At 40.1% G+C, this 243,240-nt stretch overlaps 9 protein-coding genes and 1 pseudogene across 21 annotated transcripts; 5 read left to right on the forward strand and 5 right to left on the reverse strand.

Annotated features, from left to right (window-relative positions):
* The first annotated feature begins 14,703 nt into the window (after positions 1–14,703).
* Positions 14,704–15,557, forward strand: LOC134218250 (KRR1 small subunit processome component homolog; annotated as a pseudogene).
* A 1,719-nt stretch (positions 15,558–17,276) lies between these two features.
* Positions 17,277–17,707, reverse strand: LOC134210480 (NEDD8-like). The gene is made up of 3 exons (XM_062686526.1): positions 17,598–17,707; positions 17,413–17,540; positions 17,277–17,358 (listed from the first exon to the last, which is right to left on the reverse strand). The coding sequence occupies exons 1-3, from the start codon at positions 17,613–17,615 to the stop codon at positions 17,277–17,279; spliced, it is 228 nt and encodes a 75-aa protein (XP_062542510.1). The 5' UTR covers positions 17,616–17,707.
* Positions 17,708–23,142: 5,435 nt separating this feature from the next.
* On the forward strand, positions 23,143–26,957 carry LOC134213802 (transport and Golgi organization protein 6). Of its 2 annotated transcripts, none has more exons than XM_062693152.1 (5): positions 23,143–23,194; positions 23,250–23,355; positions 23,533–24,971; positions 25,543–26,418; positions 26,533–26,957. In XM_062693152.1, exons 2-5 carry the CDS (start codon positions 23,298–23,300, stop codon positions 26,908–26,910), a joined length of 2,751 nt encoding a protein of 916 aa, XP_062549136.1. In that variant the 5' UTR covers positions 23,143–23,194; positions 23,250–23,297; the 3' UTR covers positions 26,911–26,957. The 2 variants fall into 2 exon arrangements, with proteins under 2 accessions (XP_062549136.1, XP_062549137.1); XM_062693153.1 differs by having other exon boundaries at positions 23,150–23,194; positions 23,258–23,355.
* A 77-nt stretch (positions 26,958–27,034) lies between these two features.
* LOC134213805 (uncharacterized) lies at positions 27,035–122,011 on the reverse strand. Its single transcript, XM_062693157.1, has 4 exons — positions 121,863–122,011; positions 37,109–37,334; positions 36,857–37,044; positions 27,035–28,896 (listed from the first exon to the last, which is right to left on the reverse strand). Exons 1-4 carry the CDS (start codon positions 122,002–122,004, stop codon positions 27,947–27,949), a joined length of 1,506 nt encoding a protein of 501 aa, XP_062549141.1. The 5' UTR covers positions 122,005–122,011; the 3' UTR covers positions 27,035–27,946.
* Positions 122,012–122,869: 858 nt separating this feature from the next.
* On the reverse strand, positions 122,870–204,485 carry LOC134213800 (rho guanine nucleotide exchange factor 7). Of its 12 annotated transcripts, none has more exons than XM_062693151.1 (10): positions 204,216–204,470; positions 203,601–203,898; positions 156,664–156,892; positions 156,444–156,600; positions 156,187–156,387; positions 155,449–156,118; positions 151,293–151,515; positions 150,982–151,224; positions 143,019–143,201; positions 122,870–123,007 (listed from the first exon to the last, which is right to left on the reverse strand). In XM_062693151.1, exons 3-9 carry the CDS (start codon positions 156,851–156,853, stop codon positions 143,020–143,022), a joined length of 1,866 nt encoding a protein of 621 aa, XP_062549135.1. In that variant the 5' UTR covers positions 156,854–156,892; positions 203,601–203,898; positions 204,216–204,470; the 3' UTR covers positions 122,870–123,007; position 143,019. The 12 variants fall into 12 exon arrangements, with proteins under 12 accessions (XP_062549135.1, XP_062549134.1, XP_062549133.1 ...); XM_062693149.1 differs by lacking the exon at positions 122,870–123,007 and adding an exon at positions 147,366–148,164 and having other exon boundaries at positions 143,064–143,201; positions 204,216–204,476; XM_062693147.1 differs by lacking the exons at positions 122,870–123,007; positions 143,019–143,201 and adding exons at positions 152,374–152,940; positions 153,016–154,552 and having other exon boundaries at positions 151,137–151,224; positions 204,216–204,481.
* Positions 157,410–158,063, forward strand: LOC134213806 (uncharacterized). Its single transcript, XM_062693158.1, has 3 exons — positions 157,410–157,683; positions 157,750–157,844; positions 157,909–158,063. Exons 1-3 carry the CDS (start codon positions 157,535–157,537, stop codon positions 158,040–158,042), a joined length of 378 nt encoding a protein of 125 aa, XP_062549142.1. The 5' UTR covers positions 157,410–157,534; the 3' UTR covers positions 158,043–158,063.
* A 476-nt stretch (positions 204,486–204,961) lies between the features above and the next one.
* LOC134218255 (mediator of RNA polymerase II transcription subunit 11) lies at positions 204,962–205,700 on the forward strand. The gene is made up of 2 exons (XM_062697184.1): positions 204,962–205,127; positions 205,311–205,700. The coding sequence occupies exons 1-2, from the start codon at positions 205,055–205,057 to the stop codon at positions 205,634–205,636; spliced, it is 399 nt and encodes a 132-aa protein (XP_062553168.1). The 5' UTR covers positions 204,962–205,054; the 3' UTR covers positions 205,637–205,700.
* On the reverse strand, positions 205,669–207,219 carry LOC134218254 (FMR1-interacting protein NUFIP1). Its single transcript, XM_062697183.1, has one exon. The coding sequence runs from the start codon at positions 207,142–207,144 to the stop codon at positions 205,690–205,692; it is 1,455 nt and encodes a 484-aa protein (XP_062553167.1). The 5' UTR covers positions 207,145–207,219; the 3' UTR covers positions 205,669–205,689.
* A 403-nt stretch (positions 207,220–207,622) lies between these two features.
* On the forward strand, positions 207,623–216,447 carry LOC134213807 (serine/threonine-protein kinase mTor). Its single transcript, XM_062693159.1, has 6 exons — positions 207,623–208,207; positions 208,283–208,715; positions 208,772–209,709; positions 209,771–214,140; positions 214,212–215,033; positions 215,094–216,447. Exons 1-6 carry the CDS (start codon positions 207,988–207,990, stop codon positions 215,652–215,654), a joined length of 7,344 nt encoding a protein of 2,447 aa, XP_062549143.1. The 5' UTR covers positions 207,623–207,987; the 3' UTR covers positions 215,655–216,447.
* A 10,152-nt stretch (positions 216,448–226,599) lies between these two features.
* LOC134213808 (pre-mRNA-splicing factor CWC22 homolog) lies at positions 226,600–229,625 on the reverse strand. The gene is made up of 3 exons (XM_062693160.1): positions 228,274–229,625; positions 227,608–228,065; positions 226,600–227,537 (listed from the first exon to the last, which is right to left on the reverse strand). Exons 1-3 carry the CDS (start codon positions 229,463–229,465, stop codon positions 226,665–226,667), a joined length of 2,523 nt encoding a protein of 840 aa, XP_062549144.1. The 5' UTR covers positions 229,466–229,625; the 3' UTR covers positions 226,600–226,664.
* Positions 229,626–243,240: the final 13,615 nt, after the last annotated feature.

Genomic DNA, 243,240 nt, shown 5'->3' on the forward strand with positions numbered 1-243,240 from the left:
AATGAGAAGTGATATCAAGGTGCGTAACTTTTTTCGTAAAAGTTCTTGCACGTTTCCTGTTTGATATAACTTACGAAGACAAGGTCTCCAGGTGAGCAAGAGACTTCGTCACGTTTATCACTATGAGTGTGAAATTAAATTGTTTTTTAATTTCATCCCAGTCTAACTCGGTTCCATATAGTTCTTAACATAGTACTTCGGCTTCGCCAATAATTTTAGAACGAATGGCTTGGAACCACCACTTCGAATGTTGGGGTGTTACGAACTTTTCCAGTTATCGGCATGATGCGATCAAATTGTGATTTTAATGAACTGATGCCACAATTTAAGGGGTTTCCCCCTCGAACGGCACAAAGGTCTCTTAGTGAGGCTGGTACTTCTGGAGGCTCTTATGCACTTCCTCTTCGACCGGAAGCACTCTAACATTATTTGATGCTGGTGTGTTCACACACTAGCCTGTTTAATTGAGCAGAGATGCGTCCGCCATCTCTTGCTCTAAGTGTTGCAATTTGTTTCGTTTGCAGGATGGACCAGCGGATTTGCACCCGTTTCGAAAATCTTCACTTTCTTCACTAATTTGATTCAATCGTTGATACCTAGTTTCTGGCATTTTTGTTACTGTATGATTTTAATACTAAACTGTCACTATAGATTCACTCTCTTACTATAAAAATTTATAATATTAAGCACTATAGTTACGGAGGTAATGCTAGGTAGTAGAAGATAGAATAGATTTTTAGAAATGAAAATTGATCACTCACCTTTGAATCGATATTCACTCGATTTTCTTCTTGTCCAGTGACCGATAGGAAGATAGTTGCAGATCCGCTCCGTTTGTTATCCAGTTGTTACCACAAAACTATGATGTCCGTTCACGGTTGCCAACAAGGCCGGAAAAACACACTTAGTCACCTCTCGCGAAACAGTTCTACTTTTGGGATTACGGTTTCCCGAATTTTCCTAAACGCATGTCCACAAATGATCCGCGATATTCACTCGCCGATGTACAAACACTACCGGAATCCTTAGCGTAAAGAAAATCCGCACGACTGCTGCGCCAATTAAGGGCTTTCTCAATGAAAGACCGGTTTTAAAAAAAGGATTTACGACAAGACTAACTTTATTTTCTCTGTATTCAATTTTGAAGAAACCTATCTAACCTACTCAGCGAATTTGCCCTTGTGGCTGAGATCAGGTGATCGGGGTCCAGAAGTCCGTTGATTAATCGTCGTTGCTGTCCGTGCTGCGTCCAAGCTGTCTGGGTGCTTCACGATGCATCCATGGTGGCTTCGTGTTCCATTACTGCTAACGTCTGCAGCTTCAGTCCCGCGTGGGAAAAGTGTGTTGGAGTCCGTGTGTCCTGTTCGTTAATCTTATATATATATATATATATATATATATATATATATATATATATATATATATATATGCTAGTATATATATATATATATATATATAAACAGTAATTAAACTACGACGACCTGAAGCTTCCACCGTGACTCAACGCAGAGATGTGTAACAAGTGGCAAATGGGAGAAAAGGTGTCGGAACGCATATTAAACGAAACGAAGGCAACACCTTGTTCTGGCAGAGATTCAAAGGAAACTTAGAATGTACTTTACAAACGGAACTGGCGCTGGAGCCGGACCAGAACGGGAAAAACTTCTATACGCGCTGTATTCAAGGAAGATGGCTCCTGGTGAAAACGTCCACGACATGTATCCCTACGAACCAAGGACACCGGGTATCTGGAGCGATTTACCCTGGTGTTGGAATCACGGGATTGTCACTTGTATACCTCCACCACAGTTTGTTTCGTAGTCAACATTGGAAATTTCGCACTGACAGCCATAAGGATAATCACGGGAAGAAAAGAGATAGATGCGATTAGAGGCCTGAATAAGAGAAACGCGGATAGGTATGTGCCGCCAATCGAACCGTCAAAAAACAGCAGCCAATCGAGCGGGAGACCTGTCAAGTAGAGGCCTGAATAAGAGAAACGCGGATAGGTATGTGCCGCCAATCGAACCGTCAAAAAACAGCAGCCAATCGAGCGGGAGACCTGTCAAGCAGCCAAAATGTTGGCTTTTAGAAAATACTGAAAACAGCTTCATTTGTTTTTAAAGGCCATTTTTAAATAAACAAATTTGAATGCAGTTTGCAATAATATATGCAAGTGATTTATAGATTCTGAAATGAAATTGCATTGTTTATTGGATTCTATTGTCATGTGATGTGGACACATTAAATAGCGGATTGTGAGATTTTATCTACATAAACCATTTCTTCCTTTTCATGTGTTGCTCTTTGATGAAGAAGGTTGAATGCAGTGTTGGCAGAGTCATATTTTCTATTCGCGTTTCTCTTATTCAGGCCTCTAGGTGCGATCCACATTGACAGCTTCATAAACGAAAAGCAGAAGAAAAGACCCAGACAACCAGAATGCATGCATAATAGAATTGTTTTTCTGTTGTATTGCGGTATGCCATGCTCAATAAATTTCATCGCTGCTACCAGCGTCGCGAAACACTTCTTTACGTACAAAAGTGGAGTGCGATATATGTGTATTTCTTATCCGACGTTGCACGGAAGTGTAAGTACGATGTGCACGATTTTGTGTGTCTCTGAGAGTTTTGTTCGTTTGTATGCCAAAATTGCGACATGTAGTTTGTGATAACAAACTCTGTTTTGACAGATAATCCAAGATTTCATGTGAGTTTGACAGTTGCAGGGGAATATACGATGTCAACAAATGAAGCTGGGATAAACTCGTACCTGGAGAAAAATATAGTAATCTCTTCAACCAAAATGCTGGAGGCTATTTCAAAACTAATGCTTTGGTTTGAAGTGATGGCCAAAGAAGAAAAATAGTTTGAATTGTAACCATATCGACGTTGGGTTAAGAAACAGAAACTAAAAAAATATGTAGCCAATTTGCCACTTTGACAACTGAATCAAACAATCATTTTGTTTGAAACAACCAAAATCTTAGTTTTGTTATTTTGACAGCCGTATAATCGACTCAGCATGATTTTTGGTTGTTTCAAACTAAGAAAATTAGATTGGAATAACAAAGCAGTGATTTGATTCAAACAAATTTATAACTTGAACGACAAACATTAGCATTAGTACCTTGATTATTCAGGCGGTTAGTTCTTTCTTGGTAATTTCCTATTTTTGAATCTCTTGATGTTTCGTATTTTATGTTTTATGTTTATTTCTATTTTTATATATTACAGGCGGGTCTAATTCTACCAAATGGATATATTACTTCGGACGACATTATTGACTCCTGTCTCGCCTGGGTGATGACCTGCTGCCTGGAAGTACAGTTTACGCTCGCTTGAGGCATTGTTTCTGATTTTTTGTATGATCTGTAAACTATGTATTATAGTTATTCAATGGCACAGAAATAACGAAAAATGCTCAACACAAAAGAACTATAGCATGATTTATTTACTACCCACCTTGGTATGAAGCAATCTCCATCGGTGTTCCGGGTTTCCGCCTTAAAACCGACATTTTGAGCTTTGAATGTGTACATAAATCGGATGGTGGTTCGTTTGAAATTACTTTGAATGCTTCGGAATCAAAGTTGGTGTGCTTATTCCGTTTTAATCATTTTCTTCAGCCAAAGCGATTATCGCCTTCCGAGATAAAGATTCAGTTTAGCATTCCGTCGTTCATCTGCGTACAGCTTACCTCTTTCTTTCATGGCATGTCTTGATCTGTAAACTCTTCATCGACATCTTTAGGCTGATAGATAGATGGAGCAGGAGTTTATCACGAATATTATACCCGAACATCAGTTCTGAGGGTATTTCTTTGTAATCGAGTGGGGAGATAGGCGATACATTAAATGGTATTTGTTCAATTCTTCGATCCGATCACCGTTCGACATTGTTTGATTGATCGTTAATCTTTTCAAAATAGAACGGTTTTGTCTCGCTCAACTTCTTCGTTCTGTTAGGGCCAGTATAATTGTAGTACTGATCAGCTTTCTATTGCTAGATTTACCGTAAATACGTCTAAAACTCCTCGCTAGAAAACTGTGGACCATTATCAGCAGTAATTGACAAAAGTGATGACAAACCTTGCGAAATTTAAATTCCAAACGCCGTATGGTTTCTCTGGAGTCCGTTTTTTCATAATTTCAATCTCAATGTAGCGGCTGAAACAATCGACTACTACGAATAAGTAGTGACATGACGGAAGAGGACCAAAATCAATAGCCAAGTGTTCCATGGGGTTGAGGAGCTTCCTCGTTTCATCGGTTCGCGCAGAAGGAGCTGCAACCAGTAGCATCCACGGCAGTTTTTATACTGCTCAACCTGTGATCCAATTTCGCCACCAGACTTTCGCGCGCACTCTGCTTCATGATCATCCCAGGATGGCCTCGCGCTAGGTCCAACGTCTGCTTTCTCAACAGTTCCGGAATCACTATTCTAGTTCCTAATAAAATCTTTCCTGAAAGAGAGTTCTGTGGCGAACAATTTGACGGTAATGAGTCACCTGACCACTCGCCTTGATCCAAAGCTAACGAACTGATTGAATCGACTTATCTGCAGCAGATGCTTCTTCGATTTCTGTTTTTTAGCGCCTTGGTGTTGCATTTGATGCTACCCAATGTACATAATGTTCCACATTCATCAAAGTCATTCCAGTAGCACTCTAGTAATGGCAATCGGGATAGCGAGTCAGCAATATTCATTTTCTCTTCGAAGATTACTTTGCTTTGTACGCTTGTAATCGAACAACCCACCCTCTATCCTGGCACATGGCTTTGATCGAGGCTTAAATATCGCTTCCAAGGGTTTATTCTGTAATCAGTTGAATTCTCGGCCAAACAGGTAAAAGGGAATGTTCCTGCCCTACAAGCGCCAAAGCCTCTTTTTCAATTTGGGCATAACGCTTTTCTACATCGGATAAGCTCTTGCTAAGCAATTATCCTGGCCTGTTCATTCACCTGAATAAGCAGCCCCTAAGCCAACTGGGCTTGCATCGGCTATAGTTGCGTACGATCATCAATGTCATAAAACAGTGTTTTAGGGTCCCAAATGTTCTTTCAGTTTGCAAACGCTTTTTGCTGTGTGGTTCCCCATTCAAATTTCCGTCCTTGATTCGTCAGTAGTCGCAGTGGATACGTTAGAGAGCAAATCGGAAGAAACTTGCGACAAAATTAACCAAACCGAGAAAACTTCTACTTTTCTCCATTTTCGTGCTCTGAAATTTTGTATTGATTCAAGTTTATCTTTATCAGGCTTAATTCCATCCGCTGACAACGTGCACTAGGAAGTCCATTTCGTTACTCCATAAACGCATTTTCCTCGTTTAGTGCTACATTCCATTCTTTTAGTTTGAGAAGAACTTTTCTAATCTCATATTGTGCTCCTCATGATCAGACCCGTACACAATAGCATCATCAATGTACACCATGCACCCATCGCATCCGTTCAGAACCTGTTCCATTGCCTTGGAACAATTTGGCGCGCAGTTGATCCCAAACATAAGTCGGTGTATCGAAACAACTCTCTGCGTAACAAAAGTTGTAATCTCCTCGACTTTTCCGATATTTCAACCTAAAATAAAACTCTTGTTTATTTTTTTTCCCATCAGAATCTATGTTGTTTATTAAGTCATCAAAATTGAAAGTTCAAAGCATAAAAATTAGGTCCGAATGTCTGAAATAAAATTGATCCATCAGCCTACCCGATGGAAAGCGCTTCACATCGATCCGAGAGAAAACTTTCGCTTTTGCCAGTTGAGGAAGAAAATCTCGAAAGTCGGTAAGGTGATTCTCTCTCCTCACGCACGTCGCATATCCACAAAATTGAATGTCGTCTCCTTTGGGAACCACGACCACGGGAGACATTGATGGTTCATTCACTGGTCTGATAACGCCTGCTGAGTAACTCGTCAATTTTCTTATCAACTCTTTCTTCCAATGCCATCTGGTATGTCTGTACGGTTGTACAACAGGTGCAACATCGGCCTTGATGGGAATGTCTACCACACCTTGATAGTACCCAAAGCTTGCATTCAGCTTTTATTTCGTTCACAGGAATATTAATTTTAGAACCCTGATGTTGCAGTGTCGCGACCGATAAGGATTTTGCGTGACCTTCTATTACGTAGAACTCTGCCACCAGTTACGTTGATAGCTTGATCATTGCTGTAAATACGCCCAGAGTGCCAGGGTTGACCTCCATAGGCCTTGAAGGATTTCGATGTTTTCGTCGTTGATTTGACACTCACTTTGTTGGTTTCAGTGTTTCCAATCTTTTGGCTCAACAAATTGTATTTGGAACCGGAGTCGATCACTGCTTGAACAAGTATCCTCCGATCTCACACTGGATTTCACCGTCACTGTCGCTAGTGGTTACATTGAACACGTATTCTATTTTCTCGTCAGTTATTTGTTTCACAGTGTTTGAGCATCATCGAACGACTTTGTTCGCAGTTTTGTTGTCTCTGTCGTCCCGCCGATTTCAATCCATCGTAGCTATTTCTCTTATCACTTGTTTCTGCGGCACTTTCTGGCAAATGGTCTTTGCCTCACATCGGTTGCATGCCTTTCCTTTGGCAGGGCAATTCGCATCTCTTGCTAGATGTCCACCGTATCCACAACGATGACATTCAAACTGCACCATTTCAGCATGCCGTTTACGTGGCAAAGATCGCTTTGCAACAATTTTGTTACTGCTGATTTGGTTTCGAAATTTCATTAACAGCAAAAGATTTCTCCTGTGTGCAACGGTTTCGAAAATTTTGTAATGCTCAAATTTCCTCCAGACTCGCATCACCTCGCTTTAATAGATCCCGCGCAGCGCAGCCGATTCAGTTCTGTATAATTTGGTCTTTGTCTCCGTTCGGTCACCAAATCGCACCGCTCCGCTTGGACTCTCAATCTGATGGTGAATGCATCAATATTTTCCCGGATCGTTGTCTCATCTGGCGCAGTGACGTTCATATGTGGTGTTCTCCTTGGCATAAAAACTCATTCAACCTGGCGCGTGCTTCCCATAGTTTGTCATATTCTGTGTAATGTTCGATGTTTAGTAGAGGTCCGCGAAATTCGGCACCGGCCAACTCGGCAATGTATCGAAAAGTGTTGGATGCTCGAACCGGCGGATGTAGCAAAATCTCTCTTCCAGTCTTCATCGTCTCCCGACTAGCTCGAATCATTGTTTCGAACGATCTGAGCCACTTGCTCCATTCACACCGACATCGTCGGTATGAGCAGTATAATCGAACGGCTGCATCTGCAGTCCCAACGACCGAATCATGTCTCAAACGATACGAACGTAATTACAAAATTAGTGCACCATTTTCAGCAATTGCTATTATTTACAGTTTCGAAGAAATTCTACCAATTACTGAGTATGCATTTCCTGAATCCTCACATGATTGTATTTGTCAACATATTTTCTTTAACCGATCTGTCAAAACTCAAAACACAATATATCTGTATAGGTTTGTTTGTGCATACATATACCATCATCAGATATGATGTATTTGAAAATAAGGTGTGTGTGTGCATAGATATCAGTAGTTTCTCTCAGTTCACATACTTTGGTTTGTTCTCTAATGGTTCTTCTCCTCTACACCATACTAACTCACATCAAGTGCAATACTACTATTCAGTTGATTTTCACCGATACAAATGAGGTTTGTTTTTCAGCATATAAGCATCGAAAACTTTCCAGATTGAAAACAGATTTTCTAACGCATTTAAGCGACAACATGTCCTCCTTTTTTGACCTGCTCTTTCGCAGAATGAAATCAGACATTCGAACGCATTTAAGGACTGATTAATTTCAAAATATCTCCATTTTTCAGCTCTTTCGCAAAATTAAATCAACATTCGAACCGCATTTAAGGACTAATTTTTAGAGTGAAATCAGACAGATGAGACCTTGCTGAATACCGCATTTAAGCCAGAACAACTTTTAATTGCCTTCCGTAGTTATACCTCCAGATACTTACCAAATGAATTCGCCATTTTTGGTTCCTCGTCGCCAAAATGTAGTATCGACGCTTGAAAGAAACACGTTGCTCTGATGCCAGTCCAATACTAATGAGGTTTATTCTCTGCTTCGTATCGCTACTGTTATGAGTAAAGCTTTTTACAGTCGAGCATATGTGAAAGCTCTCAGACCCTTGTTACCAAGGTTTATCTATTAATAGGTATCATTAGAAATACAGTAGATACTACATAACCAAAACTATGAATTAGTATCAACAAATTTTTAGTTTAAAACAACCTTAATCTTTGGTTTGAATTTCAACCAACGACATGGTTGTTTCAAACTAAAAGCCTTTTTCTCCGTGTAAAATAGCCTACACGCTTACATTAGATTACCTAAAATTACGTTTTTATTTTACCTAAAATTAGGTATTGGATGTTTATTTAATCGGTAAAATAACCGATAATTAACGTTATTTACCGACTTTAGGTATTTGAGTTTTCAAAAGGACGTTATTGTTTACCTAAATTAGATTTTTCTTGTGTTTGTAAAAAATATGTTTGTGCTGGTGATTGTCAAAATCTCCGGCTATCGCCATTGCATTTTCCTGCTGTTGGATTATTTGCATTCTTTAGACTATTTTGCGATTCAAAGTGATGGTAAGTGGTTGATTTTTAGGGCAAATTTTGAGGATAATACAGGAACTTATATTTATTTACAGAATTCCTGAAAATGGTTTATGTGTAATTCCGCCTGAAATTTTGGGGCGGCTGATCAGTTGGCATTTCAACAGATATTACAAAAGTCAATCCTCTGGATAGTTATGACAATGTCCCACCCGAAAACTTTCAGACTGGACCAGGACTCTAATCGAGTCACCTCAATAAGGTTTGCTAAGGTCTCGTTTTCTAATTGTTTATTTTATTTATATAGATTTTTACTACAGATAAAATCGAGGATAAAATTGAATCAAAATCCTCGATTCACGGCCACATGCCTCCATCCTCGGTTGCGCGGAAGCCTGCCAAGTCGTTTCATTTTCCCACCGAGCTCGAAAACGCTAAAATTGTCCTACCTCACATCATTCGAATACCCCAAGTGCTTGCAGGTCGTCCTCGAGCAGAGTTAAAGATTCATGTCTTGGAGGACCACTTAAGAGCCCTTGTAAATGATACATTTGATGCGGGCATGAATCTTGCTTGACCAGGTAGAACTTGTATTATTCTAAAATTTCGAAAGCCCTACTTCTGATGGAATGTTTCTCACGGATTTATTCCATTTATTTTATAGGGGTGTTTGAACGAAAACCGAAAATCCGACCTATTTTGAAATACATAGGAACCGGAATCCAGCGGAAAAGTTTTTCATAGTATGAAGAAGAGCTAATAACCGTCTTCGGTATGAGGCTACTGAGGGAAATTTGTGCTACAAAATATCTCGATCGATAAGAAATAAAACATGAATAATTGAATGAATTTTGTTTTTCTTAAAAAACACCGAATAAAAACTCTAATAGGTAATTTTATCGTTTCAAGAACCAAAACAAACAACATTAACCATTTTTCGATAAAAAGTAACGTCCGGAACTCGTAATTTTAACGATCATTCTTGTTTAAGGCTGCCTCACACCTCGGAAAATTTTCCAGGATTTTGAGCTGTATTTTAAATGGGGCCGATTTTGATTTTCCGTGTCCAAATTCCGAAAATGTATATGCAAAAATGCATGGGAAAAATCCGCGAACCAAATTCTCGAGGTGTGAGGTACCTTACCATTATTCTAACTTTAGGTAATCGATGATTACCTACATTTTAGGTATGTGCACTTTAGTTCGATTATCGGTATTTTTTACCGACTTTTAGATTCTCTTAACTATAAGCGTATACTGTGCGGGAAAATTTATAAATAAACTGATGAGATTTGCACAACAATGCGATTCTGATGAAACTTGGAACGGTAAACGATTTTGATCGTGCATTCTTATGCGATGTGTGGTTGTCTGGGGAGACTGCATCTATACTACGAAAACACAACCAAAACATCAGACCCCCGGTTGGAATGGTATCGTCACTTGCGACTATTTGATAGATTCCATTCAGTTGCACCAATAATTCGCGAAGTCGAAGCAAATTCTGCTCTTTCTCATGGAAATCCATATCTCTGTCAGAGTTTGAGTGAAACATGGCCGCCATTTCCTCCTCTCTGTTGCTCTACTGTAAAAACCCATAAAGAACTGTCATTGTTTGTGTGAAGAATTTTGCTTCGACTTCACGAATTGCGACGGAGCAGGAAATCCTGACCAACCATGAATACCGGAGCAGATGGAAATTCTGCGAAGGATGGTGCAAAGTGCGGACTCGAAACAGTTCGAATACTACTATGCCTTTTAGTCACGATAGGGTAACTGTCCTATTTTGAACTCAGAGGAAGTCATCCCAATTATGCTCATATCTATTGAAATACAGGTTCGATATGGGCGGAAATAACACTATTTCAAAGATGAAAGTCTTATTTATGAAATAGAAATTCGAAATGAGCTTCAGTTATTGATAAATCAGTCAAGAAATCAGTGAAATTTACCATTTTCTGAAATGAAAATATTCTCTTCTGGACAGTGCAACATATTTTGGACCCCCAAATGTACACATTTTGACACCAATTTAGTCTCTTCAAAGTCGAATTTCAAATTTACCTCAATTGAGCCGAAGCCAAGTCTTATCTTTCGATTGGCATGCATCAATGAGAAGATTCCGTGCTAAATTCAAATTTCGACAAAAACTAATGTAAGTCTGAGATTTTCAGTGATGTATATTTTAGCGTAACGCATTGTAACGCTTGCCTTCTTGAACAAATTAATCTGAAATTTCATCTAAATATCGCTTTTCGCACGGGAAACCAGTAAACAGATTCAACAATATTAATTTCGGAAGCCAATGGGGAAAGCGGCATCAGAAATCAGAAAATTGTCGCCAGGAGGGTCCAAAATGTGTGGGGGTCCAAATCAAGTTGGTTACCCTAATTGTTCGCTATTAGCTAATACATGAATATGATTGAGATGCGGTGAATGTCGTCGTTGCGAAACGGGTTCAGCATGGGACTGCCATCATCGAATTATTGCTGAGCCAGAGATTTTGCCGTGGAAACCATCATCGAGTTGTCGATCAATATAAAGTACTCTCTGAAATTTTATGATTTATTAATTTATGCTCGTGTGTCAATAAAATTTAATTAAACTGAAATTTTATAAAGAAATGGGACATTTTGTTGTTTATTGTTTTTGACAGATCAAAACTAAACTAAAATCATTAAGGGTCTGTCTCATTTGGAGAATTTAACTTAAAAGTGACATTTCGAAAATTAAAAAATCACCCCGTTATAAGAATGGCTGGTGCTACCCAGAATTCCAATAGGACATCGATGGAAAATGATTCGATATCTGTCAAAGTAATCTTCTATGAGCAGGGTTATTTGATAATTATTGAAATGTCACTTTTAAGTTTAATTTCAGTTTAATTATCCAATTGAGACAGACCCTAAAGCGACGTTCTTCTTCTTCTTCTTCTTCTTATTGGCATTACATCCCCACACTGGGACAGAGCCGCCTCACAGCTTAGTGTTCATTAAGCCACAGTTATTAACTGCGAGGTTTCTAAGCCAGTTTACCATTTTGCATTCGTATATCATGAAGCTAACACGATGATACTTTTATGCCCAGGAAGTCGAAACATCCAATCCGAAAATGCCTAGACCGGCACCGGGAATCGAACCCAGCCACCCTCAGCATGGTCTTGCTTTGTAGTCGCGCGTCTTACCGTACGGCTAAGGAGGGCCCTGAGCGACGTTATACTATTTTTATATACCGAAAAGTTATATATGCGCTAATAAATTAAAGTTATAATATCTCAGTATTGTTCAAGTTTAAACTTCATGTGATCAACAGGCGAATAGCCAGTTAGTAATGACTTTTAACAAAAGAATTTTTAGCACAAATAAAAATTGTCGCTGTCGTCGCTGTCCGAACATCTTCTGCTGGCGAGGATAGAGAGTAAATGCAAAGAAGGAAAATCCATACGATTTGACAGCTTGGTACCCAACATGTTCCGGACAGCAGAACAAAGGGAACCGAAGCGACAATCTTTATCTAGTAACTAAAATATCTTTTTATTTAATGGTGAATCCTTTGTTTTAGATGGTGTTGTAACAGTAAAATTTATGATATTTTAATTATATTTTTCATCTGGGTTGCTAGCAAAGTCATTTTACTCAAAATTAGGTTATTGGCCCAAAATACGGGTTTGAGTAGTTTTGTTTTTTTGTGTACGAAATATTTCAACCACCGAAACGCCCGCCCCCGCCCATCACACACACACAAGTGCAGTATTTGACGTTTGTAAATAATAAACAAAAACAACGTGTACTTCAGGGATGCAGATTTGAAGACATGTCTTCGATTTGAAGACATTTGAATCTCTGTGAAGACATTTATTTCTTGAAGACATTTCGAAGACTTTTCAAAATATTTGAAGACTTATTCACTTATTCGAAGATACTGAAGACAATCAATAAGCCAGCGAGAGAAAATATAATTTTATTTCTTACTTATATTTCTGCGACTTCTATATGTAAATTATACAAAAAAATACAAAAGTTATAATAGTCTTTGTCTCGTCGGGCTTAGAATCTCAAACATAAAAAATACATTCCTAACGCATTTTAGACCTCACAGCACTAACTTTGAGTTGAACGCGGTTATAAAATCTTGCCTGTATGTAAAAAGTATTTAAATACATCGGAAACAATGACTGATCAATTTACGGCAAAAATAGATTGAACTCTTCTATGATTTGATTTAATCATTTCAACCGTTGAGCTAGAACCTGAACGTTTTCTAAATTTCTTCTGAATTCATTTGATTTTCTAAAATATCTTCTAAATATCCGACGGAAAACTCTTTGAATATTCCGAATTTTTGAAAGAATTGTTCGTGTAAAATAAGGAGAATTTCCGATAAAAATGATGAATTTCTTGTCTTTATTCAAGAGAATTGAAATTGGAAATTCAGTACAACATTTATATTTAATAATTTCCAAAAAGTTATAAGGAAATCTCCAATATTTAAACGAAAAATTCATCTTGATTTACAATCCCACAATAAATGCACTTTAATTTCCACAAGAAAATTGTCTCAATTAAATTTCATAGAAAATTCTTACGAACGTCGATAAGAAATTTAAAATGCTGGGAATGGATATTTCTCATTTTCAAGGTAAATTTCTAGGAAAATCTCCTAAAAGAAATTCAAAGGAAACTTGCTACACGCTTTCGTTAAATTCTTCCTTGAATTCTTTGATTTTCTTCTAGAAAAATCTTTGGACATTCTTCCGGTGTTTTCTTTACGAATTCTCTCTATGAATTTCTTCAAAAATCGTCCTGGTATTCTTTCTGTAATCCTCCAGGAAATTTTCGGAATTACAGGGAGTTTTCCGAAATCCAGAATTCAGTCAAGATCCTCCAGAACTCCTTCATGTTCTTCAGTTTCTTCCAATTCTTCCTGATTTTCGAAAGTTTTCCTGCGATTGCGGCGGAAGCTCCACCAGGGTTCTCCGTAAGTTCCCCTCTGGAAGATCCTTTAAGAAAGTTGCGAATGACTCATCGAGAATTCTTCCGGAAGTATACTATGAAATTCATCTGGTATTTCCTCCAGGATTTCTTTCGGAAATTTCTTCAGCAATACCTCAAGAAGCTCCTCCAAGAATTCATCCAGAACTACCTCCAAGAATTTCTCCAGAAGTTTCTTTAGAATTTCACCGAAATTGCTTCAATAATCTCTGAGGAATATCCTTCAGAAATTCATCAGGAAAATCTTTCAGGATTCCTCCAGAAAAAACTCCGGAATTCATCCTGAAGTTTCTACAAGAATTCTTCTAAAGTTCCTCCAAGAATTCCTCCGAAAGTTTCTTCTGAACTTTTCCGAAAGTTTCTTCAGTAAATCCTCTGAATTCCTCGAAAATTACTTTAGGAGACTTCCAAAAGTAATTAGAAGTCCATCCAGAAGAAATTAGAGTTATAAGAAGCTCCAGCAGAAATTTATCCGGAAGTTGATTCAGAAAGTTTAGCGGTGATCATTTAGAAAATTTTCTCGATGTTTCTCCAAGTATTTCAGTAAATTTTGAATCCCAATAGAATTCTTTAAAATAAATTCGAAGAATTCACGTGAGAAATCAGTTTAAAAATCGACTCAGTACAAAACAGGAAACCGTTATAAAAAATTACAGAATTTTAAAGAATATTTTCTTGAATTATTATAATTTGTATGTGAAAAATTAAATTATTCCACATCAGTAAAATAAGGAGATTATTGAATTGGGTTTCGAAATTTCTCACTGATAATCATAATTTTAATATTGAAGACATTTGAAGACATTTTCAAACGACTGTGAAGACATACGAAAATATCATCTGGCATCCCTGGTGTACTTCGTTGGTTTAATTTCTTCTCATCGTAAGGCAAGAACAGTGTTCCATTAATTTAAAATTACTTGTGAATAATCGTGAAGTTATATGAGTGAGTGATTCGGAATCTGACGCCAATGACCAAGCAGGGGATATCGAAATTTCAGCGAGGTGGAGAACGCGTGGTTGCTGAAAATACCAGAGTTCAAAAGGGGATAACCCTCAAGGGCTGAGGAAAGCTCTTTCTCCTGCTTGTTTTGAAATATCGCGAAAAGTAGTTAAGGAATGTGGCCCTTGGAGAGAAAGCTTGACGGGCATCGCCTGAAAGCGGAACTAGACTTGATTCAAGGTAAATGACGGTAAAACCACGGAACACATGGGACCCGTTCATCATTCTGAAGGCGAGAGATTTGATGCTGCTCCAGATCAGTTCCTTTCGAGCAAGCTGTGAAGGTGGACGATGAAATAAGTTCGATATCAAGATTAAGAACTTGGTACGAAACAAGGCAAAGTTCGTCAAAGACGTAATCGATTGATTGGTCCAAATGGATGTACTTTGAAGTCGCTGGAACTGCTGACGAATTGTTACGTTTTAGTTCAAGGAGCCACAGTTTCAGCCATTGGACTCTAAGGACTGCAATGCGTCAGAAAAGTTGTCGAGGAAACTATGAAAAACATACATCCAATCTATAACATCAAAGCATTGATGATCAAACGAGAATTGATGAAGGACGACAAGCTGAAAGAGGAAAACTGGGAAAGATTTCTTCCTAAATTTCAAGCTAAAAACACAACTAAGCGAAAGAAGCCCAAGGAGCAGGAGAAAGAAAGAATACAACGTTTCCTCCTCCATTACTGGAGAGTAAGGTCGATAAAGAGCTGGCCTGGTGAATATTTCCTCACGGAGGATCAGAAAAAAGCAAAGCGATTACAAGAACGGCGAGAAAAGGAGCAGAAAAATTCCAGCATTCAAAAGCAACGGCGAGAGAAGGATTTCACCGCTCCGGATGAGAGTAAACCCAAGAAGACCCAAGCTAATGATAAAAGCAACAAAGTTGATGTTAATGCGTTGAAAAGTAAAATTGCTAAAGCAAATAAGAAAGCTAAATTTGTTAAATGAAAAAGACAATAAAATAAAATGGGTGAAATAATCAAAAAAACAATCATTATTCGGTCCAACAGCCTTCACCAAAATGCAGATTGTGCTAAATCTGAGGAAAATTATGCTCTTTAGTGGAATGTCTTCATTTGTCATAAGACGAATTTAGAACTATCCATTGAATTCCACCACATTGTAATCTATAATGTTTCGTAAAAGACCATCTTAAGTATCTCGTATTTGTCGAATCAAAAACGAGACACTTAAGATGCCCTTACAGTTGAAGTCGAAATACGTACTTGCAGAGATTAAAATGTGATGAAATTCAAAAGAATAGTACTAAACTCGTCTTATGACAGATAAGTCTCTAAGTTGATTTCATTTTTTTTTAAAGATAATTACAATCACAAGCAAACCTAAAACTAGGTAAACAAATCTACATTATAATAGTTGACCAAGCGTAACTATTTTAAGCTCTTTTTAGTGGAATTGAAGTACCATCTGAAAATAAGTTTATCATTATTCCACTACGTTTTGTTAACTTTGCAGATACGTATTCCAAGTCGAGTCATGTACGAGACACTGAAGACGACCTCACGGTTGAGGTCGAAATACGTATCTGTAAAGATAACAAAACCTAGTGGAATTAAATGGAAAGTACTAAACTCGTCTTAAACGGTTGAATAGAAAATGTTTTGTTTAGCTTTTTTATACCTAATTCAAGTGCTTTAAAAACACAAGTCGTATATGTTTTTGAAGGTTTTAAATGGTTTCGTCAATCCGACATAAAAGATGAATTTCTAAAACTATATTGCAGAAGGTGACTGCAATCGGTTCCTAATCTAAGAAAATTTCTTGACTTCCCTGGGCATAACATCCTTATCGTGTTATCCACAAGAAGATTACGAATGCAAAAATGATGACACATAGAAACCTCGTAGTCAATAACTGTTAATAAACGCTAAAATGTTGGGCGACAGTGTCCCAGTGAAAGACTGGAACGCCAACAAAAAAGATGTAGATGAATAATCCAAAAAATGAATGATGACTCAATAACAATATAGTATACAACTAGGCCGTTCAAAATTACGTCCAAGGTTTGGGGAGGGGGTCGAGTGACAGGATAGGGGAGGAGGGTTTGTCTTATGTGACGTCCATCCACAAGAAAAAATCCTGAAAGCATTTAAGGAAAAACTGCATTTAAACATATTTAAACTGTTATAAGGAATAACTCATTATGTTATTAAAATAGTAGAAAAGAAAAATCAAATAATCGCCAAAATAAAATGACATGTAGTCAGGGAGGAGTCAATGATTTGTGACAGTTTGACAGGTGGGGAGGGGGTTGAAATGTCAAAAACGATGGACGTAATTTTGAACGATCCCTATAAATCATTTGGCTTGAATTTAGTGTCTTTGTCGTTTGTCGTGCTTCCTTGACCCGATAAAAAGTATGTATATACTAACTGGTTATCGTTAAAAAGAAATAAACAATTACAATTACAATTATCCTTATTTATATTTAGGAATAAGTTCGAATCAATATGTCATTAGCACACAGTTTTTTTTTTCAGATCACTTTTCCATAGAAGTTTTATTTGTAGTAGTTTATAATAAAACAAAATAATTTAAACCTTATAGGAATAGAGAATCAAAAGTGAGCCATCGTTTTACGCATTTCAATCTGGACTTGAGTAGCCACACTGCGTCAAGCATCACGAATCATCCTTCATCCTGCTTGGGGTTCAAAACATTCAATTTAAGGACTTCCGCGAAGAGCCAGTACCAAATGAAGCACTGAACCTCCTTGCACTTTGTAATCCCGGGTTTTGTCGTCATTCCTGGGAAACAAGAACCTATTAGTACGATATATAGAATTTATTTGAAGACATTACATTTGCTTTCCGAAAAGATAAGACGCTGCTGTGAGGGGGATGCCTTCTTTTTCTTCGACCCTTTCCTTGATGCGGTCCACTTTATCCGTGGGTTCAATGTCGATTTCGATTTCCTTTCCAGTAAGGGTCTGACATTCATTGATTTATTTGATTTATTCATATGAGCAATACAAAAAGGTACTCACCTTCACTTTGATCAGCATCCTGATGTAATTTGTATCCTAAATACTGGAAGAAAGTTATTTTTATATGAGACGAATTTTCAGTTTTTATTCGCCTTCTGACGCTTTAAAAATCAGCGCAAAATGACAAATGCTGTCAAATGTCAAAATAAAAGAAAAACTACGCCCCCAGAAGTTTGACTGATGGTCACGTAAATCGGTTTACGTCGGTATGATCGACATGATGATAGTCCCGACTAAGAGTGAATATATAATACAAAAAATAACCTTATATGTTATGGAAAAACTATCTGAAAATACTTATACTCTATTATGCCACCCAATGAATGAACCGTATCAAAAAGCTAATAAATTTATAAGTTAATGAAAAGTATAAGTTTGAATGTATGTGACTAATGCGATGTATAAGTTTTTCTTATACATGTCATTAAGCGCCTGCTTTGACAAAAAGTATTAGAAATATTAATAATAAACAACATTAATTTTTTTACGTGTAGATGAGCGAAGATAAATCCTCTGTCTCCAAACGAACTGTCAAACGTGTTCTAACGAGCATGACGTCACGATTTCAATGGAAACGTTAAGGGCTGTGAGTTATGCGTGTGACGGGCAAAAAATCGACCTAGCATGCTTTCGCTCATCTATAGATTCTACTATCTATAGCCATTTTATGAAAGATTCGAACAGCTGATCGAAATTTTGAGTGAGGTCGGCTCGTTTTGGTAAATTTGTGTAAACCATCATCATACCATCGTCATCATCATTATTTCATTTCATTTTCGCAAATGTTCCTGTAAAATGTAAATATTAGTATTTGGTCTCCTGTCAGAGTTTTATAAAATGGCTTATAGTCCCGAGAATTAGATTCTGTCTAAATATTACGTAACGCAATAAGGGTTATTTTGTTACGATTTGTTAGCAAAATATGGGGTGGTGGTCTCTCGAAGTTTTGCTACGCTGATCAATAGAGGAAATTATTAATTTTTTTTGAAAATATTTTATTATCTTTAAAATAGCATGAAGTATATATTTTTTAATTATTGTATCGTGCTTCAAGTTGTACCAAAATTTAGATTTTTCCCAAAAACAGTATTTGTTACGCGTTACGCATAGGGTGGGGGTAATTCTGAAAAGTGTTACAGGTTGTTACGAGGGGTGGGGGTTCTTGAAACAACGTTTTTCGCGTTACGTAAATTTGAACAGGCCCTTATAGATTGTTTCACCTATATTTAGCCCCAAACAAGTTAGGGAACGGCAACGAAACAGCAAATTTGACAGAAAATATATTGGCAAACTGTCACATTGCTGCGTTGTCGCCTTTGACATTGTGTATGGGACTTTACAGAAGGACGTAAAATCCCGATTAATCGATTATGCTACGTTTAGACAAGGTAAGTGAATGAATCGCCCACTTTGAGCGTGCTGAAGCGGCACACTCTATATATACAGTGACTATAATAACAGTGTCGTCAAGTGTCAGAATTGGAACAGAATCGTCTGTCAGTTCCATACAAATGCGTTCCAAACGAGCAAGACCTGTCAAACGTGGCACATGACGTTACTCTTCTATAGGACTCCTATCTACATAGTCGCGATTCGCTAGTTGGGCTACGATCTCGACCCAACTAACGAATTCGGTTTTAGTTGGGCCAACTGACAGCCATTTGAACACGTGTATTTCTGACTTGAACATCACAAATGATGTCCAGTGACGTCCAATCCTGATTTCCGTGTTTACTATTGATTTTGACGTACGGTTGCTTTAAGTTGGGTTATGACTCAACCAGCGAAGGCCCAACTAAAAAGTGGCTAAGATTGTGATTTTCTGGATATGATACACTGCGCGGCGTTTGTAATGTTCCCAAATGGGTACTGCACAAAACTTCACGCGGCGAATGACTGTCGAAAGGTACGGCCGCGCCAAACGATACACCGCAATGCCCACCCATAAGAATCAAGTAAACGGGTAGAAAGCGCGGCGGTACCTTTCATGAAGGGTTCGCCTGCAATTTGAGAAAATCAGGCAATATTAAAATCCCAACCAGCGAATCACGACTGTAGTATACTGATATTATAGTTAGGAAAATTATTTTGAGCTATTTAGTGGAATGCTTTTGTCATGACAGCAATCCTTTACCTTGACCTCATCAGGTCTGTTCGTGTCTCGTACGTCGAGCGAGAAGTCGAATCAAGTACGAGACACGAAGACGGCCTTACGGAGGTCGAAATGCATCTGTCAAGATACAATTAAGTGGTGAAATTCAATGGGATTGTACTAACTCGTCTTATGACAGGTGAAATTGTAGATTTACTTGACCAATGGATTCGAAGGTCGGTCCACTTGCCTGTTTCAAACGTTCCCTGTGCAAGCGTTTCCGAACTTATTTGAACTTGGTAGATTGCCTTGTTTTGCTCCCGTCTGACAAAACAATGAGGTAATAAACTATAGAGGAAGATTGTCGCTGTCGTCACTGGCGAAACATCTTTTGCTGGCGAAGATAGGGCACCAAATGTCAACGAAGGAAAAATAAAATAACAGCAAAAAGCACGCGGCAGAATTGTCAGTTTTGACAGATTTTACTATGAAAATGGGTGTGAAGGTGGAAACGGGGATTTTAACGACTGTTCAAGGAGCGACTATTTCGAACGGTCGGGTCCAGTAGGGAAATCCATACGACAGTATATCTTCAGCAACATAATGTTAATCTGAGACGAGATTTGCAAAGACGCTATGCTTCTTTTCCCTATTTTTGTGATTTTTTATTTTGAGTATAAAAGTTCATCGGTGGCATCCGAATAAAAAGTCCAATAGAATTACAAGAAATTATTGTAAAATACGATAAATTTAATTGTAATTACAATAAACTCTATTGTTACTCACAATAGAATAACAATTATTAGATTGTTTCCACCTAAATCCTATTGTGAATGGCAGTTTTATAGAAAATAGGTAGGTTACCGTAACAATAAAAAATCGTTTTTTCTCGAACAAATTTTTTCCATTACAATAGAATTTATTATAATTCTATTGTCAACATTTTCTGTCAATAGATTTTATTGTACGTCTATTGGAACAAGGCTATTTAATTGGTCAATGAAAAACAATAGAATTGATTGTTCATCATTGTATTGGCTTTTTGCCTTTATAAGAGTATTGGAGATTTTTTTCTCACAGTCATCTTTTTCTCACACTCAATACACTCAAAAAGTTTGATTTTCCGTGTATAATATTTGTCAGTGCTCAATCTGAAAACAAATAGACGTCAAATCATGGGGAATCGATTTAGTGACCTTAATGTGACTAACGAGTAATGGGTTATAATTAAAATTTCTAACAAAATCGATCAACCGAAATGAGAGGGTGTGGGGGCGTTCAAAAATTACGTCCATGGTTTGAGGGGGGAGAGGTCAGAGTGTTGTGACAGTTTGTGACAGGGGGAGAGAGGGGTTCTTCATCTTATGTGACGTCCATCCACAAAAAAATACTAAGATTTAAGGAACAACTTGCATTTTAAAACATATTCAAACTGTTAGTAGGGACATAACTCATATGTTGAAAAATAGTGTTCGAAAAGAGAAACCAAAATAATCGCAAAATAAAATGACACATGTACGTACAGGGGAGGGGAGTCAATTTGTGACAGTTTGTGACAGGAGGGGAGAGGGTTGAAACGCCGAAAAACGATGGACGTAATTTTTGAACGATCCGTGAGAAAGAAGGAGCAAATCACAATTTACATAACTCTTCAAATTGGTGAAATCGCAATACAAAGATATTTTAATGTAATTGTAGTTTCTATTCGGGATATGCAAAGTCATTAATTAAAATAGACCTGTGCAGGAGTTCAATTTCACTCACTCGATGGATTTTGACATTTGAGCGGGTCGTCTTCTCGAACAAAAGTTCATTTTTGTCATTATGACCGCCCAAACGTCATAATTTCTTGAGGGAGTTCATTTTGTTAGTCTATTACACGCTTAGTTCAGTTCACCCAAATAGGTACTTGATTCACCCATATTTGGGTGTATTAGCAATACCATTTATGGTGAATTTCACGAAAAGTAGTAAATTTACCTATAAAATAGGTAAATCTGTGTTCCATTTATCGTTATTTTCTTTACCCAAATTTGGATGAAAAAAATTGTTTTGACAGATCATAAAATGGATTCGAACTTCAAAACCACCAGAATGCGATCAAATGGTAAGAAAATACATAATCGTTGAAATTCATCTTCAAAGTTATTTATTTTATAATTTATTCTATTCGTAGGTTCTGAACCAACTGTTATATTTCACCGAGGAGTGGTGTGTACTACAAAGCAGCAGCATGCTCTTCCTTCATGGATACTATAGCAGCAGCGGAACATCTATTGAAACTAGCCAGCAGCCTAACCGGCGCTGCTTGGTGCGTCAGCGTTTCCGGAACGCTGAAATGCGGAAAAATGATTCCCCGAATCAGCAGCATACAAGTACATCCTGACCCGATTGATAATTTCTTCATTTACATTGTTTTATCTATTCGTAGGTATTAAATCTATTCCGAAAGGGCGTATCGGAGTGTTATTATCCGGTAAACCGAGCAGCAGTCCACCGATCTCACCTGGAGTTTCTGGAACGCAATGGAATGCACGAAGACAAAAAATGTTACCGAATCAGGACGCGCTGAACTTGCCGGTAGGTGAATATATTCCCATTAATTTGCCATTTATTATGATATATATAATTGATTCAACTGTTCGTGAGTACCATTAACATAAATCTTTTTCAAAGGGTGGTGGAGCTCGGCGCAGACCTGGCTCAAATGCAACTTCGGAAGCAGAGGAAACCGGCAGCAGCAGCTCTTTCGGCTCCCATTACGTCCAAGTAATCCATGAGATGCGGATGGTAGCATCATCAACAGGTAAAACTTAATCACTATCAATACTTTCATTCTCTAATTGATATAATTTTTCTTCTTCGCTACAGAACTGGCAAGCAACAGCTGAAACCAGATGAAAATCACCACCAAATCACCAATCTACATGAGTTGTTCCCAACCGTGCAGCAGGGAATGCTGTCGGCCACATATTGCATCGGCATAACATAAAACGCGCTGATACCTTTTAAAAAATAGTATTGAATATATATTATATACATAAAAAGATTATTTGAAAATACATTTTGATTGATATTAACAATTGTTTCTTCCAAAATCGGAAAACGCAAAATGCAATTTGAATCCATAATAGAAATGACCACAGGTAAAAGTTCAAAAAGTACCTAAATTTGGGTAATATTCACCTATAAACACATACATGAAACACCCAAATATGGGTGAACGGTGATTACCCATATCGAGGTATGTGCACTTTTGGGATTTATATCTTCACCCATATTTGGGTGAACATAAGCGTGTAGGGCGTGATTTTCGGGGTAAATGACCTTTCAGGGTAATGTAGTATTCGGGGTAGTGAATATTCGGGGTACTGGCATTCGGGGCAGTGACATTTGGGTTAGTGTCAGAACCACCAACTACCTTAAGATATCTAAAAACTTTGCGCTATGTTTTTATAAACATGCATCGATCAAAATCGTAATAAATTTTAACATGGTAAACAGGGTAAGCAGTGCTCTTTTTGATTAATAAATATCTCAGATTATATTAATAAAACTAGATTGATAGATACTGAGAACGCTGAAAACAGATCAAAATTTATCGCACCATGGAAGCCAAAACAGTGGTGAAAATACTGAATGATCTGGTAGCAATAAAAATAGAAGGTAAGTACAATGTAGGTAATTAGGTATTCCTTGTGGAAGATAAAATCTAAGGTCCAGTAATCAAAAGTGTGCATCACGATTCAAAAAGGATGTAATTTTTATTTTGTTAATTTTACAAACATGCTTTATTCCCTCCAAATTTCGCCAATATTAACATTCCTCTTCCCCATTTTATAGATCTTAATATCAAGCAATTGCTAACTATTCTGGAAGCAGTAAAACAGGAGCAGGACTTCTCGGACAGCAATGATGCTGATTGTTTATGGAAGATGTCAGTTCAATTTCTACATATTCAGCAAAGTTTCGTATCTAATTATGCAGTACAACGAGAAACCCCCAACGACCAAGGCACACCAGAAGGAGATCTAATCAATCTTCCAGAGCAACTGATATTTCTGCAAGCAGTGGATCGTATTCGACAATTTACTCTGAATTTGTACCTGCCTCAGGAGCTGAGAGGACTAACCAAATGCGATTTGAAAATGATTATTCAGTTGGAGAGTGCTGAACGAATTAGACGGCTGGAATATTGCGTAGAAGCTTTCCGGAAGTTGTTTGAATCCAAAATCGTAGCTATCCAAACGCAACTAGAAAACTGCATTCTGGAATACATCGCCGGAGTATTCAGTTATTACTTTCTTCTGGGAGATTTCTCCGAAATGCGGGAAAGCATGGCCTTCAAGGGAATTGGAATGTTTTCGGTGGATCAAATTTTTAAAAGTTTATTGATCATTAAAGGGATTCCAAAGCTGCCTGCAGAGTTATCAAAACAAACACACTTGGAGCTACTCAGGTTAACCGGGGAACCAGGAGGTTTACCAGTCCTATGCAGAACACTTCTAGCTAACGTCCCTACGGACGAAGCACCCACATGGAAGAAGAGTGAAATTATCGCAAAGATTGTCGCTAGCAAAGGTCACACCAAGAAATTCTACCGGCAGGTTCTTCGAGATGTGTTTGTACTTTATGAGACTTCTTTGTTCAGCAACGAACAGGAAGAGAATCTTCCCTACGCGACTACTTGTGTTGAATGCATGCGACAACTATATTTGCTTCCTCCCGCTTATCAGGAACTTCGGGACACAATTGACAATTATTTCGTAGGATGGGTTGATCAAATGACAGAGCCAGAAGAAATGTTGAATGGATCAATTGTGCTGGAACGTTCCGAGTTGGTGAAGGCTCTTTACATAAACTATATGGCTTTTAGTGGTTCTTCATGTAGCTCTGTGAGCTCGTCGATTTTAACCGCCTCACTCCATATTTTTCTCCAGTTGTATTCAATGATTCCCACCGGAGCAGAGGAACGGAAGTACTTGCAAACATTGATCGTATTTTGTTTGTCGAATAGAGGGAAAAATGAACTGGAACGGATTTTACAAGAATTGTTTCTTGGAAATAAAAACAGTAATTCAATGAAGAAAATCCACTCAAGAATCTGTGTGAAAGAAGCGCCAGAAGGCGGAACCTATTCACTGCAGGTTGGACCACCATCGGAAGATGACGAACATATGGTGGCCCCAACGTTAGTCGATATTTTGAAAGAGTCAAACAGAAATCTTCTTATCTACGATGTGTTTGTTCTTCTATTGAAGTTATTAGAACAAACTAGTTCGGTAAGTACTAATGTTACAAAGCTTCACAGCGACCATAACAACTAGGAGGCGAATCAAATATGACGTCCACTACTTTTTGAGATTTCTAGAAGCACACCTCCCCCCTGTAACGTTTTTTTTTTGTATATCTAGTATAAATATGTATTTTCACAAAGTCTTAGACCCCCTCCCCCTTAAAGCCTTTGACGTCATTATTGAACGACCCCTAGTCAGTATTGAGAATTCATTTATACGTCTATTCTATTGCTTATACATATTACGAGATGTTGTTTCATAAAGTCTGTATCGCAAACAAAACCAAGGAATGCTTTTTATACTGGCTTCGATTAACGACTGAATTAATGAGCCCGCAGTCATTAACTGCTGTGAATGGTTTTAATTTTGCAGAAAATGTTTAGGCTTTTAGAAAAAAATATCAATTTATCTCCTAGATCTGAAGCAACCGATAATTTGATTTCAGAAAAACACTACACGCAAAGTACATTCAAATTTCTCACTGCTACGTACCCCCAACCACATAAAAATTCACGAAAATAAAGTTAAAGAGAATAAAATGCATTTCATGTTTCAGGAAATAAATCGAAACGTGCTGTTCGATGCTGAAGAACAAGATGCGTTTAAGTGTAACACATTCTACCAAAAATACCTCCTCATTCAGGCTCTTATGGATCTCGTTAGTCACAAGCATCTGCACAATCAAATGTATGAAAACCCTACGGAAATATTGGCGTTCATTAAATCCTTCGTAATCAAAAGCATCGATGGAGTGCAAGTGAACCACAATTTATTAGAGATAATCCTCTCGTTGTTTCAAGAACTTTTGCAACGGTTACAGACTAACGACGATGTACAAGAAATTATGAAATTGTTGATCCGATTCAAAAATTCTACATATTGCAACGACCAACTGAGCGCACAAATTGACTTTATTTGCAATGGAAGCAAACTCAAACATGATTCCGAACAAAGCCCGTACCAGAATGCATTCAGCCTATGCTCCGACAAGGAACCGTATTGCAAAGTGTATGGTACCACGTTGATGATTGGTTTGCTGAAGAAACGTGATCAGGAAAGCCTTATTCAGAAACACGCGGTTCTGATTCTGGCGTTGAACAATTTGCGAAACGTGGAGAGCTACGCCTTCCTGAACTCGGTGCGGCTGCTGGTGGCACTATGTGATGTGCTGGAAGCGGATACGATCGAAGGCCTAATAAAGGAATATCAGTGCACCGATAACGATGTGGATTACCGTTTGAAGGTGGGAGAAGCAACCATTAAAACGGTGGAAGCTATTGGGCCCATTGCTTTCAAATATAGAGAGCAGCTAATCAACTGTTTTCTGCATGAATGTAAAAGTCCTATTGATGAATTACGAGCGTCAAGTCTTGCTAATTTAGGCAACGTTTGCAAGATTCTGTCCTATCAGGTGCACACATTCTTTTATGAGGTAGGTCCACAGTTACAAGCATCGTCGCTGGGTATGTTGTTCTATATAAAAAGTATTACAAATCGGTGCGTGGAAGTGCATAAAACTTTTTGACTAATGAATACCTTTTTTCAGATGTTCCTAGTTGTGAAATCCACCGTCGAGACAGATTGCTACCTACCTGCTCGCCGAGCCGCCATTCTGGTACTCTCTCAACTGATCGAAGGAATGGACAATCTTCTGGATTATCAAGAATATCTTTCCTCAATTTATCGATTCCTAAAGTATATCACCGAATCGGAGAAAGATGACGTGACTCGGTTGCAAGCTGCTGTCGGTCTCGATCACCTGAAGGTAAAGACGAAAGACTTTTTGAATGTCGCCAATACTGCGATGGCTGTTGGCAAACTCGAGAAGGAGATTCGGATATTCGGAATCAAGGAGCAGGAAGCGGCAGAACGACGTCGAAACACACGAGGAAGTGAAACTATTCTTACGAAAATGTTAGACTAAAAATGTTTATTACAAAGTTTGATTTTCTTGTTCTTACGTACATCATATGGAATGCTTTTTAATCCCGCTTTTCGCGAGCGGTAATAGCCGCCCGCTTGCCTGTGGATTAGTCTCTGATTTGACGTTTGTGTAGGTCAACCGCACCCAGCGTTTCCAGCATTCTGAACAATGTTTTGTGCCAATGTGGTTCAGCTGGCGGTCATTACTGCTCGTGAAAAATTGGATAATGGAGTCAAACAGTCATAATTCCTCGCTTCATTTTTTAAAAGGAACTTAGTAACAATGGAAACATTCTCGGGAGGTTTCGTGGCATTTGTTTTCAATCTGTATGAACATATAAGCACAAAAGTCGAAAAGAAAGCTTCCGTTGTTACAATGTTCTTTGAAAATAATTCAGTGAAATTTGTATATGACTTGGATATAGTTTGACGTACAACAATTTGTAATAATATATTTTTATGACAGCAAATTAACGTCTACTTTGCTTAGAATCTTATTAATAGTTGGAATATCACTTCACGATGACGATGTAGGAATCAAAATAATTGATTTTTCTATTCTATTCAGTTCGTAGATGATTGCGGTAGATACATTTGTTCTTCAAGAATACAGTTCTTACTTTGCTACTTTTATTGAATACATTTGAGTATGAAATTTCAGAGATAAGAACAGCATTAAATTAGATAAACATGAGAAAATATCATTGAGTGAAGTTTATGCTCAGTCGTTTTTGAGAAATTGAAATTGACGCCTGTTCAAAAGATGAGCTGTTTGTCGATTTACCCAAAAAATAAATATGTAGGCAAGTAATTAGCTCATATTAATTATTCTATAGGCTAGTATTTCAATAAAACAAAAGAGCATAGATTTACGAACAATCAAAGAGTAGATTCCTTGTCTTCTATACTTTTAAAACTTACCGTTAACTTTACCAGTAAAGGTTACAGTCCGAATAAAAATAACGTTAGCACTATCTTATCATTACATAGCTATCACTTATCATCTAAAATATCGGGCGTCCTCGTCACCTACGCTATCAAAACGAACCCATCCGATTCGGTGGTCTCTGCGACTGTTGAATCTGATGGTGCTGTTGAATTATTCGTTGTTTCTTGTACTCTTTCAGCAGCACATAGACAAAGGCACCGATCATTATCACAGCAAGGCATGCGGAAATGAGCAAACTCGGCAAATCCACGGATCTGTTGTCACTCCCAACGGAAGCCCTAGAGCTGAACGCCTCGTTGCTGTCCTCCGATGATGTCTCGCTTACACCAATCCCGACGTCTTCGCTGTCTGCCTTCGCTTTGAACAGTCGCGCATACTTGGCGTCGCGAAGAGGTTCGCTCTTATCTATACGTCGCTTGTCGGTTTTCCTCTCAGCTATTTCGTTCTCCCTCGAACTGAGTTCCTGCTTAGCGAAACTCTTTTCCGTCACAGCGCTACCTTCCGTTTCAACTTTTTGATCATTCTGTCGAACTACTTCACTCTCTTCTACTTCCTTAACATGTGCTGGCTGTATGTCTTCGACATCTTCCTCGTCGGAAGCTTTGAGAACCAAACTGCTCTTATCCACCATATTGAACTGTCGGACACGAGCATTCCTTCCAGTAGCTGGCCAGTAATCGCTCATCGGAACAGGCGATGCACCGCCACGGCCCTTGCCTGGCAGTGCCAATCTGGCTCTGACCGTTAGTGTATCTGGCTGGAAGGTGCACACTACCACGAACCTTCTGGTACTGTGCGTCAAAATCCCCAAGTTTTCCTGCACTGTTATGTACGTTTCAACGGTCAAATCTTCGGCACTCACATGGCTGCCGCAATTCTCGTGCTCGATCCGCATCGTATAACTTTCCTGAGAACTGTTGGCGTCTCCTTGGATACTGCAGTGGCCATTCTCCGAGCTGATGCGGCCACCAAAGTACGGTCCCGTTTCAACCTCAATCTCCGACGCATGTGGGAGACATTGAGTAGCATGGGCGGAAACTGTAAAAAGATAAAGATGTTAATGAGAATGTTTATTCATTATATCACATGGATAAGGGAGGGAGTTCAAAGAAGCGTAATTATTCATAAAAAAGCAAAAAAAAATTTAAATAAAGACTTTAAAAAAATATGAGTTAGTGTTTTTAGCATAGCTTTCACATAATAAATAGTTTTGGCCGGTCTGATCTGGCCGATTTTTATTAGCAAACAAGGGGACAGGATTCCACGTCGAATGGAACTTACGAATAATTCGGCCAGTGCTAAGTTTCAAAACGCGGTTCGGACATACCAATTCCCCATTATGTTCAGAATGTGAGAATGTTGAAGAGACGCTTGTCCGCGGTTAGCAGAAATTCGTAGAGGAATGCCTGTCCTAAGGACGGATAATATCGCAAAGCGAATGTGTCACGAGGAAGACACGTGGAATGCGGTAAGCAGAGTCGTGCCGCAAGCAGGCAGCAGGGACTTTGTCCAAGTGCTTGACGACCCCTCCCCAGGGCCACTGCAAGTTAGGGGGCCTGCCTAGGACGTGGTTGGATTTGCCAGTTGGCTCTGTTAAACCTCTACTAAAAGCTGCATGAATCCCTATCAAAGGGACCGTGCGCCCCTCAATGCACTCAAGCCCAGCAGGATCGCCAACCGACACATCAGGATTAATACCAGTAAAATCCTGATTATGGTGTACTGGTCATGGCAAACGACATTGGACGATTCTCATTTTATGTATTGGATTAGGGGTATATGGGCTAACAGTCGAGTTATTCTGTTTCCTGAGTAAAAATGGGTGACACCTTTTTGAATTGGCAAGTAATGGTTCGACTGCCTCAGTCTCGTTAAACAACCTGGCAGGCCTCCGGTAACGCTCAAAACTTGTCAACTATACCGGTGGGTAATAGGTTCAGATACACCATTCCTGATTTACGCTGATCCGACTCTGAACACGGCGCTATAAGGCACCCGAGTCAAACCTTGCATGGACCTCACTCTTTACCTCACTGTTAGGTACCCATGGGATCACAACAGGCGACTATCTACAACAGGTAGAGATAACATCTCGGAGGGGGACTCTTTTAACATGGAAACAAACACCAAAATCAATGAAGGAGCAGGCGAGGCAAATGTTTTCTCAAGAAGTGGGAAGTGATTTCGCAGACAGTAGTATGCGAGTACCAGCAGTATAGAAAGGACTGATGTAAATCAGGGAAGCCATAGGAAGTTAGGATCCGAGAGCAGGATGTCCACATCAAAATCAGGAGATAGTACTATCCAGGATGGTTGACAAATGCTGGGTAAACCGTACCATTGGTACTTCGCGTACCTACCTCCTCGTGGCGCTGGCCGGAATACGAGTAGTAGGGCAGTAGGGCAGATCGGGTAACCAACCCCGGTGGGAGCTATGGTCATATGCAGACAGGGAAGGGGGGGGCAGCAGCATTGTAGCGCTGCTGGAAGTTTGTTGGAAGGGCGATCAATGGTGCGAATGTTCAGAAGTAATCATACCATCTACCAGAGCTGCGGCAACACACACGAGCTGAGAACAGCTTTCATAGTGGTAAGCGAAATGCAAAGGCACGTGATCAGGTGATGGCCGATCAATGAGAGAATGTGCAGGTGCAGGCCGGTTCTTCAACTTCAGCATAATCAACGTCCATAGCCCACACTCCGGAAGCACTGATGATGATAAGGACACGCAACTGGAACGTGAGTACGACAGCTGCCCAAGCCACGGCGTCAAAATCATCATAGGAGATTTGAACGCTCAAGTTTGCCAAGAGGAGGAGTTTAGACCGACTATTGGGAAGTTCAACGCTCACCGGCTGACGAACGAAAACGGCCTACGACTAATTGATTTCGCCGCTTCCAAGAATATGGACATTCGCAGCACCTACTTCCAACACAGCCTTCCGTATCGGTACACCTGGAAATCACCACTTCAGACAGAATCACAAATAGACCACGTTCTGATTGATGGACGGCACTCCTCCGACATTATCGACGTCAGGACATATCGTGGCGCTAACATCGACTCTGACCACTATCTGGTGATGGTTAAACTGCGCCCAAAACTATCCGTCATCAACAATGTTCGATACCGACGATCGCCGGCCGCGACTGAAGAAACCTGATGTCGCCACAGCATATGCGCAGTATCTCGAGGCAGCGTTGCCGGAAGAGGGTGAGCTCGATGGGGCCCCTCTTGAGGACTGCGGGAATGCAATAAAAGCAGCCATTAACGATGCAGCGGAGAATAACGTCGGGTATGTGGGACGAAGTCGACGGAACGATTGGTTCGACGAAGAATGCAGACAGATTCTGGAGGAGAAGGACGCAGCGCGGGCGGTCGCGCTGCAGCAAGATACCCGGCAGAACGTGGAGAACGTTTCAGGAGAAGAAACGCCGCCTGGAAGAAGCGGAGTGCGAGGAGATAGAACAGCTGTGCCGTTCTCAAGAAACACGCAAGTTCTATCAGAAGCTCAACGCATCCTCCAAAGGCTTCGTGCCGCGAGCCGAAATGTGCCGGGATACGGATGGGAGCATCTTGACGGACGAACGTGTTGTGATCGAAAGGTGAAGCAGCACTACAAGGAACATTTGCATGGCGCTGAGAGTACACGCAGTGAAAGTCAAGACAGCGGAGGACATGACTACGTCAGTTCAGCAGACGATGGAAGCCAACCAGCCCCCACCTTGAGGGAAGTTAAGGATGTCATCCAACAGCTAAAGACCAATAAAGCAGCTGGTAAGGATGGTATCGAAGCTGAGCTCATCAAGATGGAAAACCTGGGAAACATCTACAAGAAAGGCGACAAGCTGGAGTGTGAGAACTTTCGAGCGATCACCATCTTTAGTGCTGCCTACAAAGTGATATCCCAGATCATCTTCCGACGTCTGTCACCATTAGTGAATGAATTCGTGGGAAGATCAAGCGGGCTTCGTTGACGACCGCTCGACAACGGACCAGATCTTTACTGTACGGCAAATCATTCAAATGCTGTGGTTCCAACATTGACTTCAAGGCGGCATACGGCAGAGATTTCGGGCGAACACTGCAGTTCGTTCGAATCGCGCCGGGGACTAAGACAAGTTGATGGACTTTCGTGCCTGTTGCTCAACATAGCGCTAGAAGGTGTCATGCGGAGAGCCGAGTGTAACAGCTGGGGTACGATTTTCAACAGATCCAGTCAATTTATTTGTTTCGCGAATGACATGGACATTGTCGGCAGAACATTTACAAAGGTAGCAGAACTGTACACCCGCCTGAAACGTTAAGCAACAAAAGTTAGACGGGTGGTGAATGCATTGAAGACAAAGTACATGCTAGTGGGCGGAACCGAGCGCAACAGGGTCCGCCTGCCAAGCAGTGTTACGATAAACGGGGATACCTTCGAGGTGGTCGAGGAATTCGTCTACCTTGGATCCTTGCTAACGGCTGATAACAATGTTAGTCGTGAAATACGAAGGCGCATCATCTGTGGAAGTCGGACCTACTACGGGCTCCATAAGCAACTGCGGTCAAAAAAGATTCACCACCGCACCAAATGTGTCATGTACAAGACGCTGATAAGACCGGTAGTCCTCTACGGACATGAAACATGAACAATCCTCGGAGCATTCGAGAGACGGGAGCTTAGGACCATCTTTGGCGGTGTGTGGCGGCGAAGAATGAACCATGAGCTCGCCCAGCTCTACGGCGAACCCAGTATCTAGAAGGTAGCTAAAGCCGGAAGGGTACGATGGGCAGGGCATGTTGCAAGAATGCTGGACAGCAATCCTGCAAAGATGGTGTTCGCTTCCGATCCGGCAGGTACGAGGCTACGTGGAGCGCAGCGAGCGAGATGGGCAGACCAGGTGCAAAACGACTTGGCGAGCGTGGGGCGTATTCGAGGATGGAGAGATGCGGCCTCGAACCGTGTATTGTGGCGTCAAATTGATGATTCAGTATTATCTGTTTAGATGTAAACTAAATAAATGAACTATCCAGGATGAGCTACAGCTTAGGAAGTCTAACCTGATTTAGGTGCTGAAGCGAGTCAACGAGCTTTATGAGTTCGTGAAGGACAAGCACAATGGTTACACTAAGATCAAGCTTCTAGTGACGAGCATCAAGTCCGCCGTTAAAGCAGCCGAACACGAACAGATCGTGCTGAAAAAGAGAGCCGAAGCAGCTGAAAAGGTGCTGAAAGAAGCTGTGGAGCATACAGCAGTTGAAACACACCAGGCACCTAAGAGTCCTCGTACGGAAAAGCGAGGAAGGGACTTGCCCGGAGAGCAGAAAGTCACGAAAAAGCAGCGGAACGCGTCAAGGATGGTAACTGGCATACCATGGAAAGCCAGCGTGAAAACGGGAAGAAACAAATGGAGAATGTGGAAACGAGAATGGAACAGAATAAAAAAGAAAAACGTCGTTTTCTTCGGGAGAGAGTCAAGCGATCGTAGAATCGTAGAAGCGAGCGATAAAACGTCGTACGCAGCGATCCTGAAGAAGATGAGAGAAGACCCGGAGCCAAAATACTTGGGTGAGAAAGTAATGAGAACTAGGCGTACCCAAAAGGGGGAGTTTCTATTCGAGCTGAAGAAGGATCCTACGAACAAGAGCTCGACCTTCCGGAAGCTCATTGACAATTCATTGGGCAGTGAAGGTAACGTAAGAGCTCTACCGCAGGAAGTGTGCAAGACCTGGGGCCTCATTGCGCTCTTTCGTATGACAGTTTGCATGATTTGCTCGTTTCGAGTCGAGGTGCGCAATGCCACTCCTGGACAAGATCACGACGGAAGACGAACTGAGGGATTCATTGGCCTCACAATGCAAGCTGGGGGAAGTGCAGATGACGATTCGACTGAAGAGAACGTAGGCCTACGCGATACGACCACCGACAGAGGCTGCCAACGAAATGATGAAGGCAGGCAAAGTGAAAGTAGGATGGTCGGTGGCCCGTTGAGATTCGCCAATTCGGTCGCATAAGGGTTACAGAAACCGATCTACAATATGTGTGCTACTCGGGACGTTGCTAGGGACTGCACGAAGCAACCAAGATGCCTGCTGTGCAAGCCAGAGGACCGAAAGGGTGGCTTCCAATGCCAAGAAGGCGATGGCTAGCCAGGATTAAGGCTCAAATTACCGTCATCCAGTCATTGACGAGAAAGACAGACACGTGCTCGTGCCACCCCCAGTAATGAAACCACCCACCAAGGAGAAAAAGCAGTCTCCAGCTGGATGGGGGAAATATTTTTGTTTCAAAACTACATCATCCAATAGCGAAGACATAATTATATCCGGTGGATGCTTCATTTGGTTGCTTTAGATTTAAAAAAAAAACAGCAACAGAAGCAATGTGTGACGTGGCAATTATTGCTGAACCGTACCGGATCCCTTCTGACAATGGCAACTGGGTGGCGGATTCATCGGGGATAGCGGCTATCCAAGTGATGGGCAAATTCTCTATTAAAGAAGTGGTAGACAACTCAAGCGAAGGTTTCGTAATCTCCAAAATAAACGGGATCTTCGTGTGTAGCTGCTACGCATCCCCAACGCGGACTTTGGAGCAGTATAATCGGATGCTGGACGCACTCACGGAGAAGCTGATAGGCCGAAAACCGGTAATCATCGGAGGCGACTTTAGCGACACTTGCCCAAAGTAAGGAATCAGACTGACTAACCCAAGAGGTTACAGTTTGCTGGATGCGTTGGCGAAGCTGGACGTCAGGCTGTGCAACGAAGGTACTGTTAGTACATTTAGCAGAGATAGCAGGAAGTCATCATCATCGATGACACGTTCTGCAGTCCGTCGCATGGTGAGGAATATAAACTACACCCAACCGGCGGTTGTTAGATTTTCTAACAATTCTGTATGAGAATCTACCAAAACCTCAGAAAAATATATATAGCTCTTTTAGTGGAATGTATTCAACCGTCTAAGACGAATTAAGTACTGTCCATTTAATTCCACCAGTTAATTTTCGTTATCTTTGCAGATACGTATTTCGACCACAACTGTGTGGTCGTCTTCAGTGTCTTGTACTTGACTCGACTTAACCTGTATAAGAACTGGGCATATGCGAAATTGCTAGATTCTTATACAAATATTGTATAATAATCTAACAGTTATGTAAACTTTTCTTACATTTTTTGTATAGGAATCTAACAATTTCGCATATGCCCAGTTCTTGGTAGTTCTTGGTTTTGGTAGATTCTTATACAGAATTGTTCAAAAATTTAACAACCGCCGGTTGGGTGTAGAGAGTTAGTATTAGAGAGTTGGAGGATTATACACATTAGACCTCTTCATGTGTTCAAAAAGTATCAAAAAATCAACCGGTCAGTCCAGAATCACAATTCTTATTCATTCCACCAGTAATATGGGCGTCGGCTGTTCAATGGATCCATTTTCCTCGGCATCGACGCATCGCAAGCCTTCGCTAACGTTTCCGTTAGTTCATCTGCTTCCAGATTTGTTGCGTCGCTGTTTACTCGAAGTGCTTCGATGAAAAGCTCCTTGTCAAAATCCTTCATCTTTCATTTTCGCCCACTAGTCCTAATATCTCGTCGTACCGTCGGCATTCGTGTTCCAACACTATACCGGATCGCCTGGTGATCACTATGTATATTAGACCTCTTCATGTTTTCAAAAAGTATCAAAAAATTCAACCGGTCAGCCAAGAATCACAATTCTTATGCTAAAATAAGCTTCCTGTCAAATTTCCAGCTAATCCGGAGAAAAATTTGAGGTGGCTCAAGTCTATTAAGTCTGTTTGGGCTATTTTCAATTTTGAAAAAAAAAACAAGAGATATAAACGCCGAAAACTATGACAAATCATTGCTAATTATTATTTATTATTCCTATTTTTCCCTGGACATTTGAGTGATATAATTGCCAAAGTGCGATTAACCGTTAAATTCTTAAAAATCAAAAGCTGAACACTTGTCATAAATTTGCACGTCAGGATTTCTTCAAACAAGTTATGCGAACAAAACATAAACCAAATCATATGATATTTGATACTTACAACAAACGACTGCCAAATTTGGTTCATTGCACCATATGTTTGTATGCTTTTAACATTGAGTGCATCCTAGTAATAAGTGAAATCAAAGCTCCTCTGTTCGAACAACTTGTTAGAAGAAATCCTAATGTGTAAATTTATGACAAATGATCAGCTTCTGATTTTTAGGAATTTAACAGTAAATTGCACATTGGTAATTATATTACTCAAATGTCCGGGGAAAAAAGACAGAATCGCCGTCCTCGACCAGAGGTCGCACAGACTGAACACTTAACATCTAGTATGAGACAACGGACAGGACATTTACACAACACCCAATGGACCAGTGGAGAACTTTTCGCTTCACGAAAAGTTTTCTTCTTACCGGGGCGGGAATCGAACCCACACTCCACAGCACATGCGTCTAGACAATTGACGTCGCCAACCGTACGGCCACGAAGCCTCTGCCTTTCGAAGGCATGAACTTATTCATATTTGTGTAATAAATAAAAAAAAACTTAAAATTAAAAAATCCGATTTTTTACATAGCCTCTTTTATTACCCCAAAATTCAACAGAGGGTGACACAATCTGTATATTCTGTATTTCAAGCATAGGTATATCATCATAGGTATATTGCAACTGCAAAAAGCAGTGTTATGAAATAAGTTTAATTTTTTTTTAACTTTCATCGTTTTAATTCTTTAACGCAAGACGATGCTCAAAGCATTACAACTGTAGTCATAGCCAAAAAGTTACCGAACAACGGCAACCGTTGCTATCCATTGACTGTTAGAATCCAATTAATTTCATTCATAGCGACTCTTCTGACTACATTCGACACAGGGAATCGCACAGGCAAGGTTAGTCGACTCACCTTACGTTACTCTACTCTTAAAACGAATATTTTGAATCGTTCTTAACCAAGCAAATAATTAAATGCACAATGGATTACTCTGGAATTGAAGAACTATACTTACATCCCTTCGTTGGAATGATGATCGTCTGTCCAAGATTAATAGAATTCCCATCAAACTCGTCACTGTTGAGTTCCGATCGGCCACTGATCTTCTGATCCCCTGGTTTGATTTGTGGTTTCACATGAAATGAATACTTGGTAGCCATCCTTAGGTTCTTCACCGTCATCGAGTATTGCTTGCTTATGTCCCTGTGAACAATGATCAAATCGTCAATCCGTCCCATTAAAGACCCCTTAAATGATCCAAATTCACCCGCTCTCCTCCGAATTGTCCATCAGTGTTTTCGATCGGCAACGGTGGGGTCCCCAGTTTTGTAGCTCGCAGTAGTAAACGTTGAACGACCGTTGCTGGCGGTTTCCGCGCGCAGCTTTGTGCTGCCGGTGTTGCTCATCTTGTTCGCCGTCGTCGCGCAACGGTTCCACCTCCCAGGTAAGGTTGACTGATTTGTAGTCTGGCTCGCCGGATAAATATCGTACTTCTGCAATGAGAATGAGGGAGGAGAAAAATACGTCAAGGGTTAGGGAAAACTGTGAATGACCTATTCTCAATCAAGTTTATGAGGCATTGTTGTTTTCACAAGACGGCCAACGGCGCTCTTTGTGCGATGTGCTGTTAATGCTTTACTGAAACAAATATGCAGTAGGTAGGCATTAGCACAATAATCTAATTAGCGAAATGATGACACCAACAGCCGATTGTTTTAGCAGCCATGAGGAAAACCTTCTCTGATGTCTGAAAAGGTAAATGCTTTGTAAATTTGAAGACATTCTTGTCTTATTTGTCGAGTGAAGTACGAGATACTGAAGATGGCCTCACAGCCACTGAAGCCATTGTGCATAAGAAGCTCAGAGCAACATTTGACTACACCCGATTCTTTTTTTACACGGGTGGGTTTTAGTTGATTACGACCGTTAGCGTTGATGAAACTATGAGTTAACCCCATGAAAAAAATCACAAAAAATCAAAGAAAATTCAAGTGGTATTTGAAAAGCTGTGAAAAATCAGGTTACCGGGAAATTAAAGAATACCAACCGTGTAAAAAAAATATTGGGTGTACTCTATTATTGCCAGGTCAGTATAAATACATACCTACTATGGAATAATCTGAGTAAGTCCTTGTTGGTACCGGTCTCGTCAAAATACAGGTCACGGAATTAGGTGATATGAAACTCGATTGAATTAGACACGTGGAGTCTTCTGCACTGTCTCGAGTAATCATTGATGTAGGCATCGTCCTGTTGAACGATTTGCAAAACTACACGTCTGAGCGGAGCTTTTAATAATAATTTGCCTTGGAAACATTCTCGACGCATAGTATCCATTGTACTTGCCACACAATATACATACTCATGCGATGGCGGGCATAGAAAAGCTTTTAATTAATAACTGAGAAAATGCTAATAGAATACTAAGTTGAAAAAGCAGGGCAAGTTTCAGTGGAAATGTAGAGCCATTGAAGTAGTACGAGACACTAAAAATCTCATGCGATAAAGATTATTCATAAATAGGGATAATATTGTAACCAGATGTCTCCAGCAAAAACTAATTTGTATTTTTGGTAATATGGACCTATAGATTTTTATTTTCCTCTTCCAACCCCTAATTATGCAATATACTACGCCTCCACCACTTTTCTTATAATGTGCATCGTAGCATCTTTTTCAGGTTGACTATGCCGCTATGCCCCGGTACTTTGATCTCACTCTCAGGTTTTATTGATACAAAAATCGCGAGAAACAAGAAGGAAAATCCCAATAGAGTTAACGTTCAAGTTCATTCATTAGTCGGTTTTTCATTGTTTGAAGGCACAGCGTAATGAAAATGGAAGTAAAGAGTGAAAAGAAAAACATCAACACAGTTTTTGCAGAATTAGTCGACTGTAGACAGTCATATAATGGAATTGTTGAGTGTTGATTGCTTATTGCCCTACCCTACCCTTCCGGAGGGTTGGCTGGGGCGAATTAAATCAGTGTTGTGTAATACCCATGGCGGCTGCTTCTTGATGTTAGAAAAGTCGGTCGATTATTGTTGAACTAATGGAATGTTGAACCCAGGTTTTCCTTACAGTTCGATTACATGCGTTGTACATACAACAATTGAATTTTCAGGTGAAGGTTGACTGAGTGCGTTAGTTTACAAACAGTTAACTCACCTCGAGTTCTATTTGACCCCTTGCTGGTAAAATACTTATCTTAGAGATTAATGGCTCTAAAGGAATGCTGCGAGGAATCAATCAAGTTTGCAAAAGTATTGCGCTGCATTTCAGTTCGCTACCCTAAATCCATAATTCGGGAGTGCTTTTCAAAGTTCAATCAAATTTTTATTGGGGAAATTAATTGTGATCAATGCTGTAAGTTTCATTTTGACTATACAAAATGGCAGCAAAATAAAATTTCCATGAATAATTAGAAATTTTTCATTAAAAAATTAGGAAATTGCCAATAAAAAAACCAGGGTATGAGCAATAAATAAAATTAAAATTTCCACAAAAAATTCAAAATTCCCATAAACAATTAAAAATTTCCACAAATCAAAAATAAATACCTACCTGGATACCTGGTTGGCTACAACATCGATACACTTATGCATGGTGTATTGTAGAGCTCCATAATCATCGGTCTTGGGCGATGTTCCTCCAGTTTCCCCGAACGTTCAGGGTCCCCAGGTCCGATTCCACCGCGTGCAGCCAGCGTGTTCGTGGCCTTCCACGAAGTCGCCGGCCTCTATTTGGGTCTCTGTTGAATATTGTTTTCGCTATTCTTTCTTCCGACATTCGCACTAAGTGACCAGCCCACTGAAGTCTGCCGTATTTTACACGATTCACAATATTTTCTTCTTTATATACTTTATACATCTCATGATTCATGTGTCTGCGCCAAACACCATTTTCTAGTTTCCCTTCGAGTTTTATACGCAGCACTTTTCGCTCGAAAACCCCGAAAGCTCTCCGGTCCGCCTCTTATAACGTCCATGCTTCATGTCCATAAAGGGCCACTGGTAGAATCAGAGTTTTGTATAGAGCAGATTACGTTTCCGTCTGCATGTTGCGGGACCTATGCTGGTTACGTAATCCATAAAAAGCCCTTTTCGCAGCAGCAATATGTCTTTTCACTTCACGGGAAACGTCATTGTCACATATCACAAGCGTTCCAAGGTAAACAAATTCTTCAACAAATTCAAACACATCCCCATTAAGCACTACCTCAGCACCAACACCACTAGGTTTTCCCCTATCTCTACCTGCTACCATGTACTTTGTCTTGGTAGAATTAATGGTTAAGCCTACCTTCGCCGTCTCCCTCTTCAGTGGGACAAAAGCCTCCACTACTGCTCTGCGATCGATTCCAATAAGGTCGATGTCGTCCGCAAAGCCCAGGAGCATATGCGACTGTGTTATGATAGTGCCGTTCCTCTGCACGCCAGATCTCCTAATAGCGCCTTCGAGTGCAATGTTGAACAATAAATTCGAAAGTGCATCACCCTGCTTCAATCCGTCTAAGGTCACAAACGAGGTTGACACTTCATCTGCAATCCGAATACTTGATTTCGAGCCATCCAGCGTTGCACGTATCAGTCTAATCAGTTTCGCCGGAAATTATCAAGAATCATCCGCAGGCTAAACATCTGATCCGTCGTTGATCGGCCCTCACGAAAACCTGCCTGGTATTCACCGACGAAGGACTCCTCGAGCGGTCTCAGTCTGTTAAACAGGATACGCGACAGCATTTTGTACGCCGAGTTCAGAAGGGTGATCCCTCTGTAATTGGCACACTCTAGTCTGTGCCCTTTCTTATAGATTGGGCATATGAGGCCATCCAACCAGCCGGCAGGCAGTTCTTCATCTTCCCATATTTTCTGGGTAATGTGGTGGATTGATTGATGCAGCTGCTCATTTCCGTGTTTGAGAAGCTCGACAGGGATCTCCTTTCCAGCAGCTTTACTGTTTTTCAGCTCGTTTAGAGCCTTCTTAACCTCGTCCAGCGTTGGTGGTTCCACAGCTTGACCGTCGCCGACTATCTCCATCCTGCTCCTTAATACACTTTCATTTTCACCGTTCAATAATACTTCGAAGTGCGCCTTCCACCTGGCTGCCACAAAAGTTTTGTCTGTCAGCAAATTACCCTCTCGCAGGGCTGGTAGCGATGAATGCCGTTCAAAATAGTGACCAACGATGACGAAAAAAGTGACCAAATAGTGACTTTTAGTTTAGAAAAAGTAACCAAATAGTGACTTCTATATGATGTTTATAACTAGTGAACTGCAAATTACGTTAACATCTTATAATTCGTAGATGGATCATGCTTTTCGTTCGAAATTTGGAATGTTATCAAGATCAGGCCCATCTTTAACGTAACTAGGGAGAGGATGAAACTTAGCAAGAGGCTTAACGACACACTGATAAGTACCACAGTGTTGGATATTGAGTAAGGTTCTCGTTGGGTCAGCCAGAAGCTAACAATTTTTATGACCATGGGAAATCTTATTTCTTAACACACTACGTAAAGGTCCCGGCTACAGGAGAACAGGTTGAGTTTCAAGTTGTTACACAAAATTATGTTTATAATTTTAACAACGATTTTGAAGCAAGTTCTGGACTGCCGTTCTACACATAATTATCCCATTTTTTCCCGATTCAAAGTTAATCGATTATCACAACGATTAATCGATAAATCGAAGTAATCGATTAATTTGCGACATCTCTAGTAGCGCTTGAAGGAGGGGAGAGTGGGTTCCTAAAGTGTGCGGATCCATTCATTTTTTTGGATGTTTCATACAAAAAGTGTGACATAGGAAGGAGGGGGAATAAATATGACCAACTTTTACGTTACGTAATTAATGAATTTTCCCTGGATTCTTAAATTTGAAGAAATCAAAATTATAAAGAAATGTTTAAAATAAGATGTTTCCATTGACATAGCGGTTGAATAACAAATTTAATAAATTTTTTGGGTTTCGAGCTTGACGTGGCTTGTCGAAGAAAATTTAAAAGCTTTTTTAGAATTTTAGAACCATGATTTTCTGATTCGAAATCCGGAAATTCTAGTAAATTATAACTTTTAAACGGGAAACAACCAAAGTTTTAAAAAATGGGAGACTTAAATCTAAATGACAGATTCTCACCTCCACACTAGTTATTTTTGGAGCATTTAGAAAAAAAAATTAAAATGTATAACATTTTTAAAAAATCCACGGATTTGTTAAACAATGTTTTGAATATTCATGAAAATTTAAAAAAAAACATTTTTGTCCCCTTAAATTATTATTTTTGAGCAAAAAAATCCGGAGTAAGAAAAATATGTTTTGAACATTTATATCGGCCTTTTATTTTACAAGGGAATTCTTTATCCAAATCATCTTAAATTTTCGGAGGACACTGTGAACATGATACAGAATCGAATGTGCGTGTGGTAGCAAAATCAATGTTTTGATACAACAACCTACGAAGCACCACTTAGGAGTTAAGCAGAGGTGAAGAAATTTTTCCAGTAAAAATGAACACCCTCATTAGCTAAAATGACCATCTAACGGTTAGATTCTAACCTGACCTGTGCTTGAATAACTCCTGACAAATCTTCCCAATTCTTTTATTGAGACTTTTATTGAATCCGGAAGAATCACAAGGCAGATTCAATAATCATAACCAATTGAAATGTATTCCATCATTGACTTCCTATTATCGCTGATTATTCTCCCTGAGCCTCACTTGACATATGTAAGCATTATCGTTTGATACAGCTGTTTTTACTATCAGCGGAGAGCATTTAGGCTCACCTGCAGCCGTTAAAATTGGTTCCAATCCGATTTGAACTTGATTGCAATCTGCGGTGCGAAAATAGTGACTTTAGTGACCATTTTCCGAAAAATAGTGACTTTAGTGACTTTTGGAAGTAAATAGTGACTTTTTAGTGACTAGACTCAAAATAGTGACCAAGTCACTAAAAAGTGACTCGCTACCAGCCCTGCTCTCGGTCGATGCACATGGCGGGCACTGGCTCAGTCTTATGCCGCGCGCCATTGACAGTCGCGTAAAACTTCCGCATTTCGTATCTATCCATGTTCTCCTGCGCTTCAGCTATCACACTCTCTTCGTGTTGCCTGTTTTTCCTGGGGTGGATTCGTTTCTCCTCTGCCCTTGCTACACTGTACCGCTCTCTGTTGGAACGAGTACGAGCCACTAGCATTCGACTCCTAGCAACATTTTTCTCGTCCGTCACTCGCTGGCGCTCCTCATCAAATCAACTATTTCGTTGGCGTCGCTGTAATCACAGCTTCGTGGATATTTTCCCACAATCTGCTGACGTTGACAGATCCGGTGGCATATCCTATCCGCTCGTTCTGCTTCTGGTGGTACTGTTCAGCAACTCCTTCACCTGACAAGCGTTGGATATTGAAATGCATCGTTCTGTTGTTTCGTGAATTCGTGAAGCTGGAAAGTCGCGCCAGAATTTTTGCAACTACAAGATAGTGATCCGAGTCGATGTTCGGACCTCTGAATGACCTTACATCCGAGAAATGTCGCCCGTCGACCAGCACATGGTCTATCTGTGAGCAAGTGTCTCCACTCGGATGTTGCCAGGTGTGTTTGCGGATATTCTTACGTGCGAAGTAGGTTCTGCTTATTGCCATCACTCTAGCAGCAGCAAAGGTTACAAGTCGCAGACCATTATCGTTGGTAGCGGAATGAAGGCTTTCCGTACCAATGACAGGGCGAAAGAAACTTTCTCTTCCGATCTGCGCATTTGCATCCCCGATGACAATCTTTACATCGTGTGTTGGGCACTCTCCGTAGGCCTTACCAAGGCTATCATAGAACTCATCCTTCACGTCATCTGGTTTATCGTTCGTTGGGGCATAGATGCTGATTAGGCTATAATTGAAGAATTTGCCCTTCATTCTCAACACGCAAATGCGGTCGATTATCGGCTTCCACCGGATAACACGCTTCATATGCGTCCCGATCACCATGAAGCCAACTCCTCGTTCTGCTATGTCACCGCCGCTATAGTAGATGTGGTACTTGAATGAAATGTTCGCTATGGGATCCACCGCCCGGAATTCACGTTCTTCAGTTCTGGGCCACCGTGTTTCCTGGATTGCTGCTACACTCACGCCGACCTTCTGCCTGTAGCTCACGAACCAGGAGCCCAACACGTGTGGGTTCATTCAAAGTTCTCACGTTCCAAGATCCGACTTTCCAATCGTTGTCCTTTATTCGTTGCCGGGTCTGTTGCCGTTGAATCAATCCGTTTGCTCTACTTTTGCCTTTCTTGGTATTTGTAGAATCTTCGGTGTCTTCCCTGTCAGTTCCCACCGGGGTTGGTTGCCCGATCTTCCCTAAAGTTGCTCGCTCGTATCCCGGTCAGCGCCACGAGGTGGCTAGGAGTTGGAGCCAAAATAAATAAGCACTGTTAAAAGTAAAAATTGCTATTTTAAAAGAAGAATTTTTCTTAAAGAAATCAAAATGTTCCACGGAAAAATACAAAATTTCCATAAAGAAAATCAATATTAGCTTTAATTAATAAAGATATAAATAAAAATAAAGAGCAATAAAAAATAATAAAAAAAAATCCATAAAAAGGATTTTTTTAAGCAATAAAATTTTATCTAAAAAATGCTCAGTTTTATTGCTTTTTTAGATTTCTTTATGGAAATTTTCATATTTTTTTTTGCTCTTTGTTGATTTTTTCGTAGAAAGTTTTTAATTTTCTGTGAAAAAAAATATGGGACGGTTTGTAATGAATTATTGGCAGTGGCTGATTTTCTACTCGCCGCAGCCACATCCAGGCGCTATAGTATATGCACAAAATAGCCAGCAAGAGTTAATTGCCAGAAATTTGTATGGCGAAAGACATCTAACGTTGGTTTTCTCAAAATTAGGAACTTTTCATGAAAAACTATTTGGTATCGGTTATGAGGGATGGTGTCCGCTACTACGCCTACCAAATATTTTTTCGATTAAAGTGCTTAATTTTGAGAAATCGAACCTTAGATGCCTTTCGCCATACTGATTTCAGGAAGTTAACTCCTAGTGTGCCGCTGTAAGCACGCTCAAAGCAGTCGATTCATTGTTTATTGCTAATATCAGGGTTTGCAGAAATCGCTCTTGATAGATAACGAACAACGATAAAAGAGAGGCAAAAACATCTTCGAATCATAACAAACCATGAAAACAAAACTATCGCACTTGTATACAAGTTGAAAAAAAAACTGATTCGGATAGGCGGCCTCCACCGAGGAGGTTTGACAAATCACGTTTTTCTAGCTCATTTTATGTTGGGGACCATATTTTGTTCGCACCACTGTGCAAAACAAGTGTAAATGCATCATCAGAAACATAAAAAATAGTTTAATTAGAACTGACTTCACAGGCACGATTCAAAACATAGTAAGTTCTAGAATGAAAAAATGAACAATTCTCGCTTAACTTTTCAAAAGGACCTAAGTAACATTTTTTTCATGAATTAATTTGAATAGCGCAAATATCAGAATAACATGAAAGCTTTTCTTTGCTGTACTCAAATTAATTCATGAAAAAATGTTACTTAGGTCCTTTTGAAAAGTTAAGCGAGAATTCTGTATATATGTATATTTTGTCATATATAGAAACCTGCAAATTTTCAGATAATAATAAAAAAAGGTAGCGGAAGAGTATTCTTTAATTATTCTTTTTTTCAGTCAGATGATGAACTTTACCATGCACAAGCTTTCGAATCTTACGTATGTACTATTATCGTAATATACGGACTTATCACAGTGTTTTCATCTCATTAGCTACCGAACCATAAATTTGAGGTAAATTATAATGATCATCATTCACCAAGCTCACGCTAACCTGCACAGCGCCAGCAACGAAACGCTTCATATCCCATCAAACCATCCACATACATATGTTCATCCCGTCCTTTCATTGGACCCATAAAGCGACACCGCAAAGATGCAACATGTCTTAGAGCTGATATCCGACGCAACATGTAATTATTATTTTTTATTGTTCTTGTCTTGTGATAATCTCGCTTGGCTGGAGCGATTTCGTGGTTGCAGGCAAACATGAAATATGCACACGATCTAACAATGCAGCGCACAACTCACAGTCAGTAGCATTATCTTGGTTCGATGGTATCAGGTCACAACATGGAAGATGGTCTGGTCATGCATAATGCCGGTGAAAAGTGACTCAGACGCGGTTGTATCACAAGCATTGCAATGCAGTTTTCCGATCATATCACTGAAATAGGGTGAGATTGTGGATACTTATGATTTACTCTCTGTACAGCATGACAAATCATGCATTACACTTTAATTGTAACCAGAGCAGATTATTCGGCACAGCTAAGGATCGTTTCGTTACTTATGAAATATATTCCTATTCATATATTTATGTTTATGTACCTATTTATTTTATTTACTTTCCCACATTTAAAAGTGGTACGATATTCACGAAGTCCGTCCAGTTATTTGGTTTCGCCGATAACGTAGATATTATGGCACGTAACTTTGAGAAGATGGAGGAAGCCTACATTAGACTGAAGAGCGTAGCCTACAAAACGCTTATCAGACGATGCTCGTGGAGGACCAACGCGCACTTGGTTCGTGGAGAAGGCGAATGAACCACGAGTTGCATCAGCTGTTGGGAGAGCCACCCACCGCTCACTCCCCTGTTTTACCGAGTATCAAAGTAGTTTTCTTCTAGAGCATTCTTTAGTATACACAACAGGGTCTCCTGTTAGCCTTGCGTGCAAAGGCCGGAGATGAACAATCCGGAGATGGCAAGTTCGATTCTCGGTCGGGTGGAAAACATGCTTGACTACCTGGGCATAGTGTATCCATTGTACTTGCCACACAAGATACATACATAGTCATCCATTGGCGGGCATAATAAAACACTTGTTGAAAAGTTGAAAAGCATGCTAAGTTCCAGTTGGAATGTAGAGCCATAGAAGAAGAAGAAAATGCCACAGCAAATAATTTAAAAAATTCGACGGTTTGTAAATTTGCCACAAATTCCAATAAACGAATAACCATTATTATTATTATTTATTCAGACTAAGGCCGAAGTGGCCTGTGCGGTATATAAGAGTCTTCTCCATTCGGCTCGGTCCATGGCTACACGTCGCCAACCACGCAGTCTACGGAGGGTCCGCCAGTCATCTTCCACCTGATCGATCCACCTTGCCCGCTGCGCACCTCGCCTTCTTGTGCCCGTCGGATCGTTGTCGAGAACCATTTTCACCGGGTTACTGTCCGACATTCTGGCTACGTGCCCGGCCCATCGCAGTCGTCCGATTTTCGCGGTGTGAACGATGGATGGTTCTCCCAACAGCTGATGCAATTCGTGGTTCATTCGCCTCCTCCACGTACCGTCCGCCATCTGCACCCCACCATAAATGGTACGCAGCACTTTCCTTTCGAAAACTCCAAGTGCGCGTTGGTCCTCCACGAGCATCGTCCAGGTCTCGTGTCCGTAGAGGACTACCGGTCTAATTAGCGTTTTGTAGATTGTCAGTTTGGTACGGCGGCGAACTCTATTCGATCGGAGCGTCTTGCGGAGTCCAAAGTACGTACGATTTCCAGCCACTATGCGTCTCCGAATTTCTCTGCTGGTGTCATTTTCGGCAGTCACCAGTGAGCCCAAGTACACAAATTCTTCTACCACCTCGATTTCGTCACCACCGATGCAAACTCGCGGTGGGTGGCTCACATCGTCTTCTCTTGAACCTCTGCCTATCATGTACTTCGTCTTCGACGTGTTGATGACTAGTCCGATCCGCTTAGCTTCCCTCTTCAGTCTGATGTAGGCTTCCTCCATCTTCTCAAAGTTACGTGCCATAATATCTATGTCGTCGGCGAAACCAAATAGCTGGACGGACTTATTGAAAATTGTACCACTCGTGTTAATCCCTGCTCTTCGTATTACCCCTTCCAAAGCGATGTTGAATAGCAAACACGAAAGACCATCACCTTGCCGTAACCCTCTGCGGGTTTCGAAGGGACTCGAGAATGCCCCTGAAACTCGAACTACGCACATCACCCGATCCATCGTCGCTTTGATCAATCGTGTCAGTTTATCCGGAAAACCGTGTTCGTGCATTAGCTGCCATAGCTGGTCCCGATCGATTGTATCATATGCGGCGAAAAACGAATAACCATTCGATAATCAAATAAATTTGACTGAATTTTACAAGTTTAAATAATATTTCGATTTGAAAGAACAGTGAGATTGATTGAATATTGCGTTTATTTGCATGTTCCTAATATGTAAATAAAATACAGTTGTAGATCCTCTAGACTCAAGACAAATAATTACTGTATTTTTAAGTTTGAGATTCAACCAATTTCTCGAAAACATTAAAATATTTTAAAATAAATATTTTTTGAAATGGTTAGCGGAATTGTTTCCCCTATCTGTAAATAGAGTGAATAATATTCTATTTAAGTTAATTATTAAGTTAATTTAAGGCACGGCAAATGGTGGGTAAAGCGTACCATTGGTACTTCGCGTACCTGAAGGAATAAAATAGACGCCATCTCGCGGTCTTTAGCCTCTTACCCAGCTACTCCAATCCCTACCTCTCCGTGGTGCTGGCCGGGATACGAGAAACCGTAGGGAAGATCGGGTAATCAACCCCGGCGGGAACTATGGTCGTATGCTGACAGAAAAGGGGGGGTTTGCTCCTCTCCGTAGGCGCAAATCTTACTGAGCGTCTGTTCTCCATGTCAGGATCGGCTCACAACAGCGTTTGTTCTCCATGTTAGGAGCGGCTGATCATCGTCAGAGTGCCAGCGAGGGACTCTAAGTGAAACTGTGCACCATGGTCCACCGGGAATAAGGAGGAATTGTTCTCCGGCACGGCAAATGCTGGGTAAAGCGTACCATTGGTACTTCGCGTACCTGAAGGAATAAAATAGACCCCATCTCGCGGTCCTTAGCCTCTTACCCAGCAACTCCTATCTCTACCTCCCCGCGGTGCTGGCCGGGATACGAGCAACCTTAGGAAAGATCGGGTAACCAACCCAGTGGGAACTATGGTCGTATGCTGACAGGGAAGGAGGTTTGCTCCTCTCCGGAGGTGCAAATCATATTGAGCGTCTGTTCTCCATGTCAGGATCGGCTCACAACAGCGTCTGTTCTCGATGTTAGGGGCGGCTGATCATCGTCCGAGTGCCAGCGAGGGACTCTAAAGTGAAACTGTGCACCATGGTCCACCGGAAATAAGGAGGAATGGTCCTCCGGAAATTTAGGGGTTTGGTGTCAGGCCCTGCAAGCCAGCCTTTAAAAAATCATAAGCAACGAACAATCAACAAGAGAGTACGGACCGGAACCATCGGCGAAGACCACTGCGACGAAAAGGGACTAGCGATTGGAAACTCGGTTCGTGGAACTGCAAATCTCTCAACTTCATCGGGAGCACACGCATACTCGCCGATGTGCTCAAGGACCGTGGATTCGGCATCGTAGCGCTGCAGGAGGTTTGTTGGAAGGGATCAATGGTGCGAACGTTTGGAGGTAATCATACCATCTATCAGAGCTGCGGCAACACACACGAGCTAGGAACAGCTTTCATAGTGATGGGCGATATGCAAAGGCGCGTGATCGGGTGGTGGCCGATCAATGAAAGAATGTGCAGTTTGAGGATCAAAGGCCGGTTCTTCGACTTCAGCATAACCAACGTCCATAGCCCACACTCCAGAAGCACTGATGATGATAAGGACGCATTCTACGCGCAGCTGGAAAGTGAGTACGACAGCTGCCCAAGCCACGACGTCAAAATCATCATAGGAGATTTGAACGCTCAGGTTGGCCAAGAGGAGGAGTTTAAACCGACTATTGGGAAGTTCAGCGCTCACCGGCTGACGAACGAAAACGGCCTACGACTAATTGATTTCGCCGCCTCCAAGAATATGGCCATTGGCAGCACCTACTTCCAACACAGCCTCCCGTATCGGTACACCTGGAGATCACCACTGCAGACAGAATCCCAAATCGCCAACGTTCTGATTGATGTACGGCACTTCTCCGACATTATCCACGTTAGGATATATGACTATATGGATATCTGGTGATGGTGAAACTGCGCCCAAAACTATCCGTCATCAACAATGTTCGGTACCGACGACGCCGCAGAACGACCTAGAGCGACAGAAGCAACCTGATGTCGCCACTGCATACGCGCAGTATCTCGAGGCAGCGTTGCTGGAAGAGGGTTAGCTCGATGGTGCCCTTCTTGAGAACTGCTGGAATACAGTCAAAGCAGCCATTAACGACGCAGCGGAGAACACCGTCGGATATATGGGACGAAGTCGACGGAACGATTGGTTCGACGAAGAGTGCAGACAGACTCTGGAGGAGAAGGACGCGGAGCGGGCGGTCGCGCTGCAGCAAGGTACTCGGCAGAACGGGGAACGTTATAGGCGGAAGCGGAGACAGCAGACCCGCCTTTTTCAGGAGAAGAAACGCCGCCTGGAAGAAGCGGAGTGCGAGGAGATGGAACAGCTGTGCCGTTCTCATGAAACACGCAAGTTCTACCAGAAGCTCAACGCATCCCGCAAATGCTTCGTGCCGCGAGCCGAAATGTGCCGGGATGGGAGCATCTTGACGGACGAACGTGTGGTGATCGAAAGGTGGAAGCAGCACTACGAGGAACATTTGAATGGTGCTGAGAGTATAGGCAGTGAAAGTCAAGGCAGCGGATGAGATGATTACGTCAGTTCAGCGGAGGATGGAAGCCAACCAGCCCCCACCTTGAGAGAAGTTAAGGATGCCATCCAACAGCTAAAGACCAATAAAGCAGCTGATAAGGATGGTATCGGAGCTGACCTCATCAAGATGGGCTCGGAAAAGCTACACCCAACCGGCGGTTGTTAGATTTTCCAACAATTCTGTATAAGAATCTACCAAAACCTGTATAAGAACTGGGCATATGCGAAATTCTTATACAAATATTGTATAAGAATCTAACAATGTTGTAAGCTTTCCTTACATTTTTTGTATAAGAAGCGTACAATTTCGCATATGCCCAGTTCTTATACAGGTTTTGGTAGATTCTTAAAAAGAATTGTTAGAAAATCTAACAACCGCCGGTTGGGTGTAGCCACTTGCCTGCACAAACTGATAGTCACAATCTGGGAAACTGAACAGCTACCGGAGGAGTGGAAGGAAGGGGTTATATGCCCCATCTACAAGAAAGGCGACAAGCTGGAGAGTGTGAGAGCTTTTCACCATCCTTAATGCCGCCTACAAAGTGATATCCCAGATCATCTTCCGTCGTCTGTCAACATTAGAGAATGAGTTCGTGGGAAGTTATCAAGCCGGCTTCGTTGACGGCCGCTCGACAACGGACCAGATCTTTACTGTACGGCAAATCCTTCAAAAATGCCATGAATACTAGGTCCCAACGCACCATCTGTTCGTTGATTTCAAGGCAGTATAGACCGCGTAGCTTATCAGACTGATCAAAGCAACGGTGGATGGAGTGCAAAACTGTATGAAGATTTGGGGCGAACACTCCAGTTCGTTCGAATCACGCCGGGGACTAAGACAAGGTGATGGACTTTCGTGTCTGTTGTTCAACATTGCGCTAGAAGGTGTAACAGCCGAGGAACGATTTTCAAAAGATCCAGACAAATCATTTGTTTCGCGGATGACATGGACATTGTCGGCCGAACATTTGCAATGGTGGCAGAACTGTACACCCGCCTAAAACGTGAAGCAACAAAAGTTGGACTGGATACGTCAAAGACAAAGTACATGCTCGTGGGTGGAAACAAGCGCGACAGGGCCCGCCTGGGAAGTAGTGTTACGATAGACGGGGATACCTTCGAGGTGGTCGAGGAATTCGTCTACCTTGGATCCTTGCTAACGGCTGACAACAACGTTAGTCGTGAAATACGAAGGCGCATCATCTGTGGAAGTCGGGCCTACTACGGGCTCCAGAAGAAACTGCGGTCAAAAAAGATTCGCCACCGCACCAAATGTGTCATGTACAAGACGCTGATAAGACCGACTGTCCTCTACGGACATGAAACATGAACTGGACAATGCTCGAGGAGGACTTGCAAGCACTCGAGTATTCGAGGACGGGTGCTTAGGACCATCTTTGGCGGTGTGCAAGAAGACGGTGTGTGGCGGCGAAGAATGAACCACGAGCTCACCCAGCTCTACGGCGAACCCAGTATCCAGAAGGTAGCTAAAACCGAAAGGATGGGCCGATGGGCAGGGCATGTTGCAAGAATGCCGGACAGCAACCATGCAAATATGGTGTTCGCTTCCGATCCGGCAGGTACTATACGGCATGGAGCGCAGCGAGCGAGGTGGGCAGACCAGGTACATAACGACTTGGCGAGCCCCACGCGCATTCGAGGATGGAGAGATGCGGCATCGAACCGTGTATTGTGGCGTCAAATTATTGATTCAGTGTTATCTGTTTAGATGTTAACTAAATAAATGAAATGAATCTTGAGAATTCGATAGGACGCAAACATTAACATATTAGGGAATCATTCAACTAGTGTATAAAAGTATTATTCTTCCTTATTCCACAACTTTATACATGTAACATTATAAGAATTTGAAAAGCCATTTTCCGGCATACCTCAATTATATGCTACTGACTTTAATCTCTAACCTCTATTTAGGAGAGGTTCACAAAAGAATTGACGTTTGAGCACTCATTGATCATATTTTAGAGCATACAAGCCTGAGAGCCAGTAATATATGTAGACAGACACGATTATTGTTTATTAAATGCTGGTAGAATAATGGTTCAGCTTTGTTCTAACCGACGTTGGCAGTCAGAAAAATAATGTATGCATATTTATTCAAACAATCTTGTCTTGTTTAGGGCCCTCCTTAGCCGTGCGGTAAGATGCGCGACTACAAAGCAAGACCATCCTGAGGGTGGTTCGATTACCGGTGCCGGTCTAGACAATTGTCTAGATTGGAAATTGCCGGATTGGAAATTGTCTCGACTTCCCTGGGCATAAAAGTATCATCGTGTTAGCCTCATGATATACGAATGCAGAAATGGTAACTTGGCTTAGAAACCTCGCAGTTAATAACTGTGGAAGTGCTTAACGAACACTAACTGCGAGGCGGCAATGTCCCAGTGGGGATGTAATGCCAATGAAGAAGAAGAATCTTGTTTTTAAGTTTTTGTTGGTACAATCAATAATCCAGAATGTTATCAAGCTTTGCAGACACTCAATTTATTAATGGCTATGAAACTAATGGGCATTGAAAATCTTAAAAATCTATATTATTTACTTGGAATTGATATTTTGCAACAGTTCGGTTCTTTGCCGAAAATTTGAACATAGAAGACATACGATGCATTGTGGAATGACGAAATATGTTTATGGTACCTACATAAAAGTCGACTATTTCGGAACGCGCTTTTAAAATTTTCCGGAAGGGCCACAATGACAATCGAATCATCGAAATTACTTTATATGAACCTGTCATTGCTGTTTGTTTTAATTGCAGGGTTTAGTTGATAGTGTAGCCTAATTTGGGCATTGATAAAAATCTGTCTTAAAAAGTTTTCTTTTGTGCAATAGAACATTAAACTATAATAATAAAAATGAATTTAATATATTTGTTTAAGGTACACTGGGGGAAGTGGAAAAGGAAAAATGGATAGTGCATATTTGAATTAGTGTAAAACCAGTTTAAATGATTTAAATGCGTTCAATCAAAATGGGCTATCAAAAACAGTCAATTTTGCACCAACTGTGCGGAAATTCATACCATTTTGATCGCTTGGAATTTATGGAAACAGATTTTAAAATTAGGAGTTGTTTTTCCACTTACCCTAGTGGGATGGGGTAAGTGGAAAACCCATATTACCTTGACCTTCAATAGTGATGAGTGGTTACATATAACTAAAATCAATACGATAATTGCTCTGAGTATCTTTTGTGGAATAATTTCATTACCTTAACGGAATAGATCCTCAGGGAATTCTCGTAATAGCTAGGGGAGGGCTGGTTTTGCCTTCTCGAACACTAAGTGTACGTAAAGTCTATATGTTCGCCCCAAATATGAACATTTTAAAGGAAAAATCTAATCAACTTAGTTTAACGAATTGAGATGATGTCTGTATGTGCGTATTTGTATGTATGTGTGTGCGCAAAGCACGTAGAAAATTATCAGTTATTCTTAAGCACTTGTCCTTAACCGATTTGTTCGCAAAAAAATTGCATTCAACGGCGAAACTTGTTAGGAATAAAAATTAATGTGAATTATACAATATATTTACCTATCGGTGCTATTTTTAACTTTCTTATATATTTTTTTCATATGGAAAACATGTGAAAGGCATCAGTACCGATAGGTGGATTAATCAGGCATTTTCTCATTTATATGAGTCCAATCACCACTGGAATCACAATGATAACAAAGAAGGAACATATTAAGATTCACAGCTATCGAAATAAACCCTGGAGGGAAGAAAAAAATTGCGTAATTAGAACATTATCCACTTCCCCCGCAGTGTTTGATACCTGGGGTAAGTGTAAAATCTTTGAATTATTTGCTTTCTTGGTACAAACCACTACCAATTGAATGGGATTAGTTTAATTGTATTGTAATGGTCACCTGTGATATAAATTCACTTGAAAAAAGAACAATTGGTGCAAATAAGAATTAATTTTATGAATGCAAATATCTATTTTTCGCGAAACCTAAAATTACAGTTCAAGCGTTAACCGTGTTAGTGTTTGTGTTATACAAATTTCAACATAGTATTAGTGTGAGCATCAAAGTATAACATTGCATGATGCTATGATGTGGTAAAAACTGTAAAGTATGTACAATTCCAATTTTTTGAGTCGATTTTTACACTTACCCCCTTTTTCCACTTCCCCCAGTGTACCTTATATATTATTTACATAATGTGGAATAATTTCTAATAGTTTTAGGTGGCTATAGGATAAGACAGTTGATGCAAAACTATAAGATTGCTAATGGGGGAGGTTCCTTCATCAGTGCTGCCACCTGGAAAAGTTTAGAGAAAAAGTTGAACCATGGACATTTGACATGGCATGATATAGAAAATGAGAATTAAAATGTCTCTAGAACGTTATAGAAATTTTTTTGTTAAACAATTTTTAGTTTGTGGGATTAGAAATTCAGCAATCTTAAGCAATAACTGCTTATTCGAAAAAAAAAATATAAAAATCGAGATATCATATTTATTTTGTGTGCTTTTTAAATTCTAACCCCGTAAACCAAGATTTTTTTGAAAACGTCCTTAATTTTTGTTTTATAACAAAAATATACTTCATTTCCTATACCACACCGTGTGAAATTTCAATGACTAACATCTAGTTTACTTCGATCTGGCAGTCAAAGTACCACTAGCGTTCTAGTACTTATGCTTCTACTGATAAGACCTTCTCGATTTCTCGATTCAAAGCAACCTTTGATATCCTATTGTGCAATTTCAACAGCAACAACTATGACGGATATTCTGGAAAGACATCGCTGCAATCTTCGGCAAACTTCAGGGCCTGGCTTCCCGTCAATCCAACCGGACTCATCAATATGGCGGAAAATTGGACACCGAGTGCGGACGTTCACAATGCTCTCTCCAAACCACCCGGATACGGAAGTCTACTTTCGCAGTTATGCTCAAATCACGAACGAAAACAGACGGCTCGTGGAAAACTATTCAACCTGCCTGATCCATCCATTGAGTGCGTTCTGTTTCTATTGGGACATTTTGATTTTTTTCGTGATGCTTACCCATCTGCTGACCCTCTCGTTTGTGGTGTCGTATCTCATCTACATCGACTTGGAAAGCTTTCCCAGTATCATACAATTCGATTTGATTCTATGCATAGTCTTGATCGTGGATAATTTTCTGAAGTTCTTTACTGGTTACGTCGATAAGAAGAATAGAATTGTCGTATTGAGTCCAAGGAAGATTGCCTTTCATCGATGCAAGTATTTAAGAATATTGTATGATATGCTCGCAGCAATGCCATTTATTTTGCTGCTCTACAAGTTCAACGACTGCTTCTATCAAGCGGATCAGCTTTTTTATTTGGTATTCGTAATCTTTCTGTACTTTAGCTGTATTTTCCGTTTCCATAATGTGAATCGACGTTTTGAAATGATTCCAAAATTTTTCAAAGCAAGTGAAAACTACATTACTGTTATGAAGTTGATTATTGGGACGATTTATGTCCTCCATTGGACGTCTTGTATTGCTGATATTGTGCCAATGTTGTCGTTCTTCAAGCGTGATCATTATGAAATTCCAGAGTGGAACAACACGGAATATTTGATTGGAGATTTTCTCGTCGATATGTATTGGAGAACGTATCGTGATCAAGCTTCAATGGGACTGACACGATCCGGAATGGATCGACTGGAGTACAACGAATATAGGAATCATCTCTTGAACAATCGTTACAGTTTGGCGTCAAGAGATCTACGGTATGTCATGATGAAGCTAGATGATGCCTTCAGGAATGAGACATTGCTATCGTTGTACGTGAGATCAATGCTGGATTCTATTCAGATTGCCATGCAGTCCAGTCATGTGGACTCTGCTGGGCCAATGGCGACTAACAGTTGGTTAACGGCGTATGCGGTACTAACCGGATGGTTATGGCTAACGTATATTTTGTTCACTATGATACGGATGGTAATTTCCACGGATTTGAGTGCATCTAAGTATGATGAGATTGTCAACGAGTTGAAGGCCTATGGGTACAACAAGCGACTGAGCCCGGAATTGAGGGAGAAAATGTTGCGCCATTTCACCAATCGGTACAGGATGAGATACTTCGAAGAAGAGTCTATTCAAAGTTCCATTTCCGTAAATCTAAGACGAAGCATCAGGATGGAAACTTGTCAACATTTGGTTAAAAACGTAGAACTGTTCCGAAACCTTCCACATGCATTGATTGAGGATATACTTGATAGACTGAAGCTTGAACTTTTTCTGGAGAATGACGTCATCATCCAGGAAGGTAGCTTTGGGGATGCAATGTATTTTATCGCCAGTGGAACTGCGGCAGTTTATTCATCCAGCGGAAAAGAGCTTGGGCATTTGGTTGATGGAGCTCACTTTGGAGAAATTTGTCTGCTGAAGAAAGATCAAAAGCGAACGGCTAATGTAGTGGCGTTGGAAGTATGTGAAGTGTACAAACTGTCTTCTGCTGATTTTCAAACGTTGATCGGACCTCATTCTTATTTACTGGAGCGGATGCTAAAACTGGCTAACGAGCGTTTGGCTAAATCTCAAGGAATGCGAGACAAAGTTTCCGAAGAGGATGTTTATGATAATTTCTTGCAATAAAATTTGAAAATTGTTGAATGATTTTTTATACCTTTAAAGAAATAAACTTGACCTTAAAATGCTTCAATCAATTTGCTTTGTTTATTCATTCTATGCGGGGTGTAGATGATAATAGATTTTTTTCCTGGCTAGTTCTAACTAGAACTTTGCCTGCTTGTAAACTAATTGTTGTATTAGCATTTCCACAGTTATTTTTATTGCAAACTTTAATTATTAATTAGGGATTAAAAGGAAAAGTATTCAACTCGTCTTATGACAGGGGATTCCTTCGCTTTTGTTCGCAAGACTAACTTTATATCTTTAGCCTCTATAAATTTCTCTAGGCACATGTATTTTTTACCCGTTAGTTTTTTAAAATTATGCGAAGAAGAAGATTAGGTTCAATGACCTGAGACAAGCTAAGCAATGTAGGTAGAATCGAACGATGAATATGAACCAATCGTGATTTATTGTATTTTCTCTCATCTTAGACATCGAACATTTTCTCACGAACTCTCGCTTTTTCTTAGACAGACGTTTTCAGAAATTATATATATCATCGGATGCTTTATCATCGTAATGCAAATAACGTTGCCCTTTTCGTCTTGGTTTATGGCTATGTGCAGAATACTTCTCATCAAACTGCCAAGGCACGCTCAAAGTTCATCACATCAAGACCCAAAGGAAGAGAAAAATCTAACCATAAAACTAGTTCCTTCCTTGCAATGGTGACTTAAGCCCATGTCTCGTCATTGCAGCTATGTGGAAGGTTGCTGCAACGCGAGGGGAAGTAATAACAGTGTGATTAAATAGAGTCGGATTAGTTTGAGAGAAATATGATCGTTGACTCCTGCGGCGAACAGTTTGCAAATCTAAAACGTAGGAATGCAAGTATGAATGCGCCATATTGATACGACTCTATCAGCATCCGATCGTTCGAACGAGACTGACTGTACGGTCCAGCTGACTCGGCGGTGCATGGCCATTGGCCGGACCATCAGAAGCAACAGTAGAAATTATGCTCCCGCTCGTTCAAAGGTTAAGTGGGAACTTTCTATCACTTCGGCATGATGATGGGATCGTATGGTAAATTATAGGGGGATGATCGCGAATGATTCCAGTTTGGTATTCACACAGCACCGCATGGCGTATAATAATAGGTTTTCATTCTTGTAGATTGGATTTGTCGGCGTAGAAAGAGCGAATCACGTATTGTGTTTGCATCGGAAGTTGGAGAAAATTGGGTCGAACAACATGCCAAAACTAGCTGTTCATCACCATGTGGCATTCGCTTCTTGCTTAATTATTTGGTATTATGATTTATATTATTAGCTGAGATGTGTTGTGATAGATTTTATTGAGCATGCGAAGAAACAAAATACCATTGTGTATCGTTGTATTTGATTGACAGTATTTTACCCTGACTGAACATCTTTTTGAAGGAAAGGTTGGTTTTGTGTATTGGTGTTTTGATAGTTTTACACATCTATGAGATTTATTATTATTACAGCACAATTATTATTAATGAAAGTAGCATTGCCTCCATCTGTTACCTCAGATAGCGATTTCGCAGCTAAGCACTTCCTCATAGAAGGAAGCAAAACCTTTTGCTCTCAAATTTCATCACCGTACTTTAGTAGCTCTTCTGATACCTAGTTGTTCGACTTCAGGAGCTTTTTTGTTTCTCAGCTTCAATATATTAGGTCGTGTTTAGACAAGTCATCTAGCCGAATTTCATTTGCACGAAGTTAACGTTTTGGTTGAATTCGTCATTTGGCGGAAATGCCGTTTGTTTGGTCGAAATGGTCGTTTGGTCGATTAGGTCATATGGTCGGAAAAGTCGAAAATATTTCATGAGCAGGGAATCAATATTCGAGTAACGCCCAACAATATATCCCGATGTGCTTCAGGAAAGGTGTGGGCCAAAGTCTTCTATGTCTGTATTAAAATAATTGTCACCCACAACGGGCGGGCGGAGTGAAACGTCACGTGGCCCACACCACACCTGTAGTACAGCACATCGAATATACCCTTTGTCGTCGTCAACAGAGTTTGTTTGTTACTGACAAACGCACCTCGCAACAGAACCCAAACACAATATGACAAGAATCATTTGCCTTGCATGCTCTGATATTTCCGAGAATACGATGCTTATTTTGTAATCATAGTTAGATTCTCGAATATTTCCATAAAAGCAGAAACTATGATAGCATAAAACCGAAATTTGCTGTAGAGATAATGCAAGATAATGGGATGAAAAGTTAGCAACAAAATTGTCGTCTTTTTGTTGCTGACAAAATTTTTCGTTTTTTTTCATTTTTTTTTATTATTTCCGTCAAAAACAAAGACTTGTCGTTAGTTCTCTTTTGTCGCTTGTTTCGCATGCGCACCCAAGAAAAATTGATTCCCTGTTCAAGAGAGTGAGAAATGAGATCAAAATTGTAGAGAATAAGGCTTGAGCATGACGAACGCATCAAATTGAATGAACAGAGGAGCAAGAGACCCCAAACCTCTTCAAATATGATGGACTCATCGTTTGGATTAGGAACCCCTAAGAAGCATTTGGCGAACCAAGAACCAGAAATCACGACAATGGCGTGGACGGTAGCAGAACTATAAGGAACAGTACTATAGGAACCCCTAAAAAGCATTTGGCGAATCAAGAACCAGAAATCACGACGGCGTGGCCGGTAGCAGAACTATAGCTTCCATTCGGTAGGTATCAGAAAAACTCGAAATGTAGAAAAAAGCTGTACTGTAGACGAGATAGGGCCCTCCTTAGCCGTGCGGTTGGACGCTCGAAATGTAGAAAAAAGCTGTACTGTAGACGAGATAGGGCCCTCCTTAGCCGTGCGGTAAGACGCGCGGCTACAAAGCAAGACCATGCTGAGGGTGGCTGGGTTCGATTCCCGGTGCCGGTCAAGGCAATTTTCGGATTGGAAATTGTCTCGACTTCCCTGGGCATAAAAGTATCATCGTGCTAGCCTCATGATATACGAATGCAAAAATGGTAACCTGGCTTAGAAACCTCGCAGTTAATAACTGTGGAAGTGCTTAGTGAACACTCAGCTGCGAGGCGGCTCTGTCCCAGTGTTGGGATGTAATGCCAATAAGAAGAAGAAGAAGTCGATGGAATACAAAGAAGACTTCGTTTCACTGTTCCCATATTCGAGCTTTCGAAGCAATATTTTAATCTGGCTGAAGTCTCAAAAATATAGAAAATTAGATTCACATTTTATGAAAACAAATTAATACGTTCACTCATTTTATATACAAACTAGTTGACCCGGCAGACGTTGCCCTGCATAATAGGCGAAAGTGCGCGTTGAGAACAACCCATGCAAAATTTGCATACGATTTTTAATTTCAGTTTTTTACGATTGGCTCTACCTTATTCGTGTTTTTCGCATTAGGAAATATCATATAAACCCGTCGGAAACGATAACGAAGGAATTAAGAAAATCCATCCAGTCGTTTTCGTGTTATGCGGATACGAACACAGACCATTTCATTTTTATTATATAGAAGAAGAAGATGTGATAGATCTGCAAGATGACTTATAATTCATGGCTACTAAGGTAATATATTTTTTAAAAGTATGTACACAGTACATGTTAAATTCGATTCACCCCTTGTTAATTTATGGCTAGTGTAAAAAGCTGGATAAGAAAATCGTCTGTATCTTTTTCCGTTGCCGAGTTATATCAATTTATTTGAAAAAAATATGGCATTGGTCAAATTGGTAAAACTTGAGATAAAACTAACATATCTTCAACTTTTTTACATGATAACATGAGTTGCTCTTTCAAACGCCGTATAAACATAAAGCCCAGATCATTCAGAAGTGGGGCACTTTCAAATGCGTGTATTCGCTGGAAAAGTGCCTAAGCGCACTGCTCTTGGAGGCGCGGGTAACCCCTCCAAGCAGCTTTTGCAGAGCAACGTGTTCTCGCCGTTGCCGCTTGATGACGCCGGCAATCCGCCGAAAAAGAGGAAGAAGCAGCAATCGCAGCTGCCGCAGGTGCAACCGGAGCGGAAGGAGAAGTGCCCGCCCGTGTTTGTGAAGGGCGATCCGCCGGATTTACGCCCAAAAATTCGCCAGCTGATCGCTAAGGGGCTGAAATGTACTTTTCGGCTCTGCAGCGAGGGCGTGAAAGTGATGCCGGCCAACAGGGACCATCATCAATCCGTCGTGGAGTTCCTCGAGGTCCACAAGTATGAGTACTACACTCATGACCACCCCGGCACGAAGCCGCTCAAGGCTTTGCCGCGAGGACTTCACGACATGAAGGAGGCAGAGCTCCAAGCAGAGCTTGAAAGTTGCGGACTGAAGCCAGTAGCCGTCCACAAGATCGCTCGTCACGACAAGGCGAGGAAATATCGCGACCAGCTTTACCTGATCCATCTGGAGCACGGCTCCACTACCTGGAAGGACCTGAAGCTGGTTGGCGTTATAAATTACACCGTCGTTGACTGGGAGCGATATCGGCCAGTGCACCGCGATGTCACGCAATGCACCAACTGCTTCAATTTCGGGCACGGCACCAGGAACTGCCGCATGAAGCCGCGCTGCAACAAGTGTGGCGAACCCCATCCGACTGACGAGTGCGACAAAATGGAGGTGGCCGATCCCAATTGCGCCAACTGTGGCGACAAACATCAGGCCACCAAAGGGCTGCCCAAAGCGAGCCGAGTTCCTGGAAATCCGGAAGAAGGCTTCCACCAGGACCATTCCGAAGAAGAACCGTGTTCCTGTAATCAACGAGGTGAACTTTCCAGCCATCCCGGCTCCCCGTCGGGTGATTCCAATACTCCCACCGCTACAGCCGCACAAGCGACTGGCAGCGGCAGCTGCATCGGTCCAAGCTCCAGCATCGTCGGCACCATCCACCAGCGAATGTCCCCCGCTTCCTCCTCCTGGGTTCCGTCGGCAGTCGGAGAACGAAGCCGTCCCACCGGAAGAATCTGCCCCGCTGTACACTCCGGAGCAACTGATGCCGATCTTCGCGCAGCTCGCCACTCGACTGCACGGCTGCAAAACCCGATTCGACCAGGTCTTCACACTTGGCATGTTCATCATTGAAAATGGCTGCTGGGGTGGGCCTGGTCAACTGGAACGCTTGCTCGCTAAAGAGCAAAACAATCGAGCTGAAGGATTTCCTTGAGGAGAAGGAAATAGACGTGGCGTTCATCACCGAAACGCACCTAAAACCGGAGGTGAACATCAACATCCCGGACTTCCGCATCGTGCGACTCGACCGGCCGACCAGGGGAGGTGGTGTGGCCATCGCTCTTCGCTACAACATCAACTGTCGTCTGCTTCCAAGCTTCCAGCTCAGTGTCATCGAGGCCATCGGTGTCGAAATCACCACTTCGGTCGGCACAATCGCGCTCATCGCGGCGTACTGTCCAAGCCAAAGCCGGCGATGGATCATCGGCTGCCCTTCGGAGGGACATCGTCAAGCTGACGCGGAGGCAAAGCCAGTATATCATTGCCGGCGACTTGAATGCCAAACATCAAGCCTGGGGCAACAGTCGCGGCAATCGAATCTGGAGCAACGACATGGAGGAAGGCCACTACACGATCCTGAGCCCGGATTCCCCCACTCGGCTGAGTCGGTCCGGTGCCCACGCAACGCTCGACCTCTACGTAACAAACCTGAGTGACCACGTCTCCCAGCCGGTTGTATACCAGGAGCTCAGTTCGGATCACTATCCGGTGGTGGCGGAACTGGGCTCCTCGGTCAATCGGCACCAGCAGTTACGGCGAAACTACCACCGAGTGAACTGGCAGCGTTTCCAGCAGTGCGTCGATAACACCGTCGACTACGAGGTGCGTCCGGAGACGCCGGAAAGTATCGACCGCCAGCTGTGCGCTATCGAGGAGGCGATTCTAAAATCCAAGCCTCGGCCCATTCCACCTTTGATCCCACTAGACAATAATGGCTCTAAGGATCGCTTGATAACTCCTGCAGAGAAGGTCGCTGAAATAGGTCGTCACTTCGTCAGCTCACACAATCTTGGGCAGAACACCGTCAGTCCACACGAAGCAGCCGTCAACGAGCATGCTAACAACATCCATTTGATTCCCAACGACTTCTCGGAGGAGTTGGAGATCTCAGCTGACGAATTGACGGCCTATATCAAATCGTCGAAGAACATGAAGGCCCCAGGCTTCGACAGCATCCTGAATCTCGAGCTCAAACACATGAGTGCTCCGTTCTTTGAGCACCTCTCGCTGATCTTTAATCAGTGTCTCCGGCTACTTCCCATCGTCCTGGAAGTCAGCGAAAGTCATCCCCATCCGGAAGCCTGGGAAGGATCCTTCCTCCCCCAAAAGTTATCGACCCATCAGCCTTCTCTCAGGGTTATCCAAGCTATTCGAAAAAGCTATTCATCATCGGTTACTTGAGTCTGCCGAAAATCTCAACATCTTGCTCGAGGAACAGTTTGGTTTCCGACGCGGTCAGTCAACTGTACACCAACTGACCCGAGTTACCAACGTCCTCAGACGGAACAAGTTTGTCTCGAAAACATCCGCCATGGCCTTACTCGATGTCGAGAAGGCATTTGACAATGTATGGCATGATGGCCTGGTGTACAAACTACAACGCTACAATCTTCCCAGCTACCTGGTGAAAATCATCAACAATTACCTGTCGGCAAGGACATTCCGGGTCTCAATCAGCGGAGCGAGTTCCAATGCGCACAACATCGTCGCAGGCGTCCCCAGGGCAGTATCCTCGGGCCCCTGCTTTTCAATCTGTTCACCTCCGATATGCCAGAACCTCCAGAAGGCGGCATTCTGTCTCTGTTCGCAGATGACACATCCATCGTCTACAACGGTAGAGTGATCAGAGCGCTAGTGGCAAAACTCCAACGAGGCCTGGATGCCCTGACAGAGTACCTCACCAGCTGGAAGATCTGTATCAACGCGGCGAAGACCCAGGTCATCATTTTCCCCCACTCCAAATCCCCTAAACTTGTTCCGCCTGGGGACTGTAAAATCATCATCGCACGACTGTGGAATGGGCCAATGAGGCCGGCTACCTTGGCTTGACCCTCGACAGCAAGCTTATTTTCAGGCAACAGGTTGACAAAACGGTGACAAAGTGTAACGTTTTGTTGAAACTACTGTACCCTTTGATCAACCGCCGGTCGTCATTGTCCCTGAAAAATAAGCTTGCTGTCTACAAGCAAATCATCCTCCCTATGATCGAATATGGCATGCCGGTCTGGGAGAGCTGCGCTAAAACCCACCACCTCAAACTTCAACGGGTCCAAAACAAATTCCTGAGGGTGATCCTCAACACCCCTCCCAGGACAAGAACATCCGAGGTCCACCGTCTGGCCGGGATAAAAACCTTACATGAACGCTTTGGTGAGTGTAAAGAAAAGTTTAGGGTCCGTTGCTTGCATTCGGATCAGGCTCCAATTAGGGCGCTAGTTCCAATCTAGGTTATCAAATTTTTATTGTAAATATTAGTGTACATAGTAGTTAGGTTATCAAATTTTTCAAAATGAACTAATGCCTGCAATAGGCTTCCATGTCATACTAGAGAATTTTCAAATTACTTCCTTTTCAAAATAATAATAATAAAAAAAAACCAATAACAAAGATGAAGGGCCGTGTGGCCAAACACTTACAATGTACACTAGATGTAAAATCAAAGCAAATAAATAAACATACTTTTATTGAAAAAAAAAAAAAATTTGTGTATTTTTTTGATCAAGTTTGATCAAGAAACTTTCTGAAAATGGAACAAAAGTTATATTATTTTATTTTGTATGAATGACTGAAACGAATCAAGAATCGTTATTTCGAAGAATTTCGCGCAGTTTTCTGTTGATGCCGCTTGTCAGTCAGCGCGCACCTTCTTCAGTCATGATTTTGGCTAGCTGGTTCCACCAATTCTTCATACGGCCAATGTCAGTGATGAATCCTCTCTTCATCTTCAGATTCTGGTTAACATGTAATCACAAAAACATACTCTATTGTATGGAACTGAGGTCGAATGATAAACTCAGATTTTTTTGGGATGAACTGGACTCCACTATTGTTGTATTATTGTACTATTTTCCGTTTCTCTTCCTACGTGGTGAATATTTTGAAACTACGTTAGTTTCAAACAGTGAAAAAAATAGACCGAAAAGAATGGTTTACTAATTATGAAATGAAGTGCCCCATTTCTAAATGATCTAGGCTTTATTTTATGGTTTGCTCCAATCGAAAATATCAACTTTTGAAAAAACGTAATTTTGACAGAAAAACAATTGTAACTTTTGATCGGCAACAGATATTGGGCATATTTATCGAAAATACTGTTTTTTCGAGGGACACCCTAATTCAAATTGGTAAAATTGCTCTAAATCAGCCAACTTTAGAGCCGCTGAAAAAAATTAACCAAATTTATTGGAATAAGCTGTGCTACAACTTTGACTTTTAAAATATAGCACCATGATGATGGCCTTACTATTCCGATCAACTTCGTAGAACAATATTTTTTCCAGGAAATATAGTTTTGGCGTAAAATGCATCTTTCCGCGTAAATCTGTATCCTGGATCATAAAGCAGTGGATGGAAATGGGAACAATTCATAAAAATAAGCCTTTTGAGCACTCCCTTATATTTACCGTACTAGACCTAAAATTATGTAGGCTAGGCGAAAAAAATGTCAAAATAAGAGATAGGAAAATTGGAAAAACCGAAATTTTCCACATTTTGATGAAACATTTAACATTTCGCTGTCCATACCAGAATGCTGATGCGCCTAGGCGTGGTGCTTTTTTCCCTAATAACTGCCAACTAGAAGGCGTTTTGCCTTATGAGTGTTCCGGCAACGAATTAACACCACTTTTTTGAAATGTGAATATTAGCACACTCTACAAATCATATGTATTGCGCGTGCAAACAAATCTTCGACGACACCCACGAGGGTTCTGGCGTTTTGTCAATTCAAAACGGAAAAGCGCGGCGATCCCATCGAGCGTATATCTGAATTCATCATCTGCTGCGTCTACCGATGAGTCCTGCAAACTATTTGCCGAGCATTTCGCATCCATATTCGCATCGAGTAAGACTTCAAAGTTGGAAATTGATGAAGCTATCCGGGATGTTCCTGTTAATATGGTCGAGCTTGGATTATTTGCCATCAATCCAGAAATGGTTTCATTGGCAGCAAAAAAACTGAAACGTTCATTTGTAGCTGGTCCAGACGGTTTTCCTGCAGTTGTAATATGCCGGTGCATTGACGCTTTAGCACAACCATTGTGTGATGATTAATTATTTTAGAGCGTCTTAGGGGAAATGCTACAAGGTTAAAAGACTATTATTCTTCCATTTACTTCCACTATTAACTTAATAGTGGAAGTAAATGGAAGAATAATAGTCTTTTAACCTCATTGTGTGATATTTTCAACTATTCATTCCGCCAGGCAAAATTTCCTCGCATTTGGAAGCAGTCGTTCGTAACACCAGTCTTCAAACGCGGTGATAGCCATAATGTTGCTAATTATCGTGGTATCACAAGCCTCTCGGCCGCTTCAAAGTTATTTGAGATTATAATGTGCGGAGCAATTCTGGATGCTTCAAAAAACTATATATCCACCAATCAACACGGATTTCTGCCCGGGCGATCGGTTACCACGAATTTGTTGAGTTTTACATCAAAGTGTATCTCGAGTATGGAGGACAAAGCGCAAGTCGATACTGTCTACACCGATTTGAAAGCAGCCTTCGACAAAATCGACCACGAAATTCTGCTACACAAATTATCCCGCCTCGGAATATCTACGCAACTGGTATCTTGGCTGAAATCCTATCTTATGGATCGGCAGCTTCGGGTGAAGATCGATGGTTATGTGTCAGCGCCTCTCACAAACAGATCTGGTGTACCGCAAGGTAGCAATCTTGGACCGCTACTGTTCGTTCTTTTCTTCAATGATGCTGCTTTGGGTCTTGGTGAATGTTTCAAACTTGTGTACGCTGATGACATGAAGCCAGGCTCTACAAGTATCGTTAACTCTATTTGCCGACTGGTGCCGTAGAAATAAACTGACTGTCAGCGTGGAAAAATGCCAAGTGATAACATTTCACCGTACCGTATCTCCAATATTGTTCGACTATCATATCGATGGCAAAATTCTTGACAGGGTCTCAAGTGTGACTGACCTTGGGATCATGCTGGACTCAAGAATGACTTTTGATTTGCACCGTTCAGCGATAATTTCGAAGGCAACAAAGCAGCTAGGCTTCATTTCTAAGGTTGCGAAGGATTTCTCTGATCCACACTGCTGGAAATCATTGTACTGTGCACTCGTCCGTCCAATTTTGGAAACTGTGTCTGTTGTTTGGCACCCCCATCAGGTCACGTGGTGCTTAAGACTCGAGCGAGTACAAAGGAGATTCATACGCTCAGCGCTAAAATCTTTGCCGTGGAGAGATCCTGAAAACTTGCCGCCGTATCCTGATAGATGTCGATTGCTAGGTTTAGACACGCTGGAAAACCGACGAAAAATACAGCAATCTTTGTTTATTGCTAAACTATTAGCTGCTGAAACTGATGCCCCCGACCTTCTATCCATGATGAACTTCCGTGTACCGAATATTTAGATCACTGCGGAATACTACTTTACTACAACCACGCTACCATCGAACGGTGTTTGGATACAATGAACCGATCTCGGCATGTATTCGCGCATTCACGGCTGTCGAAGATTTATTCGAGTTCAATGAGTCAACCACATGTTTCGTAAATCGGGTTAAACGTTTGTTAAACTAGTAATAAGTTTTTATTTCTATTAAGACTGTTTGTCAGATAGACCATTTTAAATACAAATACAAATACAAATATGATTGAGATATTCTACAAATTTTAGATTACATCAAATGCCCATGAAAATCGTTACAGCTAAGACATTAAAGCAGTCTTTGCTTAGCTAGGGCATATTGCGCCTTCTTCCCCAAACATAAACATATTCTACCAAATAAGGATAATATAGTGTTGATTAAGCACCGAATACCTAGTCTTAGTCTAAGCGATACAATCATATGTTAGGTATTAATCCATGATCTTCAATCTCAATGAGACGATCATGATCTTTAATTTTATGCATAAAAGATATGGTTTTGGGGTTATTGGCTCCCAAGGAATAAATATAATATCACAGCATGATGTATATTCAAATCATTTTATGCTGACTGGTCAACCAATTCATCCATTTCGAACCGTAAACTGACCTAATACCTACCAGACTTTTTTTTGCCCTATGAACATGGTAACTTCCGAGAAACTATTATAAATGGCAGACAAAAAGCTTTTTCCCAGCACGAAAATGTGGGTCATACCTATGCAATTCATTTTCATGGATCTCTCTCTCGCCGTGCGGTCGCATTTTGGCGGACGAAGCTCTCGACTCACTCGCGTTCAATAGCGCGCTGCTCGAGGTCAGAGAAATCTATTGTCATCCTTGAGCTCCATTGATGCTGAATTTGCAAAGCGGAAAGAAGATCATCTAAATTAGACAGACCGAAGGTGGAGTCGAATGTGCGCAAAGTTATTTGCTTCCACCATCCAATTGGGTAATGAATAATAAGAATGTTTAGTGTGTAACTACACTATTGATGCGAAAAAAGATTCATGGCACGCGCTTCACTTTAGCATTAGCAGTTATGCGATTCATACACGTATTGTTACCACCGAAAAGTATTACTTTACTGTTTGAATGCTAGATAAAATCGACCACGGATACCAAAACGAAAGTAAAGGGAGAAATATTCAACTTTTTCTCTCGACATGAAAATTTGATGATTGTGTCTGCATATGCATGGGAAGCTTTCTCAAATTATAACAAGATGTAAACTATTTCCCACAATATGAGTCAAAATTACCTCTTGCGGATCTTTTGTATAAAAAAATGCAAAAAACAACCGAGACGTTGGTATTTATTGGGCTGACAGGAATGAATTTTTAACCAAGACAGCGTTCACATGATTTTTTAGTATTTTTTTTTTCTGGAAAGCAAGCAGTTGTCTTTGTTGGTCACCTGTTTGGACCCGAGGAAACGTGCTACGTATTTACCTACCTACCTTCGTTATTGTTAGTATGGGAAAAGTCGTATAAATGAATCACATTTTCAATGGAATGGAGCGACATTAAGTGCGTAGATAGCATGTGGATCCGACAGCAACTGATGACTTATTTTGCTAATGAAAAAGATCAGAAAACGGGTCAAGTACGCTACACAAGAAGCCGCGACTATACAAAAGATCATCGCCCGAATAGAAATAGGTTGCAGATTGCTAATTGACTCATTTACCTGCTACCGGTAGCATCAGTTTTCCCTCCGCAAAAGAGATGTATTGCCGTCGTGGGTAACTGGGTTTCTGCATCTATTCTGCTCCCCCAGGAATGTTTTTAAATATGAACCGGATCGCGGCTCCAACTAAAATGCTAAAGTACGATAACTTTCTTGGATTGAGTATAGTATCTTAGCAAACGAAACATACAACGTACCTACTAAAGCTATCTAACCCAGAGAAAATCGAAAAGGTGGAGAAGTGCAGGATAAGATGAAATGGATGGACCTCTGGTTTAACAAAAGATCTTTTAGTCCATTCATCACACCGTTAAATAAAGCATTCACCTATGAAACAAGCATTACTTTACCTCGGCTGAGTGAAAAATAATTTATCACGCGAGTTTGATGCATGGTGTTGGTTTTCAAACAATAAGTACATGCTGAGATTTATTCGTAGTTAGCGTTTTCATGTTTAGCCCTATCGTAAGGGGCACTCCATTCGCGAAAATGGCATGGAAGACATAAACAAAGCTTGCAGCGACACTAATAATTTGAACAAAATTATGTGTTCAGTGGATGGCTTTTCAAGATTTACATTAAGTTTATTGCCAATTTCTACAAATAAAGAAGTTGTAAATGTGTGTTACCGTGACTTTTGTAGTTATAGGTAGATGTTATTTGAAATCCACTCTCAAAAAAATTTCAATTTTACATCAAACTTTAGCTGTTGAACATCAGAAAAATGTTTTGTAGTTTCCAGTTATTTTTTCTATGCATATATATTATTGAACATATTCACAATTAAAAAAGGTCGAAAAACTCATGGAGGCAAAACAGCTTTAAGCTAGCTGCTCTAAGGGAACAACGCACCACGCCTCGGTGAATCATTATTTAGGTATGGACAGTGTTTGGAGGCGCATAATTCATTGTAGGTTAATCACACTAAGGCGTTTTTCATCGCTAAGATCAGGGATTGCATCCAAAGCGAAATAAAAAAAAGCACTTTTGTGTACCCTCACGGTCAGGGATCGTTATTCTTACTGATTCTCACGAGCAAAGTCTTACTCATTCTCACGATCAGACAATCCATCTCATGCAGATTTTCGCCGAGAAATCGTTTTTCGAGAAAGAAAAAAGGACTGATGAGTGATAACCGTTTTTCGCTCATTACCAATACCGCGAAAAGTTTATTTGCTCGTTTTGTCACTTCTCTCATCATTTTCGTGCCAACCAAATGACTTATCCGCTTTGAGCATGCTTTCAGCGGTATACTAGGAGTAGAGACACTTTTTGAAATCAATATGGCGAAAGGTATTAGGTATATTTGTCGAATAGTATTGGGTAGGCGTAGTAGCGGACACCTTCCTGCAAAACTGTTACCAAGTTTCCGAAAAAACTCATATACGCAGTCGATATGGTGGTATAACTAGAAAGACCGTATTCCATTCCCATTTTTGTTGATGTTCTAGGTTCGAATCCCGTTGCGGTCACACAATTTTTATAATTGTTTACCAAAAATGTTCGCGAAAAGTGAAAAAGCGTAAAAATTATGAAACGAAAAAGTATTTAATCAAATAGACACGAATATCGTTTAACGTCCAGATTTGTTCTAGAGAAAAGAGGGGTTAGTAAAAAATGTGTTTCACCAAAAACTACGAAAAAAGATTCTCCTTCAACTCAAAAACCGCTTGCTTTCGTCTCATCAAAACGAAAAGTACAAACCCCGCTCACGATATGTAGCATAGAGGAGACCGAGGCTGGTTGGCCGAGATTTTATTTCGGAATGTCTGTACTCATTCTCTCTGGCGGAGACAGAGGTGGGGCACCACACGATGCAATCACACCATTGTTTTCATAGACTATTGTTCTTGCGCCAAGTGGTGCCCCACCAAATAACAATAGCTAGCGCCGCCAGTGCTCATTCTGGTTAGACTTCTGGAAAACGGTTTTCGCTGTTATGAATATACAAGTCTTTAGTATATCTATGATTTTTTTCATCGATGAAAGAATCAAAGTGAAAGTTACAAACAAACAAATGCAGCTAGAAAATTCTTTAATACATAGAAAGGTAAAAAATCTCTTCATTTTTCGGTGTAAGGCCATTTGGCCGAACGGGTCGTTTGGCCGAATATTTAAAAAATTGACCTCAGATTACGAGTAGTGAATAATCAGTAATGAGAAGTGAGAAGAAAAAAGTGGAAAGAGAAGAGTGAACTGAAAACAGAACTTCTTCCTTCTTTCTTGTTCCTTTTTCCTTCTTCGTTGTTCCTTCTTCATTCTTTTCTCTTTCTTCCTTCTTCCTTCTTCTTTCTTCCTTATTCCTTCTTTTTTCTTCCTTCTTGCTTTTCCCTTCTTCCATCTTCCTTCTTCTTTCTTTCTCGCCCTCTTTCTTCTTTTATACTACTTCATTCATCCTTCTTCCTTCTTCATTCTTCCTCCTTAGTTCTTCCTTCTTCCTTCTTTCATCTTCCTTTTTCCTTCTTTCTTCTTCCTTCTGCCTTCCTCATTCTTCCTTCTTTATTCTTTCTTCTTTCTTCTAACTTCTTCCTTTTTCTTCTTTCCTTATTTCTTCTTTTTTCATCTTTTTCTTCTTTCTTCCTTCTTCCTTCTTCTTTCCTCCTGTTTCCTTCTTCCTACTTTATTCTTCCTTTCCCTTTTTTCCTTCTTCCTTATTCTTTCTTCCTTCTTCTATCTCCCTTCTTTCTTCTTCCTGCTTCTTTCTATCTTCTTCCTTCTTTTTTCATCCTTTTTACTTCATTCTTTTTCCTTTACCCTTCTTCCTTCCTCCTACTTACATCTTCCATCTTTCTTCTTCCTTCACACGCTTATTGAGAAAACATATTTCATCTAACGCCAAATGCCATTCAGCCAAATGACCCTTTTTGCTAAATGGCATTCGGCCGAACGGCATTCGGCCAAACGACATTCGGCCAAATGACCCTAAACCCTATTTTTCAGTTTTATTAATGTTTTAGTGAACTTTTTACAATTTTCGCTACCTTGTTTTCTTCCGCCTACGATTGATGTCATTTTCTCTTCTTTCAATGCTGCTTTTATTGGGACATCATTTACTAAATTTTCCATTCGCCCATCCATCCCACACAAAATTCGGTCAACTTACCTCACTTAATGTTTTTAAGAATAATCACGATTTACAAACACAAAAGTAAGGGTACCATCGTTCGGGGCGAGATTGGGCCAAAAACGGAAAATGTTTTCAATCCTAATATCTCAGAAACTGTTACGAATCCTGATGAAAACTGAAAAATCCAATCCAAATCTAATTTAATCCCAATTCAAACCCAATCCAAAACCAATCCAATCCAAATCTAATGCAAATCCAATCCAATCTAAATCCAATCCAAATCCAATCCAAATCCAATCCAAATCCAATCCAAATCCAATCCAAATCCAAATCCAATCCAAATCCAATCCAAATTCAATCCAAATCCAAATTCAATCCAAATCCAAATTCAATCCAAATCCAAATTCAATCCAAATCCAAATTCAATCCAAATCCAAATTCAATCCAAATCCAAATTCAATCCAAATCCAAATTCAATCCAAATCCAAATTCAATCTAAATCTAATCCAAATCCAAATTCAATCTAAATCTAATCCAAATCCAAATTCAATCTAAATCTAATCCAAATCCAAATCCAATCCAAATTCAATCCGAATCCAATCCTCATTTAAGCTAAGCCAATCCAAATCCAAATCTGCTATTTAAAATAATCAAAAATTTATGAGATTGGATTTATAACGATTAAGGTTCTAACGCACTTTATACCGCCTTATCTTTCAATGAAACTAAGCATGTGACAGCTCAAACACATCAAAACATCAGAAGCTTAATGAATGCCATTTGTAATTGAAATTAACCTTCTCGAATTTTCACCAGAGCGAGTTTATAAAGTTTAATGTCGATTTGTTTAGAACTCTAGAAGCTGATGACCCGATTAAATACCGACTAGGTACGACTCAGTCGTCTATATATTAATTGCACGTAGAGCATTTGAATTTGTTAGTTGGAGTATAGAATTCAACAACAGCTAAGCACGTATTTTGTACTGAGCATATCTTCATATATTCCACATAATAAGCAATCGAGAAGGATAGTGCACTAACTTTAACTACAGTCTACACTTGGTTTTCCATTACACACCGCAGGCGGTATAACGAGTGGAGAAATCAAAAAGGCCTTCGGAAAAGTAATTATTATTACGGTTCAAAATGTTCATGCGCTATATGCAAAAATACCAACGTTCTTATCCTATACCATGCGCGGTCATCGGCACTGCACTGTGTTGCCACATGCTACTTGATCTTGGTCAATGTTTACTCTTCTGCTACACAGCAACTGTTATTTTTTTTGTTTTGCATAGTTTATGCTGAACAGAAACGCACGCATGCATGAACATATCTACATATGCCGCCATGGTTCTACGGTGAACAGTAGCAGTGTGAAATTCCGTAAGCACTCTATTGGCCAAACACTTCTGGTTTTCATCATCTCGATTGGTTTTAATGGTACCTCGGCTTTTAAAATAAAATAAATATCCTGATTTATCTACCTGGAATGGTGCTGCCAATCTGATATTGCTGCTTTGAACCTCACACCATTTTCTTTGAATCTTTAGAACGCAGCTTAACTTAATATGATATTAATATGACAGATTTCTCTTAGTCAGAGCCGTAGCGTGGATTCCCAGCGCCCTTGGCGAACTCTTGATTAGGCGCCCCTTTCTTACTAAGGAAGTCAAAATGTGCAATAGTTCACATTTGAACCGTAGAAACTGCATATGTGACATTGTTTGAACAGAATACGATTTGTATATATTCAGAATCTCTTCCAAAAAATATACTGACAAAAAAAATATTTCGGGAATGTATGAAATTTTTTTCGTTTGATTGAGAAACAACACATGTGCACACATTTTAAAGACCAATTATGAAGCACTGCTTGTTGTTTCCGATTCGAATTCGCCTCCATCCCCAATAGTATAAGTTTCTGGTTTGCTGGAATCAGAAATGTTGCTGGATCCAATGAGTCTATTTTTTCGGAATTTTATTGATTGAAATGAGCAAATTTATCCCAAATTTTCTTCAGGTATAAAATATTCTTTGTTTGCTTTAGACTACTTGAAATATCACCACCATTGGTAGCAGAGGGAGTTGGCTGGATTTAGATCTCCCGTGAGGTATCGAAAAGAAAACATGGTTCAAAATATTAAACGTGTACCAGTAACGCCCAGAAAATCAGTCGCATTTTTAACGAATCGGCGAACATCAATTGGGCAAAACTGAAGAGCATACTCCACCCTTAGTTTGAGTGAATAAAATAATAACAAATTATTTGAATTTTAATGGCCCCCTCCTCTACAGATAATCAAATTATTCATCCAATAACGGTGACATAAATTATAAGCCTTAAATTATTCAAAAGAGATGCATGCTCACAACTCCGAACTAATTACATTCGCTTCGAACAACGTCGTTACATGACCGTGAAACGTGCGCATGCGGTGAGGTAACAATGCCGACCATGTCATGATTTGACGGAGACAACAGATTGTTGACACCGTTGGCAAAGCGGTAGGTATAATTTGTGCGCTTATTTTTACATTGCTGAGTGAAAACTAGAACTAGTAAAAACTTCCGACGTTCACATTCCGAATAGGCCCGAATGAGCTAACTACCAGGCCGACCTAACAATTGTGCTAAAACATCAAAGGCCATGTCGGGGCACCTGGCATGTAAGTCACATGCCGCTCACTTATCTTTCTTGCTGCAACGGTATCTACAATTTAAACCTGGAATGCGTACGCAGGGAAGCACAGAGCTATTTTATGCATGGGGAATTTTTTTCCAGGTAACGCATCCCAAAAGCAAATCTACGTCGTAGTCGCCCCATAATTAAGGGGCATGAATTCCAAAACAGAAAATCTAAGCATGTTCTTCTATACAACTATGTTGATGTCAATCCCGCTACAGGTATGGTGAATAGTGCTATTCACAACGCAGCATGATTTAAGAAGTGGAGAAGGGGTTACCTGTACAGAACCCTATTTTATTCAATTAATGTAGTAGGCGAATAGTATATAACACCTAGAGTAATAATTAGTTTCTTCTTATATCTTTTGCTACAGCGACTATAATGACTCTAATACCCCACTGGTCTGACAAGCATAACTTTTCCGTTTGGCATTACCTAACATCTAATTTCTCGCCATTTAAATGTTTTTTTTTCGGAATTATTTAGGGCTGTGCTTCCTAGTTTGCAATACTTGCTACACATGAGCTACTGACTGAAATACTAATTCAACGTTTTTGTCTTTCTCGTATAGGTACAAAGTATACGTAAAGGCTGTAGGATCACTCTAAAACCTTGTGCTTAGGACCATCTTTGGCGGTGTGCAAGAAGACGGTGTGTGGCGGCGAAGAATGAACCATGAGCTCGCCCAACTCTACGGCGAACCCAGTATCCAGAAGGTAGCTAAAGCCGGAAGGGTGCGATGGGCAGGACATGTTGCAAGAATGCCGGACACCAACCCTGCAAAGATGGTGTTCGCTTCCGATCCGGCAGGTACGAGACGGCGTGGAGCGCAGCGAGCGAGATGGGCAGACCAGGTGCAAAACGACTTGGCGAGCGTGGGGCGTATCCGAGAATGGAGAGATGCGGCCTCGAACCGTATATTGTGGCGTCAAATTGTTGATTCAGTGTTATCTGTTTAGATGTAAACTAAATAAATGAAATGAATCACTCTAAAACCACACTTTTGATAGAAGGCTCGAAGACTCATAGTGTTATATACCAATCGACTCAGCTCGACAAATTGATGTGATGTCTGACAGACATTGTCTGTATGTGCGTATGGGTACTTAAGGTCACTCCTGACAGAATCCAAGTTTCAAAGTGCTCGCGTTTTCGGGGGCACACCACTCGATACGGAAGTAGCGCACAACTGTAATTTTTATTTTTTCACGCATGCTGCGACGCAGCAAAGCTGAATCAACAAAAATGACAGTTGTCCGCCGCCTCCGTATCGAGTGGTGCGCCCCCGAAAACGCGAGCACTTTGAAACTTGGATTCTGTCAGGAGTGACCTTAACATTATCGGATTTGCTCGCAACACGTTGCAATCGAATGGAATGCGGTCTAGTTATTTACTATTAAAAATCGATTCAATATATTACAACGTGTTATGAATTAAATGGAATACCTTGTACTAAACTCGTTTATGACTGTGGGATTTTTTGGTATTGGCATTTATCACTGTTTGGATTCTTTTCAAAACATTAGACACGAAGTGGTCCATGCTCGCTTTCTGGATCTAAATTGTAAATGATCAATATCACGCTATAAGGGCTTTAAAAGTTCAAGACGAGTTTAGTACTCTCCATTTAATTCCACTAATTATTTCGTTATCTTTGCAAAGAATGGAGAGTACTAAACTCGTCTTAGACGGTTGAATACATTCCACTAAAAAGAGCTTAAAATATATTTTCTTTAAAAGTTGTTATAGAACTAACTCTAGCAATTACCTCACAAGCCTTTCTTACTAGTCAATGTATGCCAGCGGTTCTCAACCTGGGGTACATGTACCCCTGGGGATACCTTCGCTGGCCCTAGGGGGTACTTTGGATGAAAATGCATAATGGCGGACGTATAACAATTCCAATCGGAGCTTATTGATAAAGTTTTGATAATTGTAATTTTTTTATTTCAAAACTTTGTTGTGTACATAATGTGCATGGCGATCAGTAAATCAAAGCTAATGAATTGTTGGCAGTGGTTAATTTTCTACCCACCGTTTCCAAAAACTACTTGGTACCGGTTATGAAGGACGGTGTTCGCTACTACGCCAACCAAATATTTTTTCGATTAAGGTGCTTAATTTTGAGAAATTTGAAACTTGTATGCCTTTCGCCATACTGATTTCAGAAAGTTAACTCATAGTGTGCCGCTGCAAGCACGCTCAAAGCAGGCGATTCATTGAACCCTGCTTTCCTCAACTAGAACAGCGTATTATGGGCTGCAGAACAAAAGATCAAACGGACAAATGTCGAATGAGCGAATTTAAAAAATCGTCAATGCAATCTACCTGATCTAAACAAAATGTTGAATAACATGCTTTTAAACTAAAATCTAGAATCTAAAGGTTTGGAAGCCTTCGTTTGAGAGGCATGTAGGCTTTTTTTTAGAAAAGCACTATAGCTTCTTTGCAAGAGGTTTAGAAGCATCTTTCTCCGCTTCCGGAAGCCTTCATCAGGACAGCACGAATGCCTCCTTTCAAGATAACCAGAAGTCTTCTTTCGAAAGGTTCGAAAGGCCTGTATCTCCTTGCAAGAGGCCCGGATGCCTCGTTTTAAGAGAGCAGGAAGCCCCTTTTTCAAAAAGCTCGGGAGGATCCTTTCAAGTGGTTCGGAAGCCTTTTTACAAAAGCTCGGAAGCCTCCTTTCAAGAGGCTCGGAAGGTTTAAAAAAACTCCTTTCAAGAGGCTTGAAAGCTTTATTCAAAAGGTTCGAAAGCCTCCTCTCAAGAGGCTCGGAAGCCTCCTCTCAAGAGGCTCGGAAGCCTCCTTTCAAGAGGCTCGGAAGCCTCCTTTCAAGAGGCTCGGAAGCCTCCTTTCAAGAGGCTCGGAAGCCTCATTTCAAGAGGCTCGGAAGCCTCCTTTCAAGAGGCTCGGAAGCCTTCTTTCAAGAGGCTCAGAAGCCTCCTTTCAAGAGGCTCAGAAGCCTCCTTTCAAGAGGCTCGGAAGCCTCATTTCAAGAGGCTCAGAAGCCTCATTTCATGAGCTCAGAAGCCTCATTTCATGAGGCCTGGAGGCCTCCTTTCAAGAGGCTCAGAAGCCTCCTTTCAAGAGGCCTCGGGAGCCTTCTTTCAAGAGGCTCAGAAGTATCCTTTCAAGAGGCCCGAAGCCTCCTTTCAAGAGGCTCAGAAGCCTCCTTCAAGAGGCTCAGAAGCCTCCTTTCAAGAGGCTCAGAAGCCTCCTTCAAGAGGCTCAGAGCCCCATTTCAAGAGGCTCAGCCTCATTTCATGAGGCTCAGAAGCCTCATTTCAAGAGGCTCAGAGCCTCATTTCATGAGGCTCAGAAGCCTCATTCATGAGGCCTCAGAGGCCTCCTTCAAGAGGCCTCAAGCCTCCTTTCAAGAGGCCTCAGAAGCCTCCTTTCAAGAGGCTCAGGCCTCCTTTCAAGAGGCTCTGAAGCCTCCTTTCAAGAGGCCTCAAGCCTCCTTTCAAGAGGCTCCTGAAGCCTCCTTTCAAGAGGCTCAGGCCTCCTTTCAAGAGGCCTCGAAGCCTCCTTTCACGAGGCTCGGAAGCCTCCTTTTAAAAGCCTCAGATACCTCTTTTCAAGAGGGCTCCGGAAGCCTCCTTTCAAGAGGCCTGGAAGCCTCCTTTCAAGAGGCTCAGAGTCTCCTTTCAAGAGGCCTGGAAGCCTCCTTTCAAGAGGCTCAGGCCTCCTTTCAAGAGGCTCAGAAGCCTCCTTCAAGAGGCCTCAGGCCTCCTTTCAAGAGGCTCAGAAGCCTCCTTTCGAGAGGCTCAGGCCTCCTTTCGAGAGGCTCAGAAGCCCCCTTTCAAGAGGCTCAGAAACCTCCCTTCAAAAGGCTCAGAAGCCTCCTTTCAACAGTCTCAGAAGCCTCCTTTCACAGAAGCTTCCTTCAAAAGGCTTGGAAGCCTCCTTTCAAGATGCTGGGAAGACTCCTTTCAAGATGCTCGGAAGCCTCCTTTCAAAAGGCTCCGAAGCATCCTTCAAGAGGCTCAGAAGCCTCCTTTCAAGAGGCCTCGAGCCTCCTTTCAAGAGGCCTGGAAGCCTCCTTTCAAGAGGCTCAGCCTCCTTTCAAGAGGCTCAGAAGCCTCCTTTCAAGAGGCCTCAGAGCCTCCTTTCAAGAGGCCTCAGAGCCTCCTTTCAAGAGAGCTCAGAAGCCTCCTTTCAAGAGGCTCAGAAGCCTCCTTTCAAGAGGCTCAAGCCTCCTTCAAGAGGCCTCAGGAAGCCTCCTTTCAAGAGGCTCCAGCCTCCTTTCAAGAGGCTCAAGCCTCCTTTCAAGAGGCCTCAGAAGCCTCCTTTCAAGAGGCCAGCCTCCTTTCAAGAGGCCCGGAAGCCTCCTTCAAGAGGCCTGGAAGCCTCCTTTCAAGAGGCCTCAAGCCTCCTTTCAAGAGGCTCAGAAGCCTCCTTTCAAGAGGCTCAAAGCCTCCTTTCAAGAGGCTCAGAGCCTCCTTTCAAGAGGCTCCAGAAGCCTCCTTTCAAGAGGCTCGGAAGCCTCCTTCAAGAGGCTCAGAGCCTCCTTTCAAGAGGCCTCAGAAGCCTCCTTTCAAGAGGCTCAGAAGCCTCCTTTCAAGAGGCTCAGAAGCCTCCTTTCAAGAGGCTCAGAGCCTCCTTTCAAGAGGCTCAGAAGCCTCCTTTCAAGAGGCTCAGAGCCTCCTTTCAAGAGGCCTCAGGCCTCCTTTCAAGAGGCTCAAGCCTCCTTTCAAGAGGCTCAGAAGCCTCCTTTCAAGAGGCCCGGAAGCCTCCTTTCAAGAGGCTCAGAGCCTCCTTTCAAGAGGCCTCAGAAGCCTCCTTTCAAGAGGCTCAGAGCCTCCCTTTCAAGAGGCCTGGAAGCCTCCTTTCAAGAGGCTCAGAGCCTCCTTTCAAGAGGCCCAGCCTCCTTTCAAGAGGCTCAGAAGCCTCCTTTCAAGAGGCCTGGAAGCCTCCTTTCAAGAGGCTCAGAAGCCTCCTTTCAGAGGCTCAGGCCTCCTTTCAAGAGGCCTGGAAGCCTCCTTTCAAGAGGCCTCAAGCCTCCTTTCAAGAGGCTCAGAGCCTCCTTTCAAGAGGCTCTGAGCCTCCTTTCAAGAGGCTCAGGCCTCCTTTCAAGAGGCTCAGGAAGCCTCCTTTCAAGAGGCCTCAGAAGCCTCCTTTCAAGAGGCTCAGAAGCCTCCTTTCAAGAGGCTCAAGCCTCCTTTCAAGAGGCTCAAGCCTCCTTTCAAGAGGCCTCCAGGCCTCCTTTCAAGAGGCTCAAGCCTCCTTTCAAGAGGCTCAGAAGCCTCCTTTCAAGAGGCTCAAGCCTCCTTTCAAGAGGCCTGGAAGCCTCCTTTCAAGAGGCTCAGAGCCTCCTTTCAAGAGGCTCAGAGCCTCCTTTCAAGAGGCTCAGGCCTCCTTTCAAGAGGCTCAGAAGCCTCCTTTCAAGAGGCCTCAGGAAGCCTCCTTTCAAGAGGCTCAGGCCTCCTTTCAAGAGGCTCAGAGCCTCCTTTCAAGAGGCTCAGAGCCTCCTTTCAAGAGGCTCAGAAGCCTCCTTTCAAGAGGCCTGGAAGCCTCCTTTCAAGAGGCTCAAGCCTCCTTTCAAGAGGCCTGGAAGCCTCCTTTCAAGAGGCTCAGCCTCCTTTCAAGAGGCCTGGAAGCCTCCTTTCAAGAGGCTCAAGCCTCCTTTCAAGAGGCCTGGAAGCCTCCTTTCAAGAGGCTCAGAAGCCTCCTTTCAAGAGGCTCAGAAGCCTCCTTTCAAGAGGGTAGGAAGTCTCCTTTCAAGAGGCTCAGAGCCTCCTTTCAAGAGGCTCAGGAAGCCTCCTTTCAAGAGGCTCAGAGCCTCCTTTCAAGAGGCTCAAGCCTCCTTCAAGAGGCTCAAGCCTCCTTTCAAGAGGCCTGGAAGCCTCCTGTCAAGAGGCTCTCAGGCCTCCTTTCAAGAGGCTCAGAGCCTGCTTTCAAGAGGCTCGGAAGCCTCCTGTCAAGAGGCTCGGAAGCCTCCTTTCAAGAGGCTCGGAAGCCTCCTTTCAAGAGGCTCGGAAGCCTCCTTTCAAGAGGCTCGGAAGCCTCCCTTCAAGAGGCCCAGAAGTCTCCTTTCAAGAGACTCGGGAGCCTCCTCTCAAGAGACTCAAAAGTTTCCTTTCAAAAGGCCCAGACGCCGCCTTCTTTTGAGAGGAAGCCTTTTTTCAAAAAGCTAGGAAGAAAGATCGGCTTCTTCCAAGAGGTTTGACAGCATACTTTCAAGAGGTTCAGAAGCATCCTTTAAAGATGCAAAGGAAGCCTCCTTTTAAGTACCTCAAGTCACCATTCAAGATGCTTAACATCCTCTTATCAATAGTTGCGGAAGCATATGTTTAAGCTATTCAGAAGCTGCTTTCAATACTCTTGATTCAACTCTTGAATAAAGAGGTTCAGAGGCCTTCCTTTAAGAGGAACAGAAGCCTTCTGTCAAAAAGCACGGAAGGCTCATTTTAACAGGCTTAAAAGCCTCCTTTCAAGAGCCTCGGAAGCCTCGCTTCAATCAATAGCCTCAGAAGCGTCCTTTCAAGATGCAACGGAAGCCTTCTTTTAAGTGGCTCAAAAGCCGCCATTCAAGAGACTAAGAAGCCTTTTATCAAAAGCTGCGGAAGCCTACTTTCGAGAGATTCAGAAGATTCTTTCAAGAGGCTCGGAAGTCTCACTTCAAAGGGCTCGTAATTATTCTTTCAAAAGGCTTGGAAGCCTACTTCCAAGAGGGGGTAATGCAAAAGTTTGAAGAGGTACCTTTCAAGAAAAAGGTTGAGAACCGCTGATCTATGCAATCAATCGACCTTTTTGAACTTATCAATAATATTCAGACGATTTAATTAAATAGCTTGTTTTCTCAGATAAACTGACTGCGTTTGCATAGAACTTCTTCAAATATACAAAAACACAAAAAAAACAGGGTGAAACCTAAACTTAGTTAAATTCGGAAGAAATATGTCCAGTAGAAAAAAATGTAAGTGTTTCTATAATTTTCAGTTCGCCCTTTACTCAATTCTATTGATTGAAATATTCCAACCAATTCCTCAGTTTTGCGGCTCACTCTCTCTCCTTCATTTGGACTAAAACGCGGTCAACGGAAAGCTTTCCAACCTTTGGGGTAAATGGTAGGTGCAGAAAAAATTAGCGGTGGCGACCATTATAGTATTGTTGGATTCTAGAGCAGCCCGTTTCATGATTTTATATCCGCTTGGACAGAGTTAACTTGTTCAACTGCACCGGTAAGTCAACAATTGAGTGTGTGGTTTTATTTTTTCCTTATGTTTTCGTTCTTATACCCGCGATTTTGCGCTAACGCATTTACACTTTGTGGGTCTGACTGGAGATCATGATCGTGGTCAAATCGCTAAAGATCTACCACTACTAAGTGGTTTGGCGAGCAGCGAATTACAGTTATTAAAGCGTGTGTCGTGATGAAAGAATGACATTGATCTAACTCCGCTACGTTGCCGACAGTTGATACCTACATGAAGTGATACAGGAGTAAATTACTGTGACATGATAACGATGGTTAACCGGTTTGAGTTTAATTGCACGTAGCATGAGTGTGCTTTCATGCTTTTTGTGTATGCGCATATGCTTGGTATATGTCTTAAACAGGGATTCAGAGAAATAACAATTGAGATTATCGAATGTTGAATAAAACAAGAATCATAATTATCAAATATTTTCTATATATCGTACGATCAGTGGTGATCAGCATTTACATCAGCACCGCTCCTTATGTAGGGATTAATGGGTATACGCTGTAATAATATTGATGCGCTGCGTTCTTCTGATTTAAGACTGTCAGATGCAAATAGTCCAACACTTGTTCTTCAGATATCTCACCTCAAAACCGATGGCTCTATAAGGATCAAACGTTTTAATTTCATTGTTTATGTTGTTTCTATGTATACTCAATGTTAAAAATATTCGAAAAGTTAAAAAAAAGTTAAAAATTATTTTTTCAACAACCCTACCATCACCTGACCCCGTTACCTAGCTATCATCAGGCAAAGGGGTCAGATACACCACGATTTATAGCTCCTGACATTAATAATTACAACTCAAGACGGCTTCCATTTACTTGCTTCTACGTCAGTAGGTTGACAACGACGATTATTCGCACATAAATAGATAACTATGGCGCATTAGGCCATGAAGTCTGCCAAGATTAGATTCAGATCACTAAATGTTACGACAGGTTGCCCACTACCAGAGCCAGAGGTTACAGCTGTCTGCTGTTTGTGTTCCGGCTACTCTTACACCGCTTAATGAGCAGTGCGTGTCGCGACCCACTTCGCACACTTTCTGTAGCCGCAGTCAAAGGCAGATCTGTTTGCACGTGGTGGCACCTCTTCCCATAGGCGAGCTAATAACAACGAACCCTATTGGACTATTTTCCAATTTCTTCAACATTTTTTTCTCATGTAGGTATCTATGGGTTGTAATTAACGCTGAAGGTAAGAGCCATTGCGAACACAAGATTCCAGCCAAGCTGGAAAGACTGGGCTTGGTGTTGTGCCACTTGGATGATTGTTACATGTAAGTGCAAGCATAATTACTATACAACAGGCTCCGTTTCTCTCATGCTGGTCATACTTGTGCGCAAGAACTCATAACGGTTAGGTCTATGATCTTCTGAATGCAACAAGTTGAGACCCATCATCTATCGGGACGAATAATATGGACTATTATAAAGTAATACATTTTATGCTTTTGTAATGAACATCAGGTGATCTAAAGGGGCGACTAGCCTACCAAAGTTGAAATAACTGATGCATGATGCGCATTTTTAGCTAAGAAGTGATGCAACGCAAGGATTGTCTCAATAGAAATGAAATATGGTAACCGCTCCAGGCGTTCATCTTTCATCTCTTATGTTCATTCGATTAAAAACAAAGGAATGAAAAGCAGATGAGTATGTTTCTCATTTGTGTGATTTTTTCAGCAGTGAGCACGTATTTACACGAAAAAAAAAAATCGACGAAACTGATGCTTCATAAATTTTGTAAAAAAATGAAATAATTTGTAACAGTGGGATGAAGAATTAAACAGTTTCCCTACGATAATTTATAGTCAGTAACGGATAACGCATGTTTTTTTGTTTATCTTGACAATTTGAACGAAAATTGAACGGATGAGGTTGAAATATAGTCAAAGTTCAGTAAAAGTCAAGCGATTTATTTCAATCATTGCCGGGATCGAATGACTACCTTGGCACCACCAACCAGCTGAGAACCGGCTACATAATGCTGGCCAAATTCGCAAACGTGTGATTGGGTGGCAGCCAATTAGTCCAAGGATGTGCAAGCTGAGGGTAGAAGGCCGTGTCTTGAACAACTACAGCATCATCAAAGTGCAATGCCCACAGGAAGGGCGATCCAATAACGAGAAAGAAGCGTTCTATGCACAGCTGGAGCAGATGATACGATGGACACCCGAGATGAATTGAATAAATAAATAAACAAAATGAATAAATAAATAAATAGAACACTGAATACAAAATGCATTGTTTTATTGAATGCTGATTATATTTAACGAATTTGCGCTCAATGTCCTTGTGGTAGATGAAGTATGTATAACTCTTTTCAGTCATGTCATTTATTTTGACGTAAACTACGTCTAAGGGGAAGACTCAGATACAGGGTGTAAAACCGAAATTTCCAAATTCGAGACCGTCACGAAATTAGGATAGATTTCAAACGCTAATAGCGTCTTTATCTTTCGATGGATTTTTGACATTTGCTTATCAATCGATTCAGAAACTCTCCAGCAATTTGCCAATTCTATTGATACTATTGATTATCAACGTTAAACTATTGAAAATGTTGTTTCTTTCCAAACCGGTTGAAAAATTCAATTCCGTTTATAAATCCCCAACACGGACATCAGATTGCAGTAAGGTACGGGCCTTTTGATCCACTGCTTCGTTTTCCGTGTGTATAAAAAGCCCCGTGTTTCGCGTGCGCGCGTCATTTTCATTCTGGATGTCACGGCGAGCGAACCTGGGCGTCCAGAAGCGGTCCCAGTGACAACGGCTGTCTCAGCGGTGTGGTGGTGCGGATGAAATTTTTTCGGTCGATGGTGGTGGCGGTCGTGGAAGCAGCAGCACATCATTTTCATCCGTGTCCCATCTTCGGCGGATCTGGCAATCGACGGCGTTCGTTGAGCCGAATCATCGGATGGCGGTCGCGCAGCCCAGTGGCTGCTGATAAGGCACATAAGTGGCAATTAATCGGTTCTTTTCAGGACCATCATTATATTTGGGAGGAAGGTTAAGTTGAAATAATTTTCCTAAAGTGCAACCGTTAGGAACTGGAAAATTCTTCGGTGAAATTTTCTAGCGTAATTCGGAGTGGTATGATTTTAGTGATTGAGAATGTTGATATTAGACGAACTTTCTTCATAGAACAAAGCATAATTGTTTGGCATCGGTAGCGGTATCATAGCATTAGTGCCGGTCCGAGCATAGGCTGTCATCGGAAGATTGCTACAGCAATTTATTCACTAATGTGGCGTTTGCAACGATTTGGATGTTGTCGGCACAACATGAAATTTTCCCGCGAGACTAATTTTGTATTTTTCCTGTTGATTGAAAAAGAAATCGGTTCCGAGATGAACTTAATTCAAAGCGCAACGCAAACGTCGGTAGTTGAATCCCAAGCAAGTATCGGAAGGAGACCATGCAAACAATTGATTCGCATTATGACTGACAAAAATTGTATGGCGTCAGTATTGATGTTTGCTACAGATTTTTTGACGTAAACTTCGTCTTAGGGGAAGACTCAGATACAGGGTTTAAAACGAAAATTTCCAAATTCGAGACTGTCACAAAAATTAGGATAGATTTCAAACGCTAATAGCGTCTTTATCTTATTTTCGACATTTGCTTATCAATCGATTCGGAAACCCTTCAGCAATTTGCCAATTCTATTGATACTATTGATTATCATTAATGCTTAATTTTTTTTCTACAACAAATATGATTTTGAAAAAGCATCACCGGCGCGTGCTTACTCGCAATCTACATGCTGATACATTTACAGTTACATCAAACAACTGAAAATCGAAATACGCCACTCCAAAATTACGAGGTGACAATGTTAGAAAGAGACAAAAGATAGGAAAAATAACACGGTGTGTAGTGCCTCCCCGAGTCACCTTAAGGGAAGATCCTTTAATTACGTAACGCATAAATTGGGCATTTTCAACCCCCCCTCCTCCCTATGTCACACTTTTTGTATGAAGCATCTAAAAATTATGTATGGGTCGTCACACTACGCCCAACCCCCCTCCCCCTCTTAGCGTTACGTAATTTGTGGACGCTCCCAAGAGCCACTTTCATTGATGGTAGCCGATCGTTAGTACTTCATATCAAATATCATATCATATCATAGCATATCAAAGAATATTGTGGCCAAATTTCATAAAATTTGGTCAACAAAAACCCCCCCGACAATAATAGAACAAAACCTGCCAAAGCCGTCATTCCTCCTATATCATACAAGAAAATTCAAACTGAGCGCTGCTAATGTTAATGACGACGACCGCGCGACCCACACCATCGCCGGGAATAAAATTTCCGGTAGGAGCTCCGCCGATGCCGAAGGTGGTACCACAGTCTGCTCTCCGCGACATCTCGAACGAAATGGCTCGCGCGCGCGGAAAAGCTGCTTTCTTGTAATCAATAAAGTTGAACCTGTAGCCACGCCCCTTTGGTGAGTGTGTGACGGTTACACAATATTTCATACCGGAGAACAAAGAGGCGGGACTAATGAGCCATCTTTATTGATTATAAGAAAACTGCTCTCCCGCGCGCGCGTGGCCCATTCCAGTTCGAGACAGCAGCGCGTACGGACGTGTTTTTTGTTCGCGCATTTTGACGTTAACTACGTCTAAGAAGCCTCGGATACAGGGTGAAAAATGAAAATTTCCAAATTGGGGACTGTCACGAAATCATGTAAGATTTCAAACGGTAATGGCGACTTTATCTTTCGACAGATTTTCGAGATTTTATTATTAATAGATTCGGAAACTTTCCACCAATTTGCTAATTGTATTAAAACTATTCATTATCAACGGCAAACTATTGAAAATGTTATTTCTTTCCAAACCGGGTGAAAAATTCAAAAATAATCAATCCCGTTCATAAATCCCCAACACGGCCATCAGATTGCAGTAAGGTACGGGCCTTTTGATCCACTGCTTCGTTTTTCCTGTGTATAAAAAGGCGTCCAGAAGCGGTCCTAGCGACAACGGCTGTGGTGGTGCGGATGAAAATTTTTCGTTTGATAGTGGTGGCGGTCGTGGCAACAGCAGTACATCTTTACATCCGTGTTACAAGCAGCATTTTTGGATCTGGTAATTAACGGCGTGCGTAGAGCCGAATCATCAGATGGCTGTCGCGCAGTCCAGTAGTTGTTATTGGTGAGGCACATAATTGGGAATGAATCGGATCTTTTCAGAACCACCATTATGTTTGGGAGGAAGGTTGTTGAAATAATTTGTCTATAGTGCAACCGCTAGGAACTAGAAAATTTTTCAGTGAAATATTCTAGCGTGATTCTGAGCTCAATTATATGATGTTTGTCTAGCACTTAACTACTCTTCTTGCTGTGGATTTAATTTTGAACAATGATTCAGTGATTGATAAGTGATTGAGATTGTTAATATAAGACGAACTTTTTTCATAGAACAAAGCATAATTGTTTGGTATCGGTAGCGGAATCATAGCATGTCGGTCCGAGCGCGCGTCAGAAGGAGAAGCTGCAGATATGTATTCGCATGGATGGAAATAAAACCTTAAGCAAGTAGCAGGCTACCTACTAGAATTATAATCTTGATGGGAAATTTCACTTGACTGTTACTGCTATCCACGCGAATAATTATCGGCAGCGTCTTTTTATAACGCGCGCTTGTGATTCTGCTACCGATGGAAAACAATCTGCCATCACCAAGCAATAAGTTTTACTTTGAACAAAATTCATCTCGCCTAAAGTTGTGACTTAAGAGCTACTTGCTCTGATGGTAGCCAATCATTAGTACTTCAGACAAGAAAATTTAATCTGAGCGCGAACGACCGCATGAACCACACCATCGATGAGAATGAAATTTCCGGTAGCAGCTCCGCCGAAGCCGATGGTGGGACTACGATCTGATTTTCGCGACATCTCGAACGAAATGGCTCGCGCGCGCGGAAGAGCTGCTTTCTTGTAATCAATAAAGGTAAACCTGTAGTCACACCCCTTTAGTAAGTGTGTGACGGGTACACAATATTTGCAGTCATACCGGACAACAAAGAGGCGGGACTAATGGGCCATCTTTATTGATTATAAGAAAACTGCTTTCCCCCGCGCGCGTGGCATTTCATTTGAAATATCGCGGAGAGCGGTCCCAGCATCGGTAGAGATGTCGCAAATTAATCGATTACTTCGATTAATCGATTATTTGTTGTGATAATCGATTAATTTTTAAATCGATTACTTCCCAACGATTAATCGATTCAATAATCGACAAGAATCGAGAGTAATCGATTATTCGGAATTTTACGACAACTATTAGATTTCGATTACTTCAATTAATCGATTCATCGTTATGATAATCGATTAATTTTGATTCGATTACTACTCAACGATGAATCGATTCAATAATCGTCAAGAATCGAGAGTAATCGATTAGTTACTAATCGATTAATCGAGATTTTACGACATCTCTAAGCATCGGCGGAGTTGCTGAGCAAATTTTATTTCAAATATATATGGGATATTGGAAAAATCGGTACTTCTCAGGGCTTCCATTCTATACAAAGGAAGATTGAGGCGAGGCGAACTTTTTTCAAAGTGCAAATTAACCGCTCGGAGACGCCATAAAGTTGCCTGGCGTCCGTAGCAGAATCACGAGCGCGCGTCGGAGGGAGATGCTACAAATATGTATTCGCATGGATGGCTTCAGTGGCAGTCAAGTTTAATTCTTTCAAGATTCTTATTTGGTTTTGTTATTCCAGCCTATGGCGTGGGTCGTGTGGTCGTTAGTGATTCGAAATATGCATTATTGGGAATTAATCGATTCTTCTCATGGACACCATTTTAAACATAGGAAGTAGTTCGTAGCAGAATAACGAGCGCGTATTGTAAAGAGCTGCTGCAAATATGTATTCTTGCACTGGCACTAGATTCTTCATTTCACCAAACTGTTTTACGTAGTTTACGTCGGGCGGTCGTGTCTTGTACACAACCCTTATGATTTTTTTTTTTTTCAATTTACTCTAGGGCGGCATTAAGAGTCAATTTGTAGCATATTATATGGACATATGGTATACTTTCCACTTCTAAGATGAATTTTACCATGGATCAGGCTATGCTTTATCAACTTCGCAACAGAAGGTCAGAAAGCATAATCTAGAGGTAACACCGCAAATAAACCAGGACTGTCACCACAGGAAGACTCTCTCTACTAGGAACATAGCTTTGCCAACAGATTTCTCCTTTGCGTGCATATCAGCACAGATCAGCTTTCAATTCATTTTATTGAATTAACATGCATCCCAGACTAGTCACTAGCGTTGTAACTACGTTTCGAACTACCATTTGCTAACCGATGCAACCACCTAGAGCTAGAGGTAATTAATTGATATGTTATTTACTCCAACCAGCAGCGGCAGGCGCAAGAAAGGCACGGCTTTTCTGTTCGTGGCGCCTTTTTCCTTTCGGCGAGCAACTTATACCGTACTGATCGCTAGCGCTGGATGACTATACCAACACGTAGCCTTCCATCGGATTCGCTGTGGGTTGAGACCTCGAATAATTGGGCCAACTGTGTGGCTGGGGAACTACCAGATGTTTCCCTCCTATTTGTGCACGCATCTTAAAGAGCTTATAACCGGTCATTCGAACTCACACCCTGATCCGTACGACTAACCGGAGAAATTACCAGCGGAATCATTTTACTCACTTTTCAAATATCTTTCCTCCTCCGGGCGTCTAGCGCACGACGCGTTTCTAATAATATAATAACCAGAGACGATGGTATTATATAGAGACACGCGGAGAGAATAAAAGCAATTCTGCCTTCACGGCCAGCAGACAAAAAAAATATGTGCGATCGGCAACATAAAAATTTGTGAGAACTTAAAGTGACTCTCCGTGTGAGCAGTTATTTCGTTTGCTCCAACTACAAATTTTTACCATTTCCTTATATTCAACAATAAATATGTTTAAATATCATTTATAAATTTGCTATGAGAACTCTGAAAACATCTTCATTTACTAAACTTTTCAAACTTTTTTATAATTTATATCATGTTGATTACAATACCTATCTTGCATTTAGTATCGATTGGTAATGATTATTTACATTGCTCGTTTGGTACCGCGTTTGACGGTTCATTTGGTACTTTCGGCTTCACTGTTTGCGGGTCTCTATCTATAAACAACGTCTCTGATAATAACCACCTTGCTGATTCACCCATGCCAGCGGAAGGACAGCAATGATGTTTATAGCCAACATTGGATAAATAAACGAAACAACAATAAACAACGCGATACGAAAGCAATTTTTCAGTACTGGAAATCCCTAATTTAATCCATGTTGTGGGTATAATAATGGCTTTCTCGCGAAATATGGAAGGTAGGCAATAAAAAATGAGTACAAAATAAAGGCGATAATAGAATTACAGGAGAATCGGTCGCATTTAGCGCAGGGCTTCTTACTCAATTCCCGGCATAACATGCGTTCATCTTATTTTATTGATATTTATGATTGGAAGCAAGTTGACTTAAATTGATTAAAAATAGCTGTTTTTGCTAACATCGTTTGAAAAAGCTTTTTAATCACCGAGATGTAGCATTTATTTCAGTCACAGTGATTGCTTTTCCGGCATATTTCAATTCGATTCTTGGCATAAGTCATTTTCACTCAATCTCTCAACATCCTTATCTCTCATTCTCTCTCGGTACAGTATAAAATGCGACGTAAGCAAAGATAAGAACGTGTCACGAACGTGTTTTTTTATAAAAATGAGTTCGGTTTTTCAAGATTTCCTCAAGATATCCTCACTGATAGTCTTGGGATCAGCTGTGTTTATATATACTAAGATTTGAAAGTTGGAAAATTGTCGAAATACAACGGTTTTATGAGTTCTGAAGCAAGCCATCAAACTTGAATTGAAATCGATCTAGCTGCTATCAACTAAATGATTTCTTCGTTGGCATTACATCCCCCACTGGGACATTGCCGCCTCGCAGCATAGTGTTCATTAAGCACTTCCACAGTTATTAACTGCGAGGTTTCTAAGCCAAGTTACCATTTCTGCATTCGTATATCATGAGGCTAACACGATGATACTTTTATGCCCAGGGAAGTCGAGACAATTTCCAAATTAAAAAATTGTCAAAAATTGTCTAGACCGGCACCGGGAATCGAACCCAGCCACCCTCAGCATGGTCTTGCTTTGTAGCCGCGCATCTTACCGCACGACTAAGGAGGGCCCCATCTGTCACTAAATGATTGACAGATCGAAAATAAAATCCGAGCGAGATCTGGCAGGTTTGCCTAGTTCATTATAATTTTTATTTGTTTGAGAAGATACATTGACTCATTGAAATTCCGTCCAAACACTTCAAAACAATATATATTTTACTTTTTGAAATAGAGAGAATTATAAATAACATTTCATTGACAGCGTATTAGACAGTTTTCCTGTAAACAATGAAGGATAATTTTCCTAGACCCGTAACGCTGGGTAGACACCTTTACGTGGTGTGTTACGGGGTAAGATCTACCACGGTTACATTGCCTGCTGCCGGCAAATCCTGACCCAACGAATACCTTCCTCATCATCCAACTCCGTGGTACTTATGAGGGTGTCTCTAAGTCGGTAGCCTCTCGTTAAGTAAGTACCACAATAACACTTCCTTCCTATCCCTAGTTACGGTGAAGATGGGCGTGGCCAGGAGTAGTAACCCTCATGCTTTTGTTATTTTTGTTTAAGACTGGAATCAAGGACCACTCCCCTTCCTGATTTCTGATAGCATTCTAGATAAGGATCTCAAAAGTAAAACATGAGTATCACTAGTGTCCAATCTACGAATTACACCGTAACAATGCTAATGCTAACAATGATAATAAACAATGGATAATTTTCCTATTAAATATTAAGGCTCATGGCATTTTTGCACCACGGTGTGGCTAGTAGTTCTTATGCCAAAGTGACTTTATTCTCATTTGAGGATACATTTTTAAATGTATTTATATAAGTTCTAGTTTTCGATTAAATAGAGCGTGAGTTTAGAATCATTGTGTGGTGTTTAACAGCTTTAAGTAATGATTGCATCGAGAACTGTGACGATTGGCAGGTGTTTATTTAATGATAATGTTTTGAAAAGGAAAAAGATTTCTTCGGCACAGTGCACAGCAAGATGAATACTTCTCTTCCATAAAATTGGCAGATTGGAGTAGCTAGTAGTGCATTGGAGTACCATTGGTGCACAGTGGCAAAAATTGTGTTTTAGGCGCGTTTATTTGATAGCACCTGAATTCAATAACAAAATTCAGCATAATAGTGTCTTCGAGACATTTTATCAGTAAGTTAATGCGCTTCTATGGAGATATTCAGCTTACTTATCAGTGAAAAAAATGAGATTAAAAAAATATTTTTTCCACTTCACAACATATAAGGCTTGATTCTTCATAAAAGACGTAGCAAAAGTTCTCCTGAAAAACTTTGTCGAAGACACCAAGTTCGTAATTCCGTTACTTTGGGAGATTTTTCACGTTTTATGCTCACTACCCCCATAAAAAGGATTTTTTCATCATATCATTAATTTTTTGCATGTTCTAAAAAGTTTTTGATAATAATAAATCTCCAGATTTTATTACAATTCAATATTAGAACACATCTGAAAGGTAAAATTAAATCTTTTTTCAAGATCTTACAATTCAGTATTTTTTTTGTATTAGGACCATGCAGCGTCTGTATATGCCAAGCCAAGATTATATATAGAATTGTAAGATTTGATTTTGGGTATGCTGCTACTGTAATCCGGGGGAACATTGATCATTTTTTAATTTTTTTAAATAAATATTCCCCCCGTAAGTGGAACCATAGCTTTTTCCATATTTTTAAAACAATTACTGCTACATGTAGAACGTATAAGGCTGTTGTTCTTGATTATTTGATCATTTTAACCCTTTTGTTACCGACAGGGTACCCGGGTACCTTTTTCGTTTTCAAGTGAAATTTTTTTAGGGTTCTGAACATCGCAGGAAATTGAAACTCCGTGACATCTTCAAACTCGGCAAAATTAAGGTTTGGGTGGTACTAAAATGAAAATCCAGTAAGGGGGGGCTTGGGGAGGGGCTTCTGAATATTTTTACCCCGTAACGTACCGACAGGGTACCCGGGTACCCACGTTTTGGTATGACCATAACTTCGTCAGTTTTCAACCGATTTCGACGATTCCGTTTGCTATGGATTAAGAAATTCATCCTCTATCCGTTCCATGTCACATAGGACCGATCCGGATTACCTGGTTACCGGAGTTCCGGATTTGCTAGATCATGTCTCAAAAATGGAGAAGTTGATCTTATAGAATCCAAATGATGATTTCTTGTACCCTGAGCTACCAGTTTCGCAGAAAATTCGAGGATTATGACTTCCCAACGTATTAGGACCACGTGATCATATGGACTCGGAACGGACATCCCGGAATAGGTTCCCGTGGGCCCTATAGTAGCCGCAAATTTATTCCTGGCAATATGGGTATCAAAATTCTTGAAATTGTTTCGGGAACATGTTATTCATATAGTTGAAACCATAGGATGGATATGAATCGGAACGGTCATTCTGGAACAGGTTCCCGGATGGCCCGTAGTGGCCAAAAACTCATTTTGAATAAACCCTAGCAATATGGGTATCAAAATTCTTGGAATTGTTCCGAAAACATGTTTTCCATGTAGTTGAGACCATAGGATGGATATGAACCGGAATGGTCATTCTGGAACAGGTTCCCGGAGGGCCCGAAAGGCCCGTAGTGGCCAAAAAGTCATTTAGAATAAACCCTGGCAATATGAGTATCAAAATTCTTGGAATTGTTCCGGAAACATAATTTCCATGTAGTTGAGACCATAGGATGGATATGAACCGGAACGGTCATTTTGGAACAGGTTCCCGGAGGGTCCGTAGGGGCCAAAAACTCATTTAGAATGAACCCTAGCAATATGGGTATCAAAATTCTTGGAATTGTTCCGCAAACATAATTTCCATGTAGTTGAGACCATAGGATGGATATGAACCGGAATGGTCATTCTGGAACAGGTTCCCGGAGGGCCCGTAGTGGTCAAAAACTCATTTAGAATGAACCCTAGCAATATGGGTATCAAAATTCTTGGAATTGTTCCGCAAACATAATTTCCATGTAGTTGAGACCATAGGATGGATATGAACCGGAACGGTCATTCTGGAACAGGTTCCCGGAGGGCCCGTAGTGGCCAAAAACTCATTTAGAATGAACCCTAGCAATATGGGTATCAAAATTCTTGGAATTGTTCCGCAAACATAATTTCCATGTAGTTGAGACCATAGGATGGATATGAACCGGAATGGTCATTCTGGAACAGGTTCCCGGAGGGCCCGTAGTGGTCAAAAACTCATTTAGAATAAACCCTAGCAATATGGGTATCAAAATTCTTGGAATTGTTCCGCAAACATAATTTCCATGTAGTTGAGACCATAGGATGGATATGAACCGGAACGGTCATTCTGCACAGGTTCCCGGAGGGCCCGTAGTGGCCAAAAACTCATTTAGAATAAACCCTGGCAATATGGGCATCAAAATTCTTGGATTTTTTCCGGAGACATGTTATTCATGTAGTTTAGACCATAGGATGGATATGAACCGGAACGGTCATTCTATAACAGGTTCCCGGAGGGCCCGTAGGGGCCAAAAACTCATTTAGAATAAACCCTAACAATATGGGTATCAAAAGTCTTGGAATTGTTCTGGAAACATATTTTCCATGTAGTTAAGACCATAGGATGGATATTAACCGGAACGGTCATTCTATAACAGGTTCCCGGAGGGCCCGTAGGGGCCAAAAACTCATTTAGAATAAACGCTAACAATATGGGTATCAAAAGTCTTGGAATTGTTCTGGAAACATATTTTCCATGTAGTTAAGACCATAGGATGGATATCAACCGGAACGGTCATTCTGGAATAGGTTCCCCGAGGGTCCGCAGGGGCCAAACACTCATTTAGAATAAACCCTGGCAATATGGGTATCAAAATTTTTGGAATTGTTCCGGAAACATGTTTTCCATGTACTTGAGACCATAGATTGGATATGACCCGGAACGGTCATTCTGGAACAGGTTCCCGGAGGGGAGGGCCTAAAGTGATCATTAATTCATTTGGTAGAATCCCTGACAATATGGGTATCAATATTCTTGGAATTGTTCCGGAAACATGTTTTCCATGTAGTTGAGACCATAGGATGGATATCAGCCGGAATGGTCATTTTGGAACAGGTTCTCGGAGGGCCTACAGTGACCATAAATTCATTTGGGAGAATCCCTGGCAATATGGGTATCAAAATTCTTGGAATTGTTCCGGAAACACGTTTCCATGTAGTTGAGACCATAGGATGGATATCAACCGGAACGGTCATTCTGGAACAAGTTCCCGGAAGGCCAGCAGGGGCCAAAAACTTGGAATTTTTCCTGAAACATGTTATTCATAAAGTTGAAACCATAGGATGGATATCAACCGGAACAGTAATGCTAGAACAAGTTCCCGAAAGGTCTTTAGTGGCCACAAACTCATTTAGAAGACACCCTGGCATCATGAAATATTTTCGGAAACATGTTTTTCCAAGAAGATGGGACTGATGTTGGGTCATCAGGCTGAATGGCTGTTAGGCCGAATGGTTATTGGGTCGAATGAGAAGTGAGGAGTGAATAGTGAGAAGTGAGCAGTGAGAAATTGAAAGTAAAAAGTGAAAAGTGAAAAGTGAAATGAGAGAAATGAGAAGAGAGAAGTGAAAAGTTACACAGTGTTGACCCGATTTTGTCACTCTCCGATTTTATCTACCTCCGACTTTATCACATTTTCGATCCGATTTCATCACGTTCCGCTTTTGTCACGTTTTTGACCCATTTTGCATCCATAAATTTTTTTGAAAATTTCAGTCGTTCTTTTTATTTTTGTAAATTATTCAGCAAACACCAATGATACTTACAGCGTCTGTGGTTCATTATAAATCATTTCTGAGTACCTGTCAAGAATTTTTAAGTCTTTTTGACAAGAAATAACGGGAAAAGAAGAGAGCAAGTGTTTCTTCTAAATGAGGGTCCCCTCGGAAACCTGTGTGAGAATGACCGGTCTATTGTCAAACCTTATGGCCTAATAACCTAAAAGATCATGCTTCCGATACAATTTCATGAATTTTGATACCCATATTGCCAGGGTTTCTTCAAAATGAGTTTGTGGCCACTTTAGGCCCCACGGGAACCTGTTCCAGGATGACCGGCCCGTTGTCAAACCATCCAATGGTTCAATTACTTATCAGATCATGCTTCCGATACAATTTCATGAATTTTGATACCCATATTGCCAGGGTTTCTTCAAAATGAGTTTGTGGCCACTTTAGGCCCCACGGGAACCTGTTCCAGGATGACCGGTCCGTTGTCAAACCATCCAATGGTTCAATTACTTATCAGATCATGCTTCCGGAACAATTTCATGAATTTTGATACCCATATTGCCAGGGTTTCTTCAAAATGAGTTTGTGGCCACTTTAGGCCCCACGGGAACCTGTTCCAGGATGACCGGTCCGTTGTCAAACCATCCAATGGTTCAATTACTTATCAGATCATGCTTCCGGAACAATTTCATGAATTTTGATACCCATATTGCCAGGGTTTCTTCAGAATGAGTTTGTGGCCACTTTAGGCCCCACGGGAACCTGTTCCAGGATGACCGGTCCGTCGTCAAACCATCCTATGGTCCAATTACTTATCGGATCATGCTTCCGAAACAATTTCATGAATTTTGATACCCATATTGCCAGGGTTTCTTCAGAATGAGTTTGTGGCCAATTTAGGCCCCACGAGAACCTGTTCCAGGATGACCGGTCCGTTGTCAAACCATCCTATGGTCCAATTACTTATCGGATCATGCTTCCGATACAATTTCATGAATTTTGATACCCATATTGCCAGGGTTTCTTCAGAATAAGTTTGTGGCCACTTTAGGCCCGACGGGAACCTGTTTCCGGAATAACCGTTCCGGGATTAATTCATAAAATGGTCCTGTAACGTAGTTAAGTTATATTCTTTAAATTTCCAACGAAGTTGATTAGTCATCACGCAAGAAATCTTCATTTGGTTGAATATATATCTTCAATTCACACATACTTTGGGACTTGGCCCAGTTAATCCGGAATTCCGGTCACCAGGTAATCCGAATCGGTTCTCTGTAACATGTATCGAATAGCGGGTAAGTTCCTGCATCCGTAGCAACCAAAATCGTCGAAATCGGTGAAAAACTGACTATGTTATGATCATTTTAAGTCCGTGGGTACCCGGGTACCCTGTCGGTAACGTAAGGGTGTTTTTTTTGTCGGTAACAAAAGGGTTAAACTTGTTTTAAAAATGTTTTTTGTCGAGTTTTTCGATTTTTCAATTTGGGGTAACTTTGATCAATCATTTATCTATAGAGAAAGCGTATCCAAACGCCTTAAGGTGAAGGTTGGTTGAGTACCAAAAAAAAGCTTTGAAAGTATTGGTACAATAAAAACTGTCATATACTGTAGTAGTATTGGTGTCGTATTTATAAAATAACAAAGAATATTAGTAGGGTGGTTCAAAAAACGTCCCAGCTCCACCACGCTCACTCGATTCCGTCCCATGCTCCGAGTGTCCTCAGAAAACCGATTTGAACAAAAACTGGTTGAGCGCAAGCCGGTTCAAGTTTGTATGAAAACTAGTATGGGAAACTAAACCTTTTATTACACTGGCTACGGCGCCTCCTCTCCAAACGCTGGCGAAAAGAGAACCCACATAGCTGAAAGCAACATTCCAGAGACTTCACTGAACGAAAACCGCACTGCAGGAAAGATCCATTGATTACGTAACGCAAATATAGCATTTTATACCCCACTCACCCTTATGTCACACTTTTTGTATGAAGCATCTGCCCCTGGTGCGATTGTGTAGACTAGACTAGACTAGAAGTATCTGCCCCTGGTGCGATAGATATCACAGACAAATTCTGGGTATTTTGTTGAATTGCACGTTTCACTGATGCTTTCTGAGAAGCCTAATTATCATGCGAAAGATTCGCAACCTTGATTAAAATCGACTCCCAACTATTGGAACGACCATTCAATATGGATTGTCTATGGAGTTGAAGCTCTTGAATATTTCATCCAGTCATATGATCTCCCCCCTCGCTAGCGCCCAATGACGGAGTGCTAGAATCAGAATAATGTTAAATTCAACCTCGCCATATCAACTGTCATACAAACCTGAAACGACTTGTGCACGGTAAGCCTCTATTCAAACCAGCCCAAACCATTGGATGACACTCAAATTATAAATCATAATCGACTGAGCGTGGCGGAGCAAAATTATTTTTTGAACCACCCTACTTATTAGTTTGCTGCTGCCGGTGCCGGTGCACCGCGGTGTTTACATTCGCTCCGCGATCAGTTTTTAATCGTTTTTTTTTCGGGCAAAAATAGCAGTTTATATTTAGTTTTCGGTTTAAACAAGTGACAGATTTCGAAAAGTGATGTTTAATTTGCATTCCATCAACATTTCGGGCTGCTCATGTGCGGAGAAGGTAGTAAAAACTTGATTTTTTCCGTGGCCTTTGAGAAGAAGTGAAGTGCAGTGATAAACCCACCAAATCGCGAACGGCTGTTAAATTGGCACGAAACTGCTGATTTATGATAATATTCGAGCCGAAATACATAGGACTCTTTGGACAAACATGTTTATTATCACGGGAAGTGAATAAATATGCTGTGAACAGGTTAGTAATTTCAATATTAGACTTTTATTCGATGCTGTTCAATGCATCCGAATGTTGGTGGGAGAGGAGTGCGGGAGGTGTGGGATTGACCCGTGGAAAGTCCAATGCCATATTGACTGTCATCGTGGTACTCTACCAACTATGTCCTTAAGGTAGGTAATTGTAGTTGGAATCTCTTACGCTGAGACGATGTGCATCGTTTGTTTCGAGATAACCATCATCACCGCTAGTGAAATTATCTGGTTTTTCAACAATATTAATATCAAAATTTCGGAACAGAAACTATAGATTAACCAAGAAAATAAGATTGCTTGTCACATAACCATAGGCACGAGCTTAATTTTGTTGTTGTTATACTTGTTTTGAGTGCTTTTTTGGCAGCTTGCTGTAAGTTCAAAAATTAATGTTGTTTTTATTGTAAATGGTGGAACTGATCAATGTTACCCCGCTGATCAATGTTCCCCCGGATTGCGGTACCCTAGACTTAAGAGTATTGTCACAAAAATATTGGAAAGAACGATATGGCGTTTCAGAAAATTCATAAAATAATTTGTTTTTTCCTTATTTTCACTGCGAGGGTCTGAATGGCCTTTCAATTTTGAGTACAACAAACACAATTGAGCTTCGTCTCGCCCAAAATTAATAAGTTAGCACAAACATTTTTTTATATTCAGAATTTAGGTTTTGACGTTTGCTCTGCGATTCTGTTTCGACGAAGTATTCTGAAGGGACGATTGAAATCGCAGAGTTAACGTAAAAGCTTCTTTCTCGCTTCCACATGCCCAATTTGGTGCCATTTGCTTGATTAGTTCTAAGAGTTATGTAGAAATTTGTATTTGTAATTTGGGAGCCTTCCATTCTAGATGGAGGAGTCTCAAACCATCATAAGAACCTAGCCCGACCTCAGCAACCCCTGCATATAAACTTTCACGCCGATTGGTTCAGTAGTTTCCGCGTCTATTAATTAAAATATGAAAGCAAGGAATCGCTGAATACCCATGTAAAAAATATATACGCTGTGTTTTTGATTTTCCATACAACATTCAATGAACTCCTAAATGATTTATATTCATTTTTTAGCTTTTTGTCGTGGCAGATTATCTATCTGTTTAGAAGACTATCTGAAGTTTCTGTATGTTTTTGGGCTTACTTGTTTTAAAATCATTTGAAAGCGAACTCTGCAAACCCAGTGATGATATGACACGTGGTTACTGTGAACATGAACACTTTATCAGTGCCAATAAGGTGACTTCAATTCATAATGCACACTCACGTGATCGTTTTCTCCCGCAATGATTTTGCTGAATTTTAATTATATGTCATTGAATTGTTTGTTGATGTTTCACAGTTCGTCGGAAACTCATCCAACAAGAGGCATTTAATGGGACAGCTATACCCGATCAGGAATACATAACAAAATTATAACTCAATTCTATCAATGGTTGTTATTTAAAACAACGTGTGTTATAATTAGATAATTCGATAAAAATGTGTCTTCGGCCAGTTTTATTTCATATCAAAATTATAACAACATTAGTTATATATATTTACACAAAATAATTGCCTACATTTTTTGATATTGGAAAAAAGCGGAGGTAATCACCTTCAGTATAACTTGAATCAATGTTCGATCTTAAGGTCTGAGGGAAGCTCTCTCGTGGTAGAGCGCTATTTTCGTACTAAAATGTCTATAACTCGGAATTGGGAACGAATCTGACAATCTCTTTGAAATTTATCAAGGAATGTTCCTACAAAATTTCATGGACCTACTATTTCCCAAATTTGAATTAAGCTCTAAATACTGAACTATTGTAGAACTGAAATTTTCGCTTCTCAGTACCTCTCTCCGATGATTTGAAGCACAAAGGAACCGAATTTCGCAAAACCCAACTGACAAAAGTTTTGAATTTTTCCAACGATCATTTTGATGTAATAAAAAGTATATGTCACCGCGATAAATTTAGCAGGAAGCTCTTTTTACTTCAGCCAAGTTTTTTAAATTCCATACAAAAGTTACCATTTCGGGAGAGCAGCCAACAGCATATTTTCTTGTGGCGCACGGCAGGAAAGAAGCGATGAGAGCGGTAGAAAGTCCGTCAACTTTGTATCTAGCGTGACAAAAGAAAAAAGCGTATTCCTATTTGTGAACACGAGGATACCAAAAATTATATATTATATATTGAAATCAAATATATGAATAAGATCAGATAAACAGCTGAAAATAAATAAGACAAATAAAACAAATAAAACATATAAGCAAAATGAAAGAAATAAGACAAATAAGACAAATAAAGCAAATAAGACAAATAGGACAAATTCCTACGGTTCTTTCGAAGGAATTCCTGGAGGAGCTTCCGAAGGAATTCCTGGAGGAACTTCCGAAGGAATTCCTGGAGGAGCTTCCGAAGGAATTCCTGGAGGAGCTTCCGAAGGAATTCCTGGAGGAACTTCCGAAGGAATTCCTGGAGGAGCTTCCGAAGGAATTCCTGGAGGAACTTCCGAAGGAATTCCTGGAGGAGCTTCCGAAGGAATTCCTGGAGGAACTTCCGAAGGAATTCCTGGAGGAACTTCCGAAGGAGGAACTTCCGAATGAATTCCTGGAGGAACTTCCGAACAAATAACTGGAGGTACTTCCGAAGGAATTCCTGGAGGAACTTCCGAAGGAATTTCTGGAGGAACTTCCGAAGGAATTCCTGGAGGAACTTCCAAAATAATTCTTGGAGGAACTTCCGAAGGAACTCCTAGAGGAACTTCCGAAGGAATTCCTGGAGAAACTTACTTTATTTTCCTTCTTAGTCTTATCTATCTTATTTATCTTATTTGTCTTACTTGTCTTATTTGTCTTATTTGTCTTATTTGGCTTTTTTATTTTATTTGTCTTATTTGTCTCACTTACACCAGCGCCACTGTTATCACCTAAATCCTTTTCAAAGATTGTGTGGAAATCTTGTACAGAAATCCTCTCACGATATTTTCTAATGTTGTTCTAGAAACGGCTCATGTTTCCATTTTCCAAAACCAGCTGGAGTTTGTTCATTTTGATTTCCTCATTGCATGATTGGTCGGCACTGTTGCTGTTCTCTCGCCGAACCACTGCATAAGTGATAAATGTCTTCCCCATTGTTGCCAATTCCTTTTGTTCTCCGTTTATGGCAAATTCTCAAGCAATTCTCGCTTAACTTTTCAAAAGGACCTAAGTAACATTTTTTTCATGAATTAATTTGAGTACTGCAATCAAAAGCTTGCATGTTTTTCTGTTGATTGCGCTATTCAAATTAATTCATGAAAAAAATGTTACTTAGGTCCTTTTGAAAAGTTAAGCGAGAATTGTAAACTGCATAATGATGAAATAATTTTGGCGACACTGACAGCATCATTCTGGCGGGCTGAATTGGGCAATTTTCTCTCTCAGAGAGTGCTACCACGTGCTTTTTTAACGGAAAACCCTTCCCTCAGACCTTAATAGCTAGTACAAAGTTAATTGCCTACATTATGGATGGAAATCCGGCGTTGTAGCGTACCACATTTTTATACGTGATGTAGGCAATTACCATGAAAGTAGATTTTTGTACCTCATAATCATATCAACGGTTGTTATAATGTTGAAATGAAGGTAACAACCTCTGATATAATTATGTTACGGCTAGAGGGAATTTTGATATAATTTTTGTTATTTTAACAACTAACCAGCCAATTTTATAACACATTTTGTTACATCATTTTTCTGAAATAAATAACTCCCCTTGTTATAATTTTGTTATGCATTCTTGATCGGGTACCCACCCCATTAAAGCTATACCCCATCTATGCACCGGTAATAATGTTGGCGTGTGAAAGTTGCACGTCAACTACTTGTCTGATACCTAACTGGACACATCGGATAAAACAGAGGCAATCACAGACCTCCTCGTCTGGTCACGCTAGCAATGATCGCATCTAATATATAAAACAGTGGATATAAAGGGATGTTCTTTTGGTGTGGGTCGTTGACAGATTCCGATTCAACCAAATATTAATTTGGTTAATGGATGATAAATGTATGTGCAGAACGATGCGTCGAACAACAGGAGTGTTTTGAACAGTGTTGTAAAATGGCATACATACATTTTAATTAATACATTTGCCATAATTTTTCGAGAGATTTTTTTTAGAAGTTATATATCAATTCCAAAGGAATCATGAAAGGAAGTTGTTACCTCCAATACATTTTCCGGAACAAATCTTTCACATGTTATGCTGGTGCATATGCACAACCCGCATAGAGTTTTCAAATATTACACAGTAGAAAAAAAGGAGGTATTTTTATTCAAAACTATGAATCGTGCAATAAATGGCGACGTTCGTCATAAAAACATAGATAGATAAGACAAATATTTTTTCTGTAGTTTCCATGGGGTATGGGACCAATTTTCGGCATAGTATCGATTTTTGTCATATTCTTCAAAACTAACGAAATTATGTCACTTTTTGGCTTGCAATAATCCTGGTTGATGCTGGACAAAATACTAATGGTTATATGAAAGTTATAACAGTATATTCAAGTCACAGACAAATGCTTCTGGTGTTAAAAATTCACTGAGTAGAACTTTTTAAACTAACAAAGGAAGGTAGAACAGATACATAACGCTTAATGTATATTCTCAATATAACGCTTAATGCGTTATATTGTAACATCAACGAAATATGATATTTCATTTAGATTTATTTTATAACTATAAAAGGTATTGTATTATAATTATAAAAGGAGTTATTCAACACACTTTCCATCCGACACGTTATGCTCAAATCTATAATTCGCTTAATGTCAAAATTGGAAATTTTGAATTCCCTAGAGGGGAAACTGACACACGTGATCCCCGGAAACACATGATACCCCCCCCCCCACACCCGTTTTCTGGACAACTAATCACATTTTTATACCACTAATATGTGTAAACAGATCCATTAGACAGATAATTGAATCTGAGTAACATTTGATGTTAGTTCCTTCACGTATATGGGTTTTAGAAAGGTTTTATTATTTTAGCGTTCTCAATTATTTTTTTCTGCACAGGTAAAAAGTTTAATAACTTTGAATATATCCAACCAAAACATGTGAAATTTTTACTGGGCGTAGTTTTATTATTGCAGAATAATAATTGAATAAGCTTGTCAAAATGATTATCGTTCATTTTACATTGAGTGGAGAAATAAACCAAGATAAATACTGAACATAGACACACTTGCTCCCCCACAGTTTGGATCCCGATATTGCATATATTAAGGCGTTTGTTGTATTCCATTGCATTTGCATATTATTGTATTACATGCAGGGAATCAATTTTTCTTGGATGCGCTTGCGAAACAAGCGACAAAAGAGAATCAACGACAAACCTTTGTTTTTGTCGGAGATAATAGTGACAAAGATCCGATTTTTTTTTGTCAGAAACAAAAAAGAAGGCAATTTTGTAGCTAACTTTTCATACCGTTATTTTGCATTATATTTACAGCAAATTTCGGTTTTATGCTATCGTAGTTTCTGCTATTATGGAAATATTCGAGAATCTAACTCTGATTAAGAAAATAGCATCGTATTTTCGGAAATATCAGAGCATGCAATGGAAATGATTCTTGTCATATTGTGTTCGGGTTCTGACAAAGGCTTGTTGCGAAGTGCGTTTGTCAGTAACAAACTCTGTTGATGACAAAGAGTATATTGTTAGCCGTTGCTCGAATATTGATTCCCTGAATGCAACTAATTGATCTGTTATAATTCTTTTATAATCTATAATAGATAAAAATAAATGTATTTTCTTCCTTCAATTTTATCAGCACACGCGTAATTTGAATTTGCCAATAGCCTTATCTCAATACCTAGAACAAACAATAACTTTGATCACTTTTATTGAATACAAGTAAAATAATAACCTTAATCTTTAATCAAAGATTAAATGAAGTGTTGAAAATACTCAAGAAATCACCGGGTGTAAACTCAGTACTGTTCGATCTATTATTAAATTGTACTTTCTCTTTCAAATGGGGTAAGTTTATTTAGAGTGACAATTTTCATTGTAGGTATAAGTCTTCCTGTCTGTCTTCCTAAACAACTTTTAACAATATGCTAATCCAATCATCCAGTTTTGATAGCATAACTGTATCAGCCCCATTGAGAGATTCTCTTGAAAACATCATGCTTGTCGTTATATGACCTCTGCCCTTCAGTGGAGTGGATTGTTTGCATAAATAGTCATCAACATGCCAACTTTGTTAATAACTGTCACAGTTACTCTATTCGAAAACTAAAATACTTGCCTTACTTATTACCAACAAGATTTAATCTTTGCCCGACTGTTACTACGTTAGACTATGTAAAATTGTTCGGATTTGAAAATAAACCAATTTGTCCTGCCATCAGACTTGAAAGACCCTAAATATGTTCAGCTAATAAAGGGATCAATTCCTCCCGATATGGGGATCAAGTCTCCCGCAAGTTTTGAAAATGACAAATTTTCTATCTTTTAGAAAAATTTAGACTTTCATGAAAAAATAATTTCTTCCAATGATGTTTTTTAATAAATCATTAAATTGTTCGTCAAGTCCAACTTAAATCGTATAAATTAAAGCATTTTACATTGAGAAACATCCGAAACAAAAAGTGGAGATCATGTGTATCCAGTTTCCCCGACCCTTTTAACTGTGTAGTCAATTAGCCTTGCGAGCAAAGGCGTAGGATTACCAACCCGGAGATGGCGAATTCAATTCTCCGGTCCGGTCTAGTTTTCTGGCGAGAAACATTCTCAATTCCCTGGGCGTATTGTATCAATTGTGCATGCCATTCAAAATGTCTATTTGGCAGGTCAATTTTATTTTAAATTCCGATTTATTGTTCACCAAATCCGATCGATGTATATTTTTTATCATTCCTATGTTAAGTTTTTGTTTTCCACCACTCACCAAACAAAGAACAACATTATATTTCTAATTACATGTTTGTAACGGCCTTACTTCTGAATGCTGTATAATCTTCAAAACTAAAAAAAAATTCAATCCGAGGGTTAGATTTTTGCTTCGAATTTAGATAATAACAATAAAATGAGGTGCATTTGGGAATTCGAGTGATATTATCGTTTGCCGATTCTGGCACATTTACCAAAAAATGAACCAGCAAATTTACGCATTTCTAATTCATTGTACCCGCTTTCAAACAGCTATATCAATCCATCCTAATTTTCTGAAATAGACTAATATGTCATTAAAATTAAACTGCGCAGAGTATCGATCTAGAACAGATCGATTATATCAACTCATCGATTTGATTGAACACGCATAGTAGAGCACTAAACGGTACCGGAGCGAAAGAGACCTGATGCCATGCAATTAGCTGAGCCATTTCGTTGCTCAGTTTATTGGTAGATATGTCTAGTTTCGCCGACCGGGCGGAAGTATCTTCCTCCACAGTGTTTCCCGTCAAGCTCGAGAGAGCCGTGAGAAAGGCACCGAAAGTCCCAAGAACTAACAGAACACGTTTCGCTAAAGTCGCAATCGCACAGCGCAAGTAAGAAGAATAAAATCTAAAACGGAAGCTTGCCAATAAGTCGAACGGTGTCTGATCGCTCGCTCTATTCGATTATTAATTGATTGTAAAGCCCGGCACGTGGTGGCAATCTATACTGTCTTTCAACATAGGAAAAGCTCCGTTGCTTGTCCACTTCTCTGACTGGGTGTTCAGTTTGTTGTGATTCAGCACCCTGGTAGCTACTTTGTTATAGACCAGATTGGGAGTTTGAGCGGAACTGTCGAAGCAATCTCCAATAAAAATATCGATCTCACGTACTTCCTATAAACTATAGTAGCATCGTTGTTCAAAATGAAGCAGATTGCCTGTTGCTAAAAGCTATATCCGTTGTTCCTGGAAATGATTTCTCATAAACAGACAATAGAAGATACTTCCTGCAAAGAGAACCCAAAAAAAAGCAATTGTATCTCATGTGAGTTCAATTTTTCATTGGATACTAAGAGTCTGGAGAAGAGCCAGATGAGCGTTGTTGAAAGGAAACGAGTTTGATCCCTATCACCCTTAGCATCATACTGTTGAAAATATCAAATCTGAAGAAAATGGTGATTTTATGTTATGGGAACTGATGAAGCTTTGCATGTAAAGATTGCAAACGAGGACTTGTGCGATTATTATTGCGGTCCGGTTATTTTTAATAAATTCAGTCGCTACTTCCTAATTTGTGGAGATTTTTCTGAACAAAAAATCGCTAATTATCGAGCACTTAAAAAATGAACTAGCATTGGGAATGTAATATGAACATCAAAACAAGCCATATCATATTTTCTGCTATATGGTTAACCAAAAGAAGTTGCAAATAGAAGCGCTAACAGATCTGAAATTATGGTGGGCCAACATAGGGATCACATTGAGTTCGCTTTCTGAAATGATTCCGGTTTGCACATCCCAAGTCACTGTGAAATGGAATCTGAACGTGCCGCACAAAGGGAAACATATTACCATTACAAATGCAATACACTCTTTCTCCCATGAATTTTTTATAACAGTCTTTATCATTTTTAACTAATTTTAAAAGAGCTGAAGCACATCACTGGCTACGCTTGACCATACGGTCATTATCATTTGAGAAAACATCCATGAAATACGTGGTTCATAAATGGAAAAGTGGTATATCTCTTCTATATTCAACAACAGTCTTGACGAATGCGAGAAAAGCAGCAAATAATCAAATAGTACTGCAGTTATGGATGTTCCCTAGGCGAATTTCTCCTGTTTTAGTAATGCCTTTCATTGTTGCTCATTTGTCATGAATAGTTTATCTCCCATTCCAAACAATGGAAGACGAAAAACACACTAACATACCTCATGAAAAAGTTTAGTCGAATAAATCGAAGGAATTTTAAGAGTTTTGCTAATCAAGTGGAACCATCCTCACGCTGCTTGGCTGTTGGCCAGCTTTAAGAAGCATATCGCTTTTTCCTCTTGACCAAATAATGTCTTGTTATATGGAGGAATATGCAAAATACCTAACGAGTTTAGCCACTCATATTTTACAAGTGACTTGACCGAGCACAACTTAATCTCGTCGGTATATATTAGCGTTTGTTTTTTTTTGTTGGCTGGAACCAAGTCTATTTTTGCTGCGATCCAAGCTTGGATATAGTTCAACTGGGTTATATCTAACGGCGACCACAAGATGGTAAGCTCCAATTTCATCTATGAGCCAAGGGGCGTTGGAAACGTTTTTTTTTTGCGAAAATATCCCCGTAGAATGAACATGCAAAAATTGCACGAAAGCCAAGGGGGTTCAAGAATTTAGATCGCGAAAAAAAGCAACGAAAAATACCACATGATTGCTGCTTAAGTTGATGAGTAGGTATTCAAACATTTCGCCTATGGTTTGGTTTGTTTGGTGGTATTTTGAAATAAAAAACAGCAAAAGTTAAGTGGGACGACCATTGGGCATAACAGGGCGTGGAGCATGCCTATAATTAACTTATATTGGGATGATGCACTAAATTCGACCAAAAATGCTCCTGAAACATGAGAGAAAACAGTTGATTTTTTTTACTGTATCCTATGAATTTTCATTTTTTTTTATTTTTTCATTTGAAATTTCAATTCTAGGAAATTTTTTTCGAAAGGGCCTTATTGTTGTCGACACAACGGTAGTAAGGGCTGTGCACTAATAATTAAGGTGTTTTTCTGTTTTTTTTTCAGACCCTTTGACCCCCCCCCTCCTCACGTCTTTGTGAAAACTTCTAACAAATGCAAGGAAAAACCATACTTTTATCACCGTATCACTATTTTAGCAGAGCGCGATTATATCGGTTAAGTCTTTCCTTTCTTTTATTTGATAAGCTTTTCTGATGTGATAATGATCCCCCTATCAGAACTATTTTAAATCTTTCACTGGGCGTTTTCGCTGGCACAACTGCAGCATTTTTCAGGTTTCGTTGTTGCTTTTTGTATTTTTCTTTAGATACACCTCATTTTGACGCGCTGTGTCTTATTTATGAATTCTGATTCCCACAGCTTCTTCTCATCTGCCGCGCTAGTGATAGGTTCCCATTATATGGCAAGGGAAAATTGAAGAATCGTTGGAGTTAAACATACTAGAGCGAGCTTGACTACGGATATAGTCAGCAAATCAACAGAATTCAGCTAAGAGAAGTCAAGAAATAACATGATGCGCCAGTTTTATATCTGTTGGTGATGTGCCTGAAGAATGGAAAATAATGAATAGCTGATGAGACGTTTTCTCACACACCACATCGAGGCGCTAATGCTCTGAAAGCGTGTCGGAATTTTATCCACAGTTCTTAGCGGCCTCGCCTATTAAAGAATCACGCAACTCTTACGAACAGGTGATTTTAAGTTGGAACATTTTGGACTAATTCGCTCTTCTTGTAGAAAAGTTCTTTTTCTCATTCTCCAAACAATGATTAGTTCAAATTGCGATGCGCTAGCTTACCGTTACTGAATTAAATGTTTAAAGGTTCATTAACACTACTGCCATGGATGTAACGAGCATTCCTATGCAAGATTTTTGCTTTTTGATTCTATAAACTGTTCTAAAGTCTACTAAATGAAATTAATAAATCCATCATTCAATTTACTAAAGGGAAGAAGTTGTCCCAGTCATGTGGTATTGAAAGATTATTCAAATAAACCGAGCTAATTGTACATCATATGCAATATTCCAAGGTTCAATATACGCTGTTATCTCACCAGCCGCTGACAAGGGTAATAGAAAACTTGGCCACAGAACACCATTCAAGGTTAACATGTTCAACGCACATTTTCCGCTTCTGCAATTGTAGCAAAACGATCAGCGAAGATTGTGAACGCAATTATATTTTCAACTTTTAGCATACAATCGTGTAAGGACTTGAGAGTTTATTTAGCAGCACTTGAACGTATGAAAGGCATTCGAAAGCACCACAGCCGGCGTAACGTGGTGGTACGTACATGCAAAATTCATAGGTAATAAATATACAAATAGTTTAATTTAATATGCTTAAGCTACTGTAAAAGGCGCTTCCTCTACACGAGCATCAATCGTACAAACATGGATAATAGGAAAAACAGTGTGATAATAGTGGGTGAATGCAGTAAACGTTAAAACTCTCACTCGTGTTCATCATGGTTTGGTCGCACAAGCACCCCAAGCCTTTCTCTGGTGGAATTTTATTTTTGAGCCGGGCAATTTGGTTACGATACAGATATACGCTGTGGGAGGTGATCGCTGTGCGTATTCATAATGAGTCATTGAATGCGCAATGAACTTGCCGGTTCTGACGCCGCAATAAATATTGCATAAGTCTTCTTTCGAAATTGATGGCAATTGAATCTTGTTAATGACATAACACATGAGACCTTTTTCACAAAGACGATTTGTGCAATAAACATTCGCATTGAGCTTTTCTTATTCGGAACGGATTACATGAATTCTTTTTTAGAGGATGTGTCCAGCATAATTCAACACTTTTTGCAATTTATTCACGAAGTTTTGCAAAACAATAATATACTTATTGTTGGAGAACTCATAATAAGTTGCTTATAATGTGAATCATGATGTCTGCTTTAGAGTAGCGGTAAGACGTGCGGCATCAAAGCAAAACATGCATAATGTGACTGAGCTGAAAAGACAAAATTTTTGTTTGGGAATGTTAATAACTGTGGAAACGCAATGTGCACAAAAATAATTCGTTACATCTACCGTAAATCTGGATGAATCGCTAAAAAGCTAAACAATTCGAAATTTGTAGATGTTATGTATGTTTGTCTGTGACAAGTACGCGATAATGATAATTGAAAACCAAAACTTTCATTGAAACAAGCTCCACCTTCACAACAATCTATCGAAACACTTCAGCTTTCACTGAAGTTGCCACCTTAATCTGCTAATAACCATCTGAATGAGATCTTCATCACAAGTAGGTACATTCGCAAAAGGAAGTTATTTTAGCAAAACATACCGGCATTGTGTTGCGCATGACCAATAGTGTCTGCAACTAAACACGCCGCCTCACCACCAGATTAATCTACAGCACGAAGCTTTATTAAATTCGTTTTCGTTTGGATTAGTTTCATCCGCTTTTTGGATCGCCATCGGTTTTTGCTTTTCTTGTATCATAGGTGTACGTAAAGGCTATAGGATCACTCTAAAACAGACCTTTTCATATACAGCTGAAAGTAATGGAGATTCAATAGGCGACTGGTAATATGTAGGCCCATACAATTATACATTCTATAAACAATTGAATGAAATTACAAATCGATTTGGGCGGCTTGAATTAATTTTGTTTTAAAGTAACAGCAAGTTTAATCGAAAGTAAATTGATATTTGAATAAGAGTTTGACATTCGTGATTAACGAGAAAGGCACCATCACCGCCGTGTGAATTAATCTGGTTTTAGAACTTGGCATTGGTAGTCGTGTATGACTGTTGTATCGTAGTACGGTAAAGCCACACAAGATCAGTGAGCCCGGGCACAGTAAAAAGACTATCTTCATTTAACAGAATTGCTAACATTTGTTAACTTCGGTGTGTTTTATAAATAGGAAGTAAACAGTTTTATTCGAAAGCATTACATAGGATATAAAAATTGATATATAGGGCAAATTCCCCCACAATACCATTTAAAAATAAACACTGTCTACTACATGTAAAAAAATGGAAAACCTGGAATTATCAGGGAATTCCTGACACAAGCAAGGAAATCTTAAACACATCTTAAACAAAAAAAAACACGCGGACATCTAAGACACGAGTAGCAACGTCCAGAGCAAATTACAGGAAATCAGAAGTAAAAACTACATTTATCATAGTTATTTGACATTTACTACTCAAAATGTACTAAACTATAACTTGCTACCTTTTATTCTTACGACTCATCTATTCACCAAAGTATACTCGTCGATGGATCCAGGTCTGATCATCTAAGGCAAGGATCTTGTAAAGAAACTGTCCATACTTACTAACTTACTTTTTACTTACGACGGGAAATGTCATTTCTATATCATGGGAATAATTTGTTTTTAACTTTTTTCACAAGTTATTTACATTTGTGTGTTTTATATAAACATGTAGCCCTCAAAAGATACTAACACTTTTATTAATAGGTCATGGCAATTAATCTGAAATTGGCGGCGTGAGAGCAGAATAGTGCGAAATGATATTATTGTCATGACATTCCGTGCAATTTATAAAATTTCGTTCTCATGCTTCTTCTTCTTATTGGCATTACATCCGCGAGGTTTCTAAGCCAAGTTACCATTTTTGCATGAGGCTAACACGATGATACTTTTATGCCCAGGGAAGTCGAGACAATTTCCAAACCGAAAATTACTTAGACCGGCACCGGGAATTGTAAATAACTTTTGAAAAAAAGTTATTAGCAAATTAGCAATGGGATGGGATTGCTCATGACATTTTTTGACATTGTCCATCACTGCTAATCAGTCATGTACATCAGTGAAGCAAAGGGCTGACTTGAAAGATCTCCGTCCTGAGCGATGTCTAGCTATCGCCTCAACCTGTTGCCAAGATCAGCGGAGAGCGATTTTCCATGTTCTCCCATGAGCAATTAGAATACTCAAGCATGAGCAAGTAGTATTCGCACACAATATGTTTCCGAATACAACGAAGGGTGATAAACTCGCCCCAGCTCACAGGACAATTTAATTTTGACCCTCAAAATTCTCCTTCACGGCCTTTCTTCGGATCTTTTTACAAGCATAGGGTGACGGGATGTAATGTTAGGCCTGGAAGCAACGTTGGCTCATCATTTTTTGTGTTTTTCGTTTGTAGCACTTAAGAATCGTCACGAAATCCATAATTTCATTATGTATTATGACGGATGATAATATACTAATGCTAAAGTATATTATCCAATCAGTTATACTAGATGTTTGGTATTTTGCCTTTCTCGTATACAAAGCATACGTAAAGACTATATGTTCGCTCCAAAAACAAACTTTTTATAGGAGGCTCGGAGACCCATAGTGTTATAAACCTATCGACTCAGCTCGACGAATCGAGGTGATGTCTGTGTGTGTGTATGTGCGCAAAAAGTCTAGCCCACTTTTCAGGCACTTACCCTTAACCGATTTGCTCGCAACAAGTTGCAGTCGACTCAAAATCCTGTCCCATTATTTCCTATTGAAAATTGGCCGGATCGGACTATGGGCTCAGAAGTTATGGTCAAAATATTTTTTTTAGGCAACAACGAGTGGAAAAGTCTAGCCTATTTTTCAGGCACCTACCCTTAACCGAAAGTGCATTCGACGCAGAATCCTGTTCCATTGTTTCCTATTGAAATTGACCGGATCGGACTATGGGCTCAGAAGTTATGGTCAAAATACTTTTTCTTTTGACGAAGACGAGTGAAAAAATCTAGCTCCCCGACAGGGAATCCCGTCCCATTGCTGTCTATTGAGAACTAGCAGACGGGATCAGAAACTATGGTCAAAATACATTTTTGAGCAAAAAAGGCGTGGAAAGTCAGGCCAACTTTTCCAATCAGTTTTTATCAACCAATATACTCGCGAAAAACTGTGTTCGGCGGGGAATCCTGTACGATTGATTCCCATTGAAAATTGGGTTGATCGGATTCTGGGCTCGAAAGTTTTAGCCAATATATTTCTTTACAAAAAAAAAACTTTTTTATAAGAAGCCCAAGAACTATTTCTTTATTCGTAAAATGCATTTAAAAAATTCACTTAGTTTTGGGACACTTGGTCTTAACTTGTTTACTCACAACAAGTTGTATAGGACGGCCTGTTTCATTATTCATTAAGTTTCTGCCCATTGTATTAAATTGACCATAAACATTTTAGCCAGAATATTAGGTATTAAGAACTAACTTACTTTTCGAGCACGTTCAAAGAGAGATCTGAGTAGCCGCGTAGTCGATAGCAGTTCTATTCTGCTGCCAGGTTTTTCTTACATGAATATTTAAAATGTGTGTGAATTCGTAGCTATTGAAGTCAAATGTCATCGACGAAAACAGACTGAAAATTGTCTCAAGTCACGCTTTTTTGGAACAGAAATATTCCATTAAGAGAAGGAGGAGTAACTTCAATGTTCATAGAAATGAGCGTTTTTCAATTGCGTTTATCTTAAATCATTCGATTAAAACTATTCATAACTCATGTTCAATTTGATTCCCGTGAATATAATTAAAACCTTGAAATCCAAAAATCGCTAGCTCGGTTGATGGAATTTTGAAACCCTTTGTAGGACTAATTACACATATATCGGAGTAAGCTACTCAATTGGTTTGTGAGTTAGGAGATGACGAGTTCTGCTTTAATCAGGGAAATTCAATGTATCAAGTCTTCCCGTTAGTCTCCGGCGAAACCCACTTCTATCTACCACAAGCTTTTCATACACAACCGAGAATAGGATTTGAGCTAATTTTGCCGGTGGTTTGAATTATCGTTAAACAAATAAATTTCATTAATAATGAGCGTTTGTGGTTTTGAGGGAAAGTTATTAGGTAATCCATTTTTTATTCTTTAACTATTATCCGATAATGATGAAGTTACTTCCTAATAATAATTTAAATAGGATGTAGTTTGTCAAAAATGCTTGCTACATACGTTTGAACACTCTTGGTTTTCTAAAAGGTGACGCTTATAGTTTGTTTAGATTACGAGATGTTACACGACAACTTTGACATCAAGAGCCTCCTTATTATAGCTTTATCCTGATAAAGCTTGTAGTCGGAATAGGGTCTCAAAATAGTTTTAGCTACATTCTCAATATTTCGAAGATACCGTGATTTTTTTTCAGATTTTGGAACATGTGTAATTTGAATAGTTCACTATTTTTGGTTTCAATTCTTTCAAAAATGGACGCATTCAGGCTTTTGATTGATTATTTGTTTACAATGTAACTTCATAAAAAAATATTTTGCAATTTATGATCATAATACCTGGTTTACAGTTGGCTCGGCAAGCCTTGTTGGATAAACGTACAACTCGTGCTACGGAGGTGAACTAGCCTTGGGCTAAAAACCTCTTTAATAAAGATTATAATAATAATAATAACTCGTGCTAAAAAAAATCATCTTTTTGCAACTAGTTGCACAAACTACTATTTTCAATTTTTTGCCATGAAACTGCCATAGCATCATTCCAAGAACGAATATGTACAAGATACAGTGATGATTCGATTTTTAGCATGTTAGTTCTGCCCCTGATTTCGTCTACACCCGATTTTATGACGGTTTTGATATGGTTCCTCCACGATCCAAATTTGCCACATTTTTGAAAGCCTATATAACAGTCAAAACCATTAATTGCTTTATATTTGTTCTATCTGACCTCTCTAAAGAATTTTTCTCGACACACCGCTAGCTGGATTAATCTGGGTTTTTCAGAAAGATCGGCAATTTCAAATACATGCCATATATTTAATCAAAATAAAAATCAAATGTCGTCAAAAATGACCAGAATCAATTTATAACATTAGTTAAACTTTATATAAGTGTAACTAACATCAATGAAAGCACGAAAGCTCATTTATTACTATGTGCATCGTTGTCGTTGGAATTTATCGCACAGTAAGTTTTCCGGATAAAATGGTGGACAATTCTGTTGTCACGTGAGTAAGTGAGAAATCCTGAATTACTTTATTACTTTATACAGGCCACACTGCCATGAACCTTTAGCCCTGCCTCTACTGCAATGTCCAGCTGGGTTTCAATCTAATGCTTGTTCTCAGATATCGTTCCGCCCTTACGTAAGGTGTGGCTGACCCAGCCCCACTTTCTTCCCCGAGTTTCAGTTGCTAAACTTCAGTTTCAGTTGCTAAACATTCTCAAAATATGAGAATGATTCATAAATTAAATAAACGTGCAAATCAAATCACACAATTAAAAATGTATTGAGCATTTATGGAGATCGTTGTTCCGATCTATGGGCAAAAAATAGTTGGGATAAATTGGATAAATCTAAGAATGTATTCGGGAGATCAATTGGGAATGGCTTTGTGAGTTCTTGACAGAAAGAAGCCTGCTCGCTGACAGATCATTTATATTTACTATGTATTCTTCTTCTATATTAGTGTGGAAACAGTAGAAACTCAACAAATCAAAGTAGCATTTCATAACGTCGGAAGCAACATGTTTCACTCCAATAAAAACTTGTTTAAATTTGCTGTTTTTAATAGTTGTGAACTTCCTAACGTGAAATAAAAATGATTTCTCATAATACGGGGTCATTTACATTGATAATTACGGGCTCAATTTACTGCAGTAAATATAAAAAAAAACTTGCGAACATAAATTGCCAAATAAATAATTTTGGTTACGACTATTTGAAGTTGCATCGCTGTATTTACTTTTCCGGTTCGCAGTAACTGGTTCGCGGTGACATTATGATGAACGTAAACAAGGCAGATGTCTTCTCTCTCTCAGGTGAATTCTATTGAAAATTCACAAAGCAAATTCTTAAGAAATGTATTAAAAAATACAAAATTACTAAGGTTTTTTCTAAACAATTTCTGCAGGAAATTCCTAAGGAATTCCTAGTTTAATTTCCATAGGAGTTATCGAATGATTTTCCAAAGAAATCATAAAGGTAGTATCCATAAGAATTATAAGCGTAATTTTCTAAATTATTTCTGGAGGAATTTTAAAGATCAGTCAATGAAAGAATTCCAGAATGAATTTCAGGAATAACCCCTAATGGATTTTTCAAGGAATTCTCGAATGAAAACCTGAAAGAATTTTCGTAAAAAAAGTAAATGAATTTGAGAGGAATTTTTGCTATTTGCTTTTTGATTTTGTTCGAAAGAATTCCCGAATGGACTTTCCAAAGGAATTCCTGGATGATATTTCGGAATTCCTGGAGGAAATTTCAAAGGAATAACGAATTCCTAAAAGATTTTTTAAAGAGCTCCTCCAAATATACCAAAATAAATTTCCGAATAAATTTCTGAAGAGATTCTCGTAGGAATTTCAAAAGCAATATTCATATAATTTTTAAAGGAATTTCCCAAGGTTCAAAAATATTTCTGGAATATTTGTGGAAAAAATCCAAGTCGAGTCAAGTACGAGACACTGAAGACGGCCTTACTGTTGAGGTCGAAATACGTATCTGTCAAGGTACAATTAAGTGGTGGAATTAAATGAGATTGTACAAACTCGTATTAGGACACGTGAAGACATTCCACTAAAAAGCTCAAAATAATTTTCCTAACTAAATGGGATTGTACAAACTCGTCTTATGACAAGAAAAAATCCAATCAAACCATCACGCGAACGGGAGCGACATTAGCAATTTCATATTTTTGTATCAACTGTAATTCCGAACGAATTTATAGAATAATTTTCAAAGGAACTCCTAAAGGAGGTTCCCAATGAATTTCTTAAAACATTTCCGAAGGAAAATTGCAACAGGAATTTCTAAAGGAGCTCGTAAAGGAAATTTCAAAGGAATCTCCAAATGATTTTCTGAAAGAATTTTCGTAGCAAGTTCAGCAGGTATTCCTGAATAAATTTCCAGAACTATTCATTGAGAAGTACCGAATTAAAATCTAAAAGGATTCCCAGAAAACCGGAAGAATTCTCAAATAAATTTTTGAAAAAATCTTGATGGAATTCTTGAAGAAATGTTGAAAGAATATCTGAAGAAATCTCCACAGTATTTTACGAAGGTATTCTCGAGAGATTTTCTAAAGATAATTTCCAAGGAACCACTAGACAAATTTCTGAATGCAATCCGAAGGAATTCTTGAAATTTTCCTCTTTAGAGATATTTCTGAATTAATTTTTGGAGGATTTTCCGAAGAAATCCCTGGATAATTTTCCGATGAATTCCTGATGGAATTTTTGTCTGGGTGGTTGAAGCCTGGAAGTGTTTATATTTTTTGAGACCACCAATAATTTCTTATTTTTATCTCTTTACTTGAGAGATTTTTGGCCCTAGCTAATTTCTTTTGAAATATGTACTTTTAGCAATATTTAGGGTAGGATGAGACAAGATGGGTTGCCTAAGACGAACCATCAAAGCCTAAAAACAAAAACATTTTAATTTAATTTTTCAACATGGATCTATAAAAGTAACTTATGATCTATATGCCTAGGGTAAATAACGAAAATTGCACTTTTCATTCCATTTTGAGTCATTAAAGTAAAAGTCCATTTTTTTGTCTATCAAAAAATGCCGGGGTAAGATGGGTCAAACAGAGGGGCAAAATGGGTCACCTTTGAATACTACAATTAATATTATTTTTATTCACGATATTAAATTACATACAGATAGAAAGGTTTATTGCCAACGATTTTTTTTTGAATAACAAAGAATGTTCATGCTTTTGAAATATTATATATTTTAAATAAATGTCCTCAAATCGAGTGACAATAAGGTAGAACAAAATTATTCTTCTTACAAAGGCATAATATTTTTACATATCACAAAAAAAGTAAAACACGCCTGAGCACATCAAATAAACGAACTTAAAATAGAAAAGAAAGAAAGAAATTCGTCTTATGACAAGTGATAGAAAAGAAAGAAAATATGTTGATGAAATTTACTGGAAACCGTTACACAATTATTAGAAGTAAAACGCAAGACGACAGGAGAGTTGTGACAAATTGCCAATTGCGTGTGGGTATCTCGATAGATTAATGTACATATTTCCCAAGTAACATTTAAAGTTTTATAACGTTCTTGAAGACCATAACTTACTCTAGAAGATAACACCAATATAAAACCAAAATGTTACTAGGGTTCGGTCTATGCCAATTAATAGACATTCCACATTAAGGACGAAGATGGACAAGTAATAGCAAAGATAGCTGACACGACCGGGCATCGCGTTTAGTGTTCCGAGCTGAACTTACACCTCGAAGTATGCGTACTGGCTGCTTGCCTTGAGAAGCATTTACATCCTAGTGAGTAGAACGAACCATGGGCAGCCCAAGAAAATGCGGGGTGGATTTACTATATGTAAACAAATGTACGCAGCCAACCTTACCCTTGAGATACAAAGTAGTGAAATTCAATTAAACAGCACGAAATAGAAAGTCGACAACCGTTGTTTTAATGCTCAATGATTAAGTTCTTGAATCACCCGTTTGAGGGCGACTGACAAGCTACAAATACTTGGCTTTATGATAAATTGTCATGCGATGAATTTTATATATGAGTCAAAATGAGTAATTCTATTTTGTACTAATGAGTGGCAACAGTTGAAGTCCTTTTAAAAAGATACATGAAATACTATAATCATTTGGGAAGTCGAACTGTTGTTCGAGGAGCTTAAATGACGGATGACATATGTAGAGGATCATCATCGAATTCACCGCCACTGCCACTCACTAATCATACTCTGGGGTTTCAACTCAACGGCCTTGAGATAGTTGCGTTGAAAAAAGAGTGAATAGGAGAGAGTTGAACAATATATCACCCTACCCAATCAAATTCTTCCATAATTTTTCAATTGTAACATTTTTTAAGGGTATGGAATCTCGGTTAACATAAATAATAATAATAGCAAACCATCTATATTTATAATTTTCACATTTAAAAAAAAATGTAGTAATTTTATGTCCAAAAACTTATTATTGTCTACAAATTGTCTGGTAGCTAGTATTTCACGATTGTAGCTTTTCACCTTTCCTACGTATCACTAATTTAAAAAATAAAAAAATAATTTGTGTAGATCTAACTCATGGAAGAAGCATGGTGTTATACTCCGATCGACGTTTTTAGGAATCTTCCCCAGCGGGAAGCAATATCGCCAAAAGAGGCTGTTAGTTACATTTGGGACTGACTTCGCAGAGCATAGGATGGGGGATCGATGAAGTGATGGAAAGCATGAAATCGTTCGAAAGAAAACGAAATCTAATTGATGACATAGGATAAGTATCCCACTTGAGGTGGAAGACGAATAAGCGTGACTACGTCGGACGATAAACAAAGCGATAAGCTATGCTTTCACATGCCACTATTTGCCGATGGTTACTGATCACCTATACAGTGTTGCATTGAAGTGTTTCATATCTAAGAGTCAAGCAGACTATAATAAACTCGCTTTTTTCATAACTTGCTCTATCTACGTTCATGCTAGCTTATCATGAATCTATTTGTTTGGCGGATTGTATACAAATTATAGCCATTTTTGAACCGAATTTAATGGATGTGAGAAAGTTTATTTCATGTTTTGCATCAGCAATAATTCTGAAAATCACCGGACATTAGTGGAGAGAAAATGTGTTGATGTAAAAGTATTAACCGTAAAGGCATTATGTACATTTTGTTTGATAACTATATATTAGAATGCATCCTCTAACTAAGTAAATGGGTACCGTTTGGCATTCTTTTATGGTGTTAAAGTAAGACTTTGCGTCAAGAGTCAAGTTACAATTCCCTGATTCCTGGGAGATTTGATCTCTGAACAGTTCAACACATATTTTTTTTGAAATAGGGTTTTAAAAATCAATTATCCTTACTAAGCATCGTTTCAAACAGCTATTTAATTATTTGAAGTGTGCAGCACTAATTCCAGTCACAGCTATTGCTTTTCCGGCACACTTCAAATCACCCCAGCATATAATTCATAGGCAATGTTTTTCTCAATCTCGCACACTCTCAATGTTTGGTGAAACGGTGAAATAATGAAAGAAACAAAAATTTAAAGAGGCAACAACAATGTGATGTAAAGCGACATTGATCAAGAAATTTTTTTTATGAAAGTACAGTTCAATCATCTAAATTCCTTTCAAAGCAAACAATATTAGTTCTACCTTTTAAAATCAAATAATAAGATATCGTCAACGTATAAGATTTATTTCTATTGTTAAGAGAATTATTTTTAGCTTTTTAGTGGAATGTCTTCACTTGCCATAAGACGAGTTTGTACAATCCCATTTAATTCCACCACTTAATTGTATCTTGACATCAAACTTTATGATTTTATAAGTCATAGCATCGTATTTTTGTGCTTTCTGTGCCATAATTCATGATTTTAAACGTAGCGGCATTTCATACTAGTAACTGCCACAAAAAACATATTTATGCAATTAGTGGGCATAGAAAAGCTTTCTATAAATAACTGCACTAATGCTGATTCAAACTTGAAAAGCGATCCAAGTTCCAGTTGAAATGTGGGGCTGTTGAGAAAGAAGAAGAAAATCAAACATCATGTTTTCGAAAGTTATTGCAATATATGATACCTTTAATATTTCTGGGTAACATCTCCACTCGAACCAGAACACCAATTCCAATGAGATCGAATAAGGTCCATGACAAATCTACCATAGAATGAGAGACCTTTTGAAAGTATGAAGTAATGATGAGATTTGCTTATTTTCAGCAACCCATTAACCGGTTCCAACCGGTCAAAATATGGTCTACAAAACAATCATATCATGGCAGAACTTTAGAAATTATGAAGTTTTATATGGGCCATGAGGATGTTTGCATATTTTTATAAATTATTCCATATACAATATAACATCCTTTGAAGATTTGGATAAAAACTCGGAATAGAAATAGAAGCTGCATTAACAAAGAAACAATATATGCTTGAAAACAAAACAAAAATGGCAAATAAAAATAAATGTTTCAAAGAATTTTCGGAGTTTTTAGATTTGTCCATCTACACTGAATTAATATTTTTGCTTGAAATCAAATGAAACCATACACTTACCAAAATCTTGTGTGGGAGAATCCTCACCAGTTCCTTCCGATACACTCATCAACGCAAACAGCCATATCGCTGAGGTAATCACCACTAGAGGATGCATTCTAAACCGAGGCCACCGGTTCGAATTCCGGCTACTGATATCCATATTACCGTTGTTTCAATATGAACTACTTTACGCACTGCTCACTTTGCCTTAATGCTGTTGTTTGGTTAATCGAACAATATGGAAATGAAACTGCTTCTCTTATTTTCTTTTCTCTTCTTTCTCTTAGCACTTATCTCAACCCAAACGAGCAAATTAATTCGATTTCAGATTTGATTCTCTTTCACCCACAAACTCAATTAGACTAGTTTAGGATGATCATTAGCATAATAGGGCTTATTGCTAATGGGAAACGGATGCCGAATCAGAACGCGATTCGATCATTTTTAACTACAACGGAAACGAATTAATCCATACTGAATCACGCAGCACCAAATTGCTGTTATTCTGCTTCACTTTGCGGTAGTTGTCGATTTCAACGAAAAGGTTATCAGGCGACGAACCTCGCTAATTAATCCTTCTCTACGGCGTGACACCGAAGTTCCTTAATTTGTCCTCATAAACTGCAGCATACCAACACGACAGTAGCCAATAAGTAACACTGGTTAATCCCGCTATTCCATTCTGGGCGCACTCGTTATTTGCACAGCATCATGATCAATGACCGGCAGACAGAATGTCTTGTTCTTCCTCTTACTTACTCAGGGGATGGGCGCACAACGCGTACAACAGCCACTAGGCTACAAAAACAAGAGACCCCGGCCGTTCGGTCCACCAAGGGTCGTTCGAAACCAAGAAACACGAGAGCAAATTATTCTATCACGTCGTTCGCTGCATGCTTCTGCACGAGTCGGCAACCATACTGGAACTGATGTCTGTGGTCTGTACACCGACTCGACGCAACAACGGTCGGTGGTGCAAGGCATGTTCTGCCTCAGTTTACTTCTCTTGGCGCGATGTGCTCTCACTACACCACACTGGCACCGTACCCGCCAGGAAATACGACGGACGGGTTCGTTGTGATGAATAGCGAAGTGGCGCATGGCCGATGATATTGGAGCTTGCGCATCGCGTTTTGTCGGTCGCTAGGAAGGGTTTGAAAAGCCTGAAAAATGAAGAAAATTGCTGAGAATCTAGTCGAGATGTTGCGGTTGGGGGCTTGAAATAAGCGCGTAGAGCGTAGATGTGAATAACAAATCAGCTGCGATGTATGAATCGCTTTATTGGTCAACGCCTGGTCCGATGCACAGATTACGGATGGGTAACCTTGTTGGAATTGTTCTTTCAATTTTATGCTGAACAAATACTATTCTACACATTCAATATTTATTTGATGACTCGTTTTCCCGATATTCGTTTCTCTGTATAGTGGTCAGAAATGTGCGATACCCGAGCAGGAGAAATTGGCTCAATAATACCTAATTCTGTTATTGATACCATACTCTGTTATAAATTAGCCCTGTATAAGAGGTAAAATACGAGGGGAATAATAACAAAAACTAATATGCACAATACTTAAGCCATAACATACTCAGTTATTAAATTGAATTTCAATACCAAGTGCATAAGCAATAATTATTCGTTTGGTTTTGAAATACCTTAGTATGTTATTCCTCAAGTATTCTGCATATAAGTTTTTGGTATTATTTTTTGGTTTAGGCTAGTTCATACCAATTTCTGTTATCGAGGTCGTCGCTCCTGCTCGGGAACGTGAACTCCCCATACAAAAATTCCATACAAATCGTAATTTTATTCTTCACAATTTCCACAATTTTACTTTCATATGAAAGAAAACTATATATAAACACAAACCATTCATATATACAAAAAGATATAGGTAGATTATATATTATACACAACACATGTATCAATAGGGTAATAATTTGGTTCTGGTTTAGTAACAGTGTTGACACGACTAGAAGACAAGAATACGGACATTGTATTTTAAGAAGATTTGAACCGTTTGTTTGAGAAACTGCATATGTAACATTTTTGGCCAAAATGAGATTTTTATATATTCTGAATCCTCGTCCAAAAATACGTATTCTGGCAAATAATACGAAAAAAAAATTTTGTTCTGGAATGTATGAAATTTTTTTCGTTTGTTTGAGAAACTACATATGTCCACGTACTTTGAAGAGCAGTTGTGGAGTACTGCTTACATTTTTCGCACTGAAAGTGCCCCAGGGTGTTGAGTTTTGCCAAAAACTATTGATCTGTATCGAAGAAATCGAAAGATTCGGTGCAAATTTGTTCAAAAACAGTTTTTTGTTGTTTTCTCGAAATAGTGTAAAATGGACTTATGCAGTTTCTCAAACAAATGATTCATTTGCAAACAAAGGCATACACATCATGCGAGCTATTGCCACAAGCTTCTAAAATTCAGTCCGTGCATGGTTCCCCTATACATATTTAAAATAAATAAATATTCCACAAATGCCTGCCTAACATGTCTAATTTCTAAACAATATAAAGAATTTAGGACTAGGTTCTCCTAAAAAATCTAAATAAGTTTATTATGCAATGTTCGCTTACATCTTATTTCCTTCTGAATTTGAACCATTTTTGTGGACATTGTTCACTCATATGAACACAATGGCTATTAACATATACGGTACCTAATAATACAAACCATCAACGGATTCTATTCCGTAAAAACTTCTTCTAACTCCAGTTTGCCATTTTTCCCAGTTGGCTTTCCTTCTAATTCTTCAATTTTCAATCATCCCAGCCTGATCGAGAAGCTGTCTACCATTGAACTCAGCTCAAGATGATCGCACTGCGTGTTTCCTAACTGAGCGAATTGGACAAAGACGAAAACTGTAAATCTCGGCGAGCCTCATCTAATCGGATGCAATTGACAAGGTTAGTGCGGTGATTCCGCAAAGGCAAGAAAAGCGGTCAGCGTTGAACTGACGAATACCTGGCAACTTGGTTTGGTGTTTCGTCTAGAACCTATTATGCTTGATGAACGAACAGTTTTTGATTATTTGAATTAAAAATAGTTTTATAGTTTAGTTTAGGAAATTAGTCTTCTGCAACAATGTCCGATTTATGATTTTTAGAAATTTGATAGTGCAACAGAAATGAAAATGGCGTGTTTCTTGTATGGAATAAAGATCATTATTTCATACGAAAATGGTTATGTATCATTTGAATCAAGAAATAATTTTTTTAAGTCAGCCTAACGTGCTTACCCGGCGTGTACCATTGACCCATGTCGCAAAAATGCGAAATTTACCATAGGCGAGGTATGGGGGGTTACATCGACACATATAAAACCGGATTGATGCATCACATTTGCAGGGTTGTTGCAAAATATCGGAAATTGGATCTTTAGAAATCACGATTTAACATTCCATTCCTTTGAAATTTCCCCTGAGAACTGCTTTCAAAATTCTAGGACGAAATTCTATGAATTTACGATCGAATTCTTGAAAGAATTTTTGAATGTATTTCCATAGGAACTCCTGAAGAAATTTCCGACATTCGACATCGCTCCAAGAATTCCTTTGGAATTTCCTCCAGGAATGTAGAGCCAATTCCGTTAATGGATATGAAGCTCAATACAAGTGGAGTGGATTTATAATTATTTACAACATTTTATTTAAACAGTTTAATAATTTTCTTGCTAATATTGTTATGTCCATGGAAACTTTGTATTTTTTATGAAAACTTTTGATTTTTTTTATGAAAAATTGTATAATTGCAATTTTTTCTGTTAAAAGTGTTATATATTTTTTGTTTCTTGGAAAATTATTTAGTGTTAAAGGAAATTTTGCTTTATTTAGGGTAATTTTATATTAAATTCATTGCTTCTACCCTTATTTCTTTATGGACAATTTCCAATTTTTTATAGAAAATTTATAATTTTAGGGGGGAGTTTTTGTTTTAGTCATCAGAAAAGCCATCCTAAGCCACACAATCTATATTGTCGTATGCCGCCTTGAAATCATGAACACATGGTCCGTTGGAACCTCTGGGGTGGCATTGCGCATCTCGATTCGAACGTAATTCTATCGAGTCGAACATGTTTGGCATTACGGCTTTCGATTCGATCTCGAAAACAACTCATCGTTCGAGTATGCTCGAAGAGGTACAAGAATAACGAGATTTTTTGGCATAATGGAAACACGATAGCACACTGAAAAAAGGACTCAAGTCGAATGAAAAACACTCGTCACCTTTATAGCTTTCGAATGTTGTTCGAGACTGGCTGACAATAGTCATTCTCGTCGTATGAAGAAAGCGAAAAAAATATAGTCTTCGTCATTACATTGCACGACGCGTCAACTATTCGGTTTCTTCGCGCCGCGTGCCTACCACGAAGATAGTCGCGCAGCCAAAAGTTATGACGATTTTCGTCGTCACTTCTTCACACAATTGATTGCACGTCATTGGCGTCTAAAATAAACGAATAGTACGAAATTTGGTAAGGGAGCGTCCATAAATTACGTAACGCTTAGAGGGGGGAGGGGTTGAGCGAAGTGTCCCAATTCATACAAAATTTTCAGATGTTTCATACAAAAAGTGTGACAGGAGGGGAGGAGGGTTTCGAAAATGCCCAATTTTTGCGTTACGTGGATCGTAGATTGCGATAATGGATCTTGCCTAACATGAATGTTTCGATATTTTATAATTTATAATTTTATAATTTTATAACATCTTCATACGTTACTTCAAATTCATTATTACAAATAATTAATAAAAATCTTCGCATGCAAGCTGCCGCTTGAAGAATAATGGTATGAAGTCTTGTTGCGCACATTCAAATCGATAGAGGAAAAAGAATATTATTCGAGCTTCTTGTCATTATCGCACTTATGGTTTCATAATCACCAACTTGTTCGAATAACGTATACAATTATAATTTAAGAGGGCCGAGAAAAATTCCTAGTCTGGACCCGAATTCGAACCCAGCCATGTTAAGTCTGATTAGATCCTTCTTTACACTGATTTACAGAAAACTTTAAACATAGGTGCTTTCACGTATGCTAACCAGAACGGGTATACCCCGTTAGGCATAAGGACGATGGGCATAAGTACGTTTGGCATAATGGACGTTAGGCATAATGTACGTTAGGAATAATGGACGTTAGGCATAAAATGACCCAAAGAACAGCCTATGACATAAAGAAGGCAGAATTATGCCAAACGTCCATCATGCCTAACGTACATTATGCCTAACGTCCTTATGCCTAACGTCGAGGATCCAACCAGAACCACGCTTAATCCGTACAAGCGTCAATTTTATTTTATTTTATTCAATTTTCCAAGGAAAAAACTGCAAAATATGTGATGTTTGTAACAGCCCTGCATTTGACATAATTTACACGTTGTTTGGAATACGTTCCATCGTATCGTGCTGTAAAGTTCCTTTATGGTGCATGATGGCTATAGCGGTGATGTATTCCTATGCGTACCTCTGACCGATAATTAATTCTACATCTTGTTCCTCCTGCAAGTATGTTCATGTGGATTGCGTTGCAGTAGGAGAAAAGTGACAAACTGGTTTTTTTATACAGTTTCCCTGGCTACGATAAGCCCTTCAGCGCTTCTATATTGCATAAGTTCTACTCAGATATAAGCAAAAAACTATAAAGAGAACAAATATCAAACTTTAATCTAGAAAAGAACAGAGAGTTTATGAAAAAACACTTCATCTAGTGCATTGATAGCTTGAATCGAATAATTATTTCTATATTGTTACAACTCGACACACAGTAACTAACCTGATTTGGAATAATTACCATTTGATCAAATGCAACATAATCCAAGGAATTCTTATAGATCATTTTTCGTCAGGGAAGAGTAATCAACCATAGGTTGCTAGATTTTAGAGAACAAATATCAAACTTTAATCTTTTTTATATTGTTACTACTCGACACACAGTAACTAATCTGATTTGGAATTATTAGGGTAAACGATCCGATAGTTGTGGGTGTTCCTATAGTTGCGGTACTATAGTTTTTTGAGAAAATATGAATTTAATACAGCAACCCGCATTGTCGGTCAATTAGTTGACATGTCACAACTCGAAAGAAAAGAAAAAGGCTTAAAAATTCCCTCAATATCGGTAAAGTAAAAAGATATTTTAGATATTTACCAGATAAAGATTGTCGCATGTGTGGTACCTGACTGTCAAATCGTATGTATTTTTCCTTCATTGACATTTAGATCCCCTATCCTAGCCAGCAAAAGATGTTCCGGATAGCGTCGACAGCGACATTGTTTATCTTGTAACTCAAATATCTTTTGTAAAGTATTACTAAAAACCTTATTTTTATTTTACCTTTGCACCAATAGTTGCGGTAGTGTTCCAATAGTTGCGATTCGCAACTTGCGAATCCCGTATGAAACCAGTGAGATTCGCAGCTATAGGAACATAAATTACAAAATACCGCAACTATTGGAACAAAGCACCAATAATTGGAAGAACGTTTTTAGGAAGCAAAACTAGATTTGGTTAAGACAATTATTTTGAGCTTTTTAGTGGAATGTCTTCACTTGTCTTCACGTATCTGTCAAGATACAATTAAGTGGTGGAATTCAATGGGATTGTATTAACTCGTCTTATGACAAGTAGATTTGGTTGCAACTTAACCTTTTTTCTGTGCTCTGGGGTCAATATGACCCCAGGCCACTTTGAGTGGCTGCCATTTTTCTAGTTTTCAACCGATTATCCTAATTTTTGGTAGTTTTGTAACACTCGCCGAGATCTGTCTCCTAGGTGTAAATTCGCTTGAAAAATCTTGAAAATATGCGCTACAGTGTACTTTTTCCAAAAAACTTACGTTGTCTGTGCACTGGGGTCAAATTGACCCCAAATTGAAATTGCTATAACTTTTTTAATTTTTGGCCAATTTTGGATTTTTGGGCCTGTTTCGAAAGAAAATTTAATCATCTTTCAGGTCGTTACCAAAGATTGACTATAGGTGGGCGGGTATCGCGGGGAGGGGTTTTTGTAAAAAAGGGTACAAAAACAGTGATTTTTCATGCTTATTTTACTTATATCTGAACATCCTACCCATTTTGAACTGCACCTTTTCAGAAAGGTTATGCAGGAAGGCGTGTGCTTTGACATGAGGCATTGATTAGTTTAGAGCTTGGTCGCTAGTTGGCGGTATATTTGAATTCATTATTTTAGACTACTTAAGTAATTCCGATATATGGAATTTTCCTCATTGTAAATATTTTTATCGCACTAATTTGAAATTTTTAAAGATGACGTCTTTAACAAAGTTCGTCTGGTGAGAATGGACTGTCATGTGACTGAATAAATAATTAGGAAATTTACAAATAGGCGGCGCTAGTGTACTTGCTATATTCTTGAATATTTGAAATATTGCTTTAGCTTGAGATCCCTTATACCTACACGCAAGTTGTAGTCGGCAACATTGTTCAGAATGTCCAGGACTACAAAGCGGTGCTCAATATAATGAGCACTTCTTCCAAGATGCGGCGCTAGTGAGCTGTTATATTTGAGTATATTGTTCCAAGTGAGATCTGATGTATTTTGGTTTGTAGCATTTTTGGCAAACATGAATGTTGTGGTAGAGTTCATCAAAAGTTTTCTTTGTATTCAACCTGCTCCAGCGATGCTGCAAATAATAGAATGTGTTCACAGAATATGTGTTAGGTCATCCAAGAAAACCCTGGATTAAGACAATTGGGTCTACATGCGTAACCAAAGATCAGCCAATTTGCCGCCTATTTGTAAAATTCCCAATTATTACTTCCATCACAAGACAGTCCATTCCCACTAGACGACCTTTGATCAAGACGCCATTTAAACAAATTTTCAATTTGTGCGGAGAATTCCATATATCGGAATATCTTGAGTAGTCTAAAATAATGAATTCAAATATACCACCACCTGGCGGCCAAGTTCTAAACTTATCAACGCCTCATGCCAAAGCACACGCCTTCCTGCATAACCTTTTTAAAAAAGGTGTTGTTCAAAATGGGTTGGATTTTCGGATATAAGTAAAATATTCATGAAAAATCACTGTTTTTGTACCCTTGTTCACTAAAGCCCCTCCCCGTGATGTACCCACCCACCAACAGCCAATCTTTGGTTACAACCTGAAAGATGAATAAATTATCTTTCGAAACAGCCCCAAAAATCCATAATCGGCAAAACAATAAAAAAGTTATAGCAATTTCAATTTGGGGTCAATTTGACCCCAGAGCACAGACAACGTAAGTTTTTTTGAGCACAGACAGAAGGTTAAATTATCTTTCGAAACAGCCCCATAAATCAAAAATTGGCCAAACATTAAAAAAGTTATAGTAATTTCAATTTGGGGTGAATATGATACCAGAGCACAGACAACGTAAGTTTTTTGAGCACAGACAGAGGGTTAAGAAAATACCATACACATTTCTCAAGAGCGTAAAATTGACAGTAAAATTGAATTGTAAGAGATGAGGATGCCGAGGGCTGCAAATCTCTATAATAAAGATAATAATAATTGATAATAATAATAATTTATTATTTGATACGAAAATTACTTTAAGCTTTTAGTTGAATGTATTTACTTGTCATAAGATGAGTTTGTACAATTCCATTTAATTCCACTATTTTATTGTACCTCTGATTGATACGTATTTCGACCTCAACAGTAAGGTCGTCTTCAGTGTCTCTCGTAGTCGAGTCAAGTACGAGACACTGAAGACGACCTTACCGTTTAGTTCGAAATACGTATCTGTCAAAGGTACAATAAAGTAGTGGAATTTAATGGAATTGTACAAACTCGTCTTATGACAAATAATAAATTGACAGAATGTAAATCGGGCTAGCAATTATTTTGCGTAAGCAATTTATACCACAAAATCGATGTTATACAATGGACTGAATTCTTGTATAGTTTATATAAAGAGAGTTTGTATGACAAATCGCTTTCGAGTTAAAGTTTTTTTTTTAAATCATATTATCACACAAACGTATTTACAATCTTGCGAGATTTAATGTATTTGAGGACAAGAAAATTGAATTATAATTTATAAGAGACCTTTTTGAACGATTTTGTTATCCCATTTCCAGACTGTCGGTAAAAAGCTGACCCATTCTCATGACTCAGACCCATGTACTCGACCGATGCCCCCGACGACTGTACTCATAAAAAAACATGGAAATAAAAGTCAAAATAAAGATTTGATCATGATGGTAACGTACAGGTAACTAATGAATCAATTGAACCTCACAAAAAATGGCATCATTCAGCATTATCAAGTGACTCCCAAACATGAGCAGGGAAACTAACCCTTCACAATGATTTTTTTTTAAATTGTTGTCTGCTTTTTCTTTGCTGGTATTAAATCCACACTGCGATTTTATGCTCTTAGTCTAAACTGCTTTCTAAACAACCAAATGCATTATACGAGGAAACATGTGCTATCATATGCTTTTTAATTGTATGAATTTGTTCACAATGGGTGTTCCTGTCTCCAACAAGAATTAATGTATGCTCATTCGTATCTATCGTTAAAATTGAACACATTACATTTGTTTCAAGGGGCCCTCCTTAGCCGTACGGTAAGACGCACGGATACAAAGCAAGACCATGCTGAGGGTGGCTGGGTTCGATTCCCGGAGCCGGTCTAGGCAATTTTCGGATTGGAAATTGGCTCGATTTCCCTGGGCATAAAAGTATCATCGTGCTAACCTCATGATATACAAATGCAAAAATGGTAACCTGGCTTAGAAACCTCGCAGTTAATAACTGTGGAAGTGCTAAATGAACACTAAGCTGCGAGGCGGCTCTGTCCCAGTGTGGGGATGTAATGCCAATAAGAAGAAGAAGAAGAACATTTGTCTCAAAATGCAAACGCTTAATTTTTTATTCTTATTATAACAAATGTTGACTCGAGTAACAGTTCTTCATTTGCGCCTAGTAACTAACAATTGAAAAGTACTTTTAGCACAAGTTTAAGAAACTCTGCCACACTGAAAATCCGGTCACGATGTAATGCATGAACATAGATGAGCTCCGGAGATGGCGGTAGTTCACTCGAAACAGGCGTAGAGCTGCTGTATGTCCTCCTTTAACAAGATACGATCAGTCAATGGTATTAACATTTCAATTCTTTGTGTTTTTCGTTCGAGGCCACCTCCTCCACATCTGAGCAAAGTGCTAGGAATGCTAATTTATTCATGTTCTACAACGGGTTAACACAATTTTGCACTACCTTACCGAAGAACATGCTGTGTGGAGGGCTCGGTAGCGACTGAAATGAGCACTCGCAGATTGGGATTTATGGGCTAGTTAAGCAGAAAGATACTAAAATGTATTATTTATGATGCAGTTAGTTCAGCGTAAAATATATGAGACGTAAATCACATTGTACCGTGAGTGACATAGTGGGTTGAATACTTTTCAAAATGTGTAAATTACAATTAAAAATTAGAAGGAATATATAAGAAGGTAGAGTTTCATTGCATTTCATAATTACTATGTAGCAAGTAATTTATGTAAAACTATAGTTTAACTAACTAATCATTCGAAATAAAAACATCGCTTCATACTTATTTTTAAAAACATATATTGTATTTTAATCACTTGTCATAAGACGAGTTTGTACAATCCCATTGAATTCCATCACTTAATTGTATCTTGACAGATACGTATTTCGACCTCAACAGTAAGGCCGTCTTCAGTGTCTCGTACTTGACTCGATTTAGCTTTTAGTAGCTTTTACGCGGATAGATTTTATTAATTTCTCGGTCCACCTTATTTTCCACCTCCTGATTTTATCGTGAGGTTACCTCAATGTTTCATTAAATCCAAAGTCCAGAAACAAGCAAAAACAAACGGCGTAAAGGGAGACCTCAGTGTATTATTTTCGAATTAATAGGTATTTTGTATTTTGTAGATTCCTATATATAAGTCAGTGTAAAATAATCTAACAATCTCCGGTTGGGTGTGCAATTTGTTTTACAATACAGTTTCTGGAATCTATTCTTATCATCATAGAATTATTATTAGTATTAAATAAAGAATTCTTTTGGAGTGCTATAATGTTTATTTAAGTAGTAAATAGAATTCCACCAAGAACTAAGAACTAATGAACAGCTAAGAACTGTTCATGACTGAACATTGGAGTGATTCAAATTTTGACTAATTTGCCCCCTGATGCTTAAATGATTGCATTTGCCATTTGAATAACCTTTCTAAATTTTTACCAAATTTGAATGTAATTTGATTGTGCGTAAAGAGAAAATTCTCGAAACTAAAACTATTTGAAGAAACATCTGGTCTTCATAACGAGTACCAAATATTTTTTCGAGAATAGTTCATAATATTAGGAATTTAAAAGCTTTCCGTCAGGCAATTTATTAAACCAATCTCTTCGATCGCTTTAGTAGCATCCTCTCAAGCAGGTACGGTAGTTGAATAATAGCTTCATCTAAATTCATGACACACTTTTCATCACTTCTCAGAACAGATTTGAACAGGGTACAGACACTTTAAATCAACACTTTCTCCAGTGCCCTCAGGGTCAATTTGGTACCCCATTAGCACATACCCACTGACTGACTGCACTTGGCATTGTGAATTGGAATCACTTCCAAGTGCACATTGTGGTTTCGTTCACGATTCTTTGAATAATAGCCAGCTGCTGCAGTACTTTCAGCTAGCTGAGATGCAAAGCCAACTGCAGAATTGCTCTCTCGTCTGCTGGAGAACGAAGGCAATTTCAAATGAAGCACGTGAATCTATCAACATTAATCCGATTTTCTGTACCGAACGCCAAAACATTTTCAGTTTCGTTTTCCTTAGCCCATTTGTCGTTTTCAGCATGCCATCCATCTCCACATCGGAAGGTGTTTGCCACTCTTGTTGAAGCTTATGTTTCAACCAGCAAGCGCAAGATTTTCCTTTCTTTCCCTTCGACGGATCGGTGCCAGAGCTGGGCGGCAGTGATTTGGTCGGGTGTCGAAAAGCTAAGCCACATTATCTTCCTCCTACCGGTTCTTTGGACGACTAGCTTAGTACGAGTATAATAGGTAAGTTTGCTTGATGGTGGGAAGTGTGTCTGATATCGAAACCATCTAGGGGAGAGTCGATAAAAGTAAAAGTGAACAGTGCTTGCAATAATAAGATTTGATGTAATCTTTCCGTGAAATGATCCATTCAACGGTTGAGAAAATCAGGCATTATTAGATTCGCCACTGGATGCAAGGAATTATATGCTCGTTATCATTTATGATCACTAATCGTAACCATTTCCTCACGGTTATCAAAAGCAGGTGCGCTTGGAAGACGTTTAATTTAATGAGCGCTGATGAAAATAAATATCGAAGAACATCAATTCGTTAAAGACAATGTTGACTGATAATTCAACTAAAGTTAAAGACAATGTTGACTGATAATTCAAATTCTAGATATACCTAAATATACTACGATAAATGATGGTAATGGTGAACTAAGGGCTATCGTTTCTGTCTCATACGCAAAATATTGTGGAATCAGTTATACTCCCTTTTTCCTACTAGGTCTCTTAGTACATTTTTCTTGTTCTAGCAATTAGGGAAAATCGCCAAATGTTGAACGGTTAATTTTGTCGCCTATTGTTGAACTCCCATACGAAATGCACGTGCGTTCAACAATTGGCGAAGAAATTAGCCGTTCAACATTTGGCGAATAGTCGAAATAGCGAATAGGGAAAACACTTTAAGGGAATAGATCCCATTTTTCCTAGCATTTTGCATTAATTGATATTTTTGCACTTAGTGTTCTATCAGCATTTCCACAGAAAACTTTGCTAAGCCTTCCATTGCATGAATATGACTATTCCCAAGTAACATTTTAAGTTTTATAACGCTCTTGAAGACCATAATTTACTCTACAAGAGTAAAACCAGCATAAAACCGAAATGTTACTAGGGTTGTGTGGCAAGCACAACAAATACCCTAGAGCCCTAGATAATATAGACAATGACTCCTAGAAACATTGACCAACGCACTCACTTCACTAATTTTAAAATCGCTTCAGCCACGTAATTTTTCAACCAATGTCAAATATTTCGAAGTATTTTGTATTCATCTTTCGATCTACAACTCAATTGACGACAATTGACGGATATAATAAAAATCCAGATAATCCACCAAGCAGTTATGCTGCCTTTCTCGTCTAAATGTGATAAAAAGCCATAGGATTTTTTCTTTGGTTTGGTGTTGCTTCCATCAATTCACGTTCATTCTAATGTATTGTAGCAACTTCTTTGAAAAAACGAATTTGAATTTATTTTTTTCTTTGCGGAAAAATAATATTTTGTCAAAAACCCTGAAACGCAGCATCATGAATCATTCAGATTAAATGTTGAAGAGCATAACTCTCACAACCAACAACTTACTTTCATTATGAATAAGACGTTCCATCGAATCATCAAAAAATACGTTGGAAATAATTTTTGAGCCGACTATGAACAAATAATAAGCAGCATCCCAGTAGCGGTTAGAAGGGAGAGACTGATTATCCTAACTGCATCTTTCAAACTGTGACCGAGGAAAAGCGAACCACAACTGATTATGATGTTCGCTAGCTAGCGGATCGTCTGTCGATCATACTGATTGAGGCAATTTCCTCCCTGTTTTTATCTATCTTCCCAGCTATAGTGTAAGCAACCGACTAAGGCTGCACCAGACATGGAACGGCAAACAATTTCAAGATCATTGATCTTTTGAGTATCCACAGCATAAATGAAAAGTAGATTTTTCGAACTCGCGCATGGTAACAATTGGATCGCCCTGGAAACTCGCTTTGATTCTAAATAAATACTCATAATTGGTCAAGCGAGGAATGACCTACACCATTTTCGGCATGCGTAGCCGACAAATTGGGCCACACCAATGATTGTTTCTCTCTGCTAGGGACGGGAGGCGCGCACAGTGCAATATGATCGAGGGAAATCGTTCACATGGAAAGCGCATTGCTGGCGATATTGCAAATATTAAATGAATTCACCTACCCGACACGATTTTCCAGTAGTGATTATTAAATATTTTATTTAATTAGGGTTAAAGAACTATTTAATGAATTCCTATCAATACATATGTCCCAATGGAAGTTTCCCTTTTCTCTTCCCCACTTCCCCTAAACAAGTAGGGGAAAGACGGCTTTGGCAGGTTTTGTTCTATTATTGGCAGGGGGTTTTTGTCGACCAAATTTTATGAAATTAGACCACAATATTCTTTGATATGCAAAGAATGTTAAGACCAAATTTGAGCCTAGTCAGTCAAAAAAAACCCCCCCTGCCATGCCTGCCAAAGCCGTCATTCCCCCTATTTACCAGAGCAAAGTATAGAAAACTTTTGCGAATTCACCTAGCGACCATAGTGCCGTTCTCGTGTATTATAAAATGTGACTGATAAGATCGGGCCCACCTTAGCCGTGCGATAAGATGCGCGGCTACATAGCAAGACCATGCTGAGGGTGGCTGTGTTTGATTCCCGGTGCCAGTCTAGGCAGTTTTCGGTTTGGAAATTGTCTCGATTTCCCTGGGCATAAAAGTACCATCGTGTTAGCCTCATGATATACGAATGCAGAAATGGTAACTTGGCTTAGAAACCTCGCAGTTGATAACTGTGGAAGTGCTCAATGAACACTAAGCTGCGAGGCGGCAATGTCCCAATGGGGGATGTAATGCCAATGAAGAAGAAGAAGAAGTACGTTTTAAAGCATTTCAGATTCCATTATTTCTTTCATTCACATAAGCTTAGCTTAGCTTTGACTGACTGTACATATCAATGGTTGCTACACCGTGATTAGAGTTTCCATCCCGGGACATCCCGGGACAAAAAATCCCGGGATTTAGGAAAATTCGGGATTTCCCGATTCCCGGGATATTATTTTTTAAATCCCGAAAATCCCGGGATACCCGGGACAAAAAAACTGTTTCATTCCCGATTCGCAAACAGTGTAATTTTTCTTCTTACAAAAGTTATTTGTTTAGAACGCGAAACCCAACTTAGATGATAAACTCATATCATATTTTTATACATCCCATCAGACATGATTTTTTTTAAAGTTCGTTTATTTCGGAGGGTCAGGCATGTATACGGAGCCCAGGTTCTTTGTGATGCACAATCGTTATCATCTTATTATTTTATTAGTAAGAAAGGAACAGGCATGAAAATATCGTAGATAGTTAATAGCGTCACAAAAAATATTAGATTCCCCTATACCACTCAATGGAGGGCTACTACTTTTTCCAGCAGCTACAGCTCTCTATTAATTAAACGACAAGTATCTACAGCACAAGAACAGCCACATCTATTTGGCTCCTGCTTCCTACCCATCTCCCGTCTACAGCGAGGTTGTGTAAACTAGCTGATATTCGCCTTGCAAATTCTCCACGAGCCGCCCAACATTGAGTCAGTCTTCCTGATCTTCTTGCCTCAAAACAACACTTGATCCAATTCATGTCCTTCCAATCGCCGTTCGTACAACAAACTTTCCAGCACATGCGCAAGTACAAGTGGTCCGACCCCGATGCTCTGCCTATTTTTTTTAAATTTCTTACAGATTCTTAGTTTTCCATGTAAATAATCTGAGAATATTTTAATGTCTTTTAATTTAGTATGATTAACCAAACTTCTATTTTGAAGATGCAAAACACCCAGTTAAACGATTATTTTATGACCAACAGTGAGGACGAAATTCCTCAGCCTAACCGAATCATACTGAATAGGGGACGAGGTTAGTTCACCAATTCATTGAAAGTATTTTTACTCGGTGCAGTTACTCTATGCCTAGAAGGCAGTAATGCAGGTCGCTGCATCAAATATTCATTTAGAGCTTGGATCCCAACGATAAGAAGGATTGACAAAGAAAAAGTCATCGTGCGTCGGCGGTAGAAGCGTACATATATTGATGTACATCTGTCTGTACAGTTCTTATCAGAACACCTAGGCAGTGGCGTAGCCAGGGGGGTGGTTTTGGGTATAAAACCCCCCCCAAAGACAAAATTTTTGGAAGAAAATTTTTTTTCCGAAAAAAAAAAATGTTCAGAAAACCCCCCCCAGACCAATTTTCTGGCTACGCCACTGCACCTATGCATATTCAAAACTTCTTCTCATATATTCCAGAAGGGTACTCTAACTTCCGAGAAAAACCTGTATATTATTTGCTTCTTGAAGTAGTTTTTTTTCTTCGAAAGAATCGATTCAAATTAGAATTGAAATGAGTTCCAATTCGAACTCTGTATTATCTGGCCTTTCTAAAATATGAACTTTACCCCTGAATAAAATCGTTTTTAATAAAAAAAAAAAAGTTTTCTAAGGAACCATCTAAAAATCCCGGGATCCCGGGATTTCCCGGGATATACGAACAAGTTTATCCCGAATCCCGGGACAACGAAAATGGCCGGGAAATGGAAACTCTAACCGTGATTGATCAGAACTGGTGCAAATTGCACTACAATCCAAGTGAATAGTGGTTGAGATTTACCAACTATTCTCGAAGTGCACGTTTCAGCAGCTCGCAAATGTTGATCAATAACGGCGCCGGCCAAGTCCTTACAGTCAGTTGGGAAAGGGAGGGAATGTGAGTGTGTGGTAATTGTTGCTACCTCTGCATCTCCACAATTACCACGGGAAGGAAGTAGTGTTAGTTGGGTAGGGTAATCAGTAACATAGATCGGGATTCACCATGGAAAGTGATGTGACCTATACAACTTCTACACAACAGTATTAGCATTTCCTTAATTTGTTCAATTGTTCATTCTTCGCGAGAATAAACAATCAATCGCTCAAAGTGAGCGATTGTTCATTTGAATTTCGGATTAGGCGCCCGCGTCATCATTCCTTTAATGTAAGAAAAGTAAAAAAGAAACGGGATCAAAATTGAAGATAATTGATAGTAATCGGAAAGCTAATGTCATTCAGCAACCCTTATTTTATCTCTATTTGAGGTTAAATAAGAATGTAAATTTACGTTCATTTTACATGTCGTTTATTTTGCATTACCTTCGCGCGCATGTGTGTGTCGCTTGCCGTGACCAAAATACCGTAATCAGGATCTCACTGGTATTAATCCTTATGTGCCGGTTGGCACTCGTGTTGGGCTTGTGCGCTTTGAGTGGCACACGGTCGCTTCCCAGTCTACATAAAATCACACATGGTGCAACGGGTGCAACCAAGATGCTAAATTGGAGACGATCAGGGGGAGAAGGCGGAGCATTGAATCCCTACCCCAACATGTGCGACATCTGGATTTGGTTCTAAACTGTAAACAACAGTGTTAATTCTCTACCACCTTTTTGTTATGGCGAGGCAATTTTTATGCACAGTTTTGTTTTCGATATTTTATCAAAATTAAACACTCAATCATGCAGCAATATAACGATGTGATATGCTTGAGATAACTGCTTGATTATAGGGACTTGAAAAAGATTTTATTTGCAGTAACTAACCGAATATGAAAATGTTCACATTAACGATTGCGCCCTAACACCGATTCTAAGCTTCGATGCAGAGTACACGAGCTTTGTTCGCCAGTGACAGGCGTATGAGGCCCTTGGAGACGATATACATACACGTTGTGTGGAGAAGTACCCCTATCGCCTGCACTTCAGCGTCCTACACGACACCATATACGTTCATGTGTTGACTGGGTTTGATAGGGCCTGCTTATAGACACATGCAGCTTTTTGTAGAGGACTAGTAACAGTTATCAGCAATGCGTTTCGTACATAAAACATGCTAAAACATTCATTTTTACCACTAAAATAAGTATTTTAAAATAATGTAGCCAGAACATTGAGTTTGTTTACATACGTATTATGGTCCCCCCCCCCCATTTGATTTACATGTTCCATTTCCACATGTTCCTGTTGCCTATTATGAACCCCCCCTTGTGTGCTAGTAATGGACCCACAAACGCAGTGGTTCTCAACCTTTTTCTTCAGAGGTACCCCTTCGTGTTTTTGTATTCATTGAGGTACCCCCTATTTTTATAAGCGAAACTTATAAAATTATCTTCAAAGAGTGCTTTCGAACCTTTCGAGCGTCTTGAAATGACGTTTCTGAACCTTTTGAAAGTAGGCTTCCAAGTCTCTTGAAAAAATAATTCCGAGTCCCTCTAGAAGGAGTTTCCGAGGCTTTCAAAAGGAGGCTTCCAAGGTACATGAAAGGGGTCTTTCGAGACTCTTGAAAGGAAGCTTTGAGGATCTTGAAATGACGTCGCAGAGCCGTTTGAAAGTAGACTTCTTGAAAGAAGAATTCCCAACCACTCGAAAGGAAAATTCCGAGCCTCTTGAAACTGGGATTCCGACCCTTTGGAAAGAGACTTCCGAGCCGTGATGGTTGGCTAAAAGAATTCCGATCCCCTTGAACGGAGAATTCTGAGCCTCTTAAAATGGGGCTTCCGAGCCTTATGAAAAAGGGTCTATCCAGCCTCTTGACATAAGGCTTTGGGCATCTTGAAATGACATTTCTGAGTTTTTTGAAAGTAGGCTCCTAAGCTTCTCGAAGGAAGAATTCCGAGCCCCTTCAAAGGAAGTTTTCGAGCCACTTGAAAGGGGGCTTACGAGCCTCTTGAAAGTGAGCTTCTGAGCCTCTTGAAAGGGGGCTTCCGACCCTTTCAAAAAGAGGCTTCCGAACCACTTGAAAGGGGGCTGACTGAAAGAATTCCGAGCCCCTTCGAAATCTGATTTCCGAGCCTGATGAAAGGGGTCTTTCGAGCCTCTTTAAATACTTTGCTGAGCTTTTTGAAAGTAGGCTTCCAAGCTTCTTGAACAAAGAATTCCGAGCCCCTCGATTGGGTTTCCGAGCCTCTTGAACGGGGGCTTCCGGGTCGTTTAAAAGAAGATCTCAAACCCTCTGGAAAAAGGGGCCTTCGAACCTCTAATAAAGGGCCATCTGAGATTCTTGAGTGAGGGTTTCCTATCTGTTTTGAAAAGGGGCTTCCGAAAAGAGGCTTCCGAACCACTTCAAAGTGGGCTGACTGAAAGAAGAATTCCGAGCCCCTTCGAAAGGAGGTTTCCGAGACTCTTAAAAAGGTGCTTCCGTGCCGCATGAAAGGGGTTTTCGAGCCTCTTGAAAGTGGGCTTCTGAGCCTCTTGAAAATGGGGCTTCCGAGCCTACTGAAACTGGGTTTCCGACTATTTGAAAATAGGCTTCCGAACCAGGGTTGGCTGAGCCCCTCGAAAGGAGGTTTCCAAGTCTCTTGAAGCGGTCTTGGAAGGTGGTTGTAGAACCGCGTCGAAGAAGGCTTCCAAAAAAAAAAGCTTTTGTCCTAACCTTTAAATTTAATATTTCAATTATTTTGCTTGGAACGTTGGCTTTCGACGTAGAAGAAGGCTTCCAAGAGTTTTTAGGTGGAAAAAAAAAACCTTTATGCTTAAGGCTTCTGAGCCTTCAAATTTAATATTTTAGTTAGGAAGTATATTCTTGACATATTTCATAATTTTATTTCGATTAAGTGGATTTTGTTTTACTTATTGCCATCCATATTATGTACAGACGGGTTTGGTGGTCATATGGCTACCGCTTCTGCCTCATACGCAGGAGGTCGTGGGTTCAATCCCAGGCCCGTTTCATTCCTCCTACTTTGTAACTTTTTATATATTTCTCATGTTCTAGCCATCGCTAGAACTGGAAATGGGCTTTCATACCGTTTCCATCTTCTATCCCTATACCTACAACTTGATTAGTTCTAGCAGATAACTGTTAGAATTCGAAATGAGCCAAAAAAAGCTCGTTTCGGCATCCAATTAGAATATACTCCACCCTTTCATTACTATCACATTGGCAACCCGTTAACCAAGACGAACCTCTGCCGTAAAACCTAACCCCAGATTCCAATAAAATTCCGCAACTCGTAGCGAGTGCAAAGGTGTTCTCGGCTTGCAGTGGGCGAATGACTGTATCATCAATTCCTTCCCATCCCCGATGACCGTGAGGACGTGGCCAGCGCCATTATCGACCATCAAAAATACTAGAGCTCTCGGACTGTGCACATTGAGGTTGGAGAGCAAATCCCATACTTCCATCCATTGGTTTCCTGTGCAATTGCGATTGTTCTGGTCGATCACGGAGTAGCAACTACGAAATGCACGGTCATCATGCTCATGCTTATTGCAATGCATATTATGTACAATACAAAGTCTTGGAATATAAATTTATACAATTATTAAAACTTTACCAATAGTTTTTTTATTGGAATTGTAATATGTCTGCCATTAGGCATTTTCGTCCGAGGTACCCCCTGGGGTCAGCGAAGGTACCCCCGGGGGTACATGTACCCCAGGTTGAGAACCGCTGTACTATGTGAATGTGGAAGTATTTTTGTACTACATAATGAAAACAATAGCAGTTTTGATGTAACTTTCGAAGTTTGTTTGCTCAACACTCGGGAGCGACTCTAGCATACTGCCCGCAAAACTTGCACTGGAACACTCAGTTGGGCAACAAAATAACTTTTCTCAGTGGTTAATATGATATAAAATTGCTTCCATCTTCAAAAATTAAACATTTTTCCAAAATACACTGGTCAAATGCACATAAAAGCTAAAAACTGGTGAAGTTTTTCAAGCAGGATTGAAAGATAAACATATGAAATTAGTTATTAACGATATGATTGGAATTGCATGTAATCCACATTTATTTTTAATAGTTTAAAATTTTGAAAGAAAATTCAGAGACAAACTCAACTATTTTGTAATATAAGGCTTTCGGATTGCTTCGAAATTAAAAAAAAGGATATCTTCTTGGCATTGTGCAGAGTTTGTTAACGATTGTGACAAAAAAATTATTTTATTCTGAAATCGAATAAATGTATGAGCAAACATTGATTTCGTTGATCCATTGGTTTTAGGTATTCTACGAGCTGAACGTCTTGTCGTTTGTAAATATATCAATTCAGAACTCGTTTTAAAAATATTTTCTATCTTCGAGTAGAATTAAAACTGTGGTAGATGAAAAATACTTTGAAGGCACAAGTGAAATTACGTTACAAATGGTTACTTCTCGCCATTATGATACAAAGCGTAAACAATTTGAATTCGCTAGTAATATGTTTTAAAGATATATAATACCCTCTGTTCTGATACATCGATCGAGAAAAAAGTAAAATTGTCAAATTTCAAATCAGCAAGAGAAAATACAAACCTTAGCACGTCGTGTTTGAGGTCCCGTAACTTTCCAAATGACCCATGAGGACCTGCTGCAAATGATTGCGGAGTGTTCGTTCTTCGCTAATCTGTGACTTGACTTGGGTCATGTCCTGCTGCAGTTGGCGGACGCTGATGAATAGCTGGCGCAGCGTTGGGGTCATGTCATCGTACTCCAAACCTGTTCAGTGGAAGTGCAACAAAAGTAGATACGGAAATGGTTGAATAAACAATGCCCGGTAATGAATCAAAAGAAAACTATATTTAGATTGACACGCTCTGATAAATGGAGGAGGTTGTTTTCTTTTAATTTTGTTAGATGATTAATAATTTGATTTTGTTAATAAGGAAATGGCGTACATTTTCTGCAAGCAGTGCCAGTTCTACTACAGGTCTGATTTTTCATGATACAGCTTATTAACTCAAGAAGTGATGAACTGTGTCATTTTTGATTTTTTTTTTGGTGGTGAGGCGTTTTGATTGGTGAGGATAGGCTGTGCGCTTAAGCTAGAGGGCATCATTAAAACAAGTAAATTTTTACCCAGAATTCTGGGTAAAAATTTACTTGTTTCAATGATGCCTTCTAGCTTTATTGAAACGCGCGCAAGGTGATAATCTTTCGTGCCTACCTACTATTCAATATGAAGAGTAATACGTAAGGCAGAGATTACCATGAGTGAAATATTTTAATAAAGCTCGTTCAGCTACTTGGATTTGTCGATCAAAATGATATTATGGCACGTATTTTTTAGGAGACAATGCTTCCTCAAACTGAAGAAGCAAGCTAAGCGGATAGGACACATCATCAACAAGTCCAAGCCAAAGTGCATACCACTATGGATGGATCGTAGCACTTTCCTTTCGCCAGGACTCCGAGGGCGTGTGGTCCTCCACATGCATTGTCCAGGTCTCGTGACCGTTTGGCAAAACCGACCTAATGAGCGTTTTGTAGATGGCCAAAGAGGTATGATCGAAGTGTCTTGTGGAGTCAAAAGTAGCAGGCACGAGAGACCATAACCATGTAGGGTAAGACGATATAATATGCCCCCCCCCCCTTAAGGCAATACCTATGATAACTTTTTACTTTTCCATGCGATTTATGCTAACTTTGTGTTATTTGGTAGTCCAAATAGTCGCAAATGCATTGCCTGTGAGTAGTCTTAAAAAATAATAACAGATAACACGTTATAAAGCTTGAAAGTCGTGAAAAATGGATTTTAACAAGTGCCTGGGCAAAACGCCCCACCTTAACCAAAGACGTTTCATAGCCCTTCATTAGTATTTTATCTATCCCATAATAAAAGGTTACAAATCCTTATGTGCATGACATTGAAAAAAAAACCAACATAAGTCCTTTTAAGCAGGTTTGCTTTACATTTCGATAGTTTCCATATAATTTGGAAGCAACTGCTGCTGAGCTCGCCGCGCTTGTGTTTACTTGGTAAGACCATGTTTTTCTGCCTACACTGGGGCGTTTTGACCAGTGGAACATATTTTCGAAAGACGTTACATTTTTGAAGATGAAAGCATTTTTATATCATATTAACCACTGAGAAGAGTTATTTTGTTGCCCAACTAAGTGTTTCAGTGCAAGTTTTGCGGACAGTATGCTAGAGTCGCTCCAAAATGTTGAGCAAACAAAAATTGACTGGTCGCTTTTTGTATATTGCTATTATTTTCATTATTTATTAAAAAAATACTTCCACATTCACATAGTAGGGGAATAGGCCCCAAAACGCACTGTCCATACCAGAATGCTGATGTGCTGACGCATGGTACGTTGTTCCCTAAGAGCTGCCTGCTAAAAGGCGTTTTGCCTCATGAGATTTCCGGCAACGAAATATCACCACTTTTTTTTTTAATGTGAATATTATCAATATGATTGAGATTTTTTTCTAATTTTTATATGGCATCAGCTAGCTATATTGTTTAACTGTTGCGTAAGGTAGAAACACCCATGAAAATCGTTATAGCTAAGGTATAAAAGCAGTTTATGCTTAGCTAGGGCATATTGCCCCTCCTTCCCCTATGATGGTTTTATATATATTCAAAGGTACCAACTGATTTTTACCCTTAATTAGTTATAGTTTTCTAGAAATCATTATACCGTCGTACCCTAATTACTCTCTGCGTGTTGCAAAGGGACACGAGAGCGTTCCTGATCGAGCGCATTAGTTTATCCCTGTGCCTGTTTATCCGGAAATCCGCGTTAGTGTAATACACACTGGTAAACATCTAAATCGATATCAGCAGAGAAAAATATAGAAGCTTCTTGGCAGGTAATCGTGGACTGAACTCACTCAGCAAAACTCTGAGCTCGCCAACGTAACAAATAAGCCATCTAGAAAACACTCATGAGACCGGTAGTTCTTGATGGACAAGAGACCTGGACAATGCTCGTGAAGGATTAATGCGTAGTTGCTAAAAGATAATCTATGGTAGGGTTTAGATAGAGAGTGATACTTAGAGGAGACCAATTACCCGTATCAGGACTACTTTTTTCTTAAGTCTTTATTTACGTGGTTTTTGAATTAAATTTAAGTTTATTCATCTGTCTTCAGACGAGTTAAGTACTACAGTGGAGTTGATTTTTACACGGGGGATACCTTGTAATAAAAGAGTGAAAAAAACGCGTAAATCCCAACGACTTCAACGAAAATCAATTTTTCGCGCCTGCCATAAGCCAAATTTAGTACTATTCCATTTAATCTCACCACGTTGTTTTCTTTACAGTTTGATCACAACTGTAATGCCATCTTCAGTGTCTTGTGCTTGACTTGACTTCGACGTCGACAGACATTCCCCCAAAAGTGCTTAATTACCTTTCCCTTTTAAAAAACCACGTAAAACACGACAAATTAAAAAAAAACGCGTAAATTCCGAAAAACTTCAACTCGACTTCGAGTCAAGTACGAGACACTGAAGACGACCTTACTGTTGAGGTCGAAATACGTATCTGTCAAGGTACAATTAAGTGGTGGAATTAAATGGGATTGTACAAACTCGTCTTATGACATGTGAACACATTCCACTAAAAAGCTCAAAATAATTTTCTTAACTCTTTTGAGCCTAACACATTTTATTTAAACAATCTCAGCCAAGATGTGAGAAAAAACTGTTTGCTATGTTGCAGCACGGGTAAACTATGATTTTATATATCTGTTGATTTGATTTAATATATCTGTCAAGATGCATATAATGTCGAGTAGTGGATTTGAATTATGGACTTGTGATCGTAAGTATATCAAGCTATAAATTAAATTCTAGAGAAAACAAACATAACGAAATTAATGAATCAGATAGTTTATTTTCAATATGAAGTATAATAAATATAGTTATATAAATTTGCTGCTTCAGGCCAATTTAGTACAAACAAGAATAAAAATATAGTATTTTGTTTCTTTCTACGTAAGTGATTTTAGGTGAATTATGAACGATTCTAATGATAAATTTTTGTTCTTTTTTAAAGAATTTACCTTGCGTTCGTTTCAAATTCACCTAAACAAAAGATGACTGTCGACTGTCCATGAATAGAAGCATTTACAACTGCAATCCATTGCAATTAATTCGGGATTTTACCGACGAAACATTCCAAAATTGTATGCCGCGGCAAATGTGGAGTTTTTAGGACCTATTGCTACATTTGACACATATTATAATCAATACAAATTTCTGCAAGCATACTCGTTAATAGAGCTTTCCTAAATATTCCTTGTTAGAGTATCATGACTATGTCAGTTCAGGTTCGAGCACTATGAAAAATATGTTAGACATGAAAAAATAATAATACGCATTAGTTCAACTAATATCACAAAGTGTTTTTATCTGTTATCGTTAAGATTGATTGTTATTATCTTCGTGTGTTTCTAGTTAGTTATTATAAGTTACGATTATTTCTACCCTAAATTTTGATTATCAAAGTTGTCGTTTGCTATATGCGTTTTTACAAAACATGGTATCGAGTTTTGGACGATTCTAATCACTGTTCAATGGCACAAACAGTTCACCACAACTCAACGTGCGAGTGTTAACAATTAGTACAACTATGTATATGCGCACGACTAAAACGTGTAAACTGCTTCGATAAATGTGATAATAATTGAATATTGACGACTAGCTACAACTGCATCTAAAACGGAACATATGATGAATATTGTCACATAAATAGTCTTTCTATCTTTTTTCTTCCATTTCTTCTTCATTCTCTTTATCTTTGGTTACTAGGTTACTAATTTCTTGAAACCATTCAATTTTAATGGTGTTTTATCAGAACACATAATTTTATGCGGTGATAAGATAACAACGCAAGAACACTGTGCACACTAGAAATTTCTACAGTTTCTACCTTCTTTATCGATTCTGCCAATAAAACATAAGCAACTTATTACAGCACGATACGGAATTGCGGGACATGTCGTCTCTCAACTGATCTTCTTCCTCTCCATTCAACTGGGGAGTAGAGCGACGCATTTGGGACATTTTACTGTTTCTGCCCAATCCTTGAGCTGTTTCGAACGATCGGTTCAGGCGACGATCATACAACTGTTGCGGCACTACTATTGGTCCATCCGGTGCCGGTGGAGGAGGGCTCTCCCGTCTAGGGATTGGCTCCATTTCCCTACTGGCGGATCGATGTCTACCAATCTGATTAGCATTCATCCAGACCGTTTGTTGTTTTGAGACACGAGACAAAAGAGGTGTGTTCGCATTATTGTTCATAAAAATGTTATCGTAATTTGAGCCGGATCGACCGATTGGGGTAGTGAACGGTTTCAGCGTATTTCCTGTACCACACCCAGCGCCAGTAACAGGCTTTTCTTCGGAATGTGAGCGCCACTCTGTACTACCATAACCACCCACAGAATATCGTCCCCTATAGTTAGATGCACCAAGGGAGGATATCGAAGCGGAATATAGATTAAAATTATTTGGACTAGCCTCACGCCAGATGTGGGACGTATTGATGCTGCTAGTTGAGGCAGTATTATGACTTTTACTGGTCTTGATTCCTGTGGTTTGATTTACCAGGTAGGAGGATAACGATGTACACGTAAACGGTAGTTGTGGGTTCGAAGACGAAAAATGCTTACTGGTTTTCAATTTGCCCCCACGAATCGGTAGACAAGGGGTCCAGGGCTGCAGTACTATTCGACAAGCGATTCGATTGGAAAGTTCAGTTTGATAGAATACCGGATTCCAGAAAGAGAAAGAAAGGAAGAAAAGAAAGAAATAGATATTTTCACTGCACGCTAAATACGCGTTTTCGAGGATCATGGGAAGGGAATTGTAAAAAATTGTAAAACGAAACATTGATGAGTTCAGCATAACATAAATTTTAACACAAAATAACAGCAGGCATATTGTATTGGATTGTTGCAAACACTTTAACCAATATTAATCCATTTTTAAGTTATGAAAGCGGTGTTAATAACAATAACAAAACAAATGTACGTTTGTAAGTATAGGAGAGTATATATCGATGTTTACATAGCTATGTATTGTTGTCTATTGTCCCAACGGAACATGATTTGTGTTCACACAAATGAATTCCGGAGGAATTCTTGGAGGAACTACCAGAGAAATTCCTGGAGGAACTAGCGGAGAAATTTCTGGAGGACCTTCCGGAGGAATTCCTTGAGGAAATTCCGGCCGATTTCCTGGAGCAACTCCCTACGGAATTCCCGGAGGAACTTCCGGCGGAATTCCTGATGGAATTACCGGCGGAATTCTTGAAGGAACTTCCGGAGGGGAGGAATTTCTTGAAAAACTTCCGTAGGGGAGGAATTTCTGGAGGAACTTTCGGAGAAGAGAAATTTCTGGAAGAACTTCCGGAGAAATTCCTGGAGGAACTTCCGAAGGAATTCCTGGAGGAACTTCCGGAGGAATTCCTGGAGGAACTTCCGGAAGGAATTCCTGGAGGAACTAGCGTAGAAATTCCAGGAATAACTAGCCTAGAAATTTCTGGAAGAATTCTTGGAGGAACTAACGTAGAAAATCCAGGAATAACTAGCCTGGAAATTCCTGGAGGAACTTCCGGAAGAACTACTGGAGGAACTACCAGAGGAACTAGCGGATAAATTTGTGGAGGAACTTCCGGACGAAACCCTGGAGTAACTTCCAGAGAAATTCCGGGGAACTTCCAGAGAAATTACTGGATGAACTTCCGGAGGAATTACTGGATGAACTTCTGGAGAAACTTCCGGAGGAATTCCTGGAGGAACTTTTGAAGGAATTCGTGGAGGAACTTCTCAAGGAATTCGTGGAGGAACTTCCGAAGAAATTCGTGGAGGAACTTTCGAAGGAATTCGTGGAGGAACTTCCGAAGGAATTCGTGGAGGAACTTCCGAAGGAATTCGTGGAGGAACTTCCGAAGGAATTCGTGGAGGAATTTCCGGAGGAATTCGTGGAGGAACTCCTAAAGGAATTCCTGGAGGAACTTCCGGAGGGATTGTTGGAGGAACTCCCGGAGGAATTCCTGGAGGAGCTTCCGGAGGAATTCCTGGAGGAAGTTCCGGAGGAATTCCTGGAGTGATTCCTGAAGGAACTTCCGCAGGAATTCCTTGAGGAACTTCCGGAAGAATTCCTGGAGGAAATTCCGGAGAAAGAAACAACAATTGGCTTTATAATAGTCTTGTAGAGCAATTTACGATCTTTAAGGCCTTTATTAAATCAAAAAAGTTACGGAGATGTTACTCGATGCGTAATTAATAATCATTTCTCGTCATATTAGTCTCGTCTGAAGTTTGTTTCTAGAACAAATGATCAAAACAACGTACTTTTATAAACCAATAATGAATTTTAAATTTAATTTAACGAATCTGGATGGATGTTACCATACATGTATTGTTTGATCTTTATTCTGTACCGGCCTGTTCTGGCCTCTATTAGCCAAAAATTGTTGTGAATGAGCACGATGGCGCATGCACTTTGGTGAAACCAAATCGAATTATACTAATTCAGGAAAAATAAGATTCAGATTTAGCTTCACTATTTCGATGATAAAATAAAAATCTTTTATCATAACGACTAGACAAATTGGATTAATTTGTTATATACTGAACACAGTTTCAGCTAAAGATCCTGAAACCGATTGTCGTGAAAATTGGACCAATGTAAAACTCTATTTCACGCATACAGATGTCGTCTGTTGTCGAAATGACCCCTCTGGGCATCATACTGAAGATGTTTTAGAATGGCCAAACACTCAACATTTGAGATTGAATCTCGCAAAAAAAAATCGCAGAACCACAGCCTTAACATATGCAAATACTCAAAATAACGTAATATGACTGAAAACTCGATGAAAAACAAGATAAACTGTAAGTCGATTCAATGATTTGCATTAATCCGTTATTTTGTACTGTTATCGATATTTCGATTTGTTTTATAATCTAATGGTATCTCTGACGCTAATAAAATGTTCACATAATGAGTTATATAACTTGATATAGAAAGTCTTGATATGAAACGTTTTATGCATTGAACATAATGCGGTGAAAATTATACATATGTGTAAACATTGGCAAGTTTCTTCACCCACCCAGCGGATGGCAGATTTTAATACGCAGTTCTGCATAAGAACCTCACAGAAACTGAAAAAAAAATGACATATACAATTTGAAGTTAATTATTTTTAAATTATTTCAATACAGTATCTGATCTTTAGCTTACATTTCTTGTATTAAAACTTTGAAAATTGTATATGCCAAGATTTTATACAATAATTGTAAGAATTGTTTTTGAATGTTTATATCAAGGAAATAGCTCGTAGTCTTAATTCCAGACAAGCTTCTAGCCCACCTTGAATAACAATAGAAAACAAAAGATGAAAAATCGAGTCACAATAGATTAAATAAATATAATCAGCAGAATAACTTATGTTAATGTTAATAGCGAATGTGAGCGTTTGGTGAAGGATTTACAAAATGGAAAATAAAAATAAATAAATAATGGAAACTTACCGGAGTGCATCGTATTTCTTGCGGTACTCTGATATGCAGCACAATACGCTTCGATAACACGCAACACTAGGGCATCCTCTTCGTAGGTGGGTGGTGTTTTAGTGCTCTGCTGGCTGAGCGATAAACTGTGATGAACGCTTCCGGATCCGGTGAGGCCACCGCCCCCGGTACCAATATTTCCACCATTCAAAAGAGCCGGCCGCAGAGAAGGGGCTGGTCGTAAGTTGGTGATTTTCCAATTAGCTATCGGACGAAAAACGAGATGTTGTGTGAATGCGCAATAGATTTCGACGATGGAGTCAGTAACGAACCTTTTTCCTTGATACCCTTTAGGTTTGGCACCGGTTGTTGATGGCTTTGCTCGGAGTTCCGGCTTGCGAAGTTCGCCAGCAGCTGCTTTTGGTTTTGTTGATGCTGTACCTGGTTGTAGCTCAGATGATGATTGAACGACTGACTGCGTTTGTGTTGCGACATGTGCTGTGTGATGGAGCTCCCACGTGATGGATGACTGCTGCCGGATGTTGGAGGGGACATCTAAAAATGCGAACGATGCCAGGAACAGGCAAACATGGTGGTTAGCGACATCATGATGACTTGGTGAGTAAGGATACCGGCATAAAAAAATCAGCAGCTTTTAAGCAATGAGGATGAATCGAATTCAAATGCTCGGGGGAGGCTCTTGAGTATTGAAATTTTGAAGGGTTGAAAAAGTTATGGATTTGTTTGCCTCGGGGAAATGTCTGTTGTTTTATTATTAGTATTATGCTGATAATCGTGGATGTGTTCGAAATGGGGCTCAGGCAGTGCAATCTTTTAAATGCAGAAGAAACAATGGTGAGAAGTAAAATGAAACTGCAAATGGTATTATTCTGTTTATTTGACAAAAGCGACCAAGTGTGAGGCACTTGCTAGGCAATTTAGTTGCTTCAAACAAACAAGAAAACATACAAAAAGGTTTTGTTATTGGCTTATAAATCAAGATACGAAAAATTAATGTATGGTTTTTGAATTGTAGGACCGCTGAACAAAACCTCTCCCATTTTGATGACAAGTCTAGAATACGAGTTCATAATAAAATCGAGACTCCGAAGACGACCACACAATTAAGTATAGTCAAATATGAATGCTCGTGGTCTGGACCTATTCATTTCAGTGGATCATGTAAAACATATATTATAAAACTTCTTAAATTCCCACGTTATGAATCAGTCCTACAATTTCACATAATTCAAGCCTTTATTCACAGCCAAACAAATTCGTTTCAACAAAAACCATCCAATCGAGAGAAAGTAAAGCATTCTACACGTTTCATTAAAAAATAGTGTATTAGACGAATGGCGAACACAACATCCAAACCAATGCAACAACACTACAGAAACGTTAGATTCTTGCCTGAACCCCGAACGGCATCAGCACGATCACAATTCGTACCAGTTGTTCCCCTGTTTTCATTAGCGCTTGTAATTTTCTCATCGCAATGGTTAACTACGAAGATGGGTAACTTTTCTTTCTTCCACCAATGTGCATACAGTCCAGTCTTATAAATTGTTCGTTCTTGTGGTTGATCACTTGGTTTGTTCAGGATTCCATTATCATTTGGTTCAAATGTTCTTCGATATCCGTACAGGTTTACGACTATTCGGCTTTTACCGCTGTATTCTTTCTTCGTAAATTCTTCTTCGTCACTCGAATGTCGTTCTTCACTTCTACTTCGAATGAATTTCATTGGATCCAGCTCGGAATCCTCGCTTCGCAGGGTGTTATTCCGATGATGATCATCATGAAATGTATTGGTTTGATCAAACTGGCCACTATCGGTATAGTTGAGCTCACTATCCCGATGTAAGGCGAACCGTCCGATATTATGACTCGAACGTGAATGCCGCAAAGGATTGTCTATGCCAGCATCATTGTGTTCGCTTTTACTTCCAGTAGATGAAGTGACATGATCTGGATGTTCTGAATCGTAAAGGAGAAAATCGCCCGATAATTTAGGAGGATCAGGTGAGGATATCGTACAACTACCGGCCATACCTGAATCACTCGAACGCGGACTGTGGTAATGTGATCCGCTACTAGTACTACAAAAGCGACATTTTGAATAGTGATCTTGCTGACGCTGGTTTTTATTGGGATCCACGTTTTGATGGGTTGTTTCGTCCTTACGACTTTTATTACCATCACTAGCATCGGTTCCGATTCGCTGGTCCACGAGTCCAAGGTTCACATATTGGTAACTCACACACCTCCTGCTAGACTGACCAGGTGTTCGATCCTCACTAGTGCCCTTACTGGGATGAGCTTGATTTAGCAGAAGTTTTTTATCGGAATTAATTGAATGCTTACGGAATGGTGACATCTCACGGGACAAGCAGCCTATATCGGGACTGTGAATAAGGAAGTCTTCTGATGGTGAAGGGATATTAGATGACGCAACAGGTGAGGATCCAGATATCGAGTTGTGGAAGTTGTATAGCAGCTCAGCAGAGACATTATCCGGTACGGAAATGGATGTTTCTGATGCAGGAATATCGAGCGAACTGGAATGTACACTGGTGCGATTAACGGCAGGACTATCAACGGGCTTCTGCTTCTGTTGTTGCTGTTGTATTTCTTGTTGATCCTTCCAGGAAGGAATATAGATCTCGGTTATAGAAGAATTGGCAAAACGATTCCCGACAAATAATGTGGGCATGCTGTGCCTTTCCTCGATTATTGGTTTCTGTTGAAGCGAATGCTTAATCTTCATGGAATCATCTAAATTCACTAAATCCTCACACGCCATACGACCATGTCCTACTCTATGCTCAAAACTAGATACTTGGGACTGCTCCGAACATTGCTGCTGGATCTCCCCAAGATGCAAGCGTGCGGTAGTGGTATGTACAGAGCCTAGGCCACCATTTCCTCTACCCCCACCACTGTCAAATGACTCGTTGTCATTTAGTTTCAAGCAGGGAATCGCTTTTGAACCAATGATATGTGAACCATGACTGTCGATACTCTTTCTTTCCTCGCTCACCGCTTGACCTCGAATAAAGAAAAAGGATTCATTCGACCCTTCCGCTTCTCCCGACTGACCAATGTAGCTTTCGTAAATCGTGCTTTCTCTAGCAGTACTTTCGTTTTTCCTGTCAGTGGAAAAGGCAATCGCTTCATACGGATGATCATCACCATAATCAACCGCATTCTGGCGTTCCAAATTATTGGATCTACCTGAGCACGACGAAGTACAAGAATCATCTTCTGACTCTTCTTCGCTAATTTCTTCTTCTTTCTTCTTCTCCGCTTCCTGGTCCCGTCGATACATTCGAACGGTAGTTCGATATTTCCGACGCATTACAACTCCGCTAAAGTCAATATCCTGAGTAATTTGCGGATAGAGCAAAGCTTGTACAACGTAGCGCGATATGGAGCCAGCCTTGAACATATACCGGAAAAAGGAAGTAAGAGCAGCGTACGGTGCCGTTGGCGGATAAGAATTCGGCGGAAAAGTCGGCTGGTAGTTCTGACTGTATGCACATACGGACACACGGGTGCAATATCCACGTGAATCGAGCATTTCTCTACTCTGGGATGGTTTGATTCGTCATTTTAGTTGTGTGTAGTTTTGAAACAATGTTTAAACATTTCAGCGGGGGGAGAAAGAGATACAGAGAGAAACGAATAAAATAAAATGGTGACAGAGTTAACGGTTTCAGGTCAGTCGAGTAGCAATTGTTTGGAATTCAAGCATAGACCACGCTTTACTAATTGTTGCCACGTTTCCTCGACTATAGTTAATTATATTCATTATAATTATGTAACCGTTATCAGTGATAGTGGAAATATGGGAAATAGAGTATCATAATGGAGTGGAAGCATCGGAATAGGAAATAAGGATTAAGACGAAAGGTTGAAACTGTGTGGCATTGCAACGAAGAGTAGCTGAGTAGATGCTATATAAATTGACCAGAATTTTGTTGATTTATGCTTATACACTAAACCTACTATGTGACAACAAAATGGCAATCTAGTGGAGACTGTTTAATGGACAATTCATTTTCTAATAATTTGTAATGAGAATTATTATTTTTGGAAGTTTTTTCTTCATTCGCGTTGCGATTTTTCTTGCTAAAATACAAGTTAGTACTATTCTTATTATTTCACAAAAAAAATCAGATGGTGTACAAATGCATCTAGAGTTTGCAAAACGTTGTAATAAAACTCCAAGTCGGATGGTCAATACCAGGCAATATGCAATTACCTTTGATTAAACTGAGCAATTGCTTACAATTACTGATCTGTTTTACTCACAAATCTGATCACTATAAACTACAATCGAGGAAATGTGGCCCTACTACATAACTACCTACTCAAACAATACCTACTCGATAGAAGCGAATCAAGGGACTCAAATAAAGGAGTTTGAAAAGGGGTTTGCCATAACCATCAACGGGGGCATTGTTAACACTTATTAATACTTACATGGGGTGGCGGTTGCGGGATGTTGACGGCAGAACTGCTCACAATCCGTTTCATATCCTTTCCCGGTTGACCATCAACTACTCCAGACAGCTTGGCGCCAAGTAGATCGACCCATTTGTTAGCTTCGTTTGGTCCTTGACAGACGGCCACGATTCGGTCAATCAGCGATCCCGTAACTTCAAACGCATTTTTCAATTGCTCAGAATCCTCCAAACGATTTACACTAATACCGGTTAGAGGAAGTTTTCCTTCATATTTAAACGCACTCATCCTCTGACTAACACTCAGAATGAGCAAGGTGTGTGGAAAAAGAACAAAATAGCGATCTTTGTGTTCAGGACCAACGGCAACGCTACCCATGTGGATTATTTCTCCCAGAGTGCTGAGTTCTTGACCCTGCCACCCGCGGATAGGTCCGGTTAGAATTTGTAGTTCTAGCTCCTTCTGTCTGCGAGTTGCTGAACATGACGAAGCTATGTCCTTGTAGACTGCTATGCTTCGTTGCGTGTCACCGCGATCAGGATGACAGCTTTCCATGTGTCTTTCGAGCTCCTGTAAAATGGCAGAATATTTGTCCAAACGACGGAACGGTTTCGATAAACCAGTCGTAAGCACCAGAAGACCGGGTTTTGCTGCTCCCTGCTTTTCCATAAACACGTTCAATTCATCGCTATGATATGACATAGAATGCAATTAATTATTATCAGTGCGAAAAATTGAAGTGACTTCAGAACTTACCGATATTTATCAACTATAATGATGGCTCGGGGATGGGCCGCACAATAACATTGATGAACCTTCTTCATGACGGGCGCTTTCGTGAGGAATACTTTTCCAACACGGTCATTTGAGTCTTCAAGGTTTTGAAGAAATTCTTCATGCATTTCAACAATCTCGACAAAATTACACATCAACTGTGTATATTCATCCAAGTTCAAACTGTTCAAAATAATGTCTTTAAAATTGGAACAAAAGATAAGGCTTAATAGACTTACATTTGGCTACTCTGTAATGGTTCTAAGAAATTCTCAACCATTCCCCGAAGCTCAGCGACATGCGCTCTTTCGCTTTCTAATAGATCACGAAACACAACCGATCTAAATGCTTGAATATCTTCTGGTGGACGTATCGTTTCCGATAAAGGCAGTGGGCCTGAAGAGATAGTAAGAACATATGCTATGAAAACTATTAAATTACTCATCTCTATCATCGTACCAGCATACTCCTTGACGTAATTGCTCGGGAACCAGCCCGTCTTGTCGCCAAGGGTACCTTCCCACCAGCCTCCCTCTTCACGCTGGGTCAGTGTGATAATGTCGCCTTTATCGAAACATAGCTCATCATTGTTCGATCCTTTGAAGGAATACTGTGCCTGAACGGTGGACTGTGTTTGCGAGTTGTCCATAATGCTGCTGTTTGTGAACACTTAGTGTGGTGATGTTGTCTATCAAAAAAAGGGGAAACGAAAATATCGGCATTATTTAGACATGTAACCAAACTGCTAATGGTGTTATAATAAAAAAGACTCTTCCTATAAGTATACATTATATAGAAGTACATTAGATATTTAATTAACGTATTTATTGAATACTATTTTTATGATTTTACTACAAATTGAAATAAATTATGAGGAGAACTGTCGCACATTTTCAAAGCTAAATAAATATCACAAAATGTGACAAACTTAGTGGAGCTTCTGACAATCAAGCACATTTCTTAAAACAAAGCTATCCACCTGCGCGTAACGGAATCAAATGACTATTACAAAACATCTTGTCTGAGAATGATTGGCTCATTCACAGATATCAAAATTTGCATCTTGCATACAGATAAGCCCGTGCAGCGCAGCATGACAACTGCCAAACCCAAAACCTGCTTTTAATTAAATCTAGGCGAAACCCGTTTACTTTTTTCTGCTGCTCCTAAGTCTTCCGCTGCAGCATGTAGAGCAAGGTCATGATATTAGTATAAAAAGATACACCAACAACGGTTCTATAGAAAGTGTGTATCAATTAATTGACGTATCCGTTGGTTGCTGTTGAGTGGATCAGATATAGTGCGTCGCGTGTACGGCAGTTTCGTCATCATGTTTGATAAGATCTGGTTGGTTCTTATGGTGGTGAATTGTTTAGCGCTAGCCCAAACAGAAACGTCTTCGAAAAACACGGAAGAGAGTGTAGAAAATGATGTGCACATAATACGCAAAACTATGGAAGAACTGGCGTCTAAACCTGGGTATGGGACATGTTAATCATTTTTCTTTAATTCAATTTAAAGTCTATCTATTTTCTATAAGCGTAGAATACAATTTATTGAGTACGGCCCAAATGGATCCGAAGGCTATAAATATCATTTGAAATCAGGAGAAAACAAGGAGTATGTTATACATACAACAGGTAATTTTTTCATTGACTTGAACCCACGGCGTACTAGTGAACAACATTCTTTTTCGTAATACAGGTCCCATTACAGTACCGATCTTAGAGACAATCAATGGAACGAGAGAGGAAAAGGATATGAAATTGCTCACTCGGTTAGCTGCGTCTTCGAAAATAAAATCAATGATTAGTATTATCAGAAAAGATGTACACTAGAATAAATATTTTTTTAAATTTTTTGATGGCTATGACTTTTTTGAGTGGTGAACCAATATCCTTTATTATTTTGAATGTCTCGAGCATATACAAATATCCTTGAATTGATCGAGATTGGACATTAAGTATAGATCCGATGAACAAAGAAGCTCTTCGTAGCATATTACGTAATGTTATCCATTTAAATCTGCTATATACGATAGATCAGATTGGAAAGTTTACCTTAACCTTATGAAGTCTAATTAATTGTATATTATTCAGCAACTCGGCCGCACTAAAATCTTTTTTTTTTGTTACATACCTTGGCTGTGCATATGCACAGCACATGTTTCGAAATGGACAAATTGATATAAAATTTGCGAAAACAGATATTTAACAAAAAACATATGAAGTCTTTCTTGTGTTGAAAATGTCATTTAACTCGCAAGAATAGCCCGGTATCAGGTTGCATGAGTGACCATACGCTTGTGCGCAAATTACATATGCTTATCTTTCATTATCATTTGCGTACACGTTATATTACTCCTGATTTGTTAACACTTATATAAAAAAAATACAATTATTCTGGCTGTGATGTTAGAAAGAATTTGTTGATTGTACCTACAAGTTGAGATATTTGTTGCGGAACAAATCAAATAATTCTTCACTTATCATAATCCAGATGAGTGCTATTCCGTAAATCCAGTCGAGTCAGATACGGGAGTTTCAATCAAGAAGCGGAATCTTCTAGACGTAAACATTCCACAAAACAAGCTCTGAGATACATTTTCAATCAAATGGTCTTTGATAGTTGTCTCAAGAGGCATTTTCTTATCAACACATTATTTGACTGGTAATTCGCCTAAAAGTCAAAATAATCCAATAGACCGACGACAATTCATTCTATTAGCAGCTTACGATAGATACATAACGTTATCTTAAAATATTCTTAAACGATTTACATTCAATATATAGTAAATACTGGTTGTTTATTTTGCCAAAAATAAATCACAAAACGTTGCCAATTTCTAATCCAAAACATACTTTACATTGACTTTCACACGCGTCGTAAACTCACTTGACCGTCTGAACCTTCCTTTTCCTGTCTCCGCGACAGAGTGAAAATACGGAAAATACCTAATTAAGCCGAGTCATACACCAACACAAATTGCACTTCTAAAAAAAAGTCCAACGACACTTACACTTTCGGTTTCAGTGTCACTTCCGCTGGCCACTCATTAGCCATTACATTATACTCAGCAATGATTCGGTTGGCTGTTTGGCTTTCTAAGAAAAAATGAGGTGGTCTATAGGTATCTAGTGGGTGGCCGAACCTCACTAGACCGTTCTCCTCGGAGAGTTTTCTTCTGATCTGTTCTGCTAGACACCTTCCTGGTAACTGATGAATGTCCACGAGAGCGTCAACGTTGCCGGTGGGCAATTTTCCAGTACCATTTTCACTCGTCGGTAAATGGCATGCTAGGGTTAATGCACCATTTTTAATTTTTTTTTCTTATTGGCTTATTTTAATTAATGATAAGATCGTTTCAGCTAAATTACCCAAATTTTTATTTTCACTGCTCAAAAACAATTTCTTAAATCGATCTTACCTAGTATGTTAAAATTTTGAATTTTTAGAATTTTGTTTTTCAAGATTGTTAATTGTTGGATTCATGCCGATTTTTGACCACATTTAAAGTTTGAAAATTTCTATACAATATTTCAATATTGGAATTTTCAACTATTTAAGAGTAGAGTAGAGTGGGGCAAGAGTACGCACTTAGTTTTCAATCGAACATGTTGCCCTTATGAAGCAAGCTTCTGCATATCAAATCAATGTCAACGTTCCACACTATAATATGGAATGGTCTGTGTTCGTATCCGCATAATTCGAAAGAGGGCTGGAAGGATTTGGTTAATTTCTTCAACATATAGGTTCGGTATAGTTTCCGACAGATTTGTATGATGTTTTCTCATGCGAAAATCTCGAGTATTAAAGTTGAGTAAATCTTGTACCTAAAACTAAAATTAAGATTCGTATGGAAATTTTGCATTAGCAGTCAACAGCGTCTAAAATATGTGAAATACTTGTTTTGCAGGTCATTATTGCTTTTAAGGTCTCCAAACTTCCTGGAATACAGCCCTTTAATCTCGATGTAATATATTCCATTTATCTACGAACGTAACATATACACAGCAGTCTATAGATATGTATTTTATTGAAGCACAGACCTGTAGAGTTCAAACTAGAAAATTGTATTACGGTTTTGTGTGTATTGAGTTGTACAGATGTTCTAAGTTGCCCAAGGACTTCGCGTATCTACAAGCGCAACAGGTTGTCTTTGAAGGATTTTTCAAATTGGTTCAGACTCTTAACCCTCAAAACAAGTAAAGGGAATACAATATAAAGCTCTATGAAAGCTATACGAGCTCCATGTAATAGAAGCTTCAAGATGTACAAGTATACTGCATCAACAATTATTTAATAATTATGTACATGAACATGCTCAACAAAATCATCATTTATTACTTCTAGATCGATAAAAATATCTGCTAGGGCATTCTTCTCTGTACTCGAATCTGTTGTACTGCAGAAACTTTCAGTCACTAGAAAACATTGAACATTTTCTGGATATTTCAGATTAGATTTATTTTGAAGTCGGTTACCTAAGTTGAGACAGCTTATCAAACGATCCTTTCATAGAACGAATGAAAACGTCATGTAAAATATCCTCACACCTCACACCACACGACCCTCTCTCCAAAGCTATCATAAATGCTTTTTTGTATAGGTTGTTTTTTTTTCAGGTACGCTTCCTTCTATATCTTTGGCTCTGGCTCAGCATGATAAAGTTCTTTTAATTCAAATTCTGTGTCAAGCCATTCCTCATTATATGAGTCAAAGTAAGTTTTGAACCTGGATGCAGCCTGCTTTTTACTTGATACTTGATAGATAATGAGTTACACCCTCTTGATGAGCCTGCGCCTAATGGAGTATCATATAGCTGCATAAGCTATCGTGTACACGGCCTACCACGAAGCCTAGAGCACTTTCCGTGCTATCTACTATCTCTATTGTAACTGTTCTTGATGCTCTTTTGGCATACGTATGAAATTGGTATCCAGCCCATCGCAGTCTGCCGTGTATTTTAGGAATACCCATATTCAATGTTTCGAAATTAATTGCTTTTTTTTCGAAAAAGTAATCGGAATCGCAGATTGGAAAGTCATAAGCAGTTGGATTTTATTTTAATGCCTTCTGGGAGGACCCAAGAAGACGTAGGGGTAGTCGGGTAGTTGCTAAGTGAAACATTGAAAAAAAAATTTGTATGGAACTTTTTTTATGAAAAAAAATATATTTTTTTTTTCGTCGGGTCGTATTCGGATGTTTTACTTCCTATTTTCATACAAGTTACAAAACAAAACAAGTCAAACAATTTTCAAAAAATGCTACTGTAGCCGAAGATTTTTCTAGAACTAAAAAGTGTCTGGTTCTGATGCCTATATCTTGATAACAATATGGCTTAGAGTGCTGATATTCTGGGGTTTAATCCTCCAAAGCATTAGCATTTAGTAGGTCAACTTGAATTACGAATCGGAGAAAGTCGATATTTCTATTTTCGGCCACCTGATTCTAAAGGTGCTTGGTGGCCTTGTGTCACTGCTTCTGCCTCATAAGCAGGAGATTAAGGGTTTGATCCCTGGCCCTTTCCAATTTCCTATTAGATAATTTCGTTAATCATATAACTCAATCTCTTTGCAAATCAAATTCTCATTGCTAGCAAGTATGATTCTAAATATAGAATTGTTATAAAAAGCTGCCTGTTACTTAGTAGCAGTAAATAAAATGTAAAAATATATTGGTATTCATTTGTACCCGCATACGAATGCTATATACGGTCGCTATGCTCGTGCAGGCCTCATACAAGTAAGAATGTGTGAGGTTGATGTGCGGGTAGCGATGGTGTGGTAGACGTGTGCGTGGTATTAGAATCCAATAGCATTCAAATTCTAATTGTAAAAAATGAATCCCATTAGAATTCACTTTAATACTTTCTCATTACTCTAGTACTTCTAATTCATTCATATTTTCCTATCCCATAGATCGCATCACTTACCAAAGTGAATCCAGATAATATATCCCTTCATACTAACACAATATCCTATCCTAAGACTATCGTGGAGATGCAGAGGTATACTCGGTCTCTAGTAGCAACGAGAGTTGAACTAATAATCCTTCCTTCCCTTGATGACCGTAAGGACGTGGCCGGCGCCGTGATTGACTTAGTAAAATGCATTGAATTTCCGAAATTTGCACATTGAGAATGATAGCTAAACCCAAGCTCCATTCAATTGGTTCCCTGTGCAATTTCGCAAGTTCTAGTCAATCACGGAGTAGCAACTACGAATTGTACGGTTATCCTGCTCATGCTCATTTCTATTTTCGGCCACCTGATTCCCCATAGTGCGATGGGGACGTTCATATGAAGAGGAATACAATCCCGCGTTCCTATTATGCAGGTGGTTCGAAAGAAGAAGCGGCTTGAATTTGCATACACTGGCGCTGAAAAGTCTGGTTTGGCCACCAATAAGCATATCAAGGAGATCGATTCAATTCCCTATTATTTGTAAATTCTTTACACTCCACACAAATTCCCGCCCAGCAATTACCGTAGGGGCCCTCCTTAGCCGTGCGGTAAGACGCGCGGCTACATAGCAAGACCATGCTGAGGGTGGCCGGGTTCGATTCCCGGTGCCGGTCTAGGAAATTTTTGGATTGGAAATTGTCTCGACTTCCCTGGGCATAAAAGTATCATCGTGCTAGCCTCATGATATACGAATGCAAAAAGCTAGGTAAGCTGGCTTAGAAACCTCGCAGTTAATAACTGTGGAAGTGCTTAATGAACACTAAGATGCGAGGCGGCTCTGTCCCAGTGTGGGAATGTAATGCCAATAAGAAAAAGAAGAAGAATTACCATAGATAATCCTGACATAAACCCAATCCTTTCAAAAATTTCCCAAATTACAATCCAAATCCAACAAAACCCTCTCCGCCGATCAAATCCATATTTGTCCATCAAACGGAGTTGCCAAAGGTGAAACGAAACAATCCAGAGGTTGACTGGCAACGCGAGTGGCATTACATTGCAATTAAGGAGCTGTTGTCTGCGCAGCGTTCGCAACTTTTCTTGCTGGTAAATGGTAAAAGCAAGCACTGAAGATTGCTGCACGTAATGCATGTAATGTTGAGGGAAAAACTGCCAACACTGCAGCATACAAACAACGGAAACTCTCCAACACAACACAGGAAGCTCGTGCTCGGACCGGCTAGGACGGTTCTTCAGCAGAAGTTCACGAAAGTCATGGACGGATGGATATGGTTCTCATTCGAAGATCTCGTAAAACCTGTTCTTCCAAGCTTGTGAAACTTGTTCTGTAGTGAAATTTTAGCCTTTCGGTTAAAAAATAAAATAAAAAACCCAGATCAATCCACCTAGCGTTGGTGGTGCCTTCCTCGCGCATTAAAAAAAAAAGAAAAACACATAAGAGAGGTCGAAATAACACTTTAGGGGGATTTACTTTAGATTTTACTTTTTCCATCAATTCATATGCATTTGCGGTCATTTGAATGCATTGCTGCAGAGTTCAGTGCGTGTTGGCTCTTGTTTCGGACGGCAGAACAATCGCGCGATGTGCCGAAATTTTGTGTTTTGCATTGCGCGGCCGGTAAATAATAAAGTTAATTAGTTCAGTGCGTGTTGGCTCTTGTTTCGGACGGCAGAACGATCGCGCGAAACATTTGTAAAATCCAGGTTATTTTGTCCTCCTTTGGACGGTTCGTAAGTAAATTGATGAATATATTTTATTATTTTTTCAGCATATACTGTTATTGACAAACGCTCTATATTGTCGAATAGAGCTCCCTATTATTCATCTTACCCACTAACACAAATTTTCCTTCCCGAGACATCTATGAAGGTAGTATGGGTTCCCTGCATCTTCACTAGTAGATGTTGAACTAACATTCCTTCCCTTCCTTCCGTGATTGTAAGGACGTGGCCAGGTATACAACTGCTACTGTATAGGAAAAGGTACTAATCCCAAGTACCAATTTGCGACAATATACAGTAGATTGCTCAATTGAGCATTGTATAGCCACCCACGATTTGTACAATCACATATGCTATGCTATGCTATGCTATGCTATTTGAATGCATTGCTGCAATCTTCGAAAAAACATTTTTTTTTCGTTTTTGAAAAAAAAAATTCCCAAGGCAGAAAAACAAACAATGTTTTTTCAATAAATTTGGAACGTAATGACCGATCGGGCCAATTTTCAATAGGAAACAACTAGACCGCAATCCGCGTCGACTGCAAATCGAATAATGCTAGGTACCAAAAAGTGTGTCTCACATTTTTGTACACACACACACACATACAGACATCACCTCAATTCGTCGAGCTGAGTCGATTGGTATATAACACTATGGGTCTCCGAGCCTTCTATCAAAAGTTTGGTTTTGGAGTGATCCTATAGCCTTTACGTATACTTTGTATACGAGAAAGGCAAACATACAAAAAACAGTTTATAACTATTTTTTTTTCAAATATAAAATTTTATCCCAATAAAGTTCCGGTTGATGTGAAATAAAATAGAATTTGAAAAATAACATTTTTTCTATCAATTAATAAACGTAATCGTGGATGCACCTGAATTGCATATTTTGGAATACTATTTATGCTTCTGAACTAAAACATCTACTTACAGTGGCCAAAAAACGGGGCAACAACCCTCGTGCTCTCTTCTAAATGTTGATGAAGGCAATGACGGCGACGACGCCAACTAACGACGTGCACATTTGTTTATGCGTTCTGGGCTGGGACGGCCTCTCTGTCCATCGTCCACGAGACCATGCTCGCTGTTTTCCGACTCCGATGCGATTTTGTTTATTTTTATCGATTATAATTATTAATTACGTGTGGAGCATAATATTTGCTTCTTATAGGGCAGCAGGGACTATGTCCAAGGGCTTTACGACCCCTCCCCACTGCGAGTTAGGGGACCTGCCTAGGATGTGGTGGGGTTTGACAGTGGGCTCTGTTAAACTTCTACAAAAAGCTGCATGTATCCGTAAGCAGGTCCTATCAAAGCGACCGTGCGCCGCTCAAAGCACACTAGCCCAACCCAGTGGCATCGACAACGGCAACGTCAACGGACACGAGCGGAAATCGAGATATACAACGAATCTAGGGCTGACAGTTGTGTCATTCCACTCCTTGAGTAAAGCCGGGTGACACCGCCTTGAAATGGTGGGTAGACTAATCCCACAGCTGCCTTCCCTTCCCGTAAAACCGTTGCAGGCCCTGGGGCACGCCGTCCCAATCCAGCCGTCTGGCTTAACCAACCAGATGGGAGTGGGACCAGTTGATGCCTTCCTGGCTTCCGCCGATCCGGCTCTGAACACCGAGGTGTCAGCCGCCGCATGGCCTCACTGCATCTGCAAAGATAACCATGTGATCAAGAAGGCGACTATTCCAGGTGGGTTCGAGGGCAGCCCTAAGGGGACCCAACAAACATGAATAAAGCTAAAGTAAACAAACAAGCATCGGAAGTGAACCCCTTCGCAAGGAGAGGTTTGGAGAGATCTCCACCCAACGCATCGGGTGCGAGAGAAATGGAGACGAAGGACACGAGTAGCGAAGTAGTCGTCGTAGAGAGCGATAACGATACGCCAATAGTCGATAAGCAGCAGCACAATGCAGTGGAGATAGGGTCGAGTGGCATCCTGCCGAGCTTGACCGTCGTCATGGTGCAACTCGATGACATTATCGACTTCACCAATGAACGGGGCAATATGTCGAGGGAGCTGAAGCTGAAACTGCTTAAGCTTCGCAATTTGGTTCTTGCTGCCAAGCAAGAACAGGAAGTGCGTGCGGCCAGGCTGGAAGGCTGTGGTAAAGCGGAGAAGAGTGCACAGACTGCTCCCTTCTCCTTCCATAGTACCACAACCATGGCACAGGAGGCGTTAGATTTTGCCCTCAGAGACAGAGCGGTAGAGAGGAGAACAGATAAGCGAGCCAGGGACTCGCCTGGCATTAAGCGCTTTAAACAGAACGCAAAAAGGCGTCGGGAGAGCGCAAATCAGAAGAGCAGGCCCACGGAAGTTGCAAACATGGGAGAACGGCGTAAGAAGAAAGCGAGGACGAAACGAACCAGTCGGCCACCGGAGGAGGGAAGCCAACCCGACCAAGACAACCTGCGGTCGGACGGTCCCTGGCAAACGGTAGTAAAAAAACCGAAGGTGAAAGCGGCAATCACGCGCCCGGCGAGAGCCAGACAGAAGGGTGAAGCACTTCTCATTAAAACAGAGAAAGAGCGCTACGCCGACGTGCTCAAGGCGATGCGCAGCGCCGAGAAACTGGCGGACCTTGGTAAAGAGGTTTGTAGCATAAGGCGGACGAGAGCGGGCGAGATGATCCTTGTCTTAAGGAAGGGCTCACAGGCGAACGGTACCTCATAGGGGGCGCCAGCCCAGGAAGTCCTAGGCGAGAGCGTAGAAGCGAGGGATCGACAAGACGAAGTGACGCTCCAATGCAAGCAGCTGGACGAGGTCACGACATCTGAAGCGATCGCCTCGGCCATCAAGGACCAAGATGGAGAGGTGGTAGCAAATGCGTCCATCCGTCTGCGAAGAGGACCGCAGGGGACGCAGATTGCCACGGTGAAGTTACCGGCCATCGACGCTAACAAAGGTGATCAAAGTTGGTAAGCTGAAAGTTGGCTGGTCAGTATGTCCAGTCAGCCTCTACCAACCACCGGTAGTCGACAAGTGCTTCCGCTGCCTCGAACCGGGACACAAATCGTGGGCGTGCAAAGGGCCGGATAGGAGTAACCTATGTAGGCGATGCGGCGAAGAGGGCCATAAGGCGCACACGTGCGAGAAAGCACCATCGTGTACGCTATGCGCGAGCAGGAAGCAGGAACATAACCACGCTATGGGTGGACCTGCGTGCCCGTTGAGTGGTTATACGAGGAAGCCGTGCAAGTAACGCAGCTCAACCTCAACCATTGTGCGGCCGCCCAGCAGTTGCTGTGGCAGTCGGTAGTAGAAGCGAGAACGGACGTCGCTATCTTGTCGGACCCGTACCGCATCCCCGCGGATAATGGGAACTGGGTAGCGGATAGATCCAAATCAGCGGCGATTTGTACGACGGGAAGATACCCGATCCAGGAAGTGCTGAACACAAGAGCGGAGGGTACTGTTATAGCGAAAATAAATGGAGTGTACTATTGCAGCTGCTACGCCCCACCAAGGTGGCCGATAGAACAATTCACCGAGATGGTCGATCGGCTAACATCAGACCTAGTGGGTAGCAAGCCAGTAGTAATTGCAGGAGACTTCAATGCGTGGGCGATAGAGTGGGGAAGTCGCTTTACTAACCGGAGAGGGCAAACGCTGCTAGAGGCTTTCGCCAAGCTGGATGTCGTGCTGTGCAACGAAGGCTCCAAAAGTACCTTCCAGCGAAACGGAGTGGAATCGATAATAGACGTAACGTTCTGCAGTCCAAGTTTGGTCGGTGATATGCAGTGGATGGTCGACGACGGTTACACCCACAGTGACCATCTAGCTATCCGGTACAGGATAGGCAGCGAGGCAAGAAGAGAAAGCCGGAGAGCTACTCCCACAACCCGGTCGTGGAAGGTTGCCCACTTCGACGGTGGGACCTTCAGTGAAGCTATGGGTCTGGAAGAAAACACGGGAAGTTTAAGCGGCGACGAACTGGTTGCGGTCCTGTCTCGAGCTTGTGACGCGACCATGCCGAGGAAGGTGCGACCACGGAACTGCAGGCCACAGGTATACTGGTGGAGCGATGAAATTGCAGCCCTTCGAGCAGCCTGTCTCCGGGCTAGAAGAAAAACGCAAAGGACACGCTTGGTGGAAGTGAGGGAGGAACGCATCGAGCAATTCAAAGCAGCGAGACTGGCTCTAAACAAGGCCATCAAAGAAAGCAAGAAAGCCTGCTTCGACAGACTGTGCCAGAGCGCCAACTCGAACCCATGGGGAGACGCCTATCGGGTGGTGATGGCCAAAACAAGAGGAGCACTGGCTCCTCCCGAGCGATGTCCAACGAGGCTGAAGACTATAATCGAGGCACTATTCCCGCACCACGGCCCAACCCACTGGCCGCCAGCAGCGAGGGTAGCAAATGATGAAGCGGTGGAGAGGGTGACGGTAGAAGAGATATTGACGGTGGCAAAGTCCCTCGACCCGAGTAAAGCACCTGGTCCGGACGGGATCCCGAATATGGCATTGAAGGCAGCCATAACGACTAACCTGAACATGTTTAGGTTGGCCATGCAGAAGTGTCTGGACGAGAGGACATTCCCGGATATATGGAAGAGACAGCGTTTGGTCCTGTTACCGAAACCTGGCAAGCCACCAGGAGACCCCTCAGCGTACAGACCAATCTGTCTTATAGACACGGTAGGGAAGCTACTGGAGAAGTTGATCCTGAACAGACTGTCGCCGTACGTCGAGGAGGTAGGAGGATTATCGAGCGAGCAATTCGGCTTTCGGAGAGGAAGGTCTACTCTGGGTGCCATTAATTCGGTGGTTGACACTGCAAAGGTCGCCATCGAATGCAAGCGGCGCGGTATACGTTACTGCGCAGTAATAACACTCGACGTGCGGAATGCATTCAACAGTGCGTGCTGGATGGAGATCGCGAACTCGTTGCTTCGGCTGGGAGTACCGGTAGGGCTGTATAAGATTCTGGGAAGCTACTTTCAGAATCGATTATTGATCTACGAGACAGACGAAGGCTTGGCTACCGCCCCCATCACGGCAGGTGTCCCACAGGGATCAATTTTGGGTCCATTGCTGTGGAACGTGATGTACGATGGCGTGCTGCGGTTGAAGCTCCCGCCAGGAGTCAAGTTAGTGGGATTCGCCGATGACGTAACCATGACCGTGTACGGAGAATCCGTCGAAGAGGTCGAATTGACTGCAGCCTATTCGATCAGCCTAGTGGAGGAATGGTTGCGCAGCAAGAAGCTACAGTTGGCGCATCATAAAACGGAGATGATAGTCGTTAACAATCGGAAATCGGTTCAGGAGGCGACAATTAGAGTCGGCGGCTGCGACATCACCTCAAGAGATCTCTGAAACAATTGGGGGTGATGCTCGACGATAAGTTGAGCTTTAAAAGTCATGTCGACTACGCCTGCCAGCGCGCGTCGACGGCGATAGCGGCACTATCGAGGATGATGGCGAACAACTCTAGGGTGTGCTCCAGCAAGCGCAAGCTGCTGGCAAGCGTGGCGGTTTCAATACTACGATACGGAGGACCAGCTTGGGTGTCAGCGTTGAGCGTAAACTGCAACGTGCGAAAGCTGGAGAGTACTCATAGGCTAATGTGCCTGAGAGTTATCAGCGCATATCGCACCGTATCTGGCGAAGCGGCATGTGTACTCGCGGGCATGATGCCTATCAAACTGGTGGTAGAGGAAGACGAGGAGTGCTACGCCCTCAGGGGCACCGATAACGCTCGAAGGAATATAAAGGCAGCAACGGTAGCCAAATGGCAGAGAGAGTGGGACAACTCACCTAAGGGAAGGTGGACCCATCGCTTAGTCCCAAGTGTGTCGGCATGGATTAGCAGACCTCATGGGGAGCTAAACTTTGGCTTGACCCAGTTCTTAACAGGCCATGGATGCTTCAAGTGGTACCTACACAGGTTTGGTCACGCGGCTTCTCCCACCTGTCCGCAATGCCCAGACGTGACAGAAACGGCTGAACACATCCTGTTCACATGTCCTCGGTTCGAAACGGAGAGGAGTGCGATGTTGGGGGCATGCGGAACGGACACCAACACCGATAACATCGTCATAAAAATGTGCCAGAACCCAGAACAGTGGAGAGCGGTTGCAAGAGCGACGTCCAGGATAGCTGACATCCTGCAACGAAGTTGGCGCATAGAGCAGCAGCAGGCAGCCGTTACGAATAGCGGACCATGAGTCGTGGAAGTCGTGAATATATGTCGATAATGGATGGGAACGACAGCGTCGCAACTGTATTCAGCTTGCGGCGAGCGCGTAGCCGCAGAACGTGGCGAAACGGCCGGGTTCGGAGGAGCTCCCGCTTTCGGGGAACTTCTCGTCGGAGTAGGTTAGATCCGCCGTCGGGGACTATCCGAGTCGTTCGCGATCGCGACCGAGGCGGGAGCCAAATGGCTCAATGAATAAGGTGAGAGCTGAATGGCTCAAGGCAAATGAAACTCGGTTATCGGAGTAGGCTAGGTCCACCGCCGGGGATCAGCTGAGTAGACCGTGGCGTGCGAATGTACCGGCTTCGGGTCGTCGGGGCACCATTGAACTGGAAGTTATCCCCACCCGGAATCTTTGGATTGACCTCGGCACTCGCCCGGTCACCCGTTGAGACGGGTCGTCGGTTACGGGGGAGCTTCCGACGTCGGGGAACTCCCTGTCGGAGTAGGATTGATCCACCGCCGGGGACTATCCGAGTAGTCCGCGACCAAGGTGAGAGCTGAATGGCTCATCGGTTAAGTAAGAAGCTGAAAGGCGCAGTTCATGGGAAATCGGTTAATCGGAGTAGGCTAGGTCCACCGCCGGGGACCAGTTGAGTAGATCGTGCCGCGTGAATGCACCTGCTTCGGGTCGTCAGGGCACCACTGAACCGGAAGCTATCTCCACCCGGAATCTTTGGCCTGACCTCGGCACTCGTCCGGTCACCCGTTGAAGTGAGAATGTGCGTAGGACTTGAGCGGATCTATGAACATGCATACCAGGTGAATGTGTAGTGTTGGTAATGTAACAGCCATCCACGAATGCGGGTCGTCGGTATCGGGGGAGCTTCCGCCGCCGGGGGACTCCCCGTCGGAGTAGGGTAGATCCGCCGCCGGGGGACTATCTGAGTAGCTTGCGAGCACGTTGAGAGCTAAATGGCTCTAAAAATAAAAAGGAAAGTAGATGCGTTGCTGAATGGCACAAGGAAAAAAAAAGTAAAGGGCTTAAGGGCCCACGCTTTTGTGTGCTTGCTGGCACCAATAAGGGAGCCAAAGGGCTCAGACGTATGACAAAACATCGAAGAGAGGCACTGTGAAAGGTGTTGTTTTGGGAGGAGTACTTTTAGTACTGCTTTTCCCCACAGAAGTAATACTGAAAGGTAGTCCCGGGGGGAATTGTGCATTAGAAGAGAGGGTAACTCAAGTAACCTTCTGTTGCTTGGGTGGGTTTAGTGGGTCCGGCGGTCTGGCCTTCTGCCAACCGCGCCAACCCCACTCCCTGAGTGATAATTTCAGGTGTCTGTATGCAGATTTGCCTTCATCCCTCTAAAAAAAAAAAAAAAAAAAAAAAAAAAAGACATCACCTCAATTCGTCGAGCTGAGTCGATTGGTATATAACACTATGGGTCTCCGAGCCTTCTATCAAAAGTTTGGTTTTGGAGTGATCCTATAGCCTTTACGTATACTTTGTATACGAGAAAGGCAAAAATACAAAAAACAGTTTATAACTATTTTTTTTTTTTCAAATATAAAATTTTATCCCAATAAAGTTCCGGTTGATGTGAAATAAAATAGAATTTGAAAAATAACATTTTTTCTATCAATTAATAAACGTAATCGTGGATGCACCTGAATTGCATATTTTGGAATACTATTTATGCTTCTGAACTAAAACATCTACTTACAGTGGCCAAAAAACGGGGCAACAACCCTCGTGCTCTCTTCTAAATGTTGATGAAGGCAATGACGGCGACGACGCCAACTAACGACGTGCACATTTGTTTATGCGTTCTGGGCTGGGACGGCCTCTCTGTCCATCGTCCACGAGACCATGCTCGCTGTTTTCCGACTCCGATGCGATTTTGTTTATTTTTATCGATTATAATTATTAATTACGTGTGGAGCATAATATTTGCTTCGGTTTGCTGCAACTCTGCTAGCGCGAGTGGTGTTTCCATTGCAGCGGGAAATTTCATTCGTTTCGATTTGAGTCTGCTACTCTTATTTGCTCTACTGCTCTCTTTCGTTTGGGATCGCGACGACGACTGCGATATGGTTTCAATTCTAGACTAATTTACTATACGCTTCGTTGTTTCATGCAACCTTAGTAGAAACATTTGAAGCAGCTGTTGTTGAGACACATTGCTTTCTCTAACTGGCATGCTGAATGGGAACTATATAAGCGATCGAAAAACTTCTGAGGGAAGGTACGTGTTTTTAGGAACAGCATGTGTGGCATGTCGCGGTGTTGTCTTTTATCGTTGTTTTCATTTCATTACCAGGGAATGTTACTTCTATTCTAAACCGTGCCGGGACAGGTGTAGCATGTGCAGGTCGTTTTATTTAGCAAGATGAAGCGTGGTACGAATTTCGATTGTGATGTGGTATGGGATGTGTGGTCCAATGTTTAATTAATCCTATTAATTCAACAGTTTATGTTAACAGGATGCTACAAACATAATGATATTTGGTATGACAAGGTATTTATTATAGCTTAACTAACTGAGAAAGAATTAATCAATTTCTATGTTATTGTCTACGTGGTTGTAATTGAAACTTCATACAGACTCATATTTGGTACATTTGTTTTTAAATAGAGTCTTGTGTTTATAAATTCATATGCTTTTCCAGAAGCACGAGTCCAGAACAAAAAGATATTTTCGCAAGACTATTGCGTTTTGTTAATTTTCTATGATGAATGAAAAGGAGATTTTGGAAAACATTATCATACAAATCACAAATTAAAATAATCAGTTAGGGTGAAACGTCCATATTCCATTCTGTATAAGAAAGCATCAAAAACAATTTTGGATCCGCTAAAACATTTTGAATCAACCACTATGACACCTTTTGTTCGACCAAATTCCATTCAAAATGATATCAACATTTTTCATTAATTAATTGCGTCCTATTATTGTAGTAGTGCTAAGTGCCTATTGTTGTGGTAGCGCTCTCTATACGATGTTGAATTTAAGTTTAATTGCACAACCAAAAATATAATTATTTGTTTGGAATATGTAAAACAAGATTAGGGCCAAAAGAACAGCTCGCGTAACCCATAGTGTATCCAAAGATGTAAAACAGGTCCAAAAAAGGATTTTGTGGGAGCCAAGGAATATAACCCCCCCTCCTCCATCAGAACCCCTCCGCCCGCTTACAAACGAGGCCTGAACGAGTTAATTGTTCAAAAGTTCTTATGCCTACAGCGTGACCTTTAAAAAATGCAAAAGTTTTAATAACTTATGTTTGTATTCATCAAAGGGTTATTTCTAGTATTTATATACGTACAATGAACTCTCTCTAACTCGATGTTTTGTATCTCGATATTTTCTTCTACTCGATGAAATTCAAAGTCCCTTGAATTTTGCATACTGCGATATTTCCGTAAATCGATACTACGACACTATAGGTTCCAGAGACGAGCTGAGGCGAATGCGAGTGTAGCCAAACGACGTCACGATTGCAATCCGAGCAACGGAGCGTGTGACGTCAAATTCGTGTGGTACACTGTGAAAAAGTGGAAAAACACACTTAATCGAAATGACCCAACCGTGCCTGCGCTCGTCTATGGAATCTATAGTGTCTATAATCGCCCTTACTCGACATGCTCTAAGTCGAAGTAATTTTCCAAAGCATTTTCATCTCGCTAACTCGATGTTGTCAGAATAAGTTCACATGCACAATATATACGATGTCAGGCCATTTGGCCGAATGCCGTTTGGCCGAAAAGTTAAAAAGTAAAAAGTAGTAGGAATTACATGAAATGTGCAGCGAGATATAAATATTTTTTAAAAAATGATAATTATGGCAAATATACTGCTTTATAATCTTAGTCAATAGATAAACTAATAAATTTGCTAACAAAAATGAGATAGATGTCATTTAACATCAGCAATTACCAAATTTTGCTTGCACCACTATGGTACACTGTTCCTTTAATGGCGGTAAAAATTAATTTTGGTTCCTATAGTGGTGCTATCCATTGGTTTCTTATGAGACTCGTCACTATTGGTACAGTTGCACCACTATAGGTGCAAAAAGAGTCAATTTTGTTAAGAAAAATCATTGTTTTCAATAGTTTTTCAAGCGAAATCTTAAGGTAAGTTGCATTCAACAGGATATTTAAAGCACGACGCATCAACTGAAACTATCGTTAAGTCGAAGCTCAAAGTCACGAAAAAGTGCTATCTGCAAGTACCCAGTCTAATGACTCCAACGATCTTGATCTTCAAATTTACGGAGAATAGAAAATGAATATTTCCTATAAAAAATCAAGCAGGAAATAATAATTGTGTTGCCCCTGAAGTAGCGCTTGATTGAGAGTTGCAGTTAGCCACTGCAAATAAAGGCAATATTTATCCACATTCCAACGATATGCTGAAGTACAGGATAGATCGAAAAATGCCTCAGTTCGTCTTCATCTTTCTGAGGGATTCTATTTGGATCCTTCGTATATTCGCCAAATGCTTTCAAATGGTCATAAATCTTAACATCCTAAAGAACGTCGTGTGAATAGTTTGCTGACAGTACTCAATACTATTTCTGAATTCTTATTCTATTAAAAAATCCCATACAAAATTGTTGCAAAGTTGCTCCATTTTGCATGATTCGTCGAGAAATCAATTTTTTTTAAGTTGATTTTCAAATTTTGAACTGAAAACTTTTTTTTACACGGAACGCATCTCCCGTGTAAAAAAGAATCGGGTGTATTTGCTATTCAATTGTTTTGTATTTTTTTATTACTGTGAAAATAAACATAATTCTTTTCTGGCCTTTACACTCCACCAAGAACGGATGTCAGATTTTCCTAAACTTCTTTAAAATAACCTTGTATGAAATCCTTACAAGTCTGCATGCTTTTTTAAAGCTTGGACTTTTTTTGACTTGGTTGAAGGTTACTTTTTCAGAAATTTAAAGCATAATTGTTATACAATTTATACTTATGCTGTAGTTGTTTTAAGCAAAATGCTCTCAAATTCTTCTTATTACTTGTCATAAGACGAGTGAAGACATTCCACTAAAAAGCTCAAAATAATTTTCTTAATCTTCTTATTAGTTATATATATACATATGGAACAAACTTGAATTTGATTATGAACTTTTTTTTGTTTACTTTGTATGGAGACTTCTTCATCGATTGTCAAAATCTTTCATTTTGATTTCCTCTTCCGTCGACTTAACGAGTGACAATTAACAATCAACTCTAAGAATACGACGCCTACACTTGGTCCTACAACCGAACCCATCAATAAATGGGTCGGGCCTAAGCCATATTTGGGTCACTGGCAGTGTTGGTAAAAACTCAAATTCTCAAATCTCATCCACGATTCAAATCAAGCGCGAGGCAAACCTCACCCGACTCATGGCCATGATTCGACTCGCGATTTGCATCTTTGCGTGATTTTTGCGTGTTCTTCTTCGTTAAAATCATCGGAATAACTTTCTTTGCTTAAAACAATGGATAACAAATCCATAACTAAATGCGCTTCGATTGGGTATTGACATTTTTTGGAGCGAAACGGTGCGATTTTGCGTGAAAAACTCATGCGCGATGCTCTCCATGCAGAATCGCAAGCGAGTCAGCTCGCGCATGAGGCTTCGGTGAGTGAGATTTGAGCATGATTCTACCAACACTGGTCACTGGAGTGAAAGACAGATTCAACCAACGACAACGTCAGTATCAAAATATTATTATGCTCGATGGAGCACCAATTTTAATGAAGTACTGAGACTTGCCATTGCCACATCTGTTGAAAGCCAGTAAAAACATCCTGTCGTTATCTAAAAACTATTGATTTTATTAAACAAGCTCTAACCATATCACTGGAAAGAAAATGAATTGAGCACACAGCATCGTGGAATGAAAAATCGCTCATTATTTTAAATATTAAGCAAACCAGTAAAGACTTGTAAGATTTAACTACAGCAGTATTAGCGCCTGCAAAATTCACGCTAACCTTTCAATCTAGAATTCATACTAACATATTGATGACGGGTTAATTTCACTAAACAAAAAAAGGAAAAAAGGAAACTCATTGCATATAAACTCTGAAGAATAGAAATATGGGTACAAGTTCTATATAATTGAAGGATAAAAGTAATCTGGTGCTGCCGGGTTTCTTACACCTTGGAGCACTATAAAAACTTAAGAGATAAGATTCTAAATTCATCTTACAACCTATATCAGAGAACGTTTTCCATATAAAAACGTTGCGAATTAAATATATTGTCATCAAATATGCAAGCCCATTTGCAATAGAAGTAATAATGACAATTGGAAAATGATTATGAAACCAAAGATATGTTTTATTTGAAATCTACAAAAACTTGAGAAAACAACAAAATGGATAATCTTCAAACATGGCAAGTATATTCAACAATAAAACAATGTATTGGAATTGAAATTGGAATTCAGAATAGTTTTATAATCATTTTTATTGATACATGATATCCAAAGAATGCATACCAATTATTTTTATAACATATAAAAACATTTTGTTTAACAAATGTAATGTAAAAAGTAGTATGCGAAATGAGTAAATAATGTACTCCCCATTTAAGGTATTTATGATTTAAATAAATCTTAAATACTACGAACCATGTTCAAAATCCCCCACAAAATCTATTCGTAGTTAATGTTGTGTTGCGTATTAAATTGTGCTTGATTGTGCTATAACAAATGTGAATGTGCATTCGCGAGTTTTTATTGCAAAGTAGTCTCTACCAAAAAACTGTCTACGCTCAGCTACATATTCTTATCGGTATCTCATACAACCTCTCCTCTGCGCCTTTTTTTCTACTGTTACTGAGAAAATGCAAAAAGGTAAACGAGTACGATCACAATTATCAGGTACCAGATCAGTACCATATAGTTTTGATTCATTTTGACCATAGTTTCGATCGTATGTAAATCCGCTTCCCTGTCGTTTGGCCGCTCCGGTGTCGATGCAATGATGCCACAAATATTTCAATATTTCTCAAAATATGTGATTTATTTATACTCGTTTCTCAACCGAGACGATGAGGCAATCGGAATATCATCCGATGTTTGTTGCTATATGACTCCCAACAGAACTTGCTTTTCCCGTCCACCGTATGCCGTATCTTGCTTTCTTTGAGTCACTCTCGGACTACTAATGGATGCTTTTCACACAATCACACTTTTCCTCTCCTTTCATCGGCTATGTTTGGTAAGCCAGCTCAAACAGTCGATCTTGTGTAACAGCTACCATCCCCTTCACCTCAACTCAGGAGAACACAAATTCAGCAACAAATTACTGAAATCTTCCACAGTGTCGTTACGTTTTTGATTTATACCCTGGACGGGTCGCTTCACATCACACACAGTTTCAAATCGCACACGTGAGCGCGCTCGAGATTGTAGAACAACACGGACTGCAAAATGACAGAATTTGCTCTGGTTTCCGGAAAATCGCAATCCACGGAACTTGGGGTAAATGCGACCGATCACTACCGACAAGCTGCCTAGCTTTGAGGTTCGTCTTTTTTTTAGAAAAATAATTATTAACCGCAGCCAAATGTTCGTCATTACTGACTTTTTGGCTTACTGACTATTTTCCCACATACACTAACCTCTCAAACGGGTGTGCAGCCAAGTTGAACTCAACGATATGCTTGCGAATTTGGCAAGTGGATTTAAATATCTACAAACATTTGACGAAATTTGAACTTGAGGGCATGGGATGGGGTTGGGTCGGTCATTAACCCGCACTCGCCCACCTAATCCTTGGCACCCTGTGCATTTGGCCATCACTTTTCTAGGCAGGGAGCAGCCAGTAGTTATGAGACGGATATGAACTAAATGAAGAGATACTATCAAACAAGCAATATTGTTTGTATCTGTCAAGACTCAAGATACAAATAATATAGTGAAACTAAAGAATAGTAGGGTAATGTCTCTGGTTGTAGGACACCCTGCATAACTTTAACACTTGACAGATACGGTAAGATCAAACTTGTGATTATAAATTTTCTCATTTCCCAAATGCGATGAATCGAAGCAAAATATTCGAAAGCGGGCAGTTTAATACTTTGTGGTTAAATATAAAATGTACTTTGTGGTGTGATATCAAATTTAAATTTATTTGAGTCGTTTAAATTTGCCTGAACAAAAGAAAAATGTCCATTATTTCCAGTAGTAAACCACTCAATGTACCTGATTGCGGGCCACCTGATTTTCTATGTTCAAAGCGTGTGTTTAACAATCAAAAGGTCAAATATTATTTTGGATGTATTCGTATTAAATTTTTAAGAATTTTCAGTCATTCCGACGCCAAAAAATCATCCGAATTAACAGGAATCAATTCCGCCGCAAAGCTATACAAACTTTTTTTTATCACTGAAAGTTTCTGAAATAAATAAACATTCTTTTCCAACCAAATCATGGACATTTTAATTTATATTTGTCTATTTCTAGATGCTTTGAAAGGTGTCTTAAAATCGGTACTTCATTTAAGTAGTACAAACTCGTCTTTTGGCAAGTGAAGACATTCCACTAAAAAGCTAAAAAGCTGTATGTTTTTGTAAAACAGTATAGTTACTACGGAGAAAAATTAGCTAAGGTCTCTAGCTTTCCCTTTTTGTTCATGCCACTGCATAATATTGACTTTAAAATAGTTATGAATAAAAAACGCCACTAGGCCCACAACCGGAGACACTCCCCGTATCAAATATACTATATCAGCGGTTCTCAACCTTTTTCTTGAGAGGTACCCCTTCTAACTTTTACATTCATTGAGGTACCCCCTATTTTTTTCGCTGTGGCTCTTGAAAGGAGGCTTCAGAGCCTCTTCGAAAGCGGCTTTCAAGCATCTTGGAAATAGGCTTCTGAGCTTCTTGATAGCAAGCTTCTTGAACAAAGAATTCCAAGCCATTTAAAGGGAGACTTCCAACCCTATTGAAAGGAGGCTTCCGAGCCTCTTTAAAGGAGGCTTCAGAGCCTCTTCGAAAGCGGCTTTCAAGCATCTTGGAAGTAGGCTTCTGAGCTTCTTGATAGTAAGCTTCTTGAACAAAGAATTCCAAACCATTTAAAGGGAGGCTTCCGAGCCTCTTGAAAGGAGGCTTCCGAGCGTCTTGAAAGGAGGCTTCCGAGCCTCTTGAAAGGAGGCTTCCGAGCCTCTTGAAAGGAGGCTTCCGAGCCTCTTGAAAGGAGGCTTCCGAGCCTCTTGAAAGGAGGCTTCCGAGCCTCTTGAAAGGAGGCTTCCTAACCTCTTGAAAATAGGCTTCCGAGCCTCTTGGAAGGAGGCTTCCGAGCCTTTTGATAAGAGGATTCCGAGTCTCTTTAAAGGAGGCTTACGAGCTACTCGGAAGAAGGCTTCCCAAAGGCTTCGAAGAAGGCTTTTGCAACGAAGCTAATGAGCTTTTCATAGGCTTTGATAAACTGATCGCCATGCACATTATGTACAATACAAAGTTTTGAAATCAAACATAAAACAATTGTTTCGATAATTGATTTTATTAAAATCAGCGATGGGAAAAATCAAATTAAAAAAAAATCGAGGATGTCAAAACTCGCCCGCGATCTTACTTTTAAATTATCAAGTGATAAAAACTCGTCAGCGATTAAGAATCGTTTGAATATCATATCTTGTTTTGAAACATTTACCGTTACATTTTGAGCTCATTTTCCTTTCTACCATGAAACCATAACGCCAAATATAAAATAGAACGGGACTGTTAGCAATTAGCTTATATTAGTAAACCTTAACATTTGAACGAATTCTGTGTATCGTACAAAAGTTGTCACCAGTCACCATCAATCACCAGTGATTGATCAGAGCGATCGTAATTGCACAGGGAGCTGATGGATGGAGCATGGGAATTGTTTAACAACCTCGATGTGCACAATCTAAGAGCTCTATGCTTTTCAATGGTCAATGACGGCGACGGCCACGTCCTTACGGTCATCAGGGATGGAGAGGAAATGATGATGCAGTCACTCGCCCACTACAAGCCAAGTATACCTCTGCACTTGAAAGCGAGTTCATGCGGAATTTTATTGGAATTTGGGGTTAGGTTCTATGGCAGAGGTTCGTCGTGGTCAAAGAGTTGTCAATGTGATAGGAATGAAGTGATTATTTTTAGGAAACGAGCTTCCCGTTCATTATCAATTCTAACAGAATGCTAAATTATTTAGTTGAAGGTATAATCAAATATATTATGTTTCAAATATAGTTCACTCTGACTGATTCCGAGAGACAACACAGTAGCGCCGCGGTATCACAAAGGGTAAGCAATGTTGTAAAGAGACATTCCGAAGGGTGTTTAAAAGTATAATGCAATATGCAGTATAACATGTCGACATAATATGCTAAAAATCATCCAATGAAACTATTTTGATATCATAGTTTGGCCTGCGTTTTTACGCTTTTTGAAGCAAGATGGTGTGATTATGCTGACTGTTGCCTAATATGTATACAGAGATTCACGAAGTGAGCTATATTGTTAATATACTTTATTTTGTATAGTAGAAGATGGTAACGGTATGCACTTCATTTCCAGTTCTAACGATTGCTAGAACATGAGAAGTAGAATAGGTAAAGATACAAAATAGCATAATGGAACGGCCTGGGATTGAACCCTTGAATATGATCATCAAGTCCGTTAGGCATTTATTTACACTTAGTCTTTACATACACTTAACTAAGTGTACAAGAACAAGAAAGTAGAGTAGAAATAAAAAACAAACGGTCGAATTTAACGTTTGTTATTAAACATTTATTTGAAGGATTGTGCATTCGTAATAATCCACAAATTATTGAACGCATAACAGAAACAAACATCAACCTTTGTAATCACAAATGAATGAACTCCATTGAGGGGTGGCTTGCATCCCCATGGCGCAGTAGAAATCACACCGTGACCAAAGCAGAGCAATTAATTTTCCTACTGCGGTGCTTGGCATCTAGCTTTGCGAAGATCACACATTCATGTGACGAAAAATGAAAATCCTCATTAATCGAGGAATTGAGCACATACACACATCAACCCACAACGTGTCAGGCCCATTCCTTTGCCGACCGATCGTTCATATCGTTCTGATGTTTGGGTTTCTATTTATAGTAAATCTTACACGGGCGTGACTTCAGAACATGGATGGGTTTTAGCGAGACACTTTCCCGTCCCTGTCATGTTCTATGGCGGCTGGTGTGCTTTATATGTGTTCGAGAAAGACTGTTCGTGTACTTAAGCTAAAAGATCGTTTTGGCGTCTCGAATGTCGATCGTATTATGAACGTTATATTTGATTATAATCTTTGAGATCATAGGTGAATGAAGAGCACCAATAATAATAAATCATAATCTTTGGTCGCTGAAAACTTTGTTAAACCAGCCGAAATTATGTAATTACATTTCAGTAAAGACTGATGCAAGAACGCAGTCCAGAATGTTTAATCAACTGAGCGTGTAACAACAATATTTATTATTTATACTGTGTTGGTAAAAAAATACTACTTTGGATTATCATAGAAAGAAATACATTGTACTACATACGTTGGATTCGTTTTCATTTTATTAATTTATAAAATAATGTATTTGTCCCCTATGTTATTCAGACTACGAACTTTACAAATAAGATTAAATGTAATCTTCTTCTATATAATAATAATGAAATGGTCTATGTTCGTATCCGCATAACTTAAAAACGGCTGGATGGATTTTCTTCAATCCTTCAGCAGATATGCTTGTTATCGTTTACGACGGGTTTATATGATATTTCCTCATGCGAAAATCATTAGTAAAGAAGAGTAAATCGTGAAAAACTGAAATTAAGAATCGTATGGAAAGTTTGCATGGGCAGTTCACAACGCGCATTTTCGCCTACTATGCAGGACAACGCCTGCCGGGTCGACTAGTACACATTATATTTAGTGTGAACTTAGGCACTGAGTTATTCATTTGTTTGTTTATTCATCTAGGTGTTCTACAATTGGAGCAAAAAAAAAATTTGCAGATAAAATTTTAGTTTTATTGTTGATAGATAGATAGTCAAGGTTAACAAGGTTAAAATACTTCAAACTTCCATTTACTTCCGCTATATTCACTTATGTATCAACAGATACGTATTTCGTTTTCTACTTGAAAACTTCTTATTTCTTAAAAAAAACTTAATTATTTCATTAATTATTTCAAGATAGATAGTGTTGATTACGATGATTCCCTTAACATTTTATCCCTTTTTCCGGTACATAGTCTTGATGCTACCTTAAACTGATATTTACTCATTTAAATTGGCAAAATTCCTGAGGCGGCGAATGGTGAATACACATTTCTGAGCAATCAATTATCCCCGAAGAAATGTCTAGACACATGTATCTGACTCGCCAAATGAATAAGAAAAAATGCAAAACAAAACGTGCACCCAATTTTAAAAATACTCATTTCGTTTCTCCTCCACTGGGCCTATTTTGTTCGACCTTGCACTGCCTGCTGCACTTTGTTGCAAAACCGAACCTGCAGTTATTCTATCTAAACATTTGCCCCAAATATCAAACAAATTTATTACGTTTCGCGGCACAAAAGCAAACGATACTGAACTATATACAAATATAAACAACCGATTTGCGAGACACTGCAGTCGGTGAACAAACTGATCTTTCGATGCCTCACAACTGTAGGATATATCCTCTACTCTGGCATCCAATTGTTGCAGAAGTTTATTACTTTACGTATAAGTTATACAGGGTTGTTATCTTCCAAAATTTGTCTACGCAGGCTTCGCGAATCACGACTTTTTACAAGGTGAGCATAAGATAAATGTACATAACATTGAAACGTCAGCTTCAATATTACCAAACTTCAATTTTTATAAAAGATTAATAATTTTAAATTACACCTAATTGTTGATGTGTGAACTCCGCAAAGTAAAAAAAAAACTAGGCCGAAATGTTGCTGGAGGATATATTCACGGATTTTCGTGAACAACGCTAAGAGTTTATTTGTCTGAAATAAAGACAAATAATAATAATATATTCAGGGATATGTAAAAAAGACGCGCGTTTGTGAACTCGATGATTGCAAAACTATATTAACTATATTTTCATTTCAACAGAACAAAATTTATATCCAAGAAATACAAAGAAAAGGGGCTTGAAAGGTGGTTATAACAAAGAGACGAAATATTTGTAAGGGAAGTAAATGTAATGGTGATCGTTGCGCCAAACTGATTAGATCGTTTTGGATCGTAGTTGATAGGGTGGTTCCTTAATTTGGCGCCAACATAAGCCGAACACCAAATTGCGGGTAGCAATTTCACTCCCCTTTCTGCCAGGGACAAATTCAGCATTATCCAAAGGAAATCGCCAAAGCTTCCTGACGTCCCGTCGGAATGTCTCCCAGCAGTTTTAACAAGGATCACCCTCGCAAGTCCATCAGAACCAGGGAAGTACACCAACACTCGTCCAATCGGCCACTGTTGTGACTTCTCATTGTCGTCCACAAGAAACACGAAGTCGCCTACGATAATGTTGTGAGATGATCTATTCCATTTGTGGGACCTTTGAAGCGATAATACATACTTATTCGGCCTGCCGTAACACTGGGTCACTTTTACGTAGTGTGTTGTGTGTGTGTTTTTCCTTCTTCCTTCGTTTCCTTCTATATTCTCTCTTCAATCTTTCTTTTTTTCCTCCTCCCTTCTTCCGTCTTGCTTTCTCTTCTTCCGGCTTCTTCCTTCTTCTCTGTGCAATTTTTTTTCTTTATTCTTCCTTCTTCCTTCTTTATTCTCTATTCTCTATTCTTTATTATTTATTCTTCATTCTTCATTCTTAATTCTTCATTCTTCATTCTTCATTCTGCATTCTTCATTCTTCATCCTTCATTCTTCATTCTTCATTCTTCATTCTCCATTCTCCATTCTTCATTCTTCATTCTTCATTCTTCATTCTTCAATCCTCATTCTTCATTCTTCATTCTTTATTCTTTATTCTTTATTCTTTATTCTTTATTCTTTATTCTTTATTCTTTAATCCTTTTTTCTTTATTATTTATTCTTTATTTTTTATTCTTTATTCTTTATTCTTTATTCTTTATTCTTTATTCTTTATTCTTTATTCTTTATTCTTTATTCTTTATTCTTTATTCTTTATTATTTATTATTTATTCTTTATTCTTTATTCTTTATTCTTTATTCTTTATTCTTTATTCTTTATTCTTTATTCTTTATTCTTTATTCTTTATTCTTTATTCTTTATTCTTTATTCTTTATTCTTTATTCTTTATTCTTTATTCTTTATTCTTTATTCTTTTATTCTTTTATTCTTTATTCTTTATTCTTTATTCTTTATTCTTTATTCTTTATTCTTTATTCTTTTATTCTTTATTCTTTATTCTTTATTCTTTATTCTTTATTCTTTATTCTTTATTCTTTATTCTTTATTCTTTATTCTTTATTCTTTATTCTTTATTCTTTATTCTTTATTCTTTATTCTTTATTCTTTATTCTTTATTCTTTATTCTTTATTCTTTATTCTTTATTCTTTATTCTTTATTCTTTATTCTTTATTCTTTAATTCTTTATTCTTTATTCTTTATTCTTTATTCTTTATTCTTTATTCTTTATTCTTTATTCTTTATTCTTTAATTCTTTATTCTTTATTCTTTATTCTTTATTCTTTATTCTTTATTCTTTATTCTTTATTCTTTATTCTTTATTCTTTATTCTTTATTCTTTATTCTTTATTCTTTATTCTTTATTCTTTATTCTTTATTCTTATCGATTATTCTTTATTCTTATCGATTATTCTTTATTCTTATCGATTATTCTTTATTCTTATCGATTATTCTTTATTCTATATCGATTTCAGCCTTTCGATACAATTCAGCCTTCTGATAGTTTTAGCCTTTTGAGACTTTCAGCCTACTTTATGAATATTCAGCCTTATGTGTTTAAGCCTATCGTAGGATACCCGTCCAGTGATAGCTGGCCCATTTTTTGGTTTATATTGACCGGTTTTGCTCGACTGCATACCACACAATCGCGATAAAATTTACGTGCTGCACTGCATCCGCGAACAATCCAATACTTTTTCCTCGAAGCAGTCAACAACAACTGCGGCCCACAGTGTAGCTCGTTGCTGTGCTCTTCTACGAGAATCAACGACGTTAATATTGAGTGCTTTTCATCAAAATCTGATGCATGTTTTCGTAACTCAATTCCGAATGTCGCAGCCTACCGCCCACCCTTACAAGTCCATTATCATCCAAAAATGAATAAAGCTGATAAAGAGAACTGTTTCGAGAGACAGGCAGATCATTTCTCAGACGACCCATTTCACCGGAGGAATGTTGGGCTTGTGTGTGTCGCTGATACACTGTCAAAGCGGAAGTGATTTCATCGGGGGAAAGTCGTGCGTAGCAACGGACCCTGGGACTAATACGAAGCATTCGGGCTGTGATTCGTAATTGTAGCTTTAGGTTTGGGTAATACCTTGACATCATATCATCCAGGATTGTGGGGATCCCGTAGCGTTGTTGGCTACACGTTCGCCTTACAAGCGAATGGTCATGGGTTCGATTCCCAGCCCCTCCACCAAATACTCGTCAGTCGCCGGAACCGCAACCCATACGGTGGCGTTTGGGGTACGCGCTTTACCGCCACGGCTGCCTGATGACGACTGGCAACTTGTTCTTCTCGGAGGCACTCCTCCAACGTTACCCGGATAAATGGCAACCGAACAATGCAACGGACATTGGATGCACGGCATAGACAAACGGACACAATGGACTCACGACGAGATGGACTGGCAACGACAACAATAATGAGTAATGGAAATCTAAAAATAGATTATGTACAGCAGAATACCACAGTAGATCTTGGCACAGTAGCGGTTAAGTAACACAGAGTACCTATCAAATACATAAAGGAATAAAAAAAAATCCTCCAGGAAATGGTTCTTGTTCAATAATGTCGAGCGTGCCGTGCTTGACATTTCATTCCCTTCTGGATTCCAATCGGGTCCAAACCACCACAACGAGTTGTGCAATAGTTCGGGGAACGACCCTCGAGAGAGTAAATCTGCAGGATTATTATTGGTCGCGACGTGGAACCAGTTGACTGCGGGTAGATGGGAGCATATTTCAGCAACGCGATTCGCTACAAATATCTTCCACTTGGATTGGAAGCACCTCCTGAAAGCCATGCTAGAACGACCTTGGAATCCGAAAAGGCTCGCACTTCGTGAAATTTTAACGTTGATATAGCCGTGCTCATGTTGGCTATTAAACGTGCAAGAACCACTGCAGCATATAACTCCAGACGAGGAATGGTTGATCTGCCGTTACCGATTGGCGCTAGCTTCGACTTCGCACAAAGCAGATGTGATGAAGTATCGCCATTGTCGTTCACTGCACGAATGTAAACGCGCGCACCCATTGCTACCTCGGACGCATCGCAATAGCCGTGCAGTTAGATGCGAGTCCAGTTCTGTATGTTGATTACACGGCGAGGTCTCGAAAAGAGTTGATAAGGGAGAACCTTTGCACCAGAACCAACCACTATTTCGTCAACTCACCAGGGGCGTTGCATCCCAGTCCACCTTCAGTTCCCACATTCGCTGCATCACTAATTTTGCCTTGACGATTGCTGGAGAAAGTAGGCCTAACGGATCAAAAAGGCTGGCAATTTGTGACAGAATGATGCGCTTTGTAGGCTGAAGGATCTCGTTAAGGTGGAAGGAGAACTGGAACTCGTCACTGCACGGCTGCCAATGCATTCCGAGGGACTTGATAACGTCGCCTTTGGTTTGTTGCAATACGGAATTTCACCTCAATATCAGCATCAGGAACTCCATCCAACACTGGAGGGCAATTGGATGCCCACTTCAGATGAAATCCGCCTTCTGCAAACATTTTGGTGAGCTGTTCCCTCAGTTTCTTTGTTTCTTCCACCGTTTCTGCTCTTATGAGAATGTCATCCACATAGATGCCTTTCTCCACCTTCTGACTGCCACAGGATATTGCGATCTATATGATTCCATTAACTGCTGAACGCATCTAGTGGCTAGAAATTTTGGGTTAGGGACAAAAGGTCGAAAGACAAAACGTCGAAAGGACAAAAGGTCGAAAGACAAAACGTCGAAAGGACAAAAGGTCGAAAGACAAAAGGTCGAAGGGACAAATGGTCGAAAGGGACAAAAGGTCGAAAGGACAAAACGTCGAACGGGAAAAAAGGTCGAAAGGACAAAAGGTCGAAAGAACAAAACGTCGAACGGGACAAAAGGTCGAAAGGAACATAAGTTTGAAATTGACAAGAAGCAGAAACGGAGAGAATCAATCTCGCACCAGAGCCAGAGTTGACCTACACAGTTTCTCTGCTATTTTGTTTTTAAAATTTTTAACAATTAAATAAGATTTATTCAATAAGTACCACTACTAGATGGATATTTGAGTTTTCTAAATGACACTTCGATCAAATACACCGGCGTGTATTATAAGCTGGTGTATTTTCAATGCGTGCGCCTGCATAGAGTAGGACAACTCTGTCTCGCGAAATACAAGCTTTATTCATTTCTTATTAACAATCTTTTTAATCTATTTCAGAACTACCTAGATATTCATAATCGGAGTTAATAATTATTTGCGAGCGTCTTAGGGGAAAATGTTACACGGTTTAAAAAAAAATGTCTTCCTTCTACTTCCACTAATTCGTTTTTTGGTAACTAAATAACCTAAAAACGAATTAGTGGAAGTAAAAGGAAGACATTTTTTATTAAACGTGCATCATAATATTGTCTTATAGTAATTACTCCTTCTTAGAAAACTGCTCATTCTTCAACTTTGATTGATTAGATGAGTGCGTTATTTCTGCTTAAAGTTAAATGCATTTCAAAAATTCATTTGGAATACAACTTGTTATTAACTTGTTCTTGATAGACCTTTTGTCCCTTTCGACCTTTTGTCCTTTTCGACTTTTTGTCCCTTTCGACCTTTTGTCCTTTTCGACCTTTTGTCCCGTTCGAGCTTCTGTGCCTTTCGACCTTTTGTCCTTTCGACAATTTGTCCCTTTCGACGTTTTGTCTTTTCGACCTTTTGTACTTTTGACCTTTCGTCATTCGACCTTTTGTCTTTCGACCTTTTGTCATAGATTCAGAAATTTTAAAACAGTCACGACATCTCTCATCCACCCAAATCATACGATACACACTCAGTTTTTATTTCTGCAGCTCGGCAAAATCCGCACAGCCGTGTGCCCAGCAAAATAAAAAACTAATATCTCGTCAAAAATGAGGTTTGTTAGCTAGGTTTCGGCAAATTATTTGCTGATTTTCAGCATCTTTGACAGATATTTCGGCGAAAAACATGTTTACTGGGGCTCGGCTGTGCGAATCTCGGTAAAAGTTGAACAAATTGCTGAGATCCCAGTACAAAAAATTAAGTGTGTACATCTGTCTCACATCCCCAAACAGGACGATTGAGCTTGAGCTTGATTGACTGCTCGTAGTTGCTACTCCATTATGACCAGATCAGCTGTTCTTGCACAGAGAACCAACAGATTTTTGCTTGGGACTAGCACACATCTTCAATGTACAAGTACTGGTGATCTCATTTGTTAGGTCATACTGGCGCCCGCCATGTCAGAATGCAAGTCAATGAAGGAAAGGGGAGGAAATGATGATGCAATCACTCGCCCACTGTAAGCCGAATAAACCTCTGCACTTGCCACGAGTTTATGCGGAATTTGTTGGAATTTTTGGGTTCGGTTCGAGAGGTAGAGATCCGTCTTGGTTAACAAGCTGCCAATGTGATAGATAGGAGAAAGCAACTGATGGAATTTCTAATTGGATGTAGGAAACGAGCTTTATAGTTCATTTCCAATTCTAGCAGATTACTGTTAGAATACTCAAGTTGGAGGTATAGGAATAGAAATGGAAACGGTATGGGAGTCCATTTCCAGTTCTAGCTATTGCTAGAACATGAGAAATATAGAGAAAGATAAAAAATAGGAGAAAGGAACGGACCTGGGATTGAACTCACGACCTCCTGCGTATGAGGCAGAAGCAGTAGCCATATGACTACCAAGTCCGCTACATCCCCAACCAGGACGATTGGTGAAAAACGAAATCGAGTATTGATCAATGAATCTTGTATAGTTGGCCCACACATGAAAACATCATTTAGTGAGAGGTTGTTTTGGTGGATGCATCGAAAACAACCCGGCATCTTGTAGTAGTGCTACTCCCTTTAACAACACAGTAATGCCCGGTGAAGCTGACTTGTGATGCGCTATACAAAACAGCACGTCAAGTACGACGTCGACCTTGGTTGTCGCTTATATCAACAGCAGCGGTAGCAAGCAGAACGTTCGAAGCGTCGATGTCATGATGAGCGTCGAGAGCGAAGATTAGACTGTGTAACGGCTGGCTTGAACCGACAGGAGCCGAGAATGCTAGCGATTCGTTAGTTTGCTGCGTGTTTGATGAGTACACAGCGGAATGTAGTAGAGTGTGATGAGGTTGATGGCATTTCCTACACATACCCGACCTACAAATGTCTTCCTGATCGGGTTTTAGGCAATTTAAACACAGTTGCAAATGATTCACATGCGCAAGCCGATCATCAGGGCCCATGTGAAGGAATGTATCACATTGGTAAATGTGATGATGAGGATTCGAACAAATACACAGTGTTTTCTAACCCAGGAATTCGTGATCGAAAATGTTTTGGCCATGAAAAGTTGATTTTAGAGGCTCAGTGACTTCGGAGAAAAGTTTCAGTATGTTAAGCTCAGTGGCGTCTGGTCGGCCTGTTCAACCTGTTCATTGCACAGGTATGCAAACTAATGAAGATTATATTTTGATCTCGAGTTCAAAAACATAGTTGCACATGCACTGGTTGGCAGAAAACAGAGCTGTTGCAACAGCTACGTTCAATTTTGTTTCTGAACCAGTCCACACGTTTGAAACATAGGCAAATATGTAGCTTTCATTCTTGTATTCAGGCGTTTGGTTGTTTGTATCATTCCAATGCACAAAAAGACACTCCTGCGTCAAAACACGTGCTTTTTTGTCTCTGCCCGCCTGCATGTAGAACACGAAGCGATGCAACAAACCTTGCAACGAAACGGCGTCGCAGTTCGTTCAAGTTTATGACGTGAACGAAGAAGAAAATATGAGAGAGAATTTTGAGGAAAATTTTCTCTCTGTTCCTCTGCACGCTTAAAGTCATTCACACAATTTTGTGTTTCGTTCACACAAAACGGGCCTAACCTGGAACAACACATATTATATCATTTTAGTGTAATTGACGGTTAACGATTTACGATGAGTTCATTTCACACAGTGAGAGAGCGGTCGGAAAACGGACCTAACCTCAATTATATTTTTTCATGTGAATTGAAAATTATCGCAACATTTTTATACTATTTCAGAGGAGTCCCCATTTGTTCCGATATGACCAAACTAAAGTGCGATGTTTATAGTCGCACCACAGACAAACAGACATAACTCTTGTGATTATTTCATCGTTCACTGAATTACTGGTAGGTTCAAATAATTATTAGTTGGCCAATTGGTCGCCCGTGGCGTGCCAATCGGTTTTGTTCGAGTTTGACGTTTGCTCACTACCGCCACCTGGTTCGTGATTTGCCAAAGTCAGTGTGAACAACAGATGTCGTTAGTGTTTGTGCGACGATGAATTTTATCGGAAAATGTTTCATGTGTTATGTCTGTTTGTCTGTGGTCGCACATTTTAGTTGTATCGTATCGAAACATAACGAAAATCCACAGAAAAAGTCATTTTCCTTGCGATGCATGCCGGACGCAACCGTTATCATGGCGATCAAAATGGACTTGACAGTTCGAAGCAAAGTTTCTTACACATATTAAAAGAATAAAAGACATTACGCAGCGACTGTGCATGTCTTACACATAATTTTCACACAGATTGCCATTCTCTCGTGTCATCGTCGTCATGTGTGAAAATTATTCATGCGATGTGTAATTTACTTTAAGCGTGTGTTTTGAAACGAAGTGCTGCAACCAAGGCTGCAACACAGTGCGAGCATAATATCGACGCACATTTCGTTGCAACTCGTTCAAATTTGAACGAGTAAAAGACATATTCTTCTGTCGCTTTAACTAAGCGCGGAATAAAAAACTACACATGATACGGATGCCAGTAGTAATAACAGTACATATTTGACTTAGTTCGTGGGCAGCAGCTTGGTTCAGCATAGTTATTTGAACGTAGTTCATTGTCTTTAGCATATTACGTGGCCGAGTTGTCACTAGCACTGCTCTTCTATTTCAATATTGTTTAGTTAAGTTCATACATTTCGAGGATGTCTCTGCATGTGGATGTCTCATATGTGGCTCAAATATAGCTGTAATGATGTGCATATCCTCACTCTTTCAATGAAAACTTATTCATTATCAAATGGTGCATGGTGCTTTTCCGTTGTAAAAATTGAGCTTTATAAAGATATTTTTCCGATGGTCAATGGAAGCGCCAGTCATAGTTTTTTGGTAGGGCACCACTTGGTGCAAGAATGTTGCCTTTGGAAACAAAGCGTGCTAGCGACGAGTGGCGCCCCACTTCTTAAACCACTAGTGTACAACACTAACGAAAAAAAACCTCATATGAGCGAGACAGCACGGGCGTATCAGGACCGCGCACGTGCTGAAGGGTTAATAAGAATGTTATTTGATTATTGAACATTTTTGAACAGGTTCCCAATTATTCCACGCGACGCCCCTGAGCTCCATATTTCGGAAAACAATTTTTTTGACTAATCCCCCTAAAAGTAAGATGGAAATTCCTCCAATTATGAAGATACATCCATGGTGTCTTTGAGAAAGTTGTAGAAAAAGTTTCTTTGAAAAATTTTGATATATAAACTTTATTTCTATCTGCTATAGAAGTCGAGATATGGGTCGTTATTAATGAACGACCACCAAAAAACTGTTTTTTCACGATACTTTCGTCAATATATTTTTTAGATTTTTCAAATGTTCTACAAAGATCTCCGTCGCGATAAAAAACATGAACCTTTCGAAGACAGTTTCTTCTTATTTTCAATATTGACGAAGTTATTAGCGATTTTTTTTTGTTCAAAAATGAGCATTTTGACATTAACTGCATACATGTAGTGGCAAAATGGGGCAGAATTTTAATTAGGAGATTGAAAGTATAACTCAAGCACTAACGGTTGCATTGTAACATATATGTAACTAAGCTTGCCGTAAGTACCGTATGGATATGTTTTCTTCTTCTTCTTGCTATATATAAAAAATGAATTGGTCTCTTTTCCGCATAACTAAGAAACGGCTGGGTTCAAATTTCTTCATCACAATTTCTGGGTCATCTAGTTCATGATAATAACACTTACGCCAGACCTATGTCTTGTCTTAATGTCCAAATTTTGAAAATGATTATCGAATAGACGAATATTTTACAGAGAAATACCAATATGTCGGGATATTGGTATTTCCAGAGAATTCTAAATGAAAAGAAATAAACTGAAATTTTTGGAACACTTTTCTGTTGACCTGTTTGCAATATTGTGATGTTTTAGACGTAGCAAACCGGCTTTTTATTATTCCGGGATATTTCGAAAAGTAAATAGGTAAAACAAGTGCCTTCGAATTGTTTACATAAAATTATATTTAAATTTATGATGTTTGAGGCGTCACTAACCATAGTTTCCATTCAATAAAGAATACTGATTTATCCGATACTGCAGTTCATCTCATCAACATTCCTGGCTGTATGGTGATTTCTAAAATAATACAATTTGCCCAAATACACTGGGGTCGCTTTTTACGTGACTTTTTGATGATTTTTTTAATTACGCGTTGTTTCTTTCCGCGGAATTTGAAATTCATGCCAGTTCTGTAAAACATCCATCCATAATCATTTAGAATATTTTGTATTTGGCTAAATCATAGGTCTGACGTAAGTGTAAAGACTAAAGATGACCCTGCAGACGTTGTCCTGCACAGTAGGCGAGAATGCGTGTTGTGATCTACCTTTTTAAAATTTCCATACAAATTGTATTTTCAATTTTTCATATTTTTTCCAATTTTAGTCGAGATTTTTACATGAGAAAATATTCTGTAAATCCGTCGGACATGTTGATAAACAAATTTGCTGAAGAAATGAAGAAAATCTATCCAACCGTTTCTTAGTTATGCACAATACAGACCAATTCATTTTTATATATAACAAGAAGAAATAGATGTTCATACGGCACTTATGTCAAGCTATGTCACATATATGTTGCAATGCAACCATTAGTGCATGAGTTATACTTTCCATAACCTAAATAAAATTCTGCCCCATTTTGCCCCTACATGTATGCAGTTAATGTCAAAATGCTCATTTTTTAACCGAAAATCGTCAATAACTTCGTCAATATTGAAAATAAGAAGAAACTGTCTTCCAAAGGTTCAGGTTTTATTATCGCGACGGACATCTTTGTAGAACATTTGAAAAATCTAAAAAATAGATTGACGAAAGTATCTTGAAAAACCTGATTTTTGGTGGTCGTTCATAAATAACGACCCATATCTCGATCTCGACTTCTATAGCAGATAGAAATAAAGTTTATATAGTAAAATTTTTCGTAGAAACTTTTTCTACAACTTTCTCGAAGACACCGATGATGTATCTTCATAATTGGAGAAAAGAGAATTTCTATCTCACTTTTAGGGGGATTAGTCAAAACAATTTTTTTTTCTGAAATATGGAGCTTAGCATACTGAAACTTTTTTCCGAAGTCACTGAGACTCTAAAATCAACTTTTCATGGCCAAAACATTTTTGATCACGAATTCCTGGGTTAGAAAACATTGTGAAATGGTGCAGAACGGGGAATTCGTGGCTACATACGTCATAGCACTTCTAGCTTGAGCTTTTGAGGTTTGAACGGTATAATAGGGCTATCCCAAAATGTCATAATGCCGTTTGGCATAATGCCATTTGGCATAATGAGTTGAATGGCCAGGGGCCATTTGGCATAACGACTGTTTGGCATATTAAAGAAAAATAGTCATAATGATTTTAGGGCCATTTAACATAACGACCATTTGGCATAAAAATTAAAAGAATCATAAAAACTCTGGAATGATCTACTCATTAGAATTCTTTCAACCAAATGCATGCATGCTTTCTCGTTATAAGGAAAAATCGTGTGCTTTAAAAGATGGAACCATTTGCTCATTTGTCTTATTCCGATCGTATGCGTAGAAAAGAAATCATAAACGCTTCGACTTTTGCGATCTTTTGAAAAATTGATCATCTAGTCTTCTGCCTTCTTTCGGAAAAAGGCGTACTTTTGAAGGGGTCATTTACCTTTTGCCTTTTTCCGGACAAATGCATACTACTAAAGGAGTCATTTACTCTTTTGCTTTTTTTTGGGCGAATGCATACTTTCAAAGAAAGAATCATCCTCTTTTTTGCTTTATTTCGGACAAAACTGTATTTTTAAAGAAGGAGTCATCTACTCTTTTGCTTCATCCCGGGCAAATGCGTACTTTTAAAGAAGGAGTCATCTACTCTTTTGCCTTATTCCATGCAAATGCATACTTTTAAAGAGAGAGTCATGCACTCATTTGCTTTAAACCAGGCAAAAGCATACTTTTAAACATGGAGTCATCTACTATTTTGCCTTATTCTGGGAAAATGCGTTCTTTTAAAGAAAGGGTCATCTACTCTTTTGCCTTTTTCCGGGAAAATGCGTACTTTTAAAGAAGGAGTTATCTGCTCTTTTGCATTGTTCCGGGCAAATGCGTACTTTAAAAAAATGAGTAATTTACTCTTGCCTTTTTTCGGGAAAATGCATACTTTTAAAGAAAGAGTCATCTACTCATCTACTCTTTTGCCTTATTCCAGATAAATACATACTTCTAAAAATGGAAATCATATATTCTTACGACCCATTGCATTTGATACATCTTTTCAACGATTATGCCAAATGGTCGTTATGCCAAATGGCCTCGAGGCACCCAACAAATTATGCCAAATGGTCGTTATGCCAAATGGTCTTTATGCCAAATGGCCTTTAGACATTTAGGTCGTTATGCCAAATGGCATTATGCCAAACGGCATTATGCCATATGGGCTTCCCCGGCTGTCGTTAATGTTAGTTGAGCTAGGAAACGTTGAATGTGTTTGTTGGCGATTTCTCGGGGCTTATCGTATCTGGCTTTCAATGTATCCAACGCAGCACGATAGTTAGCGTCCTCAATATTTAGATGGGAAATAAATGATGCTGCTGTTGAATTGTACGATATTTTTGCACTTGCATCCTTTTGCTGGCGTTTTGGCCAACGCTCCCCTCACCATAGATGCATAAAGTGAAACAATAGAAAACCATAAATGTATTCAGCTCACACTCAATCGGTTACCAATAAACAGCGGTTTTATTGACGGGAAATTGTATCTTTTATTTCTGCAACTCCGTTTCGGTTTCCCCCGGTCTCGTTGGACATTCCACTTTGCCTGTTCCGCAGCAATTCCGACAGCTGCTTCACCGTTGAGAATGGACTGTCTTTCTGACTGTCTGACTGTCTTTCAGAGAAGGATTTGCATGTACCAAACTCTCAAACAAGTCAAAAAACGAAGAAACTGTTCGCCGCTGTTGAAGAGGTTGAGTGGCATGTTGGTGGCCATGAGACGCAGAAAATCAGTCCGCTGTGCCGTAATCTGCTGGATAATGTTGTTTGGTGCTTGTGGATTGGCCGTATAGCCTTCCCTGTCTCTGATAGCCTTCGTGATTTTCATTAGACGTTTTTTCCCAGAAATATACAATTCTTTGAAGTTTGCCTGATGTTTCACTGCATCTTCATATGCTTCACCGTCATCACACGCGCTGATAATACGTTTGTATAATGCTCCGTAACTAGAGATGTCGCAAATTAATCGATTACTTCGATTAATCGATTCATCGTTGTGATAATCGATTAATTTTGAATCGATTATTACCCAACGATTAATCGATTCAATAATCGAGAGGAATCGTGAGTAATCGATTAGTAACTAATCGATTAATCAGAATTTTACGACATCATAAGGATGTCGAAAATTAATTGGTTATTTCGATTAAACGATTCATCGTTGTGATAATCGATTAATTTTGAATCGATTACTATACAATGATTAATCGATTCAATAATCGACAAGAATCAAGAGTAATCGATTAGTAACTAATCGATTAATCGGGATTTTACGACATCTCTATCCGTAACCTGCCCACACTTCACATAATGCATCAAGCTCGTTTTGCACTTCAACTTCTTCAGCCTCTTCTGGCTTGATTTTCGCCACGGCATCCGAGATTCGTTTCAAACGCGATTCGAGCAACTTGCGTTCTCGGTTTAGTTTATCCATATTAAAGGATTTGCGCACTTTATCCAATGTCAATTTTCCTTTCGAGTCACACTAGCTTGTATCAGTTGCACCGACTAACAGAAGTACTATGAGCTAGGCCTAGCACGACGGGGTCAGTTTTTAGGCACGCTTGATTTCTATATTACGTTTCGCGACGATACTTCCGCGATCCGGTTCGAAGGACCATATGGTGATGTGTGAATTCCGTAAAGTAAAAAAAACTAGGCTGAAATGTTGCTGGAGGATATATTTACGGATATGAAAAAAAGCGGTTTGTGAACTTATTTAAACAGAACAAACTTTATATCCAAAAAAATACAAAGAATAGGGGCTTGAAATATTGTATATTTATAAGGGTAGTAAATGTAATGGTGATCGTTGGGCCAAACTGATTGGATCGCTTTGGATTGTAGTTGATAGGGTGGTTCCCTAATTTGGCGTCAACAACGCACTGGAAAAGAAAACATTCAGAAAATTGTGATACAAAAAAAGATGTTTCACTTGTACCTATTTCTTGTAATCTTGTAATCTTGTAATATCAACGCACCCTCTGACCATAGCCTATCTGCGTTGTATTTAAATACCGCTGAGCGATACGTCTACTGGGCAACACGTCCGGTGTGCACTGCACTAAGATCTCCTTAGATGCAACCGGACCGAGATCTTACTTAAGGCTCCCAAGGGTCCGTTTCGTTGTGATATGTTGCCATAAAATAGAAATATATGCACTTGCTTTTCTAATCTACGGGAATATTTAAATTTACTAATGATATTGATTAGTGACAAATAAATTCATTCATCGATCAGATTAGAACGAGCTCAGTGCAATTAAAATATAAACGCAATACTTATCTGCAATTCACAGAAGATGTTGGGATTGTCCTTGAAGTAATCACGTTGTGAACACAGACTTCCTGTATTGACGGTGGTTGTTATTAATATGAATACCACTGCTGATACCGGAACAATAAGATTTTCTTCATCACTGGTCGTCTGGAAAGAGGTAGATAAAAGAATTGGGCCGCTTTCACTCGCCGGCCCGCAAAACATTAGTAAGCAATTAATTATACTACAAAGACAAAAATACAGTTCTAATAATTCTATCTTATTAATGGATATCACACATGCCCATCTGATACTCAACTTAACCAAAAACATATCCTCAATACTTAATAAATTGATAACTGTATATAGTTTCTATTATTGTCCATATATACCTACTATTCAATCTAGGATTCCAAATCGGATAAATTAATTCAGTTGCTAACTAAAAGCTTATCCTCAACGCTTTGGCTGTCAATAGTCTCCACAATATGAACCTTAAAGGTTATAACTTTGTTCAATCCTACATCTGTTTATATTAAAACTCAATCCTATCTGCTCTGAAACCGCTTTCAACACATAACTGCCCTGAGCACAGCCACTACATGCGACCCACAGGACCCCAATCGAGGACAGCCTACACTATACCGTTGTGAGCTTACACCCTCTCCTGGGCTGTACGACGCTGAAAAACATGCTCCTAACGTTTGATGCCTAAAAATAAAAATAATTAAACTAATTACACTAAATCTTACACTTTGATCGAAACTTGATTGTGTGTTGGAAGTCAGCTATTATTCGCATTCAAGCGACTTGTTCAATTCACGTGCCTTGTCTAAATTTAGCATTAGAGTTTAACGTAAAATGATTTTTCCTCCCACTTGAACGGCAGAACAATAGTGCAAACCAATGTTCAATCTATGGTATCCAGTATACGGAGCATTGAGGATGTGATGCATTGAGCTTGAGCTTGAGCTTGATTGACTGCTCGTAGTTGCTACTCCATTATGACCAGATCAGCTGTTCTTGCACAGGGAACCAACAGATGTTTGCTTGGGACTAGCACTCATCTTCAATGTACAAGTACTGGTGATCTCATTTGTTAGGTCATACTGGCGCCTGCCACGTCAGAATGCAAGTCAATATAGGGGAAGGAGGAAATGATGATGTAACCACTCGCCCACTGCAAGCCGAATATACCTCTGCACTTGCCACGAGTTCATGCGGAATTTGTTGGAATTTCTGGGATAGGTTGGAGAGGCAGAGGTCCGTCTTGGTTAACGAGCTGCCAATGTGATAGATAGGGAAGGTAACTGATGGAATTTCTAATTGGATGTAGGAAACGAGCTCTATAGTTCATTTCCAATTCTATCAGATTACTGATAGAATACTCAAGTTGAAGGTATAGGAATAGTAATGGAAACGGTATGGAAGTCCATTTCCAGTTCTAGCGATTGCTAGAACATGAGAAATAAAGAGAAAGATACAGAGTAGGAGAATGGAACGGACCTGGGATTGAACCCACGACCTCCTGCGTATGAGGCAGAAGCAGTAGCCATATGACTACCAAGCCCGCTTCTGCATTGAGGATGTGATGCATTGCAGAAAAACCCAACTTGATTCACCGAGTAGAGATACTGCATATCTCCCATTCAGGCAAGACACCAACCTTATATGGCGCTATTATGGTTGTATAAACCATTTTCCTAATAACTTTTAAACGCAACGATCAATCTTTATCGAATTCAACAGTGATCTACTATTTAGGCTCTAACTTGGAAGTTTTACCCCCTGTCGAATGCAACTTGTTACGAGAAAATCATTTAAGGATTACTATATGAAAAGTTGTCTAATGTCTTTCTAAGCCTTTGTGCACACACATATACACGCGCATACGCACACGCATAGACACGGACAGACATTTGTTCTGCTCGTCGAGCTGAGTCGAGTTGGTATATAACATTATGGGTCTCCGAGATTTCTATGAAAAGTTCGTTTTCGAAATGAAATAATAGTCGGTACAACTTTGTTGTACGATAAAGGCAAAAAGGTATGAAATCGACTATACAGCGTGGCATAGATAAAAATAAACACTTCACATCTCCTATAAACATAATCAATAAAACACACAGAAAGATGATTCTCTGAAAATACAATGATTTTTTCAAGTTAATTTCATCAAACTTTCCAATGAAAACACCCTTCACAGCAGGATCGTATCAAGTGTAGATGAAGATAAATGCGAACAAAGTACAAGCGATTTTCCTCACCTCAACTTATGAAAAGTAGTGGTTGGTAGGTTGATAATTGGTTTATTAGTCACGCTTTCAAGTTTTGTTCTTGCTTTATAAAGGACATGGATCCACGATTGTGTCAACAGTTCAACACCATCAACACTACTTGCTTACCTCAGACATCACATCAGGAGAACCCTCAGGCAATTACGTGCTTCGTAACTTGCTAATATGATAAACCTTACAATGAAAGGGGGCAGCTACAATTTGCCTTTTCATCGTGATTTATAAATGGTAGGTGATAGGATTATGAAGAAAGAAAGATAGTTCATGTTATTATTTTTTTTTTTCGAGAGTTGACCAGTTGTAGTCTTAATAGACTGGTATCTCGGTTGGGCTCTCCATGTGATACACAATACTAGCAGACGACTCAAGCTTATGTTGCTCACTAGGTCACTGCGGCCTGGGTTTGTATTGTGATCATACCGATACATTATTCTTTCTATCTACAGTCTGCCAATTATAAACTGAACAAATAATGGAAGCTCAACATGTACATAGATGTTTTCTGAATAAGTAGTTAACATGTAAATTTAATTACTAGTTACTTGGAGCCGACATTCAATACCTAATAGTAGTCTATGTTGACAACGGGTGGTACTACTGTTGCCATTTCCAAGTAACAATTTCGAATAAAGATGTAATGATATCATTCTGGTAGGGTAGTTTCAAAATAGATTAATTTAAGTACAATTGTAATAAATGGACACATTGAAGAGCTTCCCTTATTTAAACACGGTTGAGTATCGGATGTTTGTCACTACGTCGTCGAGTTAATTGTATCCTATCAGTCACAGTAATGTCATATGTTAAAGTTTCAGTAGTCTAATAGTGATCATTATACAAAATTTCTGTCCAGTTGTTCCGTAATTGCTTTTTTTGGTCAAGTTCTATTCCCTTTTCTAATATTCAAACCTTTATTATTTATTAAAATAATGAGGTCTAAAATTCAGTTATTCAGATTCAGGGTATACAATATTCAATAGGGTGGCTCAAATTAGTATGGGAAAAACTTTTTTCAATTTTTTTGATGGGCCGCCCTCTTATTCGGTTCTATTTGATGCCCTGATGCTCTGGACAAAATTTCAGCCAAATCGGTCAACGTTTGGGCAGTGCTAAACTCGTTGGAAGTTTATATGCAAAAATGTATGCAGAAACATCCAAAAACAGTAAATTGCAGCTGGACTACACAACTTACGATGAAGAACTATGATACTCACTCAGATTTTGAAGAATTTAATACAGAATGCAATGCAGAAAACCGCGAGAAGATTAGAGTTTGCCCGGCTAAGTTATTAGCATTTCTCTGAAGTGGGGTTTGAGCAAATTTCGTTTCTTTTACCTTTGAAAAGAAATAAATTCACCGCTACAACACTCCAGTAAAATGCTAATATCTTTGCCTAAAAAACTCTAATCTTCTCGCGGTTTTCTGCATAACATTCTGTATTTAATTCTACAAGAACTGAATGAGTATCATGGTTCTTGATCGTAAATTGTACGGTCTAACTGCAAATCACTGTTTTTGGATATTTCTGCATACATTTTTCTATATAAACTTTCAACGAGTTTAGCACCGCCCAAACGTTGACCGATTTGGCTGAAATTTTGTCCAGAGCATCAGGGCATCAAATAGAACCAAATAAGAGGGCGGCCCATCAAAAAATTTGAAAAAGTGTTTTTTGAGCCACCCTAATATTCAATATAATAGTGGATGAACGCATCATATGGTCTATCCTCATTTCCGTAAGTGGTCAAGTTATTAGTCTTGTAGCAATAATAGTGGTACTAGTTATACTCTATCTTGTGAGTGCAATGGTCTCAATTAACTATTCTAAACAGAACTCTGTCTGTTGTCTTTCTGTCCACCGATGGTCATGTATTTATTTTCATTTTTATTATTTATTTGATATCTTTAAATTTCAGTCATTTATTTTACTATCGGTCATTTATTTTATTATAAGGTAAAAGTCAGCGAATTTGTCTTAATACGAGAAACACTAAGTCATGTCCCCTATATATTCGCTAATTTCTCTAACTAACATAATAGAAGGAAGAGAGAAACAGTTTTTGCGTTGATCCATGCAGCTAGAGACTAAAATAAAAGATTAACGAGAAGATATAATAGATACATTCACTATCTCCAATGCCAAATTAGTAAATCTACAAATTCTACTTTTCACTACTAAAATTCTACTTCAGCTATACGGGTACAAAATGAATTATTGTTAGCTACTACTACAAGTATAAATAGATGTATGCTATTTGGATAAGCGTTTGTTTCAGGGTCTTGTTAGTATTAGAGTTATGTTAGTTAGACCCCTACTGAGCCCTGCCGGCACCTCCAAATTTACCAATAGGCAGTTGTTGTTAGATCGTGCGACACTAACCATTAGTTAACTTGGAGGCATGGTACCTCAAGTGTTTGGTATAACTGTTGACCTTATTTAAGTAAGATGTGATAAAAGTTTCTCTACGGAGCTCATTTTCAAACCATTACCATTGAAATAACGATATTCTTGTGAAGGAGATATAAAAAATGGAAAAATATCTTTATTTTTTAATTTAGTGTTGAACTTAACCTTTGTTTGAAAAAAGCACTCTATTAAACAACAAAAATAAAAATAAAATAAAAATCTTTTTAAGACACTTGAAATATCAACGTCAAGCCCCTTATCCATGGACAGGGAAGATGTTTCACTTGTACCTATTTGAACAAAATTTAGTTATGGGTCACGCGGATTGGATTTCATGCGGCACAGAAATGGTATGGATTTGGCGCGGAATATCTTAGGATTCCCTTAAAAAGCCTGATTTTTTTTTCAATTTTTAAATTGAATATGTAGGGGAAGTGCACCGGTTTTGGCCAACTTAGTGCCTAATTTGGCCAACCCTGAAAAATACATATTTTTCCAAAATAAACGATCAGTTGAAAGCAGCGTTAATGCATGAGGGATATATCTCTTGTGGGAACTAATAAAACCCTTGCAAATTGCTTTATTTTTGGAGTTATTAGAAAAATTGGCCAAATTAGGAACATGGCCAAAACTGGTACCGTTTCCCTTATGACAATAGAACCAAGTTTTATTTTAAATATTTAGCCATTGAAGGAAAAAATGTAAAGTAACAATCAAAAGATAGTAATTACTATGTATTCCTATGATATGTGAAAACATTTCACTAAAAAGCTTCAATAAATTTTCTATTCAAAATGACAAGTAGGTTACAATGTGCAAACAAATGTGAATCGATGGAAACGATGTATATCTCTAAAGTGCCCTTTTCGCCTTTCAATGTGTTTATCTCTTCACATTTAATGACGCACAAGAAAGACATCACCATCGCTAGGTTGATTAATCTGTTTATTTTCTATTTAATTTTAGTTGTATCAGAACCGGATGTGTGACAGAATCCTTAACCTTTCAAGCATCGGTTTCCTATTTATGTGGCTTAACACCCTTTCTAAGATGCCATACACCATGCCAAATGTCATATAGGACGTACACCGGTGATCATGCAAAGGGGTTCCCAAAAAGAAAAATCTAGGAATTTATTTTTGAACGTATTGGTTAAGACTGTCCGTGATGAAAGTCGAAAAAGGCGAATTCTCGGGGAAATTGTGTACGATAAAAATTAGGTTCGGTTTTGAAAATTGGAATATGTTCAATTTCATTTTCATTTTGAAGCGTTTGCACAATTTACGTGCTAATTTTATTATTCGGTCGCATTCCAGCTGAATCGTAATGTAAGTGTTCGGATGTAAAAGCCTCCGAGTAATAAACGTTGGTTATGGGAATAGATGTGCTACCCAAATGGTGCTTCTCCCTAATTGAAATGGCTTTGTTTATCATGCTTACTATTCTTTCGCCGTTTATCGATGAACATCTGAATGTAGACCATGTAGACAGTATCTGGTCTAACACTGTGCTAGCCCCCATCCCACCCCCAGATCCACGTATGGATCGAATGTGATGCGAAAAAATTAAAATGCCTACTGACTCTTGTCAAGTCGTAAAAACAACCGGTGCTGTGCGTTCAAGAATCCAAAGGAAAAAAAACTGAACATATTTCTGTTTTATAATTAGCTTCACTTACGGCGGTAGAGGAAAGCAGCGGCGATGGACAATCTGAGATCCTCCTTCACAAACCAAAATGGTTCGGGATGATCACTGCGCTGTATTCTCTTTCTCTCGGTCCTTGCGTTTGTTTGCTCGAGGCCGAGGGCGACTCGATCGTATCTTTTCCGCTTCTTATTTGTCACTCGGAGTGCTTTTCTCCGCTTAGATTTTCATTTCTTTTGATTCCTTTTATGTATGTATTTCCCACTATGTATTTACAAGGGCTTGTTCCAAAGCACTTGCACAGATTTTTTAAGCCACATACATAAATGAAACTGAAAATTGTATTTTCATCACATTATCACAGGATGATCACATAACAAGCATCTGATTTGTTATTTGGCCGAATTCAAGCTCTATCTGGAATAAGGGCGAATGTCGCAAGAGAGAATTCTCTTCGCCGACTTCCCCTCTTTTAAATTAAAGTGACAAGCAGATGATTTCGTTACGGTTTTTCCCCTCCGAACGAAAGAAAACAATGAAAACTTGCATTCTGAGGTGATAAACTGCGATGAAATTCTCTGCTTGTCACTTTTTTTAAAAGAGGGAAGGCGACGAAGAGAAGCCTCTCTTGCGACATTCGCCCTTTTACCAGATAGAGCTTGAATTTAGGCATAATTTTTCCTCCGGCATTTTCAACACTTTTTGCGACTTGTAAAGCACATGATACGGAAAAGATCACACAATACCGCCACGAACTAACTCGTATTATTCTCGAATTATTTTGACATTTTTCAAGATGGATTAGATCTAAAAATATTTATTTTTAAGGGAAATTAACTTCACCGATACCAGAGCAGACGATGATTTTCCATCTGTCGATGAGCAATCCGCGAATCGTACTTTTGTTGTTCTTTTTGACGGAGCATCATCTCTGCCGAGTGCCGATGTTCAGTACATACTACACTTTGTTTTATAGCAAAGGCCCATGCAGAAAATATGTTCTTTTTGACTTTCTCACCTCAGTCAACACCCTCATTTTTTACTGAAAATAGGGAAAATAGTACTCATTGTGTATTGTGTATAAAAAATTATATTGCCGCTATTTTTCTTCCCAATATTTCCGTGCATGGGAATTTGATACATTTTGGTTTTACCACAGACAAAGTTTCACTTTTACTAAAAAGATAAGTAAAATTTCAAGTGGGTTGTTTTCACTCAAAACAAAGCAGAGACAGCAAACACAATTTTGCTCACTAATGAGTAAAACATTAGGGTAATTCGACAAGTGTATGCTTCTTTATTTTACCGTGTATTCATGTAACCTTTGCTGAATGTCGACTTCGCTATTTTTTTGACGTTTTGTTTTACTATAATTTTCGTAATCAAAAGCATCGATGCTGTTTGACACGGTTTGACGGTATAAAAAAACAATCAGAGAGAATTCGACGCCGCCATCCTATTAAAATTGTTTTAGTCTAATTTTTCAATATGACTGCTATTGATAAAATTCAAGTCCTCGATTCTATTGAAAAGGAATTATTGCTTTGTTTGCAAAGTGCAGGTAATAAAATCTCCCTAGCCCATTTAATTATTATTACATTTTATTGTATTCAGGATGCAATAATAGTAAAAAATCATCCTAGGTAACCATTAGAATAACATCCGAATAATTATTATTGATTAAATTTGAATTGACTTTTCGTAGAGTCGGCCGCGGTTATCAGAACTTTTGTCAATCTTTCAGGGCAAGCTCTCTTGGAACTCAGCAAAGAAAAGACCAGCCAAAAAGCAACGGAAACCCACACGAATCAATTCCTCAAATCGCTGAACATCGTCGAATCCAAGCTGTCGGAACAGATAAACTACCTAACGCAAGTGTCCACGGGCCAACCACATGAAGGATCCGGATACGCTGCAGCGAAGGTGCTGCAAATGGCTTGGCACCGCATTCAGCACGTGAAATCGCGCATCAAAGAACTGGAAGAGTGCAAGATGAAATTCGTTCAGGCAAATAACAGACTTCAAACGCAGCGGGCAGCACCAAATACTGGATCTGGAGGAGTAATGTAAGAATTTTCTTTTGGATTGAAACTTGCTATAGGTTTAATAATAAACAAAAGCTTTTATTTGTCGATTTTGTCGTCGGTTTTTGGCTGACCAATTCCGAAGAACTTATTTTGCACTACGAATCGAACGCATTGTAGCAAAACGTTTCTCTCATGCCGAATGTCCGGCTCAAGTAGTTTCTCCAGCAGTGTGTTCTGTCGAGCGTGGCGAAGCTTGGAATAGTCTAGCAAAGGTTTATCAGTTCGGGGAAGCTTAGCAGTTATGACTTGGGCAGAAGCATCCTCGACTGAAGCTCCGTTTCGTTTTCTATGGGTGCGGGTCCTTTTTCTGGTTTTGCTTTCATCATCTAGAGACTTTGATTGTTCTATATTTTCATTAATTGCAGTTGAAGATTCTGGTTTGAGGCTTTGTGTCTCATCTGTAGCAATCTGTTGATCGGAATCTGAATCTAGAATTTCCCCCTCACTCAAATATTGGTTGCTGGAAACAATCTTCTCCACCGATGTTGTTTCTTCTAACTCGTTGGGAGGATGTTCTGGGGTATTTGTATTATCAGGTATTGACTTGGTGTCCGATTCTGCCGAAGATTCGTCACTATCCGTTCCATATCCACACAGTAAGGATAGAGCATTTGCTTGTTTCTTTTTATAGTTTTTCATTTCTGACGTTCCTTTGAATCTAACTCTAGATTCGATTTCATCGTCCGAATCTGTGCCGTTGGCGACCATCTCCACTACTGGTTTATTTTTTTTCGGTTTATGTTGGTGATTCCTCCTATTCCTAGACTGCTTTTGATTATTCTTATTTGGTTCCCGCAGTTTTTTGTTCGGAAATCTGTCTTTATTCTCCTCTATTCTTTCCCCTCGCTTGAAGCGTTCCTCTTGTTCCTGCATTCTTAGCAAAACATTTGCCTTCGAGGGATATCTCATGCGCCGCTCCATCCTCCACTTTTCGATGTCCTGCGGTGACTGTTTGGTTTCCATTTGTGCCTTTTCCTGTAGTTTTTGCTCATCATGTGCCAACCTCCAGTGCTTTTTCATCACCCGGGGATGGCCAACGTATTTGCATCCTTCAATGTCGCAAGGCTGGTGTCCTCTCAGGTGTTTCTGCAGCTCTTCTTCTGATCGACAATTCACATCGCAGCCCTCACACCAAAAATCCCAATTTACCTTCAATAACTCCGGAATGACATCCTTGTCGAATCCACTATTGAAATTTCTACGGGCAGGTCCTCTGAAACGTTGCTGTGATTGTTGAGCAACATTTTTTCCGTAACCTGGCGGGTGATGCTGATTTGCACGGGTCACTAGCCAGGGTGGAACAGTGGCTCCACGCGGTCCATACATCGGTGGAGGTTGCTTTTCCCGCGGGAGCAGCATTCCGGAAGGCGTTGAGAAATGTGGATTGCGAAGCTTTGTGAAGCTATCGATGGATTTTTTAGTTACCGCCTTAAAACTGGGTGCCGGAAGCCGGAACGATTCAGTGTTTTCGGTGTTTTCATTCCCGGCCATGCTGACGAGTGTCTTTTACTACGCGAACTGTTAAAAAAACGAAAGGGTAAATATTTTGTTCGATCTTCCTTTTGCACTCTCGTTTGAGAAAATGACAGAACACAAGAAAAATACAGAAATGCAGAATCCATCAGTCAGCGCCCTTTTTTTATCGACTTACACGCTAAGCCTGACCAACTCAAAATTAAGTCAAATTTAGCCAAATTTTATTAAAAATGTTACAACTCAAAATTTGCGTGAAGAATACAACTTGAAGTGATTTTATCCGCCTTTTTTTTATACGACATATGCATTTACGAAAAACAGATCGATAATTTTAATGAAAAATCATCATTTTTATTGAATAGCAGCAATTTTAATTTGCGCGATTTTTAATGTAAATGGGTCGGATACGACTCATTTTTGAGTAGGTCGGGCTAAGTGTGATTCATTCTTCGACTCAAAACAAGATTCAAAATAAATGTAACTGGACTCACTGAATTGAAAATCGTCACAGCAAAATGGCTCAAAGTGTCAAACTACTGAAAATTCGTAATAAAGTTGTAAAAAACGCCGTAAAAATATTGTAAAATCATCAGAAAGGTGTTGAAAAAGTGAGCTTAGCCGTTAGTGTATTGAAAAGTAGTGGAGTTCCATTTGGAAAAGCAAAACCTGGCTTGGGAAGTGCATTTTTAACTTGCGCTACCAGCAGTGTAGTAGTGGGCAAAACATTGGCACCGTCATTTATTTTAACCAATCAAAACGCCATCTGTGTGTCAAGTTTGTGATAAGCCGGGCACCAAATTTGTTTTGAAATATTTTGCTTTTTTGTTGAGTTAGTGGATTAGTGTTTTGATTACGATCATGTCGAACGTAGTGCTACAATTTGTTGCAGGCTTGAAAAGCCGGAACAAAGATGCACAGAACAAAACGGCTCAGGATTTGTCGCTCTATGTTAAGACGGAACTGAGGGAGATTCCGCAGGATGATTTGTTAGCCTTTTTCGAGGACTTCAATCAGCATATTTTTGAAATGCTGTCCAGTGCAGATATAAACGACAAAAAAGGTGGCGTTTTGGCCATCAGTAAGTATTTTAAATAAATGTATGATACTCTGTGCGAGAGGTATCTGATTAATAACTTGCCTTTCTGTATTTTAGATTGCCTTATAAGTGGCGATGTTGTCAACACTACGACTCAAATATCCAGATATTCCAATAATTTGAGAAATTTGTTACCCTCGAGCGATATTTCTGTAATGGAACTAGCGGCAAAGGTGTTGGTAAAGCTGGCGCTCTTACCTGGATCCAAAGGTGCAGAATCATTTGAGTTTGATATTAAGCGTGCCTTCGAATGGCTTATGGAAGAACGCACTGAGGGAAAACGCCACGCCGCCGTATTGGTGTTGCGCGAGTTGGCAGTGGCCATGCCGACGTTCTTCTACCAACAGGTTGGAAGTTTTTTCGACCACATATTCGTTGCTATAAAAGATCCCAAACCGATGATCCGTGAAGGAGCTGGTCAAGCTCTGCGAGCTGTTTTGATCGTCACTTCGCAGAGGGAAGGAACTAAACAGAATAATAACCCTCAGTGGTATGGTATTGCTATTTTTTGCAGATCATCACATAATTTCAATTTGCTTTTTTAAGGTACAACCACTGCTATGACAATGCCATGGACTGCTTTAAAGAGCTTCCTTCTCGCGAGAAAGGTTTTTACCGAGATGATCGTATTCATGGGGCAATAATTGTATTCAACGAAATTTTACGTTGCTCAAATGCATCCTGGGAGAGAAAGTACATGCAGTTGGAAAGCTTGAACGCTGATCGCAGGTCACGTCACGCAGAAGAAGGACATAGCATATTCCCTAGGATTCGTGTTCCTTTCATGGAGAAGCTAAGTGGAGGTCACAATTCGAGTTCTTCTCGTTGCAGTGATGGCAGTGACGTCAAATTCTTCCGCCAAAATAGTTCAATCCAGGAGTCAGTTATTTGTCGTACACTGGTGACTGACAATTACGATCTTATTTGTCAGAAAATGCTGGAGCAGCGTAATTCCAAATCTTCTTATGTGATACAGTCATTGCTTACTATTTTACCAAGATTGGCAGGATTCAATCGTACAGAATTTGTTAAAAACCACTTGAAAACTGTGGTAAACTATCTTATTTTGACGATGAAGAGTAAGGAAAAGGAACGAAACCATGCTTTCGTTACGCTCGGTTACATAGCAGTTGCGGTTAAGCACGACATTGCGCCGTTCCGGATCAGGATTGTCGAAGTCGTCACGGCGGCTCTACCTCCCAAGGAAACTCCTAGCAAGAAGAAAGTGTGCGTCGATCCGTCGGTGTTTATGTGCATCACTCTTTTGGGTCATGCTTTAAAAAGTGCAATTACAACCGATGTCAAGGGTTGGATCCTTCCGATGCTCTCAACGGGATTAAGTACCGGGCTTACGGTTTGCCTGCACGAGTTAAGTGAAAATATTCCCCAGCTAAGGCAGGAAATATCCAGCGGATTGTTGAAAATTTTATCCTGCGTGCTTATGAACAAGCCGCTTCCTCAGTTCATACCCGGTCGACCACAAGGTAAGTGTTGGAAAGTAGAATAAAATTATTTTGCTATGCTTATTTATTGTTGTTTTTGCAGGTGCAATGAATACAAGTTTGTTTGAGCAACAAATTCAAGACACTCCCACCACAGTGTTGGCTCTCCGTACTCTTGGGACGTTTAATTTCGAAGGACACAGCTTGCTGCCGTTTGTGCAGCGCTGTGCTGATTACTTCCTGCTCAGTGAACAGCAGGAAATTCGAATCGAAGCGGTGCAGACATGCACTCTGTTGCTTAAATTAGCTCTGCAGTCAGTCGATTCCACCGACGGGTCAGAAACGCTGACCCAAACTGTTGGTAGTGTCCTGGAGACGATTCTAATGGTGGGAATCACCGATGTCGATCCAAATGTGCGCCTGAGAGTACTGAAATCCTTGGACGATAGCTTCGATTCGCAGCTGGCTCAACCTTGGTTTTTGAGTTCGCTTTTAATCACGATGTACGATGAAGTTTTCGAGATAAGAGAATTGGCGATCATCATAATTGGAAGACTGTCATCCATCAATCCGGCATATGTGATGCCAAGTTTGCGAAGAACAATGGTGCAAATATTGACGGAATTGGAGCATTCCGGTATGAGTAGAAATAAAGAGCAGAGCGCCAGGATGTTGGATCATTTGATCGTCAGTACGCCGAAGCTGATATCTTCCTATATGAGACCGATCTTGTCCATTCTAGTACCAAAGTTAAAAGAGCCGGAATCTAATCCTGGGGTTGTGTTGAACGTGTTAAGAGCAATAGGCGACCTTGCTGAGGTGAATGGAGGGCAAAAAGTTCTGGAGAAATGGTCCGATGAGTTGCTTTCTACACTGTTGGAAATGCTTAGCGATGCCGGATCGACTGAGAAAAGAGGAGTGGCTTTATGGACTCTTGGCCAATTAGTCAGCGCCACAGGACAAGCAGTCAAGCCATACCACAAATATCCTAATTTAATAGATATATTGATTAACTTCTTGAAAACCGAGCAACAACCGTATGTTAGACGGGAAACAATCAGAGTACTTGGACTGCTTGGAGCTTTGGATCCATATAAGCACAAAATGAACCGTGGCCTGATCGACAGCCAAACAGACAACATACTTATTTCAATTTCCGATACTAAAACGGACGAGTACACTGATCTGTCCACCTCGGAAATGTTGATAAACATGAATAATCAACTGGAAGAGTACTATCCGGCAGTGGCTATTTCAACGTTGATGAAAATCCTTCGTGATCCCACATTGTCCTCACACCACATCAGTGTTGTACAAGCGATTACCTTCATCTTCAAAAGTCTTGGCATCAAGTGTGTTCCGTACTTGTCACAAGTTTTACCCAGCCTTCTCGGAAATATTCGTAATGCCGAAATGAATCTAAAGGAGTTCCTGTTCCAGCAGCTTTCAGTTCTGATCGAGATAGTTAAGCAGCACATCATTAGCTTCATGGAAGAAATCTTTCAACTAATTAAGACATTTTGGAATAGCATCTATCCTCTGCAACCAACTCTTATCAACTTGGTGGAAAAAATTGCTATCGCTCTGGGATGTGAATTTAAAATCTATCTCCCTCAACTAATGCCCCAGATATTGCGGGTTCTACTCCTCGACACATCTACAAACAGAATCGTTACCGTCAAGCTTCTAACCGCACTGCAAAAATTCGGAAACAACCTGGACGACTATCTTCATCTCATCATCCCAGCCATCGTCAAATTGTTCGAACCAATCGAAGTTCCCTACCAAGTATCCCTCGCAGCACTGGAAACCATCAACTATCTGGCGGAAATCCTTGATTTCACCGATTTCTCTTCGCGTATAATACACCCGCTGGTACGCGTCCTTGACAACCATCCAGGGCAGCTGCAAACAGCAGCGCTACAAACACTTTGCTCAATAATGATCCAATTAGGCAAGAAATATCTTGTTTTCGTTCCTCTAGTCAACCGCGTCATGATCCGACACAAAATATCCTACACCGAGTACAACAAACTACTCTCCAAGTTGCAGAGCCAAAGCACCCTTGCGCTGGACGACGAATTCCGCCTTCGTCAAGCTCGTTTCAAAAACCGCGAAATGTCCCTCGCTGGAGACACTACGATCCGTAAGCTGAATGTCTCGACGGCTGATCTACAGCTGGCCTTCAAAGCCAATCGTCGTGTGTCGCGTGACGATTGGCTCGAGTGGCTCCGTCGGTTGAGCATTGGCTTGCTCAAAGAATCCAAGAGCCCAGCGCTACGATCCTGTCGTACACTCGCTCAAAATTATCCACAACTATTAAAAGACTTGTTCAACGCTGCATTCGTTAGTTGTTGGACGGATTTGCCCGATAGTCTCAAAGAGGAACTGTCGTCCAGCTTACGACAGGCACTGATGATCCCAGACCTTCCGGAGATTACGCAGACCATACTGAACTTGGCCGAATTCATGGAGCACTGCGAAAATGACGCACTGAGGATTGATCCGAAAATTTTAGGGATACGTGCAATGGAATGCCGAGCTTATGCCAAGGCATTGCATTACAAGGAGGAAGAATTCCTTAACATGAAAGATCCGAATCAAAGCGTGTTTGAATCGTTGATCCTAATCAACAACAAACTACAGCAAAAGGAGGCTGCTGAAGGTCTGCTGGAGTATGCAATGGAACACAGAAGCTCTTCCGAAGAGATGAAGGTTCAAGTTAGGTGGTATGAAAAGTTGCACAGCTGGGAGAAAGCGTTGAACCTGTATCAGGAGAAATTGGATAGCAACCCCAGCGATTTAGAATCCAGGCTGGGACAATGGCGATGTTTGGAAGCTCTAGGAGAATGGTCAACATTGAACACACTAACCAAAGACACGTGGGAATCGTTGGGAAAAGTGGGGCAGATCAAAGCTGGTAGACTCGCAGCAGCTGCCGCTTGGGGCTTGAAGGATTGGAAAGGAATGCAGGAGTTTGTCAAGTTTATTCCAGTGGATACGCAGGACGGTTCATTTTATCGCGCTGTGCTGTCGGTGCATCATGGCGAATATGAACTAGCTCAGACGTTGATTGACGACACGAGGGATCTTTTGGACACGGAGTTGACCGCAATGGCAGGCGAATCATATGAACGGGCCTATGGAGCAATGGTTTGTGTGCAGATGCTTTCGGAGCTCGAAGAAGTCATACAGTACAAGCTTATTCCTGAACGACAAGCCACCATCAAAGCAATGTGGTGGGATCGTTTGCTCGGAGGTCAACGTCTAGTTGAGGACTGGCAAAGGATCTTGCAGGTGCATTCTCTAGTTGTGCACCCAGGCGATGACGTCAAAACGTGGCTAAAATTCGCTTCTCTGTGCCGTAAGAGCGATTCATTGAAACTTTCCGAGAAAACCATTCTCATGTTGCTGCAATACAATTCTCCAGAATATCCGGATAATCCAATGTACATTTCGAAACCGGATATCAGTTTTGCCTATGCTAAACATCTGTGGGCAGCAGGCGAACAAGAAAAAGCTTACAATCAATTAAACCGATTGGTTTCCGACTTGGGCATTGATGGAAATTTTGAAGCTGAAGAAAAAGACGAAAACAGACGCCTTCTGGCGCGTTGCTATATGAAGCTGGGGCAATGGCAGAACCAACTTCAAGGCCTCAACGAACAATCCATCAAAGGAATTTTGGCCTGTTACGAAAAGGCTACCAAGCATGACTCTAATTGGTACAAGGCTTGGCACCTGTGGGCCTACATGAATTTTGAGGTGGTTCAGAACCAGAAGCAACAGGAGGACCTTATCAAAAATCCCGGTGGAGACAAGGAAAAGTGTATGATTCGGCAATATGCAGTGCCGGCGGTTGAAGGTTTCTTCCGCTCAATCAACCTGTCGCATGGAAACTCACTACAAGACACGCTCCGTTTGCTAACACTCTGGTTCGAATACGGACAGTATCCGAAAGTGTATGAAGCCCTCGTAGAGGGTATGCGCGTTATCGAGATCAACACATGGTTGCAGGTGATTCCGCAGCTAATTGCCCGTATTGACACTCCTCGCAATCTGGTTGGACAATTAATTCATCAACTGCTCAATGATATCGGAAAGTGTCACCCGCAGGCCCTCGTCTATCCGCTGACAGTTGCTTCTAACTCGGCATCCAGTGCACGTCGGCAGGCCGCTCACAAAATTCTCGGTTCCATGGGCGAACATTCGTCCAATCTGGTCAACCAGGCGATCATGTGCAGCGAGGAGCTGATTCGAGTTGCCATCCTGTGGCATGAACAGTGGCACGAGGGCCTGGAGGAAGCATCTCGTTTGTATTTCGGCGATCGCAATATCAAAGGTATGTTCGAAACTTTGGAACCACTTCACCAAATGCTCCAAAGAGGACCACAAACGCTGAAGGAAACTTCGTTCAACCAAGCCTATGGTAGGGATCTTAACGAAGCGCAGGAGTGGTGCAAACACTATAAGGTATTTATTTGGATGTTAATATTTTTCCCCTGAATACAATTTTAATTACTGACACATTTTTCTTTGCGCAGAACTCCGGCAACATACGCGATCTGAACCAAGCATGGGATCTGTATTATCACGTGTTCCGTCGAATTTCTCGACAACTGCCGCAGCTCACCTCGCTCGAGCTGCAATATGTCAGTCCGAAATTGTTGGCCTGTCGCGACCAGGAACTGGCCGTACCGGGAAGCTATGCCCCCGGTCAGGAGCTGATTCGCATTGCTAGCATCCAATCGAACCTCCAGGTGATCACTTCGAAGCAGAGGCCTCGGAAACTTTGCATCCGTGGCTCCAATGGAAAGGAGTACATGTTCTTGTTGAAGGGTCACGAAGATTTGCGCCAAGACGAACGCGTGATGCAGCTCTTCGGATTGGTTAACACCTTACTGTTGAACGATCCGGACACGTTCAGGAGAAACCTAACGATTCAACGCTACGCAGTCATTCCATTGAGTACGAACTCCGGTTTGATTGGGTGGGTGCCACACTGTGATACGCTGCACACGCTAATTCGGGACTATCGTGACAAGAAAAAGACCATGTTGAATATCGAACACAGGATTATGCTACGGATGGCGCCTGATTACGACCATCTGACGTTAATGCAAAAGGTCGAGGTCTTTGAGTATGCGTTGGATCTCACCAAAGGAGACGATCTGGCCAAGTTGCTGTGGTTGAAGAGCCCCTCGTCGGAGGTTTGGTTTGATCGAAGAACTAACTATACCCGGTCATTGGCGGTCATGTCGATGGTTGGTTACATCCTGGGGCTTGGTGACAGGCATCCGTCAAATTTGATGTTGGATCGCTTGAGTGGTAAAATTTTGCACATCGATTTTGGCGATTGTTTTGAGGTGAGTTAAAAACAAGAATCCACTAAATCACGGTATTGGATTATTTATTGTCTTTTCCAGGTTGCAATGACTCGGGAAAAATTCCCAGAAAAGATTCCGTTCCGCTTGACGCGTATGCTAATCAATGCGATGGAAGTAACTGGCATAGAAGGAACATACCGTCGGACCTGTGAAAGCGTAATGCATGTGCTTCGACGTAACAAAGATAGCTTAATGGCCGTGTTGGAAGCTTTTGTGTACGATCCATTGCTAAACTGGCGTTTGTTGGATGCGGATAAGAACCGTCGATCAAAAAATGCCACTGACGTTGACAGCATAGCGGAGAGCATGGAGGAGACGCTAGATCTTCTGGCTATTAATGCCAGAAATTTGAGAATGAATGAGGCTAATGCAAATGGCGCTGGCGATGTGGTAGACCAGGGAAGCAACTGTATCGCAAATCCAGCAGAAGCTACCAACAACAAAGCCCGGGCTATTGTTGATCGAGTGAAGCAGAAACTTACTGGAAAAGATTTCAACACGGTTGAGCCGGTTCAAAGCCAGATCGATCTACTGATTCGACAGGCGACGAACAATGAGAACCTCTGCCAGTGCTACATCGGGTGGTGTCCTTTCTGGTAGAAGCAAAGAGTCTTATTCGTCGGCTAGTCGCTCTGCAATACTAATTGTAAATATAATGCTGTTTACTTTTCTGCCGAACATGGTGCCTATATGTGGGAATTATTATTTTTAAGGTATTAGGAATATTTGGAACTTTATCATATTGATGGAAATATGAATTTGTGTCAAACGTGACATAATAACAAATTCAAACAAAGTTTAAATTTGGCCCCAGTAACTAAATTGACAATGACTGTAAACTGACAACACAATACTATGCAGGAGTCATTTTAAACCCCTGGCACCATGCCGCCTAAGCAGCCCACGACTGTGGAGGATCAGCAGGCTCCGTTAACGGCCTGGCCAGTTATTTCACCTCCTCCTGGGCCATGCGTTACTTCGGCACGGGTCGGAGACCTTGGGATTCGAGGTTAGGGAAGCCATATTGTCAGATTCAGTATTGAACGAAGATCGAAGATGTCGCCATCTATCCCTGCTTTCTAAGCTTGCCCTGTCTCGCTCAGTTCCGTTCACCAGCATGCACTTTGTCTTTTAAAAATCCACCGTCAGTTCAACTTTGGTTTGATTGAAGATTGAAGATGTACATTGTCTCCTACAGCCCGGTATTTATTTAGTCGAAGCATTAGTATCGCTGCATTATCATTTGTCGATTTCTCCAAAAACCTCATCTCGTCTATACCTATTAAGAAGGGCAACAAATAAGTCGAAATATCCAAAGTAAGTACGATTATAAAGCTTACCACTAAAGATTGTATTATGCTTATAAATACGATGAAATAAATACCCAAATCTACTTTAGGTTTTTTACTTCTAATCATAATCTACTCCACGTTCTATTCATGACGCCCCACAACTTCCACAGTTAGTTCATGCGTTTCTTATATAGGTATAATAAAGATGGTGATAAAATCAAAAATGCACTTATCAGTATCACATTGGTCCCAGCCGTCAATTTGACAACACAAACAAAAATAAATGCACTTCTCTACTGATAACCATACGATTTTTTTTATTTGTTTATCGTCTTTCACATATGACTGTCGCAAAGACTGTAACTAAAGTAGTAACCTTAACCTATTTTTATAAGTATAGTCTTTTGTCTGAAACTCGATTTATGCATATGCACAACATGTGACAGATTTAGTACGAACAATGTATTGGAGGGTAACCACTTCCTTCGGTAGGGGTTGATCCCACGAAACCAGTACGCTAGACAGGTGCTTTCCCTACTAAGCTACGAAGGACCTCCGTCGTCCTTCGCAGCTTAGCGGGTACTGATGAAACCAAATTCCCAGCACCAGGCACATAGGAAAGCGCCTGTCTACCGGAAGCCTTCTGCCATAGTTGATGTTGTAGCGAAGGGCGTTGGCCACACCACCTCCCCTGGTCGGCCGGACGAGTTGCACGATGCAAAAGTCCGGGATGTAGACGCTCACCTCCGGTTTTGTTTTAGGTGCGTTTCGGTGAAAACGCCACGTCAATTTAATTTCCTTCTCCACAAGGAAATGCTTCAGCTCGATGGTTTTGTTCTTGAGCGAACAAGCTTTCCAGTTGATCATTTTGAATGATGAACATCGTTTAGTTTTGTCAGACTAAGGCCGGAGTGGCCTGTGCTGCACATAAAAGTCTTCTCCATTCAGCTCGATCCATGGCTGCACTTCGCCAACCACGCAGTCTGCGGAGGGTCCGCAAATCGTCCTCCACCTGATCGATCCACCTTGCCCGCTGTGCACCTCGCCTTCTTGTTCCCGTCGGATCGTTGTCGAGAACCATTTTCACCGGATTACTGTCCGACATTCTGGCTACGTGCCCTGCCCACCGCAGTCTTCCGATTTTCGCGGTGTGAACGATGGATGCTTCTCCCAACAGCTGATGCAACTCGTGGTTCATTCGCCTCCTCCACGTACCGTCCGCCATCTGCACCCCACCATAGATGGTACGCAACACTTTCCTTTCGAAAACTCCAAGTGCGCGTTGGTCCTCCACGAGCATCGTCCAGGTCTCGTGTCCGTAGAGAACTACCGGTCTAATAAGCGTTTTGTAGATAGTCAGTTTGGTACGACGGCGAACTCTATTCGATCGGAGCATCTTGCGGAGTCCAAAGTACGTACGATTTCCAGCTACTATGCGTCTCCGAATTTCTCTGCTGATATCGTTATCGGCGGTCACCAGTGAGCCCAAGTACAAACATTCTTCTACCTCCTCGATTTCGTCACCACCGATAGAAACTCGTGGTGGGTGGCTTATATTGACCTCTCTTGAGCCTCTTCCTATCATGTGCTTCGTCTTCGACGTGTTGATGACTAGTCCAATCCGTTTAGCTTCGCTTTTCAGTCTGATGTAGGCTTCCTCCATCCTCTCAAAGTTACGTGCCATGATATCAATGTCGTCAGCAAAACCAAATAACTGGACGGACTTCGTGAAAATCGTACCACTCGTGTCAATCCCTGCCCTTCGTATTACTCCCTCCAAAGCGATGTTGAATAGCAGACACGAAAGACCATCACCTTGCCGTAACCCTCTACGCGTTTCTAAGGGACTCGAGAATGAAACTCGAACTACGCACATCACCCGATCCATCGTCGCCTTTATCAACCGTATCAGTTTATCCGGAAATCCGTTTTCGTGCATTAGCTGCCATAGCTGGTCCCAATCGATTGTATCATATGCGGCTTTGAAGTCGATAAATAGATGTCGTGTGGGCATGTTGTATTCTCGGCATTTCTGTAATACCTGACGTATGGCGAACACCTGGTCTGTGGTAGAGCGTTCACCTATAAATCCCGCCTGGTACTGCCCCACGAACTCTCTTGCAATTGGTGTTAGTGGCGTTCAGCAATGTGATTGCGCGATAGTTGCTACAATCCAGCTTATCGCCATTTTTGTAGATGGGACACACGACACCTTCCATCCACTCCTGCGGCATAAGCTCATCCTCCCAAACCTTGGTAATCACCCAGTGCAGCGCTCTAGCCAGTGCCTCACCACCGTGTTTAAACAGCTCTCCTGGTAGTTGGTCAACTCCAGGGGCTTTGTTGTTTTTCAGCCGGCCAATCTCCTTCTGGATTTCCTGAAGATACGGAGCCGTGTCCTGCGCGTGTGCTCCTAGGTTCATTACCATACCGCCACCGTTGTCTGCCATATCGCCATTCAGGTGCTCTTCGTAGTGCTGCCGCCACCTTTGGATCACCTCACGCTCGTTTGTAAGAAGGTTCCCGTTTATGTCCTTACACATATCGGGCTGCGGCACGTGGCTCTTACGTGAACGGTTCAACTTCTCATAGAACTTTCGTGCGTTATTAGCGCGGTACAGATCCTCCGTCTCTTTATGGTCTCGATCTTCCTGCTGGCGCTTTTTCCTCCGGAAAATCGAGTTATGTCTGTTCCGCGCCCGTCTGTATCGTGCCTCGTTCGCCCTCGTGCGGTGTAGCAGCAATCTCGCCTATGCTGCATTCTTCTCCGCAACTAACTGCTCATATTCGCCGTCATACCAGTCGTTTCTCTGATCCGGAGCCACCGTGCTTAGTGCAGCGGTTGCGGTGCTTCCAATGGCGGATCGAATATCTCTCCAGCCATCTTGAAGAGATGCTGCGCCTAGCTGCTCTTCCGTTGTCCGGAGTGCCACTTCTAGCTGCTACGTGTACCTTTAAGCTAGTCTACCGTCTTGTAGCCGCACAATGTTTAGCCACGGCGGACTACTCCGACGCGTGTTGTACATTGTCGATAGTTTTGTGCGCAGACATACTGCAACGAGGTAGTGGTCGGATTCAATATTCGCACTTCGGTAAGTGCGTACGTTCGTGATGTCGGCGAAGAATTTACCGTCTTGATTAGGTGATTTCCATGTGGCCTTGTGGATATTCTTGCGGGGGAAGAAAGTGCTTCGGACTACCATTCCGCGGGAGGCTGCAAAGTTAATGCATCGTTGGCCGTTGTCATTCGATACGGTGTGCAGACTATCCGGTCCGATGACCGGTCTATACATTTCCTCCCTTCCTACCTGAGCGTTCATGTCACCGATGACGATTTTGACGTCCCACAGTGGGCATCCATCGTATGTCTACTCCAGCTGTGCATAGAACGCTTCTTTCTCGTCGTCGGGTCTCCCTTCGTGTGGGCAGTGCACGTTGATGATGCTATAGTTGAAGAAACGGCCTTTTATCCTCAGCTTGCACATCCTTGCGTTGATTGGCTGCCACCCAATCACGCGTTGGCGCATCTTTCCCAGAACTATGAAGCCGGTTCCCAGCTTGTTGGTATGGTGCCACAGCTTTGGTAGAAGGTAGCCGCTCGATGCCCGCTTATCCGCACTTTCTATCCTGTCCAGCAAATCTACTGCAGCGCCACGACGTCGAAGTTGCGGGGATGTAATTCATCGTAGATCATCCTGTCGCAACCTGCGAAACCTAGCGACTTGCAGTTCCAAGTTGCACACCAAGCTTCCAATCGTGATCCTTTATTCGTCGCCTAGGTCCTTGCCGATTATATCGAGTCGCATTATCTCTTATATTGTTCGTAATTATTGGTTTTCCAGGCGGCTTATTGGGCCTGCGCAAACCTCCTGTCTCGTCGGAGGGCCGTCGTGTCAGGGCTGTTTTGTGTCCCACCTGACACCAGGACTTGGGCTTGTGCGCTTTGAGCGGCACACGGTCGCTTTGGTGGGGCCTACTTGCGGATACATGCAGCTTTTTATAGGAATTTAACAGGGCCCACTGTCAAACCCCACCACATCCTAGGCAAGCCCCACAACTCGCAGATGGCCTGGGGAGGGATCGTCAAGCCCTTGGACATAGTCCCGGGATACGAATAATGTATTGGAGGGTAATCACTTCTTTCGATGGGGGTTGATCCCACGAAATCTGTACGCTAGACAGGTGCTTTCCCTATACTAAGGTACGACGGACCTCCGTCATCCTTCGCAGCTTAGCGGGTACTGATAAACCAAATTTCCAGCACCAGGCACATAGGAAAGCGCCTGTCTAGCGGAAGCTTGACAGCAGGCGACAGTTGATGTTGTAGCGAAGGGCGACGGTCACACCACCTCCCCTGGTCGACTGGTCGAGTTGCACGATGCAAAAGTCCGGGATGTAGACGCTCACCTCCGGTGTTAGGTACGTTTCGGTGAAAACGCCACGTCTTTTTCCTTCTCCACAAGGAAATGTTTCAGCTCGATGGTTTTGTTCTTGAGCGAGCAAGCTTTCCATTTGATTATTTTCAAAAGTAAAGACCTGGTCAAAACGGGTTTTACATCCGCGTAGCCGAGTGGCGAGCTGCGCAAAGATCGGCATCAGTTGCTACGGGGTGTAGAGCGGAGCAGATTCTTTCGGTGGGACATTCGCTGGAGGATGGAGCTGGCGGTACTGGAGCTCGGACCTGCTCGGAGTTGCTGCTGCCAGTCGCATGTGCGATTGCAACGGTGAAAGGATTGGAATCGCTTGTCGGGTAGCCTTCATGGCCGGATAGCTCACCTCGTTGAGTACAGGAACACGGTTCTTCTTCGGCAGGGTCCTGGTGGAAGCCTTCTTCCGGATTTCCAGGAACTCTGCTCGCTTCGGACAGCCCTTTGAAGTGGACCGATGTTTGTCCCCACAGTTGGCGCACTTGGAATCGGCCACTCGTCGCCACACTTGTTGTAGCACGGCTTTATGCGTTTCTGGTCCGTACCCGAAGTTGAAGCGACTGATGCCCTGCGTGACGTCTCGGTGGACTGGCTGATATCGCTTCTAGTCAACGACGGTGTAAATTATGACGCCGACCAGCTTCACGTCCTTCCAGGTGTTGGAGCCGTGTTCCAGATGGACTAGGGCGCAAATCCGGCAAATCGCTCTTAACAAAAAACAGGCGAGCACTTCTTCTGCCGGTCTGGTTGCACCTGCGATTGCTGCACTTTACGTTTCTTTGGCGGATTGCCGACATCGTCGATTGGCAATGATGAATATACGTTGCTCTACAAGAGCTGCTTGGTCCAGTTCAGTTGCTGTCGTCGTTGGGTGCAGCCGGAATAGTTTTGCTCTGCAGTTTTTTGTTTTTTTTCTGTTTTTCATATCTAACAATAGTAAGCAATCGCGCGTGTTTGCTTCTCTTTGTTTATCGGCCGTTTACATTCATTTGTTCTACGGTGGTGTGTCTCTGTCGCTGAAGAAGCACTAAATCATCGAAATGGGTGATAAAGTATTCGTTAATACAGTCCAGTTCCGTTTCCCAGTCGGTAGTCCCCGGCCATCATGGGCTGAAATTGAAGTGGTTTCGGATAGGCCTGGAGAAATCAATTTACGAGGAACTGCGAATTTAGTTAGTTGTAATTAATTTATTAATAAACGTGGTTTTGGCAATACATACAATGACATTTGACTTTTGACAATGACAATAAAAAAACGGACAAGTATAAAAATTTGAAGTATAAACAAGTAAAGATAATAGTGGTTACACTCTCAACACTAGAGTTTCCATCCCGGGACATCCCGGGACAAAAAATCCCGGGATTTAGGAAAATTCGGGATTTCCCGATTCCCGGGATATTATTTTTTAAATCCCGAAAATCCCGGGATACCCGGGACAAAAAAAACTGTTTCATTCCCGATTCGCAAACAGTGTAATTTTTCTTCTTACAAAAGTTATTTGTTTAGAACGCGAAACCCAACTTAGATGATAAACTCATATCATATTTTTATACATCCCATCAGACATGATTTTTTTAAAAGTTCGTTTATTTGGGAGGGTCAGACATATATACGGAGCCCAGGTTCTTTGTGATGCACAATCCACATCATCTTATTATGAAATTAGTAAGAGAGGCACAGACATGAAAATATCGTAGATAGTTAATAGAACACCTTCACAAAAAATATTAGATTCCCCTATATCACTCAATGGAGGGCTACTACTTTTTCCAGCAGCTACAGCTCTCTCTCTATTAATTAAACGACAAGTATCTACAGTACAAGATCAGCTACATCTATTTGGCGCCTGCTTCCTACCCATCTCCCGTCTACAGCGAGGTTGTGTAAACTAGCTGATATTCGCCTTGCAAATTCTCCTCGAGCCGCCCAACATTGAGTCAGTCTTCCTGAGCTTCTTGCCTCAAAACAACACTTGATCCAATTCATGTCCTTCCAATCGCCGTTCGTACAACAAACTTTCCAGCACATGCGCAAGTACAAGTGGTCCGACCCCGATGCTCTGCCTATTTTTTTTAAATTTCTTACAGATTCTTAGTTTTCCATGTAAATAATCTGAGAATATTTTAATGTCTTTTAATTTAGTATGATTAACCAAACTTCTATTTTGAAGATGCAAAACACCCAGTTAAACGATTATTTTATGACCAACAGTGAGGACTAAATTCCTCAGCCTAACCGAATCATACTGAATAGGGGACGAGGTTAGTTCACCAATTCATTGAAAGTATTTTTACTCGGAGCAGTTACTCTATGCCTAGAAGGCAGTAATGCAGGTCGCTGCATCAAATATTCATTTAGAGCTTGGATCCCAACGATAAGAAGGATTGACAAAGAAAAAGTCATCGTGCGTCGGCGGTAGAAGCGTACATATATTGATGTACATCTGTCTGTACAGTTCTTATCAGAACACCTATGCAGTGGCGTAGCCACGGGGGTGGTTTTGGGTATAAAACCCCCCCCAAAGACAAAATTTTTGGAAGAAAATTTTTTTTCCGAAAAAAAAAATGTTCAGAAAACCCCCCCCAGACCAATTTTCTGGCTACGCCACTGCACCTATGCATATTCAAAACTTCTTCTCATATATTCCAGAAGGGTACTCTAACTTCCGAGAAAAACCTGTATATTATTTGCTTCTTGAAGTAGTTTTTTTTCTTCGAAAGAATCGATTCAAATTAGAATTGAAATGAGTTCCAATTCGAACTCTGTATTATCTGGCCTTTCTAAAATATGAACTTTACCCCTGAATAAAATCGTTTTTAATAAAAAAAAAAAAGTTTTCTAAGGAACCATCTAAAAATCCCGGGATCCCGGGATTTCCCGGGATATACGAACAAGTTTATCCCGAATCCCGGGACAACGAAAATGGCCGGGAAATGGAAACTCTACTCAACACCCCTGCTTAAAAACGATTGTCTGTTGTGATAAGAAAATTATTTTGAGCTTTTTAGTAGAATGTTTTCACCTGTCATAAGACGAGTTTATACAATCCCATTGAATTCCACCACTTAATTGTATTGGATGTTTGTTTATTCGAGTGGGAATTCGGTTGAAGTTCGGATGCAAATCGCAGGAACTAGGGGTTCCATTTTTCCCGGGAATCAACTTCCCGGGAAACGGGAAATAAAATGTTAACTTCCCGGGATCCCGGGAAATAAAACAATTATGCAAAAGTCAAAATCGTAACGTTAAATAATAACTTATTAAAAATATACTCTCGACCTGAAGAATTTGATTGCTACATTGTGCAAAAATGATTAAAGATTTGTTGAAAAGTCTGAAAAATTTTCTCTATTCAGTTTGATAAACGTTACCTTTGTCTGCAAAACGTTCGCTATATCATGAGCAGCAGATGGCGAAGTTTAAGCATCTGCTCTCGTTATAGAGTAAGATCTGTTGTGTCCAGATGATTCCTTGCTTCTTCCTTGATATGGAGGAGAAGACAACTTTGACCGGATTTGTTCTGTTATTGCCGGAAGGTTTCTAACATCAACCATTCTGGTACCTACTCGTCCGTATATTTTCTTAATGGAAACAATATTCTGGTCAAATTTGATTTATAATACGAACCTTGGTACCAACACTTGACCACATTTCGCCTTTGAATTTGATTTATGTAAGCCTTAAATGTTTTTTTTTCAAAAGCGAAAAAATACTTTCAGACGAGCGTTTTATGGTCGTACCTTACAAATCCTAAATCAATATTAAATGATTCTATCTGTAGAACTTTGTTTGAAATTCCGAGCAGCACCAGAAACGCATAAAATTGATAAGTTTGGCGAGTTTTTGTTATTAGACTGTTGTAACGACCTTATAGTAAAGACCTAAAATATGTTAACTTTTGTACTCTGACATATCCTGACAGTAAATTCTCAACAGTTCATTATAATTTAGAAAAACAAAGACATATCTCAAAACAAAAACGAGTGCTCAGAACATGAGGCACGTATCGGGGTTTGAATCAAAATGTATTGAGTCTTAAAAATAAAACTCTGACAATAAATCTACCAAAGCCGTCACTGCCCTTGCTTAAATATCTGCGATCTGGAGAAATTTGTCGCTCTGCACAATTAAATAACTTTGTTCTTGCTATTGAGAAATTTCATCAAATACTAGATTTTTATTTCGACTTCGTAATGCCCGGTGATTGGGCCTAATAAATAAATAAATAAATAAATAAATGACCGATGGAAACTTATGCTTTGGTTCGCCTCCCTTTAGCACGTATTAGGGTTGAACTGTGCAATACTGTAGCATCTACAGATAAAACTTATTTTTTTAATATTTAATATGGGGAGTAAGTAATCTACTTTGAAAGCGAAAAATGCTATTAAATTGAAATTTCATTATTGGAACAGTGAGAAAATGGTAATCAAAAATATAATTGACACTCCCTCATAAAATTTGCAAAATAAGAAAAGGATTACCAAATACTTTAACCATAGATCACAGTCGTCTTTAAAAATTATTTATTATTATCTTTATTAGTGAGGTTTTCGGCCCTGGGCCGGTTCACCTCGTATAACTTTAAAAATTGGTAAATACATTAACATAATAATTTCCCGGGAAATTCGGGAAACTAAAGTGTGCATCCCGGGAATCGGGAATCCCGGGAACATTGATTTCCCGGGAAATCGTTTCCGGGAATGGAACCCCTAGCAGGAACAAATATGCGGTAAGTCCGAGTGTTTGATCTGCCAACGGAGGTTACCGACGAAAGCTTGTCGCAGGTGCTCGGATTGCTTGGGAAAATTGATCGTGTTGTCCGTGAAAAGTTTCCCTCGGAATTGGGCCTGGATCACCTGTCCACTGGGATCCGTGGTGTATTCATGGAAATCGAAAAAAGCATTCCTCCATCGATGGAAGTAGCCGGCATGAAAGCAAGAATTTTCTACGACGGATTTAAGGATACAAGCAATAGGCCATCGGAGGGATTCTAGTCCCCAGCTATCACGGAAGAAGGCAGGAAAACAAGGACAGTGTTCTACATATGCTGGAGTAGTTTCTGAAACCGAAAAAGATGTGATGTCGTCGGAAAACTCGGATGAAGTTCCGGAAGAAAATCCGAAACCAGAAAACCAAGGACAGTCGGAAGTACTTGAAAACCAGACCAGAGCAGAGTATTAGACAACGAGCAGGACATTTACTTTACACCCAGTAGACTAGTGGAAAATTTTCCGCTTTACGAAATATTTTCTCCTTACAAGGGCGGGAATCGGACCCACACTTCACAGCAAATGCATCTAGACTACTGACGTGGCTAACCGCACAGCCACGAAGCCCACAAAGCGACTTCTTTGTCTATCAACCCTATTAGAACACAATTACGGGTGTTATGCAATTGGATGCTTTCTACATCCGCCTAATTGAACTTTGTTTGATCCTCTAAGGGCCAATTTCTTCATCTCCATTTAAGTCTTAAGCGGTGCTTACCCATACGCTTAAACATGGTTAAGACCAAAGCGGAGGCGAAGAAATCGACCCTAAGAAATGCTTGACTTTTCCTACATACAGATTAATTGGAAGCACATCAAAATCGACCACTAGTGTAGTCTCTCGTGCACTTATCATCGTGTTTAATAGTTGCGAACGAAAGCGGCGAGAGAGACGCAACAAGCAACAGGAGATTCTTGGTGGAGAAGTCACTGCGAGAAATTTAAAGTCTTTCCGTTACAACGGCTCAAAGGAGTCAAAATAAAAGTTACAATTAAGATAATTATCAAGAACAATTTGAGCCAGGCTGTCGCTGTAAATGATTCAACAACATATTCATTTGTAATTTTATTTTTTTATGTGTGCATACTTAGCAAGAAAATAATATTCTGTATTATTTTTACCATCTTTCTCCACTGCGTCTCCTGCGACTGGAAGAATAATCCTCGTCTCTTCGTCCGTTGTTATCTGCCCTACCGCGACCTTTTTCGCGATCACTTGGATTTGTGTGCTCTTTCCTCTCGCGGTCATTATAGTTTCTTCCGCGATGACGGTCCTCTCGCCGATGCGTTTCACGATCATCTCTTTCTCGACGATCACGATCTTGTCGACTGGATGCTTCCATCTTCTCATAATTTCTGCGATGTCCGCGGCCGTCGTCATTTCGTTTTTCATCATGGTGTTTCGAACGCTTTTCTTTTGAGTTTGAGTACTTAGACTTGGAGCGATCTTTACCTTTCCTACCCTTCATTTTTCTACGATCATCCTCCGAGTCGGAATCGGACGAACTGGAAGAGCTCGAACTAGAATCGGATGATGAAGATGACGAAGAAGACGACGATGACGAACTGGACGATGATTCATCTTTCTCTTCTGGCACAGGTGCTGCCACCGGTTGAACAATCTGCTTGGGAGCGTTCTTGAGGAAATCTCGCAATTCGTCAGTAAGTCCCCCCAAACCGATGGAGGTGAAGAAGTTTATTGCGAAGCGAGTGTTTTTGGGATTATCTCGTGGAAATAATCCCGAAAATGGTTCAGCCAGTGTTGGATCTTTGAAACGAGAATTCAGCTTGATCAAACCCATGTACTCGGCGAGCTCCTGAAACAGAATTTTGATAAAGATTCTGCTCGAGCTGGTGGTATCTTCCTCGTTGAGTCGGATGCATCGCATTACGTCCCAGCCGATTGAGTCGGTAAAAAGAAGGTGAGCAAAGAATTTGCTCACATTGCGAAGGCGATTTGTGTCTAATCGATGGGTGGTCGCATAGGTGTCCTATAAAGTAAAGAAAAATAAGGTTGTTTGAAAATATTACATCTGATAAACTTATTCAATAAAATTTTACCTGAAAAATTTGCTCGAATGGCTCGATATAGATCTTGTTGATCATACAAAACCGTTGCGCCAAAAGTCCATAAAACTTTTCATAAGTTCTCTGTTCTGCACAACAGTCTAAAAACATGTGACATAGCTCAGACTCCTGATCTGGTTTCAATTCCATTTTCATCAGCTTATGTGCACACTCCTCGTAATCCAAACTCGAATGAATGGTCAAGTAGATCGTTCGACGCAATGCAATCAAATTCGTCTCCGTATTATCCACAATCAGCTGCTGCTTGGTCTCATCAGCTTCATCGCCACTACCGCTACCGCCCTCGTCATCTGAATCGCTACCGCTACCACTCCCACTTGAAGAACCATCATCATCTTCATTGTCGCTGGCATCGCTGCCGAGAATCTCTTTACAAATGGATTTGTACTTGGATTCATTTTCCTCATATTCGTTATCCACTTTGAAGACATCTAAAATTGAAACAAAAAAAATTAGCTCGAAAAGAACATCAGCTAAAACTTTAAAAATGTCGCATTCTTCAGAAAACTTGTATTGAAATTATTTTGTCAAAGAACTTATAAAATTAAAGCTTTACAGGATAAAGATACAAAGTGGAACAAATCCTCTAAATAATTGAATGCATTAATTTTAGAACCTTTGATAGCTTAAGCAACTTACTTAGGATATCCTGTGTATCGGTAGCTTCATCCAACATGATCAAATGCGTAAACTGATCGTCCTCCTCCACCAATTCCAGCGCATCCGCTACTGCTATGTGATCTTTGAAACCATCCTTGCGAATTTGGAAAACGACCTCAATCATGTACTGGACTCGTTTGTCCAACTTTCCTTCGTGTAGGATGTTCTTCAACATTTCAAAGATTGCGTTGATTCCCTTACCAGACACTTCCGTTAGCTTTTGGCCCACTTCCTTTAGAAATGCGATTGCCACCTCAACGGAGTCATCCGTAGGATTCTCTACTAGCAATGTTAGGATTTCCAACGCCAATATTTCATGGGCCACCCGTTGGTTCACCAAATGAGCCACAAATCGTGACGACGACAGACAGATGGCTTTATCGTTCCTTCGGAACCCTCTTTTGAACTGAATTACCAATCTTTTCAACAAGAGTTCCCCAATATTTGGAAACTTGGAATTTATAATACCTACAAGTGCTGCATAGACATGAGTAAACGTCGGTGACGCAGCCTGAGCTTGAATGATTGACCGACAAAGGAGACCTCTTCCGCGAACAATATTCTCCCGAAGCAGCTCTCGTGTAATAATTCCGATGTTATCAACATTCACCTTGTTGATATAACCATGAATCGATTTTTTCAGCGCTTCCCAAGATATTCTCTGATACGCCGCTGAAGTTTTGTCCGTGATCTCGGCTTGCATCATTCGCAACTTTGCTGGGGGGATATAAGCTCCTCCAGTCTTCGACGTTAGCAAGTCCACCGTGCGCCGAATTGCTGGCTTTTCATTTTTCAACAGTGCTTCATCGCCCTCTTGTTCTTTTTCCGGGGCTATTTTAGTGTTCAGTGGCTGCTTTTCCGCGCTGTTACTCCGAGATCTTTCTCCAGGTTCCTTACTCGGATCTCTCCGCCTTCTGCGAGAATCATCCTCCCTACGACTTCGACCTTTGGAACTAGACCTGGAACGGTTTCTCCTTTTGCGGTCATCTCGCCTATGATGTCGTCTGTCGATACTATTCGAACGCGACCGGGATCGTGAATTTCGGTCCTGACGGGACAATTTCTTCTGCCTATCATCTCGCTTTCTGCCGTCGTCGCCGAAGCGTGAATCGCGCGAGGGACTACGTTGGCGTTTTTCACGGCGGTCGCGTGCTTTCTCACTGTCGGACATAACGGGTAATTAAAATAGATCTACACTCCACTGATCTGCTTTGTATTTTTGAAGGTTTCTCTGCCAAAATCCTCTAATAAATCATTATTTATTATCAAAACGTTTGAAAAATGTTCGCAAAAACGCAGATTAGTAAACAACATTAGGCTTTCAGCGATCGTGTACGTACACGCACGTTTCACTCACACTTTTACTCGGTTTGTTTGCAACCACGAGCAGCTGTCACGGCAAAATCAAATGGGATTGTTTGCAACCACGAACCTGCATTTGTGTTGGTGAGAAATGTCGGCGAGACCCTAATTGGCAGACAACTGGCGCTTGACAGCTAAAGCTAAATCAAGCATAATTTTTCATAATGACGTATGTAACAAAAGTAAACAAAACGAGGTTTTTAATACAACATGACAACCACACACGACTTCATATAGGGGGAATGACGGCTTTTGCAGGTTTTGTTCTATTATTGGCAGGGGGTTTTTTATGACTGACTAAGTTCAAATTTGGCCTAAACATTCTTTGCATATCAAAGAATATTGTGGCCAAATTTCATAAAATTTGGTCGACAAAAACTCCCCTGCCAATAATAGAACAAAACCTGCCAAAGCCGTCTTTCCCCCTAATACGTATCGATTTTACTGATTTTAGATCTTAAAATTCTTTAATTTAATCTTTTTACGAATCGACGTATGTAGAATTGTCTATTTTTGTAGTTTCACTGTTACATACGTCGCTTTGACATATGGGAACTAAGAGCGACCTATGTACCAAAAAAGCAAAACAAAACAAAACTGCAGTTGCGTCAATCGTGCACTATGGAAAACCGACCAATGTACAGCGACGTATGTACAGCATACCGGTGTATGTATAATTTTATCGTTTTTCACAGGGAATTTGAATTAACTAAGCTATGACGTGAAGCACGCTTATTAAGTGCCATGTATTGATGCACGCCAGCGGAAAAAAATATTGAAAAAAGATTTAGTTTTAAAACAGTTTTAGAAAAAGTTTTGCCAACTTTCTGCAGAGGATTTCTCGAATCCTCATAATTGTTACATACGTCGTTATGAAAAATTATGCTTGAAGTGATAAAATGCCAAGATGTTTCTGAAGGACAATAGTCAAAATGGCTATACACGGACAGAAAAATCATCACAAAATATGAGTTCAAAATACTTACTGATAAAAATATCGCAACAAAATTTACTCAAAATTTGCTTAGCTTCCCTTTTCTTTAAAGCAAGATGCAAGCTGATGCAAGCACCTCACCCGGGGTTGTTTGGCCCAATAGGCCAAATTCGAGTAAATTCAATATTCTCAATTGTGAGTTCATCAAAGTCCACTTTGGGTAAATTGTTTGCATTTCAAGGCAAACTATTCCTACACGGTAACCGCAAAATACTCAATAATTGGTACAAAGTATGCATTTCGGTGGCAAAAAAAATGGTAAAAATCTTTTACTCATAAATGCATATTCCACCTCCATGTAAAAAAATGAGTACTTAAGAAATTTGCTCATGAGTGAAATTATCGCATTTTCAGTAACAAATATAGGGTAAAACGACCTATTATGGAGGGGTTAAGCACCGTTTCAAAATAAAATTGATTACAATGAAGGCTCGGACCCGGATGGCTAATAAAAACACTGAACTTAGGAATAACAATTTAATTGCTTCTTCTCGAATGTGCTTTATTATGACAACTGATTTCTTCTTCTTTTCAATAACAATCATCCAGCTCTACACTCTAAATTATTAATAGTGATAAGACATGTGATGCTTACAGCTCGGCCATCCTGCACCATTTACTCATCTGAAAATAACATTCCGTTATTCAATTTCTTCCAAATATTCGACATCTTCATATTCATTATCTGTAGCCTCATCCTCCAAGTACTCTACATCCTGAAACTCTACCGAAACATTATCTTGCCCTACAGCTTTAGCTCTCTGATAAAGACGCATGTTCAACGGATCAAATATTCCTTCAAATCTTCTTCCGGTTACGTGATATTCATCGAGGTCTCCTACAACGTATCGGTTTTTATCAAGTACTTTCTTTACTATATAAGGCCCACGAAACTTAGGTTTCAATTTATTCCTTTCCCCTAGTACATTAACCCTCCTTAACATCACCAAGTCACCCATAGAATATTTAGTGTTTCTGTTGCAATGCCTATCGTACATCAGTTTATTGTACTCCTGTTGACGCTTGTTCTGTTTAGCTGCCTCATTCCGAATAGTATGAAGGTCTCGGGTTTCTAGTTCCTCGCAACTCGCATTCAACTCTTGAAGATAATGCGTTAGATCATGCTCGATGCGCCTACGTTGTTCAACACCAAAAAGCAGTAGTGCTGGCGTAGTGCTTGTTGCTCGATTAACTGTGTTATTGAGCAGATACTCAACATCGGTAATCACCGAGTCCCAACTATTACCTGTCTCTTCCACGAGTTTGCTGATTAGTGGAATCATGGTTCGGTTGTACCGCTCAACTTGCCCGTTAGCTCTGGGGCAAGCTGTAGCTACTTTGACATGGCGTATACCATGGTCCTCTACAAACTTGGTGAAAGCAAGTGAGGTGAACGCAGTGCCTCTGTCAGAGACTAATGTCTTGGGTGTCGAATAGGTATGGAAATAATTTCGAAGAGATTTCATTACCTCGGTGGTTTTGGTGGTCTTTGTTGGGTAAAGTTTAATGAATTTTGTACAAGCGTCTATCACCGCCAATATATGCTCGTTCTTTCCCTTTCCTTTTTCTAACGGGCCAAGATGGTCAATATGGAGAACTTCAAACGGAACCATCGGTTTGTCCACGTTTAAAAGCTCACCATCATACCGTTTGTTTTGGGGATTGAATGCAATACACGTAATACACGACGCCGCATGACTTTGAACTTGATCTCGCATCCGGGGAAACCAATACGTCTTCTTGATCATGCTACATACCTTATCCGCTCCGAAGTGACCCATGTTATTGTGGTATTTGTTAATGACTGACGGAACCATTGGCGCGGGAACATATAGCAAGGATTTATTGGCTATTTTCTTATACAAGATTTCATCTCGAACTTCATAATCCTTTGTCGATCCCAAAGTAACGGCTTGTTTCAATACTCCCACCTCTGGGTCTTGCAATTGAGCGACATAGAGAGCGTTTTCGAAAAGATTGGAAACTATTTCGTTTTCTGATTCTATCTGATGAACGTTAGCTCTTGACAGGGCATCCGCGTGCTGCATCCTCAACCCGGATCGATGACATATTTCGAAGTCAAATTGCTCGAGATACAACGCCCAACGAGAGATTTTAGGATTCACGTCCCTTTTGTCCAACGTTTGCTTCAATGAGTTGCAATCTGTCACGATTTTGAAATGTAAACCGAAAAGGTAAATACGGAATCGTTGAAGACAATAAACTATTGCTAATGTTTCAAGCTCAAAGCTGTGCAGTTTTGACTCAACTGGGGACGATTTTTTACTAAAGTACATGACCGGGTGCATCAGACCATCATCTGTCTGCCGCTGCAACAGCACGCCTCCGAAGCCCGCTGAAGAGGCATCCGTGTGAAGTTCGGTAATAGCGGTTGGCGAATATATTCTAAGAACTGGCTTAGAAATCAGCGCTCGCTTCAAACCCTCCACTGCTTCGAAATGAATCGACGTCATTACAAAATCTCGATCTTCCTTCAACAAATCATATAACGGCGTTGCAAGAAGGTTGAATCCACTGATGAACTTCCGAAAGTAATTAACGAGGCCTAGAAATCTTTGCAGGCTCTTACGGTCGCTAGGAATCGGGAAATCCCGAATGGACTGGATGTGCCTATCGCTGGGTTGCATGCTATTGAATTTTACATCGTAACCAAGATATTCGGTTTGGGTTTTAATAAAGTGACACTTGGAAAACTGGAGCTCCAGATGATTGTCTGACAGAACTTCCAGAACCTCCTTCAGCGTTTGCAGATGTTCCTCTAAATTCTCTGAAGCAATCATCATGTCATCTATAAACACCACCAGACGCTCATCTTTAATGAAAGGATCTAGTACTTTTGTAATGTACTTAACAAAAATTGCTGGTGAATTGGCAAACCCAAACGGCAGACGATTGAACTCGTAATGCCCACTGTTAGTAACGAAAGAAGTGTACTTTTTACTTTCCTCCGTTAGTTCGACATGATAGAACCCGTTTTTAAGGTCCAGAGACGAGAAATATCGTTTTCCCTGAAGCTTCAAAATCTGATCTTCGATTATGGGCATCGGAAAATGGTTCCTTTCCACAATTTTATTCAATGGCTTGTAATTCACACACATGCGGAAACAGTTGTTCTTCTTTTTAGTTAACACCACTCTGGAGATATAGGGTGAATCACTTTCACGAATTACCCCTTGCTCCAACAAGTCGGCAATAATTTTGTCTAGCTCGTTCCGTTCATATACACTGAGCCTTTGAGGCGTTGCTGAAAATAGTTTGTCCTCCTTCAGTCGAATTTCCGCCTTATACTTGACTAGGGGTGCTTTCGGTTTTACTCGTTGAAAGTAACTGTGCTGTAAAATTGTATCTAGTCTACCTCGGAACGAATATGTTTCGGCATCATCTCCCACATCAATGTCTACCTGACCAGCAGTCATAGTATGAATGGAATCAACATCCCCAAACATAGACCAATCCGTAATAATCGATGAATTATCAGATACGCCGGAACCGAATGGAAATCTAATAAACGGAATACTGTTATCGTTCAAAAAACTTCTCCCTAATAGCACACAGTCTTCCCAACGAACATCAAACCCGCTCGGTACAAGAGTACGCGTACTCTTTTTGAACTCTCTTCTTCCGTTCGAACCGCAACGCACGATGATGTACTCAAACCCGAACTTGCGTTCGAGTTCATTTTCAAACCCAAGTTCAAACTTCGGTACGGTAAGGGTACAGTACAGCTAACGTGTTGTGTTTCACACTAATTATGTTCGTTTATTCCGAACGGTATACACGGGAGGTGCAACATTTGTCATCGCAAATACGAACAGTTTAGGTGCAACTTTTTGACTGCCAACACATGTTTTCGATGGAGTTGGTGATGCCGTCAATCAAATAGCAAGTAAATATTATTGAGATTTATGCAAGGATTTATATTATAATTTCGTCTTGTTTTTAATGTTTTTCAATATATACTTTATATTGCACACATTATTACACCAATTTTGTAATTTAATTTTGCAAATTGAAAACGTAAAACATGGTTAGGCATAAGGTTTTGTTTATTGTTAATAATATATGTAAGTGTAGAAAAATCTACAAAAAAACAAATGGTTCTTGTAGGATTTGATAAATTGTGAATGCTAGAAATTTATGGAATCTAGCCGTGGAAAAGTTACTGGATTCCAATCATATTGTATGTTTATATTTATTTAAAACTTATTAAAAATGAAGATTATTTCAATTACCGCCATCGACATTACTGACAGCCAAGAGGTCGATAACAAAATCGTTCGAAAAGGACTTTCATAATTAATTAATTTTCTGGCACTAAACACATTCTAAGCTGTTGAAACAATGACATATTCTCAACCCTATTCTCACCCCTCGATAACTGTATCAAAATGATCGTAAAATTTGAGTTTTATCCAAAAATAATGAGTTTGTAAACTTCAACATAAATAATTTATTAATGTATTATAACATTTATAGATGGTTAAATAAAAAAAAAATAGCACGTTGCAGGATTTACTTCAAAGTCGGTCTCTGGAAACTTGACATTTTTTCTTTTACTCCAATTATTTCATATAAATAGTATATAACATGATTACGCAATACATTTATATTAATAGTAGAAAAATTCAGATATGTGAATGATCCAAGTTTTGAATTGAAGTCCACCTTATATCTTTGCTTTAAAAATGATATGATGCGTAAAACTGATTGAAGTTAAAACCAAGAACACTGTTCTAGACCGCTTATGTGCAAATTTTAAATTATTTTTCGATTTCAACATAGTTATGTAAATCGACTATTAATTTGAGATCTATTTCAGAATTTCACAGTGAAAAACTCTTAGATTATGTCAATATTTGTTGGAAAAAGTTAAAATAGACTGACTAATTGTTAGGTAATATGACTGACTGCAAGGTAATATTGAATATAGAAAGATTTTTCTATGAAAATTTAACATGTATTAAAATTTGATCTCCCTATTTAATGTCTACCTACTTTTGTTGATTTTGATATAATTAATCGTTTATTTTAACCACTGGTAATTGTAATAATCCATAAATATTATAAAAAAATTGTTCATAGAAAGTACTTGTATAAAGAATCTTTGCAACTTTTGATTGTACTTCAACAACATTGATACAAATTAACAAATACTAGTCGACTCGGCAGACGTTGTCCTGCATAGTAGGCGATAAAGCGCGTTGTGAACTGCCCATGCGAAGATTCCAAACAAATCATAATTTTAATTTTTCACTATTCACTAAACTTTTCACGTAATTTTTGCATGAGGAAATATCATATAAACCCGTCGGAAACGATAACCAACATACTTGCTGAAGGAATGAAGTAAATCCATCCAGCCGTTTTCGAGTTATGCGGATACAAACACAGTCCATTTCTTTTTTATTATATCTTCTTCTCTTATATATAAAAATGAAATGGTCTGTGTTCGTATCCGCATAACTCAAAAACGGCTGGACGAATTTTCTTCATTCCTTCAGTGGATATGTTCATTATCGTTTCCGACAGGTTTATATGATATTTACTCATGCGAAAACCACGAGTAAAGTTGAATGAAACGTGAAAAATTAAAATTAGGATTCATATGGGCATTTTGCCTAGGCAGTTCACAACGCGCATTTTCGCCTACTATGCAGGACAACGTCTGCCGGGTCGACTAGTAAAAAATAATTTTAATGAGGCATAGATATTAGCAGATAATAAAATAAAAACAAAGATACCCGAAAGACCTAATAAGAAACCTAATAGGAAACTTATGACAATTCCACATCACACAAGTATTGTTACCACGCGGTGCCTACCCGATTCAGGCAAAGTGTAAATTTTTCCACCGGTGGCAAAATAAAGCAAGAATGGAACTGCACCGTTTTTAAAAACGAACGATTCCAGTGCAAGTTTACCTACACCGGTGCGAATAAACTAAAACGACATTATTCTTTTTTATTCTCTGCTGAAAAAAATAAAAACAAAATTAAAAATTTCTTTCGACATATAAAAAGAACGCTGGATCAGAACACTAGCATTCAACTCTTTACAGCCTCTCCCATTCTCCTTTCGCTTCTTTTCGTCGAAGTGACATTATTATTATTTATTCAGACTAAGGCCGAAGTGGCCTGTGCGGTATGTAAGAGTCTTCTCCATTCGGCTCGGTCCATGGCAACACGTCGCCAGCCACGCAGTCTACGGAGGGTCCGCAAGTCATCTTCCACCTGATCGATCCACCTTGCCCGCTGCGCACCTCGCCTTCTTGTGCCCGTCGGATCGTTGTCGAGAACCATTTTCACCGGGTTATTGTCCGACATTCTGGCTACGTGCCCGGCCCACCGCAGTCGTCCGATTTTCGCGGTGTGAACGATGGATGGTTCTCCCAACAGCTGATGCAACTCGTGGTTCATTCGCCTCCTCCATGTACCGTCCGCCATCTGCACCCCACCATAGATGGTACGCAGCACTTTCCTTTCGAAAACTCCGAGTGCGCGTTGGTCCTCCACGAGCATCGTCCAGGTCTCGTGTCCGTAGAGGACTACCGGTCTAATGAGCGTTTTGTAGATGGTCAGTTTGGTACGGCGGCGAACTCTATTCGATCGAAGCGTCTTGCGGAGTCCAAAGTATGCACGATTTCCAGCCACTATACGCCTCCGAATTTCTCTGCTGGTATCATTTTCGGCAGTCACCAGTGAGCCCAAGTACACAAATTCTTCTACCACCTCGATTTCATCACCACCGATGCCAACTCGCGGTGGGTGGCTCACATTGTCTTCTCTTGAACCTCTTCCTATCATGTACTTCGTCTTCGACGTGTTGATGACTAGTCCAATCCGCTTGGCTTCCCTCTTCAGTCTGATGTAGGCTTCCTCCATCTTCTCAAAGTTACGTGCCATAATATCTATGTCGTCGGCGAAGCCAAATAGCTGGACGGACTTATTGAAAATTGTGCCACTCGTGTTAATCCCTGCTCTTCGTATTACCCCTTCCAAAGCGATGTTGAATAGCAGACACGAAAGACCATCACCTTGCCGTAACCCTCTGCGGGTTTCGAAGGGACTCGAGAATGCCCCTGAAACTCGAACTACGCACATCACCCGATCCATCGTCGCTTTGATCATTCGTGTCAGTTTATCCGGAAATCCGTTTTCGTGCATTAGCTGCCATAGCTGGTCCCGATCGATTGTATCATATGCGGCTTTGAAGTCGATGAATAGATGATGTGTGGGCACGTTGTATTCGCGGCACTTCTGCAGTACTTGGCGAATGGCGAACACCTGGTCCGTGGTGGAGCGTTCGCCCATAAAACCCGCCTGGTACTGCCCCACGAACTCCCTTGCAATTGGTGCTAGTCGACGGCATAAAATTTGGGAGAGTACCTTGTAGGCGGCGTTCAGCAATGTGATTGCGCGGTAGTTGCTACAATCCAGCTTATCGCCCTTTTGTAGATGGGACACACGACACCTTCCATCCACTCCTGCGGCAAAACTTCCTCCTCCCAAATCTTGGTAATGACCCAGTGCAGCGCTCTAGCCAGTGCCTCACCACCGTGTTTAAATAGCTCTCCTGGTAATTGGTCAACCCCAGGGCTTTGTTGTTCTTCAGCCGACCAATCTCCTCCTGGATTTCCTGGAGATCCGGGGCCGGTAGAATTATGTCCTGCGCGCGTTCCCCTAGGTCCATCACCATACCGCCATCTTCGTCTGCCACATCGCCATTCAGGTGCTCTTCGTAGTGCTGCTGCCACCTTTGGATCACCTCACGCTCGTTCGTAAGAAGGTTCCCGTTTATGTCCTTACACATATCGGGCTGTGTCGAAGTGACATACTTCGTCTTTTGTTCGGATATAGCTCGTCTGTGTTTGGTGTACCACAGTTCGAACCGAAGTTTTGTACTTCAGTTTATACATGTACCGCTCGGTACACGGTATACACCCGAACCTGAGTACAGTAGCGATGCGGGTTTGGAACTGAACGCAACTGAAGAAAATTATACTCAAGTTGAACTCAGTTCAGGTTCGTGGGAAGACTGATAGCACATCTACTTGCATAGTGGCATCCGAAACTATTAAGAACCGAACAGAAAATTTGATTCGATCGATATATACAAAACTTTTCCATTCACCTCTAACTTTAACTTTCGTGTTGTTTATACCTATGATCTCTTCTCTGGTATGTCTAATAGTAATGTTAGAAGGTAATATACTGTGTTTTACAAGACTAGCATAACTACCTGAATCTATCAGCGCCATAGCTCGAATGCGATCCTGAGCTGCTTCCAACTCTACCAGTGTCTGGGAAGATTCATTCACAGAGACCACGTTCCCGAGACCACTAGGGAAAACTGCATTCGTCGTGCTTCGTCCTGTCTTCGGTGCCCACTGATATGATTCCTTTTGCTTTGGAAGATCCATTGCCGTTGCACATTTATCTGTCGGGTGACCTATTTTGAAACATTTACCGCATCGCTCTTTACGCTGAGGCTTCGGACAATCAATCGATTTATGGCCTGATTCCCGACAGTTGAAACACTTCATTTCTCCGGTTGCTGCATCAAGTATAGTTCCAGTATCGACTCTTGCTGATCGTGTTGAGGTTTGTGGTAGCATACTCAAATTAGCCGCAACCCACTTGATGTGACGCAGTAGTTCCAGTGTTGAACTATATTGCATCGAGAGCAAACTTGGATATACTTTATCGTAACGTAGTCCTTTAATAATGTACTTCAACGTTGCCGATGTACTGAAGTCACCTTTTTGTGCCAGAGCGTCAACCCGGTAAACAAATGATTCATACGATTCGTGTTTCTCAATTTTTACCGCCTCCAGTTGACGATGGATATCTGCTTCGTCGAAGGTTTCCGGAAACGCCGAAATCAACTTGTTCTTGAACTGCTCCCAGTTGAAAATTTGCTCCTCATGTCGTTGGTACCAATGCGCCGCTGCGCCACCGAGGCGTGTAGAACCATACAGCAGACACACATTTTCTGTCCAGCCATAGAGCACCCGAAAATGGTCGATCCGTCGCAACCATTTAGTAACTCCATCTCCCTCCGAGAATTCTGGAATCAATTTCCCGACGTCATGTGGATGCAACGCAAATCCGTGAGATGATTGTGGTTGCATTCGTTCGTTGTTGCTTCTCATGTTGTCGTTTTGCTCGTCGACTGCATCATCATTCGTGACGTCATAGAAGCATTCTTCATTCAGCTGCTGATTTTTCGTTTTAGCCGCCGCCATTTTCCTCGTCACTGGCATTGTGTGAAACGATCCGAATAGCCTTCGTAGTCCAAAACCGTCGGATTTATTGCTACGGATCTTCCGCTATGCGTCGCCAGGTCGTCTGATGGGATCCCACTTCTGATTCTGAAGGCTCGGACCCGGATGGCTAATAAAAACACTGAACTTAGGAATAACAATTTAATTGCTTCTTCTCGAATGTGCTTTATTATGACAACTGATTTCTTCTTCTTTTCAATAACAATCATCCAGCTCTACACTCTAAATTATTAATAGTGATAAGACATGTGATGCTTACAACAAAAATTGGATGCTCGTTAACTATAGTTTCGTAAATATTACGTGAATTGTGCTGAACTTATGTTGTTTTGTTTTTATCACAATAAAAACAAACTACCGCAATAATAGCACCGACGAACCGACGTGTCACCTAATAGAAAATATAATTCAAATTTGCGGCCCACGACGCCATGATGAAAAATCATCGAACACTACCGCCACCCCCATAATGGCTCGCGAAGTTTTCATAGCTCAGCCACCAACCTACGTGTATTAACATAGCAGCGGAGTTGTGTCTTAGCTCATTTGACAGGAGCGATCGCCCGCAAAAGCTAGGGATCCTACATTCAGAGATATGCGAAAGCGGCCATCTTGAGCCAATCGAGCATTGAGAGCTGTCAGAATCTGAGCCAAATGAACATTGTTATTTTTGCGGATTGAAAGGTATTGCGATTGTAATGAAAACGAAAAGTTTTGTCGAATAAACCATTTGTTTTACATTGGCAAGTTGAAGTAATTTAGTTTATGCATGGTTCTTTGTTCATTTGTATTGTACTTTTATTTTAGTGATAATGCACTGTTGGACGTTAGATAACGAAATCTGAAAATGCCATTATGCGCAAAGTCATGTTCGAGCTCCAACATTTTGCGCCATGGCAAGTGCTGGCAGCGTTTGTTTACAAAAGCAACAGCGTTTCTAAATCGTCCGGAAAAGTATTCGCACATCTCTTAATGTAGGATCCCTAGCAAAAGCGAATGACCGTTAAAAACTGTGGGACAATCAGAGAACGCCAGTGACACGTCGGTTCGTCGGTGATAATATTTAGGACGCAGTTGCCTATCGTTGCGATATTTTTTGAAGGTCAGTCCTATTGTTGCGGTATTGCATGTAATTCTTATGGAGAACGATACCGCAACAATAGGACCTTAGCACTACCGCAATAATAGGCTCAAGGGATTCAAATTTTTAACGAAAAATGTTGATTTTTCATCATTTTGAACGGAATTTTGTCAAACAAAAGCTATTCTAGTCGTTAATTCGAAGAGTTTTAGCGTACCCACAATTGTTTTCAATGGTATTATATCCAGAATGGACTACTTTAACACTACCGCAACATTAGGGCATACCACAACGATAGACGTTTTACTAAAAGTGCATCTAAATGTGCAGCGCAATGCAGCTGTCATTGAGTCTGACATCAGTTTGAAGTTTAGCGGTCCGATAACTGCAAAACTGTTGCAACTATCGAATTGCAGTTAAAAAGCATTGCAGTTAAATGACTTGCAGTTATCGACCGTCTACTGTATCTCACTTTTGAGAAATCGCGGATCACTGGAAAAAATTTTGAATTAACCAGGCAAAGTGAAATGTGTTGGAATATCAGGTAGTGTGCGACGCTTCGCTGTAGATCGAAGATGGATAGGAAGCGGGCGCCAGTTGGTTGTAGTTGCTCTTGGGTAGATTAAGGAATATTGTTATGGATGTATTGTATATACCTATTGTTGAATAAAGAGAACTGCAGCTGCTGGCAGAAGTATCAGTCAGTAGCCTGCCGTGGTGTAGAGAGGGAACTCTAGTTGTTATTCTTTGTGAGAGGGTTTCCTTCTCTGGTCAACAAAATGGAATCTTGGAGCCCTCAGATTAAATAATCAGGGCACAGTCATCTTTTCGCGAAGAGTTCCGAATCGGATTTCATGTTCGCGCTCTAGTTGCTGACTTCTCGCTCCTACCAGTAGTCATAAAGTTACACTTCTTCGTTTTTTTTCCCCAGTCCCCAAAGGTTCTCCACCAAATTCAACATTCGGTTGATTCTCGATCGCGGGCAATCAATTAATTCTCGTGAGAGATTTAACGAATCTACTGGAGGCTCAGGTGTTGTGTCTACCAATTGCATGGATGTAGGCGAACCTTTAATTTTGTCTCAAGCGCGTAGTTCTTGAAATATTATGCAGTTCTTGAGTCGTTCCATGTGATGTGGTGCAAAAAAACCCAGATTAATCCACCTAGCGGTGATGGCGCCTTTCTCGCGTAAAAAGGTAATAAATGTAGCCTTTACGCTTACACCTCGATGATGTACAAGAAAGGCAAAACAATTACACCGTCTAATGTTATGATAGAAAATTTACACTAGTAGACGACAGATGGCGCTGCCAAAAGTTTCTTGAATTTCTCATGTTCGAATTTTGACTTTCGGATAATTTAGTACTATGTACATAGTACTATGAAACTGAACGAAGAGCATACTTACGCCTAAATGCGTGCAACACGAGCATCTTTATAGTACGATGAAACTCTTAATGGGAAGCCACGGATAAAATATTCATAGATGCAAGGCATTTTTCATAACACATTATTGTTCTATGTGACTATGTCTCATCACTATTTTAATATTATCTATTTTTTGCAATTTGCAATTATTATGAAATTCAATGGTGATCAACAGCGTTTTAGTCTCTGTCGGATGCAACTTGTTGCAAGAAAATCGATTAAGAGTTTCTATGTGAAAATTTGGCTAATGTTTTTATGGCATTTTGTGCACACACACGCACACACATACACACACACACACGCACACACGGACAGACAGACATTTGTTCAGCTCATCGAGCTGAGTCGAATGGTATATAACACTATGGGTCTCCGGGACTTCTATCAAAAGTTCGATTTTGGAGTGAAATGATAGCCTTTCGGTACAACTTAGTTGTACGAGAAAGGCAAAAAGCAAGATAAAAGATAAATCAAGTTTGTTTTTTGTAACCTGGAAATTTCTATGAACATTAAGAGGTCGAGGCATATATGTATTTTGTTATAAATAATACTTCAAATTCGATTATGCATATGTACAACATGTGATAGATTTAGTTCGGAAAAGGTATTGGAGGGTAACCGCCCCTTCGGTGGGCTTTGATCCCACGACCCAAGTACACTAGACAGGTACTTTCCTTACTTAGCTACGAAGGACCTCCGTCGTCCTCCGCAGCATAGCGGGTACTGATGAAACCAAATTCCCAGCACCAGGTACCAGCCGCAATACATTTTCAGAAC

The sequence above is a fragment of the Armigeres subalbatus genome, chromosome 2, assembly GCF_024139115.2.
Source record: "Armigeres subalbatus isolate Guangzhou_Male chromosome 2, GZ_Asu_2, whole genome shotgun sequence".
In the NCBI taxonomy this organism is placed as follows: domain Eukaryota; kingdom Metazoa; phylum Arthropoda; class Insecta; order Diptera; family Culicidae; genus Armigeres; species Armigeres subalbatus.

What these genes read in the sequence shown, in the direction of transcription:
- LOC134218255 (XM_062697184.1), top strand. Translation starts at nt 205,055, where the DNA reads ATGACTGCTATTGATAAAATTCAAGTCCTCGATTCTATTGAAAAGGAA. An exon ending in GCTTTGTTTGCAAAGTGCAG is followed by an intron (nt 205,128 to 205,310) that starts GTAATAAAATCT and finishes TCAATCTTTCAG; the next exon opens with GGCAAGCTCTCTTGGAACTC.
- LOC134213807 (XM_062693159.1), top strand. Translation starts at nt 207,988, where the DNA reads ATGTCGAACGTAGTGCTACAATTTGTTGCAGGCTTGAAAAGCCGGAAC. An exon ending in CAGAATAATAACCCTCAGTG is followed by an intron (nt 208,716 to 208,771) that starts GTATGGTATTGC and finishes TGCTTTTTTAAG; the next exon opens with GTACAACCACTGCTATGACA. An exon ending in CATACCCGGTCGACCACAAG is followed by an intron (nt 209,710 to 209,770) that starts GTAAGTGTTGGA and finishes TTGTTTTTGCAG; the next exon opens with GTGCAATGAATACAAGTTTG.
- LOC134213808 (XM_062693160.1), bottom strand. Translation starts at nt 229,465, where the DNA reads ATGTCCGACAGTGAGAAAGCACGCGACCGCCGTGAAAAACGCCAACGT. An exon ending in CGATACACAGGATATCCTAA is followed by an intron (nt 228,066 to 228,273) that starts GTAAGTTGCTTA and finishes TTTCAATTTTAG; the next exon opens with ATGTCTTCAAAGTGGATAAC. An exon ending in CATTCGAGCAAATTTTTCAG is followed by an intron (nt 227,538 to 227,607) that starts GTAAAATTTTAT and finishes TTTACTTTATAG; the next exon opens with GACACCTATGCGACCACCCA.
- LOC134213800 (XM_062693142.1), bottom strand. Translation starts at nt 156,853, where the DNA reads ATGGACAACTCGCAAACACAGTCCACCGTTCAGGCACAGTATTCCTTC. An exon ending in ATTATAGTTGATAAATATCG is followed by an intron (nt 156,119 to 156,186) that starts GTAAGTTCTGAA and finishes GTCATATCATAG; the next exon opens with CGATGAATTGAACGTGTTTA. An exon ending in TGATGCCGTTCGGGGTTCAG is followed by an intron (nt 151,516 to 152,373) that starts GCAAGAATCTAA and finishes TCGCATTTTTAG; the next exon opens with ATGTCCCCTCCAACATCCGG.
- LOC134213802 (XM_062693152.1), top strand. Translation starts at nt 23,298, where the DNA reads ATGGAAGCCAAAACAGTGGTGAAAATACTGAATGATCTGGTAGCAATA. An exon ending in GGTAGCAATAAAAATAGAAG is followed by an intron (nt 23,356 to 23,532) that starts GTAAGTACAATG and finishes CCCATTTTATAG; the next exon opens with ATCTTAATATCAAGCAATTG. An exon ending in TGCACACATTCTTTTATGAG is followed by an intron (nt 26,419 to 26,532) that starts GTAGGTCCACAG and finishes ACCTTTTTTCAG; the next exon opens with ATGTTCCTAGTTGTGAAATC.
- LOC134213806 (XM_062693158.1), top strand. Translation starts at nt 157,535, where the DNA reads ATGTTTGATAAGATCTGGTTGGTTCTTATGGTGGTGAATTGTTTAGCG. An exon ending in GAACTGGCGTCTAAACCTGG is followed by an intron (nt 157,684 to 157,749) that starts GTATGGGACATG and finishes CTATAAGCGTAG; the next exon opens with AATACAATTTATTGAGTACG. An exon ending in GTATGTTATACATACAACAG is followed by an intron (nt 157,845 to 157,908) that starts GTAATTTTTTCA and finishes TTCGTAATACAG; the next exon opens with GTCCCATTACAGTACCGATC.
- LOC134210480 (XM_062686526.1), bottom strand. An exon ending in TATCTTTTCGGAAAGCAAAT is followed by an intron (nt 17,359 to 17,412) that starts GTAATGTCTTCA and finishes CTTGTTTCCCAG; the next exon opens with GAATGACGACAAAACCCGGG.
- LOC134218254 (XM_062697183.1), bottom strand. Translation starts at nt 207,144, where the DNA reads ATGGCCGGGAATGAAAACACCGAAAACACTGAATCGTTCCGGCTTCCG.
- LOC134213805 (XM_062693157.1), bottom strand. Translation starts at nt 122,004, where the DNA reads ATGGATATCAGTAGCCGGAATTCGAACCGGTGGCCTCGGTTTAGAATG. An exon ending in TTCTCCCACACAAGATTTTG is followed by an intron (nt 37,335 to 121,862) that starts GTAAGTGTATGG and finishes TTCTCATTGCAG; the next exon opens with AAGTACGATATTTATCCGGC. An exon ending in GACAATTCGGAGGAGAGCGG is followed by an intron (nt 37,045 to 37,108) that starts GTGAATTTGGAT and finishes CATTGTTCACAG; the next exon opens with GGACATAAGCAAGCAATACT.